A 284,892-nucleotide genomic window follows, 5' to 3' on the forward strand; every position below is an offset into this window, starting at 1 on the left:
GCTACTAGATCGCACGCCCTGGTTCTCATGGGTGACTTTAATTTTCCTGATATCTGCTGGGAGAGCAATACAGCGGTGCACAGACAATCCAGGAAGTTTTTGGAAAGCGTAGGGGACAATTTCCTGGTGCAAGTGCTAGAGGAGCCAACTGGGGGGGGAGCTTTTCTTGACCTACTGCTCACAAACCGGGAAGAATTAGTGGGGGAAGCAAAAGTGGATGGGAATCTGGGAGGCAGTGACCATGAGTTGCTTGAGTTCAGGATCCTGACACAGGGAAGAAAGGTAAGCAGCAGGATACGGACCCTGGACTTCAGGAAAGCAGACTTCGACTCCCTCAGGGAACGGATGGGTAGGATCCCCTGGGGGACTAACATGAAGGGGAAAGGAGTCCAGGAGAGCTGGCTGTATTTCAAGGAATCCCTGTTGAGGTTACAGGGACAAACCATCCCGATGAGTCGAAAGAATAGTAAATATGGCAGGCGACCAGCTTGGCTTAATGGTGAAATCCTAGCGGATCTTAAACATAAAAAAGAAGCTTACAAGAAGTGGAAGGTTGGACATATGACCAGGGAAGAGTATAAAAATATTGCTCGGGCATGTAGGAATGAAATCAAGAGGGCCAAATCGCACCTGGAGCTGCAGCTAGCAAGAGATGTCAAGAGTAACAAGAAGGGTTTCTTCAGGTATGTTGGCAACAAGAAGAAAGTCAAGGAAAGTGTGGGCCCCTTACTGAATGAGGGAGGCAACCTAGTGACAGAGGATGTGGAAAAAGCTAATGTACTCAATGCTTTTTTTGCCTCTGTCTTCACTAACAAGGTCAGCTCCCAGACTGCTGCGCTGGGCATCACAAAATGGGGAAGAGATGGCCAGCCCTCTCTGGAGATAGAGGTGGTTAGGGACTATTTAGAAAAGCTGGACGTGCACAAGTCCATGGGGCCGGATGAGTTGCATCCAAGAGCGCTAAAGGAATTGGTGGCTGTGATTGCAGAGCCATTGGCCATTATCTTTGAAAACTCGTGGCGAACGGGGGAAGTCCCGGATGACTGGAAAAAGGCTAATGTAGTGCCCATCTTTAAAAAAGGGAAGGAGGAGGATCCTGGGAACTACAGGCCAGTCAGCCTCACCTCAGTCCCTGGAAAAATCATGGAGCAGGTCCTCAAGGAATCAATCCTGAAGCACTTACATGAGAGGAAAGTGATCAGGAACAGTAAGCATGGATTCACGAAGGGAAGGTCATGCCTGACTAATCTAATCACCTTCTATGATGAGATTACTGGTTCTGTGGATGAAGGGAAAACAGTGGATGTATTGTTTCTTGACTTTAGCAAAGCTTTTGACACGGTCTCCCACAGTATTCTTGTCAGCAAGTTAAAAGAAGTATGGGCTGGATGAATGCACTATAAGGTGGGTAGGAAGTTGGCTAGATTGTCGGGCTCAACGGGTAGTGATCAATGGCTCCATGTCTAGTTGGCAGCCGGTGTCAAGTGGAGTGCCCCAGGGGTCGGTTCTGGGGCCGGTTTTGTTCAATATCTTCATAAATGATCTGGAGGATGGTGTGGATTGCACTCTCAGCAAATTTGCGGATGATACTAAACTGGGAGGAGTGGTAGATACGCTGGAGGGGAGGGATAGGATACAGAGGGACCTAGACAAATTGGAGGATTGAGCCAAAAGAAATCTGATGAGGTTCAATAAGGATAAGTGCAGGGTCCTGCACTTAGGACGGAAGAACCCAATGCACCGCTACAGACTAGGGGCCGAATGGCTAGGCAGCAGTTCTGCAGAAAAGGACCTAGGGGTGACAGTGGACGAGAAGCTGGATATGAGTCAGCAGTGTGCCCTTGTTGCCAAGAAGGCCAATGGCATTTTGGGATGTATAAGTAGGGGCATAGCGAGCAGATCGAGGGACGTGATCGTTCCCCTCTATTCGACATTGGAGAGGCCTCATCTGGAGTACTGTGTCCAGTTTTGGGCCCCACACTACAAGAAGGATGTGGATAAATTGGAGAGAGTCCAGCGAAGGGCAACAAAAATGATTAGGGGTCTGGAACACATGACTTATGAGGAGAGGCTGAGGGAACTGGGATTGTTTAGTCTGCAGAAGAGAAGAATGAGGGGGGATTTGATAGCTGCTTTCAACTACCTGAGAGGTAGTTCCAGAGAGGATGGTTCTAGACTATTCTCAGTGGTAGAAGAGAACAGGACAAGGAGTAATGGTCTCAAGTTGCAGTGGGGGAGGTTTAGGTTGGATATTAGGAAAAACTTTTTCACTAGGAGGGTGGTGAAACACTGGAATGCGTTACCTAGGGAGGTGGTGGAATCTCCTTCCTTAGAAGTTTTTAAGGTCAGGCTTGACAAAGCCCTGGCTGGGATGGTTTAGAGTTGGGGATTGGTCCTGCTTTGAGCAGGGGGTTGGACTAGATGACCTCCTGAGGTCCCTTCCAATCCTGATATTCTATGATTCTATTTCCATCTAGTAATGGACACATACCATTGTTAGGATTCCTTTTGTTCCTAATATTCTTAAATTCCTTCTTATTGTCCTTAACTCTAGTGGCCATAGCTTTCTCCTTGTATTCTTTTTCTTCCCTTACCAATTTTCTACAATTCTTCATTTAGAGAGAGAGAGAGGCATATTTTATATCTATCCACCTATATCTCTCGATATATGCTTTCACTTCTCTTCTACACCAGGTTGGGTTGTTTTTTTTAACTAGTGTGGCCCTCTCTCTCATTTGTAAAAAGAAAAGGAGGACTTGTGGCACCTTAGAGTCTAACCAATTTATTTGAGCATAAGCTTTCGTGAGCTACAGCTCACTTCATCGGATGCATACTGTGGAAAGTACAGAAGATCTTTTTACACACACAAACCATGAAAAATGGGTGTTTACCACTACAAAAGGTTTTCTCTCCCCCCACCCCACTCTCCTGCTGGCAATAGCTTGTCTAAAGTGATCACTCTCCTTACAATTTTAAATTGGTTAGTCTCTAAAGTGCCACAAGTACTCCTTTTCTTTTTGCAAATACAGACTAACACGGCTGTTACTTTGAAATCTCTCATTTGTGGCTTTTTATGCATCTAGTAAGACGTTCTTAAACAGTTCCCAATCATTATTCACATTTTTGTGTTTAATTTTTTTCTCCCTGATCTGACCCAATTGTTTTCAACTTCGTAAAACTGGCCCTTTCGAAAAGCACCAGCTGTATGTTATTGGTTTGGACTTTATTCTTTTTCACATAACACATGTAATCAAGTCAGTCACTTGCACCTAAGCTACTTTTAGTTCTGTGATCAATTACTATTTATCAGTTAAGATGAGGTCTAATACAGAATTATCCCATGCTGGATGTAATACTTTTTGAGTTAGGAAATTGACATCTCTAAAACTTTTAGAAATTCCAAGGACACTTTAATGAGACCTCCAGCATACATCACTCAGATTGAAGTCACTTATGATAACTCTGCTTTTTTCCTACACATTATGGATGGGTGCTTACATATGTTAGCCATTGCATTTATCTGCAAAAGAGTTTAAAAAGTGATAATGGTAAAATACAAAAACACAAAGCACATTCTTTAAAGATTTCACACAGGTTTTTTTACTACAAAACAAGCAACAAAAATTTTTCACTACAAGTAAAGTGAGAAGCATTGTATCATTAGAAGATTTTTCACGGACCCAAAAGTCATCTTTACACAAGTGCAATTCACAGCTGAGAATTATTGGTGCAAATATCACAATCAAATGCACAAGCAGCTCACAAAAGAATTAAACAAAAGTCCAAATTCTAATGATGTATTGTTTGTTTTCCAAACTTCCACTTCATTCTATCTTACCACATCTGTAACTCAAAACTTCACTCTAAGCAACTGCTTGGGGACTGCTAGGAAAGAGGGAAAAATCTGCAGAAAATATTATAGGCTCTTTACTAATTCTGTCTTCCTGTATTGTCTGTTACCCCAAAATATCTTCAACATCCCAAGCTATGCACCACCTGCTAGCCTGAAAAAATGACTGGAATGTCACATGGAAACTTATTGTTCACACTTTCCTTTGGAAAAAAACCAGTCATTTCATCCCACATTTGTTAATATCAACATGTCACATGATCAAGAGGTCTAGTCTCTAGTCTAGGTGTGGGTACCTCTAAGTAGAGGGACCCTCATCTAAGGGCACTTGAAATACATGGCAAATATTTACAAAAATGGCTGAAGCCGTTTTGGTGCCTTCATATAAAATACAAACAGAAGAAAAACGACGAACATTTTCTCACACCATTCAAGTTACCTTAACTCTGCACCCATTTGTCTACTAAATCTGGAGAAACTAATCTTTGTGGTCCACACTTCATTTCCCAGGTGGTCCTTGCAAGACCCTGGTGGTAAATAGCACGACTATGCATCTGTACAAAAGCAAGACTCCGCATAGGGGGCAAACGCACATTTTAAAATATATTAGTTATTAAAAAGTGCTGCAAAGCTCCACGTTGATCAAGCTGTTTGGCCTCTACCAAGTCGTCCACTGCATTTTGTGGGAATTCACTGTATACAAGGGAAGGATACCAGAGCTGGGGTGAATAACATGAATGATGGTGGCACTATTTTAGCACAGTGAACCAGGAATTAGTTTCCAAGACACATTTTCGTCTGCCACTATCCTGTGGCCTCGGAACCAGTCTCAATGCCGTTTTGAAGTTATGGGTGGGGGAGAGGACAGAGAAAAGGGGACGTAGCAGGAGTACTAAAGCCGCTGGTAGCTTCTTCCTTGGAGAATCAATCATACCTGTGCAATCAACTCAGACTTTGCCATTCCAGGCCCTTGGACCCCTTTCAGCAATAATTCATTAGAAATACTTAGCATCTTTATGGCAGTTTACATCTTCAGCGCTTTGCACAACCTTAACTATGGTTCACCCTGTAATTAATGTTCTCAGACACAGGGCTCCCTCACGGCAGTAAGTCTGAGTCATGCCACTCAAGGCTTTATATTCACAATCACGTCAAATGGTTACATATAGTCAAAACCGGATGTTTTATTAGCTAAACAGGAGGTCAGCTGAAAAAACAAAACAAAACCCACAACAATATAAAAGAGAAAATCTAGTGCAAATAAAGCCAAAGGGGAAAAAAACCCAATCTAAATGTAGACTCCTACAATTCAATAATATAACTTTTGCTGTACCATTTACATTGATTCCAATTCATATTCATTGTTTCAACATTTCCCACGGTCTCCCATAGAACTAGTTTGAACTGATTGGCATGAAGTGGGGGACTCCATTCAGTATTTTAAATAGGTTGACAGGAAATATAAAAGTATATATTTAGTTGTTTTGACTAGAACGAAAATATAAAAAAGTAAAAGAATTCGGCATGGATTCCTGAAATCTGTCACCCCAAGCATGTAACATTATTAAAACATGCTCTGGCCAGCTGTGTCCACAAAGACAAAAAGGTACAACTACATTCAGGCTGCATTACAGTCGTGTTGACCTATCTGCATTCACCAGATATTACTTTAAAAATTCTAAAACTGGCCTCTCTCTCCAAAAGCAGGGCATCCTCAACACAACTAGAATCTGAAAATATGGGGCTTAAGCAATGCATGTAAGCGCTACTTTCATTTCATTCTGTGCTGAGTCAGTACGTACGGATTTTCAAGCTATCCTCCCTTCTTATTAGGCAAGCCCTCATTTGTCTTTTAAATGTTCATTACAACTCTGAAGAATATGGTGGACGGAGCCAGGGATATGTGTCTGACGTCCATTGTTTTTTTGATTCCCCTCCCCTGCTCCGGTCATAAAAATTGTAGCCTATGATTCTAGTGGTCACTTTTGTTAGTATTACTGTTCCCATCACAGTAGCACACATTATGCACACACCTGATTCTGAACCGTCAGGGCAAAGGGGGGATATGACTGACGTGTATACAATCATGATTGGTGCGGAGAAAGTAAATAAGGAAGTGTTATTTACTCCTCATGACACAAGGTCTAGGGGTCACCAAATGAACTTAATAGGGAGTAGGTTTAAAACAAACAAAAGGAAGTACTTCTTCACACAACTCACAATCAACCTGTGGAACTCCTTGCCAAAGGATGTTGTGAAGACCCAGACTATAACAGGGTTCAAAAAAGAACTAGATAAATTCATGGAGGATAGGTCCATCAATGGCTATTAGCCAGGATGGGCAGGGATGGTGTCCCTAGCCTCTATTTGCCAGAAGCTGGGAATGGGTGACAGGGGATGGATCACTTGAAGATTACCTGTTCTGTTCATTCCCTCTGGGGTACCTGGCATTGGCCACTGTCGGAAGACAGGACACTGGGCTACATGGACCTTGGGTCTGACCCAGTATGGCCATTCTTATGATAAGAGTCAGGGAAATAGGTCTGCAGACTGTGGCAAAGGTTCCAAGTTAATCTTTGAGCCCTCACCTCCAATCCTGGCTCTCAGCATAACATCGATCAGAGCCTAAACACCACAGCGATGGGTGCCCTATGGAAACCTGAGATGACAGATACTGTTGTTCTACACAAGGGTTTTCAGTCTTATTTAACAGCTGTGCTCAAGTATGGTTGAAATGTGGTTTTAGCCAGGGCTGAAATGGATTTTGGCTGGCCAGTGTGGGTTACAAAAAAACTCTTTGGTACAGGTAGAAATGGAAGCAAGAACATATTATTTCAGTTTAGTTATAACATGATTGGCTTCATCCATACTTATGGGCCAAATCATGATAAAGCTCCATATGGCCCCAAACTGAGTTTGGGCCAAGCTTCCATATAGTTCTCAAAACAGCTAAATCCTGTGCAGGCCAGGACAAAACAAGGGATTTTCTCCAGTGGAGTAATATTAAGCAGAGTTTGTAGGGCACACGGCATTGCTTCATGCAGCCAATGACAACCGTCAGACAATAAAAAGAAGTAGAAATCTTTGCTATCTCAAGACCACTCCAAGAGATCCCAAACCTACAGCTGCTGCAGTATGACTGGAACATTTCAGACAGAGGTTTCAACTTCAATTTATTAGAGACGGCAAGAGCATGCACACGTCTGCTTTAGGGCATGAAATTCCATTTGGAGTCTTCGGCAGGGTTTACACTAGCCCTTTTTCCCCTTAAAGATCTCTCACGCTTGCTAACAGGAAGCGGCTAGCCTAGGCAGAGTTCTGGGTCCCCACCAGCTTTTAACCATCTCATCTAACCCGCCTCAGAGCAAGTCTACAGCCCATGGCAACAGTGCTAGTAAGGCTTCACTGGGGGCCATTCTCTACAGCAGCTGCCTTCTGTTCACAACGGTCAGCTTCTTGGAGTGGAGGCAGCACTGAAGCTACAAATAGCTGGAACTTGCAACCCATTCAGCAATGTCTTAGTAATAAAGCAAGGGATGCTTTTAATTACTTACGATGGTTTGAACTTGCTTTAGCCTTGGATATGGGTTTCTAGCTAGATGTGCTGCTTTTTAGATAAGCAGCACCTCATCCTTTGTGCTTACTCAGACAAAATTCCCAAGGAAGTCACTGGTGGGTTTGTCTGAGTAAGGGTGGGAGGAGAGGCGGCTCGGTGCAGAAGCAGCTGGACACACAAGTGGAAAGAATGGAAACTCCCCCCTACGCAGAGGCTGGCAAAAGGCCTGTGAACCACTGAAGCCCTGGAAATAGCGATGTAAGAGGTGCACCTGCCTTGTACAGGCTTTACAGAGTCTTCAAAAAAATCACAGAACAACCTGAGCCACTATTAAAACCCCCCACAGGAAATAAAGAGACAGGAAAGAGAGTTGTGTGATGTCTATCTGAGAGTGATTACTTACCCACTTCTTAGGTGAAAAAGATCAAACACTCTCTGCTGTAAATTGTTTTATACCCTTTGTGCATCAGCTTGTTTTGTTATGGGTTAATGCCACGTTTGCACTGCTTAAAAAGAGTTCTGCTTATTTCTGTGTAAAGGTCGAGAGTGCATGCTGGTTGGATGGCCAAATCATCCAAATTTCATTGTAAATATTCTGCTTTCACTACATATTAATTAATACTTCAAGATTCAGGCATTTTAATTAAATCTTTGTGCCCAAGTGTATGCAATACAAGATTGGATACATACCTGAGAATATTCTTGCCACAGATATTCAGTTACACCTAGTCTGCAAAGAAGTGGTGCTATCCTTGACTCACATTTAAAATATATATATATATATATATATATATATATATATATATATATATATATATATATATATATATATATATATATATACCAAGAAACATGTTTGTTATCATCAACGCATGAAGCGTTACATAAGTCTGAACAAGGAGCTTTCTCCAGAGTCTGACATCATGTAAAGGCCACGGACAGAAAGGAGTTACTACAAAGAAAATAGATTTGTTAATACATTGTTAGTTGGCCACTGTGAAGAGCTGGTCTCCTAGAAAACTGTTTTCAAGTTGCAGTGTTCTTTCTTTTTATAAACACAGCAGATTTCCTAGTGTGACCCACTAATTCCTTTTTGGCCTGTATGGGGGAGACTTTCAAAGGCACAAATGGGAAAGAGTTAAGCATCCATCTCCTACTGAAAGTCCATGAGAACTGGGCACCTAACTGCCCTCTGTGCCCTTGACAATATCTTGTCCTATATTTCCTGCATGATTCCCAAGAATTCAGAACCACGGTATTTGCTAAAGGTAGTGCTGTTTTGTCAGATTAGGCACCGGGGGCTGATGCTTCCCAATTTACACCCTGTGCGGTCATCATTTATGCCTGCACAAAGTGAGCACAAAATGGGTTTAAGATCACCAAGTCACAGGGATGTCCTCCTAAAAAAACAAAGAGCTGCCTTTGCTACTGACAGTTCTCACTGCCTTCCGCCAGCAGCTGCTTCACCACTCTGGCAGCGTGGTTGTACACAAAGAAACCTAATGGGCTGTTAAAGGTGGGCTTTCGGCGACGGGTGAGGAGAGGGGAACTGTCACAAATATGTGACCTCCACTTCCTTTTCTGGGAAAGCAACACTGTCAAGGGAAGTGGTTCTCCTAAAGCTCGTACCACTGGAGAGAGTTGGCAAAAACAGGACAAATTCATCCCGGGCAATTAAATGGAGTTTCACCAGCGATTAATCCGGCCCAATGTGCTTAGCACATGTATCCACACTTGTACTGAGGAGACCAGCTCTTTCAGTCCAAAATCTGATCTGTTTCAGCAGACCGAGTACATCACATTGCAATGGTTATTACACAAGTGGAGTGCTAGGCTGGCTCGGGCTAGCTGATACCACGACACGTGCCTGGGGTAGAATCAAGGTACCTTTGCATTAAACTGCTATCAACAGAGTTCATCATTTAAAAAAAACCTGAAGGCGAAAAGAGCCTGGGTTTGGTTACACATCAGAGGTCCGGATGTTCTCGTCGTCCAGGTTAAACACAAATGGCTTCTCTTTAATGTGCTGGGGTTCAGATCTGTGCCGTACACGCCTCTGCTGCATGGCTCCAGCGTCACTCTCTGTGAAGGAGGGCACAAACACCGAGTCTCTCATATACCCGGGCATCTCCTCGATCACGGGCTGCTTCCCTCCTGGCTGCGGCACTGGTGTCCAAGGCTGCCAGGACGGGGTGGAAGGGGTTTTGCAGAGTGCTTTCCTCTCCTCCCCTGGGTGTCTCATTCGGGGCAAGGAGGGGATCAAGGAGCTTGAAAGATTGGAGCCCCCAGGCCTGCTCATAGAAGAAATGGATCTCACGAAAGACATTTCCTGCAAAAAGACAGGCAGAGCAGAGGGGGAAAGGTGGGGGTTAGTTCCTGTAAAAATTGCTCTAAGCATCCTGGAGGACGATTCTAGAGATCAGGACTTTAGCACTGTATATGCTTCAGGCTTCAAGGCAAGGACAAGAGAATTAAGTGAACTATGCAAATCTGAATTCAATTAGCTTTTGCTGTTGCTGAATCTTTTGCCCAGGCTTCAGGGAGCATTGCTGATATCATAGCCAAGCTCGACTGAATGATTTCTCCTAACTTGTTGTTTTTAAAACTTGTTTTGGATGAGTGGTAGACAAATCCAGAGACAGCATGGTCTCATCCTGGAAACTGACTAATTCACTGAACGTTTGCACGAGCCACTAAATAAATCATATCAGCTTAAAAATAATGGATCTTTAGTTGATGCTAAATGTGAAAAGGAAAGGATATAACCTACCCTTGGGCGGCTTTTCAGGGCCTGCATCGCCTCTGTGATTGCTTTGATCCAGCTGTGCATATCCTCAGGGCTGTCTGCCTGCAAAACATACCAGACAAAAATGAGATTTCTGCCTGCATTTTACAAGTCACTTAGAGCAGAAACAGTTCAACCACGATATCCAGGGGGTCTGGCCAGTGCATCTCTGATGTTAACAAGTACCACATATAGAGCATGGGACGAGCTTTCCTTAGGTCATAGATCTTATGACCTTCTAGTTCAGCCCAGATCTATTTTATAACTAAAAACCCAGTTCAATTTCTGTGAAATTGCTTCACGTGTGTCATTAGGATTTCACCCACTTGGGAAGTCCAGAATGGCTGAAATGTACCAAAAACAGCTTTTTGTTTACATTTATGAGACAATCTTCAGGGGTGAGTAAATCATGCTTAGCCTGACTTCTAAGGTATCCAAACCCAAAAGCTCAGGAAATCAACACATACTGGGCCCTCAGGATGCACTCAACATGCTGCAGGATCAGACCCATTATTAGCAGCTCGTTCCTGTAATTCTCCTGCAGGGTGATTTTTGTCTGATGAGACAACACCATATGGCCAACCTCTTTAAAAACCAAAACAGGGCTACCCCCCCACAAAAAACACAAAATGTAAGTTACAAACCAACTCCACCAGGGGGCAAGAGCTATACAAAGAATGCGGGGAGCAGAGACGTTTCAGTGAGCCTGGCCTCCTCACCAGCGCCTTCCCGCCCCCGCGCTAACCGAGGGAAACAGTTTTTAAAAACATGAGAACCCCCTCTGCCCCCAGCCATCCTGCACCGCCCCTGAAGGAGGGACATGAAGAGACCAAACAGGCCTTTTCCATCTCCAATTGTTGTGGTCCCACGGCAGTCCCGATCTGGGCCAGAGGACAAGTGGCACAGTGCTGTATTTGGCTGTCTTGCAGGAGACCGGCAGTCAGGTCCCACGCTCCCAAGTCAGCAGGGGTTTGGGGCTTTGCAGATGTAGTTTATTCAGTCCCTGCGTGGCAGGAGGCACCTTACATTGCTTTCAGGGAGCAGCTGGAGACCACACTGGAGCCAAAACACACCCACATATAAACCAAGGCTGAGCCTGTCAGCTGAAGCAGAAGCTGATAAAGCCCAGTGATTTTCCAGGCCAAACTGAATTCTGTGCTGCAGAACCTCCCCCATGGCTCTGCACAGGCAGAGGACCTTCCAGGGGGCCCCGAGACCAGGCACTCTCCTGATTACAGTGGTTCCCCCTCTGCCAGATAAACTCCTTTCTCCCACATACACAAACAATTCCCAGGCGCCCACAGAACAAAATCCTGCACAGCAGCCACAGGAAAGAGCTTTGCATGCTCAGGCCTTCTGGGTTCCCTGGATGCTAGCCCGGCTATGAACAAGGTGGGATCTGGAAGGGCATTTTGGATACCGACGTGTGCACAGAAGGCCGAGGTGGAGAAGGAGGGTGATGTGAACTGGAGAGGCTGAGCAATAGCCTTTGCTGGGCCTTGCCGAGCTCCTGCTTTGCCAAGCCTCGTATTTGGACTCTGGGATAAAAGGATGGTTTGTGAGCCTGCACTTTATGCTTCAGAAACAGAGAGGCTACAGCTGCCAGTCCTCTGGCATTTGGCTTTACAAGCTGAAGCAACAACCAGTCTGCAGAGCAAAATCAGGCAGCTTGTTACATGAGTCCGTGACCTTGTCTATGGGAGGAAACTGCTTGTCACAGCTATTGCAGAACAAGCTATTCTGCAATAGCTCCCAACTGGAGACTATTCTGGAGCAACAGTGTTTTTTGTTCCAGAGTAATCAGCCTGCTTCCAAAACACTTACTTCCAAAGCAGAGTAATAATTCTGGAATAAAAGTGACATTTATTCCAGAATACAGTGTCCACACAGGGAGCCACTGCAGAATAGCTATTGCAGAATAGTTTATTTTGCAATAGGTATGCAAGTCAATTTCCCAATGTAGACAAGGCCAGAGAGAGGGTTTGATGCTCTGTTCACCATGGCAGCCTGCTCTCCACACGTAAGCGTTTCCTGTGGAAGGGTTCACGCAGGGAGAAAACAGAAGATAAAGATGTGCTCTTCTCCAACAAGCGCTAGGGATGATTCCCCTCTTGGTAATCCCCACCATCCAGTACTGCAGAGGGATGCTGGCCAGTGAAAACAAGCCGTGGGTGGTGCTTTCCTGCAGGGAGTTGGCTGCCTGTTTGCTTCTCACATGTAGCTAAACACATTCATACATCAAGAAGGCAACACCAAGGGGTCTCCAGGGAGCCCACAGGATATTTTCTTTTAAAGATGTCACTTGCTTGGTGCGGCAAACACATATACTTATCCACTGCCCTAATCCCCGACATCACGAGCCCACACTCTGCCCCAGCCTTGGGCTGTAGGGAGCACGAACCAATTGTCCCTGCAGTCAGAGGGGAATGGAGTCTCTCCAGCCCTTGGGCTCTCTGCCAAGGTGTCCCACGCGGGGCTGGGTGGAGGTGGTGATTTCTCTGACAGAGTTGCCTGTCTGACCAGAAATGGGGCTGAGACACATCCTGACTCACCTCACCCAGAGGCCCCCGCACAAAGATTTCAGGGTGATGGACATTTATCCCTGGGCTGGACGAGGCAAGGAGAAGCTGGTGGGCACCTCTAGGGGGAGACAGAAGCTCCACAGGACACCCAGCTCTGAACGGAGCAAAGACCACGGGGCGTCTATTCACAGGGCCCTCAGCAGCATCTCACATGAGTCGTTCCAGGCAGCGAGATTCCTTGGGGCATGGAAAGCTTCCCTCAGTAGCTTCTTCTCCCACTGCCCCGAGACCTCTGGGGACTCAGCTCTCCTCTCAGTGCCCCTCCTTCACCCAGCCAGAGGGGGCACTAGATAGCAACGTGGGGCACTTCCTCTCCCCACAGGCTGAGAGCAGCCACTGACCCCATACCAGCCCAGCAGCAAAGTGCTGAGCAGACACCGGGCTCCCGAACTGGCCAGGCATAGCGTGGGATTTCCTGTCCTCTTGCAGGGGTGAGTGATCTGGATTTCGTCCAAGAGGCAGCTGCAGCTGGCTCAGACCCGCCTGGCTTACACAGGCATTTGCAGTGCTCAGGCCAGATACTGCTCAGTTTGAATTATTTTGTTTTGGGTACTAACTCAGCAAATAAACTAAATACACCCAAAGCCTCAGAGCCCTGAGTCGGGGACAGGAGGCAAGCTGGGGCACAAGCTCTCAGAGGTGCACAGATGGGGGCTGTGGAGCATGTGTCCCCAAGGGCTGCTGCATCTCTTGAACTGTTGTAGTGAAAGAAGACAGCTGGCTGTAACTGCTTGGTGGGTGTGCAGTACACACTGCTTTGCATGGTCTCTGCTGAAAAAACAACAACACCCGTCTGAAGGCGTGCGTGTGTGTGTGTGAGAGAATCAGTCTAAGGGTTTGGGGGAGTGAAGTATTGTCTTTAAACTGATGTTCATTTTGCAATTTCTCTGGCAGATTGAGTCAATGTGTAAATACTACCCAGTGTAGACACACTCCAGCTCCCTACCTGTCAGCCCTTTCTTTCCTGTCATCCCCTGGAGATTCAGAACATATGTCTATAGCTCTGTACGTACAGGGCCAGACTCTTCCTGGCCGTTTACTTCATGTGATCATTAACGCCGTTGCAAAGCAGATGTAAAATACTCCCAAATCGGGATGGTAGCATTCTGCACTGGTGTAAATGACTGCTCAAAACACAATGTAATGGAGAATCGGGCCAACAGACTCCCAAGCATTCGTTTTGGCTGGCGTGGAAAGAAAGAATTAAGAGGGGCTAGAAGTAGAGGATAACCAGCTGCTCTTAGCGAATGTTTGCACAGTGCCCTGGAGAGGGAAAGGGTGAGATCTGAGCATTATCATTGTGTTAGGATCAGTATTTGCCCTTAAAAGCAGCCTGCACTGCTGCAAGCCAGCCCACCATTCACTTTCCATCCTCCATGTGGCACTAGGAGCTGGGAATGATCAACAGCCCTGGCCTGACTGACAGCAAACTTGAGGACAAGGAAGCTGCAGTCATGACTTTCTCCACTTGGATTCTTATCTAAGTGTTGGTACTTTCGTGTCTACATGTTTCTTCCTGCCCACACAAATAGCTGCAATTATAAATATACAGAACTGGAGAACTGAAACCAGCAGGCAGTTTTCTTCCCGCCCCCTTCTCTGCCCCCCTCAACTGGAGCTTCGAAGCTGAGCTGAGTTGAGTTGTACACAAATTCACCTACTTGTGTTTTCTGGTTGAAAGCCCATCAGGGAGCATCCTGTTTAGATGAATGTGACTCACACCAACTGTCAAGAGCTAAATTTACTGCCTAATAAAGTAAACTCAAAGCAAAACTACGGTCCCCATTATGAGCTCATGTACAGTACAGATTATCTAACCGTTTTAAAGTCCTCTTAAACTAGGAATGATTTTACCTGGATGTAGAATGTCCTGGAGCTTGTTATGATTTCAAAGAGATTGTCCCGCATGAGAAGGTCACTTGAAACAAAAGAAAGAGAGAGGTTACCCTGAATTCAACATATGCAGGATAGACTATTTCCTCTTTATGCTCATATCTAGAGAACATTAACAACAAAATATTCAATGCAGACCTTGGATGTCTTCAGTATTGATCTTAAGAAACACAGACCTCAATTCTATATAACTTATCATACACCTTGTTTACACGCGCACACTGCAGTCTGCAAGCCAAATGATTCTCAGCCCCACTTTATACAAAAGTTCCATTTATAAATAGTTGATAAAGGATAATAAATGATTAATAGGGGTTTTAAATAAATGGCTAATCAATTGTTAAAGTCTAGCAGGTCAAGGGACTGCTTATAACCATAGATTATAACCATCTACAACACCTTCTATTGATGTGCTTATAACACATACTATTCCTGTCTATTTGATTTATTAACTGTTTATTTGGATCCTAAGTGTGACCTAATTCTCTGTCAGTCACATGGTTTTTAGAATCCTATAATATCAGGGTTGGAAGGGACCTCAGGAAGTCATCTAGTCCAAACCCCTGCTCAAAGCAGGACCAGACTCAGAGAGACTGCCGAGACTCATCAAGCCCTCGGATCGGTACCCCTTCCTGCTTATCCACGTGGGCACCAATGATACTGCCAAGAATGACCTTGAGCAGATCACTGCAGACTACACGGCTCTGGGAAGAAGGATAAAGGAGTTTGAGGCGCAAGTGGTGTTCTCGTCCATCCTCCCCGTGGAAGGAAAAGGCCCGGGTAGAGACCATCGAATCTTGGAAGTCAACGAATGGCTACGCAGGTGGTGTCGGAGAGACGGCTTTGGATTCTTTGACCATGGGATGGTGTTCCAAGAAGGAGGAGGAGTGCTAGGCAGAGATGAGCTCCACCTAACGAAGAGAGGGAAGAGCATCTTCGGAAACAGGCTGGCTAACCTAGTGAGGAGGGCTTTAAACTAGATTCATCGGGGAAAGGAGACCAAAGCCCTGAGGTAAGTGGGGATGTGGGATACCGGGAGGAAGCACGAGCAGGAGAACGTGAAAGGGGAGGGCACCTGCCTCATTCTAAGAAAGCAGGACAAACAGCAAGTTACCTCAAGTGCCTATACACACATGCACAAAGCCTGGGAAACAAGCAGGGAGAACTGGAAGTCCTGGCACAGTCAAGGAATTATGATGTGATTGGAATAACAGATACTTGGTGGGATAACTCACATGACTGGAGTACTGTCATGGATGGATATAAACTGTTCAGGAAGGACAGGTGGGGCAGAAAAGGTGGGGGAGTAGCACTGTATGTAAGGGAGCAGTATGACTGCTCAGAGCTCAAGTATGAAACTGCAGAAAAACCTGAGAGTCTCTGGGTTACGTTTAGAAGTGTGAGCAACAAGAGTGATGTCGTGGTGGGAGTCTGCTATAGACCACCGGACCAGGGGGATGAGGAGGACGAGGCTTTCTTCCGGCAACTCACAGAAGTTACTAGATCGCAGGCCCTGGTTCTCATGGGAGACTTCAATCACCCTAATATCTGCCGGGAGAGCAATACAGCGGTGCACAGACAATCCAGGAAGTTTTTGGAAAGCGTAGGGGACAATTTCCTGGTGCAAGTGCCGGAGGAACCAACTAGGGGCAGAGCTCTTCTTGACCTACTGCTCACAAACCAGGAAGAATTAGTGGGGGAAGCAAAAGTGGATGGGAACCTGGGAAGCAGTAACCATGAGATGGTCGAGTTCAGGATCCTGACACAAGGAAGAAAGGAGAGCAGCAGAATACGAACCCTGGACTTCAGAAAAGCAGACTTTGACTCCCTCAGGGAACGGATGGGCAAGATCCCCTGGGAGAATAACATGAGGGGGAAACGAGTCCAGGAGAGCTGGCTGTATTTTCAAGAATCCTTATTGAGGTTACAGGGACAAACCATCCCGATGTGTAGAAAGAATAGTAAATATGGCAGGCGACCAGCTTGGCTTAACAGTGAAATCCTTGCTGATCTTGAACACAAAAAAGAAGCTTACGAGAAGTTGGAGATTGGACAAATGACCAGGGAAGAGTATAAAAATATTGCTCAGGCATGCAGGAGTGAAATCAGGAAGGCCAAATCACACCTGGAGTTGCAGCTAGCGAGGGATGTTAAGAGTAACAAGAAGGGTTTCTTCAGGTATGTTAGCAACAGGAAGAAAGTCAAGGAAAGTGTGGGCCCCCTTATTGAATGAGGGAGGCAACCTAGTAACAGAGGATGTGGAAAAAGCTAATGTACTCAATGCTTTTTTTGCCTCGGTCTTCATGAACAAGGTCAGCTCCCAGACTGATGCACTGGGCAGCACAGCATGGGGAGGAGGTGACCAGCCCTCTGTGGAGAGAGAAGTGGTTCGCGACTATTTAGAAAAGCTGGACGAGCACAAGTCCGTGGGGCCGGATGCGCTGCATCCGAGAGTGCCAAAGGAGCTGGCGGATGTGATTGCAGAGCCATTGGCCATTATCTCTGAAAACTCATGGAGATCGGGGGAGGTCCCGGACGACTGGAAAAAGGCTAATGTAGTGCCCATCTTTAAAAAAGGGAAGGAGGAGGATCCTGGGAACTACAGGCCAGTCAGCCTCACCTCAGTCCCTGGAAAAATCATGGAGCAGGTCCTCAAGGAATCCATTCTGAAGCACTTAGAGGAGAGGAAAGTGATCAGGAACAGTCAGCATGGATTCACCAAGGGCAAGTCATGCCTGACTAATCTAATTGCCTTCTATGACGAGATAACTGGCTCTGTGGAGGAGGGGAAAGCAGTGGATATGATGTTCCTTGACTTTAGCAAAGCTTTTGACACGGTCTCCCACAGTATTCTTGCCAGCAAGTTAAAGAAGTATGGGCTGGATGAATGGACTGTAAGGTGGATAGAAAGCTGGCTAGATAGTCAGGCTCAATGGGTAGTGATCAATGGCTCCATGTCTAGTTGACAGCTGGTATCAACCGGAGTGCCCCAAGGGTCAGTCCTCGGGCCGGTTTTGTTCAATATCTTCCTTAATGATCTGGAGGATGGTGTGGATTGCACCCTGAGCAAGCTTGCAGATGACACTAAACTGGGAGGAGAGGTAGATACGCTGGAAGGTAGGGATAGGATACAGAGGGCCCTAGACAAATTAGAGGATTGGGCCAAAAGAAATCTGATGAGGTTCAACAAGGACAAGTGCAGAGTCCTGCACTTAGGACAGAAGAATCCCATGCATCGCTACAGACTAGGGACCGAGTGGCTCGGCAGCAGTTCTGCAGAAAATGACCTAGGGGTTACAGTGGATGAGAGACATGCTTGGGCAGTGCCAACCATCTCATGGGCAGAGGCAGATGGGACCGCAGGATGCCTGGCCATTAGGAAGCATTTTCCATTATTTCTGACTGTTAAAATGCTCTTAGAATGCCAGGGGCTCTCCAGGAGCAAGAGAAGAAATGGGTCCCAAGAGCAGCACAGCAGCAAGAAACAAGGCTGCAAAACCAGGTGCAACAGCCCAGGGTAACACAGGACGCCTTTTCCAGGGGTAGGGCTGCCACTGTGATCTGTTCCAGCCCTGGCTGGAGAGAGAGAGAGAGGCCTGTGATCCAGCCTCTCACACCCCTTGAGCACTCCGTGGTCAGAGTGATTTAGGTCTCTGAAGTGCCTTGTGTTCAGAAAGATCCCAACACGCTTTACCAAGCATAGTCTGTAAACCGGCATTGCTTCAGCTACTCAGCCATATGGTGCAGCATCTGAGCACACACCCTCATAGCCACCTTATGCAGCAGGGCACTGCTACCACCTCCATGGACAGATGGGAAGCTGAGGCACAGAGGAATTACGTGACTTGCCCAAAATCACTCAGCAAGTCTGTGGCAGAGCCAGAAAATGGACCCTGGTGTCCCGAGTGCCCCTGCAAGGCTCTAGCCACTAGCCCATCCACAGCTCAGAGCTGGGTCGACAGACTCCAGCTTGCACTCCAAACAGCCATGTAGACATCACGACTCGGGCTGGAGCTCGGGCTCTGGAGGCCCCCTCCTCCCTCGCCGGCTCAACTTCAGAGCCCGAGCTCCAGCCTGAGCCGCGATGTCTACACAGCTACCGTCAGTGCCGTGGCTGTTGGCCCACCCGGGCTAGCACCTCTGAGGATAAAGTCCTTTCGTGACCACTCCACTTCACTTCTACAGGGACTGAATCCAACAGAAGTGCAGGAAAAGACATTACCCGGATTTGACTAGACATTCGTGGGTCTTGAGGACGTCCTTGAGAAGGATCGAACGCAAGGGCTCCTTGTCCTGGGGAGACACGACAGAACAGAGTCAGTGGGTCTGCATCAACCTCGCGGGCTGCTCTGGTGGCACTGGGAGCCCACTCTAGTGCCCAGGAATTTTGTGAGACCTAAGAGCAACCTTCAGCAAAGCCTCCATGGACAGAGTCCTGGCCCTTGGCCCCCGGCTGGAATAAAGAGAGAGGTCACTGGGTGGGAGCATCCCCAAATGGCGGCTCCATGCAGCATCTCTCACCCCCCCAAGCCCTAACCCAGGCGCAGCACCCAGTGAACAGCAACTGAGAAGGGGAAAGCAGAGGAGCACGGCAAGGTTTTGCGTTTGTTTCTTTCAATCTGTTGGATCGCATTGAATTCGTCCCCTTTCCATTCTTAGCTCAGCACCCTCCTCTCCTGTCTGTCTCCAGTCTTTGAGAGTCCAGTGGGCATCTCACAGGTGTGAGGGGGCACGGCAGTGTACACACAGTGAAGCGTGCAGCCTGGGTCACTAAGCCCAGGCCTCTGCTGTCGCAAGCAACCCCCGTCATATAATCCCATCCGTAAACTTATCAAGCTGGATTTTAGAGCTAGACTGATTACTTGCCCTCAGTGCTATTGGGAGGCTGTTCCAGAACCTCATTCCTCTCAGTGATGGTTAGAAGCCTTCTTCTAGTTTGTCCTCTAAATGCATCCATGGCCAGTTACAGCTGCGATGCCAGCATGTGTGCGTAGGCGTGCAGGTCGGGGGTATGCTGGGAGGGGAGCATGCACGCGTCCGCGTGGGGTTTCTTGCTTGCAGAAACAGGACTCAGAACTCCATGGTGGTTCAGGCAGAGGAACAGCCCCTGCGGCAGCCAGCTTTGAGCCGCGTTTGTGTCAAAGGCACAGCTCCCCTGCCTGTCCCGAAGACCAGCCGCTGCACCTGCTCCCTGCACTCCTGCAGCGTGTGGGCTCTGTTCTCAGCTTTAGCCCCAATTGTGGGGTTTTCTCCCACAATATTTTCTGTGCTCAAAATGCTGATTGATTTTAACAAAAGCCAAAAATGCAGCCTTGCAAATGCCAAGCCCAATACACCCATGAGCGGAGGGACAAGTGGACAAGGTCACCCAGAGAACTGCGTGCAAGAGGGGGCTGCTTACCTGCTCGCACTTGAAATAACTGATGGTAAAGTCGTCAAGAGCAAAGTACCGGCGTTTCCAGCTCTTCCTCTGAAAAACAGAGAGAACAGTCCCTAATGCTTCCAGGGTTGAGTTCCAGCCTCCCCAGCTCCTCGGAAAAAACAAATGGGTCCTGAGAACCTAGGGGTCGCATCTTCCAAAGAATGAGCACTGGTGAAAGCTGTAAGCCTGCTCCACCAGGAAACAGGAAGCTCAGAGTTAGCAGCTCATAACTCAGGGTACTAAATCACCCATCACTGCTCGGACACCAAGACCTGTGCTGCATCAACACGGCCCCACTCCCTCCTCCTATGCAGAGGAACTGTTCACGCCAATGTGACACCTTGGACCCCGAGAAGTGAAAAGCTCCCCTTCTGGGCACAGTGGTGTGGGGGAAGCAAGAGGAGGCTCAGAAGCAATAAAATCAAGCCCCCTTCAAGCCCCCGCACTGCTCTGCTCCATGAAGGACTCAGTGCGACTCTGCAGCACGCACTCACCACATTTCCCTGCTTCACACAGTAGCCGCTTTTGAGGACGGGTGGCCCTGTGGATGGCTTGGAGGCAGAGGTGGGTATGTAGCTCTGGGAGCGTCTCAGAAGAGGGTGAGTGGCCAAGTCGCCTCCGTCTGCTCCTTCCCCTCCATTCTGAAACAAAAAAGAAAACAATACTTGGAAACCTGCAAACAGCCTGTGGACGGGAGAGCGGACGGCACATGCATGCTTGAGCCTGGCAGAACAGCCGAAGGAATTTAGCAGCCCACCCTCTAATCTATGCCTGCCCCCTGCCACAAACAAATGACATTTTATTAGCCCAGCTGAACACCACACCTGCCCCATGCAAACACGAGAGCAACGTTTGCAAGTGCCCTGATTTTCAGAAGTGAAAAAAAAAAAAATGCACAAGCTCCGCAAACCTTGGCCTCGGGGGTTGGGATCCTGGTCGGCACGCCGCAGCTTGGGAAATCCAACACAGAGCAACACCAAGGAGCTGGCCTTAGTCCCACAGAACATGTGGAGTCAAACGCTAGCAGGACGCACTCATATGACGCGCACTTTACATGGACGAAGAACGGGCTAATTGACAGATCTCAAAATGTAGTTGTTGTCAATTAATCAGCTTCAAATGGGGGGGTTTCTAGTGGGGCTCTGCAGGGACCAGTGCTAGGCCCAAAGCTATTTCACCTTTTTACTAGTGATCTAGAAGTGAAAATAAAGTCACTGCTAATAAAATCTGTGGATGACGCAAAGACTGAACATAAGAACGGCCACACTGGGTCAGACGAAAGGTCCATCTAGCCCAGCATCCTGTCTTCCGACAGTGGCCAGTGCCAGGTGCCCCAGAGGGAAGGAACAGAACAGGGAATCATCAAGTGATACATCCCCTGTCGCCCATTCCCAGCTTCTGGCTGTCAGGGGCTCGGGACACCCAGAGCAGTAGGTTGTATCCCTGACCATCTTGGCTAATAGCTTTTGATGGACCTATCCTCCATGAACTTGAATCCAGTTCTTTTTTGAACCCCACTATAATTTTGGCAACATCCCCTAGCAATGAGTTCCACAGGTTAACTGTGTGTTTTGTGGAAAAAGTACTGCCTTTTGTTTGTTTTAAAGCTGATGTCTATTAATTTAATTGGGTGACCCCTTATTCTTGTGTTATGTGGAGAGGTAAATAACACTTCCTTATTCACTTTCTCCACCTCATTCATGATTTTATAAACCTCTATCATATCAACTCTTTTCTAAACTGAACAGTCCCAGTCTTTTAAATCTCTCCTCATATGGAAGCTGTTTTGTTGCTCTTCTCTATATCTTTTCCAATTCTAATATATCTTTTTTGAAACAGGGCGACCAGAACTGCACACAGTATTCCAGGTGTGGGCACACCATGGATTTATATAGTGGCATTACGGTATTTTCTTTCCTAATGGTTCCTAACATTCTGTTCGCTTTTTTGACGGCCGCTGCACATTGAGTGGATGTTTTCAGAGAACTGTCCACACGGCCTCCCAGATCCCTTTCTTGAGTGCTAAGGAGCAGGGAGCTGATTTGACCTCTGCATACGGTGTTGGTGAGACCAGTACTGCAGAGAAAGGCAAAACAAGAACCACTGGCCAGAAGCTGAAGCCAGACAAATTCAAATGATAAATTAGGCACACATTGTTAAGTGAGGGACAAACCACTGAGAGAAGTGGTGCATTCTCCACCTCTCAATGTCTTGCAGAAGGGCATCCAGGCCATGTTTGCTTCAGCCAAACACGTTATCGGGCTCAGTACAGGGATAACCGGATGAAATTCTATGGCCTGTGTAATACTGGAGAGTCAGCCTAGATGATCTAATGATCCCTCCTGGCCTTAAACTCTGAATCCGTACAATGCAGCCAGCACCACGCGCGAGTGCACGGGGTTTATTTGCACCCAGCAATGTCACTCAGAGCAGGGGCTGCCCAGGGACGGCTGCTGCAGTCTGCATGTTGCAAGATCATTGGCGCAATATTGGACACCCATCCTGCTGCACCAAACCAAATCTCTCTCACGCAGAGCTCAGTCTCAGCAGGCCAGGGTCTCTGTCAGGCCTCATCTCATCTCTGGGTGCACTGCAGGCATCTGACACAAACGTGCAGCACCCTGGGCCTCTCCCAGCCCCCGGAAAGTAACACTGGGGATTCAGAGGACTGGAATCTGCTGTCCTGCACTGGATGTCGTTCCTTTCCTAAAGGGCCCTCCTCCGCCCCTGGCACACAGGGACAGCAGGCCCATTCCAACCCCTGCTCCTTAGCCGGACCAGCCACCAGCCCAGCACCGGGTGAGCTGGGATCACAGAGCTGCACATACAGACGTCTGCTCATCCTGCAGCTGTCCCTGCCATTTGCCAGCAGGTGCCCTGCTCACCAGCCCTGCAGGAATCTCGCTGCCAGACAGCTCACAGGAGCAGACGCAAAGGGGCCCGGAGCAGAGAAAGCACATCCTGTTGCAGCTGCCAGGCTGGGACTCTGACACGGCCGTGGGCCCCACTCAGAAGAGACTGATGGATGGGGCACGTCAGCCCAGCCCCCGTGGGCTCTTGCTGGTCCTTAGAGCAGCGTCAGGACACTCGGTCAAACCGGCCGTAGCGTTCCTGTGCTCTGTGGTTTACCTGCAGCACATCCCACACAACAGCAACACCAGGGCAATTGCGCAGCTGGCGGGAAGGGAGCCCAGCTCCAGCAGCCTCCAGCCGCCCCCCTTCGCCGTGCTTGTCCGGGGCTGGGAGGGGCCGGGATAGGTACTTCCTGGGAGACTCAAAGGGCGGAAAAACGTGGTAGAAGTCAGCAGACAGACACGTTTTCCACTGCCTGCTGCCGTGCCATTGTTACTCTGCCCTCATTATATAACCCTGAAGAAACAGGCACTCAGCCTAGCCCCTCCTGCCTCCTTCGTAAGGCAGAACTGAGGAGGAAGGGGGTGGGGGGGGATAAAATGTAACCACTGTGCACGTCTCTCTCTCTCCCCCCATCCCCCTCCTTTCAGCACAAGTTTGAGGTTAGTGAATTGTTAGAGCAGCGGCCCCTGGCTCTTACCAGTTGGCTTGCAGGGCTCGCTCGGGTTGTCCTTATATGGCATTCACGCTGGTGAAGAGGACCGGTGCGGTTAACCAGACAACATGCCCCGATCTCTCACCCTCCGCTGTGCACTTTCGCCCACCCTCCATGACAAGACTTTGATTTTTCCAGGACCAAACTAAATCAATCAAAATAAAGCAACTTGTGCCCAAGCCAGCCCTTCACTCCCTTCCGTGCACCCCTGAGCCAGGCAGGGTGTTCTGCAGCCCACCTGGCTGGTAGGAGAGAGAGACGCTTTCGCAGCAGGAGAGCAGCAGCCCCACGCCCCCGTCACTTGGATTCATACAGGCCCTTTGCCATGCATTGCAGCACTTAGTGTTTGGAGAAGGGCGGAGCAGAGGGAAGGATGGAAGGCGCGTCGTTAGGGACATTAAACTAGGGAAGACATTTCCCCAGAGGTTAGGCTGTAAGGAGCAATCCTTCACTGACTCCCAGAGAAATGGGCCAGACAGGAGCAAGGCCTTTCCATCCCTCCTATCAATGAGGCCAGGACTCTCCTTTCCTCCTGCCTGGAGTCACAAAGCTGCACCTGAGGCAAGGCAGAGAGGCCATGAAGGAAGGGGAGGAAAGGCCATTTCACCAAGGGCAGCATCAGAAATGCAGAAAACAACTCAGCAGCTGGCATCCTTCCCTCAACCCCCTCTGCAGAGCGAAAGCGACTCTAAAGCAAACAGAGGCTGTGGATGGAGATTTAGGCTTTTTCTGGAGAACAAACTAACCCAAAAGCAAACCCCCACCCCCTCACATGGGAGAGCAGACCAGCATTCACTTGCCACATAAATCACATGGCAGGGTGCCGACTTAACTGCTGCTGATTTGTTTTTAATAGACAGTAAGCTTGACTCCCAAGTGACAAGAGGCCAGAATACACAGCACCATTGTGTGCCCAGCTGCTGCTGCCCTGCTCACGCAGGCTACAGGCTCCCTCTGCACTCCACAAAGCAGCTTAGTGTCAGTGCCAGGCGGAGGGGAACCACTGGCTCGCAGCCACCGGGCCGCAACGAGGAGCCAGGGGAAACACTGAGCCAGAAAGAAGGCTCGGTTCTTTCCCCCCGGGTATCAGGGCTTCACCAGGATGCCCCCGGCTGGGGCCCGCCAGAGCCTTGCAGGGAAACCTGTAGACACAGACAAGAGCTTCCCAGAACAAGGATGAAAAATGAGTCTTGGGCAAGGAAGCAAAGCAGAGTCAGAAACCCAGGCAGGGCGTCAAAGCTGCTGCAGCTGGGCCTGGAAACCTCCCCTTGGATTCTCAGCCTGGACTGCAGCCAAACGGAAAGCGTGCGGGGAGGGCCTGGGCTTCCTGCCAAGGACTCGGTGCCCAGGGAGCACAGCGCAAGGTGCATACACCAAGAGCCTCAGCTGCCAGCCCTGGGGATTCCTCTGCACCAGCCTCCAAATATTCCCAGTGTGTGGGAGTCAAAGGGAGCTGCCACCCTCAGGGAGGCAAATGCCACTGTGTCTAGGGACAGGCTTGTTCTCAGTGTAAGCCCGGAGCAGCCATTTGCACCAAGCTAGCATGGGGGTTTTGCACGGAAAGTGGTACCAGACTTGCTGAGCGAGTGTGGGGCCAGTTGCCTTTCTGTGCCTGTTTTCTGGTGTCCTGGTGGAGGCACAGGAGACACCAAGGCTAAAACCCCACGTTCCAGAGGAAATCTCTCATAAACTTCTGCAGTTCTCGAGCGCCTTCCATCCCCAGGTCTCAAAGCACTTAAAAAATGGAAATGCCTCCCAGTGCAGGTCCCTGCAGTGAGGATCAGCACCCAGGATGCTCAAGAGCATAATCCCCATTTTCACAGGCTGGGAAACTGGCAAAGACCTAGGAAGGGACACAACAAAGGTCACAGCACCTAAGATCAATGGTGCAGCCAGGAACATCACCCATGTCTTTTGACTACCGGGCTGGTGTTCTAACCAGCAGGCCAGCGCTCATCCCAACAGCAGTCCTAAAGACACGGTAGGAAGGATGAAAGTGGTCCTTTGAATTGAACACTCTCCTACCTTCCTAGAAATGGTGAAATACATCTCCCTATAGAGCTGCTCCACTCAGGTAGCGAGCCCCACACACAACCAGGGACTGGGATAGGAGGAACTGCTTCAAAATGGGAGGTGAAAACACCCCCCTGGAAACATATAGATTCATAGAATTTAAGGCTAGACGGGACCATTAGATCATCTGGTCTGACCTCCTGCAGAACACAGGCCAGAGACCCTCATCCAGCGACTCCTCCTTTGAGTCAGAGCATCTCTCTTAGAGAACCAAGCAACTTGGACTTAAAGTGATGAAGAATCCACCACATCCTGAGGTGAGCTGCCCCAACGGTCATTTACACTCCCTGTTAAAAATTTGCACCTTATTTCTGGTCTGAATTTGTCTAGTTTCAATTTCCAGCCACTGGATCTTTTCCTGTCTTTGTCTTCTAAATTAAAGATCCCTTTGCTATCACAAATCTTCTCTCCTGGGAGGTACTAGACCACAATCAAGTCACATCTTAACCTTCTCTCTGATAAGCTAAATAGTTCGAGTGCCTATTCACACAGGATGGAGCTGTACAATTGTCTTGCTCTGCTACTTCCTGCCAGCAGTCTCCCTTAGACATGTACATGGATAATGAGAACATACATGTTGAGTTAGGATTAAAAAACCCAAAACCCTGCTTTATCCCATAATTGCCCCGTCAGGTCTCTTGCACCTTCTTCTGAAGGAGCTAGTGTTCGCACTATCAGAGACAGGCTACTGGTCTAGATGGATCATGGGTCTGATCCAACCCTGGCAATTCCTATGCTCCAATCAGGCCCAATTCTGCACATCTGTATGGCCAGGGAAGAGTTAAAACCGCCTGCCAAGGAGAACACCGCAGTGACTTAAATCTCCATTCTATTTTTAGGCATGTGACTGATAAGAGCTGTCAAAACACCAGAAGGTGGAAGTTGCCGATGGTCAGGCACATGCCCCTCCCATGCGTCAAGGGACAGGGAGAGTGGGGCTACTGGAGAAAGGGGGATCTCCACACCTTCTGTGGCATCTCCCAGCTGCTGTTCTGGAGAGCAGCAGCTGGAGCTAGTGGAAACAGGCAGGTGATCTGGCTCCGATCTTCTGTGGGCCTTGAAGAAGTGGGGAATTGAGACAGAGACCAGGCCACAGCTAAGGGGCATGAAAGCTGAGGCAGTTTGCAGCTTTGCATGTGGCTCCATAAACCCCTTTTGGCTCACTGCACTTTGGAGCCAGAGCGAAGTGCTGTGTGCAGCTATTTATAAACCCTGAGTGGGAAGGTTTCACAGGCACAGACCTGGTTTCCTGAACTGAAAGTGCAAATCAATTCCACCAATAGGGGAAGTGTGTAATCAGACTGTGTTACTTCAGAGAAGGTCAGACAGCCTCCTGCCTCTTGCCCAGACAGCTCAGAGCCTAAATGTCAGACTCAGAGATATGTTCCAGACAGATTCCCCAGGCAACAGATGTCACATAATGGGTTAAACCGAAGCAACGACACTCAAGATCCTCCCTCAACAACCACACTGAAGTTCAGTCACTGGAAATGCCTCCAATTTAGCACCAAGTTCTGCCTCACCTCTGAAAACTGGAGCAAGTTGCACATTTGAAGGGTTCATACTAAATTCTGGGTGAAAAAGTTACTGGCTCGCACCAGAACGTGCAGCTCCCCAGACACACGTGTGCGAGAGAGACGGCAAGCAGACCAAAGGGGTGTGATTTAAGTCCCCAGTTTGGTACTGTCTGAAGCACCTGCCACTCAGTGTGAAGAACTGCTGATTTAGGCTGCGTTACTGAGGCTGCTTAGACACATAGCCCATCAGGGACTTTCTGGTCACACTTTTCAGCTAAACCCATCTCCCTGAGGCGTTTCTGGAATGCCGGTCACCACAGTATCTAGGTGTTGAGACATCAGCCCTGCCACCGATTTCCTGTGTCACATTCTGCTCTGCGTGCCTCTGTCCCAGGACGGCAAGAGATTTTACCACACCCTGGAAGGGCTCTGGGTATATGCCAACGACCAGATTTCATCCCCTGACATATGCCTGCCTAGCCGCACTTCATGCAGCTCATGTGACACTGTTGCTCCAGAATCTTGCCTATCAGTTTCCAGGAGGGATCTGAGGTGTTCTTGGCCTATAAAGACTTAAATGGTTTGGGCTCAAAACAGATGCAATGGGGCGAGGCGCGTGAGCCAACAGTCCCCTGGTTTGAGAGGGAAGGTGTTTTTTGTGAAGGATCCTCAACTTGGACCCCTGGAAACCAGATTTATTACCCTTAGGACTTGCTGCAAGATCCACCCATTTCCTGGGAGAAACACTGGGATGGAGTGGGGCCAGCTGGGGCTCTAGTGGGAGGTTATTTGTTGTGGGCCTCATGCACAAGCTTTACTGTTGTAGCGTGTGAGTTACTCTACAAAGCGGCCTAGCTTGCAGTCTGTTGTCTCTGTGTATTAAAAGATATTCCCCCACTTGCTGTATTGCTTCATAGTTCGGGGGCTCAGACAGGCACTTAAAAACGAACAATAATAAATGCGGGTTTCCCACCTCTGGTAGATGATGGATAGTATTTGTCACTTAAATGGTTGGGATCCAGGTATAATTTGTTGCGGTTAACTACACACCTGAGTAGTGTTTATTCTGCGAAAGGCAGGATGGGAACAGCTTGTAGAAGAAAACAGATGCAATGCTTGTTGGCCTGGTTTACAGCAGAGCTTTGCGGACTGTATTAGGAAGGAATTGGAAGAGGAAATAGGCAGGAATATTGCATTTCCTGCTCAAACACATGCTAGCTAAGCAGCAAGGACCCTGCATTTCATCCCAAGGCTGTTTATCCCTCATACCACGTTAATCACACACAGTTGTTTCATAGGTCTCTGGTATGTCTGGTAGAGAAATGATGAGAGGCAGAAGCTAGGACATAAAAATGATGAAGCAGAGACCCAGTCAATGGCACAGACATGGGTCAAGCATACAGCTGGAAGCCTCCCCAACAGTTAAATACAGGAAAATCAAAGAGCAGAATGTGGTATAAATTTCATCACCCTGCTAAGTGTGCAGAGAACTGCCAGCTTTTCCCCCTTACATCCCTCAAGAATTGCTCCTTCGAGCCAGTGAGACGCTACAGTCCCAGAGCATTGTGCTGGTACCAAGAGTATTTCATTTCCACTGCTTGGAGACAGAAAGGCAAGGAGCGAAAGTTAAACTACAGATCGTTTCTATTCACCGTCCCCAAATTGCCAACTCTTGTGATTTTATCGTGAGACTTGCAGTACGTGGTGCTTTTCTTAGAGCCCCAGGCCCCTGGACTCGCGAGAATCTCAGCTTTCTTTTATAAAAAGGAAAGAAAAAGAAGCTTCTAGCCCTCTGGGTTGCCAGAGAAAAAGCTGCAAAATGAGAACCAACAGAACCCTAAGGCTAAGAAACCAGGGGGCAAAGAATAGGCACCTGAAGTTTGTTTTTAAACGTTGATGATTTTTAAGCCAAGCTCATAATTTGGGGTGTGGGGGGACAATGACTGACTGATCGGGATTTTTATCACAGAGGTTGCCGATGCCGCCATCCTCACAGGGCACATTCTGGTTCCTCCCAACTGAATGCACATTTCAGAACATTCTCTGCTATCACAAGCCAGAGGCACACTCTGCCAAGGCAATGCAACGCAGACATGCCCAGCTTACCTGATTGACAGAGATAGGTGTGTGCACAACCACCCCTCCAATGATCTCCGTTTTGTAGGCCACCTGCGGTTTCTTCTCCTGGGCTTGGGGTGTAATGGGGGGCTTTGTAATCTCTGTGGCTGGGGGCAAACTACCACTCTTTGGCACCTGTGAACGACAGAAATGGGGGAGTCAAATCTAGCCCCAAACCACCCATCCTGGTAGAAATGAAGACTTAGCAGGTTTCGGCTTAGGGTCTGCAACTGGGACACTGGCCTGTCCATTCTCCTGTACAAATACAGCAGTGCCCCTTTAAACCCCACCACCAAGACACCCCACATCAAGGTTAACGAGGGTGTGGCTCCATCCCAGGTAGTTTACAGGAGAGCCCGATGACCCGAGGAAAGAAGAGAGGTGGCGGATAATTAAACATCACCTGACACGAGTCTGTGACCTGCCTCTGGAGCCCTCTGCATTTGTGCTCCTTTAATTGTCCTGCTCTCATTACTGCCAGATTTAACCATTAGCTTTTGCAAGTCTAAGCAGGTCAGTGACAGCACATCTACAGCGGTGTGACCCCAGCAGCGGGCAAGGCAGCGGCTGGGACCCAGCTTTGTATTCCGAGCACGCTGAATCATCCCCTCCCGAACACGGACACACCACTAACCAGCAAGAGGTAACAGCAGGACAAGGCCGCTCTACTCCCACTGCAGTTGGGGGAACAGCCCTCTCCGTGTCCTGGGGAAAGGGCACGGATCTGGGCAGGAATCACACACACCCCCTCATGCATTTCCCTGCGTGTACGTGGCCTGTTTCTCTTGCTGTTGTCATTGGTCTTTCCCAAACCAGCTCCTGAGACTCAGGGATGTTCCTATGTAAAGTTACTTGTTCTTCCTTTGGTTGCAGATGAGACTGCAAATCTGGCTGCTCTGTCAGTCTGCCAATGGGTGTGGCATAATCAGCCACAAATGCTCACGGATCCTCCCCGGGCAGGCTGGACGCAGCCCACAACCCTCTGGCTGAAGCTGAAACCTTGGATTTTTCTGGCTAAAATCAGAGGCTCGTCACCACAAGCTGGTGTAAACTCAGGATGGATTCTCTGAACAGTGCATGAGCCCCCACATGCCAGAAGGGGCTCCCTCTGGAGCAGGTCTGGTCAAAGTGGGTCACCAGAAGCTCACCCATCTTAACTGGGATGGAAGCTAATGGGTGTGCTTCCTCACTGGCCTGCACTCTGTGTCAGGCATGTGTCAAAGGTGCCCTTTCCAGTTGGGTTGTGTTTTACCCACACTTCACACACCCTGAGTCACACCACAAGCAGTGGGGCAGGGGAGAACCAGGCTGCGGTAACTCTGTGCAGGCGAAAGGAAATTGCCAACCAGTTCACATGGGGTATGTCTCTACCGCAAAAAACCCTGCAGCACCGAGACTCAGAGCCTGAGTCAACTGACTCCAGCCCACAGCACTCGGGCTGCAGGGCTAAAAATAGCCGTGCAGACATGCCTGCTTGGGCTACAAGACCCTCCGCCTTCGCCGGGCTTCAGAGCCCAGGCTCCACTCGGAGCAGGAACGTCTACACGGCTATTTTTAGCCCCACAAACCCGAGTCAATTGACCCAGACTCGGGGGTGTGGTGGTGCGGCGGGTTTTCCTTTGCAGTGTAGACGTACCCAGAGCTGGGGGGAGGGGCGGGGTTACCTGCCTTACTCAGAGACTTTTCAGTCACTAGGGATCCAGCCCTTTGACCCTGCCCTTCGCTCTATTTACCCACACCGTTCACTTCGGCAGTATGTTCGGGGGGGGAACTAACCCACCTGTGCTAAGTATATAGTGCCAAAGGAAAGAGGCTCAAACCCAAGACAACTCCATTTCTACAGCAACAGTTTTGTTATCTGTGTCAACAATCGCTCTCCTCTGCAGAGCTGGTCTAGCACTGGCAGCAGAGAAACTGCAGAGAGAGAAGGGAATGCATCCAGGTCCCAGAGCTGCAATATCGGTATCCAGTTTGTCAAGTGCCTTCACAGGCACAGGTCTCCTCCAGGCCTTTTGGCTCCGGAGAGCCCCTGATTCTCATGCATGATTATTCCTTGCCTTCAGCATCCCCCAGACTGAGCAGAACATCCCACTCGACAGCAAGGGGACGGGACAAAGACACTGCACTACGCACTGTAAGCCAAAGGAGAAGATGTTGCTACTGGAAAATGACATGGGACAGTGCAGGTGTCCTGGGAATGGTTCTCCTCCCCCGCATGTGATTTGAAGGTTTCTTGATTGCTAGCACAGGCTAGAGGAAAGAGCTCCAGGCAGGAAGAAGACAGGCACTCCTGAGCTCTAACCATTGCTCTGACACGGACTTGCTCGGTGACCTGGGGCGAGTTGCTTAACTTCTCTGTGCTTCATTTTCCCTTTCTGTAGAAAGTGGATAATATGAACATACCTTTGCAGCAGGGATGTTGGGAGGATGAATTAGTCAAGGTCTGTGCACTGCTCTGAACACATCAGTTGCTGTGTACAGGCTAGGTACAACTATCTGGATTGCTTTCATATCAGAAGCGAGCTCACGGAGCTGAGAAACACAGAGTCTCAGAGGATATTCCTGCTATTCCCCTCGTTAGACTCATCATGTACTTTGCATTCAGTGTGCAAATTTGCACTCCTGAAAATAAGGGCTTAACTACACACATGGTTACATCATTTTTACTTAAGGAGCGATTTAAAACCAGGTTAGTTAAACTGGTGTAAAAGGCTGTGTGGACACTCTTCTTTTGTTTGAGAGCAGGCTTATTTTTGTTTAGCTTAAGACAACTAGGAACAGATAGAAGCTAGCCCGAAATAAAGCACTCCAGAAATGACAGCATCTCCACACAAGGGTGTGGACCAGCTTAACTGAACCAGTTTAACTGAGCTGACTCAAGTTTGAGTGTAGATAAGGACTGAGAAGAGGAGTGAATAGTCCAAGACTTTCCTGGCCAGACCAGAACAGACAGCTACGGTCGCCTACAGAAAGTGATTCAGTGCTGAGCTAATCAACCCACTGGTCAGACATAGATCTGCAGCATGAAAAGGCTCAACAGAAAGCATTTTGCTGCTTTGCTGACAAACATATTTTCTCCAGTTCATCTTTGGAGTAATAATCCAAGCAGTAAACTCCAGGCAGTTCTCAAAAGCCAGGCTTCGCTAACCAAATGAAGTAGCCAGCCTTCAGTGGTAGGGAACAGGAAACATGACCATCTTAACACACCATCGCTTCCTGTTTCAGAAACAGCACAGCTGCTGTGACAGAAAGCAACGAGGCAGAAGGTTCCCACACCCGCGGGAGCCCAGCACTGTGCAGCATGTCCTCAGCAACGTACACCTGTGCAGCATGGTCCGGCGGAACTTTCTGCGGTTGTCACCCTGTGCACCAGGCCGCCAAACACGCTGGCGTGACGAGCAACGGGCCAGATCAGAACCTCTTGCGCAACATACCGCCTTTCATCTGTCTGCATCTTCTCAAGCATCGCAGAAGGGAGTGCAGACAAGGAGGTCTGTGCACGTCACTGCCGGAGGAGCTGGTACACATGGCCAAACCAACGGAAATGGTTTCACAATGCATACGAAAAGGGAGTGTATAGTAGGGGCCTGAATCTCTGCATGCACTGCTGCTAGGGGGTGCCCGTTCGAAGCCAGCTCACAGCAATCAGCCTGTGAGTCCGTTTTCATCTGCAAAATGGAAAAAATAATTAGCTACCTCTCCAGGGTATCTACTGCAGGTACCTGCCCCAGCTACGACAGTATCTACGCACCTCAGAGTCTCTAATGTACGTATTCTCACCCCCACCACCACCCCTGCGAGGCGGGGCAGTGCTATGATCTCCACTGTACAGACAGGGCTAAGAGAAACCAAGTGACTTGCCAAAGATCACATACGAAGTCTGTGTGAGAGCAGGGAACTGAACCTGTCTCTCAGTCCAAGAGGACCTCCCTAAGAGCTGGACCATCCTTCCTTCCCTGCTGTGAGGGTTAGCTTAGTGCTGCCCATGTAGAGTGCTGAAGAAATATTTTGGCAACCACAAGCAAGTAACAAATCAAGCTTTGCACAATACATATCAAGATGGAGATTTTCAACGGCAAAGGGCAGTCAGGGGCCCAGATCCCACTGAAAGTCAGGATCTCTCCCCATAACTGCAGTTGCACCTTTCAAAACCTCCCCAGAAGTGACTGAGCTGTTCCAGGCTACAGCGGCCCAAGCAGCTTTGAGGATAGTCAGCCGGGACCATGACAAATGCAGAAAAACAATGGCCTCACAGTGGGAGAAGCATGGACTGGAATCTCATGCTTCAGCCCGCAGGGGAGCCCGGCGCTCCTGGCTAGGGCTACTCGCTTGTCTGAGAACATAAGATCGGTCATACTGGGTCAGAACAATGTAGCCCAGTGTCCTGTCTTCCGACAGTGGCCAATGCCAGGTGCCCCAGAGGGAATGAACAGAGCAGGTCATCACCAAGTGATCCATCCCCTGTCACCCATTCCCAGCTTCTGGCAATTAAAGAGGAGAGCAGCCTGTCCTACTTAATAACAGTCCTTCTGAACGGTGCCTCTTCGCAAGCCGGCTCTCTCTAGACAGGCTGCCTCTGCTGTCCAGATGCTGGTGCCATGCTTGCAATTTTACACCCCACACCCTAGCTGGGACAGACAAACCTCTCTCTCTCTCTTCCAAAAGACGATGAAATAAGGAAATACTAGCCCCGGGCTGAAGTGCCAAGGGAGGTTTAGTATGGAAACAGCCTTTCTTAGAACGTCTGACTCTAGACGTGCTTTAACTGGTTATTCTGGCATGTTCAATACAATATTGACACACACTGACTAATTCTGTATCCTGCACTTCAGAATTCCTCTGCCACCTAAGGCAGCTAAGCCCTGTGCATCAACCTGAGCGTATGTACCATGGGGCCAGGACAAAGAAACTCTACACAGCACACTGGTCTGGAATTGCTGGAGCACCAGTCTCCTGGGGTCTCTTTCCGGTCTCCCATCTAAATGAATTTGTAGCCATATTGATCCCGGAAATGAAAGCAGAAGCGGCATATGCTGTTTGTTGTTGGCACAACCGATGAGCTAGCATTTCGGCACACGGCTCCGATGCCAGATGAAGGGCCCAGCTAGCCCAATACACTCACAGAATCCTAGAATATTAGGGTTGGAAGGGACCTCAGGAGATCATCTAGTCCAACCCCCTGCTCAAAAGCAGGACCAATCCCCAACTAAATCATCCCAGCCAGGGCTTTGTCAAGCCTGACCTTAAAAGCCTCTAAGGAAGGAGATTTCACCACATCCCTAGGTAACCCATTCCAGCGCTTCACCACCCTCCTAGTGAAAAATTTTTTCCTAATATCCAACCTAAACCTCCCCCACTGCAACTTGTACATACTCTCACCCCCGCACCACTCCCACGAAGCGGGGCAGTGCTATGATCTCCACTGTACAGACAGGGCTAAGAGAAACCGAGAGATTTGCCAAAGATCACATATGAAGTCTGTGAGAGCAGGGAACTGAACCTGTCTCTCAATCCAAGAGGACCTCCCTAAGGGCTGGACCATCCTTCCTTCCTTGCTGTCATCTGCTACCACTGAGAACAGTCTAGATCCATCCTCTTTGGAACCCCCTTTCAGGTAGTTGAAGGTTGCTATCAAATCCCCCCTCATTCTTCTCTTCTGCAGACTAAACAATCCCAGTTCCCTCAGCCTCTCCTCATAAGTCATGTGTTCCAGTCCCCTAATCATTTTTGTTGCCCTCCACTGGACACTTTCCAATTTTTCCACATCCTTCTTGTAGTTTGGGGCCCAAAACTGGACACAGTACTCCAGATGAGGCCTCACCAATGTCAAATAGAGGGGAATGATCACGTCCCTCTATCTACTGGCAATGCCCCTACTTATACATCCCAAAATGCCATTGGCCTTCTTGGCAACAAGGGCACACTGTTGACTCATATCCAGCTTCTTGTCCACTGTAACCCCTTGTCCACTGTAACCCCACTTTCTGCAGGACTGCTGCCTAGCCACTCAGTCCCTAGTCTGTAGCGGTGCATGGGATTCTTCCATCCTAAGTGCAGGACTGCACTTGTCCTTGTTGAACCTCATCAGATTTATTTTGGCCCAATCCTCTAATTTGTCTAGGTCCCTCTGTATCCTATCCCTACCCTCCAGCGTATCTACCTCTCCTCCCAGTTTAGTGTCATCTGCAAACTTGCTGAGGGTGCAATCCACACCATCCTCCAGATCATTTATGAAGATATTGAACAAAACCGGCTCCGGACAGACCCTTGGGGCACTCCACTTGAGACCGGCTGCCAACTAGACACGGAGCCATTGATCACTACCCCACTGTCTGGGTCAATGTATTTGCAGGTCTTAGGAAAGGCAGCACATTAATTCCCTTGCCCATTTTCACTGTATCTGGTCTTTCAGCGGCTATAGGTTTCTACTCAGCACCCGACCACATTGCAGCTTGGTAATGGGAATGGCCCAGAGAAGCCAGACCATGTGAACAGGCACACGGGAGAAAGGAAATTCAGAGGGAGCAGGTGGGTCAAATCTCACACCCAAAAGTCTTGCAAATATTTTTAGCAGCACTGTCCTTTCTAACTGCCCTGTAGAAGGCAGGAGACTCCCCTGCTGGATTTGTCTGATGTGCTGAGCTACTAAAGACCCAGTCAACCACTGAGTGACGCAGGCCAACTAGCCAATCTAGACACGCCAGAGGATCCAAGAAGGCCCAGCCAACGTTTAATAGTTTGGGTTTTAGGGGTTTAAAAAATCAAACAGGCTCCTTTCAGCAATAAACAGATGCAATTCTTTCTAAAAGCCGCATACTAGGGGCCCGATTCGCCAATGGCCAGCACCTTGTATCCTCACTGACACCTCTGCAGAAGAAGTGCAGAGTGGAGGTAAAGCTCTCTCAGATCAGAACAGTAGCATTTTAAATTAACTTTCCACAGGTGCAAATGACAAAAGTGTAAGGCACAAGGAGAAACAGATCAGTGTCCTTCAAGTCTAGAGTTAATATTCTACTAGTCACACTTTGGAGGACATTGCCAACAGGGCATTTGCCATTCCTCTGGGGCTGATTTGGGGCTTTTACAAGTGTAACCTGCACCCAGAAGTGAGTGGAAGGTGCAAATCAGAGCAGGTGCAGCCAAGCAGCTCACCCTCCATCAGGCAGCTGCAGGGACCCAGATTTGCATCCTCACTTCACTTGCAGATACAAAAAGGCAAGTGCAATGCACACCAGCAAGAGGCAGGCCAGGCTCCAGCCCTTTGGAAAATGAAATCCTTTGCATTTTATTATACTGCAATATTGTAGATGTATAGCACACCACATGATCAATTGATGCTTGGAGAAGAGAGTTCTGTGCTAAAGATCACTGCTTAACTTGTTCAACATCATTCATCTTGATACATGATTTATAAAAATCTAGGCAATAGACATCAGTGTATGAGGCAGTAAAATCCATCTAGCACTGTGACCATTAGGTATCTCGAGTCCTTCAATTCATCCTTTTAAAATCATATGACTCCTTCAATGGATCTGTTAGGTTCTGGGATGTCCCATGATGAGTCAAGCTTCAAGAACCTTAATCAGAACAGACATTTCACCAGCCCATTTCTACAAACCGAACACTAAATAGACTGTATACGGACAGCTCTATCATTCCGGTTCACTTTTATGCTTAAATTACCATCAACAACAGGGACAGGCACCATCTCTCATTGTAAGGAGCATTAAACAGCCAAGGAGAAGGCAAACCAGGAGTCACTGGGCCACTGTTAACTTATGGCTATATAAATGCACTGGTATATGAGAGGGAAAGACAGAGACATGTCCAGTCACATTCTCTCCCTTACTGTGTCCCACAATACAAAGCGTTTGCTGTGTCAAATCTCATGAGACCAACCATACCAGGAAGGAGAAAAACTGAATAAGCAAATTACTTTAGCACAAGAAATAAACCCTTTGATAGCAGCAGCAAGAAATCAGTTACACACAGATCCCAGGCTTCAATAATTACATTAACACAGTGGCACCAGAACACATAAGGGTGTGCCTATCTCCATTAGAAGCTTCTCTTTTCCAAGGGTTTAATCATGGTCACACGCAGCAGCTGTGCCTGGGAATACGGGAAGTGAATTTATCTTATCTTCGTTTATAAATATAAAAATCTCTCCAGATTTAAGTTACCAGAGAAGAAAAGAAGCCACAGAGATCACTCATCTGAGGCCAGATTTGCAGAATAGCTCACTTACTATAGTTTTCAATGGTAGCTACTGGTCCTAAGGACTTCTGAAATTCTGGCCCACATTGTGGGTGCTGAGCTTAGAACTTAGGTGCTGTGTCTTTTTCCAGCTCTAAAATCTCTTTAGGAAGCTTCATAACCAAAAGATCAGCCCCTTTTCTTGGAGTATTTTCTTTCTTCAATTAAAATCATGCAAGTCATTAAAACTTGCAAAGCAGCAACTAAGCATGCAGAGTGTCAATAACTTCTCTGTACTGCCTGGGAAGTTGCAGCAGTCCCATTCCTTCCAATGGGAGCTGAGGGAGCTCAGGAGCCGATGGCATCACAATTGCTTTATAGCACAGAGCCGCACGATGCTGAATGTGGATGGATCAGAGCAGCTCCCAAGGGGACTGAAGGACAGAGCAGCAGCTAGCTGAGAGCAGGGTTTCAACTCCTTTCCTGGTTTTGTGGCTGTGAATCACAACCTCAGCATTAATTAAAACATGACAGACTCAAAAATCTGAGTAGGAATTTCCTGCAGAGCCAGCAGTGCTAATGCCACATCAAGAGCGGCTCAGCCTCAGAGCACAGCTGGCCCCGGGAGCAGCCCGTTTCTGGCCAGACTCAACCATTACCTTTGAGCAGGTTGCAGAAAGGAGATGGGGGATGAGGTCAGAGCAAGAAGTTAAATACGGCTTTTCCAAACATTTCTCGGACAGCCCCACTGCTCAACAGGGAAGTGGAGAAAGCAGTGACAGCAGCGTTAACATACCGTAATCTTGCTGGCACGGTTCAGAGCCTCCACCCAGTCCTGTAGGTCCTTTTGATCGCTGGCTTGTAAGAAATACCGCTGAGATAAAGCATTGATAACTATCAAAGAGAGGGGGGGGGAAAAGAGAGGGAACCCCAGTTAGTGCTCAGCATGGTTAAATTAATTCATAAGAATTAATTCATAAGAATACCTTGCACATCAGCAGCACCTCTCAACTTCCAACCCCACAGTACCCTGCAAGCATTACCTATTTCAGCCTTGCAACCACTTGCCTGGAAAATATGCCAGGAACCACCACTGAGCTGCAGCCACCTCTGGGGTGGAGTATGGCAGCTGTTTAACTGCACATTGCCACACTACACAACAGTTCAGGACTGGCTGTGAAGAATACCACAATCCAACTGAAACCACAGAGGGAATTTAGGGTGAGAGAATGGAATGATCTGAATTAGAATTTAACCAGGGCATTCGTGGTAACATGCTTACAAGTGCCCTGGGAGCTGTTATGACCACCAGTGGTCAGAACCACAGTTTTAAGTTTCATCTGCAACGATCAAAGGAAGATCAAATCCTGAACAGGAGTCCCATGGGAGTCTGGAAAGCTCTCTTGGGACACGCATCCCCTCCTCTCCACCCCTGACTTCTCAGCTAGTGTGGCCTTCTGGCTTGCAGCAGCTGGGTCAAAGGAAACATCCTCATAGGATTTCTGCATTGAAAACCTTGAGACATTTTGAATTGCGCAAGGTTTTGTTGAGACCCGTGCCTCCTCACGTCAGCCATCTGCACTTGCACTGCCCTGCCGCCAATGCACTCTGTGCTGGGGTGTCCGGAGTCCCAAGGAGTTAAACCAGAGCACTCCCCATATTTTAGGCACATGAGATTCTGTAGCACAGCACAGCAAAGCAGCAAGCTCAGTCATGGCGTGGGAATATGCTACCTGCTCTGGGTTTGGTACTGATTCATGTCCCCTGCATGCAAGTATAGAAAATTGTGGCACCCCCGCTACCCCCCCCGCCGCCGCACCCCAAGCCCTTTGAGACAGGTATGTGCTGGTGGTGTTGTTTCTGCTGCTTTAACTCGGAGGTAAGTTTAGTGCTCATGAAAGTGAGGAACTTTTGTGGCTTGGGTAAAGCTGAGGGCCACCGGGAAGGGAAAACAATCCCAGACCACCTCTTCTTTGCAATTACAGGCACACAGAAAAATACATTGTATAATGCACTGCAGCATTAGGGTGAATATGGGGGAAGCCTCCATTAGCGCAGAGAAGCACTAGGACAAGGTTGCTCAGGCTAGACAACCACCCACAGTATCCAGGCTACTGGGGGGGACAGGGAAAAACCGAGGTCCCCTCCCACCCAAAGGGAGAAATCCACCCCTGTGCAGAAGACGCCAGCACAAGGATCAAGGCACCATTTAGCCCTATGGGTTTCAGAGGGACTTAAGTGGTGCATAGTCCTTTGTGCTGACTGCGCTGTACAAGTGCGAATTTCACCCTCTCTGAAAACATCCTTCCAGCAACACGCAGTATCTCACACTTCTGGAACACCATATACTAATGAACAAAGAAGGCCCAGGGATAATTGCTGTTTATGAATTCTCATGGTTTATAACAGCACCTAACCATCCAGTCCTCCCGTCAGAGACCTGTCATTATGTGAGCGCTGGGCATTTTGGTGCTTTCCCCCGCCATCATATGTTACACTCACCAAAGCAGAATGGGACTTTTGGTTTTTGTTTTGGGGTGGCGACGCTGACCTAAAGAGAAACAGATTTTTAAAATAAATCACGTTAGCGGCAGTGAGATGGGGCAGCATCTGCTTCTGTTAGAAAGGACACATTGTCTTCCATTCTTCAGCACTGTAATTAAGACCATTTATAAATTATGAGGAAATCAAGCGAGCCTGAGTCAAAGCAAAATTAACATGACAAGTGAGAATGGCTCATCAGCACATCCTTCCTCACATACCTCCTTCGTCTGAGTTGTGTCTCACTAGATGTGCCTTCCTCACCATGGGCCCACATGTACCTGTGTCCCGCGCAAACGTCCCATGGTTAGTGCTAGATAGCAGAATTCCACTTGGATTTCTCCGGGGGAGAGATGTATATGCATATCCACACCACTATATGGCTCTGGTAACTGCAAATTTAGTCCATGGATGTGGCTAAAACCTTGCCTACAAGATCTATGCCTCTGCTGAAGATGAAAAAAGAACTAGCACCTCACTAGCAAAACCTGTGCTTTACCATGGTTCTGGGGCCTGGCGTTAAGAGAGTAGGTGCATGTTCATACCTGGGCATGCTAACAGACGCAGCTCACCTAGAACGGCTATTTCAGCACAGGGTACACATGCCCTAGCGTGGCGTAATTCCTCTTCCACACCAAATCTATGATGCGGATACACTGCAATGCTACTATTTTACTACAACATTTTCTCTGGCGCAGAGTCGCTTTCTTTTGCTGGAAATAGACCATCACCGAGCATGAAAAGGACTGCCTTGCAGCAAACCAGGCGAGCCTCTGTGTCACAAAACCACCCCAGATATGTTAACAGGCAAAGTGACAGTTGGCCTTTAGCGGCGGATATATCCTGTGCATATCAGAATGAGATTTATGATGCAAGTTCACCACCACTGCTACTCACGACGAGGTGCCCCACAGCTGAGTTAGCTCAGGAACTCATTCATATCAGATTTAATAGAGACCACGTGTGGTAACGAACTCAGCAGCCCCAAAAGAAGGTCACTTCAGAGAGCAGCCTTCATCTGCTGTTCTCCCTCTACTCCAGTGCCAGCCACACTGCACAACAAGGATGCAGATTCTTTTGGGGCCCTGGAAGTATGACTTTCTGTTGGACCAAATGCACTCTGTGCAGTAATTAAGAAAACTGAAGGGAAATAACAGTGGTTGCTCCCTAAAGAATAGGAATCATTTTTGTAAGAGTAATATTCCCGGGGGCTCCAGGCATGGCCTTTATAGAGTATATTTATTTTGACAGGCCGCCTACTTCTGAACCAGTCTGTAATACTTTAAATATGCTTTCTCAAGCAAACCTCCATTTCTCTGGCATGTTTATAATTGGTAGCTAAAGCCATTGGTATAACCCAACCCTGCAGTTTTCGACTGAATCCAGAGCTGTAGCAATTTTCACTTAGTCTAAAATATATATAATTTATCAGTGAAGTTCCTTCTGAAATGGGGAAGACTGCATCCCTCAGCATGGCTTCATCTGAGCTTAATTTATAAATCATGAATCAGCAGGAGCAGAGATCTGCTGGGTCTTTTTCCAACGACAGTAACCAAAGCTGTAACTACAGTAACCCGCCCCAGGCCAAGATCCAGAAGGTCGAACTTCCAAGCACATCTAGGTGGCACATACAATCCCAACTTGCCTGATCAACAGAGCCATGATATTAGACACGTGACTCTCTGTCAAGGGATTTAAAGCACAAGGTGTGCTAAGAAAGCAACATTTCCTACCGCGTATTGTTCCCTGTGCTGTTTGCACCCACATGGCCCACCTTACAGTCTTTCTGGTGGATGCTGTTCCAGCTAATCTGTCTTGGCCCTGTACCACTCGAGCACTGCACATGAATGAAGTCGTAGGAAAAGATGCACATTTTGTAGCTGGGCACAGAAAGACTAAGTGACTCACTCAAGGCCACATAAAGAATCTGGACTAGGGCAGAGGTAGGATTTGAACCCAGGACTCCCACATCTCAGCTAGTGCCTTAACCACAAGGCAGTCTTCCTCTGGGAAGAGATTCTCAATGTTTCCAGAACCAGGGCTGCCTGCTGGCAAACACAGAGGCCACCCTGTGCTCAGCACTAGCTCACACCCACCCTTGGACACTAGTGCCTGTTATATTAAGGCGGGGAGTGGGGATATTGGCCAGGGTACTAGACGTCCCCTCCACTCTTCTCTAAAAGTCCCCTAGTATATTTAACATTCCTTAGGCACGCCCCAGAAATTAGCAGAAGGGACCTTGGTTGGACATATCCAGAGGACAGTGACTGCTCCTGGCACTGCACAGCAGGGACAGCACTGGGCCTGAGCCAAAGTTCTGGCATGAGGACTCGAACCCACAACCTTATGTCCTAGAGGGGGTGACTACAACTGAAGGGAACAGACACTGAAGACAGACATGGGGGATTTGATTCTCTACCCTCTTGCTCTCCGGGCAGTCAGTCACACCAGTGCAGAATGGGTGTGCAGTGCTACCAAACATCCAGGGTGGAGTGTGATGTGTGGCAAAGGACTCCCAGGGGGCAAAGAAGCGGAGAATCAGGCCCTGAAACAACAACACTGCAGCCAGCCACACAGGAAGAGGAGCAGCCTTCAGAATGGGCACTTGGAGACCCTGCCCTCTAAGGTAGGTGTCAATTCCACCTGGAGGAATCACACCCACGCTAGCTTTGACCCAGGTAATGGGCAAAAAACCGAAGCAGAGCTGCTGTGATGCAAGCAGTGGGAGGGGCCAGCTTCCCCGGGTACAAGCCCATCTGAGACCACAGGAAGATACAGGGGATGGCTGGCCCGTCCCATGGCTCACACCACTGGGGCCCCACAGTTACAGTCAGCGCCCTAGCTCATCCGGAGCTGCTGCAGGCAGGTGTCCTTGAGCTGGAATTTACACTCTGGTTTGAAGCACAGACAGACCTGAGGCTACGTCTACATCGGCGCTGGGGGTGGGATTCCCAGCCCTCGCGGATGTCCGTGCGTTAGCTCTCAAGCTAGCCCACCAAAACTAGCAGCGTGGCCAGGGAAGCAGCGAGGGCTGCCAACCCTCCAGGACTGTCCTGGAGTCTCCAGGAATTAAAGGTTATGTCCTGTGATGAAACCTTCAGGAATTCGTCCAATCAGAACTGGCGACCCTAGAAGCAGCATGGGCTAGTTGTGCCAAGGACAAACCCAGCAGAACCCGGTGGGTTCGTTCTCAGCACAGCCGGAGCCCGTGCCACCGCTGGCCACGGCCCATGCTACCCTATCTACACGGCGCTAGCTCGATGAGCGGGCGGGAGCCGGTATCACTCCCCTAGCTCCAAACGCAGACAGACCCACATTTACACAGGAGAGTCCCGCGCAGTTGGGTGCGGCTTTGAATCGGAAGCTCATTCAAGTCGCCATGGAAGCGTCGCAGGAGAGGCATGTAGGAAACAATGCACCCTCTACTGAAGCTCCTTGGGACAGGGCCCGTCTCTCACTAGCTGTGCAGGGCCCAGCAAAATGGGCCTGACCTCATCTGGGGCCCTCTAGGCCCTCCTGTACTACACATTAAATAACCGCAACACAACTCCCGAGTCTCAGAGAGAGCCGTGTTGAGCAGTGGGTGATGTTTACATGACACCTTGTTACAGATTATTATTTACTTAAACTAATTACAAACCTGATAAAACACATAGTTATGAATGTGAACCAGGTTCAATCGGATGCTGAGTGAGACTGGCACTCTGAGCAATGAAATAGATTTAAAATGCTGTCTTCCAGCCGGGAAGTTTCGTCTGCAAATAGCTCACGGCTGGGGCATCAGGCCCGATCAGGACTCTGTACTGGTTGCCCTTACTAAAAGCTTCCGGGTTCTGTGGCTCTGCATTCTTCCTCATTATTGAAATACCTCCTTCCTACCCAGCAATCCTGCTGGCCTACGTGATATCATTTTACAACGGAAATGCAGACCTCTTTGCTACACGAGAGACCTGTCACAGTAGAGCTGGCAGGACTCAGAGGATCCGTTTGGCGGGCAATTCCACAATTTCAAATTTTCGAAACAAAAAAAAAAAATTCAACGTTTCCCAGGAAACAAATTTCTGGAAAAAATGATTCATTTCAGGTCGGTTTGTTACCTTTTCCAACTTTTTAAAACATCAACTTTTTTAACACTAAAAAAATACCAAACCACCTTATGAGTTTAATTTTGAAAAGTTGTTTCTAAATTTAAAAAAACTGAAATGTTATATTCCTCAAAACATCAAGATATTCTAACATTATTGCAATGCTTAGTTCTGGGTTTTTTCTAAACAGTTCATCAAAATCAGTAGATTCTTCAAAAACTTTGAGTTCAGCAAAAAGGACATTTTTGGTTGACAAACATTCTGAAGAACAATATCCTCACCAGTTCTACCCAGCAGTAGTATATAGAGCAAATAACTCTGGACTCCTACAATTTTCTGTACTGGGCAGGCCATTAGCTTATTTCTAGGTCTAGTTCACCTCCCCCCACAGCAGAGCAGTTCTGAGACACCACCCTCCCATTACCTTGGATATATAGGTCAGCGGCAAAGATCCAACAGCTCCTGACCCGAGAGCCAGATTCTGCAAAACAGTCAAGAATGTTAAGAGTTAAACGATAAATAGTCACAAACCAGGTGAGCTAGGCGATCAGCTTACACTTTGTTTACGGAAGGGCACCTTCATACTTCTGTCCTCACCGACAGCCTCTATAAGTCAGCATTTTACCTTGGTGTGAGACCCATCACTATGCATCAGCAAGGCAGTAAGGGGTGCACTAGTTGCTGGGTAGTTTATTGCATGGGGAAAGTTGTTCTGTTCTTTAACATTAGCTAAGGGGCCAGAGACCATGGCACTGGGCATAGATTATAAATGAAAATAAAATAAAATTTGCTTTGAGCTGCATTTACAAAAAACACACAATGAACGCTAGTCCAAATGGTGACTGGTGCTGGTGCACACACAAGAGATTCCTATAGCTCTCCTTTTATTCTTATTATTTTAATCACTGTAGTAAATGCCACGACCACTCCAGGAGCTGCCAGCCACAACAGACACAAAACTCCAGACTCCTGGCTACTGGGTGAGCATATTCTGCATGACCCCATTTCTAGGATGACAGATATTTTAATAATTTTTGTTACTGTCTTTACACTGAGATATGAACTGGAATGGGGACCTAATAATGTCTCACACTGACATAGTACTTTATCATCTCTTCAGAGAATAAATTGTATAAAATATCATTGGCATGGTCTAAGAGAGCATAGTACACACAGAGAAACTGATTTGTTGCAGTTTCCTCTTGCAAAGAAAGAGGAAAGTCTAACAACATACATGGCAGAAAGCATCCTGCATCATTTCATTTCTGAGGCCCCAATTCAGCAAAGCAGATGCTTAACTTCATGTATGTGCCGAAGCCCATTCCTATTCAGCAAAACACTTAAGCAGGAGCTTAACTTTGAGCACATGTCTCACTGAAGTTAGAGGGACTTGAGGCGTGTGCTTAAGTGCTCTGCTGGATTGGGGCCTGAAAGTAGATGCGGTTCATACAAAACTTTACACAGATTATACTATTTAGCAAAATGAGAAAGAGGAAGATACAGCTCCCCACACCCCGCCCCCATTTGATACAGCAAGCAGCAGGCATTTCTGGCTGATACTGACTCATCAGAATAGCTCCGCATTCTAACCACAGCTGTGAACTGCCCTAGGAGTAACATCTGGGAGAGTGACCAATCACTGCACCCCTATGGGTCAGAGCCAACTTTGAAAAGAAACTGTTACCCCACATTCCACCTCCTGCTTTGGGCCTGCGGCTGGTTCACTACCATGGAGCCGAATGGTTCACTGGCTGAGACCAGAAGACATTCTAGTTGTATTTGTCTTGGATTCAAAGTCTAAAAGGGTGTGGAGGGGGAATTCAGGAACATTTTTGACACACGGCTTACACATACTGATAACAGATACTATCCAGTCACATTTCAGCTTCCCTCAGCAAGAAAGCACGGCACAGAGTGACCCATCCCACTTGAAAATGAAGGGCTGCTTCCAGCTGCACTCAGGCTCAACGCTGCTTCAGTGAAGTGACCCAGCACCAGCTTCCCAACAGAGGCCTGATCCAAACGCTCTGAAGCCAATGAGAGCCTTTCCACAGATTTCAATGGGCTTTGGATCAGAAATTCATCCTCAGAGCAGGAAAAGGATATGAGTGAGCACCATACTTAAAAAAAAAAAAAAAAAAGAGAGAGAGAGAGACCACCCTCTGTATTGCTTACTGAGCATGGTGCAATATATTCACCCCATGTTGTGGCAAGACAGAATATGAAAAGCCACAATAGAATCTGCTATCCCTACCACCACATCCTTTGAGACACTCTCTCCATCCCATAAAGGCATCTCTTCTATGTGACTTAAAGCATCAAGGAAAATTAGTGGTGCGAGACAACTTTACGGGACATGGCTTCCCCAGAAACAGGCATCAGATAATCTGACACAAATGGACATCCAAATGGCGACTTTCCATTATGACACCCACGAGATTAATGATGGGATGTTTTGTGCCAAAACAACCCAATGATTGAACTGCAGAGAGGATTTCACCTCTCCAAGATCCTGATATTTGCAGTGTTATTGTAGCCACGGTGGTCCCAGGATCCTAGAGAGACAAGGTGAGTGATGTAGTGTCTTTTACTGAACTAACTTCTCTTGGTGAAAGAGACGAGCTTTTGAGTTACACAGAGCTGAAGAACTCTGTATAGCGTGAAAGCTTGTCTCGCTCATCAACAGAAGTTGTTCCAATAAAAGATCTTACCTCCCCCACCTTGTCTCACTGGGATCCTGGTAGACTGTTACGTGGCAGTGTTAACATCAGAATGGGAAATAAATCATTCCAGATTGCTGACAAGGACAGGGTTCCGGGCACAAGGAAACCCACTTTCTCCAGCACTGAAGTTGCGGTCCCTGCTTGTCTTAACTAGTGCTCGAAGCTGGTGTAATAAAAATGGGGGGGTGGGGGGAAGAGAAAAATAGGGGGGGTGGGAAATGTGAAGCCAATTAAAAAACGTGATCCCAGTTTCTGGGATTTCAATAGCAGAACCTGTCTAAATAAACCCTGTTTACTCCCATCATTAGAGTCTGAACACCAGCAGCACTGCTAAGGTGTCCAAGGTAACTGGGGAAAAAAGATCTGCATGATGAAAAGCCAGCTCTAGCTGCGAAATCCTAGCACTGAACTCTTGTAACAAATGCATCCTCTTCTTAAGAGGCACTGAGTGGGAGGGGCAGATGCAGCATAAATCAGGAAGCAGAAGCCCTTTCAGCTGTGAAGTATGAAAGCCATGGAGATCTGCAGTGCTCCACGGAGCCCATTCTGGGACCTCACCTGGGGATTGTCCATATACCACAGAAGACAATTGGCCTGGGTGTCCAGGATGAAATATCTTCGCAGAAACTTGCCGCAGGTCTCATTTTCTTCAATGTCTAGAAACCCACAGATACGATTCTGTCGATCCACATAAGGCATTCCGGGCTTCTTGTAGCATCACCCTAGAAAACATAAAAGCCTGCCGATGAAGCCAGGGTACTCCCAACCCCTACCCTAAGCAGCCATGGCAGTGAAGTGTTCTTTCCCTGTTCTAGGTTGACTTCATATTCATACACACCTCCCTTTCTGTTTCCCTGTCAAGAGCTGGGATGACAGCTCAGTCACCAGGTTTGGGCATGCAGCCTAAAGCAGCTGAGTGTGAGGAAGAAGATGGTTGGATTGGGTTACATTTGACACACAGACATTATTCTGTTCCACTTTCACATTTAACTGGCCGTTAGCAGGTTGGTCCCGCCACACGTAAACGGAAACATTTGTGCAAATTCCACCTCCTTGAGGTTGCACATCATTTCACAGCCCAAACGTCAGGAAATTAAACAACAGATACCGGGTATTTAGCTTGGTCTAGAGGCTGAGCTCCTCATCGCAGGATGGTTGAAGTAGGTAATAGAAGGTTCAGGCCTCAATCCTGGCAGGCTCCCACACCCACGCAGAACGCGGTTGGATTCAATGGAGCTCCCAGCAGGGTTTCAGCAGCATGGTCAGCTGCAGGACTGAGGCCTGGGATTGTATTCAGTCTGTTATCCAAACTTCCTGGTGCCTCTGCTAGGGACTGGACAGAACCAAACCCTACCCCACCTTTGCATGTTTCTGCTATTAGCAGACAGGCCACCACAAACTGAGGAATTCAAGGTCACGGCGAGACAAAGACACCAGCATAACAATTCTGGACACATTCGGAAGCTGGGTAAATAAAAAAAACAGACCAGAGTGACCAAAATAGCTCAGCTGAGGAACTGCAGGAGTTAAGAGAGCAGGGAGCTTCCAGGAACTACAGATGGCCTTAATCACTACAAGCTGCTCGCTAGCCCGACAGCACTATTGCAAGAGGACTCAGAACACTTCACTGTTCCCCACCTTGTCACAGCAGAAGGGCCACCTGGATGGTCACAGAGCAGCAGCAGGCCAAAGAGAAACAACGGACCCAGGACGGAGCAAGACACCATCCCTTGCAACAGAGCAGCAGCTGGTGATGCAAGGAGGCCTAGGAGGACCCCACCCCCTTTCTACTCCACAGGCATCTAGGAGACAGCAAACTCAAAGGCCCGCAGCCCTTGGCCAAAACAAACAAAACAATAATTACAAACGGGTGAACAGCCAGGAGAGCTTTGTGGCAGGAAAAGCACAAGTCACTCAGCCCCGGAGAACTGCAAAGCCTCAAATCAAAGCGAGAGAGAGCGTGTGTGCACGCACACACTCACTCCTAGGGAATGGAAAATAAACTGCAACTCCTGCAGAAAGCATGTGTAGTTGGGATGCAGAGTCAGCAAGTCAGCAATGATCAGTCCTCTCTGGGTAAAAACGTGTCACTAAATCCACTCGAGCCACAAACACCTTCCAACACTACCTTTGTTCCTCAGGGCCCAGCATCTGCCACCGAGCCTCAGGGCTCCTGTGCCCTACAGGAACATTGTTCTGCAAAGGGACAGAGCATGGCTGAACAAGGAGAGCTCAACAGTTGCAGTCTGAGCAGGAACAAACTGTCCTTTTGGAGAAGTTGAGAGTTTTTCAAAAAGAGCCATAAGAATCTGGGAAGATTCAGCCCTACAGAGAAAGAACCTCCCTCCCTGCTGGCCAAGAGCTCAGATACCACAGAGAGAGACCCCTGAGAAAGTCAGTGAGAGAGAAGAACAAGATGCCAGGTTTGACAGCGTGATGGTTAGAACCCTGGCGTCTGGTCTCTACGAGCACCCGCAACTGGTGCTGGTGCAAGGGAGGAAGATTTGGGACCTAGCTCTTCGTCACCTTGCAACACTGTCATTTACAGTAACTGCAAAGTGGGTGCAAAGCCCCACCAGTCTAGAGTGGCAGAGCCTCACACTCAATCTGCAGGGTGTGAACGACTGGGGCAATGGAGAATCAGGCCCTTTAAGGTGGAGCTCACTGCAGATGCGGTCTATGGGACTGATTCTCCACTGCCTTGCACACTGTTGCCATTTACATACATGTAGAGTTGGCACAAGACGCTACCCACTTTGCACTGGTCCATGTCCCAACACAAGGTGCAGAGCAGTGGAGAATCAGACGCTGTATGTAGGTAGCTGGAAAGGCACCATATCTCAGAAACGCCTTGGGCGAGAAGCCTCGTAATTACTGTGACTCTTGGTGGATGGAATGGGAGGTGACCTATATCTCGTATATCAAATACGCCACAGGTGGAGTCTGGCTGTGAACTAGCAGGAGCGTGAAAGGCAGCCCATGTAAGCCCCACCGAAATGGGCAGCACAAATAAAGGTCTTCTACAGATAAGGAGAAAATACGATTTTTTACCTTAAAAATTGTGATGGGTGGTTTCAGGGGGCACCCCTGTAGAAACGTACTGTCCAGTAGTTAGACAGATGGGACAGAGAATAAAATGTCTGCTGTCATCTATTCATATTTTCAGCATCAGCGTTTGGAGCCATGTATCACATTCAGAAGCAGGGTGGGAAGCGACCAGGGAGACTTGACTGGCCTGGAAGCAGCACCCAGCAGAGACAGGGGGCTGTTTTGACAAAGGTCACCTCCTAGTAAACTCCTATTGACTTAGGGGAATTTGAGCAGTCTTACTCTGAAGAGACCAAAGGCTGAAGGGCAGAGTGTGGGTAGTCTGGCTTGCTGGCACGAGTGAGAGAGAGAGAAGGCAACACACCGAAAATTATGAAGACCTTTGGATGTCATTAGAATCAGATTAGCCATTTGGCCCAGACAGAATAAAGGATACTGTGAAACAGATTTGGAATCAACGTTAATTATTAATATATTAAGCCATTGCCTCTAGACACATGACAATAAATATCATAGCAGAGCACTGTTAAATACAAACACTGGGCCCAGGCCAAGGCAGGAGGACAGCACTGGCTTTCCCAGGCTCTGCTGACATGGAGAAGCTGTTCCAGTTTAACTAAAGGTATGATTTTAAACCGATATAGTTAAAGCAGCACAAATCCCTGTGTGGACCCTTATTTTTGTTTCAGAGCACACTGATATGGTTCAGCTTAAATCAAATCCTGACTGATTTCAGATCAACAGAAATAAGAGTGTCCACACAGGAGTTTGCACCAATTTAAAACCATACCTTCAGTTCAGCTGGTCTGTGTGTGTAGACTGGGCTTCAGAAATGCTGCTGCAAATAAAAAGTAAGACAGGTCATGGTGTTTCAGAAGGGGAGGAAAAAGGAGACACACACACCATCTGGTGAGGAAGCTGGGAAGACATGTGGCCCATCAATTCCACCAGGAACAAGCTCAGGGCCCAGTTCTGCCAGCTTTACCTCAGGCTGGCTCCACAAGTCACCCCACTGAAATGAACGTGACCACTCATGAAGTAAGGTGCTGAGCAAGGGGGCAGGTTAGGCCCAAAATGAAAGAGCTGATTAGCCAGGTGCTATCAAGTTGCAGAGCGTGTGTATTAGCAATACACTGCTTGTCAGGTGTTTACAAAGTTGTTCAGTAAGGCCGTTCCCTGACAAGTCCAGACAAGTGATATTCCCATAGTCATGGGGCCCTTAAAACGGTACAGTTACAACTCAGCAGCACCTGTGAGCAGTAGCCAAACTCTACTTGGAAGTGACCCTTATAAAGATGCAAATTATTTTATGAATCTCAGTCTTTAGTCAAGGCCCTTAAACCACAGAGTTAGTACAAAGTGTAAAGAAATCGACTTTACTAACAGAGATAAAGGGCAGCTGTATCACAGTACTAACAGGCGATAACAAATTAACGAAACTCGAGCACCAGGCACTTCTGGGCTGCAGAACCCCTTCCTCTGCAGTGTTCTGTGAAAGGCTGGTCAAAAATGCTGCTGTTTCTTATGGTTTTGCTCTGCCTCAATTAACACGAGCTTGATCAAGAATACTCAGATGCTCAGCTCCTTCTGCACAGGAAAAGGTGACAGTGACCAACCTTAGATTGCACTTTGAGATACAAAAATCAGTGGGCAGATGAGATAATGATCACGCTGAGCTTTAAGTTCTGGAATGTACTCTTTTTTAGCATGCTATAGGGAGGCAATCATCATGCAAACCCCTTACTCTGGTTACAGTGATCCATTTTCCAGTATGCTGCAGGACAGAAGTTGCACTTATCCACCTGTCTCTTTAGAACCATCCACAGTTTCTCTTTCCCATAAGCTCAAAATAAGAATAGCATCTGCAGTTCCACTAGGTGGGGGTTTTCCCATCTTCCAGCTCCAGAAATCCGGCCGGAGTCAGGAAGAGTTTTCCCAACAAAGTTTAGTCTTGTTATAATATTCAGCACTTATGTAGCACCTGACACCTTCAAAGCACTGTACAACTTAGTCAACTGGCTGTACAGTTAGATGCATTCTGGGAAGTTTACACCTTCATATTTCACATCCAACATTGTTCACTGCCGGAGAGAGAACACTAGACTGAACATACCATTGACCTGTTCTACTGTAGCATTTCCTACCACATGCATATTTGCATAGAAATACTGTTACCCACCATGAGTTCACAACCCTGAAACAGGTTTAAGACACGATAATGAGGAAATCAGAGTAGCAGCCGTGTTAGTCTTTATCCGCAAAAAGAACAGGAGTATTTGCGGCACCTTAGAAACTAACACATTTATTAGAGCATAAGCTTTCGTGGGCTACAGCCCACTTCATCAGATGCATCGAATGGAACATACAGTAAGATATATACTACTTACTATATATTCCATTCGATGCATCCGATGAAGTGGGCTGTAGCCCACGAAAGCTTATGCTCTAATAAATGTGTTAGTCTCTAAGGTGCCGCAAGTACTCCTGTCCTTTTTAACAAGGGAAGAATCACAGGATAAGGCTAGCAGAGTCAACGATGATTTGAAGGCATCTTAATTCATGGCCAGAACCTTTGCCTGAAACTCAGTAACCAATTACTTCTGTTCCTCAATTATTAGAACAAAGAGCTGACAATCACTGGAGCAACCACACAAGCTGGAACAGATGATACATATTTATATTTTCTGTATCCTACAACAGTGGAAGACAGCACCGTCTGAGACACAAAGAACTGACTGCAAAAAGGGGAAAAAACTCAGTTGTACTTATGCTTTACAACTACTTAACATAATTTAGAACTGCTAATGACTCCCTGAAGGCCTAGCAATCCGAAGAGCATGTCCCGTTATAACTTTAGATTACATACATTATAAATTATGAACAGGATAATGATACTGAGCACATGAAGTCACAGTTTATGGGAGAAGTTTCAATCGGATTTCTGGAAGCCAGTCTGAAATCTAACACTGATTTTAAAGAATTTCCCAAGACTAGCAGTGGAATTAGGCCCTTAGGATCTCATTACTGGTTCCAATTTATGTCAACACAACACAGAATGAAGTTCTCTTGCTTTCTGGGATTCTTTCCTTCTATTGCCTTTTCAACACAGTTAGAGGAGCAAAATATTCATAAATTCACCCCCTTCCAAAAAAAAAAACAAACAAAAACAAAAGCCACACCAAAATACCCCCAAAACAACACAACCCTGGCCTGGTTCAACTAATGTGATGACCCAGTAAAGAACTTACTGGAAAAGATTTCCAGCACAAGACAACCAACCTCTCTGATTTCCACCCAGGATACAGGAAGAGTATGGCATTGCTCCCTGAATAAAACAGCCTCACCAGGAGTTATAAAATGGAAAGGGAATCATTCAAATCACATTCAAACCCAATTACAGTTACTGTCAACTCAATGACCTGTGATGCTACGAGGGGGCAGAGTTCCCAGGAACTGAATCCCAAAATCTCAGTTATCAAAGAGAGGGATGCTTTTCCCTCGTTTTGTCCTGAGATGCAACATTACAGGGGTTTCTTCACTTTTTCATCCCGCTTCAGCGGCGCTGAACAGCATCATCATCAATGCAACTCTTAGAGCAAAAAGCATATTAAGAAAAAAGAAATCTTCAGACTTGATGTTCCTAAAATGACAGTGCAAAGTAGCCATTCGATAAATTAGGGTGTGTCTACATGTACATTAGAGAGACAAGGTGGGGGAGGGAATATATTTTATTGCACCAACTTTTGTTAGTGAAAGACAAGCTTTTGAGTTGACACAGAGCTCTTCCTCAGAAGCTCAAGAGCTTGTCTCTCTCACCAACAGAAGTTGGTCCAATAAAATATTTTACCTCCCGCACCTTGTCTCTCTAATATCCTGGGACCAGCATGGCTACAACAAAACCACATACATGTGGATATACAGGAAAATTAATCCAAATTAATTAAGGGTGTGAATGTGAAGTGAATTAGTTAAACCACATTAAATCCCTGTGGGAATACCATGATTCAGAATTAAAGCGGCCTTCACTTCCTAAGTGAATTAAACTAAACCAAATTAAAACACCATCCACACAGGGATTTAATTCAGTATAGCTAATCCACTTCAAATTAACACCGTTAGTTAATTTGGATTAACTTTCTGGATGCCCCCATATAGACAAGCCCTTAGATGGTCCAGTATGACACAGCTAGGTCAATCTAGGGCACAGTGCAGGAGATCACACTGCAAGGGACTACAGAGTTTAGGGATTTGTAAATGGAAGAGTCATATGCTGTGCAATAAATGGGTATTCTGCTGGCACCAGACACTGAGAGCCTCTGCACTTGGTATCCTTGAAAATAATGGGAACCAAGATACTGGATCCACTCCAAGGAAACAGCATCACTGTCAACATGGATCTATCTACCTTTTTAACTATTTGTACTGGGCTTGTCACCTTGGTACCTGGATCTACAGCATAGTCATGAATTTGTGTGGGGGGGTGGAGGGTGAGAAAACCTGGATTTGTGCTGGAAATGGCCCACCTGTTGATCACTTTAGATAAGCTATTACCAGCAGGACAGTGGGGTGGGAGGAGGTATTGTTTCATGATTTCTGTGTGTATATAAAGTCTGCTGCAGTTTCCACGGTAAACATCCGATGAAGTGAGCTGTAGCTCACGAAAGCTCATGCTCAAATAAATTGGTTAGTCTCTAAGGTGCCACAAGTACTCCTTTTCTTTTTGCGAATACAGACTAACACGGCTGTTCCTCTGAAACCTGTCAGCATAGTCAATGTTTTCCTTACAGACAACAGAGACAGTTTCCCTCTCTCAGGAGTTTAAATGTGAGATTACACGGGACTACTTTAGCTCCACTGCTGTCTTGGGCCACCAAATTATACCCACTCTTCCACAAAGCATCAACAGTTCCCAAGGCACCACCTAGTACACAGTTATTAAAACACGCTACGCTATGACGGATGATCGTTTAGACCTTTTATGACATTACCACATCTGCAAACTCCACTTCCTTTTATCTATGCTCACTAAAGAGAGCTCACAAAATTCTCCCCATTAACTCACAGAATGCTGACAGTTTCCAGAGGAAGGGCAGGTGAACAGGAGAACAGATGTAAATATTCTGCGGAATAGGTTCAGCAATCAAACTCATGTTAATTGCAAACATTTGTATTTATTAAACAATTAACCGGCTCAAAGGAAGGCCTGACAGTAGTGAGATTAAACTATGTCATTACAGCATCATTCTGTTCATAAAAGAATTGTCAGAGGCAACTTGATCTAGTGAAACTAACCAGGAGACTGGGATTCTGGACCCAGGATCTCATCCTGCCTTTCCCACTGACCATGTATTAGTCACTTAGGCCCAAGATTTTGGGTGCCAACAATCTGAGACACACAAAAGTCAGTGGACACCATTGAAAATGTGGGCCTTAACCTCTCTGCTTCAGTTTTCCCACCTGTAAATATTCTGCGTTGGGAAGGTTAGAGTGCCAGAGAAACACAGCAAATTGTTATTGGATTATGAATCATGAAACTGCAGAGGTCTTTCGCTATGGATTCAGGCTCTGCGTCCAGGAGCTGCTAAGAAAAGGTTCTTGCAATATTCCAAGACTGACAAACCAACCCCATGGTGACTTTTCCCTTTTGGGACAGAACCCCATGGGAATGCTGACAGCTTCCTCTGTATACAAGATAGCAACATACTGAAAAGAGACCAAGACACGTACTGCCTTTAACTCCCATTAGTGCTAATGGCAGTCAGGCACTTGAAATCCTTTCTATGGGCCAGACCCAAAGTCCTCTGAAGTCATGGAAAGACTAATTCGTACCCATGAGCCCTGGTTCAGACCCAAGGCAGGAATACAGTGTGCAGAGTAAGGATCAGAATAGACCACATAGTTGAATAAAACCTTCACAAGGATCTTACATGGTCTTCTCTGACCACACATGAACATACCTCTTAAGACGCTAAACCAAAAACCCCTCTTGAATTCCAGTACATAACCAGCCCCAGTTCCCTGTCGAAACTCCGGACAGCATACGGCACCCTTTGCAAGCTCCCTGAAGGATGCCTGGGCATAAAAAGCCCTTTGTGGTCTTCAGTGGGCCACGTGCACAGCGACAAACTCTTCTGAGAATCAGCTCAAACTGCAGAGAGTATCAAAGAGACAGGACTTTGTCTGTGAGCAGAGGCACCGTGGGGGCTCCACAGAAATACCCCCAGTGGGAGCCCTTGGCACACAGAGTCATTCCAGCCTCTTTCCAGCTTGAGCCAGGCGTCGCTAACTAAAAACCTCGGGGGAGGGTGCTCAGCGCCCAGGGAACCCAGGCGGCTCCGCGATGCCCCGCGGCCACAAAGGCCTTTCCCGGCGCTGCCCGGGCCGCGCAGAGGCACCTCCTGGGGCAGGCTCCAGACAGGCAGCGCCGTGCGCCCCGGGGATGTTCGGTCCCCAGGAGCTGCAGTCAGGCGCTGAGCTCCGACCCCCCAGCACCCAGACCCCGCCGCCCAGGGGCGCTCGGCCCATTGCACCCCTCCCTTCCCGGGGTGCCTCCCAAACTCTCACCCCTGCCCAGGGCGCTCCCCTCCCGGCAGCCCCGCGTCGCCTCCATCCACCCCCCGGCTCGGGCACCCTCCCCGGGGGACGCTCCTGCACCCCTCCGGGGCGCCCCGCGCCTGGGCGCCGCTCCCCACTCACCCAGCGGCGTCTGCGGGCGGCGTCGGGGGCTGGGGCTGGGGCTGGGGCTGCGCCCCCGGGGCATGGCCAGCCGGGCGCTGCGGGCTCCGCGCGGCTCCGGCGCTGCGATCACATCGGGAGCCGGGGGCGTGTGGCTCCGGCGCCTCGTTTTTTCCGGGTTAATTTTTACGCTTCGCGTCCGCAGCAAACCCAGCCCCGGATGTGAGTGCCGGGGCTGGGAGCCGGCTGGGTGCGCTCAGGGTGCGGGAGCGCTGCGCGCCCCGGCAGCGCTAGAGACCTGCCCCCGCTCTGTGGGGCAGACCCAGAGGCCCTAGCCGAGCCCGCTGCCTGCAGCCGAGCGCGTCGCCAGCCCGGGGGGGGGGGGGTGATTGTACAAATACAGTCTCACCCCGGGCAAAAAAGTGTAGATTTGCACCAATTTTTTTGTCATGCTTGTCCCGCGCCTTCTGGCATCGCCCTGGCTTTACCCTGCCCGCCCCAGTCCACACACGTATCCGTAGCCAGGGTCAGCACCTGTGGTTTTCATTCAGCAGCCGCGACTTTTGGGGGTGTCCCAGGCTTCAGCGTCAATGAACGTGGCTCCGCACGGGAAATCTGCTGAAATAAAAAATCTCAGGACTGCTAAACCCCATGAACCAGTTTTGTTTGGGGGTGGTTGCGTTTTGTTTTCCAAACCACTTTTCACCAGTTCTTACAGCTGTGTGCGGCTCATGTCATGAAAGATGTCATGGTGATGCACAAACAGAAGGGGGCAGATTTAAAAGTTGCTCTGGGAATCTCATCCGCTTCCTGACTTGTGCATGATTAAAATCTCCACCGTAATGATGCAGTTACATTTTGACACATAATTCAGGCCCCACTCCTTAGAAAACATTAGGGCACATGAGTAGTTCCGTCCAGTGAATGCACATCGAGTTAATCCAGTGCTGACACCTTGCACAATCATGGTCTCAGGTTGCACCTGCCTTTCCTTTAAAATCCACTGGGATATATGCATCAACCCACCGCAGAATTTGCAGGTTGCATCCGCAGCTGAAAAATAATTCTACAACAAATCAGTGAATCATACCAGGGGTTCCTGAATCAGGACCCTCCTACTGTGATACTGGCTGTCTGCTTGAAAGGCAAACAAACAAACAAAAAATACCACCCCAAAAACCTGTCTAGCATATTACATCAGCAAACTGCCTGTGATGTGATGGCCGGTATTTCCCCAGTGTGGAATTGAGGACCATAAAGTTTTACTTGGTGACAAAATGCAACTGAAAGCCAAAAATGACTGGGATTATTTATGAGATTGCTCCATGTTGTTGTTCATGAAAATGGGGCTGGAAGAGTGAACAATGTCAATATAGCTGGTTGGGTAGCAGTGAAATGCTACCTAACGTCACTTTTAATACACGCCTCTACTGTCACTCATGTGTACTTCATTAAAATGTTGCAAAAATGCAGTTTAGAGTGGACATACCTGTGAAAGCAGTTTGAGACGCTATGTTCCTTTATTGATGAAGTAATGAGCCCATTCCTATCTTCCTGAATCTCACTGAACAAAGCATTCTTCCCACCCCACCCCCAGAAGGCTTTCTTTGTTGTTTGTAAAGCGGAAGGCAATACATCATGTATAAGGCTAGAACAGTTATTGAGCCAATGCCTAATTCGCCCTAGACACCTCCTCCGCTACGGCAAATAACCTTTCTTTATGCAATTGAATAGATCTGTTCCTCATGCAGAGGGCTCCTGGTTCTGTAACGGCCAGAGTGAACTTGCACAGAAACTGTGTGATAAGTGTTTTCTTTCTCCGTGGAGCAGTTTTGCAGAGACCCAAGTCAGAAATTCTGATGAGATTTTGAGTATTTTTCCAAGCAACGTAAGTAACAATCTCCAACTCCCCACATCTTACTTTTTTAGAGAATGGACAGTAGTTTTGAAAACCTATTATGCACTATCTGGAGCACATTAGATGAAATCTTGTTATTACTTAAAATATTTGCTTCACCCCTAAGAATTTCCTGTGGTCTGGGTCATTTTTAGAACAAGTTTTTTTCCCTTCCATGCTGAAGACATCACCCAACTGCTCTTACTGCAACCGTGCGTGTTCATTGTTGTCTGACCATATTCGGGGCCTGCACTTCCTGAGAGGCAGATAAGAACCACGTTGGCTGCAATCAAGAGTAGGCACTGACCCATTGCAGAATATTGCAGAGCGAGGCACGGGCCCTGTTCAGCAGAGCATTTAAGCATGTGCATAAGTCCATCCCTACTCAGCACCAAGCACGTGCTTATCTCTGGCTGGGTGAAGTACACCGCCAGGCAGAGGAGCAGAACATGCCTAAGTGCCACTTAAGACTTCCACCTCCGCACAAGGTTGCACCCAGGGAGCCCAGCCGTGGGTGAAGGAGCTATTGTTTTCATAGCCTGCTTTCAAACCACACATTAAATGAGATTATATGGAACATGCAACTCCTTGGCAGTTTCACAGTCCCAGCCACAGATACTGGCTTTTGCCTATTGGCCATGGCAAAGCCTTCAAGCCGTGAGTTCCTCTCGATGCCCCTTCCAGGGGCGTGAGCTTTTCCTTCCTGGTTTATCATCTCAACAGTTCCATCCTCTCACAAATATTTTGCTGTTGAGATACAGCTCTGCAACAGACCCAAACATCTCATGGAAACTGTAACCCAGAATGTGTTATTACTTCTGGAGAGAACCCCTGCGCTCCCTCTCCAGCTCTCCCTCTCAACCACCCCCAAGAGCTGCTTGCAAGAGCGTGGGATCCTAGATACCAGTTCTATGTACTTCAGCGCTGTTACACCAGACCTGGATCTGGGCAGAAGGATCTGTTTGGCTGCGTGCAGTTAGAGTGGGGTGGGTGTCTGAGATGAGGGGCAGTGATCAGGAATTAATCACGCCACAGCAAATCATTCAAAGAACTGTATTTTTTTCTCCTTGCTTCCCCTTCCCCCAGCTGGCTGATTCGTGTCTGCCTCTGGACATCATCTCTGCTGGTGACAGTCAGAACAAACCACCCCTCGCCTACCTCCTCCCTCAGGAAAACTCAGAATCATCATCAGGGTTTGTTATTACAGTACCCACACAGAAGACAGCCCTTGTCCCAAGAAGCAGTGTGAACTCACAGATAAAGAACATGCACCGACTGGATGTACATTGGTGGACAGATTCACTACCTGGGATAGTCTAAATACTCCAGTCAGGTCCCATAGCCTTTTCCTCACTGCAGGTTTCCTTAAATAACAGAAGCCGCAAAAGTCTCCAGGTAAGTAAAACAGCACATTTAGCCTCAGAGACTTACCCCACTTTCTCCAAACTGGGGAGGGCACTTCCCTGCCCAGTAGGAAACCTGTCCCAGCCATTATAGGACACCCCACCTTCCATGTCCTAGCTACATCCCCCACTATTGGGGGTAGACTGCCTCCATTTATAGCAGGCATCACTGCCAACCTGGAGTCACATGACCCCTCTATCATGTGCTCCCTGAACTCAGTCCTCTTGGCCTCAGGACCCCAAGCCTTAGAACAGGAGACCTGTGCACTGTTACCCAGGAGTCAAGGGGGTCTGGGTCTCCATTGCCATGCACCTTGTGAGGTCATTTATAACAAGCGCAAAGTGGGTATAAAAGTCTACCAGGGTGACTGGCTAGCCTTTTACATTCCCAATGTACCGGGGCGCATGACTGTGCAAGGTACAGGGCAGTGGAGAATCAGGCCCAAGGTTTATAGGGGAAACTATTGCGTCACGGGTTGCAAAAGGGGACAAATACCCAAAGCCATGCTGCCTAGTGAAGGGTGCTTATTCAACCCAAGCAGGTGACAGGTTTAGAGGCACTTCATGATATCCTTTAAAATGTCTTTTTAGGTGGGTGCAGCTTCAGTTACCCTCTGCTTAGGTGGCTCCTTTTTAGCTCACAAGGTCATGTTTCCTAGTCAACTAGTCACCCAGGTGTGACTGGATGCATGGTGGTGAACGCAGTTTTTATCATTTCTGTCGCTTAGATGCAATCATAAATACGTGTACATAATGCAGCAGCCGTATGCAAACTTTCTGGGTCGGAAAAGAGTTGGGTGAACTATTCTCAGTAAACAATTTATCTGGTGAATGGAGCCTCTTTTTCTTTAAGTGGATTATCCATGGCTGGATTTGGCTTTTTCACAGCTATTTTTCTTATTTTGAATGATCTAATTGCTAGTTTATGCTAACGTATTTCAGCCTGTGGGCTGCTTGCAAGCTATTTGCCATTCTATATAATTGTTCACCTAAGTTACATGGGGCCAGATTTTCAAGAGCTCAGCTCTCATTAAGACACCAAATTAAGTGGCCAGCTTTTCAAAAGAGTTGGGTCCTGAGGCCTTTTAAAAACCTAATTCTGGGTGCTAAGCACTTGAAAATGTGTCCCATGCTGTTGTTCCTGTTTTTTGACTGGCTCTCTCCCAAGTTCCCTGGGAGATTCCAAGCCAGTTGCCTGAATACATCTGACATGAATACTTGTGATCTTGTGCAAAAGCACATTTGCACGAGTATTTACGATCCTTCCCCTTTCTGCGAACAAAATGGTGCTTTCACAGATTATAGAAAGCAAAAAGTAAACACAAGTAAATACATGTGAACACCCTCAAAATAAATTATTTTATTTTATTCAAATGAGACAAAGAGGATGAGGTTTTTCTTTTATTGGACCAACTTCTGTTGGCGAGAGAGAGACAAGCTTTCGAGCTACACAAAACTCTTCTTCAGGCCTGGGAAAGGTGCTCAGGGTGTCACAGCTAAACACACGATTACACAGATAGTTTAACACAAGGAGTTAGGGCATATTCTAAACGTATGTCTACACAGCAAAGACAAAGTGGCCAGCTTTTCAGAAGGGGTCAGCACGTTGGGTCCTGAGGCCTTTTAAAACGACTCGGGCTCGTGGGGCCCAGGCTAACGGGATGTTTCATTGCTGTGCAGATGTCTGAGCTCAGGCTGGACCCCTAGCTCTGGGACCTTCCCACTCTGCAGGGTCCTAGATCCCGGGCGTCAGCCCAAGCCCAGACGTCTACCCAGCAATGAAACAGCCCTGCAGGCCGAGGTGGCTAGCACAGGCCAGCTGAGGGTGTCTAGTTGCTCTGTAGATACATGCACCCTAAGAGACCAGTCTAACTCCTTGTGCTAAGTTACCCATTTGATCTTGTATTTAGCTGTGAAACTCTGAGCACCTTTCCGAGGCCTGAAGAAGAGCTCTGTGTAGCTCGAAAGCCTGTCCCTCTCACCAACAGAAGTTGGTCCAATAAAAGATATCACCTCCCCCACCTTGTCTCTTTAATATCCTGGGATTGACACAGCTACAACTCCGCTGTTGTTCGTATAAACGTGTGTAACAAAGAGTTAGACCTCCCAATCTGTGCTTTTTCATTAGTCTAGCCAATGAGTTTGTCTCTTCTAATTATTCTCTGCTTTCCACTCCCTTCTCTGCTGGAAAGCGCTGGTTGATGTCTGTTAGTATTTCAGACACTGGGCTGGTCACACTTAACAGGAACGTCTGTGGGTTCTGCTCTCTTAAGCAAGGCTCCGATCAGCGTTCTCACGGAGGTGGCCACTTTCTGCTGGATTTCTCTTTCAATATTTCCACATGCAGCACAGAAATGGCATTTTTCACAGGCGCGCTCAGACTACCCCTGCCAACTCTTTTTTCCTTTTTCTTTCTGGCTACTTTGCAGCGATTAAAACGTTCCATGGCCTATTTTTAGATCAGGCCATCTTTTGCAGACCTTGTGACGGCACGAAGGCCTGGGTCTGAAACAGCCCTGTTTTCTACGAGCAAAGTCACATGGGAGCGGATCATGTGGGCACTCCTGATATAGCTATAGAATCTGGAGCCTTTTCTCTTTTCGCCCATAGCTGATAGGTTTTGTTGCCACTACGGCTTACTATCCCTCTCTCCAAAGGGACAGGTTTCAGAGTAACAGCCGTGTTAGTCTGTATTCGCAAAAAGAAAAGGAGTACTTGTGGCACCTTAGAGACTAACCAATTTATTTGAGCTTAAGCTTTCGTGAGTTACAGCTCACTTCATCGGATGCATGCCGTGGAAACTGTAGCAGACTTTATATATACACAGAGAATATGAAAAAATACCTCCTCCCACCCCACTGTCCAGCTGGTAATAGCTTATCTAAAGTGATCACCATATGGCCCACCTGGTGATCACTTTAGATAAGCTATTACCAGCTGGACAGTGGGGTGGGAGGAGGTATTGTTTCATATTCTCTGTGTATATATAAAGTCTGCTACAGTTTCCACGGCATGCATCCGATGAAGTGAGCTGTAACTCACGAAAGCTCATGCTCAAATAAATTGGTTAGTCTCTAAGGTGCCACAAGTCCTCCTTTTCTTTCTCCAAAGGGAGTTTGTGTATCTACATATAACTGATCAATGATCCCATAGTGGCACCAAGCCTCAGAGCCCCCAGCTCCCCCTTCTCCAGCCACTGGGGGTGAGGGAAGCAGAACAGAAACTCCCTGATGAGGGTGTTGCGCCAGCCCCCTGGAGCAGCAAAAACTTCCTCAGCAACAGCTGGGATCTGCAGCAGGGCAGGGAGAAGCCCAGCCAGAGCCCCCTGCCTCCCTCAGCACTCTCAGAGGTGGCTGCCCCTCTGGAGACATCAGGTCGAAACTCCCCATTTCCTCTTCCTCCCCCCATGGATTGGCAGAAACAGAACTTGGGGGGGAGGGGGAGGCATTGGAACCTTTCTCAGCAATAACCAGGAGGAGCAGCAGGGGCAGGCAGGGCAAATCCCAGCTGGTGTGGCCTACCTTCTCCTTCCACTTTCCCCAGGCCATCCTCGCCCCTGGGGCACCATAGGAATTGCCAGGCTGGATCAGACTCGTGGTCCAGCTAGCTTGGTATCCGGTCTGCGTGTGACAGTGGTCAGCGCCAGATGCTCCAGATGAAGGCACAAGAACCCCACAGTCAGCAGATGTGCAATCCGTCCCCATCCAAACTCCTAATAGACATTAGCTTAAGCCTTAAAGCAAGAGATTTTATATCCCGTCCAAATTTTTTATTAACATTAACTGTTATAACTCTGGATAGTCTTGTTAGCCATAGAAGTGTTCAGTTCCTCTTTGAATCTTGCTCAGTTCTTGGCCTCAATGGCATCATGTGCAGTCAGCTCCACAGTTAAGTATGTGTTGTGTTAAAACATTTTCTTTTCTCACTTTTGCATTTGCCACTTTTCAGTGTCGGTGCATGTCGCCTTGTCTTGAGTTCTGAGGCAGGGAGACTCAGCAGACTTCACTACAGTCTGAGCTCTGGACATGATTTTCTGTTGGCCCCATACTCTATTCCCAGCCTCCCTTCCCCTGCCTTCCAATATTATTATTAATGGCTTCCCGCCATTAGTATTACTGATTATTTGTATGAGTATAGCACCACCAAGCCCCAGTCATGGACCAGAACCCCACTGTGCTGGGCGCTGCACAAACACAGAACAAAAAGACAGTCCCTGCCCCAAAGAACTTACAGTCTAAGACTAAGACGAGACAACAGCTGGATACAGACAAAGTACGAGGAAACAATGCGACACTCTTGGACAGCGGTCCAGCTTACCCTCTCGCCTTTCTCTCTCTCCCCTTCCTTGTTTTTTTCTTTGCTCCTACTCACTTGCCCCTTTACCTTATCCCAGTCCCACCATACAATAATTATGACAATACAATAGATACAATTCACAAAGAAAAGAGAAATGTAGCTAAGCAAACTTACTGCCATTCCAGTAGTGCCGACTCCAAAATGTTCACAAGTCATAAGTCCGCTTTCACTTGAAAATCATGAATCAGTGCTCCCCCACCATGAGATTGGCTTAAATATGATGGGATTTTAAACAATAATAAATGAGTGTGTGTGTGGGGGGTCTGTTTGTTTGTCTGCTTGTGTCTTTAGGGTTCAAGTTTTCAAGCTTTCCCCCACAATCATGATGTCTAGAAATGTCCCCCCTTTTAAACAGCAGCTGAGATTCTAAGATAATAACATGACTCCAGGAGCTAGGGCTTTAATACAATCCCCAAAATCACAAGTGTTGGCACCCCTGCCATTCTCCCCCAGTCACTCTGTTTGCACATTGTGCTGCTTATCTCCACCATGGGTCGGCTGTTTATCTCTTAACACTGTAAGCTTTTCAGGGCAAGGCCTGCACGGGCCTATGGGTTTGTGCATCACCCAGCACAATGGGGCCCCTGATCCCAATAGGGCATTAAGTGTTACCACAATATAATAGATAATAATGGCCACATGCTGCATGCAGAACACACCCTTCATTATGGGTTCAAAGGCACAGTATGGTGGGAAGAGGAAAAGCGAGATCTCCCAGCAGGGCTGATTGTAATAAGCAGAAGCTGAATTAGTCACCATGAAAGTTTAATCTCTTTAGTCTCTGTGGACACACAAAGTGCTACTTGTTCAGGGCTGTGTAGCTCATATGTCCACGTAACATGCGCTTAGAACTGATGCTTCAAGCTCCTTGCGACGAAGAGCGTCAGCTCTATGGAGCCATCTGGCTCTGGCTGGGTGGGGTGCACAGCAGAGTCACATCCTCCAATGCAGCATACGGTGATGGGTGTGCCCAGAGCAGACTCAGGGGCCATGATTAGTTCATACCCAGGTCTGGGTATATTTATAGTCTAGCCCAGGCCCACAGCTATACAATCAGGGAAAGATAAACCCATCCTCAAAATCCTTGAGTAAACCTGAAAGAACATCCAGCTCTGCATAGGGTTGGCAAGTCGGGGGGTTAAGGGGCATAACCCCAGTGAGACTCACCTCCCTGGCAATACCCAAGGCCTTTGCTGTCCATGGCTGACAGTTGTCCTTTTTATTGATTCGTTCTAGAGGCAGGATGTCCAGTGGTTAGGGTACTAGCCTAGGACTTGGGAGACCTGGCTCCAGTTCCCTGCTCTGCCAGAGACTCCCTGTGTGATCTTGGGCAGCTCTATAAACTGTGTCCACGCTGTGGGTACTTTGCTGGCACACTATATGGTCTAGCACTTCTCATATAGACCTGGCCTGAGTGAGCTCCTAGTTGCCAGGGAGGATAGGGAAGCAACTTACTCAGGACCAGTTATATTGGTAGCTTATGGCTTAGCTGTGAAATGAAAAGCAGTATCTTTGAATGTGCTTTTCAACTGCAGAGTTTATTTGACTTACGTCTGGCTTGGTCTCTTGAGATTTAAACAGAAAACAATCTGAGACCCTCTGACTCTAGTGCAAAAAGAAATTAGGGCAAACGTATCAGCTGCTAAACGGTTAGTTTTAACAACATCCAGCATCACAGTATTACAGCTAGCAGGTACGCTGGTTTAACAGCTACTGGTGTATTTCACATTTCCTTTATTGTTGTAACAGCTGAGCTTTCGTAATGAAAAGCATGACACTGCACGGCATCACGTCACAGGGAACTCAACAGCAATTTACCAACAACAGCCACTGCAATGAAAATGGGATAGTGAAACTGTGTTGAATCCCCTGCGTTCCTTGTCCCAGCGCTGGAGCCTCTCTGGGGCCCATTGCAGTCATCACTGAAACAGCATTCCAGGGTGGCCCCGCTCGCACTCCTGTACCAAGCCTGGTCACAGAAGGACTTGTAGGAACAAGACTTAATGACACTATCTGAAAAGAAACACACGCGTATAGGCTGTTACATATTGTCATGGCAGTAGGCTACTGGATTGAACAAACTCTTTTTTCCTGGGTTAAGCTGATATGTCAAGTCCCATCACTGAGTAAGCTAGAGATCTCCTTTATGCTTGAGAAGTGGAGTAAAAATGTCGCCTTCCCTGCTCCCAGAACTGATTCTCTGCCAGGAGATATATCAGCTGAGACAGTTGAACAGCCATGCAGTACTGCACAGTGAGCCTGGGGAATAATCCACAGAACTGATATGGGTTCAAAGCCCTCCAGAATCAACTCTCAGCCAACCCACTATGCAGTAGGTGGCGAAGTATTGTTCACAGCCACACTGCTTGAAAGGCCAAAGCTAGACAGCGAACCAGTGGCAGAGCCCGGGTTAGAATTCCGGCCCATCTGCCTTCCAACTCTGTGCTCTCTGCTCCACACCGCACTGCTGTCCCTCAGCTCCTGGGCTGGAGGGAACTCGGTCTTTCTGGTGTCAGACTGTTGTTTCTGGAGGACCAGAACAGCGCATTGTAAAAAGGACTTTCTCCAGGGCAGAAAATTCTTGCTGTGTATCTCAGACCACATGTGATTCTTTCACAGGATGTCAGTGCCCTGTGCACTCACTGCTGAAAGCAGAGAATGCCACCAATACCCACAGCAGCTGCTACTTCTTAGCCAGAAGTCAGCATCAGAGCTGCGACTGTGGGCAACAATTATGGAAACTGCTGGGAAAAATCCCAGTTGCACAAGAAGCAAAACGTTTTGGAGTTTTGCCTTAATTTTATCTTTACTGTTTCCTACAAACCAACAGGTGATTGCACACAATCAAGACCAGCACATCTCTGCTTGGGATACAATTATGAAAATGCATAGGATATGGAATTCTTCACTGAATGGAGTTTCCCCAGAAGAAAATCTAGGGGAAGATGGTGAGATTTTACTTTTGACCAAATTCCCATGAAAATATCAGTTCCTGCACACAGACATTCTCCAAGTGATCATTTTCCCCAGCTGTCCTCTGGTGACCTTCAGAAATTCCTATGGCTTTTAGGCTGCTTTCATGCCAAAGGATTGGAAACATCACCACTTGAATTAAACTGTACATATTTCTGCATAAGCCAGCAAAAAATAAATACATTCATTTCTTCTGCTCAGACTATTTATGTTTTCATAACTGGAAAGGAATCTCCTTGAGCCTGGACTATTTTACGTATTTTATTTATTCACCTTTATGCTTTCCTGGAGCTCTCATTGCTGTACTCTCTGAGCTCCTCGGATATACTAATGGAGTTTTCTGCACATCTCTCAAGAAATACTTTCTCCATTAAACTGAGCCACAGCAAGGGTAAGGCCCCAATTCTCCAATGTACTGAGGTACTTAAATATCTTTAAGTATCTGGGCCTACGTGACATGCTGAAGGTCCAGCAGTGAATCTGTGACAGAGATTAGAATGGGGCCCAGCTTCTCTGAGTTCCTTACCTGCAAGCCAGCCCATCCTTCCTCTGACTGGTTCGTTGAGCTAACAGTGTTGCTTGATTTGAATGGCTCCTGACAAAGGCAAGTCCCAGTGGAATGGTATCATATTGACAAAAGCACCTTGTTTTTATGCATGGTTCAGTAATGGGAAGTTTTTTAAAGAGCCAGGCTAATTAGCCATTGGTAAGCCTATTTACCGAGGGATGTGGTGGATTTTTTGTCACTTGGAGTCTAAATCAAAATGGACATCTCTCTAAAGGAGGGGCTCTCGCTCAGCCAGAAGGTCTGAGCTGGATGCAGGAGCCACTGGGTACAATTCTCTGGCTCGTGCTATGCAGGAAGTCAGCCAAGATGTTCAGAACTGGTCCCTTGGGGCATTAAAAATCTCTGAATCTGTGAGTTTTGGCTCAGCGTAAATGAACCCGCTGATTCAATGCAGATCAGACCTCATCCTTGTTAAAGCTGAGCTGTGAACTAACCACAACACACTTTTACTACCTATAAGCAGGCTCACCATTCTCCTTACTTACCCTGTGCAGTGAACAGAGTCTAAGGCCCCTGCTGAGCACTCTGCTTACTCCCTCCCGGCCTATGAAGCCATGTTAGCTGTTAGGTCATTAACACTTCACTATATTGCTTCTTAGTGGAAATAAAGTCAAACCAATTCCAGGGATGTTTCTGGCAAGTCTGCTTAGCCCCAGGAGACTGGTTGGCTGTTTGCTGTCGCATTTCAGCAGATTTCTCCAGCCTGAACATTGACAGCAGCTAGACATCTATTTAGATGTCTCACACAGGATCTATGGACTTCCAGGATGGCCCAGGACCCAGGACTGCTGTTTTCCATTTGGCCTTCACTGTGACTTTTACTCAAAAGCTTGGAAGCCTTTGCTGAGTCCTTCCTGCCCGGCTGCCGGCGCTGAACTCCCAGTACCACAGGAGCAGGAGAAACACGTGCAGGCTCTGCCAAGCCTCAGTTCTTTGATCTTGCAATCTGGACGAACCCTCCTGCTAGGACTGCCTCTGACAAGCCCTTTCTGTGCATCAGCTCCCCTCTCAGCAGCAGACTCTGGACATTTGCGGAGAATGCCCTTGGGGAAAGTGCTGCGTCTTTTCCTGGAACCAACTGAAATCTAAAACGGACATTTTAAAAATAAACTCCTTGCTGGGGAAGGTTTCCCCATCTCCGTTTCTGAGCTCTTCCTCCTTGGGTTCTGCCGGGGACCCTTTCTCCTCTATAGCATGTATCCATTATTCTACCTTCTGCTCATTTTTTGGGGACTATTTTTTCTCTGCCCAGAGTCATCCCCATTCTCAGTCACCTTTGCTGGCCTCCTAACCGCATCCCCCCAGTTCTCCCACCTCCATCTACTGCTACCTACTCCCCTCCTTCTCAGCACTGTCTGCCCCTCCCATCTTACTCCAAATCCAATTCAGAATTGCTCTAATGGCTTTGGAAACACTCTCTGCCTCACTCCAACTCACTTCTTCAAGCCTGGATCCATCACCCCGCCTTCCTAGCTCTCCCCAGGTGATGACTGAATGCTCCTTCATGTCCCTAAACCTCGCTCCTCTTCCTCCAAGACACTGTCTTTTCCTCTTAAAGTCTCTTTTCTCTTTAGCTTGCGGCTGACTTTTTAAAAGAAGTAATTGATGCTGCTGCGTGTGAAGTGTTATGTTCCTGGTATACGGACATGGAGAAGTGAGATAAAAACAGAAATGCTCTTGCTGGAAGGTTGCAATGTAACATGACTTTATGTCTTAGAATTCAGAACAATAACACACAAGAAGCCACAAGACAACAACACACAAGAGCACACAAGAGAGAGACAAAGCAAGCTACTCCCTAAAACACAGAGGCACAACTCACTCCACCATACCTTAGGTGGTAAGGCCCAGATCTCACCTGTCCCTGCAGATCCCAAGCCTGTAAACAGGCCCAGAACCCGCCCGACACCTGGCAATTTAAAATGATAGCCTACACTTATAACAGAGTTTTCGATACACCACATAAAGGTCACATTGTAGGGAAACTGTGCGCTGTGGAGCCTTTTGGGCCTGACTGTGGGCTTGCTCCCCTAGACGCTATTCACTAGCGATTGCTTTGTACTTGTCGACAGGGACTTACCTGTTGCAACGATGGTGGAGCAGGCATCTGCATAGTGAGGGCAGCCGTGGGATCCCTGCTGGTTGCAGTCATCCTCATTCGATGCAATGCAGCTGTGGCACTTGAGAGCCTTCCCTTGGCAAAAAGGACAAGAGATGAGCGTGAGTGGAATTGTGTTGCATGTCCTTCAGGCCCAGCCTGCTTTGTGTTGCTTTTCTGATCAAACAGCAAAAGTATGTGTGAGGGTTGTAATGTAATACTATCAGGTGAATGCACCACTGGTTGACAGCCCATACTCAAAGTATAGTTATCCATAGTTCACTGTCCAACTGGGAGTTTCTCTTTCGTGTGGTGCTGAAGGGGTCTGTACTGGGTCCTGCACTATTCAATATTTTCATAAATATCTCAGATAATGGAGTAGAAAGTACACTTATAAAATGTGCTGATGACTCAAAGCTGGGAGGGGTTGCAAGCACTTTGAAGGACAGGGTTAGAATTCAAAACGACCTTGATAAATGGGAGACTCAGTCTGAATTCAGCATGATGAAATTCAATAAAGACGAGTGCAAAGTACTTCACCTAGGAAGAAAAAATCAAATGCACAGCTACAAAATGGGGAGTAACTGGCTAGGTAGTCATACTGCTGAAAAGGATCTGGTGGTTGTAGCGGGTCAGAAATTGAAAATGAGCCAACCATGTGATGCAGCTATGAAAAAAAGCTAATATTCTGGAGTGTATTAGTAGGAATGTTGTATGTAAGACAAGGGAGGGAATCGTCCCGTGCTACTTGGCACTGATGAGGCCTCAGCTGGAGGACTGTATTTAATTCTGGGCAGCACACTTTAGGAAAGATGTGGACAAATTGGAGGGAGTTCAGAGGTTAGCAACAAAAATGATAAAAAGCTCAGAAAACCTGACCAATGAGGAAAGGTTAAAAAACTGGCCATGTTTAGTCTTGAGAAAAGACAACTGAGAGTGGACCTGTTAACAGTCTTCAAATATGTTAAGGGTTGTTCTAAAGAGGACGGGGATCAATTGTTCTCATGTCCACTGAAGGTAGGACAAGAAGTGACGGCCTATTACTGCAGCAAAGGCGGCTGAGGTTAGGAAAGGTTTCAGAGTAACAGCCGTGTTAGTCTGTATTCGCAAAAAGAAAAGGAGTACTTGTGGCACCTTAGAGACTAACCACTTTATTTGAGCACAAGCTTTTGTGAGCTACAGCTCATGATGCATCTGATGAAGTGAGCTGTAGCTCACGAAAGCTTATGCTCAAATAAATTGGTTAGTCTCTAAGGTGCCACTAGTCCTCCTGCTCTTTTTGAGGTTAGGAAAAACTCTCTAACTCTCAGGGGAGTTATGCTCTGGAACAGGTGGTGGAATCCCCAGCACTGGGGTTGGATTTGATGCCCTTGCAAGGGCCCTTCCAGCCCTACATTTCTATAATTTGATTTGAATGTCTCCCACTGCAGTGAATTTATGCGATAACCTCGTTATCACACAGAACTGTGCCCATAGTAAAGACAATTCTCTCTGCTATGTGACATGCTTGATTCTGTCAATCAGTGATTGATTGGGAGGAAACACCTGACTGGTGCTTGAGCTAATTAACTGTAGCTTTTCTTTGCAGAACCCATCAAAGGTGCTGCTCTCAGGAAGCAGTAAAGGGGAGAGAGTATGAAAGATCATTTATAGCACTATAGCAGGCCGTGTGGTCCAGTAGATAAGGGCCTGGCCCAGGAGTCAGGAGATGTGGGTGACCTTGAGCATGTCACTTCACCTCTCTCTGTGCCTCACCTTGTGTGCGCGAGGGGGAGTGCTTTGAGCATTGTGGGTGGACAGCTCTAGATGAGAGCCAAGTCTCTCTCACACATGCAAAATATATTCAAATAAGCTTCCAGAAGTGACTCCAGCTGATGAAAGCAAAGCTAAATCAGACTCCCCGTTCCTTCCCAGTTCTTGTGCTGCAAAGTCTTCCTGACGTTACTCTTTCCCCTATTCCCTTAATCTTACAAATCACCAAAAAGAACATTTTAATTAAAAAATTAAAATACCCATTTATAACTCTCCATGGCCTTTGTGACAAATTCCGCTCTGATGCAACTGTTTATGGTTGCGTTTTCAGATACCACGGCAACAGGCCCGATATACAAACCTGAACAGCACAGACACCCTTGCAACCAGCAGTTTTACCCGGAAAATCACGGCACAGGAATTGCTGTGATGATGCCGTGGCCTCGGCTGCTCTCATAGGAGAGTAATAGCTGTAAGGAACGATTGAGCAGGGGCACTGGTGCAGTTCTGGTTTCCAACGCAAGCGCCATGCTATGGGAAAGGCCCAAACGCTACACAGGAGCCTGAAGATATGGGTTAATCCAGCCTGTTAGTATATAAGCATGTCAACTTGGACTCCAACACTGGGGAGGCCCGTCCATTACTCTAACACATCTCTATGAGCTCCTGGGGCAACCCTCCCATGCATCACTCTCAGGCTTTTACATGGTGCCTTCCAAACAGCAGAGAAGAAAGCCTTGTGCTAGAGTAGGACGTGCCATGGGTTGAGGCTCTCTGCTTGGAGAATAGGAACAAAGTCCCTCCATGCTTCACCCAGCAATCGGTGGTGCTCTGGCTGCAGCTTCTCTGACCTCACACCCCCACAGGGGCTCTAACCACCACCTCCAGAGTATTCTCAGCTCCTGCCAGCTGTGCACACAGCAGCGTGTTTGGAAATTAAATCCATAACCCCAGGGTTGGCCCAACCCCGGCCACGCTGGCATGAGGCTCTACGGCATGCACACTGGACATGGCGTGCGTTTGAATGAATGAAGCTCTGTTGCACGTAGCACCTTGCCTATAAGCTGCATCCCAGTGGGCTGTACAGGACGGGATTAAACACAAGGGTACCAGACAAAGTGAACGGAGGATGTGATGTTAAGAGGCAAGGCACAACGATGGCCTTTCGATTTTGCGATGAAGAGGGCCTGGAGAGTTGATGAGGTGACAGATAAGGAAAATAGCCTTGTTGGCTGGCTGGGGGTTCCATTTATCTGGCGCGATAATGTCAATAGCAGCTATTTGACCCACTCCTTTCCCTGCGGAGCATCACCTGACACAGACCCGCTGAGAAGGTGTTAACATGTTTGTGTCACTTGGGGACGACAATAGACTTTAAAGCACAACACTGGTTTACAACACCTGCAGACCAAAAACCTCAACAAAAACTCGAGAATCCCGTTTGTGTCTAAACCTTGGTATCTACGGGCGTTTGATATTGAACCCTCCCTACCGAGATATCATGTATGTGGTCGGCTGCGCCTCATGTCCGTACCCACGTTCTCAGCAGAACAGAGCCCTCTCGTGGCCAGAAAAAGAGCTCCGGGTACCACTGGGAGAGCAGCTGGGTTTGAATAATCTTGGCTGCCTATTTTGTTGTTGCTGATGATGTATTACAAGGGTCACCTCAAAGGAAGTGAGGGACTGGATTTCAAAAGGGAAACAGGACAGTAAAGGGGCCAAATGACAGTCAACACTTGCCAGATTCCAGTTCATGAAGCCCTGGCCCATTCCCTGTGGTGCCATGCAGGGCGGGCGAGTCCTGAAAACCCAACACTTCTGCGTGGAACCACGTGGAGGATTGGTGGTGCCGCCCTCCTGTGCAATGAGCACCCTCTCTGTCGGGGAGCAATTCCGTAGTCAGTGGGAGCTTGACTTGTGTAAAGACCGAGTCAATATTGAGTATGGACATCAGGATTTGGCCTTATAGGCTTGGATATGCCCCTGACCTGTGCATCTGACTGTATACTGGCCCCTGTATATGCACTGCCTTCCCCTCCCCTGGCATGTGCACCTGGCTGTATCCTGCCTCCTCACCCCCCAGTATATGAACAGCTGGATACTACACCCCCCACCGGTATAGGCATAGTTCTATGCTGGCCCCACATACTGCACAGATCTCAACCTCTCCTGTCAGAGAGAGGAGAACGTTTTAAAATATCAGCCATTGCAAATCACAACATTTCTACAACTTAGTGCACAACACGAACAGCCGTTATGGCAGTAACAAGTTTCCATCTGCAGTCCCAGCCATCCCTCCTGAACACTGCGGTGTGAATCTGGTTGCATTTACAGAGGCTCTTGCCTCATTGCTTTAAGGTGTCACCCACTTGCAAACCAAACAGCTCCTTGGTTTCTGAGTATCTAATTGTATCTCCCCAAGACGTCATTGTAGAGCTTCTCCGAGCCCACCAAGATGACTGCCAGCCCAGGCTAGGGAGGCAGAATGAGGCTTCCAATCTTCCATCGGAGAAGTGGTCAGAAAAGACTCCCCGCCATCACTGCCTGAATGGGAAGGGAGCTGGCAGGAAGAGAGAACTCTTGACAGGGGCCTTTCCTGCTGGGAGGAGAAAACATCCTTGGAAAAGGTTCAGAACAGCCTCTAGTGAATGAATAAAAGACGCCAGCGTCTGTCCTGTGAGGTTGTCTAACAGCTAGACTTACCCTCCAGCCTTGTTGCCTTTGGTTCTGCCGAGAAGCAAGTCATAAGGCTGCACTCGACTATAGGAGCCGTAAGTCTACGTAACACATGGCATGGCACCGTCATCAGCAAAACAACTTCTCTGCCTCCCTGCTTCAAAGTAGCTTTTCAAAGGACTGATACCAAAGAGCTACGTTTTAACTTGCAACCAACATCCTGGCAGTGAAAACGTCACCCTAATCAGGGAACAACTTGGATGATCCAGATCTCCAAAACACAAGGAACCAGCCATCTCTCTTGGGAGAAGCTAGTTCTGGAGTTTCCATATGGTGCAATGTGGATTTTACGCCTGCATTGAAGAGGAAAGTGTGAAGGGAGGTTATTTCCCTTTGAGCCCTCTCCGAAAGAGAAGCCACTTTCCTCTGAATGAAAGTGAATTCTCTGCTGGGGAAGAAACGCACTGTCCGACAGGTGAGGTATTATGCTCTACAGAGATGAAACAACAGGGCATAAGACAGATAGATAAGCTGGCAGCTAATAAGCAGTGCAAAGTTATGCCAAGAGCTGTTTCTTCTACCATCAATTTCCACTACATGGCACTTACTTTCTGCTGCCAGGCACATGAAGATGACCAGTGCCAGGAGGGTCTTCATAGCAGACATTTCCTGGAGTCTCTGGAACGTTCAGGACAGTTTCTGGTTTGTATTAAGGTCTTCCAAGTAATCTGCCAGAGTGATGGGCTCAGCTGTCCAAGGATAACATACTTAGTGCACAATCTGTGGTTAATACCTTCTTAGCCACATAGGACAGGAGGCAGAATCCAAGGGCACTGCCAGACCTGCATACAGGGAAGGGTTGAGTGTAGGCTGTACTCTGGGCATCTCAAGGCATAACTTAGTTTTCAAGGATTTTTTTATCCTGTGAAAGAATGAATCAGGAACAGTCAGTGACTTACTTAATGCACCACGGGTGGCTTTGGAGGGACCTCAGTTTTAGCAAAGCACCTGACCACAATATTCTTCCATCAATTTAGACGTAAGCTCCTTAGGGCAGAAACTTTGTCTTCATGCCTGTCAGTATAGTGTCTAGTACAGGTAGCACTATACAAAAGACAAATGACAATGATATGCCTGGCTTAGAGGAGTACCCCTGTCCCTGTCACTTCTAACCTCTAGAAAGCACAATTCAGATACTTCTCCTTTGAGTGAGTAAGCATTTGGTGAAATCAGGCTCATTTAGATGAGCGAGGTCTATCTCCAAATCACTTCTTATAATCACTATGAAAAACAATCCCACAGGCAGGAACTGAAAGCTAGGTTCCCTACTTTATCGGGGTTACCCCTGGATCAAGGGTCAGAATAACACATGCCGAAAGACGCAGCATTGTTTAATGGTTCATGCAGGCAATTATGAGACAGACTACTCACAAGCGAATCCTGTACCACTGGGACCTTGGCCAAGCTCAAATAATGTGGCTGTGTGTCTCTGTTTTCCCACCTGTTCAAAGAAAAGGGGGAACAGTGACACTGCCCTACCCTTGCCAAAGCATTCTGGGATCCTCACACAGAGAGGAAAAGTATCAATGATCATTTATTTAAATCCCTTTAACATGCACCTCCCCATTGCTCTGGCTGCATGTACGAGATTTACTACCCAGCTCCAGCAAACTACACAGGCTTGTTTCCAATCTGGGGAAGTCTAATGCAAAGGATCCAGTTGTTTCTCAGATGGGGGAGACGGGGGTACAGGACTCAGAATGGCAGGGCTTTGGGCAGTTCAGCAATTGTACACACTACTGAAATGTTCTTCTTCCCTTAGAGAGCTGTGTCCTGGCAAGGTGAACTGAGCTGCTGGAAATACAGCATGGAAGCAACCTGGTGGGGCACGGTACAATGTTCCACTCGTTTTTGCATACAGAATGCTTCTCAGCTTCTGGAAAACACCGACGTTGCAGTGGGTTTTTAAAACGCTGGTAAAGCTCGATCTACGGTGCTAAAAAAGGAACCCACCTCCTCCCATTTGCTGCAGCTCAGGCTGGACACAGGTCTCCCATTCCCAAATCCCCCACCTCCATTTACTTTGAAACTCCCCCAGCCTGAGGGTTATCAGTGATGAATATTAACACTGAGCATTTACATTGTGCAATGCTTCCTTGTCCTTCACGGCCCCGCGGTCAGCCTGGGAAACACCTGCCTTTTTACAGATGGAGAAGCTAAAGAGGAGAGGTTAAGTGATTTATCTAAGTCCATCAAGGGAATCGGCGTCAGAGCTGGGATTACAACTGAATCCTGTCTCCTGATGTACGACAACTCTCTATTCACCCTTCTGCAGCCAGCCCACCCGCCCAAAGTCTATGCCACCATGTGAACCCACAAAATAAGGGGAACATCCCCTCAAATTACTATGAAACTATAAAGCACGTGACCTAAGGGCACTGGAAATTAATCAATTTTTAAATTAATTTTGGGTGCATTTTATAGTCCATAAAAGCCAGTCTCAGGATTTGATTTTGATCACACTTGCACTGGTCTAAATCAGGAGTAACTGCATTGAAATCAATGGAGTGACACCTAACCCTGTGTAAATGAGGTCAGAATCAGGTCCTCAATACACATACAATAAACATGATTTCTGATACAGGAAAAGCATCCTAGAATGGTAAATACAGTTTTTATTCAGGCAATGAAACATGGAAAAAATATATTAGTAATCATTATTATAATCTCATTTGTGTGAGTATAACTCTTACAAATATTTACCTGACATATAAAAGGGAAATTATTGTACATATAAAATTTATGCAGATGGCAGTTACATACACTGTACAAAGCAATCCTGATAGTAGTCAACGCAAAGAGTTCTTCTTCCTGCCTCTGGGAGGGAAGAGACTGCACGAGGGATGCAGTGGAAACAGATTTGCAGTCAGGATGGTCATTAATTGGCACTTTACTGCAGACAAGAGATCTATTGCAAATGTACACTTGTAGATGGCAACATTAATAATTTTACAGGCAGGCAACTTTGACAGTTAAAAGGGATGGTGCAATTCTACTGGAAAAAAGAGAGAGATCATGCTTTGAACTTGGTGCATGGCCATTTGCAAGTTTCCGGGTATTAGCGATACATCTTGGCTTGTTCATCAGGGAAGGAGTTTTGTGTTCACAAGACACTTGTAAAAATTACTCAGCAAAGCTCGAGTATTGCCATTATCTCCCTGTACAGAGAACAGCAGCAACTTTCAGATCTTCCTGCAAATGCTGCTGAACGGCAAAAGATGGAGCGGCATCTTTGCAGACCTGAATAGAAGGGTCTTCAGATGATGAGCCAGTCTAGACCAAAGCTTTGCTTCTGGGTCTGGACACTATAAAGCAGCATACAAGATAAAACAGTCTCACTGATTTAAAGTTCCATACATCTTCCATTATATATAACTATAACCATTATATATGTAACTATAACCATATTATAGTTAATAAATCATTCCTTAGGAATCTCATTTGCCCAAATTCTAAGGGCATGCTGAGAGGCACAGAAATGGAACAACACTCAGATGATAGACACAGTGAAAGTGCAATCACTGGACTCTGGGGAACAGATACAAATGGGAAAATGCTCTCAACTCAGATTACTACTGATGGGGAGGAGGAGCTCTCTGCAGAACTGTCTTGCATTTCAGCTCTCTTACCTTTGGATGAGCAGGAGGTTTGTTAAAGATTTACTTTGTAATTTGCAAGCTACAGTTCTATAGAGATACTGAGACTCATGACTGTATTTTATGGAGTGGTGTTCTCTGGAGTTTAATAAAACCTCTCTGCAAGGACGCATCATCTCAGAGCAACGGAGCAAAACCTCACAGAGAGACAGCTCCCTCCAAACATGCTACAATTTGAGGAATCAGTCTCCCTGAGCCCTAATGTGCTGCATCTCCAGACTTTAGCCCTCAATAAGCAAACCTTTCCTGCTTTTTGCTTCTCTTAACACAGGTGGGAGTGAACATGAGTGGCATAGTATGGGGCATCATATCTGAGGGCAGAGATCACATCAAACGACTATTCATAACAAAGGAAGAGTGCACTAATGGACATAATTTAAATTTTTTTATGTGGATTTTTTTGGGGATGAGGAGAATCTGTGCTGTAACTCAAACATAAAAGGGGTTTTTATTAAACATGCTTTATTAAGAAAGCTCTTCTCAGTTCTGTGGCAATCTCTTGTTTATTCTTAGGCTTTTCTAATTGGGTAGTAGAATAATGTTTTACAAAACCTCAGATTTGGTTCTGGAGCTGCCAGGCAGGTTTTCAATGCCATTTGGTTACTATCTAAACCAGTGGTTCCCAAACTAGGGGCGCCGCTTGTTCAGGGAAAGCCCCTGGAGGGCCGGACCCGTTTGTTTACCTGCCGCGTCGGCAGGTTCGGCCGATCGCAGCTCCCACTGGCTACGGTTTGCTGCTCCAGGCCAATGGGGGCTGCGGGAAGGGCGGCCAGCATGTCCCTCAGCCCACACCGCTTCCTGCAGCTCCCATTGGCTGAGAACAGCAAACTGCGGCCACTGGGAGCTGCGATCGGCTGAACCTGTGGACGCGGCAGGTAAACAAACCGGCCCGGCCCGCCAGAGGCTTTCCGTGAACAAGCAGCGGCCCTAGTTTGGGAACCACTGATCTAAACTCTGCTACAACACGGACACTGTTTGCAGAAAGCAGCTCAGCCCAGGATCCTGGCTACTCTTTTATAACCATGTCTATGAACGGCTTTACTGAAAACTCAACATTTTGAGCACGTTGGGTGAAATTCACACCTGTGCAGAGGACTAGCCCACTCAGTACTACTCAAGTCTCACCACAATCCTAATGTGCGACATGAGTGGAGCATGGATCTTGTGCTGGAATTTTGCCCATTGTTACTAGGGGAGAGTTAAATGGATCCTGATAAAATAAAAAACAACCTGAAATTAGCGCCCAACTCAAAACTAACCCAAATTAACGAATAACTTATTTTGGGACCTGAAAAATACCTGATAACTCTCCTTCCCCACACAACTTTTTTTCCTCTACTTTTTACCCATCCCTGCTGGGGCTGGAAGTGGAGATGCCGAGCTCCTCCCAGAATGGTTGCTCTCAAATCTGCAGACCCCAGAGGTTCAGAGCTGCATCTCAATGTTTGACTTTTTTCCTAAACAGAACCTTTGGGGGCTCACCCTTCATTCATCTATTTGCCATCATCCACTTGTAGTAACATCTAGCTACCACCTGCCAAGAAAGATGTATTATTATTCAAGAATCACAACACGATTTAGGTGCGTTCTGGAAAGGGCTAACCTGGAAACGAGTGAGCTAAAGAGAATGGTCCTACTTCAGTCTGGCCACACCTAAACTATGGTATAACTTAGGGACAATCAATTATTTTTTGTCAAGGTCCAAAATTTCTTGGTTAAGGTATAGTCAAGGTCTAGACTCCAGAGAAAATATTTTTAAAAATAACAATAATAATGATAATAAATAAATTAAAAGATTCTGGCATCCGTTCTAAAGCATCCGGCCATCCGGATTTGGCTACCTCTGGTGTAACCTGATCACTGAGGTTGACAGGAAGAGGAGCGTCATGGCCGCATGCTCTCCTTTGTGGTTGGCTCACGTACTGCCTGGACAGAGGTGACCCATCTCCCTCTGAAGATTATCTGACCCAAGCTTTCCTACCAACATGCTTGAGAGCTGTGTAACTACTGCACATGGGGGAACAGCACAGGAACGGGGGGTTTCCCTTCCTGCCACCACAGAGAGCTCAATATTCGCAAAAAAGCTGGGGGTCCATATCCCACCAAGGGAACTACCCCTGGGCTAATTTCGGAGGGACCTTCTCCAGTGCACAGAAGGACACTACTTTAAAAGGGGGCATGCTAGACTGTTCCCATTAGCTCGTCATGTACTAGGGGCAGGTTGTCACCATCTTGGTCTTGTTAAATGTATAATAATGATCTCTATACAGAATACATTTCATAAAGTATATTTTAGAACTATGGCTCATACAGAAAGACGTGTGCTCTGCATGCTCCATGTTAGGAACCAGAAAATAGAATGGTTTGATTTTGTTATGAAATGGTAGCAGCCAAAAGGATTGCTAAACTTTTATATCTGCCACTAGCGAGGGCTCAGCTCCAAAACAGCAAATCCTTCCCTGGTTTGATACTTCACCACTATCCACCCAGGACTTTAAAATAGGACCCACTGGCCCCACACCTGTTGTCTAGCACAGCCCATGGTTTGTTCTGGAGTGGTGTCTGAAGGTCAGGACTGGTTTGCACAAAACCTCAGACAAATGGTTCCAAAGCATAATTCCCTGACCAAGAGAAATTAGTACGGACAGAGCAGTTCATACAGCTTGTGAGCATCACTGCTGTCAGGCTGGGGGTACTGCACCCCAGTGAATACCACATGGATGAGACCAGCTGCAACTCTGCAGGGTGGGAAAGCACTGCCAATGCGCAAACAGGTAAAACTCATTGCTAATGTTGGCTCATGCAACAGTATTCAAGTAAGGTACAAAAACAATCTACATACAGTTAAATATATGTCACCCTGCAGAACTTCTGGGTCTCTACTGCAGTATGAAAGGTGCTTCAGCAATTCTGCATTGGTGCAAATAAAGGGAAAATGCACACTACAGTTCCACTGAGTGGTTTGCTTGCATAGCTAGTATGATTCGGTTTCCTGCCCATTTGGACCTGCGAGTTTATTTAATAGCTGTTTGCAGCTGACTTTGCTTGTACTAGTTTCTGATTCTTTTAGTATTCGAAAAACTGCAAAGGCATTTCTCAGAGCAAGACACGGTCCAGAGCATTTTGCATCGTTTTAAATGGCATTCTGTATTGACTTGGAGAAAAGGATTTTAGGATATTCACCATATGCATAAATTAGGGCCTGCTCCCTTTCTTCTGCAGTCCCCAAAGGGAGAGGTCACTCCTCTAATCTCACAGCAGCATTTTGAACCAATAGCAAAGAGTTTTGCTTTGCATATTTTGAATTACTATTAAAATACTAATAATAAATATCAGGAAATGATGGTGCTAGAGGGCAGCACGGGGAAGTGGTACAACCCCAAGAGGAGCTGTATGAAGTATGTTACCAAATATGCACGCACACCTGTCTGGACGGAAGATCCAGGTGTGCAGCTGTGAGGAAGGACCTACCAAGGCTGAAGAGAGAGAACAGAAAGCCCTAGTGCAAGGACAATAAAGTGCACTGACCAAGGGTACCTCTGAACTGCAATCTGAGGCGTGACTGCAGCTCAGGCTGACATGGCTAAAGATAACGATGTAGATACGGCAGTACAAGCACACCAGGGTACCTACGTGCATTGCTGAAGCCCATGCTGCTGCATCTACATTGCTATTTTTACCCATGCTAGCGCAGGTATGTCTACCTGAAGGGCAATCACACCTCAGATTGCAGTGTAGACATACCCAGAGAGACACTTGGGCTTCCCTCCCCAGCTGCTGGCAGGTCATGGGATCAGGACTTGCTATGACATGTTACATGAATATACACTTGGACCAGCATATCAGAAATTAATCAAACCACTTTCAGGCAAACCATTTCACCTGTAGGATTAACCAATTAATCAAAACCACATGCTGTGGACGCCAGGGTGTGTGTGTGGGATGAAACTGAGCTGAGCCCTAAAAACCTGGGGCTGCAAACCCTTTGAAACGATCAGACTAGAACCCTTTGGGACACTTTGCCTCTGGGGTGATGGGATCCTGCTGCCAAGTGGGGCAGGAAGCTGTGTGCATGTGCTTTTCTCTGCTCAGGGGAGATTATTCCTGGAGAATAAGGCAAGGTACTCAACGTTACAAAAAAAACAGCCAAGTGCAGAGTGTTGGACAAAGGGTGGCGAGGCTCAGTCAGTCTTTCCCATCTTTGCAATCAGCTCGTCACAGATCTTGGTCAACTCTTCAATTTCTTGGTTCTGAAAGACAAACGGTCACATGGAGATGAAGAGCTGAAGTTCCCCGATGGCCACGTGTAACCAGTGAGTGATCAATTCCTGCCCCTTTTCCCACCAGTAATACAAATAAATCATCATCATCATAAAAGGGAAGGCACGGCCCCTCGGGGGGAGGGGGGAAAGGGAGGCAGAGCCAATCTGCTTCTACTGCTGACTCTCTGCAGGGCCTGGGATGCTATCGCGTGGCGTGCTGGGGCCAATGAGACTGCTCTGCAGTTGGCATTGTAGATCAGGGCATTCACTTCTGCAAACAGGATTATGGCTACTAATCCCTCTGTAACGCCATCCACTGCATTTCTAAAGCAGCTATCCTTGTAGTATGCAGGCACTCTGGCATGTGCCAGCTGAGTGAACGGCAGAGAAGCATGTAGAAAAAGAGATTCACTATCCGCGCTGATCCCCAGGAGATCTGCTCCCTAGAACGATGCCGGGAATCCGCATTCCAAGATAGTCCTGCAGGATCTGCTGTTTAGGCTGATGCTGGGGGATCCTAATCACAAACTATCGCTCTCCGGCTCTAACTGCCCACAAGCTCAGGTGACCCAGGCCCCTGTCTAGGAGCACAGTCCTGATACAGCTCAAGGCGAGTATCAGCTGGGACACACACTCTATGGTGCATGGGGGTTTAACAGCCGCATGGAGACACCCCGGTTATCATTTATCGTCTGGATTTCATGTCCCCAAGTGGACAGTGCAGCTGAAATGCAGCTGTTCCCCATAGCCACAGCAATAGTTCAGTGTGATGGTAAGTGGATAACAGGCAGAGATTTAAAGAACAGAATTTATATTCCTCCCCTCCTCACTCTGCCTGGCTCCGGGCTAGATTTTCTAAGACCTTCTCTCTCACGCCACCTGTGATCTGAGGAATGATCCCAAGATCAGCAGGAGACACTTTAATGGCAACTGTTTCCACTGAAATCAATAGCTAAACCAACAACGGGGGCGGTGCCCGAAGGGCCTTTACCTTCTGTTGGAGGGCTCTCTCCAGTGATTCCACCTTCATCTGCTCTTTGCGTAGCCCAGCATGGAGAGCTGCACTCTCAGCTTTTGCTTTTGTGCGTACCTGAGCAATTTCTTCATTGGCTCTGCATTGGGGTTGAGAGAGAGAGAGAGTGCGAATATTTATCGCATTGGCCACAGCCCCACAGAGTAACATGACACAGTACCACAGCGTGCAGTTATCTAAACACCTAACAGAGCAAAGGATAAAGTCACCTATTAAAGCAGCCAGTAACAGCTGCAGTTGCTGGGCTGGCTCCAGTTCTCCTCCATGCTTATGAGCAATAGATTCTGAGGCTGTGTCTACATGGGGAAGTTGCAATGGTTTAACTTAAATTGGCTTTTAAACTGGTTTATTTAAGATGGGGCAAACCCCTGTGTGGACACACTGCTTTCAGTTTCAGATCAACTTTTCTTGGGGTAGCTTAAGTCAACTGCAACAGGTTTAAGATGAACCAAAATAAGCTCCTTATACCAAAATCAGACTGTCGACACAGGGGTTTGACTGGTTTAACTACATCTGTTTAAATTCACACCTTAAGTCAAACCAGTGCTATTTTCTCATGTAGCCAAGCCCTGAGTGATGGGTAGGGGTTCTCTGCCTTCCCGCTTTAAGACCAAGAGGCCCCAGTGTCCCTGATATTCTCTGCCTCTGGACTTTAGGAAAGCCAGTCAGCATGTGCTGCCCCGTGATAACACTTTAAGTAGTAAGGATATCTCATCAAAATAATTGCCAATAATATTGTAAATAACTGGCTGCTTTAGGACCATTCTTAACTCACAATCTCCAATATTATAAGAGTGCAGTATCATCCAGGCCTCCTCACTATAAAAACACAAATGATAAGAAAGGTAGATTTGCAAACTCTGTTATGCAGATTGCTTTAGCCTGCAGGAGTTCAAATTCCTCTAAACAATGAGCAGGACCCTTCTCAAGGTTACAGATCCTTTCAAAGATTCTGGTCTGAATCTAATTTTTTATTTCTAAACCTGGCTGAAAGACTGAAATTAAAACTCATTCTTGTGTCTCCCAAAGTTCCAGACTCAGTCTTCATTCTCCAGAGCCCACATCTGGGATTCTTACTTGTCTAATTTTTCTTCTGCATGGATTTTCAGGGCTTGATACCGCTGCTCTTCCTGTTTGACCCGGGCTAAGTAATCCTGAGCACATTTTTTCAGAGCTTCTTCATTCTGGAAGATAAAAATTGCAAAAACAATGGTGACTAATTTGAAGCGGAGTTGAGCATGTCACAACTACAAAACTGACACCCAGATGGAAATTGAGGTTCACAACTTGGAAGTATTTTTTATTCTTCTGACAGATTGCTCATTTATGCTATGACCTTTTACTCTGATAATGTAAACAGGAGTCAGACCCAGTGTTTTTATAATGCCTTGCCTTTGCTCCAGCCCTTTGCTTGGATCCCTCTGCTACTTCTGATGTCTATTGTTCACAGAGTACAGGGAGAATGTGACTGTAAAATCTATAAAGAGGAACAGGCTCCCTGCTGCGATCAGCTCCAGCAGCTCTTATCACTGGCTTCCTGTGACATTTACAGCCAAGACAGGTACCCTGCTTATTCATCACAATGTTGACATATAAACAGGAGCACCAGAAACATCCTTCAACTGAGGGCAAGGAGTAGAGCTGGGCAATTTTTTGACTTGTTTTTGGTGAAAAATGAAGATTTGGTGACATTAAAACAATTTGCAAATTTGTGTCCATTTTGCCAGATTGTTTCAAATGAAAAAAATTAAAACATTTAGTTTCAACATTTTAAAAATAAACCATCTTGGTGTTTTTATTTGAAATGACTTTTAGCTTAGAAATGTCCTTTAATTTTATTATAAAAAATGCTCCGTATCAAACCAAAACATTCTGGTCAACCCGAAATGAATTTTTGTTACTTTCTGATTTGCTGAAAATTTCAAAAAATTTCATTTTCCATTTGACCCAAAACAATTCCGTCCTCTCCCGCCCCCGCCCCACAAGAAATCTTTGCCTTGCCAGTGTATTGAGAAATCTGTTATTTGCCCAACTCTACCGAGGAGCATTGATTCAAAGAGGCGTTGGGGACATAAGACGACCAGAGCAGTATTGGACAAGAAACAGTAATATCCTGTGTGCTTCTATAACCCCTTAACCAGAAACCATCGGACAGGACATCACACAGGCAGCACAGGAGGTACAACAAGGAAGAGGAAAGACCAAGAGAGTAAAGGACCTTCTTAAATCCTTCCAGAATGCCCTTCAGGTTCTCGTATCTCCGAAACAGATCCGACAGGGACCTTTCTACAGAGTTCAGGTCCGCCAGGGCCTGTTCCTTTTCCATTGTGAGCTGCTGAAGACTCTTCTGGGAGGCCATGTTTGTCCTCTGTTCATCTTCTGTGAATTAGAAGTAAATTATATTTACATCAAAACTCTCCTTTTCTGAAATGGAGACTGTTGCAGCCAAGGCCCCGCGGGGGGTCATTGCTCCAAATTGCCACGTGACAGCCCTGGCTTGGGTTCCAAGTGGGAGGGACTCTCAGGAGCAAGCAGGGATGAAAGCACAGCTGGCATTACTGTAGCGATCCTCACTGGCCAACTTGGGATGTTGCTGATGGCTCTTCCAGGGGAGCGTCTGTCAGCCTACCTTGGCTGGACCATACATCGTCGCGGTGCAAAGCCGGGGCGGGTGGGGGGGGTGTCTAATGGAGAGGAACCTCAGGGCTATGGGAACACGTGGAACCTCCCACTTAGAAAACCTCACGGTCATTTGTCAGGACGGAGTGAAGCTGGTCAGGGCAGGTGGTGGAGTGGGAATAAGGGATTCTGCTGCACGCTCCTTATGGAGGCCAGTCCTGGTTGTAACAGCAGATGGGCACTGAACTAGGGGAAGCTGATGAAACTGGGTACATTTTTCTCTGTGTTGTTACTGTGATCAGCATCCCACAAGCCATCCCGAGGCCACCAACTTCCTTACGCTAGTGACGGCTGCCACCCAGAGAGACCTTACCTATCATCTGGGCAATGGTCTTTTCATATTCAGCCACGATTTTCCTAGAACGAAAGGGGACAGGAGACATTTACATACAGTCTGGGGTTTTGTTTTTATCTGTGAAGCTCTGTTGCTGGCAAACAGAAGCTGGTACGCTGTTGCCAAGCACACTTCTTAAGGCTTTGGGAAACAAAATGACACCAGTCAGTTCCAGAGGCAGCCTGTGTGCACAGTCTGAAACTGTATGTATGTACTTTCCCCAGTATGCATCCGATGAAATGAGCTGTAGCTCACGAAAGCTTATGGTCAAATAAATTGGTTAGTCTCTAAGGTGCCACAAGTACTCCTTTTCTTTTTGCGAATACAGACTAACACAGCTGTTACTCTGAAACCTGTATGTGTAGTCACAGTCTAGATTATAGTTCTGATTCCTCTCAATCACCTCCTCTCTTCTCCAGTAATATCTGCCTTCAGCTTCCACCCAGCTGACCTGGCCTTCCCCTGGGCTCTCAGACATGCACAGTTAATAGGATTTTACTCTTGCTGCAAAGAAAATGACAGACTTGTTACAGTCTGAGCATGATGAGCTCATGGCTTGTAACATGTTCCATCCTGAGCATGGCTATCCATGTTATCTTATTACCACCAAAGCTAACTAAACCACAAGAGTTACAAAAGAAGAGAAGCATGAGCAGCATTTCAGTACCAAGCAATTCAGCACCCCAAAATCAACAGCTTTGCTTCAATATACCCCAGTGGCTGCAGGGAAAGTCCCCCAAGAGTCAGGCGTGATTTGATCTGTAGCTCTGTGTGGAAATGCTAGAGGATAACATGGGGGTGAACACCTAATTGCTCAGACCTGCTGCAGATTTTTACCTCATTTCCAAGACTTCTTGTCGGCTCTCTTCATATTTTTTCTTCCATTCATTTGCTTCGATCTCCTTAGTGATTATCTGCATTGTAAAGGAAACAAAATGCAAACTCTAACTCTCTACCCCCAGGCATTCATGGGCTGTCTTCCGGGATGTGGAGCCCTACAACCTAAGCTCAGCTTCAGACTGTGAACTGGGAATGCCATAGAGTCAGAGACATTAAATCCAATCACTAGCAATGCAAACCCCTAACATTTTGATATTAGCTGAAGAAAGCTCTTTAGAAGATTACCAGCAATGGGCAAAGATTTAATCTAGATTCCACTGCTGGCTCAAAACATTCAGAGCCTCTAATTGCAAACGTTTATGAAGCATTTCTGCTGAAAATTACATGCTTATGTCACTTGAAAAATAATTTTAAGTGGCAAACTTGAGGCATGAGGAGATGATTGCCCCAAAGCCTGCCACCGCATATCAACACAGGTGCTCAGCCGGGGGTGTTTTATGTAAGGAACCTGTGCAGATCTTAGGTAAATTCATGGCTATAAAACTCTCCCTTTTTGGAGTCTCGCTTTTGCCACAAGACGATGGAAATGTGAGAATGGTGGGGATCTGCTGCTATCTTCTTTGCAGGCACCTTCCGCATGCTAGGAGAATTGCTGGCCAAACAGTGGGAGGGGACCCAAGAGGAACAGAAAGATTACAAACTACAAAGATTCTCCAGCACTTGATGCTTTAAAATCCAGACTGGATGCCTTTCTGGAAGGTGTGCTTTAGCCAGACACAAGATTCTGGGCTCAATACAGGGTAATGGGGTGAAATTGTAATGGCCTGTGCTATACAGGAGGTCAGACTAGATCTACTGTTCCCTTCTAGCCTTAAACTCTAAAAACCTATGAATTATCCATCCCCTGTCGCACCGTGTCCACTGAGAATGTCACCCTGCAGCATCTCTGCCTCTCTGGGAGGCTAGCTCCCACATCCTGGATACACCTGTGATGCGGTGCACGTGGGGCAGCAGAGGTTATATTATTAGTATGTCGCAGTCCCTAGAGGCCCCAGTGGAGATCAGGGCCTCCTGGTGCTGGCTGCTTCACAAACACGGACTGAGATGAATTCCTGCTCCGGGTGTACACATTTTACTGCCCTGAGCAGGCACCAGCCCTGACAGTGCTGAGTCACCATTACCTCCTCTCTTATTAAAGTGAGCACGGCTGTTTTGTCAGATTCACTGAGGCAAACGCTTTCCAGAGGACTTTCACTTCCACTCGCTCTGGTCGTCATGGCTTTGTCCTTTGAGCACTGTCCAGAATCGCCCTGCGGTGACAAGAATTACCGCTCAATGATACATTCGATCTGCAGCTTTTCTGCCCAGCTGCCTGTATTTGGGGTATGTCTCCACATTCTCAAGTCCTTCCTCCAGGCGCCCACCCATCCTGTATTTGTACATTGAAAATTCAGAGGCCCGTCTCCATTGTGGGAAGGAAACAGTGCAGTGTCTGGTCTGGGTACAAGCCCTATCACTCCGGTGACGCCCAGTCCCCTTCAGGTCTCATTGTCTATTGAGCCAGTTCCACCCTCTGTTGAGGCTGGATGTGTGGTTCCCTCCAAAGTCACTTGAAAATGCAGCTTCCATGGGAGAGTGAGGTGGTGTCCTCCTCTGGATGCATGCTCTAGGAGGAGCAGGAGCTCACAGGATGTGTGCACGGTGAAAGGAAAACGGGCCCCAAGGGAAGTCTCTTCCTAATGCACCTGACGGGCAAAGGTTTGAGTCCCTTCCAGGTCAGCCTGGCCTCTGTCTCTAAGCTACCACCCGTTATAAATCCAATAAACTTTGAGTCCTGAATAGGATGCTACATTAAAACCAAACGTAGAAAGGACAGAAAGCCCATTTCCCAGGGCCTATATCAGACAGTTTCTAATGAAGATGCTGCCAGAGTCAGATCCCACAATACCATCACGATCCCTTTGCTACATGCCCTGTGCTGCTACCCATTTAAAACAGCTCCAGGCATGTGAGCTTTGCTAAGTGTTGTTAATTGCAGCAGCCTATGTCAGGGCCTGCAGGGGACAGCGTATCCTGTGCCAGTCACCTCCCATTTAATGCAGGATTCGCTACAGCCAGCAGCAGTTGTATAGACGTTTGCTCAGCCTGGGTTATTTTGCTGGGCTTCACAAGTGGTTCTAGGGTCAGACAGCCTTCATGCAGGGAGCAGTGTCGATTGTCTGTCTCCGCAGAGCAGCCATCTAGCTGACACCCCGTGCAGACAGGGTCCAATCATTGCCTCCCTGATCAGGCACAGATCACCTTCCCCTTCCCTCTGGCCAGCGGGGTATTTAACATGCTTCCTTAGACCAGGAGGTCATTGGGTAGGGCCGTTACAGTCTGTGTTCTCTGGAACGCTTGCTGCATATTCTCTGACCAACTACTCAAAGCAGCCTCATCCGGGACACACGCCATGAAAACCAAAAGTCTCTCTTGCCAGAGAGAACTTCCATCTAGTCTCCTAAAATGTCCTTTTCTTAATTTTCTGCCACTAATCCTAGCTACACTCGCTTCCCAGTTAGCTGCTTGGCCACAGGCCATAAACAGAGAAGCGTTATACTGAGGAGCTAGTCAAGATTTGTGCAGCATTTTGTAAATGAAAAGCACCCTTTCTCTGAGCAGTAAGTTCTAGTGGTTTTCAGTACCAAGCCAGACGCAGAATCTCGCTTGGTTTGTGAGGGTGAAAGTTCTTATCGTGCAGCACAGTGGCAGGTGAGTGAATACAGCACCGGAATGGGAGCGGCGGCTGCTCTCAGCACAAATGCTCTTAGACCGCAAGCCGGTGCAGGTGGAAAATCTCTCTTTAACGCCACCCCTGCCCAGGCCCATGCAGCGCACCAGCAGACGAGCTCCCTGGGAGTAACAGCTCTCGGTGTAGCTTGGAGACTCCCCACGGACACCCAACACTAGGGCACACGCTCCTGAGCACTCAGCAAGTAACAATCCCCCATGTTCTCCCATCCCAGAATCAGCTGCTCCCCTTCCTGCCAACCTCCCAGTTCCAAGGAAGAAACAAGCTGCCCTGGACACGGACCGTGACTTGTCTGGCTGAGCGGAGGGTCTCCCTCTCGTGTGGCCGAACCCCGCCCCCCCGAGCCCTGCATGCCCATGTCCACCCCAGAGCCTCCCTGTATCGACTAGTGCGCATTCCACTGAACCCTTAGAACGGCCGCAGGGCTCTGGAGACCTGAGCTGGGAATCCCCACAGAAAGCAAGTACCTTCCCCTTGCTTTGCTTTACTAACGTCCTTGGGAGGCTTAGGGTTGTTAAAGCTGGCGTTAATCTCATTGTCGTCTGCCTGCCACCTTCCTCTCTGAGCTGTCCCAGCTGCGTGGAGCTGAGCTGGCGTAGCACGTCCCCTTGCCCACAGCTCTGCTGCAGTAGGGAAGGGATTTTATCTGCACGCCGGTCACCGCTCCGACACTGCTGCCAGGCTCCCAACAGTGCTGCTGGGCACGAGGCTAAAAGAGCAGGACACAGAGCGACTGACGGGAGGACACGGCGTTTCATCATCAGCAGCAGTGCTCTCCGTCTCACCAGGGCTGTGTGACAGCCTCCCCATTTCGGCGGACACCATCCTGGCTGTAGGGAGGGAGCAATCGAGCTGGCTTCCAGAAGCAGAGTTTGGGGCCCTTTTCGATAGGGCGAGAGAGCTCACTTCCCCGTCGCTATTCACTGTGACTGGTTCCAGAGAGGCACAGGATTTTTATTCGCTCCACCCGTCTGTGTTTTCTTTTGCTCACTTTTCCTCTCTTCTCCCATCCCCGGCAGCCCCAGGGGCAGACGCTGCTGCGGCACGCTACAGGCCAGTCCAAGGCTCAAGACCACGTCAGCTCCATGCATCGCCCAGCAGAGGGAGCCATGCATGCAGCACAGAGGGGGTCGTGCATGCAAGAGGGGGTCATGCATGCAGCCCATCAGGACAGCAGACTATCTGTGCGTTGAGGGGCATGTCTGGCAGCTTCCCACCAGCTTTTAAAAGAGCCTCTTGCAACATGAATTCAATTCATGTTGCAAGGGGATTACACTGCCGGTCTGAGAGAGTCCACAAGAGCGTGATACCACCTGCCAATCTCCCCGGGCACATGGCAAGGGGAAGGCAGCTGGTAAGGACACAGAGACGGTCCGCAGGCAAACACAGCAGCTGTCACTGCCAGCACCTCACAGCCACCGTCTGTCCCTGCGGAGAGTTACTGCGGCTGTCGGGCTGCATTGCCTGCTCTTCAACACAGGCTTCCACGTGATGGGGACAAGACTCTCCCTTGTCACTGGTCTGGTCCCCCGACTTCCCTTCCACTTCATTCCAGTTGTAAAGCTTCATATCTGGGCATCTTAAAAATGCTCCGACAGCACCTGCATATGTCTCCACTGCTCATCTGACTCCGGGGACCATGAACATCCACTTGTTCATCGCTCAGTCCTGACCATGTGTGGCTCACACTCCCACCTGTCGGGATTCCTGGGTGTACAAAGTACCATCCCCTCTGCCTACTGTTCGCGTGCCCCTGCCTGTCCTCGCCTACCTTCCTATTCCAGCATCATCCCATCCGCCTGCCTGGACAAGGCTTCAGGCCGCAAGCACAGAAGGAAGGCCTCTCTCTAGAGTGCACTTCAGGGGCTGCTGTGAAATCAGGATTGGTTAAATCCCCAGTTCACAATTTTAAATACATTAGCTCCCAAAGCAGCTTCTCCTGAGGTGCTTTCAGAAAGACTTCTCACCACTGTGAGGCTGATCCAGAGGCCACATGGCCATTTCTGCAGTGCCCTGAAGGATTCAGGCCTGTATCAAGGAATGTGGGATATTAGCAGTCAGAGAGCAGGGATTTGGGGTGATCACTTAGTATATTCAGCATAGTCTCCCACTTTTCACTGTGTATGCAAGTGTCTCAATATGCTGGCAGAGGCCCAGCTCATACTCACAAAGAGCACTTCTTACTCATGCAAACAGCCCTGCTCAAGTCAAGGAATGTGAGTAAGGGCTGAAGAATCAGACCCGTAGGGAATCACAGTGTTTCATGGGGGGTCACTGGCACAGGAGAAGCCACGGGAGGTCAGAGTAAAGGTGAAGCTGCACTTACCAGGGTGCTGCTGGGCCCATCCTTCTCCTTCTGTTTGGATGTTTCTTTTTCGAACCCTAAAACACAGGGCACAAGGTGTTACAGCTGCCTTGAGAGCATGACTGTCACCCCAGCCCAGAGATTTGCTGGAATAGAAGAGTTTAAGGCCATCTCTTCCAGTCCCCGAGGCTCAGGATCCCAGGCTCTGCGGGGTTCCTGTCCTTACACGGATGGACAGTTTTATTTTGGGTCAGCATATGGTCTGTCTGTTTTCCTCACACACAGGGAAATGCCTGCCCAGGGGGACCCTGGCAGCAGCAAAGGAGGAGTTACCAGCACCTGCTTTCCAAAAGAGCTGGCAAAGTATGGGGAAGACAAAGCAGCAGCTCTGTGTAGGTACAGGTGCCAAACCATACTGATATTGAATAGGGGCCCCAGGGAGGATCACAGCTCACAGCAGGAATGAGACTCAGGAGACCCAAATCCAGCTCCTCACCTTGGACAAACCAATCTATCCTGTGCCTCAGTTCCCCATTCGTACAATGGGGATGAATGATACCTCCCTACTGCATTCGTGCTGTGGGGATACAAGCCATTAATGACCAGGAGGCACTCAGATACTGTGGTGAGGGGGCCATACAACTCCCTAGATAAGCTGCGCTAGGTGCTGTACAAATACACATGAAGATGAGATCTCGAACTTTTCCTGTTTTCTAACAGGATTTACTTGAGTGTCTACAATCACAGTCATTATCCATGTACTTTGTAAACTTTGGGGTGTTCTTTGGGATCCTTTGGCTTGGGAAGTGTCAGATCAACATAACAGAGAATCACAGAGATGTAGGGCTGGAAGGGAGCTCGATAGGTCATCTAGTCCAGTCCCCTGCACTGAGGCAGGACCAAGTGTTATCTATCCTGGCAGGTGTTTATCCAACCGGTTCTTGTCACGGATTGTTCTAACATATTATTAGAATTAATAGTCCCTACAGGATAAGATGACATGCCGCATTGCTAGCAACTGCCCACCCTGAGAGCTCTGGGTCAGGCACAGAGGTTTTGCTCCAGCCCATGGCACAAGACAGGAGTAATGGACGGGCACAAAGGAGATCAGAGTTAAGGCGAAACCCATCACGTGATGGAGCTTAGAAGGGATGAACTGCTTCACTCATTCAACATCCTTTGCAGGCCAGTCTGGAGAGAGGTCCTTCAGGAGGCAAGGTGGTGCAAATCTCACTCTTTGGGTATGAGACTTACTCCCTAGCGTGCTCACTCACTCTCACACACGATCCTAAGCTTCTCTCACTCGTTTTAAGTAAATATATAGAGATTTAAAATATTTTTACTCAGGCACTGCAAGAGACAACAATAAGCTTGGAAAGACACTTCCCAAGCTTGTGTACTGTGGTAACCATGGAGACTACAGGCCCTTGTGCGATATGTGTGCGAGAAGACAGAGGAGGCTAGGTGGGGGGAAGGGTGCGGGGTTGCGTGTGTGAATAGTGGACGGTCGAAAAAATAGGAGTTTGCCCAAAAAACGAGTAGGAATTGATCAAAAGTTTGTGGGTTCTGCAAAGTACAGTTCCAAATTTAAACTGCATTGAGCAAATTCAGTTTGCTCTCCAACCATCCAGGTTTTTGTTCCACCCAGCAAACAGTTGTTTTGATTAAAATCCACTGGTTTGCACGGCAAATAGAATTCTCACGCACCCTAGCCTTTAGTGTGAATTAGGACAATGAAGCCTTTCCTATGCAATATTAAGCAGTGTACATTTTAAAACAAACTATTAAGTGCTGGTTGGATTAAACACCTGGACTATTGGATGTCACCAAGGACCAAAGACGAGAATCCCTGTCTTAAGCAATGACCTAGCACACGTCCTGGAAAGTGTCACTCTTTGGCCTTGACCCTCACTCTTAAGCACAGCCAGCCCTTGGCATCTCTGTACAGGGCTGGTGTCCATCTGCTCGATGGGGGTGGGGATAAAGAGATCCACATAAGTGCAATCAAGGGAGTGAGGACTCTTCCCCTCCAAACGAAAATCACTGGCCCGCTCCCAACAGGGGCACCCAAGAACAAGAGTGGCAGGAAAGCGGTGGGCTTGCTGATTCAGTGTTACCCACCCTGCAGGGCTTCCCTTCTGTTGCACTCAGAGCAAAGAGGGGAACAACTCCCCCCCCCCACACACACACTTTTGTGGCCATGCCGCAACGTGCCTTTATCCTTGACAGGTGCCATTCACACCACTCTCCTCGGCTGCTGGCTCCTGACCCTGGACAGGGACAAGTCATTTTCAGTGAACCTCCCAAGTTTCGAATTCACCCCCATCTACATCATATTGTTGGTAAATGTAGGGAGACTGTAGGACATTTGAAAAAGAAATAGAGCAGTTGGGAGTCAGGACCAGCCTTGACCAAATTTTTCCTCTGGTGTGTGTTCACAGGTTTCCTCTGGCTTCGCATGCCCCAAGGCACACGTCCCCTCACTGTGCTTTGGCCTCAGAGCCAGCTCTGTCCGAATAAGCATTTAAGGGCCGGGTTTTTCCCCACCTTTGTGCTTGACAAGACGCTGCCCTGATGGCCCCTTTTCTCCATCACCACTTACAGTAGCAATGCTGGGCGGTTTCCTGGAGGAGGGAGGGAGGTGCCCACCATGCCTTCGTCCCCCATATTCTCCCCTGCTGCTATTGCCACTTGGAGGCACCATCACACGCCAAGAGGTGGAAGGGCAATTTCAGTCCCCCAGGGTGCTGCTTCTGAGCAGTTTTGACCACAGCCCCTGACCTTTCCAGAACTACACTCAGTGTGGCGTGTGTACAGGATCCTCTTGCAGCTTTCCCCCGCTCTCCGTCTCCACAATCTGGATTTGCACAACCATCAGCAACAAACGTGAGGCTGAACACTGACTGGGTGCAAGATCCTTCACTCCCTACGTGCTACCAAACAGGTTAATAGATTCTGCAGCCAGAAAAGACCACTGTGCCCCTCCAATCTGAATTCCTGTATAACACAGGCCATAGGATGGCCCTGAATTCATTCCTAACTAAAGCAGATCTTTTAGGAAAACGTCCAATCTTGATTTAGAAATGCCAGTGATAGAGAATCCACCACAACCCTTGGTAAATTCATTCCATTGGGTTAATTACTGGTGCTGTGTTCCACCTCAGAGGTGTCTGCATTTCAGTGATGGTTAAAATGGCTCACATGTATATAGTGTTTGTAAAGTGGAGGGATCATTTGGGATGAAAGGCTGTTGATATTGCAGGTGGTGACAAGCAACAGCTGTTCCCCCCACTCTGAATAACACAAATATAAGCCTCACACCAACTGGGGCTGATGATCTGTCAACAGAGTGGTTCATGTGTCCCTTTCTATTCTCACCAGCAGCAGAGGAGAGTAGACAAAAGCTGTCTCCTCCAGTAACTGATGTCTGAGTATATCCTGCAACTCTAAAGGACTGCAGTATATAAATTACGAGCCCTATGTTCCTAAATTACACTTTGGTGCTCTGTGAATGTGACTGGCTCTTCACTCACTAATAAGGCAAAAGCAAATGTACCATCAGAATACAAGGACGACGGAAAGCAGGAAGTAAAGAGCCCACTCTCCACTGCTACAAATTCTGGTTCATTTTCTCCACTTGGTCTATTGTTATTTTTTATTGTCTAGATTTCCAGTAGGCCTGATTCTGCATTGCCCTGCACCGTGGCCAATCTCTTCCCTCAATGGAAAGTGAGTGCAGAATGCAACGAAATCAGAATGATGGGAAAGGTGTAAGTTTTGCACTGTGACACATGGCTACCCAAGGAGCAAGGCGCTGGGGAATCAGGCCCTGCGAGTCTACAAGAACAAATGTGTGAAATAAAAGCTTTTCTCCTTATCCCACGAAACCTTTATTTCCCTGGAATACTCAATAACTCGTGGCTCAGTTAATTATCAACGGTGACCACCCGTGTAGAGAGAAGTAAGAATTCTCTCTTCCAGGAAATATGCCCACAGAGACTATTACAGCTTTTTCTCACATTTCAGGAGAAATGATTAATGTGTAAGAAACAAAACTGGCCAGGAGATGGCTGTAAATTTTCAGTGTGGCAGTTTTTGCCATTCTCACCTGCAACTTTGACATTGATTTAACATCACCCTTGCTGACTTTTAATGATTTCAGAATGGATTGGCTGGAGCTGCAAATTCAATAGAAGACAAAATACCGCCACGACTGTTTCTACAGACCTTGCTTAGCAAATCCAAATGTCCTTACAGGCACGTATCCAGAACAGTTTTCATTTATATGATTCTTTAATATACAGATCTACATGATCTAGTAGACAGGTCCTGGAACTAAAATCTAGGCACATCCAAGTTCTAGTCTAACCCAAATTAATGTGTGACCTTAGGCAAGTCAGCTTAACCAGTCTGTGTCTCAGTGTCCTCACCCGTAAAATGAAGAGAATACCTTGAGGGACTACCTATCTTATTGGGCTGTGTGAGGACTAGTTAACATTTGAATAATGCTTTGAACACAAAGTTGCTCACGCTTCTTCTAATTACCATTACTAAATATCAGTCCACAAGTTACCGACTCTCAGTCTCCCCACACTCACGCTGGGCAGGTGTCAAAAAGCAGAAAAGCACACATAGGAACTGATTTTTGATTCACATTTGATTGTTCTGAAAGAGCACAAGCCGGTTTGCAGCTTGACAAAAGGCTGGTCCCACTTCACCGCATTGGATTCATGTGACAAAACAGACTCATGGCTTAGACAGGGAATTTGCAGAAGCAGCAAGGCACCAGCAGAACCAGCATCATGGGAGAGGGGACTGTTTGTGATCCTGGATTTATTCTGCACATCCACTGTCTGAGCCAGTTTCAGTCAGTGGCGATGGAGATGAACTTTCTAATGTAATGCCATCAGCTTCTATATAGCACTAAAATAAAAAGGGCCTACATAAAAACAACCTACAATCACTGATTTTTCATAATGTAAATAATACAGATGAGCAATTTGAGCCTTTAACTAGAACATACTGTAGCTTCCTGCCCAATTAATGTAAATAAGATGTGGGATGCTGCTGCTCAAATGGCTCTGTTTGCTGTTAGAGGTTATTTTGAGGTCACTTGGATTTCATAGAATATCAGGGTTGGAAGGGACCTCAGGAGGTCATCTAGTCCAACCCCCTGCTCAAAGCAGGACCAATCCCCAATTAAATCATCCCAGCCAGGGCTTTGTCAAGCCTGACCTTAAAAACTTCTAAGGAAGGAGATTCTACCACCTCCCTAGGTAACGCATTCCAGTATTTCACCACCCTCCTAGTGAAAAAGTTTTTCCTAATAGCCAACCTAAACCTCCCCCACTGCAACTTGAAACCATTACTCCTTGTCCTGTCCTCTTCTACCACTGAGAATAGTCTGGAACCATCCTCTCTGGAACCACCTCTCAGGTAGTTGAAAGCAGCTATCAAATCCCCCCTCATTCTTCTCTTCTGCAGACTAAACAATCCCAGTTCCCTCAGCCTCTCCTCATAAGTCATGTGTTCCAGACCCCGAATCATTTTTGTTGCCCTTCGCTGGACTCTCTCCAATTTATCCACATCCTTCTTGTAGTGTGGGGCCCAAAACTGGACACAGTACTCCAGATGAGGCCTCACCAATGTTGAACAGAGGGGGACAATCACGTCCCTCGATCTGCTCGCTATGCCCCTACTTATACATCCCAAAATGCCATTGGTCTTCTTGGCAACAAGGGCACACTGCTGACTCATATCCAGCTTCTCGTCCACTGTCACCCCTAGGTCCTTTTCCACAGAACTGCTGCCTAGCCATTTGGTCCCTAGTCTGTAGCTGTGCATTGGGTTCTTCCGTCCTAAGTGCAGGACCCTGCACTTATCCTTATTGAACCTCATCAGATTTCTTTTGGCCCAATCCTCCAATTTGTCTAGGTCCCTCTGTATCCTATCCCTGCCCTCCAGCATATTTACCACTCCTCCCAGTTTAGTATCATCCACAAATTTGCTGAGAGTGCAATCCACACCATCCTCCAGATCATTTATGAAGATATTGAACAAAACCGGCCCAAGTACATTGTACAAAACCAGCATGTACATTTCTGAGTGTACATGCTGTATGTCTATAGATTTAGAGAGAGAGAGAGAAATAGAGATATGCTTCCATACCTGCTTCTGAGGATGAAAACGCATGATTTATGGTAGACACGGGAACATTGGAACATTCAAAGTACTCCAGGTCGTCTTCTGGCTCACCTTTCACCTCTGGCCCGGATGGTTTCTGACTGGAGGATGTAGATGCCAGCTTCTCTTCGTCAGTAGCGTGACCATCACAATTTGCAACGTCTGGGATTTTTGAGATCAGTGCTCCTTCATCCTGTGGGATCAAGGCAGGCAATTCAGCAGGGCTAAACTAATCCATAGGGATCAGACAAATACGTCATCAGAACAGCCAACGGAAAACAACAGAAAACTCGTCAAGTGGGCAAGCCGCTCCTATCGGCATCTCAGGAAGGTTTTGGAAGACAGAAACACATGGCAGAGAGGAATGGACAAAATCCATTAAACGGTGTGATCACAAAACCTGGCACCTCACCACTGCCCCAGAAATGGACAAGGGACACTTTCAAGGCATTGCCCCAGTTCCGACACAGAAATGTAGAGTCCATGATTTCATTTATTGGCCGAAAAACTTAGCAGGGCAGGGAGGGGAAGGATTATTGGATAGTTGCACATAAAACATCTCCATCGTGGATTCTTCCAGCTCCTCCTCATGTTGTTCACCTCCTCCCAGAAGCCAGGATTTGGGGATGTTGAGAGAGATTTTCATCGGAGAAGGGGGATGTAGTACAAACTAGTGTTCTCAGGGATGTCTGCTGGCTGGTTCTGGGGTGTTACAGGTAAATAAATATCAGTTTAACGCTAAGCCCCCCCCCAAGCTCTTCTCATGATTATGTCCCCCCTACATCAGACCAGTAACAGGAAAGACAACCCCAAATCAGGACTGCAAATCCTCCTCCTTCTCAACATGCTCACTTCCCACACACAAGCGCCTGCTGGCCTCTGAAGAACACAGGTGAGTGCCATTTGCTTAAATGTACCTGAGTGCAAACATCCAGGACCAGGGATTGCATCTCATATTTCTTCACCTTGCAGCCACTCCTGCAACAAGAAAGAGAGACAGATTCAGTCCCGGCTTTGCTGTTCTCATCAGGAGGAGGACAGGTGGAAGGAGAAGCATGTGCAGAGATAGGCTGAAGCAAATGAAGGGCAGCATTGCACTCTGCTGATTGGACAGGTCCAAGCACTTATTAGGAAAATATTATGGCAAAGCAAGTTCTAAAAACAAAACAAAAAAACAACCCAAACCAACCAACCGTTGTGTTCTTCAGAATATTTATTCCTCCGCAAAGGTAAAGCCCAGAGGAAGCATCTCCAGTCAGCTCTCGCCTGCTGATGGAGAGGATTACAAACAACAATGAGCTTGGTAAGCAAGGTTTCTCTTACTAGGTCATTGCCCTGAATCTCTAAAGCTTTATCTGGAGATATTATCCAGGGGTTTAACATACACGTTGGCCTTCTGGCAGGATGAACAGTTTCAACAAAGAGACCCTCCACAAGCACCAGAGCACATCTTCTGAAGCCATGTGTTACTCTGTTCTATCTACCTTGCGGCTCCGCATGGCTCTCATCTCCACAGTATCCATGCCTTTTCTAGGCAAGTCAGATCTGCATAGCCAGGCCCGAACAGACTTTATGGGGGTCTTCTGCTCTTCTCCTTTCCCTCGTTGCAGTACACTCTGCTTGGTTTGAAAGGCAGAATCATTTCGTTCCTTTGTATTTTAATTATCTATCCAGCGACGGTGAAAACGATGTCTCAAAGAGGAGGGCGCTGCAGCATGCCCTAAAGGCTAAGCTCAGGGTGACTCTGAGCTCTTCTTGTGGCTCATTCCAGATATGGATCCCCTCAAATGAGAAATGCTTCATCTCCAGCTCTCGGGCATTTAGTTCTGGGTTTTGCAAGCTGCACTATCCATAGTAACTCCTGGATGGAGATGTGGTTATATCCGTATCTGGGTCTTAACACACTGATGGCCAAGGCCTTGAATTAACTCTGGAAGCAGACCAGGAACCAGTGGAGAGACCACACCATGGGGTGGTGCGTGGGGTGGTGCGTGTTCCCAATTGTCAGCCCATTGAGGAGCTGGGTAGCTGCATTCTGCCCAATCTACATTAAAATCCACATTCAGCGAGTGTGGCTTCACTTTCCCACCAGGTTGTATCCTTGCTTTAGGCCCTGCACTGAGCTTTGCTTGGGTTAAGGGTCTGTTTTTCTTTGGACTCCATGCTGATTCATTTCAACCAATGTGTTAAACAAATTTAGCAGACAGCACTGATCCAGAGCCAGATCCAGCAGAAAATACCACGGGCTTTCTGAACTGCACAGTCAAACATGCAGGATCTGAGAGGCACTATCCTCATTCTGGCATTTGGCAAAACAGACTGGCCATGTCCCATGGAACTGGAGCATGCCCCAAGGGAAGTGGAGGCAGGAGTCTCTGGGGCACAAGAGGAAATGGAGGCACCTGCCTTGCAGCAGGATAACATGCACAAGTGCATTCATCTCTCTCACACAGCACAGGAAGTCATGGTTCACCATCCTGGCGGGGAGTAATGGTTCACCACCACCTCACTGCCTCAGTTAGCAACCTGTTGTTCCAGCCCTTGGTTTTTGGTTCTCCAGAGGACAAACAGTTGCTGAGCTTAAAGACAGATCTTGTGAGGGTCCATTACAGACATTTATAGGAAGGCTCACTGCCTCCAGCTTTCTCAATGCTCCTTACCAGCAATTCTGCAATGGTGAAGTATGAAAAGATTTGCACTGAGGCCCTACTCCATAATCATCCCCTTCTCCTCCCCTCAGTTCACTCTCAAATTGCTCTGTTCTGTTTTTGTGCCTCTGCCCACATGCACACGCTCCATGCAGGGGTCGCTCGTGCTCCTACAGCGCACAATGAAATCTGTTATACGCTGTGTCTGTGGCGGAACCTGATCTGGAGGCTACCATTCACACCTGTGTCTGCCTCAAAACCCCACTCAACTTCACTCTTCTCCGTAAGATTCGAACGCAAGCAGTTGAATCTCAGGTCCAGTGGGGCTTGGCAGATTGCTCTCTCCTTAGGTGCAGAAGTGGGCCACCATGCGACCTGCTGGGGAGAGGGTTCTCATACCATCTGGTAGCCAGTCTGATCAGAGTACCCTATCCCCTGGTTCGCTATCCACAAGCTGCAGGGGAAGGAGAAGAACCAGGCTAAGCTGCTCTCAGCCGCAGCTTGCTTACACACATCCCACTAGCCAGCTGAGTTTTGCTTCTCTCTGCTAGACACATTTGTGCTCTTCTGTTGTTCTTCTAATCCTGGAGCATGAATATAAAGTGACCTGCTTCTGTAACCTCCAGGGCTTTAAGTCAGCAAACCCTGAGGCTGCCAGACTCAACGGGGATATGGGACTACACAAACTAGGGAATGCAGGTCATGAAATACCCTCTTTCTATAGTGTATTGAGTGCCAGTACTTAGGACTCAAACTAAAGCAAAGAAGGTTGTATTCAGCTCAGGAAAATGCCTGGTAAATGGATTCCTAAATATGTGTACAATAGGAAGATCCCTAGTTCATAATCCTGATTGAAAAACTAAACAAAACACCAATAGTACAGAACGGCTGGTCAGTTTTCAGTCTGAAGGCAAATGCCAACGCTTGCATTCAGTTTTGTTGAACACTGTCCAGTATTGTACATACTGTAACTGACCCTTTCTGTGCTGGCATCCCCAACTGAGAACTACGCAGACAATAAAGGCATAAAAGGGGTGACATAATGTAAATAAACTAAGTCTCCCGTTCCAGCTAGTTCTGAATTTCCCTAAATCTACTAGCATAATGTACATGAATCCTATCTCCACTGCTGCTCTTCGGAGTGGGTGATGGCGGATGTTAGACAGTCACGAGTAAGATGAGTCCCCCTGTTCCAGGAAAGTAAAAGGACCCTAGAAATCTGGTGTTGTGCGATCTCTGTTGCTCTCTTCCTTACTACAGGAAAGCACAGGGAAAAGTGCCGCACTTCCACAGAGACAACACAAGGGAAAACACAGCAAGGGGGAAAATACTTTCCTACAAGAACACACAATATTTCACTGGTCTGTTGTGGCCGGGGTGCTCATGCAGAGTGCTGCAGCGTACATGACGAGTTTGTTATGGTCAGGCTGATCTCACATGCAGGCTGAGCGCACCGGTTTGTTACAGTAGGGGGCTGATGCTTGCCGGGGTGGCACACGCTGGTTTACTATTGTAAGGGTTTGTGATGGGTCCAGATGAGGCTTAGCCAGGTGAGGGACAATACCCCAGCATATTTAAGTCTAACTGGCTGCCCTAGGCTACCCTAACCAGGCTTTTGGGGCTCAGTTAAAATAGGTAGACAATCAAAAAGGTGTTGCCCCAAGGTGAGAGCTGTAAACTAGGCGTGCAGACAGCTGCCCCCTGACCAGTCACTCAGCAGAATTAACCAGAAGAATGGTTTTGTGCCGTCAATGTTTGAGTCCAACAAAGGCAGGATTCTCTCCCCACTCGCAGCAAGCCCGGGCCCAAATGCCAGCTAGCTAGCTCAGACTTTTCAGGGCACGTCCCGCTGACGGTGTGGGGTGTCATTCATCATGGCCAGGTCCTGAACAGGCTGCCTGATGTTCTAACCTAACCCTAAGATAACGAGACAAGGCACTGGACTGGCAGGCAGAAAACCTGGGTCTTATCCCCGGCTCTGCCACTGACCTGCTGTAAGACTTTACGTTACTTCTGTTTTCTGTTTCTCCTGTTACCCTTTGACTGTCCCGTCTATTTAGATGGTAAAATCTCGGAGGCAGGGATTGTCTCTTACCATGTGTCTGTGCAGCAGATAACAGAACAGAGCCCTGATCTTGGCTGGGCTCTGGGTGGTACTGCAGTACAAATCATTAACTTTAATCTCTGCACTGAGTGTTCAGTCTCCACACTGCCTAGAGAAAGGCGTTTTACCTTCTCCTTGCCCATCACTGGATAGGGCCAGTAATAGTTAATAAATAATGCTAATACTTCCCTTGTTGAAGGATGCTATTCTTTGCAATTGATTTTTATTTATTTTATTGTGCAGGAGATTTGCACTGAGCCAGGTAAACCCTCCCCAAGCCCTAAAGACATGACCACAGGAAGTTATGAAAAAGAAACGTTTCAGAGTAGCAGCCTGTAGTAGTAGACTAAGTAGTAGACTAGTAGTAGACTAGACAGAGTAGTCTGTATCTGCAAAAAGAACAGGAGGACTTGTGGCACCTTAGAGACTAACCAATTTATTTGAGCATAAGCTTTCGTGAGCTACAGCTCACTTCATCGGATGCATACTGTGGAAAATACAGTGGGGAGATTTATATACACAGAGAACATGAAACAATGAGTGTTACCATACACACTGTAACGAGAATGATCAGGTAAGGTGAGCTGTTACCAGCAGGAGAGTGTGTGTGTGTGTGTGTGTGTGTGTGTGTGTGTGTGTGTGTGTGTGTGTGTGTGTGTGTGTGTGTGTGTGTGTGTGTGTGTGTGTGTGTGTGTGTGTGTGTGTGTGTGTGTGTGTGTGTGTGTGTGTGTGTGTGAACCTTTTGTAGTGATAATCAAGGTGAGCCATTTCCAGCAGTTGACAAGAACTTGTTGAAAGAATCTGTTAGTCTCTAAGGTGCCACCAGTACTCCTTTTCTTTTTATGAAAAAGGAAGTTAGGTTTTGAGTCCCTGGGCTCCTGGAGGCCTCTGTGAAGCTATTGTCTCCTGCCCTTGGAGCCACTCCTTCAGTATACGCTGCCTGCCTCACTACTTTACAAAGACTAGTCACATGGGGAGACATCCCCCCAGGGGAAAGATTCACCTGCAGGACAAAAACCACATTTGTCTCTACAATGTATGGATCCAGGAGAAGAGCCCCCTAACCCAGTGGTTCTCAAGCAGGGGTATGCATACCCCTGGGGGTCCATCCACTCAGCTAGATATTTCCCTAGTTTGACAACAGGCTACATAAAAAACCCTAGAAAAGCCAGTACAAACTAAAATTTCATACAGACCATGCCTGGTTTATCCTGCTCTATATACGATACACTGCAATGTAAGGACAATAGTTCTATTCCAATTGATCTATTTCATAATCACATGGTATAATTGCAGTAACAGTGTGCCGTGGAACTTTTGTTTTTTAACGTCTGATTTTGTTTTTAAGTGAGGCGAACCTTGGGATAGGCAAATCCAGCCTCCTGAAAGGGGTACAGTTGTCTGAAAAAACTGAGAGCCTCTGGCCTCACCAACACATTGATTTCATACCCTTTTACGTCATCCAAACACACTGGAAGTTGACATGCCATGGGAGCAAGCACAGACACACACCTGCAGTACCACCGCCGTCTCCCTTTCTCATTCCTTTGCACACAGCCCATCGCAAGGCTAAGCTCTCTGATGAATAAGGTCTGAGAGAGGTGAACACGAGTCAGACAAGGGAACTCAAAAGGTAGGAAGGAGCCTGCATGCCATGGAGAGAAGAGGGATTGGAGAATGCTAACAAACAATAGAAACAAATAAAGAAAACAGAAGAGAGTACTTACAACAGAAAACAGAGAAATTTCACTTGTTCAGTAGTCCTGATGCATCAAATAATAGACAGGAAAGAGACAGACAGATGGAGAAAAAAAAAAGCACATGAAAAGACCTGGATATTATCTCTCATTTGAATAAATGTAAAGAGTTGCACAGTTCTCTTTCTTGGGGAGGAGCATGCAGACAGGAGACAGTCCAATTCAGTGTTTATTATTATTGGAGAAGAAATGAACATTCATGCAAAAATCCAAAACCCCAGGGACCCAGGTGCCTGGAGCAGCCTACTCTGCTCCTAAATAAGGAAGAGATGGAACCTGAAACTTTAAGTGATATTCCATTGTCTGCTAACTCTTAACCACTTCAGAGTCAAACACAGACGAGCACAGGAGTTTAACAGATCCACATAGATTCCTTCCAAGATATTTCTGAAAGATGTCAGAGAGACCAGGTCATTCAGGTTTGCCAGGTTTTCTCCATTCTCTCTCAGTTAAAATCCATCCTCCAGGTTTCCCCCCTCACTAAAAATTTCACCTGGACAACATGTGAGCAGAATGGCAGCTTGTTTCATTTTTAATGTCAATTCAAGCACAAACTGTGTGCTTCCTACACTTCCCCATTTAACCTGTTTCCTGCCTCTCCTTTCGCTGCTGGTTCCACCTGTCCCTTTGGCCATGTGAATGTCAGTTAATAATTACAAGAAAAAGGCCCAAATATTTAGTGGGAAATGACTCTCTTACACAATAATCCTTTCTGCCTTCCTGCCTGTTCACAGGCTACATATTGGGGTTATATCAAAAGATTAAACAGTATTGCGACATTTTGTTTCTGGTGTTTTGTATGTTGCAACTTCAAACTCTGGGGCTCAAGTCACCTGGAGACATCAAGAAGGCCCAGACCCTGCTCGGAAGAAACCTGAGACACAACAGGTGAAAGGCTTACAGTGACATATGCACTCCCAGAGAGTGGATACAATTCAGCCTGCATTCCCAGTTGGCACTGTGAAACCTCAGTACTTACATGACCATTTTAAATAGCATGCTTTAAGAACTAAATATGTATTTAAAGAATCCCACATGTACATGTACCAAAATAGTCCTGCAAGGGAAGGCAAACTGCATATGCTATCTGGGCAGATGTGATACAGCCAACAGAACAAATGGCCTGACTGTTTAACCGTACTTCTCTTCATTAGCTATGAAAGAGGAAGTTCCAGGAAGACCTGAAAACAGTTTTAGCAATACGTGATGAAACAGACATCCATTTGCATTGAGTGGAAGAACTACAGATCCCGCGGTGCACCCGCAGTTGGAAAGCCCCTTTTTGCCCAACCCGCAAAACAAATCCTGAATGTGAATAAACCATTTAACAGCAGGTGATTTTAAACTTCATACACTGGAACCTCAACCACCTGTTCTCTCTACCACGCCAGGATCACAGGTGATTCTTGCGACCAGGTCCCACTAAGAGTTGTTACTTGCTATGCAGCACTAGCTGGTAGCTGAGTCTCTAGGCTACTTGGCTGTTGTGACTAACACATGCACTGCTGAGTGTATTTGGCTTTCTCATCCTGTCAATTCATGAAGAACCACTGGATGAGAAAAAAAAAGAAAAGATACAGCACCTTTGTGCAAATACAACAGGGCAGGAACAAAATGTAGAATCTGGCTGCCTGCCGTAGGTGTCTATCTTGCAGCTCATTCACCAGCAAGACTAGCTTAGATGAGAACAACGTGGCAGGAAACGAACATTGCTGCAATTACTCCCAAGGCATCTGGGAAACAAACAAGCAGGCTGCCATCCCACAAAGCAAACCTCCGGCTGCCTGACCCCACAGAGAGCACAAAAAGCAGCAAACCCAGCACGCGGCATCACTCACGTTATCAAGCGTGACTTGGCCTTCTTTGGAGAGGCTTTGCCTATCGTCAGCTCCTCGCCCTGAACCTCCAGGGTCTGAGACTCCAGGATTTCATTGAGATTGTTATCAGCTGTGGGGCAGGAGTCAGCAGCTGTGCTAGCTAAGCTCTTGGTGGGTTTAAAAGGATCCACTGAGTCAAAGTTGTTGGGGTCAAAATGATAGGAAGCCTTTGGGAGGGGTGGGGAGTTCTGCAAGTTCGAGCTGCTGCCAAAAGGGTTGAAGTTAGGATCATCCCACTGACTGGGATCCACCGGGTACAAGGCTTTGGGGAGAGGCACCTCTGCTGAAGCCTCTTCCGGGCCATCAGCACTCGTAGGTTTGTTACCAGCTTCTCTTTGTCGTCTCGGAGTTAGTTTGCTGGCAGGTTTCCTGCCGATTTTCTTGGGCAGGGCTTTCTTGACCTCTCCGTTCTCCGCCCCATCTGTAAAATCAAATTCCAGCTTCAGAGCATGGCCCCTGGACTCCTCAGCCAACTCCACCCCCGAATCATTGGTATCACTGTTTGAAGCCATGAAGGTTTGCTGAGCTGCAGGAGGAGAGTTTTGTATTTTGGAACCTCCCATCACAAAGGGATTTATTTTCTCATCATACTCAGCTAGATTGAACTGGTAAGATGCTTTGGGGACAGGGATGCCCTCCGTGACGGTTTCCGTTTCTGAGGTCTCTCCAGCTGTTTTCTTCCTAAGGGAAGATGGTTTCACTTTCTTGAGCTTGCTCTTGCTTGGCACTGACTCCAGGGCAAAAGTTTCAGCCTTTGGCTCAGCATCAGCCAACCCTTCGAGAGTGACAACCATGTCTTCTTCTGACATCACCCACGCTTGGGTAGCTGTGGGTACATTGGATGACAAAGTCTGGTCTGGAGCCGACACTACTGAAGATGGAGAATCAGTTTCTTTTGTGAGTGCTGAAGAAATACCCAAAGGCGGCTCTGTTTCTGGTGCAACTCGTGTCACGGATGAATCTTCATCAAGTTTGCAGTCAGTTTCTGCTTTAGAATTCTTGTCACCTTGATGAACTGCAAGAGGCGATTGCACCTCATCCTCGGAGTGCTTCTGGGGTACATATGTCTCAGAAATTTCAGCTACCAGCTGTTCATCATCTTCACGTAATTCTAAAATAGATAAAAGCAGCTATTAAAACCATGCCTGCTCTACAGCATTCTAGCATATTCTGCACCTAGACATCAGCTGAATGGGTTATGGATTGGCTTCCCTACGATCTTCCTCTTCTCAAAGCTGCTCCAAGATTCACAGACACAAAGATCAATGTATGTATTTAGATTTATAATTTATCCCCAGCTGCAGATACGTTCTGTAGAGTTTAAAGTACACAATCCAGAATCTGAAGGTCACCATATGAGAGAGAATGCCCACACACAGACCATAGCTACTCACCTACCAACAAACCTATAACGTCCTCTCCCTATGACCCACTACCACCCTAATGCCCAAGAAGAAAGATTGGCTTTGCAACTTGATTGGAAAGTCAACAAGTCTGAGTTGCAGAGGACCCCTAGCTAGGACTGGTCAGATAGTGTTGATTGCGACTCCCAAGTATAAAATCTAGGTTGTAAATGTAGAATAAAACAACAAAATGCATTATTGCCCACCGAGATGGGAAGTAAAAAAGACAAATCAGTCTAAAGCAACCACAACTTGAGAAAACAACCTAGAAGTTCATTTGAAATAACATAATTTTACTTTATTTCACAGATAGCGGCAAAAGGGGCAGGTCTCTGGGAGGGGCAGGTGATGTTGGGATAAGTGTTAGTACAGATATTGTTATATTTTGTCATTGAGCTAATATGTGACAGGGAATTTTTTCAAGTCCTGCTACAAATGCGCACCTTGTGCCACGCTGTTATTCCACAGCCCTAGCTTGACACCGATGAAGTGGCTTGTTCAAAAGAACGTGAGTAGGAGCAGCTATGTAATTTGCCATTTGGACACAGCCAGTTAACAATGCTACCAGCAGCCGTCTCATAAGCTCCAGGCCTTTTCCCACATCTTTACTTCCCATCCCAATGAAGGGAAGTGTCCTGTCAGCCGAAGAGGAGTATACTGCCTTCAGCCTCAGCACCATTTCACCCAAGTCCGTGGGATTTACACGAAGGCTGGTTACACTGTTCCAGTGTTCAACGATATCTGCTTGAAGGCCCCATTTCATTGCCAAAAAGCTGTCTCGTGGCCTCAGTGTAAGAAAATTAGTCTCGGGGTTTAAAGGACAAATTACAGGCTGCAGCCTGAGTTGCAGGGGCAGCTGTGCAGAGACGGACGGTGCTATGGTGATTTGACTGCGAGTGCACATCTGGGTGTCCATACTTCACCGAAAGGAGGGGGGGTTAACTGCAGGTAGTGTATGTACACAGTTATTTACTTTTGTACAGTTCCACTTTGAGCAGTAAATGAGTTAGGCACCCAATTCCCTATGCCCCTTTGAAAGCCTCAACCTCGTGTCTCTCCTCTAAGGCAGCCTTTGTTGGGTGAATGCAGATTTCAGGCAAAAAAACAAAAACAACAAAACAAACAAAAAACAACCCGAGGAAAGAGAGCACCCTAAAGTCTGTAACATAAACTCAGTTTTTGCAGTGCAGTCTGTGCACACCCAGCCCACAAAAGCACCGTGTAACTTTCGTGCTGGGTTGGTCTCACGATATTCAGCTGAGATATTCTGAGTAAGTTTCCCAGGCCTGAAGAAGAGCTCGGTGTAAGCTCGGAAGCTTGTCTCTCTCGCCAACAGAGATCAGTCCAATAAAAGATCTTACCTCCCCCACCTTGCCTGCATTTCAGCATTCCTGCAGGTGAAGGTGCTGTTCACGGCAGCCAGGTTGAGCCTTGAGATGATGGTCCCAACTTTAACAACTCCCATGGATTCCAGTCCTCTCTCGGCTCTACAGACACTCCTAAAAGTATCCTGCGAACTTACAGGGAAGCTCTGAACATGATGCAGACCAAGGAAAATCCCTTTGTCTGTAGGTCTCTAATCTCCAGCAATGACCAGTGTGTAACCACTACACCCGCCTTCCTGCAGAGTGAACGGTGCTATGCAACTCCCCCGCCCACTCCAGCACACGGAAAAGCCACGAGGCCTGAATTTGTCACAGTGTCGCCAGCAAGGGGGATGCTTGTTTAGGTGAGGCACCACCCGCCCTGAGTAAGGGTGGCTGGATCAGGCACACAGTAAGCACTGAAAGGTTTCCTAAGGACTCGTATGCTGAGCCCCACGGCGAAGGAGCTGGTCTGACAACAGCTCTGCTCACTTCTGACATCCCTGCGTTTGCTCTCCAGAAACTGTCTTATTAATTCTGACAAGCACAGCAACCACTTGGGGGCTCATCAGCCACCAAAGAGCCCTCCTGTTGCGTAACGCTCCTGAGATCAGTGTGGTGATGCTGTGCCCCTTCTGGGGGGGGCTGATCCAAACCAGGAAGCCAAGCTAAGCTGAATTGTCTTAACCTTTCACGTGCTGTCATTTATTTTATGCTCCCATTCCCCTTTGAAGGATTCTCTATCTTCTTGATCGTCATCTTCCTGGGAACTGGCTGTGATCTCAGAAACACGGGGCAGTCCCCTAACAAGTCAGGTACTGGGGAAGGTGATTATCTGAAGACAGTTTTTGCAAATATTAAAATGCTGTGTCTGAATCAGCAAAGGAGACGTGATCAGTCAGTAGGTTCTCCAGTTAGTATTTTAAACGTCTGCTATAGCTGGTTCTCTTTTGTTTACCCAAAATACATGGCTCACGTCACCGAGATGTATAAATGTGAGACGCCACAGTGCAGTGAAAGCAGACAAGCGTATATGCTTGAGGGGAAAAAATACAGAAAGCAGGGTCTGTTAGAAGAACAGAGGGTGTGTTCAAAATGATAGATTTAGCTCACAACCAACCAACCCAGGAATATCTCTGAGTTTTTCTAGAAGATTCTCTCTCCCCATCCCTGGAATGTTGCCTAATCTCATTCTCATGGCAGCTAGCCCCCTCTGCAGAAATCCTGTCTACGTGTTCATATCATGCTCAACACTATGCTATCCGAGACCCTTAATCATGGATCCTGACCCACGATTTAATCACTGCCGGCCACAACTACTGCAGTTCCCTCCCTCCGTTAGTCTTCCTAAATCCTTTACTTTTTAACCTTTTCCTCTCTTTCAGGGGATCCTCAACTGCTCAGACACCTTGAAAACGACAGCCGTCAAGTGTCTAAGCGCAGAAGGGACCATACTGCTGTGAGCTGGGCTGGGAAGGAGGGAGCAGGGAGGGAGAAATGCCCTGGGTAATGAAATAATGTAATGAAAGCCCATCCTCAACTCTTCTGCATGCCTCTTGCATTTTGGCAAGGGGCATTTGGCCAGATTTCCCAGTACTCAGCACCCATAATTGAAGTCAGAGTTTTGAGTGCTCATCTCCCATTGTAACCCCTACCCCAAATGTCCCGGATGCCTCTGAAAAATCTGTCCTTGGCTGTGGTGTGCAGAGCTTGTCTGAAAATCTGTAATAGCACAGGAGACTTCAAGGCACAGCGCTAGTCCTGGGAAGCCCCTTTTCTACAGCCAGTACAATGGCCTATGATTTGGTCTCTGACCAGCCCGTGTAAGTGCATCATGTCTGAAATAATGCAACTGTTAATACACTTTCACAAGGGGGATATGAATTATGGTAGGCAGGGCAGCCCACCTGACCTGCTAAACACCAAAGCACTCATCTTCGTAAGGACTTTATGTCTATCAAAGTGAGTTTGTTACTGTTCCATATTTTCTGGCTACCGAGTGCATTATGGATCAGCAAAAGAAGATAAACATGGAGCAGAGAAATATCCACATTCCTGCACTAATCCAGGATGCTGAACCAAGCCTGACTCAGCTGGTGGCTTCTGATTTGCATAATTGATCCTCAATATGCTAAAAACCATGGAAATGAAGCATGAAGGACGGTCTGCACCCCAGGCTGGGGAGGGAATGTTCTCCGCTAGAAACTACCTTCCTGCCCCTGTGAAATATATTACCAAACACAACCACAATGAGACGACCTTTGTGAAGCCGTGACTGTGTAGCTCTTCAAGCCAGCACTGGGGAGGGTCTTCCTCCCACTTGTTAACAGGATAACCCTTGTTAAAGCCCACAGTACTTTACTATGCCTGTTGTACGATACAGTGTTTCAGGCTACTGCTGTGGTACCTGTTCCTAAGGGATGATCTGATCCTGAAATTAAAGGGACACAGGACAGCCACATTGTATACCCTGGGGCAGTGCATTCTCCTCGTAGCTAGTGTGCTGACAGCCATAAACTTAAATCAGTCTAAATTCATCTACCTTGAGTAACTAAAAGAACATGCTACTCCATTTCCACGGAGGTCGCCTCTCTGACCTCTGCTGTGACCCACCCCCCCGTGTGAGAGTCGCATGCGGGTTTGGGCTCTGCGTATGAAGGACACTTTGGTTACCATTATTTTGAGCTTGGATGTTGAGATTGGCTGGGCTCTCTCATAAGAAATACTGGTGAACTGACTCTTCTGGGAAGGCACCTTGATTTTGTAATTTGCTCCCTACTGATGCCCGCCAGAGTCCAGACTTGCTCACCCTGCAGGCTGTGGCAGAGCCCACCTTTTCCCCACGCACGTGGGGAGCTGGGTTATACTGGAAACAGGAGGTGTGCATTAAGGACATTGACGGGCTTGCGGCAAATTCCAAATGGCAAGAGATGATCACCGCAAGGCACTGATCGTCTGGGTGGAGGACTGTCTTAACTTGATGGGAGGGACAGCGGTCACTAAAACCTAAACAACTGCAGAAACAAACGAATGCAGGGCTGGGGTCAGAGTCCCCAGCAATCGCAGGGCAACAGGGGATGCAGTGCTGGGTCTGGGGAACACCCCATGTAATAGAGAAAAGCCAGTGGGGCAGTAAAGAGCCACCTTATCTATGCAGTCAAAATCCCCTCTTCACAGTCCCCGAATGCGCATGCCACCCTGCCTCTGAGGTAATCCTGGATTCCAGCTGCGTGGTCTGGCTACCTTGTTAATACCCCGCAGGGGACAGCGGGTATTGGCTGTCTACAGTAAGGCGGCAGACGATCCTTGTACACACAGCACGTACCCCCTCAGCTGTGTGAGGCCTGCAAAGGCAGAGTATGGCTCGGGGCCCTTCAGAACTTGCCCACTCTGACAACAGCTTTGACTCTCACCCTGCTCCTCTCCACCGTGTGTCTGAGGGGGTGTGAGGCTCCGTGCTGATTATGTGATAAGATTATTATACACGCCATCGGTTTTCCCACATCATGGCCAGGCTGTACACAGCCCACAGTCCCCTGGTGGATCCTAGGCCCAGCCAAACTGCCTCGGGGTGTGCTGGCTTATCCACAAAGCCCTGTAGCTGGGAGGAGGCTGGGATGGGTAACCATTGCTCACCCAAACAGCGCTGTGTAAGCACAGGGAGCCCGGGAGTTTGCAAATGCCCCTCGCCACAAGTGTCAAACAGCAACATTATCTCAAGCGTGGGGGCAGTTTGCTGCCATGAGCCATCGGGAAGGCCATTCACCATGGCGGGTTCCCCTGCGCAGGATGCATACAGGCGTACTGTTCTGTAGGGTGTTGGCTGCATAGTTCAAATTCCCCTGTGTAGCCAGTTCATGGCCAGAGCTCACCTCCTCCCGCCCAGGGGCCCACCCTCTGCAGAGAATCAGTCAGAGGCCAGGGGAGAGGATTAGCCTAAAGAGTTTTGAAATGAGAAGATGTTCCAACAACAACAAAGCCCAGCAGCCCCGATCCAGGCACTGCTCAGTGCAAGAGACCTCTGCTAAGCTCCCAGCACCAGCCAGTTTCTCTGTTCTGTTTCCATTGATTTGATCTGGGGCAGGGGAGGGAATAAAAAACTAGTCTCCCAACACTTCATACCTGGCTGTGCAAACTGGGCCAAATTCATCCCTCTGGCTTTACTAGCCACTATGCAAACCCACTGCAGCCTAATCTGCCTACCCAGTGGACAGCTCCTCCCCCAACCTGGCAGCTGCTCTTCCTCCTCCCTGCATTTCCTTTGACTCCAACGTGCTGGCTGATCAGTGGCCAGAAGAATGACATGCGTTTTTTACGAACAATTACACAGGATGCAAAATGCAAGTGACCCACAGGGCCTTCCCTGCACTCCGGAGAAGAGTCTCTGCAGCAGCAGACGCACGTTCCTGGCAGTCCGTCTACCCACACCTCTCCCCCCCCACCCCCAGCTAGCCGGGAATGAGCCATCCCAATTGCTGCAGTAAATGCAAGCTATGCCTTTAGGGAATGCTTTCCAGCACTGCCCGTGCATGGAACAGGGATGGCGCGTGCTGCTCTGCTCCTGACTCGGAGGCGCCTCAGAGGCCTGGGTGTGCATTTACATTCCGATGAAGTGAGCTGTAGCTCACGAAAGCTCATGCTCAAATAAATTGGTTAGTCTCTAAGGTGCCACAAGTACTCCTTTTCTTTTTGCGGATACAGACTAACACGGCTGCTACTCTGAAACATTCCAAAGAGAGTCTCTTCTGCTGCACAGCCAGCCCCACGCCGCGGCCGCGTGAGTCATGTTTGGAGAATGTGCGTGTGGGCTGTGCAAAGCCCACCACGCTCCCCGTCCCTCACGTGGGCACAGCAGAAGAGCCCCAGTGCGGCACACTCAGCCGATGCTCCTCTAAGCCCAGCTGCTTCACCAGCCCGACTGCGTCGTGCTGGTTTGTATTTAAACTCTACCAAACGCTCCAAAGTGACTTGGAAGGAAACAATTTTACGATTGACTCCCACGTGAGCCAGGTGGCGGCGAACACTGACCCGCTGAATGCGGCCAGACCATGACTCCTTGGGGCAACTCTTCGTGCTGGCTCCTTTGAACGTGAAAAGGGCACCCTAACTCTTCTGTACAGCACATCAGAGCCACGGCCATTCCCCGCAGCCCCAGAGTGGAAACAGGCCATGCCATTCCCTGTGGCTCTGGAATCCACTGCAGGCCTGGTCACTTTCACATTGCAAGGCAAGATGAATTGTTTTGTTCAGGCTTTTCACCCACTGTAGATGGTGAAGCCTCCTGCGGCAGTCAGACCCACAGCTCGGGAGAAAGGCTAGTTTTGGGATTGAGGCATGGAGCTGAAATCCAGGAGATGTGGGGCCGGACTCTCCACTGCCCTGCACCTTGGAAACTGGTTGCAGAATGCTGCCATTCTGACTTGAGACCATTCCATACCCCCACTGCACTGGTGCAAATCACTGCACAAGGTGCTGGGCAGTGGAGAACTGGGCCCCTGCGGTTTATCTCCAGCTCTGCCATTGACTTCCTCCGTGACCTCCGGCAATTCATTTCCACTCTCGGAGCCTCAGCTTTACCATCTGCAAAACGCAGCCCCGATACTCCCCTAGCTCAGGGGCATAAGGGCTGGAACAGTTTGTATAGTGGGCCATTGAACCAAACTGTAAACCCTGTATATGATGGGAACCACTTCAAGCCAGGGGGTGCTACCACACTCCCAGCACCCCTAGTTCCAGCACCCACGATCACTCAGACGGTGAGGCTTAATGCATTGGGGTTTGGCAAAGCACTCTGAGGCCCCCGCGATGGAAGGTGATATCGAACTGTAAAGCGTTTTGTAAAGCAGGGTTTCCCCACCTTTTTGATACCAGGGACCCGCTTGCTGCCTTCCTAAACGGTGTCAGAGAGACTGGTGCCAGTCCATGGACCGGCCGTTGGGAGACACTGATGTAAAGGATTGGCTGTGGGGGTGATGAATGCTGTGCACATGCCTAGCAAGGCCATGGCAGTGGTCCTGTCAGGGTAATTGGTTTGCAGGAGGGAACTGGTGAGCAGGTTCCCTGTTTTATACTCTCTTGAACAGAATGTACAGAGGGCACTGCAGTGGTGGCCACCTTATACACACATATAATAACACTAGTACCCGCTGGTCTAGGGAATGAAATACACCTACTGACTAACCCAAGCACAGCCCGAACATCCTATCCTCTGCCCTGTCCAAATGAGTCCATAAAAACTGGCAGCAGCAACACGCTGCAAAGACCTTGTTCCCTTTTTATTCTACACATTCCAGCCAAATGAACCAGCAATGATTCCCCACAGCCCTGCATGCCAAGTGCCTAGCAGAACAACCCTTTACTATCTATAGCCTTTACATTTGACTCATTCTTTGTGTGCTCCATGTATCACACATGTCCCTCTTCTTTGGCTGGGCTCAGACACAGAGCGAGCACAGGATATTTGGACTGCAGACTCAGCTCATACTTTTAAAGCTAGACTTTTCTCTGCTGTTTTTTCACTGTTGTTTAACAGACACTGGTCTGTTTTGAGTCTATTTTGCTGTTAAGCATTAGGATACTTGTGAATGGTGCTTTACAAACCAACCAGTGATAATGCTGTTAATATACAGTATAACATGAGCTTGAATCACGGGTAACAGAAGTAAATGCTGGTGAGAGCTGCTACAATCCAGGATCTGTTTTTAGTCCTTCTGCTTAATTCCTTGTGAAAAATAACTCTCTAGCAGAGAGGGAGGAGGTGTCTTTAGAGAGAATAGGGCAGAATTAGGGTCTCTCTAGTCCTGGATGATAAAGAAAAAGAGTTAAGAAAAGATTTTGTGCGGGAAGAGAGAATGAGCGCAGTGGCCTGGCCTGAAAGTGAGTGGGACGTTCTGTATCTCTGACTGTGAACATGCAGGGTGCAATGTATCTATCCTAGTTCGACTGTCTGTGCAACAGGCCTCCCCCGTTCAGTGCTTTTGTCCTTACAGGTTTCATAACCTAATTTTATTTCTACATACTGATGATATCACAATTTTATGTGGATAAATGAGTTTCTATTCCCACTAACGCATCTCAGTACTGGGAACGGCCGTGGCATGTCTGTGCATGCAGCTTTTACGGACAGCAGCCATTTCCCAAACACTCTGGGCACCCTGATCTTGCTATCCCCGATACCTCTGTTGTTTAAACACTGATAAGCAATCATTAAACTGGACTGATTCCTGATTATTGTATCGATGACAACTACCACAGCTCTTGAGCGCCAGGCCACTCGCATGCAGACTGTGCTAAGTACACTTCCCTCCCAGCCTCCCAGGGAACCAAGATGCATTGTTATGAGGAGGGTTTAATGTCTGCATTAGCCAAAGATCCAGTAGTCTTATATCCCAGGAAGTCGTCTGAGCATAGTACATGCATCATGAGAGGCCTCACTCCATCGTTTCAAGAGCCAAGTATGTCACAGAAACTTTGCTGGAGGGCAATGGATGAAGCCTCTTGGAAACACAGGCTATTTTTCAGCGGCAATGTTCAATGTTGCATCCGATGAAGTGAGCCGTAGCTCACGAAAGCTTATGCTCAAATAAATTGGTTAGTCTCTCAGGTGCCACGAGTCCTCCTGTTCTTTTTTGCAAATACAGACTAACACGGCTGCTACGCTGAACAATGTTCAATGTGATACTAAGAGCTTGTCCGGAGAGAGACAGTGACTGCTTCCACTGCCGCATACCTGTGCCTGTCTCACTCCACCAGCAGTTCCGAATTGCTCCCTGGCCAAGAGTTCCAGAGACCCGAGCCCAGGTGGCTGGAGTTGGGTTTGTGCTTTCTAATGGATCTATTTCATCTAGAGCCCGAGGCAGACACAGCGGGCAGCAGCTGAACTCAGCGGAGACTACATTCGTCCTGAATCGGTTCCCCAGCACCCTGCCCCGCTGATGTGATCTGCCAGTGTGAAACTGTCACGGACACTGAAGATAAAGAAAGGGACAAGCTTGCCAGGAGCCTTCCTTGCAAGGTGACCTTCCAACAAGACCTTGGTCTATGTGCCACCCATGAGGAGCTGGCTCTAGCAGCCAGTGTCAAAACCGCTCCTGTTTACCAGCAGCAGCACCGGTATGTCGCTCGCCCCTGACATTCAGCTGTCAGGGAATGAGAGCATAAACGCAACACGTCCTAGACAGTGCAGCTGGTTACCCTGCCTTCTCAGCAGCCCTAGCCCCATGCCCTGCAGTAGGGCCCAGGAACACTGCAGCCTTTGTCTGGGATACCATGAGGAGCCCGTTCATTTGCGCACTGAGTTTTGGCCTAGGCAGTAGTTTTCAGGAATAGTTCTTCCCAGGAAAATCAGGGGCAAAATGCAGTTCTCGGAGATATTTAACATGTTGAAGTGTCTCCCTGGAGACTTGTGCCATGTGCTTCCTTGAGCCAGAGTCTTTGTAGAGATGATCAGAAACCCGGCAAGGAAAATCTCCTGAGAAATCCCACCCTCTACGCCCCAGAACATCAGCCTACAAACGGAGTAACCTTTGGCTTTTCTAAAAAGCAAAGGATTGCCCTGCTAGCCCTTGGCAGTAAGAGTGGCCTCCCTGCCCGAACCTCTCCGCTGAGGCAAACAAACAGCACCTGCTGCCGGTCTAGCTGGACTAGCACTAGGGTCTCTGCCCCAGCAACAACAGGAGACCAGGTTCACTAACGATGGATGGTCCCTCTACTGAAAAGGCCTGGCAGCAGATCCCAGCGCTGACTGCATTCACCTGGTACTGTGGTCCGATGGTGGGCTGGAGTACAGGGCACATCACAGTAAGGAGCAGCTCCAACTCTTGAGCTCTGAAGTGAGTTGTAACTCATGATTAAATTTGTTAGTCTCTAAGGTGTCACAAGTCCTCCTGTTCTTATAGCCAAGAATGTTTCCACCAGTCTCAGCGCCCCACTGGCTGAAACAACAACCTAATGGAACAGAGGTAATCAGCTGCAACTCGAGGGAGGTAAATTACAAACCCAGCATAAACAGACTGAGCAATCAGCAAACGCCTGTGAGCGAAACACCAGGGCAACGAGTCCCTGTTGGGTGAAGAAGGGCAGAGACTAGATCAGGTCACCAAGCCAGCACTATGTGCCCAGTGAGAGTGGCTAGTCCCAATGTACGCTGTGTCCCCAGCTACCCTCTCACCCAGAGACACTGCACTGGGCTTTTCCTACCCTCCTGCATATGGCCTTGGAGGTCTACAAGTCACCATGCTCTGACATGATTCAATCACCTGCCCTGCAGATTGGATGGATGAGTAGGGTGCGGGGGGAGGTCCCACAGAATCCTTTTCATCGATAGCCTTCCACATTCTTTACAAAGCCACCACACTGCAACAAGAAGTAGATGTAGACACAGGAACTGACAACAGCACCCAGTCTGGGCACTAACCCTGGGGGCATTAACTCTGATTTCCACTTAGAAACTCAATCCGGGAGTGTGAAGGGCTAACAGGGCTGGCTAGCACTCAGCATTGTGCAGGGAGGGAGTGTGTGGGAGAGAGCAGATGACTGGAATGAGATATATGGTATCACTAACTGCATCATGGGATCCTGGTTGACTGCAGCCATAGAGACACGAGAACCTGACTGGGCAATGAAGCCCTTGGTTCTCTGCAGCTCTCACTGGCTGTTTCTTTAACAACGAGGATCAGAGATTTTAAGTTTCTAAAATTTTAACAGCGACCATACTGGGAAGAACTATGAAAAACTGTTAGTGCATGCAGGAGAGGTATGCACATTTCAACCCCTTCTAGAGCCAGCATTTTAACAGAGGTAAATTCAGATAGGATTCCTGGCATTCAGAACTAACATGGCTGTTACTCTTTTGCAGTATATTCAACCTACGGTTTTCTGTCAGAGCAGTGGATTCTGACTATTTCTGCACACAGTTTATATGCAGTACCATCCGCACAGCGTGAGGTTCCTTGTAGAGCTCTGCCAATGCCCTTCCATGTGGGCCGGTAGGTGCCCCTTCTGTCTCAGTGCGAATTCCCCAAGCCCCACCCCAGCTCTGCCAGTACACCTCAGCCATCACCTGGTTTTCTAGATCTGGGCTTACAATGCACAGCCTATCATGTCAGATTGTCCAGCTGTGGTTCTGTTACCTGGACACATGCCCAAGAGCAATTAAATTGAGACACCCAAATCCACTTAATCAATCAGTCCCAGATGTCCAGAGGTCAACTCCTGTTCATCTCCGCACTGTGCCACTGACATTATAAAATCCCCTTTACCCAGGCAACAAAATCTCAGCTTCAGACAGTAATGAGGAACGATTGAGGGATGAAACATCGCATCAGCTACTGTGAAAGAGGGCAGAGTTGTGCCATCACAAAGGGCCTGCCTGCTCTACAGCACCCATCAATCAGCTGACTGTCAAGTGACTCCCCGAGCCAACAAGAGACATATTTACCCCGGCAGGGTTTTCAGGAAGAAGTCAGGGAGGGCGCTTCGAAAAAGAAGAGTCTGAAAATACCCTTTGCTCCCTTCCATTAGACCGAGCAGCTTCTGGCTGCATGCTGTGGTCTCCACTGGGCCGCGGGAAAAAGCCTCAGCCCCTCGGGGTAACTCACAAAACCGGCTCTCTAGACATCTTTGCCATATTGCCACATTCCTGCTGGTTCTTTATCGCTGCTCCAGGGGTAGCGGGTGGGTGTGACCAACTATTGCAAAACAGCCTGATTATAACTGCGCACCGCGAGGGCGCAAGCTGGGGAATCGAACTGACTCAGTCACATGTCAGTGCAACCCTTGGCCCCTCAAAACTGTCCAATAAATCAACATTTCACTCAACTTAAAATGGCCCTTTGCAGCAGGTGCATAGCCCTGAGCATCTGCATTTAAACTATCCTGCCCAGGAACTGCAAACGCCCGGCAAGCATTATTCAAGAAAACAACTTCCCCTCCCCAGCCCCACCCTGTTTTCTGCATCCAAAGCAAAATAAAATGAGACCAGAAAAGATGCATGCCATCTCTTTACCTTGGGTCCTGGCCTCGGCCACATCCAATCCCAGCGATGGGTCACAGATCTCCTTTACAGGTGACCGGATTGGGGTTTCTGCTTCAGGGGTCTCAAAATTGCCTTCAGAATCCGAGCTGCCAAGGAGGGGAAAAGAATGAAGAATTACCACTTTCAAGGCTAGCTCTGAAGTGCTTCACAGACGTTCCCTAAATATCCAACCAGACTGGATTCCAGCTCCCAGGCGACCAGCAAATCAACCGATCCGCAGATGACATCCCATGGCTGGGAGTGATTCATTCCCAGCACACCATGCTAACGAATGGAAAAGGTAGAGGAGGTGAAACCATGTTACAGTCAATTCCCCTTGAAACTTCCCTTCCAGCCTCCCTCCCCCAGATGCCCATCTATCAGAGATTAGTCACATAGCACCATTACACTTTGGTCCCTTTTGCACAGATTGTTTTTACGTGAAAACACACACCAGCTATCTCAGCATGGGTCAGTGACCCCTGGGACATGGCACCTCCGACTGGAGTCCCTTCCTCTAAAGCTCCAGCTGGATGTTGGGAAGTTCAGAAAATAAGCCTTTACCTGCGTGTTTCATGTCTGCTAGCATTTGCACTGAGACGAGAGAGCGCCATGTCAGAGCAGCTGCCGGGGCCTGCAGGACTGCTCTGCCACAACTCCCTTCCCCTACCATTGCTGCATCTCCGTGGGACTAAGGGTGCCCGAAATCCACGACGCTGAACGTTTCCGAAAAGGAGCGCAGGTCCCAGGATGCTGGGAATTAATAATGCTAACGCTACACACTGTGTCTAGGGAGCCGAAGGGAAGGGCAGAATTAGCAAAGGCAGATGCAAATGCTGAACATTCAATGCACTGAATAGCCAACAAGCTCTTGAGGGAGAAGCTGACAAGCAGGGCAGATGCAGTACATGGGACTTCACCCAGCCACAGCAGAGCATGTTGTCCCTGGAAGGAGGCATCCTGCTATGAATGCCATTACACGTGCGAGTCAGCGGGAACTGGAGATTAACGGGACTGTGACAAGTTCAAAGGCCGAGTCCTCGCACGGCAGGGATGCTGCATACTTGCCTGAAACTCAATGATTTGGTCTCTGCCTGCGAGTCGTCCTCCTCTATTTCTTGATCTGCCCCGCCATCCTCACCGTCACCAGCACCCCCCCCTCGCACAGCAGACCACGTCCACTTGGCCCACTGGACTGGGGAGAGGATCTGCCAGGGGCTAAACGCCATGAGAACAGCTTTCCCGGCTCCGGGCTTCTTTTCAAAATGGAGGGAAACGGTGACAAACGCCTGTAAATATTTCTAGCTGAGGCACGGATGTGGTTAAAAGTGAACCATCGGATCCCCGCTCTCGGCAGCTTCCTCCGGGGCAGGCTGCCTGCAGAGACGCTTCCAGATGCTGCGCGCCCCTGTCGCCGAGACTTAAACAGCGGCGCTGACTTGCATTTCCGAACAACGGCAACGGAAAGGAGCGACTTGTCCCAGGTTTCCAAGGCGCGGCACAAACCCGTGTCAGCAGAACCTGCTCCCCCGCCTCAGCCGCCTGCGCTCCATCTGAGCCCCCTGGCTGCTGGAATCAGCTGGCTGCCAGAGAGCAGCCTGCTCCTTCTCCAACGAGCCGCCCCCTCGGGCCGTACTACTCTGGCTGGCAGGGAGGATGCCTGGCTCTGCGCCTCCCACCCTCGCCGCCCGGGAAGCGCATTTCCCCTGCGGCTTGGAGACTGGTTGTGACCCATTTGCGGGGTGAAGCGAGCAGACTTCAGGCTTGCTAAGTTAAAAACACCAAGGGGAGAGGAGAATTCAGAGTAATTTCCCACCCCGCCATGCCATGGCAACAGAGCATCCGCTCTGGGAGTGAGGAACCACTGCCTTTGATTCTGTCACTGTTTATCCTCCCTCCGGCTCGCTCCAGCGCAGATCTCCTTAGGATCCCAGCTCTTCCAGGTACATGGTAGCTGCACTCAGAGCCCCCCCAGGGCACGTCGAGGAATCTCAGGCTCCTCTCACAGTGGCTCTATTTATCTGGGCACCCAGGGGGTCAGACGCAGTTTGAGGAGAGATGCTGCAGCCGATAGAGCTGCCTTGTATTTTTTCATGCTGTTGTTGAGATGAACTTTCATTCCCGCCCCCTGCTCCTCGCTTTCCCTTCTGCTTTTGCTGGGGTTTCTGTCGAGCAGGCGTTTCTGAAGCGAGGTGGCTGACTTGTTAACCATCAGATCCTCTGCATTTCTGACGGGTGGGGGGAGCAGCTGGGCTTCCCGGTTCTCTTTTCACCATGCGGCATGTTTGCAGCTTTGCAGTTCCGCTCTGATAGCATCTGACACCCATGTTGCAATGGTGTAGAATGAGTGCCCAAAGGCAGAGGAGGATTGGTCCCACGGAGCGGGATTCTCCTCTCACTCGCACCAGTCTAACTCCGCTGAAGTACACCTCGTTTACACCAGTGTGGGGCAGGTGACTCAGCCCCGGGCACTGTCTGTGTCCTGCCATGATGCAGCAGGAGCAAACTGATGAGCCCAGAGAGCCCTGCCACTCATCGCCAACACAGAGCACTTGTGGGCAAGGGAGTTTCCTCCTCTACCCAGACCTGTAGACACTGTGGGCAAACAGCACACCTGGCTTTATGGAGGCCACTCTCCCAGACAGGAGTCCCCACCCCCCACCTTCTGCAGGACATAAGGTTTCCCACCCCAGAGGCAGCACAGACCTCTGGGCCTGGTACAGCCACTGTGACTGCATGTCCTGCTCCAATGTGGGACCTCACTGGTTTTTTGAGACGCGATTGGCATTTTAACCACCTCTGGGCAGCATAACAACTACAGAGCCTCAGCAGGCTCTGCGTCTCTCGGACATGGCAAAGAAAACACGGTTCTGCTGCACAGGACTGTTAGGGTGGCCCACTTAAAAGAGGTGAAGGTGTCTGATATCTAAAGAGCACAATTCATCCCCCCACCCTCTTGCCAGCCACCAGACAGATACTGTCTCCCCCTTTGTACATGCCTAGTCATTGGGAATAGCAGTAGGGGCGAGGTCAGCCTGGCAGCTGTCTCTGGGCTTGCAAGATTACACGGGGTGCTGACCCTCAGCCATATGCCTGAGCACAGCCCCAGCCCTGCACTTGTTGGCCAAACAAAGAGAAGAGGGTATATTGGCCACGGGCTATTTCTGGGGTTCTGCACTGTGCCCAGAGGGAAAGAACAGCCTGGTGGTCTCACTATCCAAACCACCAGCATGCACTGTGCCACCTCTTCAGAAAGCAGACACTCCCCCCTCCACCCTAAAGGGTCACCAGCATGTGGGTAGAGCAGGGAGCTGGGCAGTGGTATCTGAACAGTAACTGGGGCAAACCCCTGCTCGAGACACTTTCCCGGGAAATTCTGGCTCCATTAGCTTGGGTTGATATTTGAGGCTTCTAAACCCTCCCTGGAGGAGCCTTCCCAGGGCAAACCATTTATTTATTAAAGAAAGGTGTTTTTAAAGAGCTCTCAGCCTCACCTTGTGATGTGACCAAATTCCCTGCAAAAATAAGCTCAGTCAGTAAACACTAGTCAGGTGATAACTCTCCATAAACAAATGCCTCCAAAGCAGTCCCTTGGGAATCTTCCCATAAAGCGGGATCAGGCTCTAAGAGTCATCAGAGCTTGGACAGACTGTCCTGAGTTCATTACTTCCCACGCATCAGCGAGAGGAGGACCAGGTTTCCGACACCTCCCGGATGCACAAAGTGCCTGGGTGGAATGCATAGGAATTTGGCAGCAGGTTTGTTACAAACGCTGGCGTTATCAGCTTTGAGCCAATTGCTGCTCAGACAATCTCAGCCTTCCAGAGCAGAATGTTTGCAGATGAAGATCCAAGCTCCGGGCTGAAATCTTTGCATTACCTTGGAGGGAAAAGGTTTGTGTTTCAGAGTTGACTTATCCACCTTCTTCCCCTGCCACTTCCAGAAACATTCTGGGCAAAAAGAAAAGGAGGACTTGTGGCACCTTAGAGACTAACCAATTTATTTGAGCATAAGCTTTCGTGAGCTACAGCTCACTTCATTGGATGCATACTATGGAAAGTGTAATCCGACGAAGTGAGCTTTAGCTCACGAAAGCTTATGCTCAAATAAATTGGTTAGTCTCTAAGGTGCCACAAGTCCTCCTTTTCTTTTTGCGAATACAGACTAACACAGCTGTTACTCTGAATTCTGGGCAAAGGGATGACAATTGGAACAAAAGCTGCGAAACTCAGCTCAGTGCAATGCACAGAAGTAATACTGGCCTTGAACAATTCTGCACAGTGTGCATGTGACAGGCCACAATCACAGACAGTGTGCAACTATTCTGTAAATTAGCAACTAATTGCAATCGTTAGGAATGCTTTCACATGAGCATAGGAATCGCGATACCAGATCAGACCAGTGGTGTGTCCAGTAGTGACTGTTTCTAACATTGGCCAGCATCAGATGTTCAAAGGAAGGTGCTGGAAACCCCACTGTGGAGAACTGTCAAATAACATCCCCAAAGCGGCCCCATTGTGCTAGGCACTCTGTGAGCATAGAGTAAAAGACAGTCCCTGCCCTGAAGAGTTTACACTCTAAATATACAAGACAAGCAAAGGATGGGAGGGGGAACAGAGGTGAAGGAACTTGTTCAAAGGCATGCAGCAAGGCCAGAAATAGAACCAGGTCTCCTGACTCGCAGTCCTGTGCCCTGTTCACTGGGCTACACTGCTTGAGCCTGAATAAATTTACCCTCCCAACACTCCTGTGATGTAGGACAGTGTAATTATCTGGCTACGGGCCACAGTGAAAGCTGAGGCAGGAGGACATTGCACTGCTAATAACTGCAGTGCCGATGTGGGAGGTGCTGCTTGGATGTGTAGAGAGCCGTGCAGGGTATATACCCTGTGGGGTCAGGTGTGCAGGGTGCTCGGCTCGCCTAAGCTGTGGCTCACCATCTACACAGCTATTTATAGCCTTGCTAGCTGAGCGTGCAGCTTCTGTTCTCTGCATGCTCCCTCGAGTGTTGACATACCAGAGGAGTTAAGTGACTTGTTCAAGGTCACACAGGAAATCAGTGGCAGATTCAAGAATAGAACCTAAGCACCCTGACTCTCAGCACCAGGCTTTAATGCCACTACCATCCTCCCTGCTGGCTGGTTGTGATCGGAATAGAAATCAGTTGGTTTCCCCTGTGGTGTGTGCACTTCTGGGCTGCAGAGTACATGCTGAGTTTTGGGGAAGATCTTTACAGAAGCTGATTTTGAGAGATGTGATGATGTTGCATTAATAGCCTTGTAGTGCTGCACACTATAATCTGAACACTGCCTCCCCTGCATCACTGTTTACCCAAGGACCTAGCTAGCGCGACTGCATTGCTGCATTTACAAATAGCACATGGCAACTCGGATTTTGCCAGTGGCTCTGATGAGAAAGATGACAATGCGAACAATGAAGAAGTAAAGATGGCCGGGCTGTCGGCAGTAGGAACACAAGTCCATCTCTGCTGCAAAGAGGAAGTATGTGGCTCAGCAAATTTCTATAAACCTCCACTTGTTGGACGGGGATCAGAGACATGTGAGCCAATCAGGAGGAGGAAATTAACAGCATCCTTCTATTGTGAAGGCTGCACAATCAGTACTGCCAAGAAAGGAGCCTCCCGTCACCACAGGAGAGGAAGCCGGCAGGGATGAGGGTGGTGAAACCAAACTGTAACACTTCAGAGGCACTGTAAGAGACATCAGGCAGGGGGACAAGCTTTGTACATGCAGTGCCTGAGGGCGTGAAGATACCAGGGATGGTTTACAAGCAGAGTCAGCATCCACTTGCCATTTATTTATGATAGACAATTAAGAAAACAACCCGAACCAACCCCAGCCTGTCAATAATGCTGGTGTACACAGAGCAACACCCAAGTGAAGGAGCACACAGCTAGAAGGAAACTGGATTTTGACATGCACCTTCAGCATCACCAACTGCCGAATGTTGCTCAGCACCATCAGCAGGTGTGATCCACCGGAGCAAAGAGAAGAGAGAATCTGCTGGTTTCAAAGGTGTCTTCCACAAGCCACTGAGCCCACGACGAGATCCGAGGGGACACAGGCAGTTTGCAGCCTGTGCCTGGCCTACCCATCGAGCAGCACCAGTGATTTTTATTCACTGTAATGCAGTATGCTACTGGACTAGGGCCTTAGGGTGCTAGGGGCTGTACAAATACATGGCAGCATTAGAAAGAGTGTGGTGATGCATAGCCTAGGATTACGCAGCCCAAGTCTGCACCCGGGCTCACTCAGTGCCTCCATCTGGAGCTCCCCACTTCATAGGTGCACACCGAGCCGTCCTTACCTCCCGCATCACACCATCCAAGGTCTTATGGTGCCCTACCCTCCAGAGTTTGTCCCTGGCTATTTTCTGAAGGGAAGATCTTCAGGACTGTTGTGTCATAGATACTATGCATGGCGAGATCAACGTCAGACTCCTCTTGCCTTTGGAGTTGAAGGAATAACTCCACTGCCACTCGTGATGCGTTGGTCAGAGCGAGCAGCATCCTGGTCAGCAGTGCGGGATCCATTCCTGCAGCCCGAGGAGGCAGGGCGCCCCGTATGCAAACCGTTGAAAGATGGTGCCAAACACGGACGGAAGCACCGGGATTGCTGGGATGCGAAGCAACGCACCACGGGGCTTTGGGACTGGACCCAGGATGCCCCGCAACCCCCTCCACCTTCCCACAAGTCTTCGCGGCAAAAGAGAAAGGGGTGCTCTGTGGGATAGCTGCCCAGAGTGCACCGCTCCAAATAGCACTGCACGTGCCTCAAGCGTGAACACTCTGCTGTGCAAGGAGCTGTCAGTGTGCGCACACAACCGCAGTTTTCCTTTGGCGCTCTCTGAGCGGCGCTGTCCTGTCGGTGCTGTCACTCTGCCAGCGTAGGCGGGCCCTGAGAGCAGAGGTCAGCCCTGTCCTCACACTGTACCTGAGCCTTCTGCCGTGAAGTTTCCTGTGGGCTTCGGTGATGTGCCGAGCCCCAGGCAAGGCAGGGCAGAAGATTCGGATCACAGTCACTCTGATTCAGCCGTTCCTGTGCCCTGCTGGGTCCTGCAAACCAATGACTCTCCTGGCTAGCTTGGTTATTACTTTTTAATGAAGGTATAAAAACCAGAGGCTGTTTCCACCCAGCAGCAAAGCTCTGCGGAGGTTTAATATCCACCTATTTAAAGCTCAGCTCCCTGGCTCTCTCTGTTCACAGCCTCCTCACTTGGCACTTTGCTTCGCCAACTACTGTTAGAACAACTCTCTTATTTGTTCCTTCCACATTACAAACACTGAGCTCCATTCCCCCCAAGGTGCCCTGTCAATCGGGTCACTGCAAATGTAATTCCAGTGTCACTATTACTACATCGCTGTCTGCAAGGCTATCCTTTGGTGTCCGCTTTGAGGGAGGCAGAAAAGCATAAATATTTCACGGACCAACCTGTTCGGTTTTAAAGGTCAGTCTAAACTGACCCTCAATGGATGCAGCTTTCAGACTATTATTGCGTACTTTAACCAGACTTTGCTGGCTCTGCCTTATCCCTTCCTGAGACCTTTCTTTAAAGTGCTCAACACCAGTTAACACCAGTCTCCAAAGGGGCAGCCGTGACTCCCGTCAGCACATGGTGAGCTCCAGAAGCAGCGTTCCTGAATCGCAAATTAATCACTACATTTGGAGCATGTTCCAAGAGGCCTGTGCAGATCAGTGGCTCCAGAGGGAGGGTATTTTAGAGTGTGTCCTGCATTTTGTGCTCCTGCCTGGCTTTCAAGTGCTTTTGAGTTTCTACTTCTGGACGGACGGCAGTACTTGCAGGAGGAAGCCCCTTTCAGCCCTCTTCCCAGCCTCAGCTTGCTCCCCTCGTTCTACAGTGGGTTCTATTTAAAAACCCAACACAACATCACTGCTCCAACTAAATGAACAAAATGCATTTTTCCCTTTTGTATTTTGCAAGTGAGAAAGGCGACAGCCCAAATGCCTTGGAGAGCAAATCTGTCTTGAGGGCTTGGCACAGGTGCCACATGGGCATCAGCAAAGCAGCTTCATTCACACTGCTCCACCCTAAACTAGAAGGATCCTGTCTCTGAAGGCAAGAGGGAAATGGTCTCCATGGCCCATTCAGCCACCAGCCCCTCTGCTAAGGCTGCCAACAGCCAGATTACTTAGTTCCAGTTCTTCATGCACAGATTTGCAGGCATGAACAGATGATGGTCCAGTCTGATCTCTCCAGTGGTTACGATGGTAGCTGGGTGATGGAGCAGGAGTGCATCCACCGACTGGCTGCTGAACAGCATTCAGACTGTGATGAATTTGGATTGGGACCAGTAATTCGGAGGTGAAAAGGCTCAATGTCTCCTCACCAGCCAGTCAGTCTCCCCTGAAATGTCACTAGTTGCCTTATTAACCTGCTCAGGGACACAAGCCTGTCTTTCGCCTCTCAACACATCTGCCAACCTTTTGCTTGAAGGATCATCCAGCCTCTTACTGCTCCAGCAAATCTCATGTCCCTGTTGATGACTGGGGTTGCAGCGTTTGTGCAGACTCCATTCTAGCTGCTTTCGGGAAGGAAGTGGAGAGTGTACAATGCAGAGCATGAATCCCTTGTTCTGTGACAGCAGCTGCACGTACCAAAAGGCTCGGAAATCATCTCTAAATTCGTACCTTGCCCTGGCTTTTCTAACAGGAAAAGTCTCTCTGTTGTCATAGAATCATAGAAACGAAGGGACCTCCAGAGGCCATCCCGGCGCTGAGGCAGGACCCAGTAACCCTAGACCATCCCTGACAGGTGTCTCTCCAACCTGTTCCTAAAAACCTCCAGTGACGGGGATTCCACCGCCTCCCTCGGTAACCTGTTCCAGCGCTTAATTATCCTTAGCCTTAGAAAGATATTCCTAATATCTGACCTAAATCTCCTTTGCTGCAAACCGGGCCAGTTATTTCTTGTCCTACCCGCAATGAACATGGAGTGAACACCATCCTCTTGATAACTTTTTCATACCCCCTCCCCTCCTCCAACTTTCTCTGCTCTGGACTACACATGGTCAGTTCTTTCAACCCTTCTTCACGGGTCACGTTTTCTAAACTTCTTATTTTTGTTGCTGTCCTCTGGACTCTCTCCAGTTTGTCCACCTCTTTTAAACTGAGGTGAGCGTGAACAAGGTATTTTACACACAGCACCACCTAGTGGTTGAACAGTACAGTACAGTTTAACATTGCACGACACAGAGAAGCAGGAACGGAGCATGGAGAATGGGGTCTTTTCTCTCCCCTGGTGGCTGCTCAAAGACTCCTAGACCCTAAGATCAGAAGGGACCATTCATGATCATCTAGTCTGACCTCGAGCACATAGCAGGCCACACAACCTTGTCCACCCACTCCTGTAGTAGACCCATAACCTCTGGCTGAGTAACTGAATACCTCAAATTATTATTTAAAGATGTCAAGTTACAGAGAATCCACCATTTACACTAGTTTAAACCTGCAAGTGCCTCACGCTCCATGCTGCAGAGGAAGGCGAAAAACTCCCAGGGTCTCTGCCAATCTGACCTGGAGGAAAATTCCTTCCTGACCCCAAATATGACCCTCAGTTGGACCCTGGGCTGTGGGCAAGGCTCCAGGTTAAGGCTCATGGATTGCTGGGGGAGCAAATCCATCGCTGAATTTTACAAACACGAAATAAAGCCTGTTACAAACAGGGGCCAAAGCCCCAGCTGCTGCCAAGGAGCACACAGCACAGACAACGGGTACTGGGGGACTGCATGTAAAGGTGGCATAACACTCATACTTACATTGCTCCCACCCCAGATGGGTCCCCTGGCACGTGTTAAAGTGGTCTCAGGGTTATTATGCAGGCTGACAGTCGCCAAAAATGACATAAAGAATGGCTATACTGGGTCAGACCAATGGTCCATCTAGCCCAGTGTCCTGTCTTCCGGCAGTGGCAGGTGCCAGATGCTTCAGAGGGAATGAACAGAACAGGGCAATTATCAGGTGAGCTATCTCCTGTTGTCCAGTCCCAGCTTCTCACAGTCAGAGTTTTAGGGACACCCAGAGCATGAGGTTGTGTTCCTGACCTTCTTGGCTTATTGCCATTGATGGACCTATCCTCCAGGAATGTATCTAATTCTTTTTTGAACCAAGTTATACTTTTGACCTTCACAGCATCCCCTGGCAACAACTTCCACAGGTTGACTGTGTGCTGGGTGAAGAAATATTTCCTTGTGTTTGGTTTAAACCTGCTGCCTAATCATTTCATTGGGTGACCCCTGGTTCTTGTGTTAGGTGAAAGGGTAAACAACACTTCCTTCTTCTCTTTCTCCAAACCATCTCTGATTTTATGGACCTCTACCATATCCCGCCTGAGTTGCCTCTTTTCTAAGCTGAAAAGTCCCAGTCTTTTTAATCTCTCCTCATACGGAAGCTGTTCCATCCCCTAAACACTTTTGTTGCCCTTCTCTGTACCTTTTCCAGCTCTAATATGTTTTTTTCTGAGATGGGTCTGCAGACCAGAACTGCAGGCAGTATTCCAGGGGAGGGCGTACGTACCATGGACTGATATAGTGGCATGATGATATTTTCTGGCATCTGAGGAAAGCCGTGCTCACACTCCCTTTGTTCACGGATGGTGATGGCGTAAGAGCTTCTCCAGAGACTCAACACACCCAGGGGAACCCCCTTCCTTACGCTGGGGTGATCCTCCCAGACACACCAGCCCAATGGCCAGTTCCCTCCAGCAGCACCACACTCAAGAATCAGGCCCCAGAGCTTTGCATTCCTCAAATCCTTCTGCAGCTGGCAGCCTATGAACACTCTGTGCAGGACAGTAAAATAATCATCATCATGATATCATTTCTTCAGCGGCCCCTGCTCCCTAGCCAGGAGCAGGTATCTCACCGTGCAGTCTGTAATGCACCCACCACTTTGCTACATTTGCAGCCTATGGACCCAGCTCTGCAAACCTGTACGGCCAAGAGTAGCCCTCATTGAAGCAGCGACTCTGCTGTGCTCAGTGGGGCTGTGTGAATGAATAAGGCTACTCATGGATAAGGGTCAGGCCACAGGACATTATTTCCTTCAGCAACTGATTGCTGCAGTCTTCTTCCTCCGGGAAGGCAGCTGGAAATGCAAGTCTAAAACCTGACCCAGCATGACCAGTGTTTGTCATAGTTTAACCTGAGATGCCCTGGGTTGGAGAAAGCAGCGTGTCTGGAATATGTATTTTGGTCCCAGTGTGCCATCTCTAGGAAGGTATACCTCTTGTTTTGATCTTTTTCAGGAGATGCACTGTAAGTCGTCAGTGGATTAGTTTCTGGTGAACGCATGGCCAGTGGTCCATGGCCATCATTTGTACTTGTCATCAGATTTTCCTTTTTCTCCTTCAGCTGTTCAGCTGACTGAGAAAGATTTCATTTTAACAGTTCTGTAACTTTGCAGCCTTCAGTTAATTGGTTCCATTGTACTGAATTTTCTCCAGCTGTGATTAATGCCAAACTGGCAATTGCAGAAACTCCACTTTATAGAATACACTTCATTACCAATAAACAACTGTATAAACCTCCTGGTTTTCTGCACGAAGGCTGAACAACCCCAGAGCCCATGGTTTGGGTCAGTGAACTTTAGGAACTTCTCCTGCACAAGAAGTTATGCGATCAAAGTTAACTCTTAGGAGTCCGGTTCAGAAAATTACCAGTTTAGACAACTGAAAAGGCTCTGCTCTGCCCTGGAAAATGTGCCAAAGCAGAGCAGGGAGATTGGGGTGGGTACATCTCCACAGCCCGCGGCAATGAGTCCCAGAACCTGGGATGACAGACTCAGGTTTGTGGGGCGCACTAAAAGCAGCTGTGTAGATGTGGTGGCTGGGGCACTGAAGCTCACCCCGTCTCCAGGATTCAGAGTCCAAACATCCCCACATTTACGTTTCGTGCCGCAGCGCAAGCCCTGAGATTTGCTGCCGCAGGCTTCCGTTCACTGTGTAGGCGTAACCAGGGTGTGCACAGAGCTGGGGTGAACTCCAGAACATCCTGGGGGCAGTTCACTACGGGTGAAGCTCGTTCCTGTATAGAAGGGCCATGCGCCACTTAAACCCTATGCTGAGGGCCTAAGTAGGATTTCGATGGTGCAAAGAGCTTGTCTCGCTGTGCTACACGAGCATCAGCTCCATCTTCACCCCCCGACAGCCTGGCTCTCCAGGAAGATGTTTTGCCTCAAGAGTAGTAGCGCACCCCAGAGACAGAGCCATGCTAATGAAATCCCTGTTCCTGGGCTCAGATGTTTCCTCCTCTCTGGGCAGCCAGGCTCTGCACGGAGGCTGCCCACACAGACAGCGGCTTTATCCTCAGCGAATGGCCCCATTTCCACAATGTGTCCAGTCTCCGATCAGAGGCCGATGCCAGCGTGTGAGCGTATTGCCTAAGGCCTCTCCGTGCCAAGGATGAACAGACACAGTTCACATGGCAGCCCTACGCTCACGGCTCTTCAGCCAGAGGCTGTTCACCTAGGCCAGGTTTCCCTGGATTCGCTCTGCACTTTTCGCAGAAGTTCAGCTCTAGTGAGGACAAAACAAAAACATCAGCGGCTCATGAAATGCTGCTGGCAGCATTGCACGGCCCTTTTGCGGGTGGTCTGGGTGCAGAGGCCAAGGCTGGAGGGAATTCCTCTCTCACACCAGAGCTGGCCCCTCCAGATGAGGGCAGACACTGTGGGGTGGCTGGCCTCTTCCCTCGCTTGCCCGTCAGGAGCCCAGCATGTTCCTGGGCAAATGGTTGGGCTCAGAGATTGCTTTTACCACAGCACTCTCGGTCAGGAACTGGAAGGGGCTACTCCAGTGCACCGAACTGGCCCAGTAACCTGGGCAGGAGGTCAGGTACATTGACATTTCCCTGGCCCTAAAATGATGAGTTGCCCCTTACCCTGGAGAGCTCCAAGCACACAACGTGAAGCTCTCTGTAGATGGGAGCATGGCCAAGAGGCCGTAACACGTGTGCTGTTGTTCCACAAAATCCTGAGAAGGTCCTTTCCCCACTTCCTTATCTGAGATGTCAGTGTTGCCAGCTCTCAGGAGCCTCCTGAGAGTAGGAGTTTTCCTAACAGCCCCAGTGCCTGAATTCACAGGGAGAACAAGAGAATGTCAACCTTCCTTTAAAAAATAAAGTAAGTTTCTAGCCTTCCTGGTTGCAGACAGAAACCTGAAAACATGACTCCTGATGGCTCCAACAGCAGGAGGTAACCAAACAAACCCCATGATTTTATTAATTATTATTATTCTCTAAATCTCAGGATTGTGGGGGCCTGACTCAGGATTTCTGAGCTCCGGAGGGATACTGAACACTGCATCCGATCCTCTGCCCAACCCCACCCACATGCAGGTGCCGGTGCAACCCAGATGCCAGCCCAGCTGTTGCTACGGTGATGCTGTTATCTGTGGGTAACGGGGAACAAAAGTCTCCGATTTTCCCGGTAGGTGCCGGGGACTGGGGTACCCTGCAGTTTACACGAGGTCACAGCTGAGCGACTGTCATTTAAATGCTGATGAAAGGAGTCCTTCATCTTAGCAGCGGGGCTGAATGGGGAGAGCACATGAGAAATCAGTGACGGGTCGCTTTGGTCTGGGAGGATTGTTGGCGTGGGAGCTGCCAGCACTGGCCGCACATTCACCAGGCAGGCTTCCTCCAACTGCTCTGCCATTCAGATCAGTGGTGACCTGAAAGGACCCATTAGCTGAGCCCCGATCACCCCACCGCTGAGACTGTCAAGTGTAAGTGTGGTGCCAATGTACTAATTAATGGCGTTCAGTAGATTTACGGCAGCTGCAGAGGTGAGACCTAGGTTCCCTCTACGCTGCACGGAGCTGCCTATTGAGCCCCGCGCAGGGGCTCAGGGCTGCGGCGGGGAGAGGCGCCTCTCCCTGCCGATCCAAGCATGGACCTGCTGCACCTCTCCCCGCCAGCCACAGCCAGGGAGAGACACCCCTCCCCTGGCCCCAACCCAGCCCCGGGCATCTTTCCCCCCCAGCCCAGGTGCTGCTGTGGGGAGAGAGAGCCAGGGGGAGTCCTCTCTCCCTGCCATAGCCCCTGGGCACCCCAGAGATCTCACCCCCAGCCAGAGCCCGCACCCCAACCCTCTGCCCCAGCCCTGAGCCCCTCATCCCTGGCCCCACCCCGGAGCCCTCCCCACATCCCCCACACCCCAGTCCTCTGCCCCAAACCTGAGCCCCCCTTGGCCCCATCCCCACCACATGAATTTTGTTATGTGCACCAATAGGAAGATGATGTGTCATATATCACTTCCCTATTGGTGCACGTAACAAAATTCATTCTGCACATGGGTGGGAAAAATTAGAGGGAACACCAGGTGAGACTCCTAAACTCAGTTCTCAGACAGCTGCAGATCAGATCTGGACTCTGTTCCCTGGCCTGCGCTTGACTCCGATAATGGCTTTTGTTAGTACTGACTTGCCAGTTTCAGACTGAGAACTGAAAGAACAGAGAACCAACATATGGCCAAAGGTGAAACTCAGGACACAGCAAGTTATAGCACTGAGGGGATCAGAGACACTTTCAATCAAAGATTTGTCCATAACTGGTTCTTACATAAATCACCCAAGGTGCACAATACATTCCAAACATTCCATTTAAACAGTTGTGTGAGGATATATTTACTTTACAGTGTGCGAGGGGTTTCACAGGACAAACAGGAAAAGGCTGGATTTTGTGCCATGTTGCTGTATTTATCGTCAGGTGGGTTTTTTTCTGTTTTAAAATGGGTATCTTTATCATAGTAGAATCATTTATTAAAAGCATGTAAATAAACATGGTCTTTATCACTCCATTGCAAAAAAGCAAACCTTTGGGAATGGTCTTAGAAGAGAATTATTCACGGGAGGAAAAAGCTATTCCAGTGACAGGTGCTATAGAAAGCACTGGATAGACAGATACATAGAAGGTTTTATAACAAAATTTCCTGACTTCTGTTGCGACACCAAAGAGATGAATGTTGGATAACTCCTGTCTGCCACTCACCTACAGATAGTAGAGAGAAAATTTAAGGAAAGGCTTAATATAGTCCTTTTACTGACAATCTGCCTAGTCTAGATAAGCAGCACGGACCTAGGAAAGAGTGAGTAATGGAAATATTCAGAAGGCTACTAGGAAACAAGAATAAAGATGGAAAAAAAGACCAAATGTATCTCATGAAAAACATTCTGCAAGCAGGAAGGGGAGAAGGAATAAGACAAAGAAAATCAGGGAAATAAAGAGAAATGACTTAGGGGAGGGAAAGGTTAAAAAGTCAGGAAAGGAGAGATGGCCATCGGTTCATAGTCTGCAGTGAAATCACCATGTGTTCTGATAATCTTACATGGTAGATGTGGTTGGGCTGGGTCATTGCTTGGATGGGAGACCTCAGAAGAACTGACCGGGAAAACCGAGAAGTCTGCTGCTTGCCAGGGGCTAAGATTCGTGATGTGACGGAGAGACTGACGAGACTCATCAAGCCCTCGGATCGCTACCCCTTCCTGCTTCTCCACGTGGGCACCAATGATACTGCCAAGAATGACCTTGAGCGGATCACTGCGGACTATGTGGCTCTAGGAAGAAGAATAAAGGAGTTGGAGGCGCAAGTGGTGTTCTCGTCCATCCTCCCCGTGGAAGGAAAAGGCCTAGGTAGGGAGCGTCGAATCGTGGAAGTCAACGAATGGCTACGCAGATGGTGCCGGAGAGAAGGCTTTGGTTTCTTTGACCATGGGATGGTGTTCCATGAAGGAGGAGTGCTGGGTAGAGACGGGCTCCATCTTACGAAGAGAGGGAAGAGCATCTTTGCCAGCAGGCTGGCTAACCTAGTGAGGAGGGCTTTAAACTAGGTTCACCGGGGGAAGGAGACCAAAGCCCTGAGGTAAGTGGGAAAGCGGGATACCGGGAGGAAGCACAGGCAGCAATGTCTGTGAGGGGAGGGCTCCTGCCTCATACTGGCAATGAGGGGCGATCAACAGGTTATCTCAAGTGCTTATATACAAATGCACAAAGCCTTGGAAACAAGCAGGGAGAACTGGAGGTCCTGGTGATGTCAAGGAACTATGACGTGATCGGAATAACAGAGACTTGGTGGGATAACTCATATGACTGGAGTACTGTCATGGATGGTTATAAACTGTTCAGGAAGGACAGGCAGGGCAGAAAAGGTGGGGGAGTAGCACTGTATGTAAGGGAGCAGTATGACTGCTCAGAGCTCCGGTACGAAACTGCAGAAAAACCTGAGTGTCTCTGGATTAAGTTTAGAAGTGTGTGCAACAAGAGTGATGTAGTGGTGGGAGTCTGCTATAGACCACCGGACCAGGGGGATGAGGTGGATGAGGCTTTCTTCCGGCAGCTCACGGAAGCTACTAGATCGCATGCCCTGATTCTCATGGGTGACTTTAATTTTCCTGATATCTGCTGGGAGAGCAATACAGCGGTGCATAGACAATCCAGGAAGTTTTTGGAAAGCGTAGGGGACAATTTCCTGGCGCAAGTGCTAGAGGAGCCAACTAGGGGGGGTGCTTTTCTTGACCTGCTGCTCACAAACCGGGTAGAATTAGTGGGGGAAGCAAAAGTGGATGGGAATCTGGGAGGCAGTGACCATGAGTTGGTTGAGTTCAGGATCCTGACGCAGGGAACAAAGGTAAGCAGCAGGATACGGACCCTGGACTTCAGGAAAGCAGACTTCGACTCCCTCAGGGAACGGATGGCCAGGATCCCCTGGGGGACTAACTTGAAGGGGAAAGGAGTCCAGGAGAGCTGGCTGTATTTCAAGGAATCCCTGTTGAGGTTACAGGGACAAACCATCCCGATGAGTCGAAAGAATAGTAAATATGGCAGGCGACCAACTTGGCTTAATGGTGAAATCCTAGCGGATCTTAAACATAAAAAAGAAGCTTACAAGAAGTGGAAGGTTGGACATATGACCAGGGAAGAGTATAAAAATATTGCTCGGGCATGTAGGAATGTTATCAGGAGGGCCAAATCGCACCTGGAGCTGCAGCTAGCCAGAGATGTCAAGAGTAACAAGAAGGGTTTCTTCAGGTATGTTGGCAACAAGAAGAAAGCCAAGGAATGTGTGGGCCCCTTACTGAATGAGGGAGGCAACCTAGTGACAGAGGATGTGGAAAAAGCTAATGTACTCAATGCTTTTTTTGCCTCTGTTTTCACTAACAAGGTCAGCTCCCAGACTGCTGCGCTGGGCATCACAAAATGCGGAAGAGATGGCCAGCCCTCTGTGGAGATAGAGGCGGTTAGGGACTATTTAGAAAAGCTGGACGTGCACAAGTCCATGGGGCCGGACGAGTTGCATCCGAGAGTGCTGAAGGAATTGGCGGCTGTGATTGCAGAGCCACTGGCCATTATCTTTGAAAACTTGTGGCGAACCGGGGAAGTCCCGGATGACTGGAAAAAGGCTAATGTAGTGCCAATCTTTAAAAAAGGGAAGAAGGAGGATCCTGGGAACTACAGGCCAGTCAGCCTCACCTCAGTCCCTGGAAAAATCATGGAGCAGGTCCTCAAAGAATCAATCCTGAAGCACTTGCATGAGAGGAAAGTGATCAGGAACAGCCAGCATGGATTCACCAAGGGAAGGTCATGCCTGACTAATCTAATCGCCTTTTATGATGAGATTACTGGTTCTGTGGATGAAGGGAAAGCAGTGGATGTATTGTTTCTTGACTTTAGCAAAGCTTTTGACATGGTCTCCCATAGTATTCTTGTCAGCAAGTTAAGGAAGTATGGGCTGGATGAATGCACTATAAGGTGGGTAGAAAGCTGGCTAAATTGTCGGGCTCAACGGGTAGTGATCAATGGCTCCATGTCTAGTTGGCAGCCGGTATCAAGTGGAGTGCCCCAAGGGTCGGTCCTGGGGCCGGTTTTATTCAATATCTTCATAAATGATCTGGAGGATGGTGTGGATTGCACTCTCAGCAAATTTGCGGATGATACTAAACTGGGAGGAGTGGTAGATATGCTGGAGGGGAGGGATAGGATACAGAAGGACCTAGACCAATTGGAAGATTGGGCCAAAAGGAATCTGATGAGGTTCAATAAGGATAAGTGCAGGGTCCTGCACTTAGGACGGAAGAACCCAATGCACAGCTACAGACTAGGGACCGAATGGCTAGGCAGCAGTTCTGCAGAAAAGGACCTAGGGGTGACAGTGGACGAGAAGCTGGATATGAGTCAGCAGTGTGCCCTTGTTGCCAAGAAGGCCAATGGCATTTTGGGATGTATAAGTAGGGGCATAGCGAGCAGATCGAGGGACGTGATCGTTCCCCTCTATTCGACATTGGTGAGGCCTCATCTGGAGTACTGTGTCCAGTTTTGGGCCCCACACTTCAAGAAGGATGTGGATAAATTGGAGACAGTCCAGCGAAGGGCAACAAAAATGATTAGGGGACTGGAACACATGAGTTATGAGGAGAGGCTGAGGGAGCTGGGATTGTTTAGCCTGCAGAAGAGAAGAATGAGGGGGGATTTGATAGCTGCTTTCAACTACCTGAAAGGGGGTTCCAAAGAGGATGGCTCTAGACTGTTCTCAATGGTAGCAGATGACAGAACGAGGAGTAATGGTCTCAAGTTGCAGTGGGGGAGGTTTAGATTGGATATTAGGAAAAACTTTTTCACTAAGAGGGTGGTGAAACACTGGAATGCGTTACCTAGGGAGGTGGTAGAATCTCCTTCCTTAGAGGTTTTTAAGGTCAGGCTTGACAAAGCCCTGGCTGGGATGATTTAACTGGGAATTGGTCCTGCTTTGAGCAGGGGGTTGGACTAGATGACCTTCTGGGGTCCCTTCCAACCCTGATATTCTATGATTCTATGATTCTATGATTCTAACTCCTAAGAGCTGCAAGAAGAACAATGTTTTGGTGATTCAGCAAGGAGCCCTCTGCCCTGTGAGGCTGTGCCCTGCCTTGGTGCTTTCAGAGATGTAAAACTAAGGTCCTGCCCACCTGCAGTCATGAAGATCATTTTATATTGTGTAAAAGCAGGGATATCAGTCCCAATGGTGTGGAAAAATTTCAGCTCAGACGCATTGCTAATTTTCCCCCAGCACTCTTCACTTCCTGCCCTGAGCTGCTGTGTGATGTTGACACTGAACAACTGCTGTGACCCACCCCAGATGTGGGTGAAATGACCCCTCTGTATCTCTCCTCTACCACTCAGCAGGGATGTGAGATGTCTTTCAGTAATGTATGGACGCATTCTGCCACTGCTTCCTGGGCAGAAGGCAGGAAGGCGCTAGCAGGAGAATGAGGTCTTTGCCATGTTTTGGTTCATCTTGGAAAGGGAATAATTCTTGAACAGCTTCATCAGTCCTGTTGTTCTTACCAGTATCCTGCAAATCCAGTCCACACTGGATAAGTGTACTGGTAACATGGGCTTTGTCGTGAAGGATGGAGGAATCATAGAAATGGAGGATGGCAAGAGACCTCGAGAGGTCATCTAATCCAGTCCCCTGCACTGAGGCAGGACTACGTATTATCTAGACCATCCCTGACAGGTGTTTGTCCAACCGGCTCTTAAAAATCTACAATGTGGAGATTCCACAACCTCCCTAGGCAATTTATTCCAGTGCTTAACCACCCTGAAAGGAAGATTTCCTAATGTCCAACCTAATCCTCCCTTGCTGCAATTTAAGCCCATTGCTTCTTGTCCTGTCCTCAGTGGATAAGGAGAACAATTTATCACCCTCCTCTTTACAACAACTTTTTATGTACTTGAAGATTATGATCATGTCCCCCTCCCCCTCAATCTTCTCGTTCCAGACTAAATAAACCCATTTCTTTCCATCATTCCTCAGAGATCATGTTTTCTAGAGCTCTAATCACTTTTGTTGCTCTACTCTGGACTTTCTTCAATTTGTCCACTTCTTTCCTGAACTGGACACAATACTCCACTTGAGGCCTTATCAGTGCTCAGAAGAGTGGAAGAATTACCGGTACTTCTTGTGTCTTGCTTACAATGTTCTTGCTAATACATCCCAGAATGATGTTTGCTTTTTTTGCAACTGTATTATATTGTTGACCCACGTTTAATTTGTGATCTACTATAACCCCTGGATCCTTTTCTACAGTAGTCCTTTCTAAGCAGTCATTTTCCATTTTGTTTTTGTGCAATTGATTATTACTTCCTAAGCATAGTACTTTGCATTTGTCCTTACTGAATTTCATACTGTTTGTTTCAGACCAGTTCTCCAGTTTGTCAAGATCATTTTTAATTCTATCCTGTCCTACAAAGTGCTTGCAACCCCTCCCATCTTGGTATCATCCACAAACATTATGAGTGTACTCTATGCAATTAACCAAACATTTATGAAGATATGGAATAGAACCAGACCAAGGACAGGTCCCTGTGGGGCCCCACTCGACGTGTCTTTCCAGCTTGATTTTGAACCTCTGAACTATTTTCTCAATGTGCTTTTCAAGCCAGTTGTGTATCAACCTTATAGTAGGTTCGTCTAGGCTATATTTCTCCAGTTTGTTTATGAGAGGGTCATGAGAGGCAGTATCAAAAGCTTTACTAAAGTTAAGATATATCACATCTACTGCCCTCCCACACCCCTCCATCCACAAGGCTTGTTACCTGTCAAAGAAGGATATTAGGTTGGCTTGACGAGATTTATTCTTAACAAATCCATGTTGGCTTTTATGTATCACCTTAGACTTGCTTCCCATGGACTCTTACCTACCAGTACTACGAGTTTCCTAAAGTCTGCCTTCTTCAAGTCCATTGTCTTTATTTTGCTGTTTTCCCTCCTGCCATTCCTTAGAATCATGAACTCTTCTCATTTCATGATCATTTCACCCATGCTGCCTTCTGCCTTCAAATTCTCAACCAGTTCCTCCCTGTTTGTCAGAACCTAATCTAGAAAGCCTCTCCCTTAATTGTTTTCTCCACTTTCTGTAATGAAAAGTTGTCTCCAATACATTCCACAAACTTGTTGGATAATCTGGGCCCTGCTGTATTATTTTCCCATCAGAGGTCTGAGCAGTTGAATTCCCTCATCACCACCAAATCCTGTGTTTTGGATTATTTTTGACAGTTGTTTAAAAAAAAAGCCCCAACCACCTTTGCTGCCTGGTCAGATGGTCTATAGAAGACATCTACCATGATATCAGCCTTGTCTTTTACCTTTACCCAGAGACTTTCAGCAGGTCTGCATCCCACTCCTATCTCAACCTCAGTGCAAGAGTTTATATCTTTGATATACAAGACAATATCTCCTCCTGAACAAGCTCTATCCCCACAGGTGCTGACTTTTCAAAGTGCCAGGGAATGGGGGTGCTCGACCCCCCCCCAGCTCCGCCCCCACTCCACCTGTTCCCCCAAGGCCCCACCCCTGCCCCGCCTCTTCCTGCCCAGTTCTGCCCCCTCCTCCGAGTGCGCCACGCCCTTGCTCCTCACTGCTCGCAGCGGGCGGGAGGCGGAGGTGCTGATCTGCAGGGCCTGCTAGCGGGCAGGAGGTGCTGGGGGTGGGGAGCTGATGGGGGGTTGCCGGTGGGTGCTCAGCACCCAACATTTTTCCCCCATGGGTGCTCCAGCCCCGGAGCACCCATGGAGTCGGCGCCTGTGCCCTTCTATACCAATATACCAGATATATGAATTATCCCACCAAGTTTCTGTAATGCCAATTATGTTGTAATTGTTATTATTCACTAGTATTTCTAGTTCTTCCTATTTGTTCCCCACACGTAATCTCTTAAATTACTTTTCAGTGTATCTATTGGGAACGTCAGAAGCAATAACCACTAGAGGGCTCCCGAGGATGGCTTTTTCAAATGAAGATGACTGAGTGTAACACTTTGGCCCTCTCTTTCCATCACCCACTATAACGATCACTACAGGCATGTCTGGGATGCAGAGTACACGAGAGAAACAAGTTATTCCTCTTACGGTATAGCCAGCACTAGCCAATGGGTGTGAGGGAAAAGGCTTCAACACCCGTGTATGATTTCCTGCTTTGAGCACATTTCTCTAACTGGATAACTTTCACCCGTCAGAAAGCTCAAAGCAACTGCAATCACCGCAGAACTCCCTTCTCAGAGTGAGTTTAATTTAAAGTGAAAAGCGCTGGTTTGGCAACCCTGGAGAGTGAATTCCTCCATTTATCCAGGCAAGAACGGTGCCAGCTTGTCCACTGCACTGCCTGTGTCTGACCTTGAGGGACCACCTTGGGGAGTGAGACGGAAGCTCAGGCTGCAGGGCAGGCCCTTTCCACCGAGACTGCCAGCCGGGGGCGTTTGGGGGTGGACACCTGCCTAAGATGTCTAAGAGCAGCCAATCGCCACACCGAGGGCACCCAGCCGCTTCCAGGCTGGAATGCCTTTCATTCATTTCCTCCCTGCGCCAGCCTGGCGCCCTGAACTACACGCAAATCCCATCACTGAAACTCTCAGCCAGCCTACGTTCTAAGCACAAGAGTCTAAACATCTGCACTGTCCATTCCTGCGTTTTAGCTCCTTACCCAAAACTTTCTACCCTGGTCCTTTCAGCCTATAATTACGCCTATTACTAAGCACCTCCTCAAGAGCGGAGTTGTGTTGTAACCATAGTTACATAACATTTTGCCGGGGCGAGAAGCCCTGACGAAGCCCTGAGGAATTCTGTAAAGGCGTGCAGGATGGGAGTGCGCGGACAGCTGTGTTCAGGGGCATTCCTATCTAGCCCTCGCCCCGTCCCAATAGGATGGTCACGCAGCTGGGAAACTGCTTTCTCAGATACTTAACGTTTGCCAGCCAAGATCTCGAAAAGGGAATGAATATTCTGCAGGTGACCTCTGCGTCTATTTCTTTGATGAGAATTTCTGGCTGCAGAGAAAATGGCAAATAGAAGCCACAGCTGTTTTCTAGGTATAACGCCGTGGTGCATTTCAGCTATCACAGCAGTTCTCAAACTTTAGCAACCGATGACCCCCATTTTGATTTTAAAAAATTTTGCAGACCCCCATGCCCCGCGCTCAGCCCCAGGCCCTGCCCTCACTCCACCCCTTCCCCCAAGACCCCACCCCCACCTCTTCCCGCCTCTGCCCCACCTTGCCCTACCTCTTTCCTCCCCTCCCCCGAGTGTGCCCCATCCCCACGCCTCCCTCTTCCTCCCAGCTGTTCCACAGCGTGCAGGAGGCGCTGGGAGGGAGAGGGAGGAGTTGATCAGCCAGTCCGGTGGCCCTGGACATGACTTGCGGACCCAGTGAGAAACCCTGAGTGATCACAAACAGCAGCATGGTATGCACGGCTCCCCTCTCACTACTACCTGCCTCCACATGGAGGGAATGCCCAAGAGAGGCAGAGATTATTTTCCATGGGCCATGCAGCCCTTGAGATTGCCAACATGAGACATCAGAAGGTAACGAGGACTCTTTATCACAACTGATCTGGACATACTAATGGAGGCAGAAGGTTCCGTGTCTCATCCTTAGTCCCTTGGACTATCTGCTTCCCTTACTCTTAGCTTCATACGAGTTCAGTAATTGCTAAATCCTGACAAGGCATACCAACACAGCTAGTTCATCGTTTGGCAGTCTCTCAGGCAGAGTCTGGCAGCAACGCAGTATTAAGCTTCAAACCAAGTGCTTTCCAACTTGTAGGGTGTGAAACCTGGACCTGCTACAGGCATCACATTCCGCTCCTAGAGAAGTTCCACATACACTGCCTCACACAGCACGATGAAGTTACCAATAATGAGGTTCTGAAACGTAGTCACTCTGCTGAGACTCAAGTCATGCTCGTCACATCACAGTTACGCTGGGCTGGGCGTGTGCTGAACAACAAATTCAGTATTTGCCTTCTTCTCGCAATCAGCTGGTTGATAATGAAAATGTCAAGAGCAGAGAGAGATTCGGAGGAGAAGCAAAATCTTGGCTGGAGGTTTAAAGAGGCACAAGTGAGGCTTCAGGTTCAGTGAAAACGGATGTGTGTCAACTTTTCTGGCTGCTCCACAGATTATGATAACAGAAGGTCACTGGCTTAAATTAATGGCAGGTAAATTTAGACCAGACACGAGGAAATACTCTTTTATGCCGCATGTAGCCATCCTGTAGTGCTCCCTGCCACAGGAGTGAAGCACTGTACTACAGTGGAAATGCTAAAAAGGGACTCGGGATAATGTTATGACCAATAACAACCTGTGTCATTTGGATGGGTAAGATAAGGGTAATCAAATCACATGCTCCAGGATAGAAGCCGCCAGACAGCAGGAAGGAATCCTACAACTGATATACAACATTACATAATTGTTCTAGTATATTATGGCAGTTCGCCACTTTCCTCTGAGTTGTCAGGGTTAGGTCATTGCCAAGGGAGGATGAAGAACCTGTAGGACAGGTCTGCTCTTCTATGGGAAAGTTTGTGTGTTTCCGCAATGCGTATGAAAGACGCATTCTAAACATAGAGCATTTGACTCTGAGAAATCTAATGAATACTGCCCTGGAATTCGAGGCAGACAGAATGCAATTTCCTCCCTTCTAAACTCATTATTGCTACCCCCTCGTTGCCAGGAGACAGCAGGAATCTTAACTCAATGGGGCATACATGATGCCCAGGAGAACCCAGAAAGGAGGTACGAATTAAATGCTTCAGCCCATTGTTACTGTTCACTGTTCCCAGAGGTGACATTTGCCATTTATTGAGGTCCCATTGAGAGATCATTTTGAACAAAATGAATAGGTTGTCACTGCCAAGTTTTGTGAGCCCCAAAGGCCATCAACCAAGAAACAAACCAAGGGTACATTCTAAATATCTTCTCCCACCATTCTGTTACCAAGACATTTAAAAAATAATCACTAATGTTTATGTAGGACCTACACAACAAATGAATGTGCCTGCTGCTTCTGTTGATAAAGTTAACACACACAACTCACGCTGTGTCAAGGGATGTGATCGTTCTCCTCTATTCGACGTTGGTGAGGCCTCATCTGGAGTACTGTGTCCAGTTTTGGGCCCCACACTATAAGAAGGATGTGGAAAAATTGGAAAGAGTCCAGTGGAGGGCAACACTTAGTGGGCTGGAGCGCATGATTTATGAAGAGAGGCTGAGGGAACTGGGATTATTTAGTCTGCAGAAGAGAAAAATGAGGTGGGATTTGATAGCTGCTTTCAACTACCTGAAAGGGGGTTCCAAAGAGGATGGATCTAGACTGTTCTCAGTGGTACCAGATGACAGAACAAGGAGTAATGGTCTCAAGTTGCAGTGGGGGAGGTCTAGGTTGGATATAAGGAAACACTATTTCACAAGGAGGGTGGTGAAGCACTGGAATGGGTTACCTAGGGAGGTGGTGGAATCTCCTTCCTCAGAGGGTTTTAAGGTCAGGCTTGACAAAGCCCTGGCTGGGGTGATTTAGCTGGGGGTTGGTCCTGCTTTGAGCAGGGGGTTGGACTAGATGACCTCCTGAGGTCCCTTCCAACCCTGATCTTCTAGGATTCTGTGCTGACATTACTAGTGGAGGGATTAGAAGATGCAGTGTGGTCCAATGGTGAGGCTACAGCACTAGAATTCAGGAGAGCTGGGTTCAAATCCTGGTTTTACCACTGGTCTGCTGTATGAACCTGGGCAACTCTCTTTGTCTCTCTATATCTGTTTTTCCGCCCATGCTTTGTCGGCTAAGAATTAAGCTTTTCGTGGCAGGGACTGTACCTTCCTCTATATCTGTACAGTCCCTAGCACAATGTGGTCGTGATCCACTTAGGGTCTCTAGGCAGTTACTGAAACACAAACTGTACATTGACCTCATCCTAACAGCAGAGGGGAACAAAGTCAGGCTAATGTAAGGATTTTGGTTAGAATCACTGGTTCACAAATGGACAAAAGACAACAGCAGCAGTGACGGGGAACATGGCTACAAAAATTAGGTTACATTTGGAATTTTACAGACCGGGGGAGGGCCGGGGGGGCAGTTTGCCTAAGGTGATAGTGTCTCTCCCATGGACACCAGAGGCAGGAAGGTGCTGACAAGTCGTGATGATACAGTCACTACTCTCTGGCCCTCCCGGTCTTTTGTTTGCTCTCATTGCAGGATGGTTTGGGAACTGGGTAAATGCTCTAAAACTAGTTTTGCTGGCTGGCTCCAGACTCATCACAGAACTAGAATAAGAGGGCAGGTGTCTGAGTTACAGCATCAGGAGAACTCCATTTCAAGGATGATGAACTCCTCAGAGCACGCACCTTTGTCAAGCAAGATGCAGAGTTTGGGCGATCCATACATTTTTGTTATTAATACAGAATAATCATCAATAAGTCAATCTTGCCAAGATGGTGAAGACCCAGCACACAATCCTTAGAAAGCACAGAGAAGACCATCAGACTACCTAGAGACAGTCAGGCTACATCAGGTAAAATAAGCCAATAACTTTTCTTCCTAGGTCAGTACGATGTACCTTCTCATCATGTCTGCACCTTCCCTCATACACGGCTCCATCCTGATCAGTTTGCCAACCCAGCTCCTCTCCCTCCTGTAACAGTCACATGCATTTCATCTCATGCCAGGCCACTGTTATTTCTTTCTTCCGGTTACCAGCCTCTGGCTCTCAGCCCCCCAGACATTCTGTCTTGGATACTAGCAGTCATACTAATGGATTTGTTTTTATAATAAACTGTTGTGTCAGGCTTTACTCAGTTTGGCTGGCTTTTGTCACACCCATGGCTGTTTATTAAGCATCTTTTGCATCTTCCTAAGGGCTACAAAGCGATCAGCTGCCTTTCCATTGCTGTGGCATGTGCTTTCCTCTCAGGATTTTCTCACACACAGTGCTCGCTAATTTGTCTTCTAACACTGTCTCTAGCATTTATAGCAAACAATGGTGTGTTCTTCTGTTTGGGATCTCCCTCAATTCACATCCGAGAAAGCATTGTTTATGAGATACAGCAAAGACTTTAAAAGCTAGGACTTTGCTAACCCCCTCTCTGAATCCAGTGTTTGCTATGCAAAAAAGGACTGGCTTGTTAAATATTTACTACAGGTGAACACCTGCTTCAGGTGTGTCTCCCCTTCTCCAAAACCTGGCAGAGACATTAACACACTACAGTACACATATTGCATAAAATGAGCACTGTTTATCTAACTGCATAAGTAGGGCCCTACCAAATTCACAGCCCATTTTGGTCAATTTCATGGTCATAGGATTTTTAAGATCGTTAATTTCATGATTTCAGCTATTTAAATCTGAAATTTCAAGGTGCTGTAATTGTAGGGGTCCTGACCCAAAAAGAAGTGGGGGGGGTGTCAAAAGTTTATTGCAGAGGGGGTTGTGGTACTGCTACCCTTCCTTCTGCCCTGCTGCTGGCGGGGTGCTGCCTTCAGAGCTGGGTGCCCAGCTAACAGCTGCCCCTCTCCAGCTGCCCGGCTCTGAAGGCAACGCAGAAGTAAGGGTGGCAATACCGCGACCCCCCTAAAATAATCTTGTGACCCTCCTGCAACTCCCTTTTGAGTCAGGACCACAACTTGAGAAACGCTGGTCTCCCCATGAAATCTGTATAGCATTGGTAAAAGCACACAAAAGATCAGTTTTCATGGAGGAGACCAGATTTCATGGTCCGTGATGGTTTTTCATGGTCATGAATTTGGTAGGGCCATATGCATAACCAAAGCCTTGACTTAATGCCTGGTGTATTCCACATGCCTCATGACTTAGCCCATGGGTATATTCTCATTTTAAATCTTTTTATAAAAGCAACAACATACTTTATAACATGCAGATATTCCAGGGGTGGGGAATGTAGCAGACAACTGGCTTATTCTTTTTAAAGTTTCTCTGAAAGTTGGATTTTATGATTGGCAGTATCTGTTCTTTCTTGCAGATCATTTACTAATGTGGTTTTGCCTCTGTTTATAGATTTCAAACTCTGCTGGCTGAGAACAGCGTTTTCTGGTCTTACAATGTACAAAACCAAGTCTTGGTAAAACTTCTGTGCTACCTTTTCTAGCCACAACTGACGGACAGCAGTGCTATATGGCAGGATCCTTTGGCTTAAAAGATAACGTTTTATTCTATAAAAGCCTGGGATCTCTTTGTGGGACTGTGATTTTATCTAGCTGAAAAGTTTCTGGATTATACTGAGAGGTGCTGAGTTGAACAGGCTTCTGTTCTGTTCCCATCGGTGAAACAAACAAACAAAAAGTCCCAGCAAGGCAGGGCTGTTTCTTGTGCCAAATCAGATTATTTCTTAAAGGCAAAGGCATTTTGAGGTCACACGTTTGAAAAATGGACCAGACTTCGTAGCTACTTTGAGAAAAAATGTATCAACCTCTCCCTCTCTATCCTAACTGGTCTAGCCTGCTCTGGTAACACCAATTTCCACTTGTTATAACCTGCTTTATACCCATGGGGTCACTTTATACCATTTCACTTTAATTATAAAGTTCACTCCTTGTGGTTTTCATTATGACTGGGAAATATAAACAAAATGGCAACTGTTGATTTTGACTTTAAACTTCAGATAAAATGGGAGCAGGACAGCATAACATAAGGATCTGGAAGCTGCAGTTTCATGGTTAGTAGCAGTATGAAACAAACACAGCACTCTATCAGGAAAGAGAAGGTGTCTCACCAATAACCACTCTAATAACTTCTTTCTAGCTTATACACACTTGCAAACCATTTTTTTCCTGCACAAAACAGGTTTCGGAGCTTTGAATGTCAGCGTGTGAGTTCTTTCCCACATGAAAAGAATGAGCAGACACCAGAAGCATCTTATTTATGTGACTGTGTCATACTAAATAACTTCTTTTTTTTAAACAAACCACTAGAAAACTCTCTAGTTCCAAGAAGCCCCAACATAGAATATCAGGGTTGGAAGGGACCTCAGGAGATCATCTAGTCCAACCCCCTGCTCAAAGCAGGCACAATCCCCAATTTTTTTTTTTTTTTTTTGCCCCAGATCCCTAAAGGGCCCCCTCAAGGATTGAACTCACAAGCGTGGGTTTAGCAGGCCAATGCTCAAACCACTGAGCTATCCCCTCTCAGACTTTGAGTCACTTTCTGCGGTCAGGGGAACCCAGACCCGCTCCCCTTCTGCCTGGCAGCGGCAGATCACACGCAGCTGGGTGGTTCCTGGGGAACATGGACAGGGGGCGAGTCACAACCCCCCCCCATATGCCCAGCCAGAGCCACGCGGCACAAGCTCGCCCTGTCCTGCGCCCCGAGCCTCAGCCAGAGAGGGCAGGGAAGAGGAAAGGTCACGCAGGGCAGGTGCTGAGAGTTGGGGTTATTGGGGTCCCGCGCCCCTGCGAGTGGAACCCCGAGTGTTGCGCCTTCGCCCCCCCGGGACTTGCCTGGTCTCCTCGCGCCCCGGGGGTCTCTGCCCAGCCGCCGGCTCCTTCTGCTTGTGGCTCTGCGCCCCTCCCATGGTGCCTGCTCCCCGCCGGGCTGGCGGCTGCAGTCCCCAGCCCCGGGGCGGCCGGGAAGCGCCCGAGCGGCGCGGCGCGGCGCGGGGGCAGAGACCCGGCCCGGGCTCGGCTGGGGGCGCCCCGGGAGCGCGGTGCCCGGTGCTCCCGGTGCAGGGCGCGGCTCCTCCGGCAGCGCTCGGACTCTCCAGCCCGCCCGGGAGAGAGCAGCTGCTGCCGCGGGGAGGGGCGGGGGTGAGGATGTGAGTGGGGGGGGGGGGTTGCATGGAGGGGGTGCCCTGCAGAGGGGGCAGCCGGGGGGGCTGAGGATGTGAGTGTGGGGGGGTTGCATGGAGGGGGTGCCCTGCAGAGGGGGCAGCCGGGGGGGCTGAGGATGTGAGTTTGGGGGGGTTGCATGGAGGGGGTGCCCTGCAGAGGGGGCAGCTGGGGAGGGGTGAGGATGTGAATGTGGGGGGGGTTGCATGGAGGGGGTGCCTTGCAGAGGGGGCAGTGCGTGTGGGGGGGCATGGAGGGGGGTGAGGATGCCCTGCAGAGGGGGCAGTGTGTGGAGGGGTGGATGAAGGGCAGGGAGAGGATGCTCTGCAGCAGAGGGCAGTAAATTTGCATGGGTGGAGAGGAGTGCCTGCAGCAGGGAGCTGGGGGGACGGGTGCCCTCCCTGCAATCCCTGAATCTTCTATTTCAGTGTGAGATTAGGACATTTCACCCTCCGTTCAGATTTCACTGCGGAGAAGTGTGTGTCTGACACTGCGCAGAATGGGAGTCGGACATCTTGGGGGCTCAGCAAAAGAGACCTCGCTCAGCCAGGAGGGGAAAGCCTGCAGGCCCGAGGGCTTACAGCATTTTGTGGGTGTGCCCCTTCTGCATTGTTTAAAGGAGCAGGCTGCAGTATACTGCCCATGCACAGACACCTGCCCCTGTTACTGACACACAGAATTCCTCCAGACAGGTCCCAAGCTCCCTGGGTGTTGAGTCCGGGCCGAAGCTGATGTTTTACATTCACATTCCTTGCCCCAGTAAAAAAAGAATGAGAACTAAACCCCAGCAAGCTGGTGACATACCATTTTTCCTTGCTCACTATCTCTGAATTATCACAATGTCAAACATCCCAAACAAACTCAACTAGCCGGTGTCCGGGATGGGGGGTTGTCATTTTCAGTCAGCTCTGAGGGGCAGATTTTCAAAAGTGCTGAGGTCCGTTCTTCCTTTCCTAGGTGCAGCTGCACCTACAGTTGAAGGGTGGGTGCAAATCTGGGTGCTTGCAGCTCTCGCTCCCTGACTGTGGGTGCAACTCAAGCAGCTGGAGCTGCAGGTGCTCTGATTTCAATTCATTCTGTAGGTACAAAGTGCGAGGGAAGGGCAGGCCTGAGCCCTGTTGCCTATTTACTCACACCCGTCTAGCGGTGGGGGGATAGAATCAGAGTGCACCTGCACCCTCGCAACAGTCCTGTAACAAAGCCCTGGTTCCACGGGGCGCACAATACTTTTGTCCAAGGTGGAGAGAAACAAACCTTTTACAAAGATGCCAATTGCACCCTCAGAACAGCAAACAGCCCAACAGAAAATACCAGCACATGGTTTAAAATGCTCCAATTGTAACAAAACCAGCTGAGTTTTCAAAAAAGCCTTCCTACAATCTGGACAGCATCTCTCACACTCAGGCATGGGAGACTTTCATCCATATAAACCTGGCCTATAACGAATTCTTGTACTAACAAACGACTGAAACAAATTGTAGTGAGTGCTTGGGACCCAACTATGTACTTCCAATGCCAGAAACTCTCCCAGAGAAGCCTGTGGCTGTTTTTATGCATAAAAGACATGGCATGGGACCCGTGGTGATGGTCTTACACCAGGAAGAGATGGCAGCTATTGTAATATGAGGCGTACACCTACAGCTATATTTTAAAATTATGTTGGTAAATGCATCATTATAAGAAACGAACATGGTACAGGAAGCGGGGGAGGGATAGCTCAGTGGTTTGAGCATTGGCCTGCTAAACCCAGGGTTGTGAGTTCAATCCTTGAGGGGGCCATTTAGGGATCTGGGGCAACAATTGGGGATTGGTCCTGCTTTGAGCAGGGGGTTGGACTAGATGACCTCCTGAGCTCCCTTCCAACCCTGATATTCTATGATTCTAAGGGGATGCTGACAAGATCCCGTTTTCTGGCAGATTTGCGAATGAGCCTTCAGCTCTCCCTGTTTGTGTACAGAGTGCATGACTTGTTGCAGTTGGTATGTAGTGGTTACTGGGCAATCGTCAACCATTCTTCAGCACTAGTGATTTTCATTTTTATTAACGATGACAAGCTGTAATCTGGATGTGCCTCTGTGGTTAAAATAACAGCCACGTATCGGTGTAATAATATGGAGTTATATCCTATTTTATTGAACTAAACATTACCATGCAAAGCTGTAATTGGAGATGGAGTATTTTACCTTTTGCATAGAAATCACAATCATTTGCACTTTTCTAGAGCCTTTTATCTGAGGATATCATTGACCTTCACAGTCATTAAGCCAGATCTTCTGCTGGTATAAATCACCATAGCTCCACCGAACTCAATGGAGCTACAGATTCACCCACGTGGAGGATCTAGCCCATCGTGTCTAGTCCATCTATCTGTCAGGTGCCCATCACTGTGTTATCTGGTCACATTAATTAATCAACCCTCTCAGATCCTCTGTAAGCAGCTGTTAGCCCCATTCCACAGTAAGAAGCTGAGGCACAGACTTGCCCAAGATCATGCTGCAAGACAGTAGCAGACCCACAGACAATATCCAGGAGTCACGATTCCCAGAGGTTCGGACTCCAAGCTCCGAACTAGACACACTTCCCTGCTCTCACCACTAAATCCATGTGCTGCCATTGCACTGTAGTGGTGCAGAAGATCCAACACTGTCTGCATTTAACTATATTACTCTCGTCCATAACATTAATGATACCGCAGCGATAGTCTGATATCAAAGTACCAGTATCCAGAGACATGAATCAAGTCCCATCATGTTTATGTTGGAATTGGCTATTTTCCAGGGTTGTTGGGTTTTTTTGTGAATTTGAGGGCTGTACCCTTCTTATATGTAATATGCTAAAGTGTACACTGGCAAAATGGCAAAGGCCATCGAAATCCCATCTACGCAGCAGGACATGTCCCAAGACCAGGGTTCTTAATGTTGCATTTTAGGAACAGACAAACATTTTTGTATGTAACAATTGCCAAATCTGATTCACAGCTGCTGAAAAATAATCTCCTCTTGAGTTTGTGTCAAGAGCAATCACAGGCTCAGTGGCTCTTATCTGGGGCAATCAGGAACCCAATCAAGGAATCCCTGATGAGGCAAATATTTCCATCAGCGCTGTGTTTCCCTGAAAATAGCCTCTACTCCTGGAGAAAACCATTCCACAGGAATGCTGCAAAGGATCTGGGGGTTACTGTGGATAACAAATTGAATATGAGCCAATAATGTGACGCATTTGTGAAAAAGACGAATATAATTCTGGGCTGCATTTAGCAGGAGTGTTTTATGTAAGACACGGGAGGTAACTGTCCTGCTCTATTCAGTACTGGTGAGGCCTCAGCTGGAGGACTCTGTCCAGGTCTGGGTGCCCCACTTAAGGAAAGATGTGGATAAACTGGAGGGAGTTCAGAGGAGAGCAACAAAAATGATAAAAGGTTTAGAAAACCTGACCTATGAGGAAAGGTTAAAAAACTGGCCATGTTTAGTCTTGAGAAAAGACGACGAGTGGGGGTGGGGAACCAGAGGGCTGGTATACAGAGGATGGAGATCGATTGTTCTCCATGTCCGCTGAAGGTCATACAGGAAGTAATGGGCTTAACCTGCAGCAAGGAAGATTGAGGTTAGATTTTAGGAAAAACTGCCTAACTCTAAGGGTAGCTAAGCTCTGGATCAGGCTTTCAAGGGAGGTTGTGGAATCCCTACCATTGGGGGTTTTTAAGAACAGGTTGGACAAACACCTGTCAGGGGTGGTCTAGGGTTACTTGGTCCTGCCTTGGCCCTTGGCCTGGTCTTGATGATCAGCATTTGAAACACATAGATGACAACATCGCGGCTTGAAGTTTTTCATTTGAACATTCCTTTTTTTTTTTGGGTGACAAAAAGTGGCCTTTTTGACAACAAGAAAACGTCTGTGGCCAATTCTGGGCATTTTTATAAAAAAAAATGAAAACTCAAAGACTGAAAACTTTTCAGTTTGGGGATTTTACTTTTTTGTTTGACAAAAACCCAAACATTTTCAAAGAAAAATGTCAACACAAAGGAAAACTCTTTTCTGTTTTCTTTTAAATTTCTTCCCACAGGAACAAAAAATCATCTCACCACAGCTCTATTGCTGGGTTGTTTCCTTGGGGGTTCGTCTGATGCGGTAAAATACTCCTTACTCATTTGGATGAGCCCTGCACTGCACGTACTCTCGTATCCACACAACACTGAAAGATGCCAGATGTTGTCCACATAAATAAAGACCCAGAATTTCTCCCTTCTGCATGCAAAGGGATCACAGACTACAGCATTTAGGATGGTTCTAATCACAGGAGCACGAAAACCATCCCAAATTCCCCAGAGTCTAAAGAAATTATTTTAGACAAGGGAAAATTACCTTCTGTGGTTCAGCTCTTTTCAGGGAAAAGTCTAATGGTCTGGAGGCTCCTGCTGCCCTGAGTATCACCCAGAAGAAAGCCAAGTCAGGTGAAAGCCACTGCAGTAGGTCTCCCACCCGAGTGCACGTTTAGGATGTGGCTAAAGCCAGCTGACATGTGCAGTGTCCCCTGCCAATGGCTGAGCAGTGCAAGCGGTTCCCAAGGCCTCCTTGACATGCAGGGGCATTGTCTGGGTTACTTATCAGTGGTAACTCCCAAAGAGTGGCCTCCAGCCATCCGAGGCACTTATTGTTCATCTCATTCAAGGATTTGATGGGTGGGGTGGGCTAATAACCCAAACAGCCATTTGTCCCTGAACAATCAAGAGCAGGGCTCAGAGAATAGCCTGGAAAAAGCTCCCTTAAGAGCCTAGTGGACAGCACAGCGACTGCTAAAGGGACATGGCAGGATAGTGTGTGAAGGACTGATCGCACTGGTGCAGCTGTTAGGCCACCCCTTGCTGTCTGCACTGGCAGTGAGATGATGCTGAATAGCGTGGCTCTTAGCCAAGCTCAGAGCAAGTGCAGGCATTTTGGTGGAGTGAAAGCCAAGGTGCTGCTGGACGAAGCTGTCCCTGGGGACACGGGGTGCTTTGTAGACTGGCTAGATGGTAGCCCGTGGAATGTTCTAATGTAGGCAAGGTTGAAGAGAGGACCTGACGGGCTCTTTACGGGCGAACACCTGCCTTCCGGTTACCCTGCAGGAGGGAAACCCTCGCAGTAAAACAGAGCTGAGAGCAGCCTTCCTTCAAGTGTGCCAGAGGTCTGGGTGTGCCCAGCTGCAGCAGGGGAAGCGCAGAGCCCTGATCTCAGGTCTCGGCAGGCAAGTGAAGAGGCAATGATTTTTGATGCCGTTGTTTTTACCTGCCACTTTTAAGCCTACACTTATTGTACATTATGCTTCTCAGCTGGGATCTTAAAGAACTGTTTTGTCTTGTCAGTTCCTGTAGTGTGTAGGTTTCAGAGGAGCAGCCGTGTTAGTCTGTATTCACAAAAAGAAAAGGAGGACTTGTGGCACCTTAGAGACTAACCAATTTATTTGAGCATAAGCTTTCGTGAGCGACAGTTCAATCCCCCAACTAACTAAACTTTGCATCCGATGAAGTGAGCTGTAGCTCACGAAAGCTCATGCTCAAATAAATTGGTTAGTCTCTAAGGTGCCACAAGTCCTCCTTTTCTTTTTGTAGTGTGTAGGATAGGCACTTTAATAGCTTGTAAGCCCTCTGGTGGTGGTACCTGTATTCTTTGTGTTAGAGGCAGTCTCGATGTAGCTAAACTGCATGTTTGTATTTACTTAGTAAACACAGTTACTGCATATATATTTGGTTGTGCAAACAGTAAAAGAAACAACAACTCCCCTGGGCTGAGATCAGAAAAGATGCTCCCCCTGACACTGACCCTCCCTAGATATGAGCTGGGGAGGGGGGGGGGGGAATGCAAGCAGAGTGTTTTCCAGTGGGTCTTTAGCCCAGGAGGTCTGTGCTGCTCATTGTGGGCACCTTAATCCAGCACCTTCAGGGCCAGATTTCCAAGTGCTCCTCACCCACTACCGGAGCCAGATTTTCTAAAGGGCTCAGCAGCCAACGTGCAGCCAATGTGCTGAGCTCTACTGAAAGTCTGGCCCCGATGTTGGTGCTGAACCTTACTGAAAAGTCCAGCCTTCCAATGTCATGTGCCCAGATGCCACATTTCTGGGAGCATCACACTAATCAAATAAGTAGTAACATGTTTTTAAGCCCTGAGATTTTGGATAGACTCCATAGAACACAGTGACCCCGGAGCCAGGCTTTGCCAGAGGGTAGCGTTGCTGGGCTCGGGAATCATGAACACCAGGATGGGCATTCACTGCTCCCTGCATTATTTCTGTCTCTTTCACTTTGCAGTTGTGGGGTAAGTATTGTCTCTGCCTCACCCACGGGTCTGACTAATACGGAAACAGCTGGAAACAGTTTGACATTCACAAGGAGCTGGTCTTTGCTCATAGTCATAACAGATCCTTGCACTGACGTGGTGGGAAGGAAAGTTACAAGGGCAGTGCCCTGAGACAGGCAGGACTCCTGTGGGCCAACAGAGCTCTTTAATTTTGCTGCCTCTGATTTTAAAATAACTCCCAGCAGCTATTTTCGTTTAAAATAGCTTTTAAAATGCTGCTGTTTTCTGCCTCTGTAAAGCCCAACATGCCTGCAGATGCAAAACACTACCATAACTGGCTGCATTTCAACTCAACCCTGCCACCTTGCCTCCCCAAGCAGACTGAAGATGGCTTTTTGGCTCCTGACCTCACTGCAGGGCTGTGGTGTTCTCTCCAGGCTTCAGTGATTTATCTCACAGATGTGCCTTCACCAGGCATCATGAGACAGGGAGTGCTGCCAAGCTGCAAGAATTCAATATTTCCTAAGAAATCGGTCCTGTCAAAACAGCCACCTGACCTTAAAGGGTGAATCCTCCCATAACACATAGGGGCCATCAGTGGCTCGCTCCTTCGCTAGATGGGCTGCCATGCAGCCACTGTCAAATGGAGCCAACACTCATGCAGCATGTGTGCATTGGCAAATGAACCTCGGTGGTGTGGGAAGGGGCCAGGCTGTTCTGTACCGGACGCTGAACGAGCGAAGGGGACATGCATGCTGTGTCAGCCTGCATGTGGGCAGAGCTCTTCCGGGGGTCTAATTACGGGGCTCAGGGCTATTTCAGTCACATCTGCAGACACAGTGCGCCGCTGGCAAAGGGGCCTCTCCATGCTACTGATAAACAAGTTCCCCCGTCACTGTGCTACTGTCAGATATTGAAGTGAGCTGTAGCTCACGAAAGCTCATGCTCAAATAAATTCGTTAGTCTCTAAGGTGCCACAAGTCCTCCTGTTCTTTTTGCGAATACAGACTAACACGGCTGTTACTCTGAAACCTGTCAGATATCGTCACACACACACACACACGTGCATTCACACACTCACACGCTTCCTAGGCTGACAATTATTGAGCCGTTCGTGAGAGAAAAGAGGGCTCTCGACCCCAAGAATCTAAATACTACGCTCTCTCATATCCCCTCACCCGTCGCTAGCTCTCAAAGCACTTGACAAACGTTAATTAAGCCTCCCAGCCCCCAGTGAAGTGGGCCAGGATTATTGTCCCGTTTTTCAGATGGGGAAGGTGCAGACACAGTGAGGTGAGATGACTTGTCCACTCGATAACACTCCTCCCAGAGTCTGGAAATGAGCACAGGTCTGAGAGTCAGGACACCTGGCTTCATTTCCAAGCTGTGGAAGGTATCACAGGACCTGTAATGGCCATGCACAGCAAACAAGCCCTTGGCTATTCAGGCCCAGCTGAAAGCATTGAAGACTGGCTCCCGATGCTGTGTATTGCATGCCAGTAAACCAGTTTCCCAGAGGGAAGCGACTGGCTGTCCTCGGGATCATCCAGAGGCAGAAACACAGCAGGCCTGTCCTGCAGAGAAACTTAGACAACCGCCGACCTTGCTTACGCAGCAGCCAGACGCGGTGCCTGAGCACAGAGAGCACTGGGAATCTACTTACTCAAAAGGCTGCAGAGAAATCCACCGCGGAGTCCCTGCTCCTTCCCGTGAAGTTCAGAACAGCTTCCTGCCGTCGGCCGCAGCCCCACAGCCCTCGGGCACCCTCAGGACCGACGTGCGTGAGCCGGCCTGTGTAGCGGCTGCTGCCAGCAAAGAAACAGCTGGTAATAATTAGTCAGAATCTAATTCCATGAAAAGTTCTATGTGCCTGGAAAAAGAGCGCACCAAGCCCTTGCCTGCTGCCCTGGGGCTCAGGTTTTATGTTTTGTTTCTGGGGAACATGACTAAGGCTGTGTCTGGCTGTCACAGGGAGTCTGGCTTAAATGCCTCCTTGGAGCCTCCGGATTCCTCGTTGAATGCTACACAGGCTCCAAACCTGCTCCAAGCACAGCACTTGTGGGGGCTGACGGGGACAGCAGACAGTGCTGCTGCAGAGGCTTTACTGCCGTTAGGAGGCTCTGCCTCCCAGCTGTCTCACACCCTACCTTGCCTACGTGAGAACATACAAACGGCCAGACTGGGTCTGGCCAAAGGTCCATCTAGCCCAGTAGCCTGTCTGCTGACAGTGGCCAGTGCCAGGTGCCCCAGAGGGAATGAACAGAACAGGGAATCACCAAGTGATCCATCCCATCACCCATTCCCAGCTTCTGGCAAACAGAGGCTAGGGACACCATCCCTGCCCATCCTGGCTAATAGCCATTGGTGGACTTATCCTCCATGAACTTATCTAGTTCTTTTTTGAACCCTGTTATAGTCTTGGCCTTCACGCCATCCTCCGGCAAGGAGTTCCACAGGTTGACTGTGCTTTGTGTGAAGAAATACTTCCTTTTGTTTGTTTTAAATGGGCTGCCTATTAATTTCATTTGGTGACTCCTAGTTCTTGTGTTATGAGAAGGTTTAAATAACACTTCTTTATTTACTTTCTCCACACCAGTCATGATTTTATAGACCTCAATCATATCCCCACTTAGTCGTCTCTTTTCCTAGCTGAAAAGTCCCAGTTTTATTAATCTCTCCTCATATGGCTGCAGTTCCCATACCCCTAATAATTTTTGTTGCCCTGTTCTGAACATTTTCCAATATATCTTTTTTGAGATGGGGCAACCACATCTGCACGCAATATTCAAGATATGGGCGTACCATGAATTTATATAAAGCCAACATGGGAACATGCAGCATTCTTGGCTACCTGAAGCAGCCTCTGAGAGAAGGGATGCTGAGCCGGGACCCCTGAGGGTTAGGTGCTGAGGGTTACTAGGCAGAAGCTAAAAACATCACTAACTTTAAGGGAGACCTTTGTGTCTGGAGAAAGGTTACTGTCCCCTGACTTCCATGGGCAGAGAGGCCCCTGCACATTGCCCTGCTTCTTGATTATCGGAAGCATCTGTGTGGTGTGAACACGAGTTGTCTCTCTTGCACGGACCAGCTGCTCCCCCTTAGCAATGCCAACAGTGTCATGATGAAGACCTTGGAGGGGGGCTCCAGGTAACTGCACAGACCCCAAGCAGTGAGGGTGGCTGAAAGTCCGTGGCTGTATCTCATGGCTAGGTTCCTGTTGAGCCAGAAGGCCACAGGGAGGTTGTTGGTTGCCACAGGTGTCTTAGGGCTGTTGGGCCCAGTGCTATAAGAGGAGAGCGTCGAAGCGCTCTGTCAGAGACACTGACCTTTCGGAGAGATGTCCCGTCTTCCTATCTCTGATGGGTACCCAATGGTGACCCCATGGGCTGGGGAGAAGGCTGCACTGTTCCAGGTGTTGCCTTTCAGAGGCGGAAGGTCCTTCCTGTTCATCCCCAGTGCTGGCAGGGCCGGCAGATGTTAAAATTCTCAGGGTACTTTGGGAAAAGAGAGCGGGATAGCTCCAGTGTCCCACCCCATTCCCGCCCTTCCTCAGGATCTATGCGCAGGGCTGGGGGTGAGCGCAGGATGTCTGCTACATTGGCTTGCATTGTTGGATCATATTAAAGAAGGTCTGTATTAAAATCACAAATGAGTTTGATTCCCCAGAGTTTAAATTCCAGGGTATTACTAATTAAGAGGTCTCTTGGTTTTTGGTACTGTTTCTCTCCCTCTATGTGTGAAACTTGCAAGCTGCTAATTGTGTTAGTACATTCTAAGACAGAGTCTGTTCTCAAAGCAATTCACAGAGAGAGAGACTCAAAGCAATACTCAGTAACAACAGAAACAGCACCCAGAGACTCCCCGCCCTTTTGTTGTATTAACAATTGTGATTAAAATAGAGATAGAGGATGTATATGGATGGATGCTTGGTGTGGATAACAACTGAATGATCAGGGAGGTGCCAGCCTAAGATTCCAGTGTCCATCTGCTGAAGGTGTCAAATGGAAATAACCAGAGGACCCCCGGGGGGCAGACTGGAATCCACCCAACAGCCTCAAGAATGGGAGAACCAAAGAACAAGATAACATCTGGCAGCACGGAGCCGTCAGGAATGTGCCATCTGCCGATTGATTCGGCAACAGCATGATGAAGCAATTCCCATAGACTGGCATAGGAAGAAATTCCTATAAAAATGGATTCTAGAAAGTGAGAACTTTGGGGTCTGATTCTGCAAACCAACTTCCAGGAGCATCAGATGTGCATCTGACGAGGCCCTGCTCCCTCCTCGTATCCAGGCCACCTGGCCAGCGGCTTGGCATGAGCAACTCTAAGGCTGGTAACTGTGATAACAACCTTGCAGAACCTGTGTGTGTGTGTATGAATGAATGTGTGAATAAATATGAGATAGAATGGAATGTTATAACTAGAATTAACTGCTTACTATGATTCTTTCTGTATTCACAATAAATGTGGTATTTTGCCTTTTTCCCTTTAATAAGATCCTGCTGGTTTTTAATTTATTGGTATAACAGCATGGCCCCTGCACTGCCAGCACCAGCTCACCCCTGCACAGGGCTCCCTGGGGGTCAGGAACATGATAGGTGCTGGAGAAAACCCAACCAGCTCTGCTCTCCTTCTGGGAGAAAGGGAAGGGGTCTGGGATCAGGGGGCGTTGGCTCGTGGGGATGTTACTGGATGCCCCAATCTCTGCCTGGCTAAGAATGGAAACTTTAGTTCTCTAACACTTGAAAGCAGCCTTCACTCACAGCCCTGGCTGCAGCTGCCTCATGACAGCCCTGCGCAGCATCTCTTCCCCGCAGCGCCTTGCTACAGCACCCTTCCAGCGGCTCTCCCCCGCATCAGCCCACCCACAATCCATGCACCCAAGTTCCCAAGGCACTTCAAAGGAGCACCCAGGCAATCGGAGTCTGCGGTGCAGGAGGGTCTGAGCAACTCTCTTCCACCAGGAGCCGGCGGTTCTAGGAGCCCGTTCCCCATTCCGAGGAGGAAAATACCCATTTCCAAGGGCAAGGGGACAATCCCACTGCTGTGAGCAACATGACCTCATGAATAAATAAAGCAATTCTCCATCACAGCAGCTACCTCTCAGCCCTGTGATGGGGCCACAACCACCTCCCCTCCCAGTCAGGCCAGGCCCCATCCTGCTCATGCCAGAGTCAATAGGATCCGTGCCTCTGGTTTCCCCAGGAGCAGGACTATGCCCCAACTCTTCTCCTAGGAGTAGGCAAAGGTGCAGGGAAAGTAACCCCGGCTGAAGCTTGAATTGCTGCCAGCCCCTTTCCCCCACAGTCTGATGAGAAAGCTCCAAGAGCTCCCTTTCCTTCCCTACCTTTCCAGCTGCTGGCTTCTCCCGGGTTTCTTTGGTGCTTCGACTCTCACTGCACTACCTGCCTCTTGCTTCTTGGAAAGCAGCGAGCAAGCCCTGCACCGGGAAGGGACTGTGGGGAAGGAAGGGGATGGCCAGCAGCAGAGCGGGACAGACGGTGGGGGGGGATATCTTTCCGAAGGCTACGAGCTAAAAGGAAAAGGATGTTTTGTAATATTTGGCCAGCACTTTGCAGGCAGAGAGAGGAAATCAGCCATGCCCTAGGGAGCGCAGAGGCAGACCGCTCTGGCCGAGGCTTACAGATCAGCAGCTCCCGAGCTTGCCTGCAGTTTAAAGCCCTGTTCAGACCTTGTATCTTACTCTCGTCCCCCCGCCCCCATTAATTATTTTTTTTTAGCAGAGGCCCCATTGGCGTCATGCCATAAAAATGTGCTTGTGGGATACTTGGCAGGCAGGGCCTCTCCCCAGGGGAGAATTTCTCCTCTTACAGAAAAGACGGGTCACATGTTCACCAGCCTCTGGCCGGTGAGGGGAAATAGGAGGGTTTTCTGCGTAGGCTTTCCTGATGAGTTTCTACAACTCACACAAAGCTGGGAGAGGAGAATCTGGTCCTGGTGAAAGGTGCATGATTTGATGGGCAGCCTGGGAGGCGGAGGTGCCTCGGTCCAGCCCGGGTATCAACGCTGCAGACCTGGCCTCTGCTGCCCCACCAATGGGCCTCAGGGAGCGAGGGGGAGTGGGGTCTGCTCAGCCTTTGGTCTCTTGGCTGAGCCTACCAGCAAACGGGGTAGCAGATCTCTAACTGGGGGAAGGGGTTCCTGAGGCGATGAATCCCCAGGGTGGGCTGTTTGTGGTTGCTGACCCCTGCCAAGTGTGTGCAGTTGTGTCTAGCTTGCTGCCAGGCTCCTTGTGCCAGGAGGGCAAGGGGCTCCATGGTGCAGAGGAGTCACCCAAGAACGGGGGAACTGGAGAGCTGGCATAGTTTGTCTGCTCCCGGCTCCTCTCCGCCAGCACATGACACCGTCTGGCCCACCCCCACCTCCCCTCACTCAGTCCAGGGGCTCCAGATGCTGCCCCACCCACCCATTGGCTGGGCTCCCCATCAATGGTGCAGGCCCCTGGACTCCCGCCAGCCTGTAGGCCAGCATCAGGGCAAGTTACTCCAGAGAGACGGAGCCAAGCTCCGGGCTGGTGTCAGTGGTGGAGCTGATGGAGCGGCACTGGCTCCTAGCAGGTCCGAACTTGGCCCGTTACTGATAACCATGGTAGGGCTTGAAAGGGGTCTGAGACAGACAGAGGCAGGCATGCTCCCAAGGGAGTCAGGATGACACTGTCACTGCTTCTCTGCCTTAGGGCATGAGCTGGGAAGCTCAGGGAAGGACTCCCCACCAGGGGAACATGTCCCACGCTGGCCCGCTGAGTTATGGGTTGCTCTGATTACTACCTGGGGTAGCAGCAGCCAGTGTCTGCCAGGCACTTTCCAAACACGTCAGGACAGTCCCTGCCCCCAGGGGCCCACGACGGGTGGCGGCCAGTAAACGGCAGCACAGCAAAGAACAGCCGAGTGGGACCTGCTGCCTTCGCCAGCCCTGCCTCTCAGCTGCGAGACAAGCAGGGAGCTAAGGGATCGGTTCTCAGTGTTATGGCAGCACCCAGGGCCCCCTGCCAGGTTAGGACCCCACTGGGCTGGGCTCTGCCCAGACTGACAGCAAGAGACCCTGCACTCGACCTTGGAAAAAAGCGCACTCTGGGGGTGTGCGTTTCTGAAGGGGAGGAGTCAGGGTTCCCCAAACAGGGCTCAGGGCCCGCCCTTTCGGGGCACGTCTGCACTAGGAGCAAGGTGTGTGCTCACCTCATATTAAACTGACATTAGGTCAAATCCTAGTGAACACAAGGCAGTTTGTGGTTCTCCCAAGAGTTCGCAGGTTGAGGTAAAGTCTACAGGGGAGCCTAGGGCTTATCTGGAGCTGCGAACTCATGGGAAAATCCACAACCTGGATTTTACCTGGTGTCAGTTACACGTTCACTACCAGGAGGTTAGAGCCTTGTACCCTAGTGAAGACAAGGCCTGGGTAGATGCTCCCCCAGCGGGTGGGTGGGGGGTTTGAGGGAGGGGGGGTTACTTGTTCTGCTTGCTCTTCTGAGGTTTCCCCACAAGGTGGCAGCATTATTATTCCAAAAGGTATCCCTGACCGAAGACTGGCCCGTTTCCCGCAGGGGAGGGCTGAGTTCTGAACAGCCCCTGAAGATCCCCAGTTCAACAGGGCTGGGCTGGCTCCGCAGCGCCCAGTCACTCATGGAATGAACTCCCGCTCTCCCATAGTTCCAGGGCCCTGTGCAGGGATCTCCGGCTGGTGGAACGGGCATTTCCTGGACCGAGACCAACACTACAGGATCTCTTAGCAGTAATAGAAAATCCCCAAGCCAGAGCTGGAGCCACATAAGCATCGATTAAGAATGAGTGCCCTGGGCCGTCGGCTCTTTCTGTGAGGGTGCTGCAGGATGGCTTGGCTTCCACACTCATTGTCCCCTTTGCAACGTTAGCCTATTGTTGTTATTTGTCTTGTGGCAGTACCTGGGAACCTCAGTCAAGGACCAGGGCCCCCTTCTGCTGAGCACAGAACAACAGAATGTAACAAAATAAACAGCCCCAGACACACTATTGCCAGCCCCAAATGTGAAAAAATTCATGGGTCAGGTCCTTACTTTTTGAATGAAAGTGGAGAGTCTCATGTAGTCACAGACTCCCGCAGGTGCAGCTCGAAAAAAGACCCCACATACTGTGACACTCAGTCAGGCCACACCTACCTTTCCTCTCTCATTTGCTGCTGAGAAGTCAGCTGTGTCTCCCCTGGGCCCCCGACATCAGCCACTTGTTAAACTTTCAAATGAGCACCTTCGCGCTCTCTCCCACATTGTAAATATCTGCAAAGCTACCTCACGAGCCACCTTCAAACGCTCCTCTACTGTGCTGACTACATAAAACGTGACAATCATGAGGTCATTCTTTCCTAACCTTCCCAGTCTGTGTATCCAGCGCGTCTCGTGTCTTCTGCTTACTTTTGTACTCTCGTTGGGGCAGGGACCGTCTTTTTGTTCTGTCTTTGTATAGCACCAGAGGGGCCCGGACTAGCGCCTAGGAGCCTTCTCATAAGATAAATAATCAACCATCATCACAGGCAACACTGAAGACAGGAGTCAACAGGTGAACAAAAGAGACAAACAAGATGGGAGGCTGGGGGGATAAGACAAGTCGACCAAAGTTTCAGCCCCCGAAGTGAGTATTTCCGAGATCTGCGAGCACGTGAAACAAAGCGTTTTGCCACTTCGGCTCTTTTAGTCTATTGTGAACGGATATGCTACAGGCCACTCAGCACAATCTGGCAGGCGGAGAGTGCCCAAGGACCAGGCTGGGGGGGTGCGGGGAGAGCAAGGGATCAAAGGCGATTTCACACTTCTTAATGCTCACAGCGTTTCCCTTCAGAACTGCCCCTCTGAGCTGTGCGCAAAGCAGGGTGATTAATAGGGCTCGGTTCCCATCTGGGCAGTGCAGGCTCCCAAAGCCCTGCAGAGGCAGAGAGTGCCAGGAGCCTGCAGAGGGAGCGCAAGGAAAGGAAATGAAGGAAGATGGGTCCGCAGAGCAGCCATTTCAGCTTGGCAAGGAAAGCTGCTGTGGGTGGAGAAGGGGAAGAACCGCCCATGGGGGCGTGGGGTTATTGCTTTGGAAGGAGTGAGAGGAGGGGGTGGGGGAGAGAGGCTGCTTGGAATGGGCCACACACACTGGGGGGCATATTTTTTTCAATCAGGTTCCATAAACATGAGATGAACTGAGCTCCCCTGGAAGTTGCTCTTTCCAGATTCATATTCTCTCTCTCTCTCTCTCTCTCTCGTGGAATGGGGGCAAGAAGGCTGCACTTGGCGGGGGGTGGGGGTGGTTCAAAGCTGCTCTTCTCACTACAGCTGCTAGGAAAAAGGGGAGGGGGACAGTGCATGGGAGAGGAGTCTGCATCCTCTGGCATAGCCTTCCAGTCACACCACGCCACCCCCCAGGAGACATAACCTGCTCTGCCATCCTATGGCCTCGCTCTGCTTCCAGCACTATCTGCAGAACCTTTCACAGGTGGGCTCTGTCGGCGGAGGGGCGCTCGGTCACCCCACCTCACGCTCCGCCACACAGGCTTTCACAGCAGCTGGAATAAAACACACCACTCTGCCTCGGTTGGAAGAGGCTCTCGTTCATCCATGCCCTGGTGGCCACATCCTGACAACAGCTCTGTCTACCGTAGAGTGCCCGTCACAACGGCATCGAAGCGCCTGCCACATCAGAAAAGTAACCCAGGCTCCTTAGTCAGTGGCGCCCGCAGACGTAGACACGTTACACACAGCACATACCATGGGGGGACGGGACAAAAGAGGAAGTTTGCCCTGGGCCCCCAGGTGCGAAAGTCCCCAGACTGAGTGGCATTACACCTTGCATCTTGGGCTGCAGTGCTGCTCCCAGAGGCCCCTCCGTCACAGGGAAGGAGCAGCTGGCCCAAACCTGAGTGGTGCCAGGCTAAGTTACAGTGAGAGTGGTTCTGCGAAGAATGCCCGAGGGTGCCCTACCTAAGTTAAGGAGAGGGTACTTTGGCATGTGTGTAACAAAACAGGTGAGCACTCCCCCTGAATTCATTGGAACGACCCGGCGGCTGAAAGTCACAGATAGGCTTAAGTATCCTCTTGAACTGCACGCTAATTCTTCCCACTTTACCCAGATAAAAGCTCTTCCTGCAAGTCAAAGGAGGAGCACCAGCCCACACCAGCTGAGGATCGGGGCCACGGAGCGCGTGCATTGCCAGTGAGGGGAGCAGAGCTGGGCTCAAGAGTGTGGATTGTTAGCCAGAAACTGCATGTTAAACACAAAACTGGTTTGGACGACCCAGGGTGTAGGTTAGCAGCCCTGTGTGTGGAGCGTCTGTATGGACGGCCAGCACTAGCCTCACCCAGGTGCTGCCCCGGCCTGCCCCTACAGCACCGGCATTTAGCTGCTAAGCTAGCTCGAGCCAGGAGAGGGAGGGGGCGTATCTTCCAGCAAGTCTCCCCGTATGGTCCCTTCAGCAGAGGGCAGTGGTGTGTGCACGTGTTTGCTTAATTACTGGCTGGCCTCCAGCACCTAGAACGTCATCCCCAATCTTGCTCTTTCTTTTCATCTGAAACTTCCTGTTATTTATCATTTTCATTCTTTACCTCTTCAGCAGTGCAGAAAATTGGCACTTAATTTGCCCTGGGAGCCAATGCTTGGTAGATTAATTGACCCTTGTTGAATCCCCCATGTAACGTCTCGGTTAGTAAGCTCAGACTTGTGCCACATTCATTTCCTGTTCACTCATTGTCTTATCTGCCCATTCAAGAGACCTTATTTGAGTTCAGCTCAGAGCCAAGAGTCCCGGAGAAAAAACCCAGCTGCTGGGGATGACGGGCTGAGAGAGGCCTGAAATACACAGCTTTGCAGGCTTCAGTGGAGCTGGCTTTCCAAACAGGCTTTCCTGCAACCTCAGGTCATTCACTGTCTCCAGGGAGCAACAGTTTGCGCATCACCCAAGCACTTGTGAAGCCCTGACTCCCTGCAGGGGAGAGCTGAGCTGCTCAGAATGCCCCCTCCCTGCGAGCTGCACTCAGACCAGTCTGAGCGTCTTTCTCTTCTGTTCCTCTGTGAACTGCCCAGCAGACAAATCTAATAACTGCCACATTTCAGTGAACTGCCTTTGGAATAACAGATCCCAGAGTAATGTAATTACCAGGGCCGCCCACGCGTTCAGCAGGAATCGCTCCAAACTCAGAGCATCCTGCCACAATCCTGACTTTCCCAGTCATTTCCAAGGGCTGGTCCCAGTTGTTTGCCTTTGTGCGTGCTGCAAAGACCTTACAGCGAGCGTGCTGTTTTAGGCTGGGGGAGTGCAGACTGTGTGGAGCAGTGAGCACAAAACTTGCACTAAAAGCAAATGCATAGCCATCACCCAAACACACTCTCGGCTTAGCTCCATTTTCCTCTTTGCATCATTTGGGACAATTCAGAGCCTAATACAACTCCATGTGTGGCTCATGACTCAGGCAGAGCTGTATTAGGACCAGGGGCTAGCAGCAGACTACGATTTTCCAGGAGAATTGGGGCATTGTAGTATGTCGTGGAAAGACCGAATTCTTAGTTCTTGGGATTTCTGGAAAAGGCCCCTTAAATGACAAGTGCATCTCTCTGAAAGCTCCGGAGACTTTTCATACTGTTTATTTGTTAGAGGTGCACTTACTAAATCAGTGATTGTATTGCTAAATATACACCATACTGCACACAGGATAGGTCGCAGAGCTGCAGGAACATTGCTCTGGTGCCATCAATTCTATACTGTGCATCCTGAATGTTGCATGAAGAGAGCGTTTTTTGGACTGAATATGTTACTACTCACTGTGCATAGGACCCTGGAGTCCTTCCAACAGTGGGAGTACAATGAGTTTTTATCTGCTGCTTTGGAGTTTGTATCCATGCCTAAAGCGTGCCAGCTGGGAGCATGTTGGGACCAGATTCATATGCCTGGAGTAATGGAAGAGACACTTCAAGGAGTGACTGGAAAGCTAGAACCCAAAGCTCAGTGACAGAGCTGCATCTGTAGCTGCTCGAATCTCTCTTGCCAAATGATCACAACTTCCAGATCCTCCTTTTAACTTTCACTTGTCCCATGAATTTGCTTCACTGAGTTTTCATGACTTGGGTTCTGCACGCCAAATGGAATCCTGCAGCATGTGTGCCTTGCTGGATGGGCTCCAGCTGCAAGCAGCTAATCCATTTTTATAGCTGAGAGCAGGTGTCTCCGGCGCCACAAGGAGCTTCTTTAAACATCAGCCTTTTCCTTTGGCTATACAAGCTGGGCATGCATGGAGGCCTCCGTGACTACTCCATGTCTGAGAACACCAAAAATGCCCTTCTGGTGTTCAACACAGCCCCGCGCCATCATCTCTTACACAGCCCAGTCTGGGCAGAGTGGCTTTCCCAGGTGGTACTGATGAGCGGGTGAGAAATTTGACAATCTATGGAACTAAACTCTGGCGTTCAGATGGCTCCAGAGTGGCTGGACTGTATGCACCAAGTCAGAGAGACAGAGGTCTCTGTTACATACCATGACTTAAGATCTTTTTAGGCTCTGGGTTACGCTGCACATAAAAAATTAAGTGCTGGATCAGAGCAGTGAGTGGCCCCGGGGAATTCATGCAGCAGTCCCAGGGCCTTTGGGCGAACAGAACGTCCGGGCAGCGGCCACGGGGTCTGCCTGGCGATAGAAGATGTGGTGAGGAGGGTGTGCAGGTTGTGTGTAGTTAGATGCCTTTTTGTTCCTAGCATAAGTCTGTTGAGAGGTGGGTGTGCGCTGGCAACCCGCTGTGAGCATGGCCACTGCTGCTGGGTGAAAGGCTGACTGGTTTGGGGGAGCTCTCTCTTCCATTTCAATCTCTCTGTCCCAGACTGTGGAGCTGGGACTACAGACGCCATCCTGACTCGCTCGCTCCCTAGAACAACCAGAGCCTGAGACGGAGCCAGAATTTACCAATGTACATTGCCAAAGAGCCACAGTAATAGGTCAGCAGCCTCCCTTCACTTCCCCCCACTCCAACCTGCAGCGCCTCCTGTCCGCCGGCAGCCCCACCTATCAGTGCCTCCCCTCCCTCCCCACGCCTCCCGCTATCGGCCCTTACACGGTGCGCAGGAGGCTCTGGTGGGGAGGGGGAGGAGTGAGGGCTTGGCAGGCTTGAGGGAGTGGGGGGTGGGGAAGAGGTGGAGGGGGGGCAGGGTCTGGGGCAGAGCCAGGGGCTGAGCAGTGAGCACCCCCCGGCACATTGGGAAGTTGGCGCCTGTGGCTCCAGCCCCGGAGTCGGTGCCTATGCAAGGAGCTGCATATTGACCTCTGAAGAGCTGCACGGGGCTCCGGAGCCCCAGGTTGGCCACCCCGGCCCTAGAAGGAAACAAGCGCTTAGAGGAAGCGTTCCAGCTCACGCCGGGGCAACCTGCTGCTTGCTTGCTTTTCCTCTGGCTGGAAAACACACTGGGATGAGGTTTGGCTCTTAGAAACCAACGTCGCCAGAGAAATACATGGGATACAGAATTAGAGTGGGCAGGCCAGTGGAGAAAAGCCCCCAAGAGGGGGAGGGGAGCGGGCCGCTTTGCAGGACAAATAGGAATCACTGCAAATATCAGCAAAGAAAAATAACCCAGGGGGTCCAGGGCATGACCTGGGGCTGCCCTGAGCATTGTGGTTAGTGGTAAGAACTGCAGAAGCAACCTGTCCTGAAGGTGAACGGCAGGATGGAAGGGGACTAGCTGGCTACACAGAGTTCCTCCAGAAGGATTAGAGCCCTTCCTCTCACCTCCCCTGGCCCTGCGATCGCACTCAAAGAACAAACTTCTGTCAAAGTCTACGGGCAGAACCATGGGTACTTCCTCATCCATCTCTACTAGTTCAAGGTCCTTCTGCACTTAACCGTACCCCACTGCAACAATCTGGCTTCATATACCTACTTTTTTCATGCATTGTGAGCACAAAACCTGTTGAGGAACAATGTGATTTTGGGACGTGCACCCATTATTCCCTACGGCTCTTAGTCTGCTCTCACACTGCACCACCCCAGCTTCATCCTCACCCACAGCAACACAAATCTGGTTGTATAAAAAACTGGAAAGCTGCCTATTTTGCAGGAGAACGTGCCTGTCCCTTAGCATGGGAAAGAGGAAGGAGTCATCTGCCAAAGCAGACCTCAAAGGAGAGGAGATGGAGAGCCAGTGCTACCCAAAGGAGATCAACTTGAAGGGACAAAATGAGCAGCATGGAGAGCTCATTTTAAAACAACGAGTAAAACGCATCCCGGTTGTGACTCCACTGACAGCCCTGGCCCAAGGGCTGTGTGATTTTAACTAGAAAGGTTTACGTGTTGTGTTCACTTGCAGGAGTTGCCCAGGGTATCCCGGCGTGTTGCCAGTAAGAAGCTTCGCTGCCCTAGGATTTGGAAGGGGATACGATGTTTCATGGAACGAGGCTGGAGAACTCCGGCCGGGGGGCTGGAGCCAGGAGGAACACTAATGGAGCTGACATGCCATGGAGATTCTCGCCACGAACAGGAACAGGAAAACTCCATGCTGGATGGCACTGTCAGGGCCCAGAAGTAGGAAGGGAAACAAGACTCTGGGAAGGGTTTCTCCTCGAGCTTGAGGTCTGCTCGGCAGAGGAGAAAAGGGGTTTGAAACTCTTCCTGGAACGGACTCATCACACTAATAAATCCATCTGGGGACCATGAGAAATTGGATGAAACTGTGGAGAAGAGAGCCAAGTCTGGGACTCTCTTTTCGAAACAACACCCGAAAGGGCAAATTCATGGGTTGATCCATGGTGCTTCGACCAAACCCAGCAAGGGGGGCAATGGCAGAGCAAGGCCAGTGGGCAGAAGCAGGACTGGGTATTGGGGATGGAGTGGGGCAGTACTGACTGCTATCTGAGCCCTCTGCTTGGACTAGTTCTTCTCACCTGTGCCAACCTGTCCCCATTCCAAAGATCACCTCCCCTTGTCACTTAGCTGAAGGCACCAGTCCCCTCCTGCCCCATCTAGCTCTGCTCGGTCACCCTCAGACTAACAGGTTTCAGAGTAGCAGCCGTGTTAGTCTGTATTCGCAAAAAGAAAAAGGAGGACTTGTGGCACCTTAGCGACTAACCAATTTATTTGAGCATGAGCTTTCGTGAGCTACAGCTCACTTCATCGGATGGCAATAGAGCAGGCATGGTATAGCCGTCTGGGCACAGGGTAGGGCCAGTAACTCTTACGAGAACTCCCTCTCTGACCTTGGACATTTCATGTGCCTGTAGATGAACGAGCTCCTCAGAACAGAGAACGTCTCCCTCTTTCTGTGTCTAAAGCACAGACTAAATTTATAGCACCATATACATGTTCGTTATTAATATTTGCGGTCTTTACATATACTATAACAGTAGCCAATAAGCCCTGGACTGTGACTCAGGAATCCTGCCATTGGCCTGCTGGGTGACCTGGGCCCAGTCATAGCACTGCTCTGTGCCTCAGTTTCCCCATCTGTAAAAGAAAGATAATGATACTGGCCTGCTCTGTAAAGTGCCTTGAGATCTACAGATGACAAGTGCTGTAGAAGAGCTCAGTTTTATTATTATAACTGTGACCCAGCTCAGGCACGGCCAGAAAGAGAATCGTCACCTGGGCAAAATGCCTTTCTGTCTGTGAGAGCTGCTGAGTAAAAGGCCAAAAGGTGTGTGCTTGGCATTTTAAAACCACAGCAGTGTGGGCAAGGACCCTTGGGTCAGTCCCTCAGGAGCCATTGGTTCTCTGTGAATAATCCAACAGAGGGGACTTTGTCTCCATGGATCCTGCGGGGCACCTCTTCCTAGTGAATCAAATAAGAATGTGATTTTTAGCAGTTTATTAGTCGCCTAGAAGCCACCAGTCTCTCCTGTGACTAGGCCTTCACCTAGTCATTGGGACACTCGGCAGGGCAAACTCATAAACGCTAAATAAAATAAAGAAATACCAACCGCCCTCTAAATTCACGTGGGGGGAGGGGGGCGGGGCGCAGAAATCAACTCTATCCTGACGCCAGCTGTAAGTGCCTGGCTTTCTGGAAGAGCTATAACCACAGGCCTTTCCTGTTGTGCTGAGCGCAGCGGTTTATGGGAGGACTTGGAGAGAGGCTTCCGTGGAGATGGGCCTCAATACAGCAGGAGCAGCCTTTAGCCAAGGAGTAGCTGTGTAAGAGGCCACCAGGCTAACATGGATGAGACAAAGAACTAAAGCTTGCTTTTGCCACCCTGAATTTTTCTCTTCCACAAATCACAGTTTAAAATACTGTTCTCCAAAATGAGTGGCTGGCCAGATCCTGCACTTGTGTTGCAGTGAAAATATTTCTTTTACTCAGACCCTGCCTGGGTTTGAATAGAAGTCAGTTTCTGCTTTGTGTGCCATGCTGTATATTCAAATTACAACTTTTTCTGGCACGCAATGTAAATTTCAAATGCCTCTTTTAAGACCGAAGCCTTGTGCTGCCAAGGAAGTGCTGTTTCAGCTGCGTTTTTTCCCAAGGCACCAGTTTTATCCCAGTGGATGGTTAATTTCACCACAGGTGCGCGTCTGTCCCCCAGGCCCATTCCAATAGCTCGCTGGCACCATCTGTTATTGAAGGTTGAACCTTTCACCTTCATGGCACAAACTGCAAGGCATAAATCGTGTCTGTGTGCGCTAGGCTCGGTGTGTGCCTGGCCTGGCTTGTATAAATGCTCTCGAGAAGAGCATTACCTGCTCTGGGATTCCACAGTCCCAATGTTTCTCCAGAGGGGTGTTCGAGACCTGTGGTATTAAACAGCATGTGGCTTCAGATCCCACCTGTAAAGCGTTTTTAGTTCTGTGTGTAATGTTCTGTCCTTCAATATGGCATCGTGGTAATGGGGGTCATCGAAATATCTAAGATTAGATCATTGGTTCCATGGGGCCGGTTCTCCTCTCACTTATGCTGGTGTAAATCAGGAGTAAGGTCAGTTGTGTCAACAGAGTTCCTCTGAGTAAGGAAGAGGAGCCAGGCCCTGTGCATGCAGCCTCTGGGGCGTTACGTTTTGCCATGCTTTAAGGTAGCTGGTTTTTCTCTAAATTTCCACGTAAATCTCAGGATGCGGTTGGCCTTGTCCCTGTGCCAGGACTGCCTTCAACAGCAATCTCTTGAGAGGCTAATTTGAATTTAGGAAAGGAAACTGAAGAATTTCCTTTTCTTGCTTCAGGGCAGAGCAAATAATGGGGCCTTTATTCCCTGATAATTAACTTGCTTTTTACATGGCTTTAACTTTGCTCCAGCTCCAGCCTTCGATGTGAAAAGAAGCCTGTTACAGGAATCCTGGCACGGAATGACTTCCCCCATGAATTCTAGAAGAGCGTGATAACTGCAGAGACGCAGCGATACGTTTCCAGAGTGAGAGGACTGGCTCCAGGGAGCGCTTTCCAAACAGGCAGCGGAGCGTGTTCCACTGGCGGGCCCGGAGAAAGGGGTTCGGACGTTATAAAAGGCACACCCAGTAATACCACTATTGTTACGCTGGATAAACAGTCGGCAATAGAGGGCAAGCATTCCGAGTCTTCATTCCGGCATAAAACACAAACCTTACGCCAAATACCACTCCCAGCCGCAGCAGCCCAGCCCCCTTGATTTCAATGGGGTTGCACCAGTGTAACTGGACCTGTCTGCACCAAGGGCATTGAGGTCTGACACCGGCTCAGTGACCTTCTCTGGTGTCTAGGGGGCAGGTACCAGTCTGATAAAAACTGCTATATTTATAGGGCCCTATGCGGGCAGCATCAGCAGAGAGGCCAAATGTGAACGTGATGCATCCGATGACGTGAGCTGTAGCTCGTGAAAGCTTATGCTCAAATAAACTGATTAGTCTCTAAGGTGCCACAAGTCCTCCTGTTCTTTTTGCAAATGTGAATAAACTCCCTTCGTGCCCTTCCAGGGAAGAGGCAAGGCTCTGGCAGGGGACAGCTTGCGTGGCAGGGAAGTCTGTAGCTAGTCAGTCGTCACCACTCCCACCCCGGCACAGGCCAAGGAGCGGGACAGAGAGTGACCATCTTTGCCTCTCCCAGGTTTCTCCCATTCTTATGGGGATTCCTGCAGGATGGTTGGGCTGGGGGTAGGGGGACTGGTTTTGCCCCCCTTTAAAACTGTATGAAAGCTAAAAAGGCTGGATCAACCAGCATTTTCAAAATGCACAGTGTGAGTGCGCGCGCGTGCCGGGGTGGCCTATCCTGGCTGGCTTTACCACCACGTGGCGGAGCAGAGCAGAGGGGACGGGGCGCGGGGGAGGAGAGACGCTTGTTGATTTTTAATAACTGCCAAAGAGGTGGAGCAGCAGCAGCAGAGAGCGTATCAAGGGGGAACTACGTGCCAGGGAAAATGGAGCTTTTGTGCACCCACCGTCCTCGAGGGCTGGAGCCCAGAGTGGAGGGAGACGGTGGCCCAGCTGCCTACAGCTGGGATTCTCTTAGAGGTATTCAGTCATCAGCTCAGACACTTACCTTCCCCTCCCCACCAAAGTCATATTTATCCTGCCACAGCACCTAGGAGCTCTGAGACCTGCTGGCACTCACCCTCCGAGCCTCCTCACACCTACTCCCATGCCCCCGCCCCTGAACACAGCTGCTGCGGGGCCCGTTTGGCCGTCACAGGTCAGAGCCCCGAGACAAAGTTTTGCAAAACGCCATTGAAATTGGCATGCTGCTTCAGTGAGAAAAGGACCCAGCAAAGCCCAGCGAACCTCCAGCACAACACTTTGGGGGAGAGCTTCAGAGGCTTATTTGTCACGCGAAGGCAGGAAATGATGTATCCCTCTTTAAAACATCTCCGTTCAGCTGCCTTGCCATCAGATGCCGAGATGAAGTTCCTTCCCACTCCTGCCGTATGAACAATAACCCTCCCCCACATCTTCTGCGAAGAGCAGGGCCCTATGAACAACGCGAGAGGCGATTACATGAAGTCCAAGAAGAGCCATCTGTTACTGGAGTGTTTTATGTGGTGTCAGAAGCTACAGAAACTTTCCACAGATACAAGTAGCACATCTGCCTCACCCTGCAACCTGCCTGACAAACCTGTCCTGAATCAGCTAGACGGAGCCGCCAGGCATGGGTCGTGCCTCAGGCTTAGGGAACGTGGACGCTGGCCCCTCCAGAGCCCAGAATCGCAGCGCCAGACCCTCTGCTCTGCTAACCTGAGTTCGCTCTTGCGAGCAGTGCCAAGACGTGCAGGGCGCCAGACCGCCAGCTGGTCGGAATGGACACAGCGCTCCAGCCATGTCCGTGGAGTCACTTGGAAAAACAATTGGCATTTTTCAAACCAGCTCACAGAAAATTGTGAAAAATCTATTTTTCCTTCAAAATCGTCTGCAAATTATTATTTTTTTTTGGCGCAAAAGGACAAAATTAAAAAGTGATTAAAAACAAAACAAACCCCCAAAGAGCTTTTGATTTCTGGGTTTTTGATGAAACACCCCCCCCCCCAAATTTCAGCCAAAACTGGAATATTTTGGTTTGGTCAAAAAATTTTCACTGGAAAAGTGTTTGAGATAAAATTTCAGCCGGTTCTAGAGTCATGCTGATCTACACCAGCAGAGGAGCTGCCCAGAGTTAGCTTCAGTCGCCAGCTGGAGCTTTCATTTTTATAGGGAAGCCCATCAGAGATGTCAAAATCATCTTTACCCACCCCCCTTCACCCCGCAAAAACCTAGCATAGGAGGCATTTGGGGAGGGGCTGCAAATTAGAGAAGCCCTGAGACTGCTCTAACTTTCACCAGGGGCCAAACTACCTCAGGATTGGGGGAAGGGAATAAAGGTGAGCAGCTGCCCACCAATGATCTAGCCCCTTTTATCTTCAGGGGTAAAAAAGTCCTATTACATCATCTAGTTTATTGCCCAGATGGGACAGGATTGTTCCCTATTGTACAAACACGAGTGTTTTGTCCAGTCTAGGTTTAAAATCCAAAGTGATGTGGCTTGCACCACTGCTTCCTTGGGGAGACTGTTCTGCAGACCAACAGATCATGCTCTCAGCAAGTTTCTGTCCTGGGTTGAAGTCTCTTTGGCGTGGGAGAACCTGGATCCTATTACAGATCACTTAAGTAACTTTGGCTAACTTCATTTAATTAAATCAGTTTCCCTCCTATTCCAAAGCCATCAAACCACCACTGAACTCCCAGGCTCACTGTGAAAATTAATTAAAAGAAATGCTATCTTGGAAAGGACAGAAGAAGCAGCGTCTCAGTTGTAAGGAACAAATCCAAGATGCAAGAATGTGTTCTCTAAGGCTTCCATTCAGCAAAGCACTTAAATGTTAAGCACGTGCTTAAATACTTTGCTAAATCAGGGCCTCAAAATACACATGGAAGGCAAGTGTAAAAGTAATGTATGGCAGGGAGTTGCTGATTTTCATATAGAATAATAATATTAATGGCTGGCTAGGAAAGAGGATGGTCTCTCCTTGTTGAGGTTAGAATTTCCTCCTCCAGGAAAAAATAAAATGGAGTAGAAAAAGATTCCTATAGATCCTCCGAGACTGGCAGCGAGATCACAAAACAACAGTTCTGCCTACGATTTGCAAAGGGAACCTTCACTAAATGGGTAAATTCAACTACAAGAGCAATCAGGACAACTGCAGCCTGGTTGCTGAGGAACTCCAGAGCAGGATACTGACAATGCACCGAAACACACAGAGATTCTGCCCATTTTAGCATCAGGACGCCAAAGAATGTTACTGTAATGGACACACATAGTGAAAGAGGGACTCTTCCCCCTAAGTGGAAATGGCAAATCTGAGGAACATAAGAACTACCATGCTGGGTCAGCCCAGTGGTCCATCTTGCCCAGTATCATGTCTCTAGCAGAGGCCAGTACCAGAGCTTCAGGGCAGGTGTACAGAACAGGGCAATTGTCTTCCCCTCCTGGCAGTCAGAGGTTTAGGTTCATCCTGAGTGAGGTGTTATATCCCTGACCGTCTTGGCTCATAGTCATTGATGGACCTATTCTCCATGAACTCATATAATTCTGTTTTGAACCCAGTTTTACTTTTGGCCTTCACAATATCCCCTGGCAACAAGTTTGACAGGTTTGTTGGGCATTGTGTGAAAAAGTATTTCCTTTTGTTTGCAATTCCACCAGCAGCCTATTAATTTCATTGGGTCACCTCTGCTTTTTGTATTGTGGGAAAGGATAAACAACACTTCTCTATTCACTTTCTCCACACCAGTCACTATTTTATAGACCTCTATCATATCCTCACTTAGTCGTCTCTTTTCCAAGATAAGCAGCCCTAATCTCTCCAACACCACTTTCTACAAGCCATTACCCTCTGATCCCACTGAGAGTTACCAAAAGAAACTACAGCATTTGCTCAAGAACAAATCCGCACAGACACACCCCTGGAATCCCGACCTGGGATATTCTATCTACTACCCAAGATCCATAAACCTGGAAATCCTGGACGCCCCATCATCTCAGGCATTGGCACCCTGACAGCAGGATTGTCTGGCTATGTAGACTCCCTCCTCAGGCCCTACGCTACCAGCACTCCCAGATACCTTCGAGACACCACTGACTTCCTGAGGAAACTACAATCCATCGGTGATCTTCCTGATAACACCATCCTGGCCACTATGGATGTAGAAGCCCTCTACACCAACATTCCACACAAAGATGGACTACAAGCCGTCAAGAACACTATCCCCGATAATGTCACGGCTAACCTGGTGGCTGAACTTTGTGACTTTGTCCTTACCCATAACTACTTCACATTTGGAGACAATGTATACCTTCAGATCAGCGGCACTGCTATGGGTACCCGCATGGCCCCACAGTATGCCAACATTTTTATGGCTGACTTAGAACAACGCTTCCTCAGCTCTCGTCCCCTAACGCCCCTACTCTACTTGCGCTATATTGATGACATCTTCATCATCTGGACCCATGGAAAAGAAGCCCTTGAGGAATTCCACCATGATTTCAACAATTTCCATCCCACCATCAACCTCCCTGGTCCAGTCCACACAAGAGATCTGCTTCCTGGACACTACAGTGCTAATAAACGATGGTCACATAAACACCACCCTATACCGGAAACCTACTGACCGCTATTCCTACCTACATGCCTCCAGCTTTCACCCTGACCACACCACACGATCCATCGTCTACAGCCAAGCTCTGCGATACAACCGCATTTGCTCCAACCCCTCAGACAGAGACAAACACCTACAAGATCTCTATCAAGCATTCTTACAACTACAATACCACCTGCGGAAGTGAAGAAACAGATTGATAGAGCCAGAAGAGTACCCAGAAGTCACCTACTACAGGACAGGCCTAACAAAGAAAATAACAGAACGCCACTAGCCGTCATGTTCAGCCCCCAACTAAAACCCCTCCAACGCATTATTAAGGATTTACAACCGATCCTGAAGGATGACCCAACACTCTCACAAATCTTGGGAGACAGGCCAGTCCTTGCCTACAGACAGCCCCCCAACCTGAAGCAAATACTCACCAACAACCACATACCACACAACAGAACCACTAACCCAGGAACCTATCCTTGCAACAAAGCCCGTTGCCAACTGTGTCCACATATCTATTCAGGGGACACCATCACAGGGCCTAATAACATCAGCCACACTATCAGAGGCTCGTTCACCTGCACATCCACCAATGTGATATATGCATCATGTGCCAGCAATGCCCCTCCGCCATGTACATTGGTCAAACTGGACAGTATCTATGTAAAAGAATAAATGGACACAAATCAGATATCAAGAATGATAACATTCATAAACCAGTCGGAGAACACTTCAATCTCTCTGGTCACACGATTACAGACATGAAAGTTGTGATATTACAACAAAAAAACTTCAAATCCAGACTCCAGGGAGAAACTGTTGAATTGGAATTCATTTGCAAATTTGATACTATTAACTTAGGTTTGAATAGAGACTGGGAGTGGCTAAGTCATTATGCAACGTAACCTATTTCCCCTTGTTTTTTCCTACACCCCCCCCAGACGTTCTTGTTAAACCCTGGATTTGTGCTGGAAATGGCCCACTTTGATTATCATACACATTGTAAGGAGAGTGATCACTTTAGATAAGCTATTACCAGCAGGAGACTGGGGTGGGAGGAGGTATTTTTTCATGCTTTGTGTGTGTATATAAAAAGATCTTCTACACTTTCCACAGTATGCATCCGATGAAGTGAGCTGTAGCTCACGAAAGCTTATGCTCAAATAAATTGGTTAGTCTCTAAGGTGCCACAAGTCCTCCTTTTCTTTTTCCTAATCTCTTTGTATAGAAGCTGTTCCATACCCTTGATCATCTTTGCTATCCTTCTCTGAATCTTTTCCAGTTCCACTATGTGCTTTATGGGATGGAGAGAACAGAAACACACACAGTATTCAAGGTGCAGGCATACCATGGAGTTATATAGTGGCATTATGATTTTTCCTGTCTCTCTTAGCAGTTCCTAACAGTCTCTCAGCCTTTTTGACTGCTGGTGCACACGGAGCTGAAGTTTTCAGAGAACTATCCTCGATGACTCCAAGGAAATATGGGCTTTGGAGATAAATGAAGAAGATGCAAATAGGCCTATGGACCCTAGAAATTAACTCCAGATCCGTTTTGTCTGACCCTACAGCAGCAACAGGCTGCCTGATAAACCCAAAGCAGAGCCTTCTCCTCCAATGCCTGCCATTCACAACAGGCTAGTCTGAAAAATATGTGGGCTGGTGCTTTGCCAAAGAGGGGTTGATTAGACTGTGAAATTCAGGGTTTCACAGCTGACCAAACTACTCAAAAAGCTCAACAGTCATTTCTTCCCATTCAGAGAGAGAGTTACCATCTCCTGGTTCCAAAGCCATGGCAAATGCAAAGCAATTCCAAGTATTCACCCCTCCGTTTACTGCTGGGAATGCAGAGAGCAGTGGCAACCAGCAGATCTCAACTAAGGACTTGGCTTTTGAGGGGAAGGAGACAAAACGGCTTGCTGGGCTCTGCAGAGCCTTCTTGTACAAGAGCACTCTACTTGTAGCTCATAGAAAACGTTCCCGTAGCTGGTGCTCAAGACTATGTAGCATAGATTCTGGGTTTGGAAGTGCCCATAAAGTTTGCAGTTGTTGTGATCTGTAAGTGGCTTCCTTTGAGTTGTTCTATCACCTTCCAACAAAAAGGTCCTGGGCTCAAAAGTATTCCAGGTGCCAGTGAGGAAAGACATCGCCACCTGCTGGCAGCTTCTTGGCCTGTGTAAAATGAGTTCCATTCCCAGTGCTTCTTCTGTGAAATGGGTGCACTCTCACCTTTGGCACGAATTGTTCCTTGAACTGGCAGTCTCAACAGAGAGGCCAATGACTGAATGGGCCAATGGAGGCAGAGCTCCCTGGTCTGGCCCACTGGGATCCCTACAAGGTAAGGTTAAGGGACATTAGCAAAGATTCGGGGGAGGGGACAAGTGAGCATTTCCGCTCCTTGTATTGCGTCCTATTCTGTTAATAAGTCATTAGAGCAGGAGACTGCAGCCCCAGGAGAAGCAATAAGACACTTTTCACTAACACCAGCTACAAAGGATATTCACCAAAACAGCTCTAACATATGCCTGCTGTCATTATCATGAATAATCATTTGTATTACAGGAGCACAGAGACCCTAACTCAGATCAGGATCCCATCATGCTCGGTGCTCTACAGACACGTCAGATGGCCCTCCTCCTGAAGGCCTTACAATCTACATAGAGGAGACTGAAAAGGGGTGGGAGAAAGGAAGGATTAGCTCTGCTTTATAGGTGGGGAGCTGGGACATAGAGTGAGGTGGGGCCAGATTTCCAAGTGCTCACCACCCCATTAGGCACCCAATCAGTGGCTCACCCAAGGTGACACAGGGACAGCTACAGCAGAGTTGGGAACTGAGCCCAGAACTCCTGAGTCCTGGCCCAGTGCCTGAGCCACAAACCTAGCTTCCCTCTCCCTTTATGTGATTGGATGATGAATGGACCCACGTGGGAGCAGCTGGAGTTCTCTCCTATTGACCGGGAGTTCCCTTTGCTCATGCTCTCCCTTGACACAGGAATAGAGACTGGGTCAGTGGGGTCTGGGGGTGGGAAGCAAAGTGCTACTGGCAACCTGCAAAGAGAAGCAGGAAAGTGGAAATGTGCCAGGCAAGAGACTTGTGGGTAATATCTCTCGCAGGGTCACCAGAGGGAGAGGAACAGGAGCCAACCCCTGCTGAAGAGAGAAATGTATTGTGCACTCAGCAGGAAAACCGGCAACTGCTCGACCTGCCGCAAGATTCCAGCCTGTTTCAAGGGACTCTCTCTCGTACTGACGTTTCTCTGCTCCTGCGGTCGTGGGCTCAGGGCCGTAAGCTTTGGAATGAGCATTATGAAGAGGGAGATGCTCCTAGGTTAGCTGGGGTTCGGGATGTTGAGCTCACTTCAGTTTCCTGTTTGTAGACAATACTAAGTGGAGTTATTTGGCCGGTGGAGTTCCCTTAAAATATCTTCTCTTAGGGATGAAATGATTCAATGTGCATGTGCCTTTTATTAAGCAAAAGCCCTGGCAGCAGAGCTCAGCTGATAGGACAATGACTTCACACAACCTCTACCCCTCCCCCAGCATTACTTAACATTGTAACTTCTATTGGCTGCAGTGTGCATCCATCTGCAAAAACACATTAAGGAGAGAGAGCAAGAGAGAGAGGTTGGCAGCTGACTGCAAAGTTATTCCCTTGAGTGTTACTTACCTGACTTTAACCAGATGCTGTTTATCAGCCTGAGTGTATGCTACATGCCCAGCGTGACAACGACAGGAGAAATACAAGAAATACTTGTTATGCTCTGGGCTTATTCCCCCACCCCACCCCCAATATCATCCTAGGACCGGATATACAAGTTCCAGGAGAGGAATGTGTGTCCCTGGAGTCCCAAGTCAAATCTGGAATTCATGTATTCTGTAGATGTACTTTATTACATACAGGCATCAAGAAAGGTTTTGGAATTATCGTACTGGAGAGCTGGATTGTGTAGTTAAGGCTTGAACGTAAGGGATCATTTTAGACCTGTAATGCAACCTGTGAGCCCCATGGAGAATGAGGAGGAATACTTTGGCTTCAGGTTTTTTTTTCCCCTTTATACACCCAGGCAGTTGGTTCTGCTCCAAAGCCCTTTGAAGTCAAAGGAAGGACTCCAGTGGGATCTGGACGAACCCTATGAGGCTTGATCGGGCTCCCATTAAAATCAATGGCAAAACTCTCTGTCTTCAATAGGAGGGATCGGAGTTCTGGAATGCAGCAAGCCTGGCTCGCCAGGAGGTAACTAAGGGGTGGTGTGCGCGCCCGTGAACTTCACCAATGGGGGGACAAACATCCAACAAGAGCATTTGTGCCAGAGCAAAACTGGGGCTGTGACATTAGCTTCCTGAAACCAGGAAGACTAACAATACCCTCTAGCGAGGACATTGTAGAGGAGAGCGCATGGGGCTGTTGTGAATAGTCCAGACTGGAGCCCTCCGAAGCTAGTGCCGCAGGGGCTCGGTAGCAAAGAGCGTGTACCAACAGATAGGATATCCATGGCCAGGCCTGGGTTTGTCTGGGTGTGACCATGTGCATCTCCTTTATAGTTCCTGCACTCGTCTTACTGCCCCTGTCATTAGCTGCTCTACCATGCCACAGTCTGGACTCTCCTGCGAGAATTCACTCCAGACACCACGCTCTTCACTGCTCAGCAAGCAAACATTTTCCATGCCTGGGAAGCAGAGACTGACCAAGTAATATTCTGACCCATTGAGGCTAGACAGTGGTAAGCGAGAGCAGGCAGAATTCATCCCTTCCTATCAGGCAGCTGTACAGAGTGAAGAGGACGCTGAATTCCAGGCAGCTTTGCATTAGGCAAAGAGGTAAGAGCAACTCGTGATCTGATAGATCAAAGAAGGGGCTGAGACAGGCAGGTTCCAGCGGCTGGAGTGAACTTGTGTGTGTATATGTAGGGCAGAGAGAGAGAATGGTCGATGGGTATGAAGGATGAAAGCTGGAAGACCAGAGTCTATTCTCCTTCCAGGCCCTCTGTGGCCCATGTCCCTGTGCCTCGGTCCCATCCTGCAGAAGCAGTTTTGCACTTCACACATTGTTCTGTAACTCTCTCTTCACTGTGGACATGTGGTAAGCTACTGCGGAGTGCTGCACAGATGAGCCCTCTGGCTCTGGATCCTGGCTGACTCACTAAGCTTTCTGGATTATTGTCTCAATTATGTGGGGCATAAAGAACGGTTTGTAATGGCCCCTCGAGAGGCCACCAGAGGAAAGCAAGGGGATGGTTTTCATGTTTTCCAAGCTCTGTGAAAGCACGAAGTGGAGGCTAGGTCTCCAGTACCAGTTGCAGGCTGTAGCCTCACCATGCAGAGCTCTGCTGAGGGCGGGGCTGCTCAAGTGGGCCACTCAGCACAAAATTCACCCTTTTACCCACCAGATTATTAAAGGTCTGGAGACCCAGCAGCTTATTCTCGTCTATAAATTGTTCTGAGAAGTTCAGGCCATAGAATCTCTGTAAATAAGGATACTTAGCACTGACCTACACCTCCCGCCTCCCAGCTTTTCATCCATGGACCTCACAGGGCTTTGCACAGGCCGGTGAGCATTATTAGCCCCATTGTAGCGATGGGGAAATGGAGGCACAGAAAGACGGTGACAGAGCAGGGAACAGAACTCACAAGCTCTTGGCTTCCCATCTGGTGACCCACTGCTTCCTACAGCAACTCATACAAGTGCGAAAGAACTATCAGAAGACGACAACTAAATTTTTTTGACTCAGCAACTTCCTCTGGATTATTACCCTGGGAGTTGTGGGTGGTGTTTCTTGTCTGAGCTTGAAACTGGAGTTTAATTTTGCAAAACTCTTAGGGCCTGATTCTCATTCACACTAACCACTCCGGCAGCATACAGGGGCCTTAAAGTGAGAGTTACATTTACACTCACTTTTACACTTCTGCTTTACACCACTACTGCTGTGTGCTAGCAGTTGAAGCATAAGTGAGAATAGGCTCTTCGCTGCTTTCTAAGTTCGGTAAAGCTGATGCACACAGGGGCCTGAGTACCTGGTGGGCTGGGCCAAAGCCGCATGGAGAATTTTAAAAACGAGAGAAATTTTGACCTGCATCACTAACTGAACGGGGACCAAGTGGAGGGAGGGGGAAGGAGGGAGCAGAACAGGCGCTTTGGAACTATTTTTATGGTGGGGGGGTGCTGAAAGCAGAAGCCATGCATTTGGTTGTTATTACCACTTCCAGCCAGGGGGTGCTACCGCACCCCCAGTACCCCTAGTTCCAGCACCCCAGGAGCAGAACGTTGCTGTGTTCAGCACGTGTGAGAGGGCGGGAAGCGGCATTCTGAACATAGACACCGAGATCAGAGATACCGAGTCAGTGGGACCTGGGTGAAAGCCAGGCCTGTGCTGATGTCTGTAGAGCTGGGGCCTGCAGAGACGGAGAGGAGGGAGTTACAGAAGTCGGGGCAAGAGGGGTTCAGCGCATGGTGATGATCCAGCCTGAGTGAGGTTCTGCCGTCACTGCCAGAAGAGGTGGTTTTAGAATGAGGTAACTGTAGCTATCCCTCGGTGAAATGCTAGGAGACACGGTGACCCGGCTAGTTTTCACCACAGTACAGCAAGGTGAGATCAGTCATGGGCCCTGCTGTAGAGAGCCCCCGCCTCTTTTAGCGCAGAAGATGTAGCCCAAGCATTGGGGACTTGTGGAGGTGAGAGAGAGAGAGAAATGGGGTGTGTTTGAATTAAATCCTGATACCTCTAGAGGGAATCTCAGAGGAACCAGATCACAGCCCACTAGACTCACAAGCACACTGTCTGCACACTTAACCTGGCCTCTGACCTGGGTTTAGGCCCAGCCTCCCCTACCATCCACACAGAGAAACCTCTGATCTGGGTATGGAGATGCCTTCACCCTGGGCTACTTTACCCAACCAGGGGGTAGGGGAGAGGGGATGCTCCCACAGGGTAGGCTAAGCCAGACCCGGGTGCCAATCACCCGGGTTAGCTGCAGTGAAGATGGATTCTAAGCCTCTTTCGGCACGCTGGGCTCTGGCATCCAAGGCCATGTTTCCTTGGGTTGCACTCAGCCCCTCACCCTTGCTCATTATGCAGTGGTTAACCTCACTGCAGCTTGAAGCTGGCTGCCCAGGCTCCTGCTAGTCAACACAGAGCTGAAGAAGGGGTTTGTCTCCGGTGCAGTGTTTTTATTCAGCAGGCTATGCACCGTCGGCGAAGGAGGCCACCACTCCCGCTGACCTGACTTCCAGGAATCCGACACATCCCCTGGGCGGAAAACACTGTCCACATGTTTACAAGGTCTCAACCCAGGAGATGAGCTAAAACCACCGGAAAGGCTGTCCACTCCCTCACGTCAGACACCACAGTCCTCCACTTCCTCTCCGATCCGGGAGCCAGGCATTTTTCACTCCCACTTGCTCCGTTTTCCACCCAGTTTCTGGCTGGGGCCATATGGCAAAAAGCAAAGGCAGCAGCTGGGTTCCGGTGCCTGGAAGCTGGGCATGGCCACCACATTCTGCGGGGCACAGCTGCGGCTGGCTGAGGCCGTTTGTTTTGGCAGCAGGGACAAGGCTAATGTGGTCAGAGCAGTGCAGGGGCTGCTCCTCCTGTGCATTCCTGGGGTGCAAAGTCACCCCAGAGAGGGTGAGGAAGGCCATGACCCACCCCCCATACACACAGACCCCAGAGGGTTTGTGCCTCAGGGGATCCACCTCCATTCCCTTTGGTTTGGGATTATAGGTTCCTCCTCCCCCCATCTGAGGCACAGTTCCTTCTGCAGCTCTGGCCCACTACAAGCTGCTGCCCAAAAATCTCATTGATCCCCACAGCTGCACTCACTGCTGGAAGGAGGGCCACACTCAGAGGAAGTCTAGACGATGCCCTAGTTAGGGACAAGCCAGTCTGTCAGTGCTAGGGATGTCAGCATGGAAACAGGGACCTTGCTTTCCTAAGAGGTCCAACTGCTCCTGCTGCATCCCCACAGGGCATTGGATTCCTGCCCGTGAGGTCATACGTGTCTCAGGCATGTGGGGGGGAGGGGGTTCAGTCCCCAAATTCATATGGAGGGTCAGTGCTGGGCCTTCCCACCATGCATAAGGATGCTAAAGCAGAGGCAAAATTAGGGGCAGTTTTTTGCCAGGTACGCTAGTTACGACTGTAATAATTTCCAAAGACTGAGCATTACGTGAAGGCACAAGGACCCACCAGGATCTGAGATGCAGTCTTTGTGACTGGACACAAAAGCTATGTCTACACTACACTAGAACACCCGCAGCAGAGGGAGGGGTCCCAGAATCTGGGCTGCAGCCCAAACCTAGATGTCCACACTGAAATTGTATAGCCCCGCAGCCTGAACCGGCTGACATGGGCCAGCTGCAGGTGTTTCATTGCACCGTGGACATAACCAAAGAAACCCCAGCAAGAGAAAGGCTACTCAGTAATGCAGCAACGAGAGCCTGTGATGTACCCTGCGTGCCCACAGCCCAGCCACTGCGCCCCCACCTTGAGAAGGGCAGGGGCGTGTGCTACTTTTCTTTACGTTCCTTTAGCAGCGTCATTTATTTTTAATGTTCATAACTGCACTGTGCTCCCCCAGGCCGCAGGGCAAAGCTGGGGAGCTAACAGGAGCACTGGGTATTTCCTCGTCCCGCTGCCCGCAGAAAACTCAGTTGGTTTTGAGAAAAATAGAATTGATTTCGCCAGCCACAGCTAGGCAGCGGCCACTGGGGAAAGTTACGTGGGCTCTGCACACATGTGCCACCTGGGGCTGCTTTAACAGTGCCAGCGAACACGTGAGCACAAGGAAGGCTGTGGGCAGTGGCCTTCTGAGTGGTGAGGCGAGCCCTGGGCGCTGGGCCAGCGGAGGAGTCACCCTCAGTTTCTCACAGGAAGGATGGGTGAGGGACTTGCTGAGGGACTCCTGGCCTCCCAGCACTTGGACACTACCTGCCTTCCGTGCGTTTTCTTCCTTGATTGGGGATTTGGTCTTTTGCCTTTTTATGGCACACAAACAGCTTCCCACCTGTCTCCCCAAGCCTAATATTTGAGCATTTGACATGCTGCTCCTTTGCTTGCTCAGTGTCCAAATTTTCCAGAAGCTGGGAATGGGCGACGGGATGGATCACTTGATGATTCCCTGTTCTGTTCTTTCCCTCTGGGGCACCTGGCATTGGCCACTGTTGGAAGACAGGATCCTGGATGGACCTTGGGTCTGACCCAGTATGGCTATTCTTATGTTCTTACTGGCTCCCTTTTACTGCCACGATGCCTTTACCCAGTATCTCTCTAGGGACCACTGCTCAGTGCAGGGACTCTCCTGCCTGGCCGTTCCAGGTCAGTGTTCTTCCTTTCCCAATCTGCCCCCCTCCAGAGGCCCCTACTCTCAGGGTGGACAAGAAGGGTAGAGCCTTATACACTGGGGCTCAGAACCCAAACAACAGAGCGCCCTGCCGTGGAAGGGAAGCATCTGCAGCTAGGGAGTCTCCTGCCCAGCAGTCCAGACTGGAAAATGCATCTTTTGCTAGGGAGACAGAAGCATTCTTCCATCAACCAATCTGCATCTACACCAGGGGTTAGCTGGGCATTGCTACCGTGCTCAGCCCAGGGTGTGGACTTTGCACCCCACCCCCCCAAGCACCAGAGCTATGTCAACCTAAGTTTTAAGGGTAGAGCAGGCCTAAGTGACTGCAAAGGGGGTCTAAGCCCTGGTCTACACTAGGACTTTAGGTCGAATTTAGCAACGTTAAATCGATTTAAACCTGCACCCGTCCACACAGTGAAGCCCTTTATTTCGACTTAAAGGGCTCTTAAAATCGATTTCCTTACTCCACCCCTGACAAGTGGATTAGCGCTTAAATCGACGTTCCCAGCTCGAATTTGGGGTACTGTGGACACAATTCGATGGTATTGGCCTCCGGGAGCTATCCCAGAGTGCTCCATTCTGACCGCTCTGGACAGCACTCTCAACTCAGATGCACTGGCCAGGTAGACAGGAAAAGAACCGCGAACTTTTGAATCTCATTTCCTGTTTGGCCAGCGTGGCAAGCTGCAGGTGACCATGCAGAGCTCATCAGCACAGGTGACCATGATGGAGTCCCAGAATCGCAAAAGAGCTCCAGCATGGACTGATCGGGAGGTACGGGATCTGATCGCTGTTTGGGGAGAGGAATCCGTGCTATCAGAACTCCGTTCCAGTTTTCGAAATGCCAAAACCTTTGTGAAAATCTCCCAGGGCATGAAGGACAGAGGCCATAACAGGGACCCGAAGCAGTGCCGCGTGAAACTGAAGGAGCTGAGGCAAGCCTACCAGAAAACCAGAGAGGCGAACAGCTGCTCTGGGTCAGAGCCCCAAACATGCCGCTTCTATGATGAGCTGCATGCCATTTTAGGGGGTTCAGCCACCACTACCCCAGCCGTGTTGTTTGACTCCTTCAATGGAGATGGAGGCAATACGGAAGCAGGTTTTGGGGACGAAGAAGATGATGATGAGGAGGAGGTTGTAGATAGCTCACAGCAAGCAAGCGGAGAAACCGGTTTTCCCGACAGCCAGGAACTGTTTCTCACCCTAGACCTGGAGCCAGTACCCCCCGAACCCACCCAAGGCTGCCTCCTGGACCCAGCAGGCGGAGAAGGGACCTCTGGTGAGTGTACCTTTTAAAATGCTATACATGGTTTAAAAGCAAGCATGTGAAAGGATTACTTTGCCCTGGCATTTGCGGTTCTCCTAGATGTAGTCCTAAAGCCTTTGCAAAAGGTTTCTGGGGAGGGCAGCCTTATTTCGTCCTTCATGGTAGGACACTTTTATCACTCCAGGCCAGTAACACATACTCGGGAATCACTGTAGAACAAAGCATTGCAGTGTATGTTTGCTGGCATTCAACCAAAATCCGTTCTTTCTCTCTCTGTGTTATCCTCAGGAGAGTGAGATATAATTCATGGTCACCTGGTTGAAATAGGGTGCTTTTCTTCAGGGACACTCAGTATAGCCCATTCCTGCTGGGCTGTTTGCCTGTGGCTGAACAGAAATGTTCCCCGCTGTTAGCCACAGGGAGGGGGGAAGGTTGAGGGGGTAGTCACGCGGTGGGAGGAGGCAAAATGCGACCTTGTAACGAAAGCACATGTGCTATGTATGTAATGTTAACAGCAAGGTTTACCCTGAAAGACTGTAGCGACTGTTTTATAAAATGTGTCTTTTTAAATACCGCTGTCCCTTTTTTTTTCTCCACCAGCTGCATGTGTTTCAATGATCACAGGATCTTCTCCTTCCCAGAGGCTAGTGAAGCTTAGAAAGAAAAAAAAACGCACTCGCGATGAAATGTTCTCCGAGCTCATGCTGTCCTCCCACACTGACAGAGCACAGACGAATGCGTGGAGGCAAATAATGTCAGAGTGCAGGAAAGCACAAAATGACCGGGAGGAGAGGTGGAGGGCTGAAGAGAGTAAGTGGCGGGCTGAAGAGAGTAAGTGGCGGGCTGAAGACAGGGCTGAAGCTCAAATGCGGCGGCAGCGTGATGAGAGGAGGCAGGATTCAATGCTGAGGCTGCTGCAGGACCAAACCAGAATGCTCCAGTGTATGGTTGAGCTGCAGCAAAGGCAGCTGGAGCACAGACTGCCACTGCTGCCCCTCTGTAACCAACCGCCCTCCTCCCCAAGTTCCATAGCCTCCACACCCAGACGCCCAAGAACGCGGTGGGGGGGCCTCCGGCCAACCAGCCACTCCACAACAGAGGATTGCCCAAAAAAAAGAAGGCTGTCATTCAATAAATTTTAAAGTTGTAAACTTTTAAAGTGCTGTGCTTAAAGTGCTGTGTGGCATTTTCCTTCCCTCCTCCACCACCCCTCCTGGGATACCTTGGTAGTCATCTCCCTATTTGTGTGATGAATGAATAACGAATGCATGACTGTGAAGCAGCAATGACTTTATTGCCTCTGCAAGCGGTGATTAAAGGGAGGAGGGGAGGGTGGTTAGCTTACAGGGAAGTAGAGTGAACCAAGGGGCGGGGGGTTTCATCAAGGAGAAACAAACAGAACTTTCACACTGTAGCCTGGCCAGTCATGAAACTGGTTTTCAAAGCTTCTCTGATGCGTACCGCGCCCTCCTGAGCTCTTCTAACCGCCCTGGTGTCTGGCTGCGCGTAACCAGCAGCCAGGCGATTTGCCTCAATCTCCCACCCCGCCATAAACGTCTCCCCCTTACTCTCACAGATATTGTGGAGCACACAGCAAGCAGTAATAACAGTGGGAATATTGGTTTCGCTGAGGTCTAAGTGAGTCAGTAAACTGCGCCAGCGCGCCTTTAAACGTCCAAATGCACATTCTACCACCGTTCTGCACTTGCTCAGCCTGTAGTTGAACAGCTCCTGACCACTGTCCAGGCTGCCTGTGTATGGCTTCATGAGCCATGGCATTAAGGGGTAGGCTGGGTCCCCAAGGATACATATAGGCATTTCAACATCCCCAACAGTTATTTTCTGGTCTGGGAATAAAGTCCCTTCCTGCAGCTTTTGAAACAGACCAGAGTTTCTGAAGATGCGAGTGTCATGCACCTTTCCCGGCCATCCCACGTTGATGTTGGTGAAACGTCCCTTGTGATCCACCAGAGCTTGCAGCACTATCGAAAAGTACCCCTTGCGGTTTATGTACTCGCCGGCTTGGTGCTCTGGTGCCAAGATAGGGATATGGGTTCCGTCTATAGCCCCACCACAGTTAGGGAATCCCATTGCAGCAAAGCCATCCACTATGACCTGCACATTTCCCAGGGTCACTACCCTTGATATCAGCAGATCTTTGATTGCGTGAGCTACTTGCATCACAGCAGCCCCCACAGTAGATTTGCCCACTCCAAATTGATTCCCAACTGACCGGTAGCTGTCTGGCGTTGCAAGCTTCCACAGGGCTATCGCCACTCGCTTCTCAACTGTGAGGGCTGCTCTCATCCTGGTATTCATGCGCTTCAGGGCAGGGGAAAGCAAGTCACAAAGTTCCATGAAAGTGCCCTTACGCATGCAAAAGTTTCGCAGCCACTGGGAATCGTCCCAGACCTGCAACACTATGCGGTCCCACCAGTCTGTGCTTGTTTCCCGAGCCCAGAATCGGCGTTCCTCAGCATGAACCTGCCCCATTAGCACCATGATGCATGCATTGGCAGGGCCCATGCTTTCAGAGAAATCTGTGTCCATGTCCTGATCACTCATGAGACCGCGCTGACGTTGCCTCCTCGCCCGGTATCGCGTTGCCATGTTCTGGTGCTGCATATACTGCTGGATAATGCGTGTGGTGGTTGATGTGCTCCTAATTGCCAAAATGAGCTCAGCGGCCTCCATGCTTGCCTTGGTATGGCGTCCGCACAGAAAAAAGGCGCGGAACGATTGTCTGCCGTTGCTCTGACGGAGGGAGGGGCGACTGACGACACGGCTTACAGGGTTGGCTTCAGGGAGCTAAAATCAACAAAGGGTGTGCCTGTACATCAAGGAGTATTTCAGGCAGGACTGCACGGAGGGTTCCAATAAGAAATGGTGCACCAAAGTTATCGTTGTTATTGGAACAAGGAGGTTAGCCTGGCCTCTGATTGATACATGGCTAGATTAACCTCGCTGCGCCTTCTCTGTGACTGACTGCTGTGTGATCTAGACAGGGGAGGAGGAAAATGAGTACAAAACAAATCTGGTCTATTTCTTGTTCTGACCCACTCCATCTATCCTTTACATCTTTGGCTGGCAGCAGACAAAAAAGGCGCGAAATGATTGTCTGCCCTTGCTTTCACGGGGGGAGGGAGGGTGGGAATGGGGTCCTGACGATATGTACCCAGAACCACCCGCGACAATGTTTTAGCCCCATCAGGCATTGGGATATCAACCCAGAATTCCAATGGGCAGCGGAGACTGCGGGAACTGTGGGATAGCTACCCACAGTGCAACGCTCCAGAAGTCGACGCTTGCCTCGGTACTGTGGAAGCGCTCCGCCGAGTTAATGCACTTAATGCACTTAGAGCATTTTCTGTGGGGACACACACACTCGAATATATAAAACTGATTTCAAAAAAACCGACTTCTATAAATTCGACCTAATTTCGTAGTGTAGACATACCCTAAGTTAGCACGGGGCCAGAGCGTGATAGACTCACCCCAGCGATTCAGCCTTGTGAGCAAGGGTGGGCTATGAAAGCGGGCTATGGGCTTTTAGTCACACAGTAGGGTTCCATTTATAAACTGTGTATGAAGATTTAATAAATTATCAGCAGATGTTATAAGCATGTTACAGACATGAGTTGTGCATGCTATGAATGCTTAAAAGTAATGGTTACTACAATGGGGGTGATTTAGACCATTACGGATCAGAGGGTGTTTGGCTTGATGTCTCTGATGCCCCAGCCAGGTGCAGTTTGCTTGGATAGATTGACCCAGAACTCAGTGAATTTGGTTCTAAAGGGGTGGAAAGACACTCAGGTAGATACCCCAGTTTCTTCAGGCCTCACTAGGGCACGGCCAGTGCATGATATAAACCACTGGGAAGGATGGAACAATGAACGATGGCTTTGCCTGCTAAAATGCTCCAGGCACGTTTCTGGCATGCTTTCGTTTCTCACGGCAATTCATAGCAACTCGGGGAGGAACATCCCCAGAAGCTGGAGAGGGTGACAGATCACAAACAGTGCAGAGGCCTGCTACTGACTCACTCAGTAACATTGATCTGCCTCTCGCAGGTCATCAGCAGCGTGTATCGTACTAACACATGCCCGTGAATCAATTTGCTGGTGACAGGATGCTCCGTTCACAGCATCCAAGGAGATAAAATTTTGTTCCAGGGACTAGACAGCCCAACCTCCCCCTCAGTGCCCTGGGGGCTGCTTGGATAAGGAGCGTCTCGTTCATACTCATCTAGCCCACCCCTGCCCCTCGCTATATGCGGAGGATTCCACTCACTCCAGTTTCTCACCCATTCTGAGACCTATTGACTCAACATCTATCCTTCCGCCCACTCACTCCCAGCATGGCTGCTGTCCAGAGCCTTCTCCTCTGCTGCTCCCATCATCCCTGCGAAACCCCTCTGCCTGCACTCTCCAACTCATGCCAAATCTCATCTGACAACAGACAGAGTTCTGCTCTTGCAAAGATCTGCCTATGTTGGTATGTGCCCCTTTGCATGTCTTTCTACACGTATGTGTGGGGATACGTATGGGTGTGCCTGCACGGGTAGGCGTGTCAGGGTGCATACCCAAGCGAGTTGCCCCCTGGCAGGTTTCAGATCACAGCACTCACCAAGAGCCTCTCTCCACGATGGGGGCACGTTTCCGGAAACAGCTGCTTGCTTTCAAAGTCTGCTGGCTCCAGCGATGCTGGGGTCACATCCACTTGGCTCTGGAGGCTCCCATCACTCACTGGCTGCGTCTTTGCCCTGTTGGGTTTCTCTCAGCTGGAGGATGGTGGAGGGGCCAGCTCTGTAGCAGAGACCCACACTCTATCTTTTGCTTTTCCAGCAGTGTTCACAATAGCCCTCATTTCCCTGCTTTTCCCTGTGCTTGCTGCAGCCTCAGACCCAGCTCCGACTCTACCCCTGGGAGATGGTTTTATCCCTCAAGAAGCCATTTTCTTCCTTCCCTGTTTTGGGCTCTTCATTCACTATCCAACTTCCACAGGCCCAGCTTGGCTGTGTGCCTGTCACCCACACACCTCTTCTGCCTGCTTCCCACAGCTGGGGCACATCAAGGCAGGGTCCTAATATAATCAGGGGTCAGAGCTGTGCTTCCTTTAGACTCATCTCTCCAGTTCCTGTAACCTCCCTACAGGGAAAACCAGACAGGAGGCGGTGGTATAACATACAATAACCTGAGCTAGGCCCTGCCTCCCTCATTCTGCAGAGCTCTCAGGCTGCTAGATTGGCCCTGGGGGAAAGGTCCTGTCTTCACCAGAGTGTTTTACCTGGAGTTAATTGATTGCCAGTTAACTCAAGGTGGGTAACACCTTTGCAAAGGCTAGTCTGGACACACCCAGGCTACAAACACTGGTGGTTAACCTGCATTGATCTCTAGGAAAAAACAGAAACCTGTATGTACTAGAGCAAACCTTTGGGGAATGTCCAGATTATGTTGTGGTTGGTCCTGCTTTGAGCAGGGGGTTGGACTAGATGACCTCCTGAGGTCCCTTCCAACCCTGATCTTCTAGGATTCTATGTGTTAACTAGCTTGAGTTAACTGACAATCACTAACTCCAGGTAAAACTCACCATTGTAGCCATACCTTAGGGCACCTCAGTGGTGCAGTATCATCACTTCCCCGGAACAGAGATGGTGTGGTCCAGTGAATAGGGTCTTTGACCTGTTGTGCACCTTATGGTAACCTACATCACCTGTATTTTCCCTTATATTCTCTCCCCCCGTCTCTGGGGATGGGGCTGTCTCTTGCTAGGTGTTTGTACAGTGCCCAGCACAAGGTCTACTATAACACAACTGATAGTACCAAAGAGAACACTAGGCTAAGCAGGCTGGCTGAAGGACACCCCAATGGACTCCCCTCTTTACCTTCGCTTTCCTTCTCACTACTTCTCAGTGCTGCTGTATCCATAGGCTGCTTTACTGTTGGGAATCAGTGCATGTTTCCCTCACTGGCTTTCCTTGGCAATCATGAGTAAATTGCACATTTGGGGTTGGGGAGGGCTGTGAAATTGCAGGTACAATGGAATCCTTGTGCATTTACCCGCCTGTGTCCCATGAAACGCCCTTATGCGCTTTGCTGGGTCTCAGCTAACAGGTGGAGCAAAGTAATCAAGGGGGTAGCGAGAGAGCTTGTGAAAAATGCTCTGTTCTATCTCCTTGCCTCCCAGCTCCAACGGGCGGCTGTGTAAACTACGTTACTATTAAAGTCTGCTGGCACAAGGTAAAGCAGTCTCTGTGCACCAGCTAGCACACGGGTATTAATTAGCGGGAAAACATAAAGATGAAATTAAACACAATCTACGGTATGTGCAGTCTATCCGATGCTCCCTCTGGGAGCTGGGCCAAGCACTCAGAGCTTTACTCTTTCATAAATACATTGCTAGGAAAATGCATTATCTTCTGAACGCTTTGAGTGCATTTAGATTTCACAGCACAATAATACCAAACTCCTGCTGCATTTTAAAGATCCATCCCAGTCACTGACAGGCCCAATGAGACTTAAATAGCTGCCCTGAAAGGAAAGAGGGAGATGTTCTCGTCATAACTCTAGGGAAACCTTAAATCAAATACAGCCAGGATCTGATGGGTTCTTTTAGCAGGAAGAGAGGTGCAGCATCTAACAAATGCAGCCAGACCCCTAGCAATGAAGAAGACAACACCTCCCCTGCCAGAAAAGAGCCAACAAGCTCTTCTCATTTATAGAGCTGGTTTCTTCATGCTCAGGATTCTCCAAAGAGAACAGTGAGGAAGGAGGATCATTACACCAGGAAACAATACTGTCTTAGGAGAGTGATGGAGTCATTTAGTTTGCTGGAGGGATGATCATCTCTGATCAAAATCTGATAAAAGGGTCCTCAGCACCCTCCCATCTTGGTGCCTTGCATGGAAACCCTCTCCTAGACTAGACCTGAACTAGATGACCCGGGCAAGTCATGTCATTGTTCTGTGCCTCAGTTTCCGCACTGATAAAATGGGAATAAAGATACTGACCTCATTTGCAAAGAGCTTTGAGATCAGCTGGTGAAACATGCTAGATAAGAACTAGAGATTAATATGATTAGATACTTGGGCTGCTTTTGAACCTTCAGTTTCTTCTGAAGAAACCTATTGGTTTTTGGTGACTTCCACAGACTTGAAGGGAGACTGACTCGCCAGTGAGGGACATACCCATCTTGTCATTCTGGTTTACTATCTGTGTTCTAATAGTGCTAAGGGGTCCCCAGATGAGATCGGGCCCCTATGTGCTAGACATTCCTGTAGTAAGAGACAGTCCCTGCCCCAAAGAGCTTACAATTGAAACAGAGAAAGGCAGTCTCCTTTTACTCCTGGGGATTTGAGGCACAGAAAGATTATGGGCTAGATGTTCAAGAGATCTCAGAATGCGGGCGCCTCATTTCCTTTGAAAATCTTGCCACACGCGTCAGAACAGGAGCAGAGGATGTTTGAAAAGCCTATGACTTGCTCATGTGAGAGAGAGCCAGGGATTTAACCTGTGTCTCCTGAGTACTCGGAGAATGTTTTAACCACAAGGTCGTCTCTCTTGTCTATGCCATCCTCCCTCCACACCAATGTCTGTACAGCTCTGAGTACGCCATTTGCATTACAACTTGCAAAGTGCTTTGGGATAAAAGGCTCTGTGTAAATAATGACCTTTATCTGAGAAAGGCACACCCATGGCAGGACAGAGAGAGCAGTGCAACTGTCCAATAGCCAGGATCTCTGTGTCTTTTCCAAGCATACTGGTCACCATGTCAATGACTGGTGTAGCGAGGCAGTGCACGGTAGCATGGCTTGACCTGGCTAACGCCTTTGGATCCATGCCCCACCACCACATCTCTGCCATGCTCCAGGAGTTTGGGATGCCAGAGAACTTCCTCCGTGTGATCGGAGAGGTGTATGAGGGATGCAGCACCACCATTCGCTCGGTCGAAGGGGAGACCGCCAAGATCCCGATTCGGAGCGGAGTTAAGCAGGGCTGTCCCCTCAGCCACATCATCTTTAACCTTGCCATGGAGCCGTTGCTGCGAGTGATCTCCAATGGCGCCGACGGCTTCAACCTCCACAGTGAGAGGGTGAGCGTCCTGGCTTATGCGGATGACCTGGTCCTGACCACGGACGACCCAGAGAACCTCCAACGTATGCTAGATGCCACCAGTTGAGCTGCCGATTGGATGGGGCTCCGCTTCAATGCAAAGAAGTGCGCATCTGTCCACATCGACGACAGCAAAAGGGATTCGGTGCAGACAACAGGGTTCGAGATCCAGGGCGAGCCCATCATCCCCCCGGCAGAGGGGCAGATGTACCAGCACCTCGGCACGCCGATGGGTTTCTGTGTCCGGCAGACACCCGAGGACACCATCCAGGAGATCTTGCAGGATGCCACCAAGATCGATGCCTCCCTGCTAGCACCATGGCAGAAGATAAACGCCCTGAACACCTTCTTGATCCCCTGCATCTCGTGCGTCCTAAGGGGATCTGCCGTCGTGAAGGTACCCCTCAACAAGGCAGACAAGATCTTCCGGCAGTTGGTGAAGAAGTGGCTGTTCCTTCCCCAGAGAGCCAGCAACGAGCTGGTGTATATCGCCCACAGGCATGGCGGTGCCAATGTCCCCCGCATGGGTGACCTGTGTGACATCGCAGTGATCACCCACGCCTTCCGCCTGCTGACGTGTCCTGACGCCATGGTAAGGAACATTGCAGCAAACGTCCTCCATGACACAACAAAGAAGCGGATCGGCAGAGCCCCCTCCACCCAAGACACCGCCAGCTTCCTGAGCGGTTCCCTGCATGGCGAATTCGGACGGGACGGGTGCGACATCGCTTCACTGTGGTCCCGTGCTCGCAATGCCACGCGTCGCCTGGGGAAGCGCATCGGCTGTCGCTGGGAGTGGTGCGAGGAGTGCCAGGAGCTGGGAGTCCTGGGGCCGTAGATCAGGTCTGAGGACAACACCATCGTCACCCCGAGTGCCAGGGGCCTGCTGGAGAGGACCCTGAAGGCGGCCATCCACTCGCTGTACATGGAAGCCCTGAAGCGTAAACCGGACCAGGGTAAAGCCTTCGAACTGACCAGCAAGTGGGACGCCAGCAACCACTTCCTCGCTGGGGGGCGGCTTCACCCGTTTCGCTGACTGGTGGTTCATCCACCGCGCCCGGCTCAACTGCGTCCCGCTCAACGGAGCCGTCCGTCACGGGAACCGAGACAAGCGTCGCAGGAAGTGCGGCTACTCCAACGAGACCCTGCCTGGCAGCTGTGCCCCAACGCCATCCAGAACCGCCTGGCGAAAGCCATCGCACTGCGCCTGGGGGAGGTCACCGTGAACTGAGCCATCCCCGGGACTGACAGCCAGTTGCAACCTGATGTGGTAGCCACCCACGAGGCCCAGAAAAAGATCATCCTCGTCGACGTCACGGTCTCCTTTGAGAACAGGACCCCGGCCTTCCGCGAAGCCCGGGCTTGTAAGCTGGAAAAATACGCCTCCCGGCCCACAGCCTGAGAGCGAAGGGCTGCGAGGTGCAGATGGATGCCCTGATCGTCGGAGCCCTGGGCGCCTGGGACCCCTGCAACGAGCGTGTGCTGCAGACCTGTGGGATCGGTCGACGCTACGCACGGCTCATGCGGCGCCTCATGGTCTTGGACACCATCCGATGGTCCCGGGACATCTACATCGAACACATCACCGGCCACTGACAGCACCAGGAGGTGTGAGCCAGTACGACATCGTGCATCCGCTATGGGAAGGGACTGAGAGACTTTTTCCATTGGACCATATGAACTGGAACCATAAACTCACTGAACATTAAATCCCACCAAATGAGGGTAGATCCATCCCTATCATCGTATCCGCTCATTATACTCCACACCTGAACATAGCCATTGTACGGACAACATACCCCCATATCTCAATGTCTGTACTTTGACCCGTTAAATTTTTACCCCCAATCGGGGAGATTGCAGATTATGTATTCCTTATGCCACCCGTTCCTAAACCGAATTTCGCACCCCTTGATAATCTGTACCTTATTTCCTGATAACCAGAAACTTCTATGCTTAAACTCTGTACCATTTTCTTTTTCCTTCAACATTATCTTAATAAAATTATTAATTCTGGGGAGTATGGTATTTGAGCGTAGACTGAGCTGCACTGGGGTAGCTTTCAAATATACACTGGTAAAAGGTACAAAGACTCTTTTGGGCCGGAGTCCAGAGAGCAGACTTGATGAAGGAAATAAAGACCTTTACACTGAGATTCCCATCTCATGAAGCTGTACACTTCTCAAAGAATGCTGCTTCTCCACTAACTTTTGGATGTCAGTAAGCGCCAAACGTCTCCACTCCCATTCCAACACAGCAAACCCCATCGGAAGAACTTCTCGTCTTCAAAGTGCTTTACCAAGATGAACTGATCCTCTCAAGCCCCCAGTGCAGGAGGTACATGGGTATAATTATTATTGTTAGCAATGGCTCAAGGCACAAAGCATAGAACCAACTTCCCTGAAGTTCAGGGACATTCTGATGGGGCCCGGGGCTTTGTTTTCATCCACTGTAGAAACTGGGCCAGCTTCAAAACTCTGAATCCAGAATCAAATGTCCATGGTGTTTTGATCCACGATGTTGGTTGGAGCCCATCTCTAATTATTACTACCACAGTGTATAAGGGAGAAATTGAGGCTCAGAGAGGCAAAGTAACATGCCTAAAGGCACAGTGTGAGAGCAGGATTAGAACCCAGGAATTCCTGGCTCCCAGTCCTACATACAAAAAGAACAGGAGGACTTGTGGCACCTTAGAGACTAACCAATTTATTTGAGCATAAGCTTTCGTGAGCTACAGCTCACTTCATCGGATGAATTCATCATTGCATCCGATGAAGTGAGCTGTAGCTCACGAAAGCTCATGCTCAAATAAATTGGTTAGTCTCTAAGGTGCCACAAGTCCTCCTGTTCTTTTTGCGGATAAAGACTAACACGGCTGTTACTCTGAAACCAGTCCTACATACAGACCATCATGTGACACTTTTCTCTAAAGGACATTGGCCACACTCCTATTTGGCTGACAATCCACTGCTGTTCCTTTTCAATCACTGCTGTTTGCTGGGGGATACACGTACAGAGAGAGGCTCTTCCCTGATTTATCCAGTGATGTCACAGATCACAATTCTTCCTGACATCACACTGTCCTCTTGGAAACAAACATCATGGTATCACAAGTACAGGGCTGTGGCCCATCCAAACAAGGCAGGGACTGATTCGGGAACAAATTGCTTCCCCTTTGCTTACCTCAAAGTTCAGCGATGCTGCCTCAGCAGCTGCAGGGGAAGTTCAGGACGACAGGATGGGGTTGCATACTATATTCCATCACTGCGAGGGGGCTGAGCTTCTTCGCTGACAAATCCCACCAGCACCAGCCTTAACTTTGAATTTCTTGCTTTGGCTCACTTTAAAGAGTGTCTAACCAATCATTCACTCTTCCTGCCTAGAGCCAGGCCCATAGGCAGCTGGGACTGAGTCAGCAACACAGTTAGCCAGTGACCTGAGGTACGCATCCTTAACAATGTTCCCAGGAATTGCCACCAAGGACCTCACCCCGGCCACACCATGCCACAGTTTGGCTAGTGAGTCCTGCAGGTCACTGTTATCTGTCAGACATAGCAGGCTCACAGCGTTGGCTGCTAGGGTCCCTGGCAGGAAGTGACGATGGTCTAGGCTTTACCGTTTTCCCTTTAAACATTAAAACACTGACAAGTTCAGGACAGAAGAACTAACAGCCATTTGTTCTGGTTATTGCTGCGAGCCTTGGAGCCAGATGTGACATTGACATGGCACATCTGGCCTGGTTTTTGGTTTCCATTGCGGAGTTTACCACATCCACCCCAGCCTGCTGGCAACGAAGAGGCTCACATCTGGAAGTAATTGCAGTTGTCACACTTCAAGGAGATACTGTACCACAGAGAAGAAAATTCGATACCAGCGGAGTGGACTCCTCTAGCTTGTCTCCAGATTTCAGACATACACAGGCAGGGACAATGTCCCTGGCTGGGCTCCGAATTCACCAGGGTGCTGGGCCTCACCTGAGCGAGGCAGCATGCTCTCAGCCTTACTCATCTCAGGAAGAATTGAGTAGAGCTGGGCAAAAAAATTCTACCAAAGCTTTTTTGGGGTGAAATATGCAGATCTGGTGACACCAAAACACTTTGTGAACTTGTGTTGATTTTGCTGAATTGTTTCAGCTGAAAAAAAATCGGATAAAATTGAAATGTATTGTTTCAACATTTCCTGGGTGATGGGACTTCTGCTGAGAAATTTACTTAAATTTTATAGTTAGAAAATGTAAAAGGTAAAAAAATGCTCGATATCTAAACTAAACTCATTTTGTTTGACTTTCTGCTCTGCCGAAAAGTTTGAAAAACGTTGTTTTCGATTTGACCCAAAACATTTTTTCCCCCTCAGTCTTTTGGAATTGCCAACACCCAGAAAAATCCTTTATTCACCCAGCTCTACAACTGAGTTGAGCACCTCTCTGGATGGGGCTCTTCATAACAAAGGATTGGGCTCGGGCCTTGTCCACACTGGGAATTTAGCCAGTGGGGCGTAGCTGCACCAGTGCAAACACCTGGAGTTGACACAATTTATACCAGTGCAGGGCAATGAGCAAATAGAGCCACTGGTGTAACTACTGGTAGCTGAAATCCCAGCATCAAGAGAAAGGTACTGAGAACATGGCTTGTACATAGCAGCTTCCTGGCCAGCATCCATTCCCTGCCAGTGAGTCACTTTGGCTTCTAACCTAGTTATAATTAGGCCTGGGCAAACCGGTTCCGGCCAAAGGAGAAGAGACTCATCTGGCCATGTGGTCATAGCTGAGACTCATCCCCACTGGATGGCTGTTGGGTGGTTACTGGTCTCAGTCCATTTCCTGGTGGGCAGATGCTGGGACTCCATGCTGTCATCTCTAAGCCCCTGCCTTCCTATCCAGCACAGGCCGAGATCAGCTGAAACTCATTCCTCTCTGACAGCCATGCCATGATCTAGGTGAGACAAATTGCTATTCTTCGTGCTGTTAGGACTGGACGAGTGTCCATCACTACACCTGACACCAATCTCTCCTTGCTGCTGGCAGCCAGACACCGCTACGGGTTTTTGTCCTTGCACTGTGTTACATAGGACATAGGAATTGTCAGACTGGATCAGACCAGAGCTTATCTACCCCAATGTTCTGTCACTTGCTAGTGTCAGCTGCTCCAGAGGAAGGTGCAAGAACCCTGCTGTAGGGCAGTGATGAGTTAATCTGCCCCAGGGGAAATTTCCTCCTGACCCCCAGTAGTTAGAAGGTGCTGCCTACCCTGCAGCAGGAGGGTTTATAACTTCCAAAAATCTCATCTATTTTTTAATACTGACTATAATAACTCTGGATGTTCTTTCTGTCCCCATAAATGTCTTATCCCTTTTTAAATCCTGCTAAGAACTTGGCTTCAATATCTTGTGGCAGTGAGTTCCACAGGATCATGGCACATTATAAAAATAATTATTTCCTTTTATCAGTTTTGAATTTTCCACCTTTTAGTTTCAGTGATTGTTTCCTGCTCTAAACAGGATCCCAGGGGCACATTCACCCACCACAGCATTGCTAGAGGGGGAGCTGCACTCAGCCCTTTACAGTAAGGAATAGTTTTAGCATTAGTTATTTCTAATTCATTCACGTTTATGAGCAACCTGACAATTTGGCAACTGCAGCAGGCCTGAGACTGTATCAAACTCTAATAAAAACCTCATAAAGATCTATTAAACTCTGCCATCAGTCTGCTGTTAGAGAAGATTACATAGCTGGCCCATTAGTGGCAAGCTCTTCACTCAGCCATGCTGGCTGGAACATCTCAGTGACTTTAACATATATCTGTCTATCTATCTAATCGGATGCATGAAGTGAGCTGTAGCTCACGAAAGCTTATGCTCTAATACCTTTGTTAGTCTCTAAGGTGCCACAAGTCCTCCTGTTCTTTTTGTGGATACAGACTAACACAGCTGCTACTCTGAAACCTGTTTTTACAAAGTAATTGGATCAAAAACAATGGGCATCATGTAAAAATGAGGGCTCTAGGAAGACATGGGGAAGTGGGGTAGACGTTCTGTTTCAGACAAAAGGGGACAGACACATGGAATGAATTGTGGGAGGGCAAGTGAAAGAGGTGAGTGTAAATGAGTTCAAGAGAGCCTTATCCTAAGGCTGGATGCGGCTTAACTATCCACCATCCATTACAGCCAGGGCTGTCTCCTGCCTACCACATTGAAAATGTCGGGGCTAGATTATTGCCTTCCTGAGGCATCGGAGGTTCTGGGGGGAAGCACAAGAAGGGGAGATAAGAGATGGCCTTTCCCACTGCTGCCCCTCCAGTTTTTGTGATTTATTTGGGAGGGAATGAAGCAACAGACTGAAATAGGAGAAATGAAACAGCATCTGAAGGGAAATAAATATTGCCATTGTTAGTCTCGCCAATATACTCTCAATGGAGCAGAAAATTATTGGCCAGAAGTCCCAGGGTTTTGCAGCTTTCACATGGGAGGAGCAGGGGCTGTGTGTGTGTGTGTAGGGGGGATATAAAGAACTACAGGTGGCTGATATGATCTCAGACCTGCTGCATTTGTTGAGAATCCAGCTGCTCCTCTCCTGCTGGACAATTTGTTTCACTGAGTTAATTTGCATCCATTCTGCTCATGAGCCTCCTTCCCCCAGATGATGGGATTTCCCACGAGGTTAGCGGCAGATTTGACACAGTTTTAGAAGTTAGGGAGACATTTTGTGCTAAGAACCAGGTTTGTATTATGAGGCAAATGAAAGGAGGAAAGAATATTCTGGCTAATAGCAGAAGAGGGCCCTGAGGTGAGATCCTGATAGTAGCAATGGGTCTGTACCTATCTGAAAGAATGAACAAACCTTGTGGACGGAGGTCTTAGGTCAAGTCCAGGACCTTATTGCAAGTCCAGGGGAAATTACCTCGCTCATTGAATGCCAGCTGAGTGGTCAGACCAGTGATGGCTTTTTTCCCTTTGATCCTCTGTAGCAATTGTCCAGCTGCTCTGACAACACTCGTGAGAGTGGTGTACGGCGTAAAGGCACGGGCTACCTCATTGGGCCTTGGTGCACAGCGCACTAGTCCTAAAGTAGCTTGTTCCTTTAGAATTGAGACAAACCTCTAATCTACACACTCACCAACAACTGCAGTGACACTCATTGCACCGCAGAGCAGAGGTTAAAGGCCCCAAGATCATGAATTCTGCCTGCACTGAACTCATCAAACCATGTTCCAAATGCAAGAGAGCGCTAGAGAATATTTCCACGTTCCAACCTCCATCTTCCTGTAGGGACAGAAAGTGCAAATAATGAAACCTGGTGATTCTGGGATCTGGTTGCATTATGAGGAGGAAGGTCTGGGACCGCTATAGCCTTGGGATGCTCCTCCGTGATTATATCACAACTGGCATTTTCCACCAGAAGAGTCAGTTTGTCTTCCTTCAGGACAGTCCCCTGTGCACTCCTTACGAACAGGGCCCCGTGTGCTCTGCAGTCACAGAATTCACCTTTTGCTGCAGCATGACAATCCAGAACCTCACCTTTCATTTAAAAAAAAATGTTTCCAGCCCTTACGGTTGTGGAGATAACATTGAAAACATGAACCAAATGTCACTGATACAGTGACCTCTGAATCTGCAGATAACCTGAAATGATGGTCATAAGAGATGTGAACTGTCCCATTCATTCACACCGGTGTTAACTCTGAAACTTACAGATGACATTATAAGCATTGCTAATACAAAAATGCAGCATATCAAAAACTGAAAGTGGGGGATCAGCATAAAATAAATGGAATATATCAAAATACTGTATTGTACTGAGTGTTATTCATTTTCATATTAAGTGAAAATCTCCATTTAAAATTTATCTGAAGCTGCTGAAAAATTTCCACCAGATGCCACAGAATCCAGGGACCTTTCGGCAAAATATAGCTCCAGCACACAATGAAGTGCATGGGCATTAGCTTATTACAGCACCCCATTATTCTGAACAGTTACTGCTCTCCTGCAGGTGCTCTGCATTTGGCAGTCTGAGATGTTGCACTTAGAGCAGCTTTTAGTTTGGTGTCAAATCAAATGTACGTTGTTTTAAATCTCCAGCTTTTAACAGCTTTTCTCCCAGCCTTGGAGGTGACCACATCATTGATTTCTTTTTTTAGCTGTTTCCTCCTTTCTATGTACAGCCGAGTCCGGCCCCAACTCTCTGGCTGTACTAATGCTGTGGTGCTGGCTGGGGAATATTTGGAAGGGGAAATTAATAGACACACATACGTACAAATAAAAAGCACTTTGCAGAACTCATGAGGAAATAATGAAAGGATTCAAATAGAGGCTCTATTCTGGGAATAAGTCTCCTTAAAGCCTGGTTCAGAACATGACCCCAAAACAGGCCAGAGCAGCTCTCCTGAGCTTGGCCCCTGCTGTGGTGGGCTGAATAGCTGGGGATGGAGGTGGTAAATACTCATTTCCCCAGCTATTTTGGGCCAGAGTGTTCAGAAGATATCGGGAACTCTCCTGTCCTACGGTCCATTCGTCCCTTAGAAAGACAGTGTGAGTGGATCTCTTCTTTCCAAGCCCACTGCCTGAGGGAGCCCCCCAACTGCTCTGTGGGACAAGAGGGCCAGGGGAGTGTGTGGAAAAGCACTGCAAGGCTCGGGGTGTGTGACTGAGGTGGGAACAGACCCTCTACCATTCGCACACTGGATCCGGTTACAGGTCAGCTCAATAAAAGAACCCATTTTCGATTTTTACAACTGAAATAATTGCCACGCGAGTGCCAAGGGCTCGTTAGCTGGTGGAGGCAGGTGATATAGTGCAGTGTAGCTGGAGATCACCCACAGCTTGCAGGAGGTGAATGGAGCCCCAGAAATCAAACAGGCAGAGCACCATACCTCTCTGCCTGCTGGAGAGTGGCACCACCCAAGCCTGCTGCCCGGTCAGGAGACATTACTGGGAGGAAAATGTTGTCCATTCGTGCTACATTTGAAAGGACTCCAGCTTTCACACTCTCCACTTCCAGCTCCCCACTGGAAAATTGTGGAATCATAGAAATGAGGACGGACAAGATTATGTCATCTAGCCTCTCTCCCTGGCCCATGCAAGTCTGAGCTGTGTGTGAATTAATGAGCTGAGGTTCTCTGAGCAAACAGCACAGCTTGTAAGCACTGCACCAAGCAAATCCATGTGAGGCTGAAGTTAACCACGTTCCTACCACTTCCTCTGAAGTTTCCCTGGTTTCAGTGCCAGGAAGAGAGAGCCTTCCTCCGGCTTGCTATTGCTTTTTCTCCTCCTCAGTGAAGAGGCTTTGCTCTTGAAAAATGCTTCTTGTCATGCAAAGCTCTGCAGCTGGAAAATGGCTGAGTTCGGGTCCAGGAACTGAGGCAGCCAGGTCTCCTTGGGCTGGCCCCTTCTCCTGATGTTTGTTTTTTGTTTTTCTTCAGCAGCCTCTCTGTCCAGAAGGGAGCAGTATGCGCTCTGCTGAAATCCTGCCGACAGCTGTCTGCAATTTCTCAGTGGTGCCCAGGCCAGGCCAAGCTCCGCTCTCGGTCACTGAGTGGGTTTTCAGCTGGTCACACTGGAACGGGTTCTGTTTTCATAACCATTCTTATGCAATCCTTTTATTTTTTTCCCCTCCAGATATTATCCGATATTATTTCATCCTCGCCCTGAGTTCTTCCAAGCCTGTGTCTCCAGGAGCCCACGCAAAAACTTCCAAATGCCATTCTCAGCTGTCCCCTTCTAGTCGAGAGGCCAAATCCATCCCTCTACCGCCAGCAGGCTGGGCATTGTCTCACTTTGATTGGTGTAAATCAGTTCCATCAAGAACTCTGAATCAGGGAGCTGAAAACAGAAGGAAAGGAGGTTGCTTGGGCTACAGAAACCGACGCCCCCATTGTGTCCAATGCCCGCATCATTGCTTTACAGGTTTCTCTTATTTCACACGTGCCTGAGACTTGGCTCTCTGCACCATAAGGGACTGCTGTATCGTCATTGTCTGGTTTTAATTTAATGTCTGATCAACTGCCCTGAACTCAGAACCTCCATTATCCATCGAATGGTCACAGGACAGGAAATAGCCGGGTCAGCTTCCAGCACAAAGCCCACCAGTGCTCGAGGTGCGCACCGATTATAAAGCTGGACGGAACCATTGTGACGGTCTAATCTGATCTGCTGCAGAGCACAGCTCAGAGAATCTCACCCAGCCATTGTCATTCCCTACCCTGACCTGGAGGGGCCGGCTCTCTAGGGGAAACACAGCATTGTTGGTCATTTTATGGTGAGTCTCTCAATTGTCAGGTTTTCCTTGAAGCCCCAGCTCCTGGACTTGTGTGATTGCTTGACAATCTCAGCTATCAATTTGAAAGAAAATTAATATTCTAGCCCTTGTGTATGCTGAAAAATGCCTGAAAATGTAATCCAGGGCAAACTAATGCTTGAAAATCAGAAGGCAAATAAAAACAAAGCAAAAATAAACATCAAATAAATAAATTATAAAACAAAAATAATTAAAAATTAAAAATTAAAAACAAATGAAATAAACAAATAAAAAATGCTTGTAAACATGACCCGAGGTAACCTAATGCTCGAAAATCAGAAGGCAAATAAAAACAACTCAACATTTATTATCACATTTAGAATCTCGTGGTTTTTTGGAGGCCTGACTTCTGGTTTTTGAGCATTCAGATCTGATAAGGCAGAGTTACTTTCCAGCACCTGTTCATTCTCTGTCTTCTCTGCTGAGCCTACTGGCAGCGGAGTGGATTCTGAGATTCATAGATTCAAAGGCCAGGAGGAACTATTGGGATCAGTTAGTCTGACCTCCTGTACAACACAGGCCATTGGGCTTCCCTGAGTTCATTCCTGTTTGAACAGGAGCAGAGCTTTAAAAAACAACCGATCTCGGTCTGAAAATTGCCAGTGATGGAGAATCTATCACGGAGCCCTTCGTAAATTTTTCAAGTGGTTAATTCTTTCACTTTTAAAACTGAGCGCCTTCTTTCTAATCTGAACTGTGATAGGAGTGTCTTGGCTTCGGGGGCTTGGCATGCGGCCATTACACTTATTTCACACAGGAAATGAACAGCCATCAACCACCGGTACGTGTCAGTCATTATCAGCTTATTATTACAAGAATTATGGCAGCACCAAGAGGCTTCCATTCAGATCAAGGCCCCATTGTGCTGCGGGGCTATATATGCCATGGGTGGGAGGAAGGAAGCTGCATTAGACTAGGAGGGTCAGTGGTCCAGGGGATAGGACATTAGAGTGTGAGTCAGAATACCTACATTCTATTCCCAGCTCTGCCATTGACCTGCTGTATAACCTAGGGCACGGTCCCTCTCTGTGCCTCAGTTTCCCCTCCCCAACTCTTTGTCTGTCTTGTCTATTTAAATGTCAAAGTTTTTGGCTAGAGATGGTTTCTCACTAAGTGTCTGTACAACACCAAGCACAATTTGGTCCCCAAAATGGTTGGCTTTACTGAAATACTACCAATATTTAGGGCCTGTCTGTACAAATGTTAGTTTGTAGCAACCTGGGTGATGGATGTGGATCTACCTCATACTAGCCTGCTGTGGATTAACTCTTAGTTTGTTAGTGAGCTTTGATCTGCTGTGCTTTGAAATAGCAGTAGATTGGAGGTATCCTATGAACTCCTTTTCACTTTGAGCAGATCCAATTTTTCTCTCACGCTAAGAATTCTCTATTAGCTCATGAAGCTTTAAAGATGGTTGTGCCAAATGGCTGTTGTTTGAGGCTAGTTGGTCACAATTAGAAAGATCATCAGTGAGTCTGAGGCATCAGCAGCTGCAGCTTCAAATTAAATTAAATGAATCTGGGTTCTTCTTTTCTCCAAAAACACAAAGTCTCTGCTTCTCCAGGCAACTGCTTCTCTGGCACAACAGAATCACCCCTGGTCCCACTTTTAAATCTTTGCAACGAGTGGACAATTTTCTGGTTTTTGCAAAGAGCTTCTGGAGCCAAACAGTTTAAGGCCAGCAGCAGATCTTGAATTCATGAAACCCTAGCTCTCCTGGGCTGCCCTGCTCAGCGGTGCCAACCCTTCTTTCCGATGGTTCTGGCTTGTGACGCTGCACAAGCTTTTATCACCCATGCAGGTGCCCTGAGCGTGTAAGAACTTCCAAACATTTGCTTTTGAGGCTGGCTCAAATGAGAGGCATCAGAAAGGTAGCGGGACTGCGCTGGTCCCCAGGGGAAATGCAACACACATTATCCCTCGTTGCACCTAGCAACTGGTCTAGGAGGCAGTTCCAGTCTCAGCCTTAGAGAAGGCTAAAAGTCCTGGCTCACTGCGACAGCGTGGGTGCCACCTACGAACTCTCCAGGACTGGTTGCCTAGTAATTGCATTTGCAAGGGATGCGAAATAGAAGTGGGGCAATCAATCAATAAGACATGTAGACAGTGATTCATTGCTCTGTGACCCCCTTCTGCCAACAACAATTACTACACCACCCCAGGAGCTGGGACTGAAACCTGAGCCTGCCCAACCCGGCTGCCCTGAGCGGGGGTGGGGTGGGGGCCAAAGCCCTGGCCGGGGCGGAAGGGGGGACAAGGTCAAAACCCAATGGCTTCAGAGCCAGGCGGGGGGCCTGTAACCTGAGCCCCGCCGACCAGGGCTGAAGCCCTCGGACTTCGGCCCTATGCAATGGGGCTTGGCTTTGGCCCCGGGCCCCAGCAAGTCTAACACCAGCCCCGAGACCCCATTAAAATGGGGTCACGACGCACAAATTGAGAACTGCTGATGTAGTGGGTAGAGCACCAGCTTGGATAATCCCCTTGTTCTGGATGGAACCATTTGGAAAATGTTTTTGGTTCCCATGACAAAGGTTGATGAAAATGATAGTTTTACTTTTTGCAGAAAATTTTCTTCACAAGATTTGAGTTTTTGAGCAAGAAACCAGTTTTCTTGTGGCTGAAACTGAAAAATATCCAAACCCCAATTTTTTTTGTTTTTTTACAAACCCCCTCTCTGCCCCCTAAAAATCACAGAGACATTTCCCATAGGAATTTCTATTCTGACAACAACACAAAAAAGCACCATTTTCACCACAAACATTTTTTGAACCAGAAATGTCGACGAGCTCTAATCCTATAGCATGAACTTCATCCACACACAATATTAAAGGGAGCTGTCAAAAGCTTTTTATAATAGGTGGGTTTTTTCTTCTGCCTTCTATTTTGTTTTGACTCCCCTTTAAAAGCTTTTTTAGTCCCATCTAATTGTTGGCCTCCTCGAGGTGGGGGGAGCTGATGTAAATGATGCCATAAGCAGTGTGTCTGGATCTGGGCTGATTTAGCCAAATTCAGACCTGGTCTGAGCGGATGCAACCCCACTGGCATCAGCAAATCTGGACCCAAGTTTCCTAGGGTGGGAGAATCTGAATTTGGCCCATGGGTGGGAGATCAGGGTGACAGCCGGAAAAGCAAACAACAGGAGAGTGTGGGAAGGTGCCAGGTAAAGCAATGCTCCCTCCCTGCACTGTTAGGTGAAATCAGCGTGTGTGGGGGTCTTATTGCAGTAACTAGCGCACATCACAAAAACCGTCCCAGCTGGGCCCCTTGCTGAGCCCCACTGGAGAGCACAAGGAGTGAATGGGCCACGGAAACCTCGCCCCTGGGTTCTGCTGCAGCAGAGCTGCGGCTCACTGGGTGGGCCATTTGTCACAGAGTTTAAGGCCAGCAGGGACCAGCAGATCACCTGGTCTGACCTGTTCACCATGGGCCACCAGCACTACCCAGCACCCGCACAATAACCGATGAAGTGAGCTGTAGCTCACGAAAGCTTATGGTCAAATAAATGGGTTAGTCTCTAAGGTGCCACAAGTCCTCCTTTTCTTTTTGCGAATACAGACTAACACGGCTGCTCCTCTGAAACCTGTCAAAATGAGACTGAGGTGTTACAGCCCACAGGGGACGAGACTGGATGCCACAGACAGAGAGCAGGAAGGACAGCGGTGCACCATACCAGTGCCTGGTGTACCCACTCCGCAATGGTAGGGGACTGATTAAATGTGATACAGCCCAATAACCCTGGCAAGTGACCCCAACCCCACATAGTGCAGAGGCTGGCAAAATAAACTCAAGCTCCCTGCCAAACTACTTTGGGGGGAAATTCCTCCCAGACCCTGTTTACGGCGATCAGTGAAACCCTGAGCATGTGAGCAAGAACCAGCCAAGCACCTGAGAGAGACAATGCTGGGTGCCCCCTTAGAGCCCTGCCCACCCTGTCCAGTGTCCCATCTCCAGCCACGACCATCACTGGGGCTTCAGAGGAAGGAGAGTAAAAAACCCACCCAGAGTTCGTTGGTGGGGGGAAAATGTCTTCCTGACCCCTGCGGGTGGCTGGTGTCAACACTTCCACTGCCATTAACTTGCCCTTATCTGTAGTTACAGCTGTCCCCATCACTAAAGAAGTTTGTGTGTGAGGACTTCACCTCCTCTTGTGGGTGTTTGCAGTCAGAGAGCATTTGCTTTTAAGCTGAATATGCATCATCTGTGCATTTATTCCTATTACTGTTCTTATTTATATTTTGCGGTAAATAATTTTCATTTCAAGTGAAATGAAAGCAAGTGGCCCTGTTACTGATCAGATGCCACAAATATCTGGGAGTGCAGCGAGGCTGTCCTCATGTGGGCTGACGTCAGAAAATGGGACTCTCATTAGGAAAGTCAGACAAGCTCTCACGCAATGCTCAGAGGTGCCTCAGAAGCCCTGGAGTGCGATATATTTCAATTAGGGGTCTCTGCACTTGGGCCGATGAGCTGGAAGTATTATTGCAAAGGGACTTGAATCTTGCATTAAATATATTCGCAACATCACAGCACATATGTTCAGGGTGGGAATCTCTGTTGAGATCTGGTCCCTTTGGACTGCAAAGGGGGAACCGCGGCCAATGGGAGCTTGGGGGGGGGCGTGTGTGGTGCCTGTGGGTGACAGCAGCATGCGGAGCCTCCTGGCCCCCCTGTCTAGGACCCAAACCTACTGGCTGCTTCCAGAGCACAGCACAGAGCTAGGACAGGTAGGAAACCTGCCTTAGCCCCATTGCGCTGCTGACCAGGAGCCGCCCGAAGTAAGCCCGTGCCCCAACTCTGAACCCCAACCCCCTGCCCCATCCCTGAGCCCCCCAAACCCGGAGCCCCCTTCTGCACCCCAAACCCCTCATCCCCAGCCCCACCCCAGAGCCCGCACCCCAAGCCAGAGCCCATACCTCCTCTTGCACCCCAACTCCCTGCCCCAGCCCAGTAAAAGTGAGTGAGGGTGGGGAAAAGAAGGCTGAGGGGAGATACGATTGCTGTCTATAAATATATCAGAGGGATAAATACCACGGAGGGAGAGGAATTATTTAAGCTCGGTACCAATGTGGATACAAGAACAAATGGATATAAACTGGCCATCAGAAAGTTTAGACTTGAAATTAGACGAAGGTTTCTAACCATCAGAGGAGTGAAGTTCTGGAACAGCCTTCCAAGGGGAGCAGTTAAGGCAAAAGACCTATCTGGCTTCAAGACTAAGCTTGATAAGTTTATGGAGGGGATGGTATGATGGGATCGCCTAATTTTTGGCAATTAATTGATCTTTGACTATTAGCGGTAAATATGCGCGATGGGATGTTAGATGGGATAGGATTTGAGTTACTACAGAGAATTCTTTCCTGGGTGTCTGGTTGGTGAGTCTTGCCCACATGCTCAAGGTTTAGCTGATCGCCATATTTGGGATCAGGAAGGAATTTTCTCCCAGGGCAGATTGGCAGAGGCCCTGGGAGTTTTTTGCCTTCCTCTGCAGAATGGGGCACAGGTTACTTTCTGGAGGATTCTCTGCACCTTGAAGTCTTTAAACCATGATTTGAGGACTTCAGTAACTCAGACATAGGTCAGGGGTTTGTTACAGGAGTGGGTGGGTGAGATTCTGTGGCCTGCCTTGTGCAGGAGGTCAGATTAGACGATCATAATGGTCCCTTCTGACCTTAAAGTCTATGAGTCTATGAGAGTGAGCCACAGAGGGAGGGGGAATGTAGTGAGCATGGGGTGGGGCCTCAGGGAAGGGGCGGGGCCAGGGTCTTCCATTTTGTGTGATTAGAAAGTTGGCAACCCTACGCCTGAGGCCCTGGGGCTCAGGCTTCAGCCCTGGGTTCCAGCAAGTCTAACGTCAGACCTGGTGACCCCATTAAAATGGGGTTGTGACCCACTTTGGGGTCCTGACCAGAGTTTAAGAAATCGCTGTACTAGTGGCACAGGGTCCATACAGACCCGCTGGCAGTGGGGTAAATGAGAGCCACCCCTTGGTTGCTCTGTCACCAGGGGCGGCGCGCAGACAAACTCTCAGCATCAGGAGCTGTGCCCAGTTCCTGCTCTGGTCAGTGCTGAGCAGAGCCCGGCTGCAGGGAATCCCTGTATCACGTGGCTGTGTTTTGCCTTTGCTGGCTGAGCTGCTGGGAAATCAGGTTCTTTTTGCTCTGAAGGTCCCCTGCCCCTGAGGGTGTAACAGCCTTGCACCAGCCACCTGCACAGGGAGGAATTTCATCTGCTGTTCCTGCTCAGCCCCACAGGAGTTCAGGGAGCAACCACCACGGGGGGCCTATAAATGATCAGATCCGGCTGCATTTATTATTTAGTGCCTGTGCATCTCATTTGCTATTCATCCCGCACAAGAGCCATTTGGCCACACGTAGCAGGAATGCATGTCAGGTGGTTTACGGTAATTCATATGTGGAAGTGGCTGGGGGATACGAGGCACTGGGTAAATGATCTTCATTAAACTCTGGGTGATTATTTCCTTCTTTAAAATGTATGTCTTGATGATCAGTGGAGCTAGAATGACAGCCCAGGGGACGGGTTAGCCACACAGTAACAGGGAAGGAGCATCTTCCTTACAAGCTTCTGCTCTGTTGCCCTGGCATGGCTCTCAGTGCTGACCTGGGGTGGCTGCTAGGGAAGTTATATCACATCAACCCTGAACTCCGCCCTTGGCTTCTCTAGCTCTTTGTATCCCCAGATATCAAAACACTGTGCAATGGAAAGTCAGCATCACTACCCACCTTTCACAAAATGGGAAGCAGGCCCAGGGCGGGAAAGGGACTTCTCCAAGTTCTCACAGCAGCTCAGTAGCCAAAGCTGGGAACAGAACCAAGGTTTTCTGACTATCCATTAGTCTGTGCTGCCTCTGATACAGTCAACGGGGCAGCTGCCCCATTAGGAACTCTACTGATACCCCTGCACTCATATCCCATTGGCCATCAAAGCACCACCCATGTGACACAGGGAGGGTAAAGGAAGATCATTGCTTTTTATTTCAAATACATTAGATGTTTAATTAAAATGTAATTCTGCTGCTCAGAAGAAGGGGACAATGGGGCTCAGGTGGCGATTGAAACATGCTGCAAATTCACCTGGAGCATTTCCCAGCAGCTTGATTCGGATTTCAGGAGTTGAGAGGTAGGGAGGTGCTAGCATTTAGGATTTCCATGATGTGGCATGCCATACCTCAAAATAGTGCCCTGCAACCCCCATATTCATCACTGGCATATGGTTGTGATGTTTCATACAAAGCGTGCCTGGCAAGGTACCATAGGAAACGTCATGATCTGCAGAAACTCATTGTTCTGTCAAAACATGGATATCATTAGCATGTATGAAGGGATGAGATTTTGCTAGATGGTTGTTATTGAAATATGTTGTGAGTCTGGAAGACACCCACTGCTAGCTCTCCAGTGACAACAAAGGAGGTGACCCACACCCAAATGGGCATTAATAGGCCATCACAAGCAATTGACCAGCAGGGGAATGTTAAACAAGAGATTTACAATTCTGTACGAAAGCTACGCAAGCATCACACAATGAAGATTGCTCTATTCTGTGACTCAGCAAGGCCCACCAGGACATGACTGGGCCAGTATCTTCCCTAGGACATGAATAGAGAGTATAAAATAAGGGATAGTGGCACCAGGAGACCATGTCTCTCCTCCCCCACCTACGCTGAAGGCTGGGAAGACAAAGACTTTGAACTAAGGAGACTGGTCCCAGGCTGAGAAGGAAGTTCAGCCTTGTATAAGAACTGTAACCTACCTGCAACATCCAGTGGGGTGAGCAGTGTAAAATGGAATGTTTCTGGGGTGCACAGCTGGGGACTGGGGGGATTTGCTGGTGTTTCCCTCTGTACAGTTCATGAGTGGCTTAGAGAGCATTCATGCAGCTCAGTCGGGTGTGTCTCTGCCTGCTGGTGGCTGAGTGATAATAGCACCTGGAGGAGTTTGATGCTTGTCTCTAGGAAAGCTTTGTGAGAGACAACCCAGGGTGGAGAGTTAAGGGGCACAGTGGTCCCACAGTCTCAGGTTGTACCCTGGGGATCCCATCACATGTTACCAAGAAAAAGTGTTTGATTTGTGACATGCACTACTCTGGTACCTGCTCTTCCTTTGGACTGCCTCCTAGTACACATCATTCTGGAATGATGGACAAGTCAATTGTTTGAGTCTTCTCTGGGGACATAAATATCCTACGATATGCTTTCTCCCTAACCGAACAGCGGGGCTTGAGCCAGAATAACTGTTATCTTGTCAACGAAAGGCTGATTCAACCTTATGGGTGGCATCTTTTCCCAGCTATGCATCCCCGTAACAGGCAAACCGGCGGAAAGTCCCCCCTCTCATTCTGAAGCACTGTATAATACGAAGTAGCAACTTCCACTGGAACAACAATGAGTCTCTAACACAACAGTCCTCAACCTTTTTCATACTAGGTCTTCATTTTCCATATTGGGAACTCCCCACCTGGGTCTCCTCTCTCATTCAGCTGGGATCGAGCCAGGGCCCACCTGCCATACAGCAGTCACAACTCTTGAGCTGCGAGATTCCACTCTAAAAGAACAGTCCATAATACCTAAACACTGATACGCCATCCTGGGTGAGGGAGCCTTTGTCAGGGCTATGTAGTCACATCTCATGTCGTAGATGTGCCTACATTTTTGAAAGTGCCCTGGCATTTTTGTGTGAGCACAATTTCTTGTTGCAAAATGCCCATTGTGCATGTGGGCTTGTGTACGTGAACATTTACTTCACACAACTCATTCACTCACACTTTGGTGCTGGCATTTTTTAAAATGCAGACCTTCAGTTAATGAAGCGGGGCCACCATGCCGTCTAATCTCCTGTGCTGGTGAGAACACTAGTGGCTGGTCTACACTATACTTATCATCACTCATGTTACGACAGCTCCTAGAAATCAACCTGGTTGGAGCCCAACTGTGCTAGGTGCTGTACAAACATATGATAAATGACAGTGTCTGCCCCAAGGTGCTTACAGTGCCAAAGACAAGACTTAGCAAGCGTACGAGTCCAGGGAGTGGGAGACAGAGTAGAACGAATGCACCAGTACTTGCCCGTTGCTATGACTGGCGAAGCAGCAATGGTGCTAGGCCAACAGGGGTGCTAAGATTTTCATTGTAGGCTCAGCCTGATGCTGCCGATTAATGATACAGGGAGCTAAGAAGCAGTTTGTGGACTGGCTGCACCTCCTGCTGTAGCAGCTAAATCTGCAATTTGCTCATGTTCTGGCTGCAAGCTTTGCTGGAAACGTGAATATCTATATTAGAATTAGAGACTGGAACGTCTCCAGGGAGGTCATTTCATTGCCCCTCCCACACACAAGGCCCGATTTTCCCTGTGCATCTGTGCAGATGTTAACAAGCGTTAAAGGGCTTGATTTTCAATACAAAAGGCGAAGGGCTGGAGCTGAGCTCTTGAGTAAGTGACACCGAGAAAGTCAAAGTTTCGTCTGGAATTCCTGCCTGAGATGAAAGCATTGGGCTCCCTGTACCAGGCTGATGCTAAGATGGGTGCATTGGTCATGGGCTATAAAGGCCACACACAAGATGCATCTATGGTGGGTCTCTCCTTGCTAGCATTCAGCTTGGAATTCATCATCAGGCTTGTCGGAAATGCTCAGTTCTCAGTGGCCTGATCAAAGGTCTTTTCTCTCTGAGTGGCACATGTGCAGAGACACCTGATGCCCAGGCCATGTTGTTTGAAAACTATCTTTTCCCTGGCAGTCTGGCAGCCCCACACCCACACAGTCATATGGTCACCTACCCTCTCGCGAGCATGCCCCCTCCTTCCTCCGTCTTTGATCCCAGCATATGAAAGAGTTCAAAGTGGCTTATGTTGCAAAAGGCTGTCTGGATAGCACAGGGCTAATCAAACCCGTCTTGCCGTGGTGGTTTTTAGTTGGAGAAGATTTATATCAAACAGCATTTAAAAACTGTGAAATTTGCAATAAAGGCCCCTTATAGACTTTTATGGATGAGCTTCGGACTCGAACATTTTTTTATGGCTTGCAGTGAACGCTGTCTAATAACTATTGCCAATGATTCAAACCCTAATGCCGTAGGAAATTGAATAACAGTTGCCGAGGGGAGGGAAGCACATAGCCCAGGGTTAGCAAATGTTTCCTTGGGGTTTAGAATTTGTCCAGGAAACATACAGTGGTTGAGTGGTCTTCAAGGATGAGTCAAAACTTTTGGCCAGGAAGAATAAGGTGGTACTGCTTTGATTTCCTGGACAAGGATGTCTGGAAGAATAAATAGGCCACATAGCTAAAGGCCCTCTTCAGTGCAGATATCACAGATCCCATTCTCCCTGATTTCACATACAGTCTGCCTGGGACTTAACTATCTTTAGAAATTTTGTAATATCTGCAAATCTTGCCACCTCACTGTTTACCCCTTTTTCCAGATCATTTATGAATATGTTGAATAGGACTAGTCCCAGTACAAACCCCTGGGGGACCCACTATTTACCTCTCTCCATTATAAAACTGACCATTTATTCCTACCTTTTGTTTCCTGTCTTTTAATCAGTTACCAAACCACGAGAGAACCTTTCCTCTTAGCCCATGTCTGCTTACTTTGCTTAAGAGCCTTTGGTGAGGGACCTTGTCAAAGGCTTTCTGAAAATCTAAGTCTTTTTTTTCTTCTTTGGCTATCCCTCGATGCGAGGATGATGTCTGCCAAGGGGGTTCACTGGTGAGTTTTTAAGTGGCTGAGGAGCCCAATTCTTGCCCTGCAGATTTTTCCACAGAAGTGACATGTGTAATCTTGGAGAAGACATAGTTGTTGGCTGGAGTATTGTGCCCTTTCTTTTCTCCTTTGTTGCATCTCTGTCTCATGAGTACGTCTGTTCTCCTCAAAGTGAGGTGTGGCTTGGTGTATGGTGTGGTGCCACCGTGTTCTGTTCCGCGCCGAGTCCTCCCCGTCTGTTGGATTGATGCCTCCCTTTTTAAGATGTACTTTCAATATGTCTTTGAAACACTTCCACTGCCCTCCGCGAGCCCTTCTTCCCTTACTTAATGGAGAGAAGAGTACTTGCTTTGGGAGGCGAGTGTCAGGCATATGTACACAGTGGCCAGCCCAGCAGAGTTGGTGTTTCATGACCTGTGCTTCTGTACTGCTGATGTTGGCTGCAGAGAGAACGCTGGTGTTAGTGTGTCTGGCTTCCCAGCTGATCCTGAGAATCCTCCTGAGGCAGCTCTGCTGGAACCACTCCAGCCACTTGAGATGACATCTGTAGGTTACCCAGGTCTCACACCCATAGAGAAGGGTGGGGATGACAACTGCCTTGTAAACCAAGATCTTGGTACTTGTTTGTAGATCCCTATCACTGAAGGCTTGTTTGAGTAGTCTTCCAAAAGATATGCTGGTGCAGCGGATATGGTATTCAATTTCTGTGTCAGGGCTGGCTGTTTGGGAGAGGTGGCTGCTAAGGTATGGGAAATGGTCCACATTTTCCAGGGGTTCTCCGCTGATGGTGATTTGTGGAGTATGAAGAGTAGTTTGTGCAGTTGAGGGCTGGTAGAGTACCTTGGTTTTCCCGATGTTGAGAGAGAGACCCAGGTTGTGATAGGTATCTGCAAAAAGATTTAGGGTGCTTTGCAGGTCGGCCTGTTTGTGTGCAAGAATGATACCGTCATCTGCATATGGACGGTCAGTGATGCCAAGCCTCGTGATCTTAGATTTTGTTTGGAGACATCGAAGATTGAAGAGTTGGCCATGCATATGATACTCAGTCCCGATTCCATCAGGAAGATGGTAGCGAATGAGAATCAGAGAATCTCTGAGAGATTCTCATGCTGCTATGGAGGTCCTGGACTTCAATCTCCTACCTAGTAGGCTAAATTGGGCCTCCAGGACCTCTCTCCTATCCTTCCCTACGTCATTGGTACCTACACGTACCACGACCCCTGGCTCCTCCCCACCACTACACATAAGTCTATCTAGATGTCTCGAGAGATCCGCAACCTCTGCACCAGGCAGGCTAGTCACCAGGTGGTTCTCCCCATCAAGCCTGACAATCTATGTTTCTAATGATTGAATCCCCTATAATTATTACCTGTCTTTTCCTAATAACTGGAGTTCCCTCCCCCAGAGAGGTATCTTCAGTGCAAGAGGATACCACGAGATAATCTGGAAGGAGGGTCCCAACTATGGGATCATTTCCCTCTACTCCAGTTGGATGTTCTCCTTCCCTGAGGCTTTCATCCTCCTCAACAGCACAGAGACTGTCAGACTGGGGGTGGGACCATTCTACTGCGTCCCGGAAAGTCTCATCTAGGTACCTCTCTGTCTCCCTCAGCTCCTCCAGCTCAGCTACGCTGGTCTCCAAAGCCCGTACCCGGTCTCTGAGGGCCAGGAGCTCCTTGCACCGAATGCACACATACACCACCTGTGCATAGGACAGGTAATCAGACATGCTGCCTTGGGTGCAATAAACTGGGTAGTCCCCACTCTGTTGCTGGACTTCTGCCTGCATTCTTTTTATACTCCTGAAGCTCGTTCCTTTGTTGTTGTTTTATTTTTATCAGGGGGTGTTTTGGGCTTTAACATTTAAAGAATGTTAAGTGTATCTCCCCCCCCACACACACACACACTCCCCGTCAAAACTCCCTCGCAAAACTCCCATTAGCCACTCCTGTTCGCCAGCCATGGTGCAAGTGAGTGGTGGACCAGGGCCAGCACGTGAGTGGAACAGATTCTCCATCTGCGGGGGAAGTGCACTGTGATAGGGAGAAATTAATGAGCTCTCTTGGCCTCAGAAAAGGAATCAAGGCTGCGAGGGAAGGGAGGAGGGGCTGATTTTCAAAGGCACAAATGGCACTTGAAAGTCAACAACAGTTAGAGCCATTTGTGCCTTTGAAAATCTACGCTGGAAAGTAGCCCGGACAGACGGCAATGTGCCTGGGTCCCACTGCAAGTCAGGGGGACTCAGTCACATGAGTCACTTAGGCCCTTTTGGAAGTTACCTGAGAGCCTTATGCTGCAGTCCCCCGGGGCTCCTTTGCACACGGCTCTGGAGCCAATGGGCCTGATTCTCCACTGCCCTGCACAAAACACTCCCCTTGTGACACATCACCTTTCCACCCTCTGCACAAGTGCAAACGATGAGACGGGATCTGAGGCCGTGGGGATCATCCCCTAACCCTTCCCCGTCCCGGCCTCACTGCAGTTTCCTGGCCGAATCTCTCCAGAGAAGGGGTCTGGTTGACAGAGGGTGAGGATGGGCCATTGACACTGGGCTCCCCTTGTACCCCTTGTGGTGGTCCCTTCATGTTGGTGTAGTGGAGCAGTGCAAGGGGGGCTTGCACTGTTGCTGCCCTGGCTGTCCTTATTCAGAGGATAAAGGGCTTCAGGACTGACAAGCTGCCCCAAGCATGGCTTCATATGTCATTTCCTATCGTCTGTGCTGCGGCCATGTCCTCCTCATCATAGCCTGGCTCTCGCCTTCACCCCAAGGCAGCCACATGCAGACGTTCCAGGCCTGTTGACAGCATGGCTTTGCCTTGATAAGCGCAGGCTTGCTGTGACTCTCCGGCTCTAGCCGGTTTGAATGTTGCTGCTGCCAAACGAAAGCTGAAGTGCGTTTTCCTCAGGACCAGCCAGGGTGCGGACTTCCCACCATTTCCTGCCATCTGGAATCAGGAACTAACACTTGAAAGCAGCGTCTGTGCGAGCTCGGCCCACAGTCAACTACTGCAGGCTTCAACCGCCATCCACGCAAGCCACGTCGCCCGCACGTCTACACAACAAACACCAACCCAGATGCACAATCTTATCTCTGGTATTGGCAGGTGCCAGTGCTCACAATGGGAATTGTGAACTCTTATTCCCAGGCCGGCTCTGACCCATTTGTGTCTACTGTTTGCTTGCTGATGTGGAATCTTCTTATCCTAATGGCAGGGGGGGCATTTGGTCTAGAAAAGGGAAACAGCTAACATTTGCCCCTGTGCAGAGGGGCTATCCCAAGGCCTGTACACTACTTGTGTCCCATCTAATCCCAATTTGGAGAGTTTAAATGGGACTTACATGGCGGAGACACCTCATTCTGCCCCTCAGAGGACTAACTGTTAAGGGGATGCAGAGGATTTCAAATATATCAAAGCAAGAATAGTCATGGAAGGTTTTATCTAACCCCCCCCTTTAACAACAACAGAAACAGTCCAGGTTCCTACTCACCAGTGCAGGTTATTGTTGCACCAAATCATCTGCCAGGACTGATTTTGTCTTAATTCCGCTGGAGGAAATTGAAAGGGGAAATGGTGAAGTTTGGCTGACTGGAGCAGTGTTTATGGAGACTCTGCCGCTCTAGTCCAATAGCTCATCCATCAGCCTCCACCTCCGAACTTCGCTTGGTTTCTCTTCAGACCAGTGTGCTGGGGTTCCTGGCAGGGAGGCCTTCAGGTTGCTTTCTGCAGACTTGTTGATAGTGTTTATTCTCTTCTGACCATTTGAAGATGACCTTGAAGGATTTTTTGGGGTGTTGCTTGCCTGGGCTTCATCCTACTTCAAGGGTTAGAGGATACTTATGGCGACTTTAGTGCTATTGTTCTGTGGCTGATCCACTTCCCAGCAGGAACCACCAGACTGGATCAGACTAGGGCTCCATCTTGTCCAGTAGCCTGGCTGTCACTGTGGCCAGTGCCAGCTGTTTCAGAGGCAGGTGCAAGAAATGCCACCGTAGTGATGATGGGATAACCTGCCCTCAGGGGACATTTCAGTGTAACCCCTAACGCAGGCTGATCAGACTGGATGCAATGCTGTCCTGGGATATCGTTACCACCCATCCTGCTCTCATATCTTGCAAAGCAACTTCCAGGCATTAACGTTATGGGGAGCTGGGTTAATATCCGGTTTGACGGGGCCCTGGCTTGGGCACTGCAAAGCAATTGGTCCTGATCTCATAAAATACTATTTAATAGCACTCTGGTGACAATCGTGGCGTTCCCTTTAGGCTCCCTTGACGAGGAGGTGGGGCTAACTCAGGGAGAACAGGGGTTTGAAAAGCCAGCTCCTAAGCAACCAGAGGAGCTAGCAAACAGGAGCAGCTAACAGGGGAGTTTGTGAGGGAGTTCAGAGAGGAAGCGTGACAGCCAGATACACCTAATAAACATTCTGTAAACTTAGGCCAAAAACAACCCCAAACCTAGCAAGAGTAAGAAGAATGCAGGCAGAGTCCAGCAGCAGTTTATTGCACTGAATGCAGCCTCTGTGATTACCTGCCTTGTGGGCAGGTGGCATATGTGTGCATTCGGTGCAAGCAGCTTATGGTCCTCATAGGCTCTTAGGCAAAGTAAGCAGTCCTGGGGCAAGAGGGAAGAACCTCTCATGGATCAGTAACTGGTTAAAAGGAAACAAAAGCTAGGAATAAATAGTCAGTTTTCAGAGAGGTAAATAGTGCAGTTCCCCAAGGATCTGTACTGGGACCAGTGCTGTTCAACATGTTCATAAATGATCTAAAAAAAGGGGTGGCAAAGTTTGCAGATGATACAAAATTATTCAAGATAGTTAAGTCCAAAGTTGTGAAGAGTTCCAAAGGGATTTTACAAAACTGGGTGACTGGGCAAGAAAATGGCAGAAGATATTCAATGTTGATAAATGCAAAGTAATGCACATTGGCAAACATAATCCCAACTATACATACAAAATGATGGGATCTAAATTAGCGGTTACCACTCAAGAAAGAGATCTGGGAGGCCATGTGGATAGTTCTCTGAAAACATCCACTCAATGTGCAGCATCAAAAAAGCGAACAGAATGTTGAGAACCATTTGGAAAAGGATAGACAATAAGACAGAAAATATCATGCCACTATATAAATACATGGTACGCTCACACCTTGAATACTGCACGTGGTTCTGGTTGCTCTGTCCCAAAAAAGATATATTAGAATTGGAAAAAGTACACAGAAGGGCAACAAAAATGATTAAGGGTATGGAACCGCTTCCCTATGAGGAGAGATGAAAAAGACTGGAACTCTTCAGCTTGGAAGAGAGATGACTGAAGGGGGCTATGATAGAGGTCTATAAAATCATAGATGATGTAGAGAAAGTAAGCGTTATTTACCCCTTCCCATAAGACAAGAACCAGGGGTCACTCAATGAAATTAATAGGCAGCAGGTTTAAAACAAACAGAAGGAAGTACTTCTTCACACACTGCACAGTCAAACCTGTGGAACTCATTGCCAGGGGATGTTGAGATGGCCAAAAGTATAACTGGGTTCAAAAAAGGATTAGATAAGTTAATGTAGAATAGCTCCATTAATGGCTATTAGCCAAGAAGGTCAGGGTTACAACCCCATGCTCTGAGTGTCCCTAAACTTTTGACTGCCAGAATCTGGAACTGGCTGACTCGGAATAGGATCACCCTACAAATTGCCTTATTCTGTTCATTCTCCCATCTGAAGACAAGATACTGGGCTAGATGGATCACTGGTCTGACCCAGTTTGGCCATTCTAATGCTCTTATGTTCCTTCACACAGTTGTCCTGTGATCTGGCAGAAGCAAATAAGTGTGCGTGAGTGTGTATGAGTGTGAGTGTGTGGTTTTTTGTTTTGATTCTTCTGATTTGAATGTCTGGGTCAGCGAGAACTCACACCCCATGTCCCCAGAGCACAAAGCATTTTCCCCAGGGCACGATTTAAATGGAAAGGGGAATAACTGTAGAGTCCCAGCCCACTTTCCAGGCCAGATTCTGATCTCAGATACAGCTACGTGCATCTGGACACGCTCCGTTGACTGCAGTGGAGTTACTGGGGAGTTACGCTGTTGGAACTGATGCCTGGCCTAGACTTAAAAGTTAGGTCGGCATAGCGAGGATGCACCCTTGAGTGCTGTAGTTAAGCCAGCCTAACCCTGGTGTCGACGTGCCTAGGTCGACAGCAGAATTCTTCTGTTGACCCTGCTCTGGGAGGCGGATTGTTTCATTCCACCTAAAGCCCCCTTCTGTCACTGTAGGAAGCTCTGCGCCAGGCGCTACAGCAGCATCGCTGCCCTGCTGTCACTGTGCCGCAGCGTAGACATGGCCGGGAGCAGACTGACCCGGTCTCGAAACAAACAGGGTTTAATGTCCGAGGCTGCGGGGCTGGTGCGGAGCGCAGAACGGCTGCTCCATTTGCTGCACAGTCACGGTGCTAAAGCACCTGAGGCCCGACCTACACTACAAAGTTATGCTGGCACAGCAATGTCAGAGGCGAGTGTGAAAAAATCCCCCCACCTAGGGCTGACAAAAACCTGTGTCCATGCAGGGATGCTGATTCTGGCAACTTAGCTAACCTTGGTATTACTACATCAACAGAAGAATTTCTGTTGCCACACACTGTGTCTCCCTCCACCAGGGAGCTATGCCTGCATAGCCCCTGTGGCCTGATTCTCCTCCTACCTTGTGTTGTCGTTTACACCCTGCAAAGTGGGTGTGAAATAAAATTAGTTAGTCCTTCCCACCCACTTTGCACAGCCGGAAATGACTGCACAAGGTGGAGGGCGATGCGGAATCAGAGGTCAAGTAGCTAACTGGCTGCTGGATACTGAACTTTGGTAGACTGAGTCTGAGAGTGCTGTACCCAGCCCCTTCCATGGTGTTCCATTCTCCCCTTCCCACACTGTGTTTTTTCACTCATTTGTGGGAACTTCATTGTCTCTCTCAGATGTCAAGGTTCTCAGAACAGACAATCTCTCGCTTTGACTAAAACAATTCCTTCCCAAGTATGCAGTGCTTTTCAGTTGTATTGAAGGAAAACAAGAGCCTGGGAGCTGTGTGTGTGTTGTATTTAATTAGACTGTCTCTGAAACTGTCTCTTTGGGGCCTTGGTGTAGCATGATTGTGGGGAACTTTATTAATGTTTCTCATTAGTTCCAGAGCCCCTTGATTTGCAGTGGAATCTTTCCCACTTTAAATGCTTCACTGAGAAAACAGAGTGACTGTAAATTTCAATAAGACTTGAATTTCTTTTAACTCCTGCTTCACAGGGGAACTTTGGGCCTGAAGGGAGCTGCTGTGACTTGTCTTGTGCTTTCAGGACTCCTCAGAGAAAATCCAAGTAAGTAAACTTTTTATTAAAACAATAAAGGTTCCCAGGGCTCTTCGAGGAGGATGAGGGACTGCACTCAGATCTGCTTTGACTTACATGTTCAGTTTGCCCAATTCTCCTGAAAACCATCAAGAAGGCTCAGCATTTGGGACAGCACATCATAGTTCTACTGCACATTGGTGTGTCAGAGGTGGATATTTCATGCCCTAAAACTACCCCCATTCCGTCTCCCAAGCAGGAATTTCCTGCCTATGAAACCCCAGTAGCTTATAGTCTCAAGGATTTTCCTAAGCAGCTGTGCTGGGGAGAGGGAAGTGAACTGGAGCTAACCCCCTGTTGACTAGTGACCAGGTTAGGGCCTCCATCCATACCATGATACGGAGACCAAGAGCCAAGCCAGACTGAAAATATGGCTTATAGAAATTTTACATAGGACTTTCCAATTAGGAACTTCACCCAGCCAGCGGGTGGATTATGGATATATCAGAGCATTAGAGGAACTCAGATACTATGTTAGTAGGGGTCATATAAGTACCTCAATGACAGATAGACAGACAGACAGACAGATATGACTGACCCCAGGACTGTCAATTTGGCACCTTTCAACAGCACAAAATTTATTTGTAAATAATGTAAGTTAAAAACCATTGCTAGTCTTTGTATGTTCCATCTCTTTTTGGTGCAATCTTTCTAACTAGTAAGTTACCGGGCTTGCATAGCAGACGCTTTCCTGCCAGTGCTTCAGTTTTCATTCTGTTAAGAATCAGCAAAGCATTTAGTCCTCATTACAGATGCCTGCCTGCCAAATTCTTTCCTTTACTATAAATCTTTTCCAGAATCGTGAGAGCCACAAATAAATACTGGTTGCAGGGAGATTTCTGCTTTTCCTTTTTACAGCCCTCGCACCGAACAATGGCTGGAATGGGAGTGAATGAAAAGACAAGTTAAAGATCCTGGAAGAGAAGAGGATAGACGGACCTGCGCTATGGGGAGCCCTAGCTCAGAACGGCCAAAGTGCAGACTGCAGGCATGGTTCTTCACTGCTTTGCACCCTGGCGCATTCAAAGGGAGTGCAGAGAAGATAAATGCCACCCTTCTGGTCTGGTAGTGCTTTCTGCTGGCTTTGCACTGGCATAAATGATTCCATGGGGTGCAGTGGAGAATCAGAGGCACTTTATATACCCCTAAATGACTATCTGAGGCCTTGTCTACACTTAATACTTAAATCTACCCCCTCCCCCCAGCACTGTGGCTATGCTGAACTCACCCCCAGTGTAGACGCAGCTAGGTGGATGGAAGACTGCTCCTGTCACCCAGCTACCGTCACCTGGGGAGGTGGTGTCCCTAGAGCGATGGAAAAACCCTTCCGTCACTGAAGGCCGCATCGACACTACGGGGTTATGCCGGTGCAGCTATACCCCCGTAGCTGTGCCGCCATCATCCCCGTACAGTAGACACGGCCTGAGGAGAAGAATCAAGCTCTCCGTGTCACAGCCTATGATGCTGCAGCTGAGTTGAGTGGCCAGGCCCCATCGCATGCTCCATGAGCTCTGCCTGCAACCTGCTCTATTTATTGCATTTTACACGCACCCCTTAGGCACCTGGCAAGATGCCACTGCAGCACCGCAGTCATGCAAAGCCTGGGGACCCTCTCCTAGCTGCTGACCCTGATGCAATAATCCTGCAGTCAGGAGGCCTGGCAAATATCCGTCCAAAAGCTCCAGCCTCCTCAGCAATACATGAGCTCAGAAGAGGTCTGTAAGAAGGAGAGCTGGGGGGGTGGGTTTTAGTCAGGTGGTTGTTATTATCAGTAGTTTTCATCATAATTCAAAACTGCTGCCACTTGCCAAAGTGCTTTCTGCAGCAGCCCATTATTAATAGCACATTGAAATGCAGCCGGGCTTTGCTTTTCCTGTCAGACCAGTACTTTTGCTGTCAATTTCTCCTCGCGGCCTGACAAAACTTTGGATTTCTCCTGTAGATTAGTCATGCTCTGACATTCCAGGACCTTAGCTGAGAAAGAAGAGTGGGGGTTTTGGTTTGCTTTGGTTTTAGCAGTTGTCCTAAGCTATGGCAAATCTGTGTTGTTGGCTGGAGAGACTGGGAGGCCAAACTTCCTGAAGCTGACCCTACAAAGTTCCACCCATGGCCAACCCCAGCTGAAGGCAGCCCACAGTTACACACCACGTGGCAGTAGCCGCTACTCCATGGTGATGGCTGTTACATGGAAGCAGCATCTGTGAGGACAGCTTTGAGGGAAGGCAAGTAGTTGATGGAACATAGGAATTGTCATAATGGGTCAGACATGAGGTCCATCTAAAGCAGTAAAAGGCTCTGACAGTGACTGCGGAGAAAGGGCAAGACACCCTGGAATTATGAGACAACCTGGCTCCAGGGGAAATTCCTTCCTGTGGATGGTGCATGGCCTCAAGCCGGAGGGTTGGTGCCCCCTCCCCTCTCTTTGTTATTTAATTATAATCCTTTGGATATTCCCATACCCATAGAAATGTCCAATCCTTTTCTGAGGCCACCAAGAAAGGTGAATGCATCTGAACAGAGGACAGGCAGCAACGCAGACTGACTGCCAATGGGTTGTGTGCAATACCCTGACAACAACAAGAAGTTGTGTTCTGGGTGGTTCCTACCACCACACCCTATTGGCTGCACTGAGTCGCAGACCGTTCGTCAGATGCTGGGCTGGGGGTGTCAGAAACACCTGCCTGTGCACATAGCTGGTGTAAACTGGCTTTGGGCAGCACCACTTCATTAACGTCAATGGAGCTATGACCATTTACACGAAACGCGGATCTGCCCCCGACTCTGCTAATGTGATGAGACGGCAAATATAGGGAAAGAACATTTTGGGTGCAAAGTGTAGTCTGGAGAGTCTGGCAAAGGCCTTTCAGTGGGGATCCGCCCACGCAATACACAGCTAAGTACAATCATAGATATTAGGGAAAACTTTCTAACTCCAAGGATAATTAAGCCCTGGAACATGTTACCCAGGGGGCATGTGCAATCCACCTCATTGGAGGTTTTAAGAACAGGTTAGACAGACACCTGTCAGGATGGTCTAGGGTTACAGGAGGTGCTGGACTAGATGACCTTCCAGCCCTACATTTTGAATCTTATTACACAAATACAGGGTCCCAAAGGACTTTACACACTGAAATTGATGCACGAAGGACCAGTGTAGTCAAAGAGCACTTCCCCCCTCCAATGAAACACAGCTCCCCTTGGGTAGAACAGCATATGGAAACACTGCACAAGGATAGCTTACTATGGGCTCAGCAGTGAGCCTGCCCCTGCAACCTCACGGGGAAATAACAAGGTGTAAAGATCCTCTTACTCCCTCAGGCAGGCTACCCGCTTTGGGCTGCCACTCCCCCAACCCATGCAAGTGGATGAGGAGCAAGTGCTCCCTTGGCCCTGCCCCCACAGCCGTGCTCGGCAGTGCTGCTGGCTGGTACAGTGGGCTTACTTCCCACACAGCCCAGAGGGAGGCAGAGACCAAACTGTGCAGCCTTTGCCAGGACCCTGGGGCAGTGCAGCTTTGCAATACTCCCTGCTCAGACTGGAGCACAGGGCACCTGGGTAGTCCTCTGGGATGGCTGTTTGGTAGCCGTGATTCACAGCACTGATTCATTTGTTTAATTCCTGAATTAACACAAGGTTTTTATATCAGACGCTCATCTCTCAAGCACCTGGGTGCCTGAAATCCATAAAAACAGGTGGTTACAAAACAAAAACTTTCAGGGGAAAGACTCAGTGTTAGAACCCTCCGTTCTATGTACCATGCTGAGCACTATTGTCTCACCATCTCCCCTGTCTGCTGTATCTGGCTGTTGTCTCTTGACTGAGACTGGAAGCTCTTTGGAGCAGGGGCTGTCGTTTTGTCCTGTGGATGGAGTCTGGGTCCATGAGTAGGACTCATGCTACGGGAGTAGAAATAATATCTATGTATCCTTCCCGTATTGATCTCTCCCTGCCTGGTGCTTTGCATTGGTGCTATTCCCTGCAGTACTCAGTAACAAACTCCTCCTGATCCTTAGGATTTCTAAAGGGCAGTTGCAGCTTCACCAAACAGACTGTACCTGGTTCCTGCAGCCTGCCTGTTGTACGTAAAGTCGACTGCTGGGCTCAGAAGGCAGCGATTCCCCACTGCCAGGAGAAGCAGGGAGTTGGGCTGATTTTGATGGCGAGGAGGTGGCACAGCTCTCCTCCTCTCCCCCTCCTTTAGTGAGCGTCTTTTCTCTGCAATGTGTAGCACTTTAAAACCCCTGTCCCGTTTTATTAAAAGCGCCACCTCCCCAGGCATGGAGGCCCAGTGCTGTCCAGCCAGCCAGCCAGCCCTCACTGATCTGCCATTTCCCTTTCCCTTATAAACAGCCGGTCAGATGAACAGGTTTGGATTTACGCAGAAGCAGGCAACTTCCTCACAGCATCCCGGCCTGGCAAAGCACACAGGACCATAGCAACGGGCTATGATGTCACACGTACCTCAAACGGTGATTTAATTACAGGGTCAGGTGGAAGGAACAGATGGACTGTGAACTGGAAAGTTCCTGTTTGAGCAGAAATGTATCTAATTATTTACACTAATGATGACAAAGGCTAAACGGATAAAGGAGCCTGCTGCAGGGGGCGGTGGATTTGCAGTGAATAACAGCCCCCACTCTCAGGTCTGCGAAGAAAAGGAAGGATTGTACCTTCAGACGTACTGAATGGACATTCCCTTTCCTCAGGTAGCAAGGTCCACAGATCCTACAGTGGGTCTTGCAGCCTGGGGACAGAACTTAGACCTGGCAACCACAGCTCAGCAGTCTCCCCCATTGATGAAAAGCTGCGATACCATCCATAGCTATGATGAAAACTGCATCCATCTAACTGAGTAAATCATGAATGGCCCGAATCCCCATTGCCTTACACACATTCGTTTACACCAGTGCAAAGTGAACATGTAAAATGCTACCAAAAACTTCCTAACTGTCAGGGGGGTTAAGCACTGGAATAAATTGCCTAGGGAGGCTGTGGAATCTCCATCATTGGAGGTTTTTAAGAACAAGTTAGACAAACACCTGTCAGGCATGATCTAGTTATTACATAGTCCTGCCTCGAATGCTGGGGACTGGACTAGATGACCTCTTGAGGTCCCTTCCACTCCTACAATTCCCCCAAATTTAACTATTTTAATCTCCAAAAATCTAGTTAGTGACTCTCTTCCTGTATTTACCTTTCTTCCTCTCTACAGTTGTGTCCCGATCATTCTAGGGCTGGTCCGACTCATATGGCCGTCTATAACAAACCTCTCATTGGCTGCAGTAGGAGCAAGGTTTCAGAACTGGTTGCTATCTCAAAGAACTTGCTGGCATAGAGAAACTAGTGAATCCGTGCAGAAACTTTCAGACTGTTACTACCATTCTGATTTGCACTCAGTTTGCACTGGTCTCTGGGGCTGCTGAGAAGTCAGCGACAAGGAAAGACTGTTCGTACTCAGTGTTCACGGTGCTCAGCTCCCTTGCAGCCCAGCACCAGGCAGAGAACAAAAGATTTAGCCCTCTCAACCCCTCTCTCAGCTGATGATGTTCTGGGCTTCCAGCTCTCTTCCAATGGCCCAATAGCTGGGCAGCACTGGGCCCGTGCAGGGAAGGGTGGATCTGCTGGAATTAAGGTAGAAACAGCCCCTCAGCTTTCAACTGTTGTTTCTCTAATGGTTTTAGTAGGAAGAAAATTACTGTACAAAAGGTTCCCCTTAAAGCACGTTCTATAACAGCTGCTGGCAGAATGGGGGCCATGGCTCAGCACTGCCAGTGAGATCTGGAGACAGCACACTCCATCTCTGCTTTCCCACTTAGTTCACTGCTGGCAGTTTCAAAAGGACTGCACTGGGAGCGAGGGCTGACTCCAGGGTTTCATAGAGTCCGGAGTTATGCAGGGGAAACACACTCCGGATGGTGAAGATGACACTCACTGGCCATTCCTATCTCTTTATGAAGGGTTTCATTTCAGGACTGTGCTTTAAACTTGGACAACAGTAAAGTACCACGGTATTCTCCCTGCTGCAGCCCCGCTTTATGGCCCACTTGATCAAAATCTTCTGAGATGCTACAACAGCAAGAATAACCCCCTGCTCAGCACTGAAATTAACACACTGCTAGTGCAAAGAGATGTGCAACAGTCTGGCTCAGGGAGGCAGATGGACCTGGATACTCAGCAAGAGTCCCCTCTGCTCAGCTGTCCTGGGAAGGAAATAACCAAGGATATTGAACCGACAGTCAGAGCTACGTCTTCAGCTAAACTTAACATTGAAAAGTTGTGTTTGAAGGGAAAAGATCAATTTGTGTAGGTCCCCAAATGCACCTTCTTTGAGGTCACCTGGTCCCACTTACCCAGTCCAACACTCCAGCTGTTCTCAGGGGAAGACACATTCAAACCCAGAAATTAACGGTGAAACCTGTCTTTTGCAGAACAAGTTTAATTGGACGTAGCAGCTCTCCGCCAGCTCCTGGGGTGGCCATCTTGCTTGGAAATAAAAGCCACATGCCCTCACAATTTTATTTTGCAGAATTCTGGATGAGAATTTTCACCCTCTTGTTCCTCCAATTTCAAGGAAATGGCAGTTTGCACACTCAAAACCAAACTTCTGGGATATTTTTGAGGCAAAAGCCTTTATTTTCTTGGAAAACAGGCCAATAGTCACCATGTTCACTTGGAAAGAGGCCCTGCTTTGCTTGAAAAGCAGCCCAATTTCAATGGAAAATTGGAAAATGAGCCCAGATTTGCTTTTTTGAAAAAACAAACCAAAACCCTGTACACCGGAACAAAATTTTCCATGAAAATGGCAGGGCTTTGGAGTTTATAACGAACAGCTAAAAGCCCTTGAAACTGGAGTCGTTTTTCATTTCTTACAAATATTCCATGCGCTACCAGAACCAGCTCAGTGTCATATATTTCTGTTTCTAATAATTATTTCTAATAATTGTTTCTAATAATGGCGCAAGAGTCAGGAAAAGAACCATGACACCCATAAGACACTGGGGTGGCTTATGGCAATATCTGGGTGCTGTTTAACGAGAACTAACATTAACTGTCCTCCATTGGCAATCACATACCATGATGATAGGTGCCTAAGGAATCTTTAGGAGAACCACTGTGTGGTATAAATTTTTATCCTTACTTTTTGTAAAGCATCAGCAGTTTGTTCAGCATTTTGCTGACAGATACAGAAACAAACTCCCTGTCCCAAAGATCTTACAGTCTAGCTAGACAACATATAGACTAGGGAGACAGGAGACATTGGTCAGGGATAGATTCAGAAGATCTCAGCTTCCAGAACTCACACAGAGTTCTTTTGAAAATCGGGTCCCAGTTGTGGGTGCTGAGCCATTCTGAAGAGTCTAACCTCGAGGACTGTGTGACAAGGTGGGTGGCTTCCTGGAGGGAGCTGGGCTCATCCCCACCTACGTGTAGTTATTCGCCTCCTAGCTGATGGGTGGCCAGTGATGGTCTGTGGGTCACCTGGTTCTCAGACAACAGGCAGGCATGCAACTGTTTGAGTCAGGGGGAGACTGCCAGCCAGTCCTGCTGGAGGCTCAGGGCTAAAGGGAAGGACCTGGAGCCCAGAAAAGGGAGTGGTAGGAAAAGGCAGGACAGTGAAGGAATCTGGGAGGTGACAGCAAGAAGGAAAAGTTATAAGCAGTGCAGTGGTGTGGGCTGGAGGCCCAGTGTATGTCTACACTGCAATTAAAAATCCTTGGCTGGCCTGCACCAGCTGACGTGGGCTCACAAAGCTCAGGCTAAGGGGCTGGTTAATTGCAGGGTAGACATTCGGGCTTGGGCTGGATCCTGGGCTCTAGAGTCCTGCAAGGTGGGTGCACAGGCTGCAGGTGGGTGCCTAACTGCAGTGTAGACATAGCCTAGGGGTCCTGGGATGGGAACTTCCAGCGAGGGAGGAAGGGCCTCCTTCAACCGGGCATCCCCAGGGTAAAGAAATGGTTACCCCGCCTGAGGGGAGAATGGGCACAGCTTGAGCTCAGGGAGGACAAAGAAGCAGTGAGCCCAGAAAGGGTAAATGGGTTATTGGGGGCTGGAAAAAAGGCCTGAAATGTACAATTTGGGATTTAGTTGGGTCTCAGGTTAACCAGTGAAATAGCAGGCCCTAGATTACCGTGTTTAGGGAAGTGTTATGTTAACATAATTTTAGCATGACCTTGAACCTAATAAATTTCTATTAAAATTTGAGTTCTTCCACATTAATTTCCTTCTCCTTTAGAAACCCTATTGTCTAGGTAGCACATGTACAGGCTAGGCAGATTAGAGGGAACATACTTTTTAAATACACACTTGCAGATACCCCTGAAATCATCAAAGCTGGATTCTACAGCCATCATTTACTGACTCCCGCCATGGTGTAATACTTCATCTCAGGGCTATTGCCATATAAAACATCTTTCATAACCCTCATCTTTTCTGAATAAAGTACCCCTCATTCCATTCATCTTGGCGGAGGAACCCGTCACCCAGAATTCATTGCCGAGGCAGGCAGGCAGCAGTGGTGCAAGGCTGATTTATATCACACTTCCTGGGATTGAGCAGAACGTGTATTTCTCTTTAATTTATAAGTGAAAAATGTGTTTCATGTACTTTTGAAACTTTTTGAATTTACAAGCAAGAAAACAAAACAAAACACCAGCCCCAGTCATAAACCATCCATCTCACACTGCGAGCTCTGCAGATACATAGCCAGCCTGCGCACTGATCATGGGCCTTATCTGACTGCTTTTATGTCCATATTAAACCAGGACAAACCCTAGTGTAAACACTCTGGTTTCCATGTGGGAGCAGCTTGCTCTGGTTTTGCTTAAACCCATTCCAAGCTGACCTCAGCTCAACTAAAACAAGTGGCTTTCATACCAGACTCAGCGTCCACACACACGGGGCTTTCCACCAGTTTAATGACGGCTGTGACTGAGCTGCAATGGCATGTGGGCGTGCACGTGTGTTCAATCTGCAGTTTGTGTAGATGCACCTGCATTAGCTTCAGTAGAGCTAGCTCACTCACACGAGCAGTGAGGACAGTGTGTACTCAGGGGACTTGCGCCTTGCTGCTTTGAAGGAGCTAGTTTAAAGTTAGGGTGGATACGTCTACCCAAGCTGCAGGTTACATGCCTGGCTGCCTTGTAGGTGTCCTGTAAATTGGTTTAAATTCATGCCTCAGGGTAAACAGTGCCCTTTCTTATGTAGAAACTGAGTGAGGAGAAGCCGTTTCAGATTATTGCAGTCACTCTGCTGTGGCCTCATGCTGCGGTCCAAGAGAGCCGAGTCCTGGGAATTTTCAATCCGACCTGGGCAGCGATCTTGTTTATGTGCCTGGGCTGGAACAGGTATGGGGAAAAAGAAAAGGGCCCGGCCAACAAGGTGGCTGGAGCAGAGGGGCAGGTAGCCCACTTGTGTTCGTCTGATTGACCTTTGCTGCATCCCAAAGGATCTCTGCCACACTGCCACTTGGCTTTCTCTAAACCAACAGCCCTTTGTTCCACACCACCTCGCTGCAGAGGCAAGGCACACTTAGGGGCTTTCCACAGCTCATCTGGGTAATAATGATGGAGAATTCTTATCAAGTCCTCCTTTTCTTTTTGCAAATACAGACTAACGTGGCTGCTACTCTGAAACCTCTCTACCATGAGAAGTGTGTCAGAAGCCAGGGTGGCTGTAAAGTACAGTGGAAATGCCAAGGGGGAAATGGCACTTGCTTCTTGCTCCGGGCAGGAACAGGGCCTGAGCTAAGGCAGCCTTTGTGCTATGGATTTTTTAGCCCAATAGATCAGCATGAAGGTAGAGGCTGGGGGAGAAAGTTGAAAAATGACCTCTCTGATTGCACCTGCATGTCTATACAAAGTGCAAGGAACAACGACCCTCAGCTCTACCCAGCAGATCCCCGTGAATCATTTTCATTTGGCAAACCCAGCACTTAAAAGCTGTCACTCACATTAGCTGCCAGAGGGGCAGCGCTTTGAACAATTGCTAGCATGGCCTTTTCTAAGTGCAGACCTGTAAGCCCCCTCCTGCTGTGAGATGGACACCCATTGATCACAGGTGTTGATCACCCATTGATCACAGGGCCTTGCTTGCCCTGCATTCCCTCATGGCTCCTTCACTGTTCTTTGCAAATAAAAGCCATTTTGTTACCCTTGACTGGTATGATACTAAGGCATAACAACAATCGTGATGCTTTGCACTTCTACAGCACCCGAAGGAGCCCAATGTGCTTTCAACATCATGAGCCCCCAGGTGAGCTGGGTAAGAATCGGTGCAATCCCCACTTCACAGGGCACTGGAGGCCTAGATGGTAAGGTCAGATTTGGGGTGCCTGAGTTTGTGGGCATCTAACTTGAGATGCTGTGGCCTGATTTCTAGAAGTTTTGCACACTCTGAATTCTGGCTGATGGCCCTGGGGAGGGAGTTGCCCAGCAGCTCTGCAAATCCAGCTCCATATGTTTCAGGTTGGACACCTATAAGCTAAGGCGCCCAGAAGGAGTGGGCACTTCGGAAAATTTGGCTCCAAACAACTACACAGTGAGCAGAGTTGAGCACAGGCCTGGACTCCCGGTCCCCTCTACCCACTCACTAGACTGCATTTACCCACTGGCAGGGAGACAAAGCCTGGTACCATTTTTTCAGCTTTCAGTGCCCTTTGTTTGATGAGGTCCCCTCACGTATCTACCCACCTCTAAAAAATATTGTTATAAGCTTCATCACCACCTTCATTTAAGGTAAATTAACCACAAGCTTTCACCTAAGAATGAGTACACAAACCCACTCAGAAAATAGTGTCCTGTGGCAGAAGGTTCCACTGGGTATTGTTTGACTAGAGGGCTGAGAGAGAGACACAAGCAGAGAAATGCAGGGACAGAAGCGCAGAACGGAAAGCCAAGCAGATGCAGCCTGGAAGCAAATGATGTGATCCTGAGATAAAGCTAAGGGAAAAAATCTTTTTGGGTACAAGTGTTGGCTGGAGAGGCAGGCTTGAACAGCCAACAAAGGAATTGCTTTCTGCTGTTTGATTCCTACTGTGCTCAGAGTAACAGGACTTCATAAATTCCTTGTAAATAAACAAGATTACATCAAAGAAAACCCCAGACTCCATTGTCAATTTCTTCTCCCAGGTGGAACGCCCACAGGGCCCCAAACTGTGAGGGGCTGCTCTGGTCCAAAAGGGTAACACCATATTGGTGTCTGAGTGGAGTCGGCATTGTGAAAGCGAGCTTCCAATTACCCAGGACCCAAGCAGGCCCCTCCTACATGTGGGATGATGGAGCTCCTCCGATGAGCCATTGTGTGTAGCACCCTGCATGCCTCTTAACTAGATTGGCCACTGGAATCTGGACTGAGTCTCCTCTGATGATGATAACAGACTAAGCCCTGAAACCCCTTCTCAGCAGGGAAGCGGGGCCTGGGTTTTAATTTACCTTGCGTTTCAAAGTGATTGCAAGTGATGGTGAACCAGCCTTTTGTGCAGCCCACCTGAAGGCTTCCGGTTCCCTCACTCAGAAGATCACTTACATCTTCCAGGGGTTGCCTTAGAGCAGCCAGCCATGGTCTGCATTTCTCTTGTTGATAGTCATCCCTTGGGCCCTGGGATACAGAGGGGATATCAGGTGGGGTGCAGTGGCATGACTTTGTGTATTGTTTAAGTTACTCCAAGTTAACCAAAGTCAGGCCTTTTGCATAGAGTCTAATGGCTTCCAAATGATTGAATACACCAGACAAAAATAAGGATTATTGTAAAGAAAGAGGACCAACTGGGGGGTACAGTCCTGGGGAGTCCTGGAAGCAGATGCTGTAGGGGCAGCTCTGTCACCCTGGGGAAAGGTGTAACACTCTGTCTCCCATGTCCAGCAAGCTGCTATGCCTCCCCTGGTGCGAGCCATAGTCAGGCACTGACCTCCCCAGTCACACTATGCCCTCTCTACCCCTTTTTCATCTGCATAGGGCTAACCCCATTGGTCCCCAGTGTTATTTACAGAAGAATTGCCCAACCAGATCAGACCCATAGCCCATGAAAACTAAAATCCTACTTCCAGAACGATGCTGATGCTTCAGGGGAAAGCAAATCGCACCTGCTTTTAACACACTTCTTTGCCAGTTATGAAATTCAGTTTCTTCCTGATTCTTGAGGTGTGCCATCAGCTTATGTCTAGAGCATGAGACTGGACTACCCTTGTTATTTCACTCTAACATATGGCATCAGCATGCTGCAGGCAGTGAGCCAAGAGACTGATCCAAAGCTCAAAGCCATCAAGATGTGACCATGAAGAAAAAAAAAAAAAATCATTTTCAGAAGGATTTACGATGTTCTCATGGCTTCCCCAACAGGAAACTCAGAGTTCAGCCCTCTGTTAAACAGTGTGTTTATGGGCTGGCTTGGTACATGGTGGTTAAAAACAAACAAACGATCCAGAGGAAAGATGGCAGATCATGAAGGGCTGAGGACCATCAAAAGCACATTCCTGCGTTTTGGGATTCTGCTTCATCAGATGAGCCAGAGGAACGGTGACGGCCAGGAGGCTGGGATCTTTGTTTGTCTTCCTCGGCCTCAGCATGATGATACAGTTTGCGTGTTCTGTATCCGGTCACAATGGCTGGGTTACAGTGTGCATGGAATGTAAGGCCCAGCCACATCTCAGCACTCAGCTGATTGCTGCTCCGTGACTCTGCAGGTTGGACCACCACTCACATAGGGCTTGGCTGTTCCATGGACATCCTAAAAGGTCTGGAAAGGGAAGGGATCCAAATGCATCCCGGTTGGAAAAGCTTTCCTCCCAGAATAAGCAGCCAGGTTGTGACTGGGATTGCTCTTGTCATGAGGCTTTGGAAGGGAGAGTGAGAGGGCCCATTTAATGGTCCAGCAGAGACAGTCATAGAATACAACTTCTATATGTTAAATGGTCACTTGGCTGCACGCGGAGTCCAGGAGCGATCCGGATGCACTGTCAGCAGCAGAGGTAGTGAAAGGCTCCCCAAGGGGGAGAAGGGCAGAAAGAATAGCCACGGCAGGTTAACCACCTAGTTCTTTGTGCTCTTCCGGGAGATGCTTCCCATGAGGTGGGAGAGGGAGGTGGAGCAGCTGGAGCGCACGGATCACCCCGGGATAAGCCTGGGGTGCATTCTGCATTCCATCTCTGCGTGAGACAGGGACAAAGGAAACAAGAAGCATGTCTATAAATATGGGTGCACTCAAGCCACAGGGAGCTCTGAACACACAAGGTGCTCTAGAGATAAATTTATAAATGGAATTAAATGATGGGGTTGTCTGTGGTAGCAGGGAACTGGACTCCGAGACCCAGGATGTCCCTATGAGACACAGGCTACCCTACTCCAGAAATACAGGGTGCTCGGGAGCCACAAGGAGCTCCAAACACAGGATGACGTGCTCTGGAGAACGGGTTCCTCAGTACATGTTGACAGACACTCAGTGATTCAGGACACCATCATGCCCTAAGAATAGGGAAGGGATTTTTAGTGCATGGTTCTGTCTAGAGAAACCCAGATTAATGATCTACGGTTCATAAAATTGTACCGTCTATAGACAGAAAAGGGGATTACTGTCAGCTTGTTCACATAACACAAGAACCAGGGGGTCACGCAATGAAATTAATAGGCACCAGGTTTAAAACCAACAAAAGGAAGTACTTCTTCACACAACACAGAGTCAATCTGCGGAACTCATTGCCAGGGGATGTTGTGAAGGCCAAAAATATAACTGGGTTCAAAAAAGAATTAGATAAGTTCATAAAGCATAGGTTCATCAATGGCTATGAGTCCAGATGGTTGGGGATGCAACCCCATGCTCTGAATGCCCCTAGCCTCTCACTACCAGAAGCTGGAAGTGGATGACAGGAGACAGATCACTTGATGATGCCCTGTTCTGTTCATTCCCTCTGAAGCACCCAGCATTGGCCACTGTCGGAAGACAGGATACTGGGCTAGATGGACCATTGGTCAGACCCAGTATGGCCGTTCTGATGCCCTGACAATGTAAGGTGATGCCCTGCAGAATAATTTTAAGAGTGCTTTGGCAGTGGAGTTTGACATTGTTTTGACGGGGCTCTTTCATGCTTGTCTGGCTCACGTTTCCTGTCGCAATTCAAATGCTTCACAGTAGTTAAGGAAGATTTTTATTTATTTATTTATTTTTAATATGAATGAAATGAAGCCAAATTTACTCCAGATGCCTTCTTATCCCCTTCCACCGCCCTCTGAATAATATGGAGGGGAGGATGCGGGACCGTGGATGCCCCATTCAGAAGGTCACGTCCCTAAGGAAGCCTCCGAACCATGACTACTGTTGTTTGACGTTGATGCTGCGGTAGTGCCTGGAGGCACCAGCCAGGATCAGGGCCCCATTATGCTGGCTGCAGCACAGGGGCATACGAAGACCCAGTCTCTGTCCCCAGGAGCTTACAGTCCAGGAAAAGTAGAAGAAGAAGCCCCTTTTTTGGGTCAAGAAGGTGGCTTTAGTTGAGTGATTCAGACTTTTTCTCCTCGGCGCTGCTCTCTGGGAGCATGGAACAGTGTACCATATGGGGTGATTGTTATGGTAATTCTTGATTTATGAGCAGCCAAACCTGCTAACCCCGTCACTTCACTAGTTAGGGGAGATGTGTTTTTTCTGGTGTGTTGGAAGAACAGGCCATACTTTGAGCTCCAAGTTTTCCTGAGCTCCCAGCCCCTCTGGGTGTGAGAGATGGCGAGGTGATAACTTATGCAAACACTCCTTAACACCCAGCCTGCAGAATTCCATACAAATCAATCAAGGGCACAAGTTCTAAGGACTCCAGCCCCACAAAAAAAAAAAAACACCTGGGGCGGGGGGAATGAGTCAGGGCAAAAGAAAGGAGAGCCTGTTCCAAGATTGAGACATTAGAACTCATCTTCTTTGGCATTTAAACACAATAAACCATCACTAGACTCAAACCCAGGCAGCCTGTGGTCTGGGTTAGCCAAGCTATTCCAGGGCAGACACCACCTGGAACGTCCTCCAGGGTGCAGAGGACACACCAAGAAGAAGCAACCCCAACCTCCTTTTTCCCTCCCCATCTCTGTTGCCTGTGCTCTCATTACTCCACAAGCTCTCAGCCTATTGAGTATTCCCTTCCATTATGGAAGACATTTTTATTTTGATCTTGCAATGCTCTCAGGGTTTGTTCCTGGATTGACTCCTTCTCCTCTCTCCTTGCAGGCTGTTATCTTCCCTGGCTATCCCCTCTCATCCCTTGCTAACATCCCTTCCTGTCCTTCTCCACTTTGGTTTTATCCGTACATAGACTGTTACAGCTTTCAGTGTTCTCAGAGTTCCTTAGCCAATATTCTCTCCCCCCATCTGGGCTGTCAGTGCATCCTCTTGGGTTAATCCCTGTGTTCTCCCGGGTGCTCGTCTTCTGCAAATGTTTGTGCCACAGGGTTTTACTGGAACAAGCATGTGTGGAAAGTGGATGACAAAGAGCTGACAGAGTATAAGGCAAGGTACCTCTGCCCAGGGGCCAGATCCTCAGCTGGTGCAAACTGTCATCGCTCTAGTGACTTCAACTGAGATATGTCAGTTTGCACCCACTGAGGGTCTGCCCCAGGAGCTGAAGTCTAAATTGACGGATGACACTAGTCAGACACAAAGTGCACCCAGAGACTCAGACCCAGGTAGCAAACAAAGCTGCACTGGTTTAACCAACAGTGTGATTTTAAATCAACTTTGTTACAGTGGCACAATTGTGTGTGGACATTCTGGCATCAGTATAAACCTATTTACATTTATAGCAGTTTAGCAGGACAAGCTAAACCCCTATAAACTGTTGCATCCGATGAAGTGAGCTGTAGCTCACAAAAGCTTATGCTCCAATAAATTGGTTAGTCTCTAAGGTGCCACAAGTCCTCCTGTTCTTTTTGCGGATAAAGACTAACACGCTGCTACTCTGAAACCTACTTTTAAATGGATATAAATAGGACCACACCGGAGTTTTCACCAGTTTAACTAAAGTCTGTGTGCAGCCAAGCCCTCAGAGAAGGGTCTGTCATAGAGCACCTTCCATGGAAGAGCTGACCCATCCTGTGCTGCGGCAGGATTGGTCTCAAAGGGTTAACTCCCTTCCCATCTAATGGCCAGGCATGCGGATTGCTTGGTCTCCTATGGTTAAATGTTTCTGGGCTAATGTATTTGGTGATTCATATTTTAATATTGTTGAAAGCCAAGAAGAAAAGAATAGGTTGCTGATTCCCAGCAGGGCCCCCTCCTCCCTCCGTGGGGGCTATTTACTTACCTTTCCTCTGGGGGCTCTGCGAGCTGCACGGCCCCCGCCCTCCTGCTCACTGCATCTCGGCAAATTAAATCAAGCGTCTGGCTAATTCACTGAATGCAGCCACTCAGACTCTCAACAAGTAAATCTGGGGAATCGCTGTGTTACTTTAATGGCAGCTCTGGGGGACATGAGCCCTCAGGGTGCTTTGTGCCTCAGGGAGAGAGGAGGATGCTCAAAGCCCCACAGGGGGAGGAGCTGGGTTAGGCGTTTGTGTTCCTCTTCCCCAGAGGTTTACACGCCAGTCTTGGCGCAACGCGGGCTGTTTTCTTTTGCAGTTCCCAGACTACGTCGAAGGCAAACCGGCCTCATGTTCGCTGTGTTAACCTGTGTTGAGTCACGTTTACACTGAAAATACGATTGTAGTCCCAGAGCATGTTTGATTCGATAGCAGTATGGAGTTACTCGCCAAGGGATAATCTGCCTGCCCTTTTTGGGTTTGGAGTGGAGAAACTCATTCTGGGCTAATGCGAGTTGCCATGGAGAGTGGTGGGAGAAGGCTGAAATGCAGATGTCCCTTGCTGAGCAGCCTGAGTCACGAACGTTTCCGGTTCAGCACGTCTCGCAGAACCCAAACTCTACATGTTGCTGGGTATTTTGCTCACTTGAGCCAAATGCCCACATTAGAGTCCATTTCCTGCACAGCAGCAGGCAGGAAACCTGGCCAAGGACCACCATAGTGGGGAAGATAGGAACATAGGACTTGTCAGACAGCATCAGACCCAAGGTCCATCTAGCCCAGTGATCATGGTCTGACAGTGGTTGGCACCAGATGCTCCAGGGGAAAGTGGAAACCCCCCACGAGTAGACAGATTTGAGATAATTCTTCCTCCTTGATGGTCTCAACTTGACCCCCTAGTAGTTAGAGATTGGCTCAAACCCTGAAGCAGGGGATTTTCTCTCTTTTTAGCATTAACTCAGATAACTTTGGCTATTCTTGTTATCCACGTAAGTGTACACTCCTTCTTTGAATTTTACTAAGTTTTTGGCTTCAACTACATCATGTGGCACTGAGTTCCACAGTTTAATTATGAGCTGAGTGAAATGGCTTTCCCTCTACAGTCAGCAGGGAGCTGAAGGAGGGGAGGAAGATTCTGTGTAAATCTCATCTCCCCTCATGTTCAGTTTGAATTTGCAGGGGAGTGGAGGTGGACAAAGCCTTAGTAGGACAGTCAACAGTATCTATAACAGAGGACATTAAGAAGGTACATGCTGTATATTGCATGCCAAAGGGAGGATGGTATTTCTTGAGGCACCTTTATGAGTCTGGAGCCAGGGGAAAGGGCTCTCTCAGGGGCTGTGAAAGCTCTCCTTACACTTCCAGCTTGGACTCCTGTTCAACTCTCTGCTTGATTCATCAGAGCCTGAAAGGAAATTCTATGTAACTGAAGAATGGGTTTCAAGTCAGAGCATACATCAGGTGCTGAGTGCTGGCACCCCCAGAGCTGAACCTGGTGATGGATCTAGGTGTATTTGTTTGGCTAGAAGCAGAGATGGCCCATGTGAGTCACGTAATCTTTCCAGCCAGCAGAAATTACTCTGAGAGCAAAATGTGCCACTTTTGGGGAGAATGATCATTTCAAGCTGGAGAGCAGGGAGACGTGCTCTGGCTGGTGCCTTGAAAGAGAGAGAGAGAGAGCTGGAAGGAAATGACGTCAGATTTCAGTCTTTCATGCACTCTGTGGATTTCAGGCTTAAACAGTCCCAGAGCTCATTCTGGAGCCAGAAACGGCCTAGCTTTGAGAAATCTGTTCTTTAAACACAGAAAAGCATAATGGCCCAAATCACTGGCTCGTCCATCATTTGCCCTCCGTACACAGAGTCAGCAGGCATTGGCCTGGCTTTTAGTCTAAATCTCCCGGGGGGTGCTGTGGTTTCTGAAAGCTTCAATACACATGTATGACGTCATTGTCTCCATGTTGGGTACTGGCAACGGACAGAGAATGATCTGCTCCCTGCCTGACTCAAATAACAATCTGAGAAATTAAATGCAAAAGCCAACTCTCAAATAGTGACGCGAGCCAGCAAAATGAAGAGATTCACACCTTAAAGAGGAAACATTCACTTTACTTGTACACAGGGGAAAGGGCAATTAACAGGGTTTAAAATCCAACCAGAGACAGGGCAAGATGTGGTTTTAACACGTTAGCTGGTCAAAGTGAACCCTGGAGAGGAGCCTAGAGATCACCTTGCTCAGCTAACACATTAGTAGGAATTCAAAACATGTTAGCTACTGGGTTTTTAAAACACACCTTTTCTCCTATGCAGAAAGGGCCCTTTCTCCCTGCAGAATAAGCACAGCTGTGAAGGAGCAAGCCATGCCCTGAAACACAGATTGACTCCTGACTGTAGGTGCTTCAGTTTTGGGGCACCCTGAGACACCTTAAAGAGGGCTGATTTGTACAAAGTGCAGAGCTCCTGCCCTAGTGATAACCAGGGCACTTTAAGGTACCTCAGGCGAGGCCCCTAAAATCACTGGTCACTTTTGAAAATGTGGCCCAAAGTATTTTGGAGTTTAACAAACATGAAAAGAAAAATTATGAGAAACTCTGAGAGCAGTGAATGTAAACGGAATTATAATTCAGTCAGGTATGGGTGCAGCCTCCCCTCAATTGAAAGTCCTTCCTGAACGCTAAGATTCCCTTCTGAAATTGGTCAGATACCTTCCTCTTTGCCATACCCTTCCGATGTCAGGACGCCCCTCTATGGGACATTAACTCCATTCAAAGCTAGTCAGTCATTTCCTATTCAGGATACTAAACAAACCCATGTATGTCCCACCTGCCACAACCCCTCAAAAATCCCCCAACGCTTGGGCAATGCACACAAAGTGTGGGCTGGTGTGAAAGAGATGGGACTGGAGACAGCAGACAGCTCTGTGACTGAGTCCTTATGTAAATGCCAGGGCTCTAGTGGACCTAAATGTTCCAGTTCAAAGGAAGATGCTGGGAGTGTAACTGCAGTAGAGTATTCCATTATTGCTGATAACGTTGTCTGAGATTTACAAGGTAGTTCCAAGATGCTACAAGACATTGTTCACCTGCATTTGTGCGGTCTGGTGGTTAGAGTGGGGGTCTGGGAATCATGGCTCCTGGGTTCTTTTCCCAACCCTGACACCAGCTTACTGTGCGACCTTGGGCAAGTTCCTTCATCTCTCAGTGCCTCTGGTTACCCGTCTATCAGAAAGAGAGTCTTTTGAGGCTTAATTATAGTTGCCAAGATGCTTTGTGATCCTTGGGTGGAGGGAATTACATAAGTGAAAAATTGTTATTGATCAGCTCCATGAAATTTAGGAAACCACACCTTGCATTCCACTAAGTGTTTAACTATTAACAATAATAGCAGAGACCACAAACTGTGTATGATGATGCTTGCAAAGAAAACATTCAAGTTGTTCATGGAGTAAAGGCTCTCAACACCCAGTAATTCATTCATGTCTGTTTCATGCACCATTTATGAATTACTTGCCATCAGTGTGATGAGCTGGGCATCTGTGTATAAAAACCTGAATAGATTAGAACTGGGTTGTGCTCGACCCTCAGAGGTTGCTGTATTTCAGTAGACAAGTGACAAGACTTTCATACAAACCATCTTTGTTGTGTTTAAGTTCCTAAAGTGTCCTCTGGGGTGGAAGGCACTTCAGAAATGAAAGGTATAATATACACGATGGGGTTGACTCTGAATGCAGAGTCCTGTGTGGGGGTGACAGAATGTTTGGGAAAAGGTGGAACATAGTAGAAATTACAGAAAATAAATCAAGATAATAGTGATAATCCAGTCCCTGAGAGATGGAGCAGGTTTTGTCTATGAGGTAGTGACTGGCTAATGGAAAACAGTGCACAATAATTAACAAAACAATAACACCTTCCCCTCCCCTCCGTGGTGCCTTTCCACCTGACGATGAAAGGCGCTGATTAACTACATCGATTCATTACAGGCATTGAGCCTCACAGCGTCCCCTTTTATACCCATTTCACAGCTAGGACAGTAGAGTTTCAGAGAGCTCACACAGGCAGAGCAAGGAGCAGAAACTACTAGGGGTCTTGACTCCCAGTTCCCCATCCTCGCCAGCAGGAAACAAACTGCATTCAGCAGTTTACTGCCCCATGAGAAATCTGGAGCTCGGAGATTGCAGGAGGCAAAAGGAGCTGGCCTCTTTCCCTGACAGATTCCCATAAGGCCAGGCTGGGACGCCATTAGTCACGTTGAATAACACCTTACATGAGTAGTCCCGCTGCAATCAATAGGACTTACAGTCCGAGTAAGGGTATCAGAAGCCGGTCCACTGCGTGGAGGTGCTTAGGTGGCGTTGGACTCACAAGAATCGATGAGATGAGTGAAACTCCAGTTCCCATTACACACCAAAATGTAAATCCAGAGATGCCTCTGAACACCAAGGGATTGTACATCCTCTGACTGTAAATAAGCATTCCTATTCTCTGAAGGCCAACTTTCTGGCTGGCTGAGACAACAGCTGCACTGCAGTGATGAGCCCCCAGGAGGGCAAGGCATATGCTGCTGCTGAATTTGTAGCCTTTACAGATGGAATGTAGCCACCTTTTGTTAAGTTTTCATCCTGCTGAATATGTATCAGCTGGATTTGCATGACTCCTTTGCATAAGCCATTGTGCTTGTCTCTGCAAAGGGTCTCTTTTTAAGACAATCAGCAGTAATCATGTAAATAATTCTGCAGGCATTTTCCTTCTAGGACATGGCCTGTGTTTTATACTGCTGCAAATTCCTAGTAATGCGGGGCAAGATTTTCAGTAAGAGATCAGCACGCAGCAGTACTCACTGAGAGCAATGGAGAATTCCCCCATTCTCTGGCCATTGAGAACAATAGGAGCTGAGCAATTTGGGAAATCAGCCTTTATTTAGGTGCCTAAATGGAGCCAAGCTGGAAATCTGGCCCTACTTTATGTCTACCAGGGTCCCTCCCAGTGAGAGCTTTGCATTAAAGTTTCTGTTGACATTTTTACTTGCTGTACTTACTGGGGCAGTTTAACTATAGGACTCCCTGAATCCAAGTCCCCTCTTGCTTCTCAGCTTGGTTTGTGAGAGCAAATAGGGCGGCTATGCTTTTGATTTCAAACTCTAATTAAGCCTGGGGAAAGGAAATAGTGCTACTTAGGTTCTGCACTCACTGAAGGGTCCCAGCCATAGCTCCGAGACTCGACCGCTTTTAGCCATGTAGAGTCCCTGTTCAGTCCCATTAAGCTCTGTGGTTAGAAAAGAGTAGGAAAAATTGGCCCTAATGACAATAGACCTATTGAGAACTTTCAGCAGTGCCACGGGAAAAGAACATTTCATTACAATCTGGAACACGGATAGAATATAAATTGCAATAATGACTTTTAAATATAAAACACTTAAGTCAAGCCATCTGGCTTCACATCCAGCCTGAGATGAACGGACTGGAAATCACTCCAGTCTGAAGGCTGCAGATAAATCTGGGATGGCCGAATTAGTGCTCTGAGCACACTGATGAATCAGCACTGTGGATACTGGGAGCACAGGCTCAAAGCTGGGGGAGTTTTAGAGCCATTAATCAAAAGATATACAAGCAGCCTTCTTTCCCCCTAAAGGGCTTGTCAAGCCTAGACCATACAGGCTGACTGCAGTGGTATGAGGTCCATTTTTCACAAGCATGAAAGGAGGACAGAGGAACTTCATCTAATAGGCCCCTGCCTGTGAAAGCATTGGCCTGACAGGACCTGTTCTTGAATCTCTGGGAGGAGGGAGACAGTGCTTGGAAAGACTATTTGCAGACAGGACTAGACAGAAGGAAATGTGCTATAGGGAACAATCCCATGCTAGAGAAGAAGGATGGTTGTGAAAGCATCTACTCACCCCAGCCATGCCCTTTCAGTGCTGGGTGTGACACAGTGGCTGGCCTCTTCTCCTTTAGCATCCCCTGCCAATGGTGCTCTGGGCTTGTGGTGGTCTGCCTCTTCCTCTGCCCTCCAGCCAGGTCACTTTTAGTCCTACCCCTTCCACAGCAAACTGAGCCCAACATGGCAAGAGTCACACCAGAGTTTTGGCCCAACTTCAAGCTTTGTGGGCCAGCCAGTCCTTGGCTCCAACATCTTCTCTCTCTCTCTCTCTCTCTCACACACACACACACGCCCCCGCAGGTGGGCCAGTAGGGGAACCCTGGCTCTCCCTCTGTCCTAGCTTCCATCACAGGCCCCTGCATGAAGCAGGCCAGATGTGTTTGTTCAGACGCGGCTGCAGCCAGGCCTCCCTCACAGTCTCCCCAGGCTGACCCCCAAAAAGGGAACTAACCTAGTTTGGGGTGGGGGGAAGGTTCCCCTCTGACATCTATAAGTCTCCGGTTAGGCCCCCAGCCAAGCCTGCCTTCACAGAACTGGCTCCCTCTCCCCCATCCACCACTACTGAGAAGGACTCTTCCTCTTGTAACTCCTCCCTACAGGCTTGGCACCTTGCACAGGTGCAGCAGGGTGGGGCTGATTGGGCCCACAGGCTCCAATTAAGTCTTTCATAACAAGGCACCTGTCTGTAGCACAGTGGTCTTAGGGGCCAGACACAGGCCAAGAGTGCTAGGTTCAAATCCCAGTTTTACCACCAATTTCCTCTGTGACCTGGGGCAAATCATAGTCGCTCTTTGCCTCAGTTTCCCCTGCTGTACAATGGGGAAATAACACTTCCTTTCTTTGTCCTGTCTCTCTACATTCTTCGGGGCAGGGAGTCTCTCTCCCTGTTTCTGTGCAGCACCTGCACAATCGGGCATCAGTGTTAATATAAATAATAACTGGCTGGCCCGGGTTCTCTCCATGCTTAAGTTCTATCGTTATGGGAACTGCACAGTAGCTCCCTGTCAGCACAGAACAGTTCTGTACAGAGCCTGCCGTAGGGCCCATTGGAATTCCCATCACATAACTCAGTCATCCTTTCAGAATGACTGAATCCGAGATCAATGCTTTTCCAGCGACTGCAGAGCCCTGGCCAAGTCTCGGGCTGCCTCGCAGAGCTGATAAGCAGCGAATAGGCAGTGTTCTCTCCTCTCTCGCAGAATTTGTAATCATAGAATCATAGAATATCAGGGTTGGAAGGGATCTCAGGAGATCATCTAGTCCAACCCCCTGCTCAAAGCAGGACCAATCCCCAATTTTTGCCCCAGATCCCTAAATGGCCCCCTCAAGGATTGAACTCACAACCCTGGGTTTAGCAGGCCAATGCTCAAACCACTGAGCTATCCCTCATGTTCACGTGGAAGGTGCTGTAATCAGCAAAGGTTTTATTGCCCCAGGTGCAGGCGGAAATGCCCTCCAAACCCACCAGCCTTTCAGCAGGAATCTCTGAAGGAGGGTGAGCCTGAAAATCAAGTGTCTGAATCAGCTCGTGTGTTGAAAGTGCACCCACCTCTCAGAAGCCAATGTGACAGGGTCAGGGTTTGTTCGAAGTAAGAAAACATGGCAGTGTCAGGTCAAAAGTGCGCAGAGGACTTGAGCTAAAATGTCCTTCCTTCACCACTGGCTTACCTCCCTGCCCTTTGTCCCCCTGGGGTTGTGCACTGCTGCTGTATGTATGTCCTTTGTCAAGGACTTTGGCTTCCTTAGCAGGGATCCTTCCATAGGAAGGTAAAACATGATTATCAGTTACTGAGTGGAGGACAACAGGAATGGCTCTTCTCTCTGACTGGCGTAAGTCTTGCCGGTTCCCTTTTCCCACCCACAGAGAGAGATCGCTCCTCTAGCAGGTACATTGTGCCTCTGTCGCCTTCCCTGACTCAGTACTCCCTCCCTCCCACCCCCGCACCAGAGCTGCGTCCTTAAACTAAAACAATAAGGGAAAGAAACCAAATGAGAACACAGCTCATTCTGCACTGGGAAGGCAATAGTTTCTTCTCAATAGTGAAACTCCAGATTATTCATTTTCCAGAAGGATGTGCATCCATCTGCTTGAATTTGAGAAAAGATTAACAAGCCAATGAAAATGAAACCTGCTATCCCAGTGCTGCCATTCCTCCTGCAGCAGATTCGCTCTCCTTTACACACACACACACACACACCCCGGCCCTTGTCCCAGGAGCATTGGGAGGTGTTAAAGATATTTCCTCGGAGATAGACACCAAAAAGAAATTCACCAGGGCCCCATGCAAAGGGCTATTCAGCAGACTTGGCAAAATGTTAGGCAGTCCTGTGTAATTGGCAGTGTGCCCCCCAACCAGCCAGGAGTGGGACACTGGGACTGGATGGAGTTTCAGATAGAATAGAACTCAGTGAGAGACTTGCCAAAATCACTCATGTATCTGCTGGAGCCAAACAACAAAAGAGCAGGAATGCAGGCCTCGGAGGGGCTGCAGGACCTGCAGATGCTGTGGATTCTAATTGGCTAGAGCATCCACAACCACATCCTCTGAACAACAACATAAGCCTGACTCTCTCGCTGTGTCTGTGTGTTTGTCTAAGAGCTGAAGTGCATCATGGAAATAGTTGGTTCACCTCATGCTGGAGTACCATCCATAATATATCACATTTCACTTCTGAATAGCTGCCAGAAATAGCACCATCTGTCCCCTGGTTCTTCCATATCATTCTCCGTCAAACTGAAAAAGGCTCTACAGAAAGAGCCCAATTTTATGTAGATTGAACCCAAACTTCACTGCTGGCAGCAGATGAGTCCGTGCCCAAGCTTGTATTTTGTCCTGTGTTTGCCTGTTCCACGGTTGCAGTACAGGGTCCAGGCACACGTAGCTCTCGTATTCTGTTAAGGACACTGACAAAAAGGTTTCACGTTTTCTATATAAATTAAAGGGGCCAGATCCTCAGCTGCTGAGAATTGGGATGGCGCCAAGGTCTTGACCAGTGTCAGACTCCAGGGAGAAGCTCTGCTGTGTGTGAACGGCCTTTCCTTGCCTCCTGAGAGATGGCTGCCTCCCGGCTGAGATCAGGAACGGAAGAGGCATCACTGCACACTTGTTTTCCTACAAGCAGCAGGATTCCTGGGCTCAGATGGATGGGGGCTAGTATATTTCTTCGTGCTCTGGAAAAGGGGATGACTGAGACTGATGGACTCTGAGAGATTGATCCAGCTCTCATTGGACTCAACAGAAAGCCTCCGACTGATCTCTCTGAGCACTGGAGCAAACCATGTATGCCATGGCTCTGTTCATTGGGCTGTAGAGCAGACATGTGTCTTACACCTCCTGGAAGAACCTCTCAGCTTCCTGTGGAAAGAATGGAGCTCCCAGCAAAGCCAGTTCCCACTGGAGTGTATAAAAACCCTCTGGGGAACAGTCTCCCCCGTCAAGCTGGCTGTTTCCCAGGGCAAAAAGTGGGGAAGGCCGTGCCTCTTGCAGCTGATAATGCTGAAGTCTCAAGTAATTAGGGGGAAAATGCAAACAATAGCCCAGGGTCACCTGATTTTGAGAAATATACCCTTTATTCTCTATTCCCCAGTCACCCCAGAATGCATTCCTGGGCTACACGGGTCCCAGTGCTTGATAAGGGGAGGCAAGAAATCTGCATTGTCCCTCCCAACACCTGCTGCAAGAGCCCAGGGTCGGGACCGGTGGGAAGGACAGCTAAGAGTGCCACACACCTACCATTCACCTCTCGAGGGTGGACCCAGGAATGACTGCAAAAGGTGGCGCCCACGAATGGCTGCTTGGTAAACAGTGGGCAAGAATCCACCGCCATTCAGCAAGGGAGCCATGCAATGTCTTGGAAGGATAACAACAGGGCAGCTGCCAAGGCAAAGTATCAGGGTACAGATTGCTGTTACCCAGCTGATGGCTGTATGGGCAGCAGCCCCGGAGCTAGGGCCCCCAGAGTTTGCTCTGAAATGGAATGAAGGTTGAACAAGGCCAATTGATTTAATGATTCTTGGGGTCAGGAGAGGAGACACAACAACAATCTAATAAGATGCTTCTGCAAATATATCACAGTCCATTAGGAGAGCACGAGGGCTCTTTGGCTCGTCAATAGGCCAGCTGTACAGCACACTATCTCTGCGCTCAGGCCCAGATCAATGTGGGCCCTACTTTATAAACCCACTAATCACTTTGATTTATAGACAACATGTCCCTGAGGCACCTGGAAGCCTCCTCCATTTGTTCCAAGAGGAGGGTTTAAAACCTGACTGCGTTTTAGTAATTCTGGTTTGGAGATGCTGGTGGATTTAAGTTGCCTTCAGCCCCCTTTCATGTGGCTTGCAAGATTTACAACACAGAGATTGAATTTCTTAGCTTGGCTGAGGACGCATGAGAGCTGAGCATCCCATTCCTGCAGTAGGGCTTCTGGCTGCATCATTTATTCATAGGGTTGGTGCAGGCCTGCCAATGGGGGGGATGCAGGGGGAGGGCAAAGGAGGCAATTGCCCAGGGGCCAGGGCAATTTAAAAGGGTCTGGGGGCCCCCAGCTGCTTAATGCCCGCCCCCACTGGTTGCTCCGTGCCACTCCTGGAAATGGCCGGCACCCTCCCTGTGGCCCCTGGCAGGGGGCAGTGGAGGGATCTCTGCACACTGCCCCGGCCCTGAGCGCCGACTCCACAGCTCCCATTGGCTGGGAACTGCGGCCGGTGGGAGCTGCGGGGGGGGGGTGCCTGTGGGCAGCAGTGCACGGAGACCCCCCTGGGCCCCCTGCCTAGAAGCCACTCCCAGAGGGGTGTGCCGGTTGCTTTGGAATTTGGGAGCCGCCCAAGGTAAGTGCCAACTCCCTAACCTCCTCCTGCATCCAAACTCCCTCCCAGAGCCTGCATCCTCCACCCCCTCCTGCACCCAAACTCCTTCTCAGAGCTTGCCCCCTGCACCACCTCCTGCCCCAAACTCCCTCCCAGAGCCCGCACCCCACACCCCCTCCCACACCCCAACCCCTGCCCCGGCCAGGTGACAATGAGTGAGGGTGGGGGAGAGTGAGTGATGGAGTGATGGGGGTTGGAGTGAGCAGGGGCGGGGCTTCGGAAAAGGGGTGGGACGGGGCATGGCCTTGGGAAGAGGCGGGGAAGGGGGCGGGGCAAGGGTCTTTGGGTTTGCGCAATTAGACAGTTGGCAACCCTACTGGGCGGGCACGTGGAAGCCCTGGCCGAGCTGGAAGAACGCGTCCAGCCGGCAGCTCGTTGGGCACCAGCCAGCGCAGGTGCAGGACCGCCCAAATGTCAGGCGGACCGCACCAGCATCCGCGCAGCTTGTGCGTGTGTGGGGGCCCGTTGCCAGTTCTGCCCTGGGGCCCGGAATTGCTGTCAGCGGGCCTGGGTTGGTGATCTGGCATTTCAGCCATTGACTGCAAAGTGGAGTCCTTGTATTACTGAGACCCCACTCCCAACCTCCTGAGACCGGTCATGTGTCCAGATAACAAGCTCACCTAAAACCCTCACGCTTTGGGGGAACGCAGCAAACTGAAACTGGACCCTTCTACCACCTCCCTTCAGCATGCTAGTTACTCCTGCTCCAGCTCTGCCTGGAATAGTGTTCAAATACCAATGGAGAACATGATACTGTCTCTGGTTTTATATGGACAATATCCATTACACTATTACAGAGTCTAGATGTGAGGCAGTATTGCGAGCTGAAGCGTCTGACTAGATGTAGATGAGTGTCCCCAGCTGACCAACTCAACTTCTGTTGGGATCGCAGCTAAATCTAAACCCAAAGCTGCAGCAGGATCCCAGTATAATCATATTTACCTTTAACAAGACCATCTTTGCTTGGCAACTGATTTCTGTTGGTTCCTTGGGTAGTTGCTTAAACCAGTACCTATAGTTCCTCTAGTCTAAACAGTCATAGTGCAAGAGGCAGGATCAAAGGCCTAATCTCAGCTCTGTCGATAGGTAGGGAAATCCTTTCCGATGCCGCACAGGTGTTTGCTTGTAATGTAGGTTCCTGACCATGGAATTTACAGTTCTGCTGAAGTGCCTTCTCAACCCTTCCAAGTTTGTTTGCAAAGGCGAATGATTTCTCGCTCTTTGGAATCCACCAACCAACACATTCTGATGTGATTTACAACCCTCTCTCCCATATTATGTAGCGCCATCTGTTAAAGAGGGCACTGCTTTTAAAGGGCTGTATTTATTGTCTTGTAACTCTACCTGCAAGAAATGCAGCTTTGATGACCCAGCAGATCAAAGATGAAACATATTGTTTATAGCATTTGCTTTCATGTTGAAAATGGAATTGTATATCTCTCAGGCCATAAAACTGAAATATTGCTCTTTGAAAGAGTTTCATTGTGCTTCACTTTGTCTTGGGATTCCAGTCACTGACCTTGTAAAGCGCAGGAGGAAAGATGAAGGCCGGTTTTGTATGTCATTAGAGAAAATGAATGAAGTCATAAATCATCCCTCCAGAGCTGTGTTCGGGTGGCAGGGACAGTATTCCAACCTGCTCCTACAATCTTCTGAAGGCGCCTCTTCAGATACGCATGGGGGCCCCAGACTTAAACGTAGTCAGATATCCCTGATCCTGGTTGATGTCTAGGCTTGCTCAGGGCTGGGAGAGATGCAGAAGGGTTTGAATTCCTCCTGGATAGAAGGGGTGGGGCAGAAAACAAGAGAGAGTGAGGGAGAGCGAGCATGTAGAGACTTAACAAGACATGAATTAGGCATGGTGAGGTCTATGAAGCTAGAAGACCACCTTGCCTGGGGATGGAGCGCTCACTAGGATCCAGCCACGGGCCTCAGAACAAATCCTAGCCGTGTAGCTGCCCTGAGCTGGAAACTCCCTCTCTAGTATACTACTTTGTAGCCCTTTCTCTCTCTCTCTCTGGGGTAGGTACCTACTGCTGCCCTTGACCTGAGCGCCTTCCACCGAGTAGACTGGGAATGATGAAGCCCCCAGTGGATTCATGGAGCTCTTCTCCCTTTCTGGGCTATAGAAAGTTCTGTTTGGGGTAGGTGTGTTTTTTCTTAAGGAGGCACAGGGGGCTGCTTGCTGCGGTGAATGCCATTCTATCTGTGGGTGGAACTGCTTTACCAAACCGGATGGTTGACAGCATTTCCTGAAGGTGCACAGCCTCTGGCTTCCTCTGGAAGATTATTGTGCAGCTAGAATCCTTCGATGGAGAACGCTCTGTCACCAGCTCTCTTGCATGTCATGCTCAGGCTTTGTGATCTGGTTAGATCTACTCCCGTCTAGACTAATCCCAGCCTCTCGCGCGGTGGATTTTTTATTTTTTTGGAATGCTCAATTTCCTTTTCGTTTTTACAAAGACAAACTGCATCCCAATAACTGCTGGAGTGTGCCGTGTAAGTGATTTCAGCTCCCCCCTCAGACTGGCCACTTAGCAACACACTATATATTTGTGGTTTCAGAGTAACAGCCGTGTTAGTCTGTATTCGCAAAAAGAAAAGGAGGACTTGTGGCACCTTAGAGACTAACCAATTTATTTGAGCATGAGCTTTTGTGAGCTACAGCTATGCTCAAATAAATTGGTTAGTCTCTAAGGTGCCACAAGTACTCCTTTTCTTTTTGCGAATACAGACTAACACGGCTGTTATTCTGAAACCTGTCATTTTCACACAGTTAGTGGCTTAGATTCTTTCCATTGTATTTGGCTGCCAAACCTTTCACTGGTGTTCCTCATCAAATGCAGAACAGTTAGTGGGAGCCGTCTATCCCATCTCCTTATGCATGAAGAATAGACACCTGGATTAGTAGCAGCCTTTGTTTGACGCCATGATTATGCTTGGGACTGTGCACCACAAAACAGAAAGACACTCCCTGGCCCAAGGGGCACTGGGCCCAATTTTCCAAAGTGCTGCTGAGTATTTACAGCTCAAGGCAGGGGGAGTGGCAGGTGCTCAGCACCTTGCAAACCAGGACTTGTCTAAAGAGGGTGTCACGGAGTCCCTGGGCGATGTTCTGGAACTGCTCCCCATGAAGCCAGGCAGGACTCTGGGGAAGTCTCCTTTCTGGGAGCAGCCTGTCTTCAGGACACAAAGCTCACACAGCTTCCACCTTCCTGGGTCTGACCTCGGAGCATTCAGCATCCTCTGCCCCTCTGTGTGCTTCCCATAGCGAGTCCACCCAGGCGGGGTCTTGGGGAAGCCAGAGGGTCCTGCCCCCCCACTCCGCAGTCAGACAGGACTCTCAGCCAGCCAGTAAAACAGAGGTTTCTTAGACGACAGGAACATGGTCTAAAACAGAGCTTGCAGGTGCAGAGAACAGGACCCCTCAGCTGGGTCCATTTTGTGGGGTAGTGAGCCAGACAACCACGTCTGCACTTCACTCCATGTCCCAGCCGGCCCCAAACTGAAACTCTCTCCAGCCCCTCCTCCTCTGGGCTTTCCCCTTTCCCAGGCCAGGAGGTCACCTGATTCCTTTGTTCTCCAACCCTTTAGCTCTCACCTTGCAGGGGGGAAGGGCCCAGGCCATCAATTGCCAGGAAACAGGGTGTCGGCCGTTCTCTGTGTCCAGACCCCTGCACACACCTGCCCTCTGGGCTCTGCAATGATCATACACCCTTACCCCACCACCTAGATACTTAAGAACTGCATAGGGGAAACTGAGGCACGCCCACACTATTCAGAGGAAACATTAAGAACAGTCCCACTTCATCATAGAGGGGCAAAGAGAAGACGGGACACACTGGGAGATCCAGCGGTGAGGAAATTTTCAGGAATCACTTCATTACGAGTGGGTGTTTTATGTTTTTTTCTGTTTAACTAGCCCCAAATATCTCTTCTTGTGAGCCGGGCAGGAGAAGGGAGTCTTTGAGAGGGATCTGAATAGTCATGGGCAGCACGGAAAGATGCACAAAGGCAGGAGTGGGCATCCAGACTGGCACTGCTGGCAGAGTGGAGGGGATGCATGGGCAATACGGACTCTGCTGCTTTTTATAAACCAGGAGGAGCCTAGACAATGACAGCCTGGTATAGATAAAGTTAAAGAAAACAGAAAGACTTCAACATTATCCTGGGTAACCGGTCCTCTGCATGCTGTCCTTGCTGGGCCTTTTCAGGGGGAGGCCTGCTTCACCCTGCAGGCTGCCTCGCATTCTGGCTCTGATTAGCAAAGCACTTAAGCATGACCTTAACTCAGAGAAACTTAAAGAGCTCAATCTGTTTAGTTTATCAAGAAGACTGAGGTGGCTTGATTACGGTGTGTAAGTACCTTCTCGGGGAGAAAATACCAGGCAGTAAAGGGCTCTTCACTCTAGTGGAGAAAGACACAACAAGGAGCAACACCTGGAAATTCAAGCCAGACAAACTCAAATTAGATAGAAGGAGCACATTTTTAACAACAAGGGTGATTAACCATTAGAACAAGTACCAAGGGGAGTGGTGGATTCTCCAGCTCTTGAAGGCATCAGACCAAAACTGGATGCCTTTCTGGAATATATGCTTTAGCCAAATACAGGCATAGGGGTGACTGGGTAAAATTCTATGGTCAGGACACCAGACTAAATAATCTAATGGTTCCTTCGGGCCTGCAGAGCAGTGAACTTTAAGTACATGAAATTCTATGCAAATACTTAAAAGTAAGCAGGGGCTGATGTGTTTTTCTGGATCGAGGCCAAAGTACTCAGTGTGATGCTGGCAGACCAGCTCACGCCAAGGGCCTCATGTCTCCACCGCACACTGACAAATACATGGCTGGAATCAGTCTGGCTCACCGGCGTGTGAGTATTGTTCAAATGGGTGTTAGGACTATAAGAATGTGTTGAGACTTTATGGAATGCTGGCGAGTGGCTGCCTGCACTGATCTCATACATTTGTTTTGTAAGCATCTCTGACACTGCAAAGCACCAGCCAGAAGAGAGAGAGACATTAACTAGTGTAAAGTGGTGATCTACACTATGTCCTGGCCCCCAAGGAAGGCTCATTGATACCAGACGGACTAAACTGGGACATTAAAGAGGACAAGAGAGTTTGCAGCTCTGAACTTCCTCACCATGAAGATGAGTCACATAAGTGGATTCCTCCCAGCAGCTCAGTGCACAGGGGGGAAAACGGAATAAAAACACGTAACAAAAAGAAACTGTAGCTCCATGCTGCTTGGACTTTGGAGGACAAGGTTTCAAGGCATAAGCAAGAGATCCCCAGACCTTAGCCTCAGTTGGCCCTAAAGGATGTCTAAAGTTTGCATATTTTAGAGGTTTCTAATACTTTTTGAAACTTAAGATTGTAACTCATTTGTGTGTGTATGTTTTTCTGCTTTAAGCTTGTAAATACCTCATTTCCATTTAATAAATCTTTAGATAGTTTATTATAGGATTGGCTACAAGTGCTGTCTTTGGTGTGAGATCTAATGTGCAAGCGACCTAGGGTAAGTCACTGCCCCTTTGGGACTGGGAGTGACCTGCATTGCTGTGTTCCTGGGTGTAAGGGATCACCTGTCACAAAGGCAGGCTCACCGGGGTGGCGAGACAGATTGGAGGACTCAAGCGACTGTTTGTGACTCCCATGTTTAGGGTGTTACAGTGCCTGAGGAGAGAACACTTGATAACTGGTTGGTGAAATCTTAGAACTCACAGACAACGTGGGGTTTGTGCCCAGGTTCCTAAAGGTCAGCCTGCGGGGGGGGGGGGTGTCCTTATACTCTTGAGCCACTGCAGACAGCTTTAGTTGCAGCCCCTGCAAGACTGAGCCCAGGACAGGGACCGAAAAGCATGACAATCTCGCTCTGCTGAGAGAAATCATCATGGTGTTTTTCTGACAGCTGCAGGGGTGCGTTTTCACCTGCACAAAATGCTTTTCACTGGAGAAAGGAGTGAGACAGAAATGCCATTTTTCCGCACCTCACAAATCCTGCCCAATATGATTTTAGCTTAAACGGATTATTAGATGATAATGCAGTTTTCATACTTAGCCTGGAAAACCATTTAATTGTTTAGGAGGTTTGATTTGTGTGGATTCTAGCTTATCTGTAGAAAGCCTGGAAAGCCCTGGCTTGTATTCATTTGCTAAGTTATTAGCACTTAACGAGCATATAGGGAGCAATACCTTTCCTGAGCATGTCATCTAAAGATGAGCTCAGGGTGCCCATCACACAGAATTCCTGGAGCCTGTTCCAGCTCTGCCACTGATCTCTTGTGTGACCTTGGCCAAGCCACTTTACCCCTTTGTGCCTCAGTTTCCCCATCTGTAGCGTGGGGGCAGTTAGGCTTACTTATGGAATGGTTAAGTGCGGAGATCTGTGGATGAAAGGTGCCACCAGCAGGCAAGGTGTTAATATCACTGGTCAGTGCCATAGACTCAGCCTCAGAGAATTAGGATGCCACTCAGCTCTGCCTGCATCTGTCTCTTCAGCACTGACAGCTGCAGCATGTTCCCTTTGAGGCTGACAGCTGCATATTCTCCAGTATGAAAGGTTCATGCTTTTCCCCCTCACCCTTCTGCTCCCGAGTCAGTTCCAGCTCACTGACGAACATGAGGCGAGCCAGGTCCCTGACCCGGCCCAGGGATGGCTCTGGAATGATCATAACAAGTGGCAGTGATTTGCATATCATCCGTTGTAGTCTTCTTAGTGCTCTCTGGGGAGGAGTCTTGGTCCCGGGGAAGAGTGAGCCGCAGGGATAGTGCGGAGTGTTTGCTTGCACCATGATAACCACTGGCTTGCAGTATTTTCTGGTGGTATCCAAAAAGAAAACCTGTAAATAGCTAGGGCCAGATTATGCCCAGCCCCAGAGCAGGTGCATGAGAGCAGGCCAGGCTGCAAGTGTGGCCCTGGTCTACGCCAGTCACTATAGGAACCTTCCTGCTCAGGGAGCTCAAAAACTCTGCAGGGTTAGAGGTGCTATTGGCATCAACCTCTGCAAAGGGGAAGGGGACAGGGTATAGGGTGGAGGAGGCTGAGCTACCATCCTGACTCCAGCAGAGTTGTCTGGCTTCAGGGGAAGGAACAGGCTGCCCCTCTTTCTTGAGAGCAAGGCTTCCCTGAGGCTCTTGGAGGAGGTAGGTTGGTTTTTCCTGACCCCTAAGCACATCACAAAGCCGAGAATATGACAGCACCTATTGGACCGGCAGGTACCTTACCTAGAGTGATGGGCCTGAGCCATAAGTCTGGTCTTGGGCCGTGGATCAGAGCCCTCCCATCCCATAAAGTCAAAGGGTGCCTGGTTTGGGTTCCTTCTTGAGTTACCCATGCCAAGCAGTTTGAAGTCCTTACACCAAGGTTCTTCCCAGCAATAAACGGCTGTCAAAATTCTCCTCCATCTTGGTGATACAGCCTGGTTTTGACTGGAACTGTGGTAGTTCATTTCAGCAAGATGTACTCATCAGGCATCATAGGAATCGGCTGTCACACAAAGCCTCTTAAAACTGTAACAGTTCAGATTAACAGTTGCCTCATTAACACTTGTTAGGGGCAATTAAACGCCAGAAGAGACTCACACACCCATTTTTAAATGGGGATGTATTTAAAAATGGTTCTTTTCCATGGGAAAAGCTAGTTTCCAGTGTAGCATTTGGAAAGCGTGTTTACAGATAAAGTGGAATTTCAACCTCTGGTTCCTGCCAAAACCAGGAAGAGCAAAAAAAAGTGGGAATTCAAATAGCTCCCCAAACCCCAAAAGTTGACCAAAAACTTCCCAAAGTGCTGGGGTTTGGGGTTGGGCCAGTTCTTGTTGGATTCCTGGCCCCCATTTGTGACATGAAGCCACACATGCTGGGAAGCAAAGCCACAAGAGCCCAGCTGCCTTCACAGCAATATTATTCTGGTTGGGGGGGTGGGAGAGGCAGTCTCATCATTCAGCCTCCAGATTGGACCGTCCGCCCTGCCAGGGGATCACGCAGCTCCTAGTGCTAAAGACTTGCTGTGTTAAATCATAGGTTTCAGAGTAGCAGCCGTGTTAGTCTGTATCCGCAAAAAGAACAGGAGTACTTGTGGCACCTTAGAGACTAACCAATTTATTAGAGCATAAGCTTTCGTGAGCTACAGCTCACGTCATCGGATGCGTGCTGTCATGTCTGTGATGCTGGGCAGAGCCAAGTATTGGCATTCACGACTCATTGCTGTCAGTTAGGAAGATCCTCCTTTGCACTCATCAGCATTTCACTAGAAAGCAGGGCAGCAGCAGCAGATACCTTGTCCCCTCACTCCAAATGAGAGCTGAGAGAGTTACTGCCTTGATGACCGGTCTTTATCCTTCATTTTTTTTGTCTGCAAGCTGGAGACCTTGGTCAGGATTCCAGCACCACAGATTTTACGAGCATTTTGGTTTACATTGTTCTGAGACCAGTAACAAGGAAAACTGAAGTTTCTACCTAAATATCCCAAGTCACAGATTTTTCTCCTCTTTTCCTGACTCTGTATGGAACCAAAACCAAAACCACCCTGTGCTTAATATTATAATTGCCAAAGTGCCAGGAAGTGAACTTCACATGCTCACGGCCTTCTGAGTCACAAAATAAATTCCCACTACCTGTAATTTATACATGAATTTAAGAACGGCCATACTGGATCACCCATGGTCCATCTAATTCAGTGTCCTGTCTTCCAACAGTGGCCAATGCGAGATGCTTCAGAGGGAATGAATAGAACAGGCAACTGAGGGATCCATCCCTTGTCATCCACTCCCAGCTTCTGGCAGTCAGAGGCTTAGGGACACCCAGAGCATGGGGTTGCATCCCTGACCATCTTGGCTACCAGCCATTGATGGACGGGTCCTCCAGGAAATTATCTAATTCTTTTTTAAACCCAGTTATATGTTTTGCGTTCACAACATCCCCAGGCAAGGAGTTCTACAGGTTGACTGTGTCCTGTGTGAAAAAAGTAATTCCTTTTGTTTGTTTTAAAGCTGCTGTTTATTAATTTTAATGGGAGTATATTATGGACTGGGCAACACCTTATTTTTAAGAAAGCCAAAGCCATGGTTGTATTTGTGAGATCACCGGAATTATCACTGTTTGGGTCTTTGGGGGCGAGGGAGGGGGAGATTCTGTCTCATTAATATTTGGCAATACAGTGGCAGCATTTTGCATTTCCACTCATTGTAGCTTTCTTGGGAAAGTGGATTCTGTTGGTCATTTGCTTCCAAAATCACCACCCCAAGGCTCGCAAACACATTCTTCCTCCAGTCCGGCTTGCTGACAACTGCCCATTAACCACAGTGTAGTATCTCTTACAAAAACATGGGAAGAAACAACAGAATCAAAGCAGTTGCCTTGGCAACAAAGTGGTGGAGAGGATGGGGAGGGGGGAGTTACTTGCCTCTTGTAAATAATGCATTAGTTTGTGCTCATAAGAGTCTGAAAATACTGCAAACTAGTTCATGTTACTAACAGGTTCACTGAACCTGCTGCTGCTCTATTAGCAACTATTCCCAGGAGATAGAATTGCAACATCCCCCTCTTGCCCTGGAATTATCTTTCCTTTTCATGATGTTTAGGCTTAATTCCCTCCACCCTAGCTGTTTTGTTTTGTTTTTAAATGCACGACTAGGCTTTGGGGACTGTTCCTGTCACAGCATGCACTTGTAGCTCCCATTCATGCCAAGGAGACAGAGCTTTTGATTTAGCTGGGGGTTGGTCCCGCTTTGAGCAGGGGGTGGGACTAGATGACCTCCTGAGGTCCCTGCCAACCCTGATAGTCTAGGATTTGAAGGTGGGTGAGGTCATATCTTTTGTTGCACCAACTTCTGTTTGTGAGAGAGAGACAAACTCTGGAGCTTAGTTTTTGAGCTTACACAGAGCTCTTCTGCAGGGCTGGCATCCTTAGCTGCCAGAGCAATGGGCAGCATTTTGGGACCTCCTAAGGGAGCTGGATGGACCATCATCACTGCAGAGGGTCAAGGGCCAAGCGGCGATGGTGCAGAGGGCAGGCAAACCACAGGTTCTCCCCACTGGGCTTTGTCGTCTATGGGCCAGACTCCAATAATGGGTGTACAAAGGTGCAGCTCCACCCACTTCATTTCAGGGGAGTCCTGCTCCAGCACCCGGCAGGAACAGGGCACCAACTAGCCCCTGAGCATGCTCGGCCTGAAAAGGGAAAAGCCCAGTGCTGAGCATTAATGAGGGATTATTGCATTAGAGCAAAGAGCAGAGAACAGTGTTCCTAGCATGTGCTCTCTGCTCAGCTGGGCTGTCACTTGCCATATTGGATACACAGACATTAGTCCTGGGACGATGCTGTCAGCACCACTTAGCTGGGAGCCTCGGACTGTCCCTGGGGGTGGCTGTTGAGCAGGGAGCCATCCCGCCAGGAACCTCCCTCTGCAGCTGGGAGCTTGCCTGAGGGTGTTCTTGCTAGTGGGGATTTAGTGCTGTCCCTGAAAAACCCCACCCCAGGCATTCTGCTGAAGAATCAGTGGGCAACAATGGCAGTGGTGAGCTGTGTGGGGCAGGTACCCACGCGTGAGAAACTGGGCCTAGACCACCCCACTCATTTCACATCGGCCGACAGCTTGCCAGCAGATGGCAACAACTTCCAGCCCAAGTCAACAACAGCTTGATTGGCACTTGTGGTGAGGTATTAAATGCTCTGGCTCCCAGTCCAGGGCCCCTTGCCCTGTCTTCTGAGTGATATGTCTGGAGTCCGTCCCCCGTGCCAGGGAGCACCAAGGAATGAGTAACATTCACCTGGACACCAAGCAGCACCTACCCCAGGACATGCTCGCCTAATGCACATTTCAAACAGCAAGAGCAGGTTTAGTCACTGATGAACACGGTTGCAAAAATTAGCAACATTTCACCTGGGGAGACGTAAAAATTCCCAGAACCAGCCGCTGGAGTTAAGAAAACCCCCACGATTACCCAGCAAAGCCATTGTGTTATTAAACAAACCACAAAGAAAAGGAGGACGTATGGCACCTTAGAGACTAACCAATTGATTTGAGCATAAGCTTTCGTGAGCTACAGCTCACTTCATCGGATGCATACTGTGGAAAATACAGAAGATGTTTTTATACACACAAACCATGAAATAAAGGATAAACACCCATTTTTTCATGGTTTGTGTGTATAAAAACATCTTCTGTATTTTCCACTGAATGCATCCGATGAAGTGAGCTGTAGCTCACAAAAGCTTATACTCAAATAAATTGGTTAGTCTCTAAGGTGCCACAAGTCCTCCTTTTCTTTTTGCGGATACAGACTAACACGGCTGCTACTCTGAAACCACAAAGAGTAAACAGAACTTGTTCTTTTTAATCTTGACCTTCTCAGCCAAGGGGACAATGTCATACCGTCCTGTCACCCACCCATCTGCCAGTGGTGCGGCTCGTACCGGAGGTGTCAGCACAACAGATACGATAATCGCGAAATAATTCATCAAGAGAGTCCACACAAAAGCAAATAGAAAGGGCAAGTCAACAAAGCAAAGACGCAGGGCTGACTTTCATTTGCAATAAACACATCTGCTGCTTTCCCCCTCCAACCTTCCAGCTTCTCTTGTGACATCACTTTCCATTATCACCCTCCTCCTGGTTTTTGTTTTGGACTCGAGTGAGAGATCAGAATGCTGGGGAAGGAAAACCATGATCCAAGCTGCAATCCACAGGCCAGAGCACGCTTCCTCTGTGGGCATACATTCCACCCCGCTCCCCCACCGGGCTCCTCAAGCCTGCTTTGGAGGGGGTATCTCCGAGGTAAGAAGTAAACTGCCCCCTGAGTCTGCACCAAAGCAAATGGCAGTCAATGGGCATCTATTGTTTTCAATGGACTTTGGATCAGGTCCCTAATCTGTGCTGATGCTTCCGGAAAGGGCATCATGACCATCAGCTGGAGTGGTTTGTTTTCTAAAGGTGACTCCTAACCATTAGTGCTAGATGGAGACTCGGCAGGCCTTCTGTGTAGCCCACCCAGCCATCCTCAGCCAGTAACCATGTTCGGTCAGTAACGACCTTGACTAGATGCAGATTGGTGACCTTGGCCCGCAAGGCTCCATGCCTACATCATCCAGCCCCCTTCCCCACACCCTGACCACGATGAGTCATAACCCTTCCGGGAGCAGCTCCAGCTTTTGAATCCAGTATCAGGAAGGTGCTGCGGGTCACCGAGTGGGGCAGGTGGCTATTTCCAGAAGGGCTTTGGCCATTCCAATGCGCTGGTAGTCGTGACCCTAAGTGCCATCGGCCAACACTTTACGAGACCCCTCTGACCTGCTCTCCTGGCCAACTGGCAGGCAGAAGCCACGTGTCCAGCCTGCTAGGGGGCTCAGCAGGAGCGCTTTTCCTCCTGCCTCTGAAATCCTTGGCAGTCACATTTCTTCTGCTGCTGGGCTTCTCCTTTCCCGTGTCACTCTCTGCACCGGCTTGCCCTGCCTTCCAGAGACAGACTGTCACTGCTGGAAAAGCTCAGTCACCTCAGGGCTTGCTGTGAGCCCCGGGGGGTGCACAAGGGGAAGGTGGCCGAATGCCCTCGCCACCAGAAAGCAAGCTGCTTCCCCTCCCATCTGCAAGATTGCTCACTAGCAAATTATTCCCCGAGTGCCTGGAGCCTGGCACCCCTTCCTCTGGCTGACTAGCTCCAACAGATATGCTGTTCACCTGGGCTGGTCCCAGGGAAATCCAGCCTCAGAGAGCCCTCATTCTGTCGGACACCAGTTCAGGCTGTTAGTGATTGCTGTCCACCTGGGACAGCTACGACCTGGGGGGTCCTGTCCCTTGCCTTTCTTTAGGTTCATCCCAGGGAAGCTGAAGTCCCAAGGCTGTGGTTGTATTTACTCTGTTGTGGAGTAGTAGATAGGAGGCTGGTTCGGGATGACCGCTTGGTATCAGATGGCACACAAGCCTCTGCCCCAGGTGCAGAAGGCCCAGTGCCTCCTCTCAGCAGAAGGGAATTCATTCTAGCTAATCCCGCTCCTTTCCTCCTCCAGGTCCTAAAACGATGCATGGCCAAGACCTGTCAACTACATAAATGAGCAAAGCCCAGGGCACAATGGAGAATATGGTTAATAAGGCACCAATGCCTCTTGCTAGTGACTGGGAGAGAATGGAGCAGGGCTGGGAGGAGCTTTGCAGAAGCAAAACAAAGAGGAAAATATGCTGCCCAGTAACCATGGCGTTTCAGTTATTTATTGACCACAGCTTCACCCCCTGCCCCCAGTGTCTCCCCCCTCCCCAATTTCTCAGTTCATAAACCTCACTGCCAAAGCAACTAACCTAACTCCTCAGCAGCCAGACAGCTGCAGACACCTACACTTCAAGGGAGAGCGCTTCACCAGATTCACCGGGACGGTGGTTTCCAAAGAGCAGCCTGTGTTTGCGAGAGGCCTGGAACAGATGGTAGGTCTTTAGATGGTAGGTCACAGGGACTTGGTCAGGCCAGACAACACGGGCTGGGTTTTTTCATGACACGTGGGGTGACTAACAGCCTGTTATCTGTGGAGTGTTTGCTTACTGTCAATTTGTTCCATGTGGGAAAAATGCAGAAGTGAGCAGCTGAAAGTTATTGCTCTGTGCCCACGACAGCAGGTTCAGTTGGATATCGGATTCTAGACCCGGCCGTTAGAATCTCAGCCTTCCCATGCTTGGAAGTTAGCCTCTGCCAATGCACATCGGATGCCAGTTTTCAATACCAGCCAGTTGGGCTGCCTGTACATCCTCTGTCACACTGTCACCATTAATGGCTCTTGGTTTATATAGCTCCCTCTCCCACCGTCTGCATACACCAGCCTGTAGAATTCTGCAAGCGACTCATCTCTGCACCCAAATGAACTTGATTCTGGTCATGACACGAGGGACTTGGCTAGCAGGTTCTTGATGCTCTCACGTCAGGTTAAATCGGTCTTAGACCACAAATTAAATGTGTCTGGTGAGTTCATCTTAAATTATAGTGCAGAATAGTCCATATAATTAGGTGCCTCGTTCTGAAAGCATACCCTCAAGAAAAAGAAAAAGTGCCTCACAGCACACACTTCTTCTTTCTCTTTGGAATAGATCAAGCTGTGTGTGTCCTCCCCCTCAATGCCCTGCCCAGGAAACCACTCGGAGGAGTGATCATAAGCCCTAGTGCATCTGCAGATAGCAGAGACCTGAGCTGGAGGAGGCTGGAGATGAATGTAATAGCTTAGCAGAAGAGCATATGACTGCAGCATCTGCACCACCTCGGCTGTTGCCCTGCACCTTGTGTCTTGGCTTTCACCAACGCAGGGTGGATGCGAAACACCCCCGCCAGCGTACACAAGGGTAGAAGGCTGATTTAGTAGCATTTTACACCCACTTTGCACTGGAGGAGCAGAGCAACAGCAAGCCTGGAACAGAGCTGTGGCCCATCTAGCGCGCGGTCCTCTCGCCAAGGGTGGCCAGCAGCAGCTGCTTCAGAGGAAGGTGAAGAACGCTCCCCTTAGGCAGATGTGGGAGTCAGGACAACCAGCCCTGCATGTTAAGTTTCCTCCTAATCCCTTGTTGTCTGATTGGCTAAAAGTCTGAAGCATGAGCTTTAATATCTCTTCCAAAGAGCCTGTGGGCGTTGACCATTACAACTCTGGGTAGTCCTGTGTCGGGGGGTAGCCGTGTTAGTCTGTATCCACAAACTCTGGGTATTCCTGTTGTCCAGAGGCAATGCCCAACCCCTCTTTGAGGCTTGCTAAGTTCCTGGCCTCAATGACGTCACAGAAGTGGTGGCACGAGGCCATGTAGCACATGGCCCTGGGTGTCCCTGCTAGAACTAGTTTAGCAGTGGTGCGATCCCCCTGTGCAGAAGCCATCACACGGCCTAGGCACCACTGCCGCTACGATCCCAGACCCTGAGAAATACTGGTGTAGGAACACCCAAGAAAACGTTACCAAAGCCACCACTCGCACAGGGTCACACAGCAGCAGAGCAGATCTCTGCTCCTGTCGCTAAACCACCCCACCTCCAGGAGCTGGAACAGAAAGCTTCATTTCCAGCTGCATTTTGTAGCAAAGTGGGGGCGGCTCCCTCCGTCCTGCTCGCTCAGTGGGGCAAGTAAAATGCCATTTGCCAGCTTCAGCCCCCTCCCTTTTCGGGATTGCATTTGGCTGTGACAGGCACTACTTCCGTCTTCCCCTTCCTGCTCTTTTATCAATCTCCTCCGCAACGTTAGCCCTGTCTGCGAATTGTTTCCCTGGTGCTGAGAACACAGGGGTCTACCTGCAAGAAACCCCTGCCAGCCCTCAAAGGGAAAGCTCCAGGGAACAGCAGGATTCTTTCGCTGGTGGGTAGGTGGTTATGAAGCAGAGCAGCAAAACGAAGTGCGGCAGCATAGCTAGGCCTTTGCTAGCCATTCAGGGCTAAGGAGCTGTTCCCCATCTCTGCAAGCCAGGCCAGCTGGTTCTGAGCTCAGAGCAACCCATCCCTTCACCCGGGACGATTCCGATCCAAAAGAGTCTCGGTCACAATTGTTTTGTATATTTTCAGCTGCGTTGCACCAGCACACTTCCTGGTTTGGAAGCAGAAGGATGGGAATATCAGGAGAGAGGGAGTTCTGGGGGGAATTCTGACCCCGCTGGAAGCAGCGAATGGCTGGAATAGCTCCGCGGGTCTGCCTTCTAAGCAGGGCTAAGACTGAGGGGTGGGAAGTGATGGTGCCCTCCTGATCTTCACAAGCCGAGCCCCACCCACTTGAGAGGCTACTGTCATCATCCTCAGGACTGGCTCCCTCCCCACACCCTGCAGTTCAGATTCACCGGGGGAGGGTTGGATTAAGGCATAGCCACATTATTAGGTGTGTTCCTAGGTGCCCTGGATCCCAGACTCTCATGACGTCCGACATCAGACTCTCAGCTTTCATTTTAAACAAGATAGGTTTCTAGCCCTCGTGGGTGTGACAGAAAGCTTGGAAACTGAACTGAGCCTCACGGATGCACTAATGCCTGCCTGAGTCTGCAGACAGCATGGGAGGAGCAGCAGCCACTGGCGCTGGGAGGAAACTGCTTGGCCCTCTATTGTTCTAGGGTGAGCATGTGTGTGTGGGGAGGGAGACGGACTTTCTGGTTGTGGGGCTCTGCTCCCTCCTTTGGCCTTTCAGATACTTGGGATGGATTTGGGAGTGGAAGGAAGCAACTGTTCCCTCCCAAACACCATCCACTCACACCACCCCCTCTAGACTGTGCAAATGTGGGACCCTCTCTCTCCTTCCTCTTGCGCTCTGATAGAGGTGAAATAGTTAACAATGTTGACATCATCATTGGACATCTGAGTTGCCCATCACCAGGCATTGACATGAACAGTGCAGTTTACACCTCTCAGAGCTACCGTTTCAGGCTCTCTCCACACTCAGGCAGACATTTGTGTTTCATATTTTTAAGGTGTTTTCTGTAACCAAAAGTGCTTGAGGCCTAGTCTTTTGTAAATTGAAAGCAGAGATTCTGGTGGCACCACCCCCAAAGGAAAAAAAAAAAAAAAAGGAGAGAGAGAGAGAGGTCCCAGGTTGCTGACCTGACTCAGTTTGAGCTCAGTTATTACTCACCAGGCCCAGTCTTACTCATCAGTTCTGAATAGATCTCAGACCAAAATAATACAGCCATAAAAGGTTTAATGCCTTCTGTTGATATAGCCCACTAATCTGCTGCATCTCTCTGCTCTCCCGGCGTAAGCAGGGATTCGGTCTTGCATTTACCACGTGTTACCGAAACTATGACACTACTGCAGCGAAGGGCTGGCAGGAGTGAATCAGACAATCAAAGCAAGTGCCAGCCGATACCTCCATGGACCTGCTGCTCCACTTCAAAGGGAGACAGGAGCAGGCCCTGTCTGGATGGTTCCGTCATATCGAACTGTAGGGGTCTCCCATAGAAACCACGGGAACTAGTGAGCTCAGCAGCTTTATCACCAGCTTCCCTTATTGGAAGAGAGGGAGAACCGCTGCTCTGGGGCTGCGATGAGTCCACAGGTGGCTCTGGGCTTGGCCAGCCTGTGGCACAGCACACTCGGGGTTGTAGATTTCAATCTGTAATGGATTTAGCACTAGTGGGAGGTGCTGGACTGGCAGGCCTAGACACGGAAACCCATTTGTTTATCCACAGATCAGGAGCAGACTGGGCAGCGCCAGCTTCCTGCACACACGCTGGTTCGCCAGTGTGCCATCCCTTGTTCTCTGTCCCCAGGCCGTCCAATCCTGGTGCCCCTGCTGAGACAGCCACTTCTGGATACGGACACCTCCCAGCTGGGAGCCGGGATCACCAAACTCAGTTATTCCACCTTAATCACTGACTAGCTCTTGGGCCGTTCTGATCGGGCTGGGTTTGAACTGGTATCTGAGATACAAACCCCCCAAGCCACCTGGTGCTCTCGCCACCCCACACACTGCTAAAAGATTTCAAATTCTTTGTAAACCCTGTTGCAACCAAAAGCATTTCCTTTGTACCCCACTGATGCTCACCTCTCTAGCCCAGCCTGGTGAGGTCATGTGCAGAGCCCCTCTGTGCGGATGGAGAGTCCCCTCTGGGCAGGATTGCACCGGATGTCCAGCTACCTAATGCAATTCTTGCATGAGTCGAGTTTCCTGCTGCTTCCGTTAGCTGGTTTGGAGAAGCCCAAATTTGGCTTCTGATCACAGCATTTTCCAAACCTGAATGGAAACTCCTCCCCTGCAGCACTGCAGGGAGTGTGCCTGGGACCATTTTGGGATACCTGCCAGACTCCCTGGCGTGGGGGCTTGGGTCGGCACAGCTGGTTGGGCTATGCTGGCCTGTTCAGCTCAGGAGAGGTATATTTATTGCTGTGAAGAGCATTCACAGCCGGTAATTCCTTCGTTCATGCCACACTGCACCCTAGATACGCTCGGCCGGCCGGCCCAGCTCGGCAGGGCTCTGGGCACATCCAGCAACCCCCAGGTTTTTTCTGTCCCTCTCTGTGCGCTGCGGAGATTAGCCTGGCAATGGCTTAGCACTTTGCAGTCACACCAGGCATGGATTTGGCCGTTTGTTTCCTGCTCCTGTAACCGTGACGGTCTAAAGCCAGGTGGTAGCTTCCTAGGTGCCTATCTGCAGCGCAAGGGACTCCATGTAGAGCTTGGGGCTTGCTTTGGAGAGGTGCATGCCAACTCACTCCTTTCTGCTGCTTGAGTGCCAAGGCAAAGCACGCATATGTCAATAACTTGCTCTTTAAGGGAGCGGGCCGGGGCCTTGTACACCTGTACTCTAGCCAAGAGGGGCGAGGCTATAGGGCCGCAGGTTAGCCTCATCTGGGAAAGTGAAGTCAGCAGCTGGTGACCTAGCAGGATAACTTTAAAGCTTCTTAAATTTCATCTTCATCCAATCAATCATCCTCTCCTCTGCCTGCAATCTCCAGAGCTGGGCCTTGGCTCCATGGCCGGAGGCAGCGGCCTCCATCTCAGAGCACTGAGACCCTCACTAGAATGTCAGTGGCTTGTATGTGACCTTCTATAAATCCCGCTATTGGATCTCCTGTGAAATCCATTTCCAGCCTTGAGCTCAGAAGAGCAGAGCTCCAGAAAGAGAAGCAAGTATCCTTGCGGCCTGCTTTCAACCACTGCTCATGGAAGGCCACAGATCTCGACACCACCATCCTGGGTGGGCGTGGAGTGAGTGCACTGTGGGCCTGCCCCTCATGGAAGGCCTCATTCCCAGCAGTCAGGCTTCAGGGACCCTGCTCGTTAGGTTCTTGTCTTGGGATTTGGCAGTGGGACCAAATCCCTGAGGGCTGTTGCTTTGGTCTTACAGCTGCTCTCATTTTTCTTGGCCTTCCTGTGGGGAAATGGACATCCCTGGATGTTGACGGGCTCGTGTCCACAAGTGGCAGATGGATCCCTGACAGCAGCTCTGCTCCCTCTGAGCACCATGCAACAGTGAGCGTGACCGGGATTATAGGAGACTAGAGAAGGCAGAGCAGGCTGGTCATGGCTATGGCGAGCAAGGAAACAGGGACTGATGGAGAAGGTGGAGCTGGGTGTTCATGCGATGGGGTCTCAGAGAGAGATTAGACTATACACTGTGCACTGTCCCTGGGGCAGGGGGGTGATGGCACCCAGGATGAGATGGGCAGGGGCTTACCCAAGCTCTGCCCTCTTTACTGAGGGGAGATTCTGTGCTAGCGTGGCAGGGGGCCCATGCAGGTTAGCATCAGCTGGGGAAGGAGTTTCAGCTTGGATGGGACTATAAATCAGGCTCATCTCTGTGGGAAGAGAGGGGCAGGTTCCTGGCCAGGGGAACAGTCACCTCCCCTCAATGTATCAAGCCTAAGGGATGGCCCTGCTAGTGACAGGGAGCTGCCACAGCTCTTTGTGCAGAGGGGAAATGCCCTGATGTCACACCACAGCCGCTCCAACGGGACAGGAGCAACAAGCCCCCTGCCCTCCAGAAAACAAACAGAGCTGGGCTCTGGCCCTCAGCAGCTCCACTCACCAGCAGCAAAGAGCCGCCATTGTTCCCGAATTGCACTCTGCACACAGGGCTCCTTTCTTTGAAACTCCAGACGCAGTGGAAAGTTGCCAGTTCCCCCTCCCTGAATAACAGACCCACTTCACTTCTGAGAGTCTGACGCAGTCTCCCCAGCCTCACTGCGCTGGCCTGGGGGGTTATTTTAGCCAGCATAGCTGTCTGTGGCCACTTCAGAGTCATTATTCCTTTCAGTGCAACTGTTTGTTCAAAGCCACAGTAACCAAAAGATAATGGTTTGCTGTGCCAAGGGAATAATGGCCCAGGCTAAGAGATTCAGCCAGCGCCCTCTGCGTGCAGAAGCAACAAGCCACAAGGGCGACAGTGAAGCAAGAGAGACCCTTCCCTTCCATCTGCCCATGGCATGGCAGAATCTCCAGGTTTTGTCCACTCCCACGGGGTCGAGCCCAGACTGATCTGCCAGGTTTTATTGGGCTCTGAACGTCCAGAGCAGCTTGGAAAAGGGTTGTTGTTGTTGTTTTTTTTAACTATGGAAAATTTTGATGAAAATAAAAATTTTCATTTAAAAGTTTCCAAGAAACCCATGTTGGGCTTTTTCTGAAGATGCCAACATTATTTTTTTCCCCAATGAATCAAAAAAATTATTTTTCACAAAAATCCAAAGTGATCAGGAAAACCTGAAACATTTTTGCAGAAAACAAGTCATTTTTAACAAAAGGCCATTTTCCCACAAATAAATAAATAAATAGTTAAACAAAACCTAGTACAGCTCTAGGTTCCAGGCAAGCAGCTCCATCATTCAGTACTCCGGGGCTGCGTTTTCTTTCTCAGAACCACACCTACCCACCCTTCTCTTCCCCGAACAGATGCTGAAGGCATTGTTGGCTGCATAGACAACTCAGGGCTTTTATCTCCCCCTAGTGAAGACACCACCTAAACCAACGGAAGATCTTTCCACGGGCATAAGGACTCCACCTTCCTGAAATGCCCTCCTGTCAACAGAGCGCTGTCTACACCGGGGCTAGGTCGGTTTAAGGGGTGTGGATTTACATCCCTGAGCTACATGGTTATACGGAGATAAGTGTGTAGTATAGACTAGGCCGCAGGCTGTATTTACATGCTGTAGAGCCATTAGTCCCAGTGTCCCAGCCAAATCCCTGTTCAGGTGATTGCACCCTGCCTCCCCGACTTCTCCACATGCTGCCTACTGGGGTCCACATGCATCTTCACTCCCTGCCTGAATTGCTGTGTGCAGTACTGATGGGCAGCCTTTCAGCCCGGGGCCTGTGTGTGTGTGGTGTATGTCACGTGCACACACTGGCAGGGAAAATCATCGCTGTAGACCTGGCATTAGTTTCCCACCTCAGGAGAGCATTATGAGGCACAATTAACTCACGCTTGTCAAGCCCTTTGGTATCCCTGGATGAATGGACTGTGTGACCGTCTAGCTCTCTCAGCATATCCTCAAGTGCGCCCCGCAGGTCCCAGCGGGCACCTCATCCCCTGTTCTTTCAGCTCAAATACCACCCAGCCAGGGCTGACAGAGTTCTCTCCTCAGCCTGCAGTCCAACGGACAACCCACACGGAATAACATGAAACAGCCTCACCTGCGTCTTTTCAGCCCTGGTTCCTCCCCGTCTTGCCACAGATTTGGGCTTGTCTGACCCTGAGGAGAGGGAGACCCCCAGCTCCTTCACTCCTTGGTGTCTGCTTAGCTAATTACATCATTAAACAGCCCTTACCAGCTGAGGCTTAACACCTAAAGCCCAACCCAAGTCCCTTACTCCAGACACTTCTGGCTCCCTACTTCCAAAGAGAACTCACTAAGCTTCCCCTCCCTGGCAGCCCTGCTTGTTTTATATTACCAACTCCACCTCTGCCCCAGCTGAAAGAGACAACTCATTAATCAGCCACAGGTGCACCCCCTCTCAGGTTAAACTGGCTGCCCTGAGGAGCCACTCACCACGGTCTGGTCCTGCTCCCTGTGATGGGGCACAAAGGAGTATTGTTTTATTGGTGCCCTGTCTTACGCATGTGTAATACCGACAGACCCTGGTTGTCAGCAAGCGGGATCAAACTGGGGATCTCTGAAGCTTAATGCATGAGCCTCTACCGCATGAGCTAAAAGCCACATGGCTCTTAACTAAGGCTGTAGCAGACTCATTAATCTCTAAGTGGTCTCGGTGCCAGTAGAGGGGACAGAACATCACACCAAGGAGGTGTGTGAGTTACAGGTGCAGTTGGGCAAGGACTTGGAATCAGATCACACCTGCCATATCCAGCCCAATGGCCTAACGGGCTGTTTTCCTGGTTTGCTCAAAACCCTTTCTGAGTCCTTCATCGTCTGGCCTCCTTGTGAAAGCTGGCCACGCCACAGCAGGACAAGGCAGCCAGTGCGGGGAGCTCACCGCAGGATTTACTGATCTGCTTGGAAGTCGGGTGGAATCAGCTGATGTCAGGCCCCAGGCTCTCTCGCAACGAGCCGTGCCAATGGGCTCCTCATGACCTCTTCTGTGGCTTTATAAAGTCTTCTTGCACCTGTGTCCTGGCCAAGAGGGAGAAGGACGAGGCCTTGAAAACAGGCTGGGTGGGAACAAGGAACTGCAATACTCAAATTCCTGGGCAAATCACATCCCCTCTGTGGGTTGCCTCCCTCCCTCTGTCTGCATTGACTTTTAGAGTGCAGGCTCTGTGGGGCAGAGACTGGCTCTTGCTCTGTGTGAGTGCAGTGCCTGGCACAGGGGGGCCCCTGAGAGCTGCTGTAATCATAGTACCCATTAGGCTTATTGTTTTCGTGATGACACCCTCTCTGCCTGGGCCTCCAAAGTCATTTCGCACAGGCCACTGCAAAGCCATCTCCAGTGCCTGGGGCAGGTTCCAGTGAGTGACCTAGGCTTAACATCCCATCACTGGTGCCCTGAGATCACCAGCCCCCCATGCTGCAACCTCATCTTTGCTTCAGTTTTGGGGAGGGGCGGCTAAAGCAACGACGAGCCCCTCTAATTTCCCTCCAGTGACTTTACAACGTCAAACACGCAGGCTACCAGTCCTCTGCTACTCCTCTTCTTGCCACCGCCAAGAGTGACTCTCCTCCCCCAAGCCCTCATGACCCAGGGCAGCACTGACTAAAAGAGATGCTGGGGCTGAATGGAAAACAGGAACCTCAGGTCTCTGCTGGCAGCGCCATGTCCCCAGCAAAACATGCAACCTTCAGAGACGGGGCTGACTGCACTGCTCTTGGGTGCGGGGCGAGCCTGGAACTTCACCCACGGTGGGCAGGGGATTAGATACATTCAAGCTCCTTTTTAAGGCCCTTCTCCTTGTTTACTGTTCATTTCACAATCTGCTGCTGGTGTAACACCGACAGACCCCGGCTGTCAGCGGGCGGGATCAAACCTGGGGCCCCTGAGCTTAGTGCATGAGCCTGAACTACACGAGCTAAAAGCCAGCTGGCTGTTAGCTAAGGCTGTAGAGCAGACTCATTTAACTCTCTAAGTGGTCTCCGTGCCACTAGATGGGACAGAACACCACACCCAGGAGGTGTGTGCGTTACATACTTCCCCTAGCTGAGGGGGCGCCTCCTGAGTTTCAGAGACTTCCCTGTTGAAATCCCAGACAAGTCCCCACTTGTAACACTGACAGACCCCAGTTGTCAGTGGACGGAATCGAACCGGAGGCTTCTGGAGCTTAGTGCATGAGCCTCTACTGCATGAGCTAAAAGCCACATGGCTGTTAGCTAAAGCTGGAGCGCAGACTCATTAATCCCTCTGTCTCGAAAGTGGTCTCCGTGCCACTAGATAGTACAGAACACCACACCCAGCAGATGTTTGGGTCACACTGGCATGGCCACTCGTGCCCCCTGTGGCCTGCCAAGAGTGCTCTGGGCTCCCGGAGCAGACCCCGCACAATGTGCTATTCCCGGTCTAATTGCTAGTTCCCAAAGTCAGCAAACCACGGGAGCTAGAGCCGGGTAATAGCTTTGCTCCCTGTGAATGTCATTTGTAATCACATTAAAGCCAGGCAGGATGCTTGATAAATCTCCAGGAGATGAGATGGCATTTTTGTGTGTGGGTGGGTGGTTTGTTTCTTTATGCAAAAGCCAATAGCTCGAGCCAGAGACCATGCCCTGCTGAACTGACCCACCCGAATGAACCCGGGGACCTGCTACCGCAAGAGCTGCCAGCCGGAAAATTGCAGTTCCTTTAACTCGCACAGTGTAATTAGGCCGAGATCTCGGCTCCTCTTGCTGCTTTTGGTAGATGTATTGTGTGAAAGAGGGGGAGTCCTTCTCACCCAGCCCTCGATGCACATTTAACATACTCTCCGAGTGGCCTTCCCTGGGGCTTAACCCATTTCTTAGGGCACTGACAAGCTGGGAATCACCAGGGCTGGATTTTCCAGACGTGCCAGGGCCCAGCAGCCCTCACGGTGTCCCTGAGGGCCAGATTTTCAACAGAGCTCAGCAACCAGCGTGTACCCAATATGCTGAGTTCTTCTGAAAATCTTGGCTTGTTTGCCTCTAGGATCTCCTGGTGACTGGGCTCCAGGTGCTACTGTAACACAGAGAGTAACAAGCCTCAGCTCCCTTTGACTCAGGAGGCACTAAGTGTCCGTAGTGCTGAGAACTGCCGACTGCCCTCCCGTACGGCCTTATAAATCTACTGGACCGAAGGCATAATGCCAGCTTGCCAGCTGAAATCAGTGTCGTTACACCAGGCATACATTTGGCCCATTATTCCCTTTGGTCTCTTTAGTCACCTAAAAATACTCCCTGTGTTTTCTTGTGTGCTGAAGTGGTTTGTAATTGAGGTGCGTGTATTTATGGCAGCAGAGCGCAGCTATATAAACCCCACGCAGCGGGGGGCACTGGGCTTGGTCTTTAGCAAAAAGTACAGTGCATGGAAAGGTGCAACCCAAGGGTACATCCCAGTGTCTGGGCTGGAGGGTCACGGGGCTGGTAAAAATAGGACCATAAATAAGGGCTGGAGGAAGTTTAAATAAACCTCGGAGGTGGTGCAGCGCACGGCAGGCCAGCTAAATACCACCAGGGTGCCCGTGTGCAGCTGAGGAATGAGGGCCTCTCCCAGCCAACGCGGCTCTCCTGTGTCGGGCAAGAGCCACCACAAAAGCAAGGGGCCTGGAAAGCTCAGGAGAGTGGCAGATCCCCAGCCTGAGTGTTAGCTGCCTCTAGCCGGCACACCCAAGCTGCCTCCTCCATGAGCACCACGGCCTGATCCAAAACCCACTGAAGGGGGAGGGAGTGTTTCCATGGACTCCAATGGGCTTTGGATCAGGCCCAAACTCACACAAAATGGAAGCAAAGTGGATCTGGCAACAGTTTCTGCTTTGCTTTCGCCATCCAACATGCATGGGCAGGCAGGAGTTTGGGGCTGCAGGAAGGCTGTGGGTCCGCTAAGATTTGTCCCCTTGGAGTTGACTTTCTGGGCACAGAATGACTGAGCCAGACCTGGTGGCCGGGTGTGTGTTCTATGCAGGGGGTGGGGATTTCCTGATCGGTGGCAATCCCCAGCAATAGTACGCCAATCGCAGTTAGCTCCCAGAGACGTTTCTAGGCATGGACAGCTGTGGGCTCCACCTTCTCCGCACAGTGGCTTGAAGCTCAGTCGGCAGTTTCCCATCACAATGACAGGCAGGTAGCTAATGGGATTCCACAGTGGAATTGTTTTATCAGTGTTCAGCTGGGTGGGAACAGCCATGTCAGAGTCTCCTCTGCTATTGCTGCCCGTGGGATGGACCGGCAGAGCAGGGAGGTCGATATTAACTGGAGCCTATTCTTGGGGAAATTACCATCCTTCACAAGCTCTCCCTGCAGCCTGGCTTGCAGGAGTACAAGTTTCTCCTGCCCCAACCTCCTCGATTAAATTCTACAGGATTCCCCATAGGGGACACTGCAGATTCCCGGGCTCTCAGGTTGCAATCTCAGGTGCGCCAACACAAAGCTGCATGCTGTGTAATTTTAAAAAGCTGCACCAGCCCAGTACTAACCATAGGAACCCAGGAGCATGTTACTGTTAACCATGGAGGAGGAGCAGCTGCATGCGTGGGCAGGAACACCGTTACCTGGAATGGAAAGATTTCAATGAGCCCTGTGCCATAGGAGAACAGCAAGGCCAGTCGAGACTGATGCATTCATCTAGAGTAGGACCCAGAACACTGAAATTAAGAGAATCCATACGGGCCTGGACCCAAACCACCTTCTGCCAGCTAAGTTGCAGCGGCTTTGATGGTTTTTGCCTCTTCTCTCAAATCTTCTGAGTCAGCCCTTTCTGACAGTGCAAAACTGAAGTCTCTGGGAGTCCCACAGCACGAAATCCTGGCTTCTCCCCCTTTTACTCTCACAAACCCTGGCAAGGACTTCAGTGACCCCAAGGGGTTCGCATTAATCTTGGCACTGCCTGAATGGCAGAACCCCATTCAGCTGAGACCTGCTGCCTCTGGAGGACTTGGTGCATCTGTGCTCCTAGGCCATTGCCCTGGCTTCAGGAGAGCAGTGTATAAACCAAGCTGCAGTTCCAGGAGTGCACCCACGGTACCACGGTCTAGGAGGCAGTGTGGTGACCCCATCGCCTCCCGCCCCTCGTCACCCCCTCTAGGGTGGCTGGTGTCCCAGCAGCACCAGCTGGGAGCTGACCCTGGGCTCTTGAGAGTGCAGGGGCTTAGATTAGGTTTTGCATCCGCATAGGGGAATGAAGAGAAAAGCCCGTCTGTCTCAGAGGTGCCATCTAGCACCATGTGGATCATGATCAGGGCCTCATTGATTACTTCCAAGCAGAAATGGCTGTTCACACTCACGGAAGGTGGAGATCTGGATTGAAATGCTCTGGGCATGGCTGGGCTCTCCCTACTCAGGAGCCAGACAGACAGCTTCAAAAATTGCAGAGCCTAAGTGAAGCTGCCTTTGCCCCTCTGAATGCCTAGCAGGGTCACAGCCAGGAAGCTCCCAGTGACTTTAGCCTCGCCAGTGGAGGGGACTCCCTCTGAGCTGGGTCAGTACCATCATCCCACCGCTGAGGAAACTGAGGCATAGAGACTTGCCCAGCAGCACATAGGGAGCCTGGGGCAGAGGCAGGACTAGAACTCCGGTCTCCCGACGTCCAGTCCTATGTCATCAGCACAACCCCATCCTGCCTCCCCCAAAGCTCTCCCTGTGAGGGGTTTACAGCCCAGCACAGCATGGCCATACTGCCCCTCCCTGGGTGGGGCTGAGCACCAGCCATGATGTGGGCAGGAGATGCAGAGAGGTTTGTGGCAGCAGGGGGGTACCATCTGGGCGGGTGGCCCCTGGCTCTGAGGCAGCCCGCTGCCTGCTCACAGATGAGGTTTAGCATGATGGTCCAGGACCCCGCTCGCAGTGCTGATGTGTGGTCAGCAGACTAGCCAGCACTTGTCTCCTCTCTAATAGCAGGGGAAGCATTAAGCACAGAGCTGCGGGATCCGGCCAGCAAAACAACTGGCCAAATTAGGAGCAGTAATAACAAGCAGCTGAGCCTGGATCCAGACCCTCAGTCAGCAGCATTAGGGTCTCAGACAGTCCAGGGTCAGAAGACTTTTGCTTTCTGCTGTCAGTGCTTACCCCTGGCCGGCAGGGCGGGGCGCCCAACAGAGGGAGGGAGACAATGCCAGGTGCCTGGCACACAGGCGGAGGGGCTTGCCTCTTTCCTCCTGCCTTCACGTGTTTTCCTGCTGCCCCAGATGGCCTGCAGCCCAGCAGCACCCCTTCTCCCACCGCACCTTCTTCTGGGCCCTGGGTCAGCCCAGATAGGGAGCTCCCTGGCTCTTCTTCCCGCTGTACCCTGAGCTCACCTCTCCCCAGCAAACAGCCCCCCCCAGGCTCGGCCTGCCAGAGTGAGACACCAGAGCACCAGCTCCCGTCTGCTGGCTGGGCTTGCTGCACCCCACTCCCACACAGGAAAATGCACCGTGGTGGCGGCTGTAGACTGGGGAGCTAGAAGAGGTCCTCCCCATGGCAGAGCCAGCAGACACAGTGCACCTGCCTCTCCTTTCACTTGCCCTGGTGTAAATAAGCAGTAGACACCACCTTCAAATCTGGAGTGAGAGGAGAATCTGGCTCCCCGCGTGTTACCTGAGACACCAACTCCCCTGTTCGCTGCACGGATTCCCTATGGGGCGTGCAGGCAGCGGACGGGACAGGGGCTGGCTGTGGAGCAGGCTTTAATCAGTCCGTAGGACGGGATCAGCCCGCACGGGCAGTCAGATTGCGCTAAGGCAGGGCGTGATGGGGCAGTATCTCTCAGCTCTCCAGGGGGAATCAGGGCTCGTGGCACGACAGCCAAGCTGGAAGTGGCTGGCTCCTGGCTGCGTGCCCCTTACAGTTACTGCCCCTGGATGGCTCAGACGGCTCTGGCTCCGGCCCAGCCCCCTGACTGTGTGGAGGGCCCTCAGGCCCTGGTTGCGGGTGATGACGCTGAGGCTTTGTCCCTAGTCTGTGATGTTGCCCGTGATTTATGGGTGATTTTACAACAGCTGTAAAGAGGCTGTAAATTATAGGCGGGCATAAATTAGCCACGGACCCCTTTACTGGCCATAAAGATCTAAGGCCCCCCTAGGGCGGCTGTGGCAGCCTGCGGGTTGGAAGCATTGGCAGGGAAGCAGTGGGTGTCTGTAGTGAGGCCCCTGGGGCCACTCAGACTTATTTAGCAAGCTTTAAATAAATGGGCCCTTTTGTTCAAATGAGGCTAAAGATTGAATGGGTGATGGGGGGAAGGGGGTCAATGTGCAGTGGGGCAGAGCAGCCTAGGGGCAGCACAGGTGGCTGGCTGGCGGTATCAGGATTCAGTTCTATTCACAGAGTCACTTTGTGAGATTTGGGGTGTCACTTTCTCTCTCTGCGCCTCTGTTTCCCTCTCTGTACAATGGGGGTAACATGCTGCCCCCACTCCCCGGGGTTGCGGAGGGCTTTCACTGTCATTTGCAATGACCTGAAAAGCCGCAGCTGGCGAGGCCGCCCTCAGTTCCCAGCCTGCAACAGAGTGAGCGACAGCACCCGGCATTACATTGTCAGAACAACCCTCCTTGACTGATCATATCCTGAGGGTGGGAACCCTTTCCAAAGCTACCACTTGCCTCCACTGTCCGGTCCCTGGCACCGGGCTGGCTCAGCAGTCATGCAAAGGGACCTGTCAAACATACCAGAGCATCAGAAATGCTTGTTGTTACCAGCTTTACACATCCAGCTTGCAAGGGTGATGTCTGTTAGGTCAGTGGTTCTCACCCGGGGGTACAAGTACCCCTGGGGGGACGCAGAGCTCTTCCAGGGGGTCCATCAACTCAGCTAGGTATTTGCCTAGTTTTGCAACAGGAGACATAGAAAGCACTGGGAAAAAGGACAAGCTAAAATTTCACACAGACAGTGACTGGTTTATACAGCTCTGTATACAATACACTGCAATGTAAGGACAATAGTTATATTCCAATCTATTTATTTTATAATTATATGGTAAACAGGAGAGTGGCAGCAATCGTTCAGTAATAGTGTGGCTGGGACACCTTTGTCGTTTTATGTCTGATTTTGTAAGCAAGTCGTTTTTAAGTGAGGTGAAACTCGGGCGTACGCAAGACAAATCAGACTCCTGAAAGGGGTGCAGTAGGCAGGAAAGGTTGAGAGCCGCTGTCTTAGGGCAAAGAGCCCTAATGTGAACTCAAGGCTTTTCCCCGGCCTGCTCCACAGAATCACTGCTTCATTGGGTGGTTGTTCCTTCTCCTCCTCATGCAGACTCTGAAAATCTGTAGTTTGCTGAGTGATTATCTCTGAGCCATGTTCTCCCACCTCCAGTGGATTGAGTCCAAATGTGTTTTCAGGAGAGCCATATGCCCACACGCAAGCTCTCACAGGCCCACAGCCCAACTTCCATCCTGGCAGTGCCAGGGGACACCTTGGCAGCTCACGCAGCCAGTGTTTGCACAGCCAATATGCGGTGCCTGCGCTATCTCGAAAGGCCCATCTATTCCCCAACGATAGGGCAAGGAAGGAAGGAAGGCAAAAGAGATTTCCTCAGGACAGGAAGGACTGCAGCGTTCCTCGGCTCTTTAACTATAAATACATCACGCGAGGACCAAATATCTTGGCCCGCATCCAGCAGCACATTTATATACAAATTGATACCGATGATGCAGCCTTCTGTCTTCTAGTAAAAGCCATTTGAGTTGGATTGTTTGAAGCACAATAGTGCATCAGGGCATCATTCTGGGCCACAAAGCTGTGCACTCCACTCCATTACGGCTGGTGTTGACTTAGCCAGCATCCTGGGAGCAGCCACCACTCCAGCCCTTGCTAACCTCTCACAAGCTAGAGGCTGAGGGAACCAATTCTGCACCCAGTCACACCTGGTGTAAAGGGGATGTCGGTGGCATTATTCTGGATTTAGGCCTGGTGTAGCAGAGATCAGAGTCTGGCTGCCTGCGCACTACTGTAACACCATTCTGCCCCGGACACACATGCCCCACTCTTAAGCACATGCTGGGAACTGGGGGGGCACCACTTGACCATGCAGGGGATGCCCTGGAGTTCTCCACATGCCCTGAGATCTGCCCAGCAGCCGAAGGAGCAATTGATGAGCCACTTCAGTCATCTCTTTGCTGCTTTTCCTTGCACGAGATGCTGGGAAGCCCGGCTTGGCTTGGCCCCACACATCCTTCTGAATTACACTGGCGTCCGCTATTGGTTTAGCTCCTGGCACTAGCTGCTGATACTGCCCTCAGAGGAGCATTCCCTGTGCGTGTAGGGACTCCTCTGCGCTTAAAATCCCCCCTAAATTCCTTTGCGGGTTGGCCTGCTTCGTGTCAGTCGGTGCCCTGTTGTTCTTGTATGTGACTGTGGAGCACAGACAGCTTTGCAGCTCCTCTCCGTCCCGTTAATTACATTATGTCTAATGAGAAGGATCAGGCGGAAGGGATTAAAGTTTGAAGCTGCTTCTGTCCCAGAGCACGGCAGAGACAATCAGCTTTATCTGTTCAAAACGTGTGTCATTTTTCCCACCCACTTCAATCCCAGTGTTAATCTCCTTAGTTTACACAGCTCCTTGCCAGCCCCGCATAGCTCTGCAGAGCAGAGTGTGCCCTGGGCCACAGCTGCACCTCCGGAGCTGCCAGCAGGGTGAGCTGGACTGCTTTGCATTCAGTCAAGAACCAGCCCAAAGCTTGAACCCAGCCATATTTGGAGAGGGGTCATTAACGGAGATGGTTGGCATGTCTCCCCTACTTCCCTTGTTTATAGCTCTGCACCTCCTAGCTAGCCTCTGAGATGGGCTGTCCTGGGAACTCCCAGATGGCTTGGGAGAAGCATGAAAACTTTCCCAGCTTTCTCCGCACTGACTCCTGAACCTGCCAGATAAGCCTGGCCTGCCACTAAGCGGAGAAGGCCATGCCTGTGCCCGGCTGAGGGTGGGAAAAGCCAGCAGCCTCTTCCCAAACCCTTCGCAGCCCAGAGACTTGGCCCGAGGGCTTTGAATCCAAGCTCCTCTCAGCAGTAAGAGTCACTGTTGCAATGGCTTCCTCTTTCCCTCGGAGCCAGCTCTGCGGGGTCAGCTCCATGCACTCACTCCCAGCATAACCTTTCCCTGGAGAAGGGAGCATAGCTGGGGGCTTTGCAGCTTGCGAATGGGCAGAGGCTCAGCCTTTCCTGCTGCCATGGGCCGCAGCTGCTTGTGGCCCGGCTGAAGAGGAGTTTGGGAAGGTGCATAACCAGGCAGTTCAGGCAAGAGCTTCAGACGAGTTGGGATCCATTTAAAAGCAATACAAAGAACTCAGGACCCCCCTGAAACCTTGCACAATTCATCCGCTGTGCCCAGCACATTGTGTGAGCCAACTGCACCCTAAGCTTTGTTAGCCAGTGCCTGGGGCAGCTGCAGGCGCCCGTAGACTTCAAGGGGCAAGTGCCTGGGCACACCTGGCTTGTATCCCTGCGATGGTAACATACAGGACACAGATACACAGCTAGTTGGTGACCTCTGCTCTGGCCTTTCCATGCATCCCAGCAACTGCCAGGTCTTGGCGAGAACCATCATCACATGGCGAAGCAACTCCAGAAACAAGGGCAAGGGCAAAGTCAGGCAGGTCCAGCCAGGAGGACAGGCTTGTGGGGTGGTTCGAGGCAGCCCTGGGAGAATTTGGAAAGCTGGGTTCACCCCCAGGCTCCCAGTGCAGGGCAAGGAGGGGCCACGGGCCCCTGCAGCTTCCTCACTGCAGCAAGCGTTTGCATTTCGTCATGGGAGGAACAATCCCCCCAAGGTGCCGCTTCGCCCCGCTCACAGAGAGCGTCATGCTGCACTGGCCGGACCGACTGCTCTGGTAGTGTGGGGTAGAGCAATCTGTGGGCTGGCATGCAGATGAGGACATCCTGTGCCCTGCTTGGCTGCTAGGCTCCCCGTGTTCGGTGCAACCAGACTGGCAGGTGGGAGTGAGGGGGACACTTCCTAGCCTGGGGGCCAGCTGAGCAAACAGGGGCCCGTTCCTCACCCAGTGAGGCACAGAGCCCTGTACCTGCTGCAGGCCAAGCTGGGCGTAGGGTCAAGCCCCCCCAGTATAAGTAGCACCATGATTACGAATGGCACAAGTTCCCTCCCACACCCCATTCTCTCTTAGCAGTGCTGCGGTGGCAGATTCAAACAAGCCAAGCTGCCCCACTGGAGACGTGTTTCTTCACCAGTGACTAAAAATAAATGGAGCAAATTCCAGCCCTGAAGCTGTTGCTTTCTATCAACACCGCACCTT

The 284,892-nt window shown here is 49.0% G+C and overlaps 2 protein-coding genes across 9 annotated transcripts; both read right to left on the reverse strand.

Moving 5' to 3' along the window:
* Positions 1-3,388: 3,388 nt before the first annotated feature.
* On the reverse strand, positions 3,389-56,924 carry PLEKHA2 (pleckstrin homology domain containing A2). 3 transcript variants are annotated; one of them, XM_073324788.2, is made up of 12 exons: positions 56,654-56,923; positions 47,468-47,631; positions 44,611-44,667; positions 40,063-40,111; positions 38,357-38,454; positions 29,353-29,499; positions 20,583-20,729; positions 20,068-20,136; positions 18,889-18,959; positions 14,628-14,691; positions 10,177-10,254; positions 3,389-9,735 (listed from the first exon to the last, which is right to left on the reverse strand). In XM_073324788.2, exons 2-12 carry the CDS (start codon positions 47,606-47,608, stop codon positions 9,367-9,369), a joined length of 1,290 nt encoding a protein of 429 aa, XP_073180889.1. In that variant the 5' UTR covers positions 47,609-47,631; positions 56,654-56,923; the 3' UTR covers positions 3,389-9,366. The 3 variants fall into 3 exon arrangements, with proteins under 3 accessions (XP_073180889.1, XP_073180890.1, XP_073180891.1); XM_073324789.2 differs by lacking the exon at positions 56,654-56,923 and adding an exon at positions 49,961-49,979; XM_073324790.2 differs by lacking the exon at positions 29,353-29,499 and having other exon boundaries at positions 56,654-56,924.
* Positions 56,925-78,793: 21,869 nt separating this feature from the next.
* On the reverse strand, positions 78,794-229,976 carry TACC1 (transforming acidic coiled-coil containing protein 1). Of its 6 annotated transcripts, none has more exons than XM_073324733.2 (13): positions 161,904-162,008; positions 120,657-120,772; positions 106,846-107,995; positions 99,416-99,476; positions 98,484-98,691; positions 92,337-92,392; positions 88,401-88,529; positions 87,217-87,293; positions 86,359-86,402; positions 85,585-85,745; positions 84,444-84,550; positions 83,325-83,445; positions 78,794-82,321 (listed from the first exon to the last, which is right to left on the reverse strand). In XM_073324733.2, exons 3-13 carry the CDS (start codon positions 107,691-107,693, stop codon positions 82,253-82,255), a joined length of 1,881 nt encoding a protein of 626 aa, XP_073180834.1. In that variant the 5' UTR covers positions 107,694-107,995; positions 120,657-120,772; positions 161,904-162,008; the 3' UTR covers positions 78,794-82,252. The 6 variants fall into 6 exon arrangements, with proteins under 6 accessions (XP_073180834.1, XP_073180832.1, XP_073180830.1 ...); XM_073324731.2 differs by lacking the exon at positions 161,904-162,008 and adding an exon at positions 149,954-150,077; XM_073324729.2 differs by lacking the exon at positions 161,904-162,008 and adding an exon at positions 121,734-122,303.
* Positions 229,977-284,892: the final 54,916 nt, after the last annotated feature.

This window comes from Lepidochelys kempii, chromosome 26, assembly GCF_965140285.1.
Source record: "Lepidochelys kempii isolate rLepKem1 chromosome 26, rLepKem1.hap1, whole genome shotgun sequence".
In the NCBI taxonomy this organism is placed as follows: domain Eukaryota; kingdom Metazoa; phylum Chordata; order Testudines; family Cheloniidae; genus Lepidochelys; species Lepidochelys kempii.

Coding starts and splice junctions, on each gene's coding strand:
- PLEKHA2 (XM_073324788.2), bottom strand. CDS start 47,608: ATGCCTTATGTGGATCGACAGAATCGTATCTGTGGGTTTCTAGACATT. Junction 44,668..47,467: donor GGTATATGGACAATCCCCAG/GTGAGGTCCCAG, acceptor ACTGTTTTGCAG/AATCTGGCTCTCGGGTCAGG. Junction 18,960..20,067: donor GTTATTTCAAGTGCGAGCAG/GTAAGCAGCCCC, acceptor GTGTCTCCCCAG/GACAAGGAGCCCTTGCGTTC.
- TACC1 (XM_073324729.2), bottom strand. CDS start 121,894: ATGGCGTTTAGCCCCTGGCAGATCCTCTCCCCAGTCCAGTGGGCCAAG. Junction 107,996..120,656: donor GGCCGAGGCCAGGACCCAAG/GTAAAGAGATGG, acceptor TATCTATTTTAG/AATTACGTGAAGATGATGAA. Junction 86,403..87,216: donor CAAGAAGTCTTGGAAATGAG/GTAAAAATCTGC, acceptor CTTTCGTTCTAG/GAAAATCGTGGCTGAATATG.